Source organism: Pelodiscus sinensis, chromosome 5 (assembly GCF_052426305.1).
Source record: "Pelodiscus sinensis isolate ZL-2025 chromosome 5, ASM5242630v1, whole genome shotgun sequence".
Classification (NCBI taxonomy): Eukaryota; Metazoa; Chordata; order Testudines; family Trionychidae; genus Pelodiscus; species Pelodiscus sinensis.
In genome coordinates, this window is record NC_143056.1 from 122292324 (window position 1) to 122580681 (window position 288358).

General features: G+C 46.3%; 3 protein-coding genes and 1 non-coding gene across 13 annotated transcripts; 3 read left to right on the plus strand and 1 right to left on the minus strand.

Moving 5' to 3' along the window:
- The first annotated feature begins 3025 nt into the window (after positions 1-3025).
- HRAS (HRas proto-oncogene, GTPase) lies at positions 3026-74824 on the plus strand. 4 transcript variants are annotated; one of them, XM_075928303.2, is made up of 7 exons: positions 3026-3091; positions 45768-45837; positions 55731-55883; positions 64065-64243; positions 68458-68617; positions 71250-71374; positions 74554-74824. In XM_075928303.2, the coding sequence occupies exons 3-6, from the start codon at positions 55773-55775 to the stop codon at positions 71367-71369; spliced, it is 570 nt and encodes a 189-aa protein (XP_075784418.1). In that variant the 5' UTR covers positions 3026-3091; positions 45768-45837; positions 55731-55772; the 3' UTR covers positions 71370-71374; positions 74554-74824. The 4 variants fall into 4 exon arrangements, with proteins under 4 accessions (XP_075784418.1, XP_075784419.1, XP_075784416.1 ...); XM_075928301.2 differs by lacking the exon at positions 3026-3091 and adding an exon at positions 3114-3494; XM_075928304.2 differs by lacking the exons at positions 3026-3091; positions 45768-45837 and adding an exon at positions 3113-3494.
- On the minus strand, positions 74638-234312 carry LOC102457209 (uncharacterized). 6 transcript variants are annotated; one of them, XM_075928298.2, is made up of 17 exons: positions 234166-234312; positions 221506-221618; positions 147855-147951; positions 143679-143980; positions 124913-124986; positions 123057-123142; positions 122144-122183; positions 119614-119694; positions 106322-106429; positions 98425-98534; positions 97260-97308; positions 94043-94163; positions 93012-93106; positions 90187-90252; positions 89672-89771; positions 88618-88770; positions 74638-86285 (listed from the first exon to the last, which is right to left on the minus strand). In XM_075928298.2, exons 5-17 carry the CDS (start codon positions 124976-124978, stop codon positions 84610-84612), a joined length of 2751 nt encoding a protein of 916 aa, XP_075784413.2. In that variant the 5' UTR covers positions 124979-124986; positions 143679-143980; positions 147855-147951; positions 221506-221618; positions 234166-234312; the 3' UTR covers positions 74638-84609. The 6 variants fall into 6 exon arrangements, with proteins under 6 accessions (XP_075784413.2, XP_075784412.2, XP_075784410.2 ...); XM_075928297.2 differs by lacking the exon at positions 147855-147951 and adding an exon at positions 169885-169957; XM_075928295.2 differs by lacking the exon at positions 147855-147951 and adding an exon at positions 169857-169957.
- A 251-nt stretch (positions 234313-234563) lies between these two features.
- TRNAA-AGC (transfer RNA alanine (anticodon AGC)) lies at positions 234564-234636 on the plus strand. The gene has a single exon. It is a non-coding gene; the product is annotated as a tRNA-Ala (tRNA).
- Positions 234637-250599: 15963 nt separating this feature from the next.
- RNH1 (ribonuclease/angiogenin inhibitor 1) lies at positions 250600-277752 on the plus strand. Of its 2 annotated transcripts, none has more exons than XM_006124858.5 (10): positions 250600-250769; positions 258593-258698; positions 260688-260858; positions 264389-264559; positions 266245-266415; positions 267664-267834; positions 269052-269222; positions 270518-270688; positions 274476-274646; positions 276920-277752. In XM_006124858.5, exons 2-10 carry the CDS (start codon positions 258613-258615, stop codon positions 277005-277007), a joined length of 1371 nt encoding a protein of 456 aa, XP_006124920.2. In that variant the 5' UTR covers positions 250600-250769; positions 258593-258612; the 3' UTR covers positions 277008-277752. The 2 variants fall into 2 exon arrangements, with proteins under 2 accessions (XP_006124920.2, XP_006124921.2); XM_006124859.5 differs by having other exon boundaries at positions 250728-250849.
- Positions 277753-288358: the final 10606 nt, after the last annotated feature.

Here is a 288358-nt window from a genome sequence, read left to right on the forward strand (position 1 = left end):
TGAAACCATGTGAGGCAAGAAACTGCACTGACCTTTTCCTCCGTCCCCGACCCTTGCAGATGCCTTGATTTCAGTTGCACAGAAGATGCCTATGCACACTATGAGAAGGGACCAAATGAACATGCGGTAGTCACAGGATGGAATCATGGAAATGAGCAATAATGTTCTGCTAGCTAAAACAATCAATGTAGCTGGTAAGGGAGAACCCCCTGCTATCCTCTGGGTTCTAGCCCAGGCACAGTTTGAAACAGCTTAGCAACTGCTGCTTCCCAGGGCCACTTTCTTCTACCTTCATCTGCCTCGCAGCCCCTTTCACAGAGCAACTCACTCCAGTGCTTTGTTCCTAGAGAATCCATCTGCTTCCCAGCAGCTTACACTTGATGCAAAGCCATCCCCTTCTACTTGGTTCATAAGCTTTCATCCCAGGGATTCAGCTGCCACCCCACGCTGCAGATGTGTATAACTCTAACCTCTGAGATTTTCATCAGTTACACAGTTACCCAATTACCCACTTTTAAACTTCCCTAGTGGATCAGTGTTCAGTCATAGAAATTGCCATGAAGGCCCCCTGGTTGGCAGTCTAATTGTGACCAGGTCTACACTATGCAGTCACAGCTGTATAAGCAGGTCATGAAAAATCCATACCCCTGAGCGAGAGTTATATGGTCCCAGTCCCTGGTGTAGACAGCATTATGGCTCTCCTTTTGGTGCGTGTGATGGGCCCGCCGAGGCCCACACTAGGACCAGCAAGACTCTGCCCACTCTATCAGCAAGAGGGTGGGGCGACACGATGCCAGGAAGCAGCAGCCAGCAGCTGCCGGAGCTGCGCGGATGGCAGAGGGCCATGGTGTGCGGGGGCGGGGCCCCAATACAAACCCGCGGTGCCCCAGAGCAGCGGGACGTTGAAGGGGCAGAGCAGCATCTGTTGGCGGCCAGCGGCGGGCCACTTGAAAAGGCCTGGAGAAGAGGGCAGCGGGGCGGTGCACAAAGTTGGAGGCACCTGTCGCCGCGCTGGGAGCAAAGTCTGCCACCCCAGTGGAGGAGCGGCCTGCATCCCCCGGAAGCTCGGTGCAGAGACCAAAGTGCCAGAGAAGCCGCTGGACAGGTAAGCCCCTTGGATGAACCCAGGGGGGGTCGGTACTCAGGAGGGGGATAGGAAGCAGCCTGGGGCAGAGTGCTTTAGGCGCCCGTGGGCGGCGCGCTTCAGGGTGGAACCCTGTCAGCTGGGTAGGGGTCAAACACGCTGAACCCTTAGGGCCCCGGGCTGGGACCCTGTGGAGAGGGAGGGCCTGGGTCCCCCTAAATCCCCTCCTCCCCCCACACTGCATTCTAATTGCGCATTGAGTACTGCCAGCCAATTGGCCTAGTGGACAGACTGTCATTACTGAGCCCCAAGAGGGGGCAGGACTTAGGGGCTGAGAGACCTCAGGGATTTCCCCTCCCCCTGACCTTTAAGACGGTGGGCTTGCTGGGCCCCACGCTCCTGCCGGCTCATGCCCTTAAGCCCGTCTTACGTGGGTAAACTGAGGTGGTGGGCTCGCAGGGCCCCGCCCTCCTGCCAGAGAGTAGGAGCTCGCGCCCGTAAATCTGCAACAGTATGGAACAGCTTCACTGAAGCACCGCTGCAGTGTTTTACGTGTATACCTTTTATTATGATGGGAGATGCCCAGGAGTGTCCTGATTTGGGAACAGAACAACTCTCTTGTTAGGGCCCTACCCTAGTTGTGGTCCATTTTGGTCAACTTCATGGTCATAAGGTTTAAGCAATCTAAATATCTGATATAACGAAATTTACAATATGAAATTTCATGGTGCTATAATTGTTGGGGTTCTAACTCATTAAGGCACTGGGGGTAGGGTCACAGAACTGCTACTTTTACTTCTGCACAGAGCTGGGTAGCTGCAGAGTGGCAGCTGCTGGCCAGGAGCCCAGGTCTGAAGGAAGAGCTGCACCAGCAGCAATGCAGAAAGATGGCATGACATTGCCACTCTTGCTTCTGCACTACTGCCTGCAGAATTGAGCCATGGGTCAGTAGCCACCACTCTCTGGCCACCCAGCTCTGAAGGCCGCAATGCAGATGTATGAGTGACATGGTATGGTATTGCGAACCTTACTTCAGTGCAGCTGCTGGCAAGGCGCTGCTTCCAAAGCTGGTCACCCAGCCAGCAGCCACCCAACACTCTGGCCACTCAGCTCTGAAGGCAGCATGGAAGTTAAGAGTGGCAAAACCACAATGCCTCGAAAATAACATTGTGACCTCTCAGCAGCTTCCTTTGTATCAGGACCCCTATCTAATCTGCACCGTGAGATTTGCATAGTATAAGATAAAAGCACAGAAGAGACCAGATTTCATGGGGGGGAACCAGACTTTATAGTCTGCGACATATTTTTCATGGTTGTGATTTTGAATTTGGTAGGACCCTACCTATTTCTAAATGCCCAGGCCCTTCATGTTCTGTGGCTAAACAAAACTCCATCCTCCAGGGTCTTCCAACAAGCCAGCACCTTTCCCCAGCACTCCATTCAAGTTGAAGAAAAGGGAAGGACAGAAGGAAGGATGCCTTGGTCCCAACCACGCTAAAGCCAGCCCTGGGGGAAATCAGCACAGCTCCACTGAAGTCAATGAGGTTGCTTGAGGGGTGAGGATATGGCCCCCCATATCTGTTTCCTTTAAGGAGTGGGCGAGAAGAGGTGGGAGATCAAAACTCATTCTTAAACAACGTTTGCCTAGGTGTGTCCAGCTGGACCATTTGTGTGCTCCTCGGCCTCTGATGCGTCGGGGGTGATTACAACTCACCCTTGGCGGAACAAGTCCCTGTTGCACCAGGTTATAAAGCATCGGTACCTCCCCGCGTCGCTGGACTCCACGGGCTGGCAACGAGGCGCTAAAAATAAAAGCCGAGGAGCAATTCCCCGCCCGCTGCCGCAGCTTCCCCATAACCCGCCCCGTGCCCCGGCCGAGGCGGCAGCAGGGGGCGGAGGAGAAAGGAGGCGCCGTTCGCCTCGGTGACTGACGCGGCCCGCAGCCCACCAGGAGGGTGGCTCCGCTCCCCGGGGCCCGGAGCGGCCTATCAGCGGCGGCGGGAGGCGGTGAGTGACGGCTGGGCGGGGAGCGGAGCCTGGGCGTGTGCCGCTCGCCGCTGCCGGGGCTCGCCCCTGGTGCACACACACACACATTGTCCGAGCCGCCGCCGCCGCTGCAGCCCGCGAGCGCCCCAGTGCTCGGTGCCAATGCGGGGAGGGCGCTGCCAGCCGGGGGCTTCTCCACCACCCCGGTGGAAAGTTCGCCTGCTGCTGGGCCCGGCGCGCCGCTGACCCGCCGCCGGGAGGGAAGCAGGATCTGGCCGGGAGGGGGGATTTTTGTTTTGTTTTTGCCTTTTCCCTCCAAACTTTGTGTGCGCCGCTCCCGCAGAAGCCGCCCCCCCGCACTGAGGATTTGCCCCCCCCCCCGGCTCTCTGTCTCGCAAGGAAAGCAGCCTGGGCGGGCGCGCTGGTAAGTGCCCCCCGTCTCCTCCGCTTGGCGGGGCAGCGGGGTTGGCGGGTGGGCTGCCGAAGTGCGGGCAGGGGCGGTGGCGCTGGGCGCGGGGGGAGGAGGAAGTGTCTCTCGGCCCCCTTCCCTCCCCCGCCGCCCCCCGGGAGTGCTGAGGGCGGCATTGCAGTGGCCTGGGCAGCGTGTGCCCGGGAGCATGTGTGCGCCGTAAGGGCTGGCGGCTGCAGTCCAGCATTGCAGAGCTGGCTTTGCCTGAGCAGGCGGCGGCGGCTCGGCGGGTCGCTCGCTTGATCCTGCACCAGCTGTACTAGGAGGCTCCAAAGTGAGCTGGGAAGGGCAAACCGCCCCTCTCCGCAATGGGAAAGCGGCTGCCTGTTTTAAAAGTGTGTGTGTTGGGAGGGTGGGGTGCCTGCCAGGTGGGTGGCGAGCGAGCACTTGCATGGGGTGAGACGTGTGTTCAGGGCTGTGCTTGTGAGAGGGGGCAGCCGCCAGGGGAGGGGTCACGTCTGAGAAGGGAAAAGCAAGACAACAGTGGGTGTGTCTGGGAAGGGATCTGAGCTGGGGTGAAAGAGCAGCTTTGGCCTTGGATGTGTCGGACGCTGCACCCCGCTGGAAGAAGGTAGTGAGGGGAGACGGAGAGCCACCTGTTAGAGTTTGTGTGTGTGTGGGGGGGGACGACTGCATTTTTCTTCCTATATTTCTCTGAGTATTTACAAATGTGTACTCCCTACATCCGCCCGAAGCTTCCCCTTGATTTTCAGACCCTTTTGTTTCCTGCAAATCAGGCCCCAGCAGCTTGCTTGGGAGGCCACAGGGGCGGTTCTCATACCTCCAGATTTAAAAGCTTGTGCACTAGTATCGTGGCAGTCATGTTAACTAATGTGTGCCATCTGGTAATGGTAGAAATGTCTCCTCCTGTATGTCCCAGCCCAATGGCCCTCTAGTAGCTGTGGCATTCCACATCCCTCTGCACCTTTTGCACCAGGGAGCCAGTCGCCCTGAGATCTCAGGGTTGCTGATGACTTGTGTGCTTTCTTCTTAGCTTCCTTTCTGGTTGCCAAAATCTGGCAGGGTTTCCAAACGGGAAAGGAAGGGAGGGGGAGAATCACCTGCTGTCCTGCCCTCCCAGTCTTACAATGACTGTGCTTTCTGTAAACACTTCCTGCCAATCCAGAAAACATGGGGAAATACATGGGAGGGGCCCTGCATCCTCCAGGAGAAGGCAACAGCCTGCTGTCACGTTTCCTTTCCCTATTTTTTCCCCTGCCTCGCTCGTTTTTCATCCCTCCCAGATCCCTGGGTATCTCTCTACTGATGCCTGCAGTGATATCACTGTCGGCAGCAGCTTAGGGAGTGGTCTATGCTGATAGCACAGCAAGACTTCTAATAGCAGAGCCTGGGTGGTCACTGTTCTTTCAAGTCCTGTGCCATTGAATTGCTGCAGTAATAATAACTCCTCTGTCTGTCTTTCATTCCAGAGGAGGTCCTGCAGTCCTTTAAAAGGCAGGGGTTAAAACAGAATGCTGGGTTTTTTTGGGGGGTGGGACAGGAGAAAGAAATCTTTCAAGGATCCTTCCTCCTTCTAGGGTGTGTCTTGCTTTCTAGCCTCAAGTGTTATGCCATGGCCACCCACAGGAAGAGGAGGGATGGACATAACTCCCCATGATATGTCACTTGAGAATAATGTCAGGGGAAACTCTTCAGAACCTTCTATAGCCTCAGGGTGAGGCTTCCTGTCTCTGCAGTTGGGAGGGAAAGCCATATGGAAGTCTGAGTGGGGATTAGCAAACTCCGAATGGCTGATGGTTAGCTCTTGAAATGCCTTGTACAGCATTTATACAGTACATCACTGTGGGGCGCACACTAGGGGGTAATGATGCTGAGATTTTCAAAGAAGCCTTTGAATTAGGTGCGAAACTCTCTTGGACCTGGCCTGCACTCAGTTGTTCCAGTTTAACCGCAGGGGTGCTTTTAAACTGACTGAAAAAGGTGCGAACACTTGAGTTGGAAGGATAGGACATTCCTTGTATTGGGCTGAGCTTATTATAAATGAATTTTGCTTGTGTTGGTAAATTTTACAGGTGAGCTAAATTGATGTAACCTATTCTAAATTGGTAGAAGTGTGTCCACAAAGGGTCTGCCATGGTGTAACTAAGTAGTTGTTAAGAGAGCTTTAGCCTCCTTTGAAAATCATAGCCTAAATGTGCAAGAAAATTATGCAAAGAGGAGGGCTGGCTGGCTCCAGGGGTTGGTGATGCGATGCAGATCTTTTATATCTGTAAGAGCTTGTCTACACTGGGATTTTAGCCAGGGATGTTGTACTGCTTCAACAATCCCATCCCAGCATAGATGCATTGCACTTGTTTAAATGCAGTGGTTGCAGCAGATGAGGTCATAGAGTTTAAGGCCAGAAGGGAACACTAGATCATCTAGACCAAGGGTGGGGAGCCTTTTTTGAGTCAGGGGCCACTGACCCAGAGAGAAATCAGTAGGAAGGTCGCACACAAGTGAGAAGCAGAACAAAATACCCCTGTGGGCCCCCAACTGAGAAGGGGAAAGATATGCCGTACATTCCTCTTGCACATCAGAGCCTCGGGGTGAGGCGGCGGCTATGCTAGTAGATTTTGTGCACCTCAGCCCCCAGCTGGAGCACCAGCATGGGCTCCCCAATGCTGTGGGAGGCCTGAGCCTTGGGGGGCAGATCCAGGCAAGCCGAGCGCCACATCTGAGCCTGAGGTTCCCCATCCCGATCTAGACTGCTTAGTATATTGCAGGCCACCAGCACCTGCACTGAACCCAACTGAAACTAGATCAAAGCATTACAGTCCATAGGGCACTAGGCTACTATGTGCCATAGGCAGAGGGACTGAGGTGTTCGATGCCTGAGATCTCTATAATGGCAAGACATTGACAGAGTGACCAATATAATCCTGGCAAGCGATTTGCATCCCATGTTACAGGGGAAGCCAATCTGATCTGCAGGAAAATTCCTTCCTGACTCCATATATGGAGTCAGTTACACACTGAGCATGTGCTAAGCTGGTGATGGAGGGATAGCCCACCAGCTAGTGCTAAGCTGGTGATGGAGGGATAGCCCATCTAGTCGAAAGTCCTATCTCTTGATGAGACCATCTTTGATGCTTCAGAGGAAGGAGACCAAACTGTTGTTCGCTTCCAAAAATAAGGTGGGGGGTGGAGGAGAGACACTCTTCCTGGCCAACTTGTATTGATTTGACTCACCAGTGGAAAGTCTCGATTTACATTATCCTTGTTAATCAACTTTTCCATTTGGACTGCATTTATATTCTAAAGAAAGATTCAGTCTCGCTGGTGGATATAACTATTAAAACTTGGGATGTTAAATGTGGTTAAGTAAACGTGTAACTGCTGAATTTCAGCTAGTACGGAGGCAGCAGAGCAAGGGTAGGCTGTGTGGGCCAGTTCCCTGTGCGTACCGGGAGCCTGTGTGTAACCGTGAAGGTTAATTGATGAGCCCAGGTTACTTTCACATGTGTACATGGTTACATGTTCACATCCCTAATTAAAACATGGCAATTTAAAATAGAGCCTTTATATAGTAGATCTGGTACCTCTTTTTGCTACTTAGTTATAGCATATTCCTATGCTTATTTAAGCAGTTATGGACCTTAGTATTTTCAGATTCTTAATTGTATATTTGTAGTAAGTTAGAAAATGGTGAATGATATATTGCTTATTTACTAGATAATTAACTCTTTGCTTATAATTTTGGGTAGAGCTGCATTAAGAGGTAAGTAGAATTGACTTGCATACAAAACAGCATATAAAATGTATTTGTTAAAATAACCGAAAATGTTTGGAATACACTAACTTCTCTTATCAAACATGATTCACGTTTATAACTAAATGATTTCTTAAAAAGAAGGATTATCTGAAGTCAGTGGATTAAATTGATCATTCCGGGTTAGCCTAGACCAGTGTTTCTCATCCAGTGTTTCTCAACCAGTGGTACAGGTATCCATAGGGGTACTTGAAAGAAGTCTGGGGGGTACGTCAACACAACTGAAATTTGGAGAAAACTGAATTTTTGTTTTAAGTTTTACAGCACTTTATTATTTTTGTACTTTTTACACCCAAAAATTTCATTGCCTGCCCATCTTGGATCAAGTTGTTTAAACAAATGTGTTGCAATGGTAGAAATTTTTTTGTGTGTCTGAAAACTGTAGGTACTTGGGGGTACTTATATATATTTTTAAAAAGGGGTACCTTATTAAAAAAAAGGTTGAGAAATACTGGCCTAGACAATTTTTCAAATATGTCTAGGTGAAAGTGACTGAATCTTAAGTTCCTACTCCCCTAAGTCTCTTGAAAATGAGTTTCACAAGATACTTGGGCTGGTCTTCAAACTTTTAAAACTAGTAGATCTCATCCTGTCCCTCCTTGGTCTTTATTCATTGACTGGAAGAGAGAGACGTGCTTTCCTACTTTTTAAACTCTAAATCGATTACTCAGCTTTGAATGAATTAGTTCAAATGAAGAACATATTTTTTCTGTACCTGCAGAGGAGACTGCTGATGTCAAAAGCTGGTTTAGCACTTCAACAAATTCTGATTCCAGGTGCTTAGCTAATAACTCCCACCAATTCAATGGTGTGACTTTCTTTAAAACATCAGCAAGCATGACATGCACTGCTTGAATTTTTTACCTCCAGTCCTAAAATTTATTATGGTTGGCATGATTGGCTGCCTATGTCATAGCAGCAGCACCTTCAGCATTTAGACATCTCGCCTGTTGTTTTTGGTTGAGAATATTGGCAAGAAAATGAAGTGTAGTAAGTACTTGATGCATCTGCTGCTTTAGTGCTTTCTATTTAATTTTGTTGTTGGGTAGTTTTTTCTCCTGTGCCTCTAGAACTTCTTTCCAGAAATAAAAGCATCAGCAACAGTCTTTCTGCCATTTGTCGATGGCTATGGAAATAAGAGAAGTATAGAAAGTAGATTTCAGCATTAGTCCAAAGCTGACTACTTAATTCTTACCCTGGCAGGTGACTGGCTGGCTGAAGCCGTGGAGAAAGAGCTTTCCGAACATAAACCATAAGTCATGAGGGACCGTCAGGGTTGCCAATCCCTACCCTGACTGTTAGAAACAACCCATTATACTAGTCCATATGTAAATTTGTCCATCTCTCACTTGAAACTCGTTATGTTGAGTCAACAGGTCCATTCTGACCTGGATCGATGGTAAACAATCAGTGTGATGGCTAGGGATGTGAGAGGTTAACCAGTAAGGGTAGTGCTTACCGGTTCCAGTTAATCTCTGTCTGCGGCAGGCCCAAGTGCCCCACAAGCTGCAGTGTGTGTCGGGGGGGGGGGGGGAGGAGTGGTGCTCCAGCCCAGCAGCAGGCAGGGAGTCTCAGTACCGTCTCCCCCTTAAACCAGTTAACTGGTTAAACAATGTTTAACTGGTTAACCAATTAAACATAGGATTTTACATCCTTAGTGATGGCTTTTCGTTGGTTTAGCCATGTTAGGTACAGTCCTATTATTGCATGCCTCATTGTTTTTAATTTATGTATCCTCACAACATTGGTGTTAACTCTGTTTTAAGGATGGAGAACTGAGGCACAGAGTGGCTAAGGCCCACATCCTCCAAGATATTTTGGCTCCTAATATCTGTTGAAATACCTTTGCTCTCTAAATCTGAGCCTAAGAGAGATGCCAAAGGTCACATGCTGAGTCTTTGGTGGAGCAGGAACTCGAACAGTCTCGCCTGGGTCCAAGGGCTAGTGCTTTTAATTACTGGACTGTCCTTCCCCTCTGTTCATCAAAGATCTTCTCCATCCTGTTCCTAAAAGACAAACTTTTTTAATTGCTACCCTTGGCGAAATTGTGAACAAAGATTAGTTGGGCTGATTCATTTCCTTTTCGCTAGAGGAAGTCCCTCCATGTTGGGGCGGAGTCATGTTTGTGTGGCATTTTCTATTTTGGTGCATTTCATCAGAATGAGGCTCGCTTTGCTTTTAAAAGTGAAAGATGAAGGATGGAGAGAAAAAAACTCATATTTTTTTTTTAAACCCACTTTTAAATTAGCAAAAATTACCTCAGTGCAGGGCATCTCTGTCATGCTAATGATCAGACAAGTCTTTGGCCCTAAAGTAAACTCTTCTAGCTAGCATCTGGTCCCCAGAAATGCCCTGATCTTGATTCTTCAATGCTTAGCTACAGTAAATTGTTGAGATTACCGTAAAAACATGAACAGCATTTGATAGTCTAATATGTTGGCAAATTGCAAAGTGCCGGTTTTCCATACTGGTGCCGTATCAATTTGAAAGGGCTCTACTGTGCTTTGCTCTGTGATTGTATATGAAGAGGGAGTTCATTGGCTTATTATATTAGTTCTCCAAAGGAACTCTGGAAAAAGCTAATAATGTGGGGGAAGCTTTCCCTGGTGAGTGTGGGGATTCCAGTGCATCAATTTCCATGTAATTTCATCTAAAAAGGAAATTATATTTCTAGCTTTTACAGTTGCACAGATAATCATACAAATACGGGCTGATGCTGTGCTGGCTTCCTTAGTCTGCAGGCATACTGGTTCGGTGTCTCTCTTTCTGCCTATGTGGACTGAAAACATTGCACAAGTTCATGTTCAATTCTCAGTCTAAATGCATGTAAGGACTAGAAACTCAATTGCATGTATCCAAGAAAGCTTCCCACATGATGTGGTTTTTATAATATGAGACCTTGCATGCCATTCTCCATAGAGAAAAGGATACGTTGCTGATATTGACACGTTCCATTCTCCTCTGGCGATGTCTTATGTGTTTGACTGTAATTTGAAAAGGTGTGGAATTCTAAAACTGAATATGGGGGAATGCTTTATTTGTAGTAGACTTCATATTGTTTGAAGAAACCAGCTTCATCAGTGTGTGGTTCTTGTGTAGCTAGGACTTCGCTCTCTACCAACTTGAAGGGGCCAGTGGTCAGGGCTTGAAAAGAATTACCAGATACCTAGTATCCAAAGTAAAAAAAAAATAACGGCAACCTACAGTTTATGGGAGCAAGAACTGTTTATTACACTGTGTCTAACTGTATCCTGTTGCCATGTCTTTTTGCTTAATGGTTTAAATTGTAAATTTACAATCATAGCGCAGAGCAGGCCTAAGGTATGGGCCAACTGGGCTACCGCCCGGGGTGCCCCATTGTAGGGGGCGCTGCACAGGGCTGCTGGGCCGGGCGGAGGCGGGGTCACGCATGCGCTGTGTGCTTGGGGGCGGGGCCAAGCTCCCAGGGCCCGGGGCGCATGAATGGCTCGGGCTTGCCCTGCCGTAGTGCATCAAGTACTGAAAAATCCGAATATGTTTGAATTCCACCTGTATTAGCCTCATAGCCATTAATCTGATTAATATACAAATTCCACAGAGTATTATTTGAATAAATTGACAAATGTTGTTAAAATTAATCAAATGATGTACTTGCTGAGTGCTGTTTAACCACCCGGCCATGCTACATTTTTCTTGGTTGATTTTTTTAGACTGACTTTCTCTTCCTGTCTTCACTACACTTGTTTGTATAACAAATTGCAATGAGCTGTCTCAGGGATGTGAACGACTAGTTGACTATCCGATAAGCAAATGTTTATCGGCTAGTCGACACACTAGTTGATTGGTCGCTTCCCCATCCCTTGCTGCCTCTGCAGCAAGGGAGAGGGTAGAGGAGGGGGTTCCTCAGAGTGGCAGTGCCTGGGGTCAGTGGGGGACTCGCCTGCTGGCCCTGGGTTCCATGCGGTGCTGCCGCTTTGAAACACCATGGGGATTGTGGAACCAGTAGAGGACTGCTTTAGTCTCCTGCTGGCTCCGTGCTCCCCGCAGCACTTTTGCCTTTGAAGTGTAGAAACATCTCCAGGGCTGTTGCTACACTTCAGAGGTGGAGACGCCTTGTCAACTAATCGAATAGTTGTTGCAAGCTACATTGACTATTCAATTAGCCAATTAATTGAAATTTTACATCCTTACTATGTGTCTGTTTCTTTTTCTTCTATCCCTCCATAATTAACATCTTCCCGTGTATCGTCTTTCCTTTTTTTTTCTTCTAAACCTTTCTCTCATACTACTTCCCCCCCTATGTTATCCCATTATTCCCAGTTTTCTTTAGCCCCTCAGAGGAATAGTGAATAATATCAAATACTTCATGGCCAGATGAGCTAATCCTACTTCTTGAATATGAATATGAAACCTGGGAATGACCATGGGGCAATGCTACTCCATCTTTCTCTTGATTTTCGGCTGTTGCAAGGAGGATGTTTCTGTAGTTCTTTCAGCAGTCATATTTGGTCGGAGATCTCAATGAGTATCTCCAGTCCAGTGTTGGTTTCTGCTGTTGCTCAGAGTTCCCTGTCAGCCACAAAAATGAAGTTGACCAAATTCTTGTCATTTTCACTGCTGCTCCAAGAGAGCAGGACAACTGTTAGTGAAAACTGATCAATCTCATCAGCTTTCACACTGTTGCAGCTTGTTGGAACTCTGAGCAGCAGTCGCTGCATATGACTTGTCTGCAGGCTTAGAAAAGCAGGGCTGTTGTCAGTTTGCTTGGGAGGATTCCTTCCTGCCCTGCACAAGTGGATATTTTTATAAAGACTTACCAGTAAGTCCCTACCTCTTCACATGAGAACAGCGGTCCTCTTCCTCCAAGAACTGGTCAACTCACAAATTGCATTTTTAAGTATCCCTTTCATTTATGTGCTTTCTTCCGTGTGCTCACTAGTAGGGATGTAAAAATGTAACCGTGTAACCACTAAAAATCCTAGTGGTTACACATGTTGCAGGCTCTGCTGTATAAAACTTAACTAAGCTTTATGCTGCAGAGCCCACAGCAAAGCCATCCTGGGAGTGGAACTGGAAAGAGCTTCCAGCTCTGCTCTGGGGGAGCCAGCATGTACCCTGTGTGGGGAGGGAGTGGGCAGCTCCAGCCCCTACCAGTGAACCAGAATGCCTCACCTCCTAAGGTTAACCAGTTAACCTTTTACATCCCTACTCTCTAGTATTTTTTTTTCTGAAGGCCAGGCTCCTCTTCAGGAACTTGCCAGACTGGATTCAGAGTTCCCTCTAAGCAGTATAGCCACGCAGCTGCCTAATAAACCTCGTGTAGGGGCTCAGGGCTGCGGCGCAGGGAGCTGCTACAGCAGGGGGAAGGGCGCCTCTCCCCTAGCCGCAACAGCTCCCTGCTGGTGCTGGGAAACGGGCATCTTCCCCCGCCATCTCTGCCAGCATGCAGCAGTATCTGGAGAGAGGCACCCTTCCTCCAGCCCCATCTCACTGGAGCTGCCATGGCAGATAGAGGGGCCTTCTTGCCTGGCCCAGAGCCGCTGCAGTAGTGAGATAGGAATTGGGGGACCCCTCTCTCCCAGAGGCTCTCCCAGAACCTGCACCCCCACCCTGAGCCTCCTCTCTCACTCCAAACCCCTTGGCTCTACTAGGGATGCGTACTAGCTGCCTGGCACAATCCTCCCTTCCCCCCCTCCACTCTGATGAAGGGGGGGGGAAAGGGGGAGCCAGTGCTCATAGGGAGTTGGCTTTAGAGCTGGTTTCCTGCAGGTACCGGCTCCCGCAGAGCTGCCTGCCCCACCTTAAATGCTGGCTCCCTGTGTGTGCATGTGTGTGTGGTGGGAGGGGACGACGGACTGTGTGTAACCATGCATGTTAACCAGTGAGCCCAGGCTCATCGGTTAACTGTGTACATGGGTGCACGTTCACATCCCTACGCTCTACCCCCACTGATGATCTGCGTGCAGAATGAATTTTGTTATGTGCACAATACGGAGGTGACGTGTCACAAATCATCTCCATCTTGGTGTATGTCAAAATTCATTCTATACATGAAAATACAAAGTTAGAAGGAACACTGGATCAGACCAGTGGTTAATCTGCCCCAGTATCCTGTCTCTGATTGGTATCAATTGTTTCAAAGGAAAGTGCAAGAAACCCCTTCTTTAAGCAGTTATGCTCTCAAGGAAATAGGGTTGTCATTGTGTAGACGATTACACGATTAACCAGTAGGCCTAGGCTTATTGATTAATCCTGTCATCTACATGCATTTCCCTCCCCCTTGCTGCCTTTGTATCAGGGGAGGGAGCTGGTTCCCATGGGGAGCTGACTTAAAAGCCCATAGACACCGGCTGTCCTCCCCCGCCTCCCTTTAAGCCGGCTCCCTATGAACACCGAATTAGCCTGCCCTCCCACACGGCCACTGCAGCCTCTGATACAGAGGCAGCAGCGTAGCGGGTGAGGGGGGCAGACAGGAGCCAATACACACAAGGAGCCGGCTTTTGTGCCAGTTTTCTGTGCATGCCAACTCCGCGGACTCACCTGCCCCCCACTTGCTGCCTCCCACAGAAGCGGGAGGAGAGGCAGGAGCAAGCCAGCTCCCCCAGTGCCAGCTCCCCCAGCACCAGCTCCACAGATCTGCCTGCCCCTTCTGCTCCCCACTGCCTCTGAGAGGCAGCTGCGAGGAGAGGAGGGGAGGCTGCCACAGAGCAGCCTCTGTCCACGGCGAGCCTGGGTTTGCCGCAGACAGAGGCCGCTCCGGCATCAGGGGCGGCAGGCAGAGCTGGTTTGCACAGGGAACTGGTTTTTACACCAGCTTCCCTTGTGGACCAGCTCCTGCCTGCCACCTCCTGCTGTTGCTTCTGATACAGGGCTGCCACTCCCGCCCCTAGGGAGGATTGACTAGTTATGTAACTGCTAAAATGTTATGCGGTTCCATGACTATTCAATTACATGCTATCTGACATCTCTACAAGGAAAGTGTCTTCATGACACCCCATTAGTTAGATGTTGGCTCAAGCCTTGAGATGGACAGGTATCACTGTACTGGGCTGCTGCATAAAAGCTGACATGGATAGAGGCATGAGGGTGTCTGTTAATTCCAAGCCTGTTTTATTTTTATTCTTAGTATTGTAATTCTAGGTGGTGGTGTTACTCCTAAATGTCCAGTTACAGCTCTTGGCCACCGTATGCTGTGGCACAGAAGTCCACAGACAGACTCTGTTTTGTAGAGGGAAAGGCATTTTAAACTTTCTGCTTTTAAATGTCATTGAATATCCTTATGTTCTTGTATTACTACACAGAATGAATAGTAACATGCAGTAACTTTCTTTGTCTTATTCATCTGCTCTCCAAACTGTGTAGTCCCTGTCTCTTCATTCAGAAGGTCTTCCTTGCTGGAAAGGCTCTTTCCCTATTCCCTACCCTGGTTTGCCTCCTGAATGGTATCCTAGCTCAGGAAGATTGCTCTTGGAAGGCAAAGGATATTGGTGCAGTGTGATCTCTTGTGCTGGTGGGACTTAGAGCTAGGGATGTAAAATCTCATTTAAAATGTTAACTGGGTAAGCAGGATCCTGTGGTCCGGAGGGCCTGTCTTGTTTAACCCTTTATATCCCTACTTTGAGCGTCTGTGGGCTTTCCAACCTACTGTTTTGAGAGTGCAGGGGAGAGCAGGGATAGCTTTTCCTGCATGCGTGAAGCAGAGATGTGGTGGGATAATAGATTTCTTTCAATGGTGGCCTGAAAATGATGCTCTCCACGTCAGGTTAAGCTTCTCTCCTCCTTCATTGCTACTTTGATGCTTCCTGTTATCCCATGTTTCAGTATACTGGAAACATCCTTTCTGAGAGATCTGTGTTTGCAGTTAAGATTGTGCCTTTTCTTGGATGCGGTGCTCAGAAGGCTGAGAAGAATGAATGCAGTTTGCTTGATTTACAGCAAAAGAACAGTGAAAGGGAAGGGTTCAGGTGATGTTTTGTGTGCCAGTGTGTCTCTCAGCTGTTAATCACCATGTTGTTGGCTAACTCTGAACGGGATTCTAATTTCAGTACTGGGGATTGTACGACATCCTTCTACCTATAAGGAGATGCTTCTGTTTCACTTGAGGGGCATCCTGTGTGTGGTGTGAAGTGTTGGAACAATTCTCCAGTGAATAGCCAGATAGCATACATTAAGATTTGACCAGGGAGGATATTTCTTAGCAGTTAATCACCCATGATGGGGACTAGCTGAAGGCAGCAGTGGTGGTAATAAAAATAAAAAACAAAACAAGAAAAAGCTGTTTAATCGTTTAGAAAAGTCAGAATATGAATTTTGCGTGATGGCCGGTGCCTGCCCAGTTTCTAGTACAGAAGTGTCTCTAGAAACTACAGACCAACATAGTAACAAAAATCCATTTTCATCTTCCTGTTGGAATGAAACTTACAACTTCTACCTGAACAGCAGTCTCGGCAGAACAGTTAAGAATCTATGGTAGAGAGATGTGGTATGTGCTTTTGATGGACATACTATTATGAACAGTATGTCTGGGTGTTTGGGCCAGGAGATGATGGATGGCTATTGCCAGCAGACCTGCATTGTCAGGCCTTACTCCATTTTCAGCTCTCTCAGACCTGCAGCATGACCTCATTGTGTCTCCTCTGTAAAATGGGAATAATACTGGAATGTTATGAGGACTAATGCATTAGTGTTTGCAAAGCTGGATGGAAGGTGCTATATGAATGCAAAAGAGAAAAACAGACTTGGTAGTTGGATAATAAAGAATGGGTCCAACTAGGGATGAGTTTGGATTTTTTTTGTTTGCATAAGCAAAATCGGTGCAGATGCTGGTCCCTTTTTCGTTTGAACCCTGGAAATTGGTGGCATCTGGCTAAGACCTCAGTTTGTCTGTTTCTAGGATAATAGCTGCAGCTAGAGCTCTCTGACATGGGGATGTCATCTTTGCTGTCTGTACATCTCCCTTTTTAGCGGTGGTATGTCTGTAGTTTAGTTTTCAATGAGGGGAAGATTGTATGCCCTATGGAACAAAGAATGTTTTAGTGTTACAGGGAAGGAGAGAGAGCAAGAGCTGCTAGCAGATAGCCAGGAGTGAAAAGAGACGGGTGGGGCTTGTGGGAAGTGTCTGTGATGGTAACCGATTCTAAACAGACACACATTCTCACTCACACCTGGGATGATCAGGAAGAACATGTCTGAGTCTGTTCCAGTAGCTCTCTGCAGGAAATAGTGTGGAACAGAGGGGAGGGATGCTCCATGGGAAAAGCCATTAAGCTGTTGTGTAACAGGTATAGCCAGCCGTCCTGCCAATCCAGATTGAGTCAGCATAGATACCGGAGAGTGGCAGCCATGAGAGAAAGCAGAATTCAGTGAAAATGGTGGTGTCTGGGATGGGGGAGGAGAGGGAGCTTGTTTTGAGGCTTCTAGAGGTACGTGGCTTAGGAACACTCTGTTGTAATGACAGGTTATACATGTGCAAGAGAGACCGAGCCCTCTTGTATTCAGAGGTGGGTATATTCTGCTCAGGGGAAGTGGTTTGCGTTAGCAGTCAGGGCTCCTTTGTTAGCCTGACCTAAGACAAAAGGAGAGAGGTGTGGTATGATCTTGGAGTCCTGAATAACTGCCCAGGCTTTTGTACTGTACTGTTCTTGACCCACATGTACTCTAAGATCTCCCTGTTTTACCTCTGCTAGGAGCAAAGGAGATGTTCCCAGTGCTCTCCTTTCTCCAGAAATTGTGGTGGGCGTGTGTACACTCACTGCACAATGCATCCAGCATAGGCAAAAAATGAGACACTAGAAATCTAGAGCCAGGTAACATTGTTAGTTTTCATCTTCAAAATCATGCATTTGAAAAATCAAGGCATTGGTTTCTTTCAAAACTTGTGAATTTGGTGCAAGGGCAAACGTGTTTCTTGTTTCCCCTGATGAAAATCACCTTTCTCGGGGGAAGGTCACCACAGCTTGTGGCAAAATGTGCTAAACCAGCAACTAATTTCACATCCCAAGCCTTAGGCTGTGGCAGCTCATGCCGCCATGTATTATGGTGTTGGACTCCCTCCAGGAGGTGGAGTCTGACTTTCCACCAGGAAAGGGGTTTTAAGTTTCATTTGGTGCTCTGGCATTTTTAACCTATGTGTTCGCATTGTGTGCAGAGAATGGAAGTGACTTTACCCTTTCAGTATTATTCCCGCTCTCCTTACCACTGCCTCTTCCTGATTTGCATGAGAAAATACGAGGTCAACAACCAAGCTTTACACCTGAGGGGCTGTCTCTGTTTCCAAAAAGCCATCCTATGCAGTAGCCAACTCCCTGGTCTGTTTTGATAGGCAACAGCTGCATTGTTGCTCCATTGGTGTGGGAAGAGATGCAGATACCCGTGTGGTGGTATGTGGGAAGGGTTTAGCCGTAGCTGTTTACAGCAACGCCGCCTGTGCATGCAGTGAGCGTGCTTGCTTATTGACGAGGGAGTCTGAGCAACTCCCTGCTTTGGTGCTGTCCCCTTCTTTTCTGCCTCTACTGGGGGTTGTCATAGAGGAGATGAATGATGTTTATTTGACTGCTGTTTACAATTGGTGAAATGCTGCAGTGGTCACCACTTTCCCCTTGAGAGCACATGGTATCCTGACTTGGGCAAGGAGCTGCTGTCTGTTGCCATCTAAAAACCGACTCACTGGCCTTACCAACCAAAATGGCCATAGGCCTAGTCACGCACAGATGCCAGCTCTTCTTAACCTTCATAGAATGTTGCTGGTTGCAATTAGGGATGCTAAATTGAAGAGTTCTTACATGCAGTAAGTTCAGTAGTTACATGCAGGGTGGCAGCCAGGTCTCCAGAAGCCGGTGCAGACCAGGAGCCAGCATTTAAGCCAGTTCCCACCTGCCACCCCTCTCCTGGTGAGCCGGCTGCTGCCTCTGTGTCAAAGGTAGCAGCACGGGGTGGCAGGCGGCTCCCTGGGAGCCAGACTGGGAGTCACGTAGCAGACTGGGTAACCAATAATCTCATGCTTAGTGGTTTCGCATTTGCACAACTGCACCGCTACATCTCTAGTTGCAACTCAGGCAGAGAGGAACATCTATTCTCCCTTGGAGAAATTGACCCAGACCCACCTATATGTCAGAATCTGAGCAGCTCTATCATGGTTCATTCCTCATGGTAACTCTGCCTTCAGGTGAAGGGAACTTGGATTAATCATGCAGAACAGGTCTGCAGTAGGAGTGGTTAGTAGCTACCATTGTTGCAGTTGCTTAGAGTTGGATTGTGACCTACGCCAGCTGGCTTCCAGCTGCATTCCCCTCTTATTTAACCCATGACTAGTGTCCTGCATACCAGACTGGCCAGTGAGGGTGGAGCCAGGGAAAAGGATTTTTAAGAGCAATCAACCTGAAATTCACCACTATGGATTTCATCATGCTTCCACATCAAAGATAGAGGCTAGTTGGTGCCACAGCACATACCTCTAAAGCTTCCTGGACCCTCCTTTGCTGGACTATAAAACTGGGCCCTTGCCTCAAGAGGATAGTGGTGACTCAACCTCAAACCACAAGTGTTTGGGCTTGGTCCATGTAGGGATGTAAGCGACTAGTTGATTATCCGATAAGCAGAATCTTATCAGATAGTCCGGTAGTGACTTGACTAGTCGCTTCCCCCACTCCTTGCTGCCTCTAATGGAGACCAGGAGCCAGTGCTAGGGGGAGCGGGCTTAAAAACCGGGTCCCCCAGCAGTGTCTCCGCAGGGGGCAGGGGAGGCAGTGGCACAGCGGGGAAATGGTGCGAGCAGGGACTGAAGCATCCCCACTAGTGTCATGGGAACTTCTATCAGAGGCAGAAGAGTGGGATAGGAGAGCAGCCCCTGCCAGTGGCCAGTCCTGCCCACCACAGACAGAGACTGTTCTGGCAGCAGCCCCTGTTCGTGGCGGACAGAGCTGTCTGCTGCGAACAGGCGCTGCTGGACTCAGTGCGAGCCAGGACTGAGCAGTCCCAGCTTGCACAGACGCTGCGCCTCTGCATTTTAAACGTAGTAAGAGCTGCTGGGCTCTTAGTACATTTAAAATGCAGAGCTCCAGTGTGGGAGGCTCCTGGAGCTAGCCCCGCTGCGGCTCTGCAGAGCGGTCCTATCGACTGATCGGATGGACAGTGCAAATTGTATCGACTATACGATTAGCTCGGTAACTACAACTTAACATCCTTAGGTGCATGACAAGGTTCAGTTTGTAACTTCACCTTGCTGCCTCCGATCCCTAGATCCAGGGTGTGTCCACTTATGTGAGCTGCGTAGGTAAGCGCTTGAGATGGCTGTTGTGACAGCAAGTCAGCTATGAACTCCTGATTTGGTTCTAAAGAATTATTACCTCAGTGGATGTGGCGATCACCAAACACAACTATCCACCTGGGCTTAGTACCGGTGCTGCTGTCTTGTCTAACCGGATCTCATTTGTCATTTATAAGCTGTGCCTGAATTTGAGCAGCTTTGGTCAGCTGCTTACTTTTGAATTCCATAGCATGGAGTGCAGGCTGGGACTGGTAAGAGCCGTCTTACTGAGATGACACTCTCTGTGATGGCAGTGAGATCACGCCCAAAGATCTTGGCCTTGTCCTGCACCTAGATACTCTTCTATCCTCTGGTTGAGTTCTGCTTCCTTTACCTGCTATCCAGCACCATTGAGATCAAGGAATCAAAGTGCATGCCCCTGAGTCTTTTTCCTGCTCTCTGCTGCACCAGTCTGGAGTCTGACTACACAGCAATGTTGTTCTACTTTTAAATAACCTGTTAGAGGCAAGAATTCATTATGTATGTTTAATCCCCTTCTCAAAACAATCCTCAGTCTGCCACTGCTGCAGGATGAAACTTCAATAGGAAACCCTAGACCTTTGCTCCCCAAATAACACTCCCTAAGGAATTCACCTTACATTCTTCTCTAACAAATCCTCCCAATTTTTCCAACTGAGCACATGGGATTCTCACTCTTGAGGTTGTACAGGGCATCTCTCATTCTCAGACTTTTGCCTCAAGTGAGATAAAGGGAGCTGTAAACTTGGTTTATGGCGGCAGAGAAGAGAATAATTCCTACCTCTACAGTTCATCTATCCCACTTCCCCCGTGGCAGGCACATCTACAGCTACTTCCCCAAATGCCTGCACCTGTCTGAGACTGAAAAACAATAACCCTGGGAGCCAAACCAAAGTGGTGTAGCAACAAGGCTTGGGAGATGCATCCCCCCCCACAAGGGGCCCCCTATCATTTTGCAGGTGGCATTGGGAGGGTGTGAATGGAGTGAGAATGTTGTTGCTCCTTTTCCCCATCCACCCCATACATGATGCCCAGCCCTCATCGGGAGTGAAGCTCATTCGCTTGTGCTGTGAAGGAGCAGAACCTGGCTCTTTCTCCTCCTTCTCCACCTTCAGGAAAATGCTCCTTATTCTGGGCTAGTTCACTGGTGGCCGAGGAAATGGTGGTGGCCTTTAGCCTGCGTAGCAGGCGAGCGGATCTAGAGTCGGTCTCTGGAGAGCAGGTCGCACCCTAGGCTTTGAGTCTTCTTCCTTTGTGAGGAGAGGACAGGTTGTCAAAATGTGGTGCTTGGAGGTGGCTGCTAACCTGGAGTCCTCCACTTCACATTCCTTTCTCACCTTGCCTAATGCGCTCCGGGCTGAGAGCAGCTCTCTGAAGCCTTTGTAAGGTGTGACGCACGGCAAGCATGTCCAGACCCACAAGCAGCCGCTCTTCCTGCATCGGCGCTGCTCTTCTGAATCAAGAACTGATGCTTAAGTCCTGTTGCAATTCTAATGGTTGTTCCAGACGGTTGGGGTGGTAGAGAGCTAGCAGGATTGAGCTGGGGAACCAGGCAAGGTTGGCTGAAGCGAGCTGACCAGGTCTATAAACACATTTGATAGTACACTGGTTGCACAGCCGGGGTTGGGGCTTTGGACTCTCGGGTGACTTGTGTGAAAGAAGTGGGTGTGTACTCTGTGGGATGGGAGACTTTGCACCTGCCATTTACTGTCCTTTGGACTGGCTTGGTTTCCACTTGCATACCTATGGCGCTGAATGCCCTAGTAGATCTGTCTTACAGAGCGAGAACTGTAGAGTCAAGTAGGACTCAGGACTCTATGGCTAGCATCCTGAATTCTGGCTGCAGGTTTATATACAAGACCTGGTGAATTCTGTAATACGCCTGATGGAGCTAATACCCCAGATCCCTCCCTGTCTCTTTAAAGAAAGTTTGTTTCAAGAGCCTTGGTGAATGTGGCGCTGGTAGGCAGCAAGGCTGTGTGGGGATGGTTTTTATTGGCTGCATTATTGTAGTGCCAGAGGATCCCAATGGTGAATCAGGGCCTTGCTCTATTGGGCATATCTGCAGGTATAACAGACAGTCTTTGCCTCAAAGATCTTACTTGGACAACAGCTGCATCCAGCAAACGTGTGGAAGAAACCAATGAGCCAGAGCCGGTCAGCATGATGAGTAGTAATTACGTTGTTGAAAGTGCAGTTTTGCTCTGAAAATTGACATGAATATCACAGCCTCTGATGTGCCTGTCAAGTTTACCCAGGCCTCAGGCTAAGGAGACAGGGTGTTACACTCAGTCATGCTGTACAAAATGGCAGCATTACTACCTGGCATATGCAGAAGAGTAGAGAAATGGGGTATGTGGTAGAGACAGCAATATCCACTCTAGCATCTGTAAATGAATACCGAATGGAGTTGCCTTATTCGTTATTATCTAGGAGTGTGTCTAGACTACAGGGTTTTGTCGACAAAAGTGGACTTTTGTCGACAAAACTATACCTGCGTCCACACTGCCTTTGAGTTATGTCGACATAACGTCAACAAAACTCAGCAGTTTTGTCGACGTATGTAAACCTCATTCTACGAGGAATAACGCCTTTTGTTGACAGAGTTCTGTCGATAGAAGGCATTATTGCATCTATACTGTCCTTTGCGTCCACACTGTTATGTCGACAAAGTGGCTTGCTTTGTTAACAAAACTGGATGTAGTCTAGACGCTCTTTGTCAACAGAAGTTTTGTCGACAGTATCTGTCGACAAAACCCTGTAGTATAGACGTACCCTAGCTGTGTTATCGCGTTACCTGTGGGTCCTAACCAAGATGATGCACTCTTTCTGCCAGGCACTGTGTGCATATAGAACGAGAGATTCCCTGCCTCAGGGAGCTTATAGTCAATACAGACAAGACAAATAAAACTTGGGAGAGAAGTGAAATCCCTGTTTTGCAGATGGGGAAACCTAGGAACAGAAATTAAATGATTTGCCACAGAGTCAGTAGCACACTTTGGACTTAACCTGGTCTTCTGTATCTCAGGCCATTGCCTTAACCATAAGATCACACTCCTTCTCCTTCTATTAATAATCAGAGTATTTTAAAAGATTTAGAATGCAGGTACAAAGTACTCACATGTTCAGATTCGTATGTATTGAACTGAAGCACTGGGTTTCTAGGCTCTTCTGGCCATTTTTTCTCATGGTATATCAGTGTTTACACTTGTGACCTGAACTCAGATGGGCAAAAGTTAAAAGTAATTGCGGAGAGGAAAAAGTTAAAGATTATTCAGACTTCAAGAGTTAAGAGTATTTTGGCGAGTGTTGTGACTACATATAGATGTGTGTCTCTGGCCTTGCAAATAAGAGGAGCATGCTTTCTCTGCAAATTTTACCAGAAGCTAAGTCTTTAACAACAACAGTATCTTAGATGACAATGTTTGTATTGGAAATCTTGGTCACCCATAATTTAGAACTATGCTACCGTTTCTAATCTCCACTCTCTCCCCCAGCAACTTGTGGGAGAAACTTTCAAGTCCTTCAGGCTAGGACAGATGGACTTTATAATCTTCCCAGGATGCTTTGACACGTTGAGATTAAAATACCTGTAGCAAATAACTCCTAAATGAACTGTCCCCCAGATACTCCAAAGTGGTGTTTACAGAGAGACAAGTATGGGATTTAATGGATCAAGCCTTTTATGGAAAGTGTCTTTCCAAGGAAAAGATAGATCTGTCGTCTTGAAGCTAAAAGTCTTTCATTTATTCAAACTCTTTCTCCAGTCACTTTGACTAATTAAACTAGCACTTTCCAAAACTATGTTCCTTCTAAGTGAAATCTTTCACATATGAAAGCAGTTTTTTGTGCAAGGTATGTGACAACTTGGCTTAGAATAGAAAGCTATATATAAACTTAACTATTGAATTGTTAACATGTTTCCACATTTGCCTCACAACATCTTTCTGAGGTAGATTAGGGTTACTGCTGAAGTACTCTGGCCTAGTACAGAGCAGCTGTTTAACAGCGAATCATAGGACTAGAAGGGACCTCCAGATCAAGTCCAGTCCCCTGCCTGCACAGCAGGACCACACACCTTCTAGATTCTCCCTGACGTGTGTGTATCTAACCTACTCTTAAATATCTCCAGTGATGGCGATTCCACAACCCCCCTTAGTCAATTTATTCTGGTGTTTAACCACCCTGACAGGCAGGAAGTTTTTCCTGATGTCCAACCTAAACCTCTCTTACTGCAGTTTAAGACCGCTGCTTTTTGTCCTATCATTGGAGGCCAAGGAGAACAATTTTCCCCCTTCATCCTTGTAACCTGCTTTTAGATACCTGAAAACCTCTATCATGCCCCCTCTTTTCCAAGTCTTCTCTTTTCCAAACTAAACAAGCCTAATTCCTTCAGCCTTCTCTCTTAGCTCATGTTTTCTAGATCTTTAATCATTTTTGTTGCTCTTCTTTGGACCTTCTCCAATTTCTCTGCATCTGTGTTGAAATGTGGTGCCCAGAACTGGACACAATACTCCAATTGATGCCTAATCAGCACAGAGCAGAGTGGAAGAATGACTTCTCGTGTCTTGCTCACAACACTCCTGTTAATGCATCCCAGAATCATGTTTGCTTGTTTTGCAACAGTATCACGCTGTTGACTCATGTTTAACTTGTCCACTATGACCCGCAAATCCCTTTCTGCAGCACTCCTTTCTAGACAGTCACTTCCCATTCTGTATGTGTGGAATAGATTGTTCCTTACAAAGTGGAGTACTTTGCATTTGTTCTTATTAAACTTCATCCTATTTACCTGAGCCCGTTTGTCCAGGTCATTTTGAATTATGATTCTGTCCTTCAAAGCAGTTGGCACCCCTCCCAATTTGGTATCATCTACAAACTTAATAAGCATACTCTCTGTACCATCATCTAAATCATGGTTGAAGATATTGAACAGAACAGGTCCCCATACAAACCCCTGCAGAGAACCCCACTTGTTATGCCCTTCCAGCAAGACTGTGAATGGTTAATAACTATGCTCCTCCAGTCGGTGCCTGTGGTACTTGCAGTAATGAGGAGTAAAGGAAATTGGGCGGGATGTTTGCTCCTGTCGGCCTTCCACTGTGAAGACGGGGCCAAGCTTGGCTTAAGGTGTGTTGATTCAAGCTACATTATTTCTATAGCTGGAATTGCATATCTTAACCCAGCCTTCTAGGTCTACCGTGAATCTGGCCTAATTACCCAAGAAATTTGTCTAGAATTTTCAGCGTGACATTCTTATTTCCTTTGAAAGTGTATAGGCCTAGGGTCTGGGCTGCCCCTAGGGGAACGCAGGGTGGGGCACCCCCCCACGGTACTTCAGACGTGGGGCTCAGGGCAACCCACTGCTGCAATTCCTGCCCCAGTTCCACCCTTTTTCAAGTCTGGTCCCTGCCCAGCCCCCTTGCCAATGCCCCCAAGTAATCCCCCGGGCTTCCTTGGGACTCGTTGAAAGGATGGTTGAGTCACCTGCTGTGAGACACCCAAAGTGCAGGACCTGGGGCAGCCACCCCAAACTATCCCATGGATGGGATGGCTGTGTCTACAGGATATTTTAATTACCACAAGTAGTCAATGCTCTAGTAATCCATACATCCTGAACAATAGCCCCTCTCATGGAATGGTGCATCCTTGTTCTTTGCTGAGTCATTTGGGTATTGTGGATTCAGTAGTAGGTGTTCTCCATCCGAAGGCCCGTATTGTTCAGCTTATATGATGTGATACGTTTGCACTATATAGCTATCAGCCATAATAAAGGCAGACTGGTGTTTTTAAAGACTTGAACGTTGGCTGCATACAGAGTGTCTGAATTTGAGCAGGAAACAGGCCTCTGATTCATTTTGTTGGTACCAGCAAATATGAAATGAGAGAGACTTCTCACCTGCTCCTGCTTTTGCCTCTAGTTCATGCAGACCTGTCCCTACAGCTCTGTCCTGTTAATGCAGTTCGGATGCCAGACTGTTAAAGAGGTTAGTTGTGCTACCAGTCCTCTTTTCACAGACTCTGCTGTGCTGCACTGTGATAGCAGGTAAATAGAGGTGTGGTCTTTGGAAAGCTAAACTATGCTGCATTATCAGACTTGCACTAATGGACTTTCTCTCAGGGCTACAAGGCTAGAAAAAGAAGAGGAGTTTCACGACCTGGAGATGGCAGATTTTCATTCTTTATATAAAGTTGGCTATTGCTCCATGATCTACTAAACTGCCACTTATGCGGGCTACTGATTATCAGTGGCAAGTAGTGACCCAAAATCTTCAGTCTTACGCAGAAGGCCATCAGTATCTGGAGGACAGTATTGGGAGGTGGAGAGGAATTCTATTGAAACTTAGAGGAAATTAGGTGACTTAAAGAGAGGGAAGCTTGTGGTTGTTCCTTAGCGCACAAGCTGTACTGTCTGAAGAGGAAGGTTGTACACAACAAATTGGCGGGAAGCATGGTACAGTTCATTCTACAGGTGCATCTCTTTAGTGAGACGGGGGTAGTGTTTGATTCCCAACCTTGGGTCAGGCTAGTAGTCAACGCTGTCTCGTTTAGAGATGTAAACCTCAGTCGACTTCTTAATTTCTCATTGGAATGTATAGATCATGTTTGCTCAGTGCATACAATCTAAAACATCACTCCTACACCCCCGGCATGGTTCTGTGAAAGTGAAACATTCCTGCTTGCTAGCAGTATGGGAATCAGTATTTGATTGGTAAATGTGGTGATGACCCATTTAGCCCAGTAGACCTCTCTTCTGCAGCTGTGTTGGCTCTGCTAAGAGGATGGGAGTAAGCACTTGTTTTATTCAGCATGTTGAAGTGATTCAGTTTAGGTCTGAAGAGACATGAAGTAGCCGGTGAGGGCAGAAAGAGTGGGAGATGGGGAGGGGACTTCACTTGCAATGATGCACTTTTTATTAGGGGTGTGTATGTGTGACCATGCACACAGTTAACCTTCATGGTTACACGCAGGCTCCTGGGATGCTTAAAAGCCGGTTCTCGGTGTGCACTAGCTCACAGGGTACCCTCCCCTCCCCTCCCTCTGGCATGTAAACATGTAACTGCTGAAAATTTCAGCGGTTCCATGTTGACTTTAAATGTGTTTAATACCCCTATGTTTTGTAGGCATTCATTTGAACCTGGCCCTTCCCTTTCGTTTTTCCCCTCAAGCCTTCAATCCATTCTCTCTCCAGGCAAATGTCATGCAATCCCTAAGTTCATTTTTCCTGTTTGGAGTTGATGGTCTTTCTTACTGGTTTATCCAACATGTTTATCCCACTGTCAGAAGAAATACTTGTCTGCCTGCACTCCCTGTTTTCTCAGTTTCCTTATTTTCTATAACAGAAGGGCTGATGACTTCAAGAATCATTTACAAATAACTCCTAAATCTCTTGCCTGCTCAATCCAGTGGCATGACACTTCCCTTTAATATGTACTGTCTGCTTTGGCTTCCCGCCCCAGACTCATTTTACATTTGTCTGCATCAGAACTGCAGTGCTGCCAATCCCAAAGGATCACCTATTAGAAATATTGAAAGGGAGAGAGAGAGAAGAGAGACCCTGAGAGCAGTCTCAAAATCCTAGGTTTCACCCAGACTCTATTTTCTTTTTTGTATGGTTTTATCTATCCAGCATACAAGTTAATTATCCTGTCTCCATTATCTTTCCCCCTTTTCCCAGCACTATTCTTTTGTGTCTGTCTCTGCTGCAATCTACCAATTAGCATCTGTAAAGTGAACCTTCCAGAATCCCCAGATGCCACAGTTCTAACTTCACTCTTTCTGCTGTGGGCTCAAATGCAACTTGCTTCGTCTTCCACTTACCAGCTTAATTCTCCCCTATCCTAGATCCCCTCTGAAGCTTGTTGCAGGGGAAATATTGCTGAGTATACCCTATAGAAAACAGGACTCTTTTCAGGCATGACCTTTTCTTTTATTATTTGTTTGAATTATGATAGCACCTAGAGGCCCCATTTGAGGGTCAAAATGCCTTTGTGTGAGGCACTGTACATACACAATGAGAGCTTACACACATTCCAAGTCCAAGAGGAAAGATTGTGGATGGTGTGGTGGTCTTGATCAGAGAGCCCCTTGAGACTGTCACTTGATGGGCTGATCATACCACTGAGCTCACCTACCTGTCCTCTGGGGTGCCCTGTTCTTCCTGCTGAACCCCTGGTCTCCCCCAGCATAGGCACAGAGTTGGAGTCACAGCCCACAGCAGAGCAACATCGACACGGAGAGCAGCTTAGCTCTGGGATGGCTTAGTCACAGGGACTTGGCACACCACCCAAGTGCACAGCCCCAGTGGGACCAGAACCCCAGATAAATCCATCTTACTTTGCATAAAACTCTTATATAGAGCGAGGTCGTATGTTTTTCTCTCCCTTTATCAACAAGAGAGATGCGCAGCTGTTGTCAGTCAGTCAGTCTCTTCCTCCCCCTCCCCCCCAGTAGCAACTATTTACCCGGGTTTAATAATGAACAAAAGTGATTTTATTAGATATAAAAAGTAAGATTTAAGTGATAAGACAGATCAAGATAAGTTACTAAGATAAATAAAACAAAACACACCCTAGGCTTAAGAAACTGGTTAAATGAGCTCTTACCTTAACCATAGTTTTGATCTTTTCCCCTGTTCAGTCCCAGATGATTCCAGCAGTCAATCTGGGTGGTAAGCAGGGAAAAGTACCACATCCAAAATGGATTCCAGCATCAGGTGACCTGGCCACACGTCTTGGCAGGACCAACCGTAATCCAGGCTTTCAGGAAGCACAAGACTATTCACAGATCATTGTCATGAGTACTGGGCCATTAAGTATGCCATGAGTAACACTAATGGCCTTCATTAGCACATCTAGATACATAGAAATACGAAGCATAAATCTGTTTAATGCCAAGCATAGGAATGATACATGCACACTAGTAATATATACACATTCAGGAGATTAAAAGCTCTCCAATGAGAGGTTACTTGCTCTGGTTTGCATTAAGCATATTTGAGTTAGGCATATTCATATCTCCGAAAAATATGAGGGCACAATGTCACAGATGGATTTAGCAAATAGATGAGGATAGCGCAAGGTGTCAGTGAGACAGTTAGGAATCTACATAATTCCCTCCCCACCCCCTGGGGCACTGTCTATCTTTCCACCTGCTCTTCTTGCCTTTCCTCCCTCAGAGGCGGCTCCTCACCTGGTGACTTGCTGGGTGGAAAGTTACGCCTGAAACAACTAGAGAAACTTCACAAAATATCTTTGGGAATGGCTGCCCTCTCCTCCCTGTGGATGGCACAGTGGGCAGCTCTTTCAGGCCTTCCCCATATCAAGACTGCATTATTATTTTTTCGAATTCGGTTTAAACTCCATAAATAAACCAAAAAGGAGCCTAATGAGACACCCTAGTGCTCTGTTTCCTGTTCTGACTAATCTACACTGAGTGGTTTTTTTTTTCTACTGCCCTTGACCCTCCTTGCCTTTTGGTGTTGCCTAGCCATTGGCATAAGTTCAGGTAGCCTCAGAGCTGCTGGAATTTATACTTTCCTGCAGTGGCACCCTGAGTGCCATTGTGGCCTGTGGGAAGAGCAGTGGCAATATGTCCATGCTCCTGGCACTGTGAGAGAGGTGGTGTGGGGCATAGAGCGATCATTATACCATCCTAGGAAGCCCCCAACATAGGGGTGTTGCTCAGAAAGCAGGTCCACTGTCTTCATGTGTGCACTGCGTAAGGAAAGAGGCAAAGTGGCTTTATAGCAAAGGAGACTTGGGGCTGTTAATAGTGTTTCCTGTGGCTTTAGTTTGTCAGATCCAAATCACTTATTGCTCTGAAAACCCTGTGCTGCTCATGCAGAACAGCTGGCAACAGAGCAGGACACCTCAGGTATTGGCCCTCTGACTTTGGTGTATTTAAGTGAGTCCCTCGTTGCACATCTGTCCTTGCAGAGAAAGGCCGCATGTTGCTCTCTTCAGAGCACTCCCTCATTCTTGCGTCTCACCTGAGACCAAGCCTGCTGCCTCAAACAACTTCCAGCCTCAAACAACTTCCCTTGAGGGGAGGGAAGCTCAGTGGTTTGAGCATTGGCCTGCTAAACCCAGGGTTGTGAGTTCAATCCTTGTGGAGGCCACTTAGGGATTTGGGGCAAAAATTTGTCAGGGATGGTACTTGGTCCTGCTGTGAAGGCAGGGGACTGGACTCGATTACCTTTCAAGGTCCCTTCCAGTTCTAGGAGATAGGCAATCCCCATTTATTTAGTTAGTTAGTTATTTTAGCACCCTGTGGTTTGGGTAGCAAGATGCCAAGAATGCAAGATGGAATGGGGCTGAGAGGTGCTGTATCTAGAGGTGCAAGGCACTTCCTGCAAACAGCCCTGTTGTGAGAGCCACTGTACTGAGACACAGCGAGAGACCATCTCTGTTCCCTGGGCTCTAAGCCTTAATGATAAATTACAAGAAGGTGCATGTACAGGCCAATGTAAAAAAATCTTCCAAGCGCTGAAAAAGGATGTAGAGCTGAATGATGGAGTAAGACCTGGTAAAATGAGTGGAATTCTCCCGGCTGGGTAGGTTTTCCTTTTGATCAAAAGCGCTTGTTCCATCATGTCTGTTTTTGTGAAGGTTAGAGCAGCGGGCACGGCAGCAGGAATGTGGTGCGCCAACCATTTTAGAAGGATTGTTGCTGAAGAACCTGTCAAGGGAGGGAACCTGTGGAGTTTAGTAATGAACTGCTGAAGATTTTTTTCCTACTGTGGATAATACAGCTGTCGTAACCAGACTGCATCTCATGCAAGGGGATGGTGCCAGGTGGATTGTTTCACTCAGTCGTGCAGGCGTTGCTAGGTCTGGATGACCGGAATTGCGATAGAAGCATTTATCTTTGCATCCAGCCTTTCTTGGTGGTGTTTGGTGGTATTGTGCCAACTCAAGGGTGCTGGTGAGATTTCATAGTATCATGTCTTCCTCCAGCAATCTCAGTAATTCTTCTAAAAGGGGCCTTTCCAAACCTCCCTGTCTCCATCCTACCCACATGTGCCAGAATCTATTTGCCTTGGCACAGAGAAGCCTGCTGCAATGAAAGGTGATAACCGTCCAGGATAAGGAGTGGTTCAGCATAGTGTGTATGTCATTGTTCATTAATTAATTAAAAAAAAACTGTATGTGTTTCTGCTTTGATATTTCCATTGTTTTGCTTCACCCCTCCCCCAGTTGAACTTTGGTACAACAGCAGAGTGGTGCCTGGTAAAGCATCAAGTACTCTGAGAGTCACACACAGCTGCACAAGGATGGAGAGAACTTTTGATTCACTTAGTCTGTCACTTATAGTTCCTGCTTCTCAACAGGTGGCTCAGTGGACAATGCGTATATATCTATCCATTCGTCTATAATATCTGCTGCCGTTAGTATTCCCGGTTAAACGGGGAAAACAAATGGCCAAAGCCACAAGGAGACATTAATTCAGGCCTTTTGGTTTGAGACCAGTGCTTTAACCTGAGCCTGTGCTTTAACCTGTTGTGTATGATTGCAGTCAGATGTGGTGCTCTGCTCTGCTCTGCTCTGCTATGATGCCAGGCTGATAGATACTGTGCAAAAACAACCTAGATCTGTGTAGACAATGAAAGGAATATAGCTCCTCTACTACTTAATGTTGGCCACGGTTGCACAGAAATGTTTTGCTTGAAAGGAGAATCGTTGTTAAGTTTTAGCCTTTTGGCTTGGTGGTTGATTTAAATTTGCTTCTGTTTGGACATGCCCTTCAGATTGTGCTGAACTATAGGGGAAGGTACTCGCAACTGGTGACAGGACAATTTGTAAGACGTTGGCAGATGCTTAGTAGCTTGGTTGGGATTTTAGCTCTTTTTCTAATAAGTCAGATGCTAACATTTCATAAATGGCAGGAAGCACCATGAACTGAGCACAGTTTGGATAAGGAGGTGTGTGCGCGGTGGGATTTGGTTGCCACATAAATCTTACTCCATGCTTGTTGAACCACAGTCTAAACTGACTCTCTATATCCTAGTGAGTGTTTCTTGCCTTAGAAAGTTTTTGCTTTATATTTTGTCTTGCACAACTCTCATCCCTCTGAGGAGTAGACCGATTTTTGGTGGTATACCTCTTACTTTGTTTAAAGACAGGTGTTCAGTTTCTTGTGTTTACTTAAAACACGTCATGTGCTTCTGTTACCATTGTGTCATTGGTGTTCCTTGTCACTTTGCTATTTTGATGTTGTGTTTAGGAGCCACTCTCAGTGATTTGGGCAGCTTTCCCCCCCCCATAGTAGTTGTGGATTGGAAGTTATTTAATATGCATAGCACTTATTATTGCTCTTTCTGTAAGTTCTGCCAGGAAGAGTCTATGCCAGTCAATCTTAGTAGCATGTTTATTTACTGGTGTGTGGCTAACATGCCAAGAGGTCCCTAAACTACTCAAAGAGCAACAGGTCTAGTAGTAAAGGGATGAGCTGGCTCACTCCTTTATACTTAAGCTTTACTACATTCATGGTACATTTTAGTCATAGGATTTAAAAAAAAAAACCCAGAAATTACATGATTCAGCTATTTAAATCTGAAATTCTGTGGTGTTGTAATTATAGGTTTCCTGACCGAAGAGGAGTGTTGTCTGTTTGGGAGGGTCACAAGATTATTGTAGAGGGAGCTGCAGTTTCTACTACTTTTTTGTGCTGGTGCTGGCTCTGCCTTCCGAGCTGGGCAGCTGGAGAGCAGTGGCTGCTAGTTGGGAGCCCAGCCCTGAAGGCAGAGCCACTACTAGCACCACCAGTGCAGAAATAGAGATGGTGCAGTGTGGCATTGCCACCCTTACTTCTGTGCTATTGCATGGCGAAGTACTGCCTTCAGAGCTAGATGCTCCAACAGCCGCTGTTCTCTGTCCACCCACCTCTGAAAACCGCATTAAAATACCCCACTAAATACCCCACTATTTAGACTTTGCTAAAATAACCTTGTAACCCCCCTGCAACTCCCTTTTGGGTCAGGGCTCCCATTTTGCAAAACACTGGTCTGCCCTTTGAAATCCATATCATATAGGGTAAAGGCACACATGACCAGATTTCACTGTCTGTGATAAAAGCATATGCCCTAATAAATCTATTAGTCTGTAAGGTGCCATGGGGTGCCTCCTTGTCTGAGAGAAGTTGTTCATAGCTGTGAATTTGTAGGGCCCCTGCTTATATCAAATGTCAGTGTAACACAGTGGTTCTCAATATTTGGAAAAGAGAAGACTGAGAGGGGATATGATAGCAGCTTTCAAATCCCTAAAAGGGTGTTACGAGGAGGAGGAAGAAAATTGTTCTTCTTGGCCTCTGAGGTTAGGACAAGAAGCAATGAGTTTAAATTGCAGCAAGGGAGGTTTAGGTTGGACGTTAGGAAGTTTTTCCTAACTGGCATAGTGGTCAAACACTGGAATAAATTGCCTAGGGAGGTTGTGAAATCTCCGTCATTGAAGATTAAGAGCAGGTTAGATAAATAAAGCCCTGCAAGTCTGGATATCCGTGGTTCATTTTTGCAGATACAGGTGTGGATGCAGAGACACATTTTGTATCCATCTAGAACTCTATAGATAAACCTCTATCAGGGATAATCTAAATCAAGTGGTTTTTAAACTATGGGGCATGACCCAGTACTGCTGCCTGTAAGACAGCTGCCTGCCTGTCCTGGCACCACAAACCATGCTGTGCCCCAAAAGTGGCTGGCAGCAGGCCTGGCTCATAGATGGGGTGGGAACGCAAGGCTCTATGCACTGCCCCTGCCCTGAGCACTAGCTCTGCATTCCCATTGGCTGGGAACCTACTCCTGGCTGCCTCTGGGATACCAGGAGAGTCACGAAGCTGCCTTAGCACCCCCACTGCACTGCTGTCCTGGAGCTGCTAAAAGTAAGCCCCTCCTGCCATACCCTGGCACCCCCAAAGCTGGAGCCCCCTCCTACACCTCTAAAGTCTCATCCATCCATTCTGGAGCCCACACTTGAGTCATTATATTGGGTTGCAGGCATCAACAATTTTCTTAAACTAGATTGTGAGAAAAAAGGTTTAAAAACCACTGATCTAGATGATGTTTGGTCCTGCCATGCGGGATGACTTCTCAAAGTGCCTTCCTGTTCCAGTATGCTGTGATTCCCAGACTACTGTACACCTTTCAGGAGTTGGATTTGTCTGGCACACCCCAAAGTCCATCTCACTTAAACTACTTGTTTACAAAGTCAGACACACAAATGCAAGTGTCAGAGCACGCTGTTACTGAAAATTGCGTGCTTACTTATTTTTACTATCTAATCCTAAATCGATTGGCATATAAATATTCTTACATTATAGCGTATAGTGTGTAGAGCAGCATGAAGCCAGTCCTTGTGTGAAATTTTAGTTTGTACTGAATTTGCTAGTGCTGATGTAGCCTGCTGTAAAAGCAGGCAAATATCTAGATGAGTTGATGTTCCCCTGGGAGACCTCTGCTCACCCCTGATTGAGAGTGACTGAAGTAAAATTATTGTAACAGGATGTTGTTGCAGGATCATTCTGCTGCTTTGGAAATAAAAAAGGAAGGTCAGTGCTAGCTGAGTCCTGTTCACCCTGGACACAGCATAGAACTTTTATTTTTAAAGCACCTTAACCCATCATGTCTCCACTCACAGTTTTGTACAGTCCTCCACCATTGTCTCTTCCAGGGCCTTTCACGTTAGCTAGTCCCAAGTGCACTTGGTGGAATCTCTCTCTATCCAGGTTATCAAAAGCTCTGCTTGAGATTGTATTGACCTTTTTGTTCCATTTAAAGAGTGGGGGTGAGGAGGCACCGAAGACCTAGTTATCGTGAATATTGCTTTTGTTATGGTGTGTGTATGTGAGGGGGGCCTTATCAAATAAGCTGCTTCTTTGCAGCAGCAGGAGACCGTCATCATTTGGCTCATCCTATTCTGTGTCTCAGGTAACTCCCTATTTTGAAATGAAGTGGTCTAAAGTGAGCAGAGCTGCAAGATGCTGTCTGTGTACAGTTATATGCCTCCCCTAGAAGTTGCAGGGAGCCGTGTCTCTGTTAAATAGTTGAATGAATTGATTTCGTATCTGATCATGGAACATTTCAATATTTTTACTCGAGTGCTTCCTAACCATTTGATCCAACAATTTAAATTTGGCCCAGACTTTGTTTTGGTGGGGTGAGGGATACTCTGTTCAGCCTAAGAGCCATAAAAATGTTGCCACAAGTAAATCCAGTGAAAGTAATAAATGCAGGTTTTCATTTCAGTGCTTGATATCCAGACATTGTAGCTCTGAACTTGAGGAGGAGAGACAGGACTTACTGATTTTTTCCCCCCCTTCCCCATTCCCCACTTCTCTAAGTGGCCTGAAACATTGAGAGGAAACAGTGACAAGAAAACTGGATTTCAAAAATTCTCGCCATCTCAATAATCAAAAGTGTTGCTAGTAATACAGATATTTGTTTCTGATATTGAGTGGACTGTCTCTCTTAACATGGTACATAATCATAATAGTCATAGTCCTAATCATAGGCTAAAAAGCACTCCTACACTGCAGTAAAACCGGCATGCCTAGCTCACTCCAACCAATGTGGGCTCATGTGGTATGAGTCTATAAACTTGCAGTGTACATTCATTCAGGCTTGGGCTCCAGCACAGTTCCTCAGTGTTTGGGGATGCATGCACTGCTTATGTGGAAACAAAGCTGTGTTCACTAAATTTATGCCTGTTCTTTTTAAGATTCAGAAAACATTTCTATTAATATTTGGCTTCATAAAAACATTAACCTCAAAACCAAACCTAGAACTTGAGGCTTATCCAACCTGACAGTCTTGAACCCTTCTGCGTATTTAGTATGAAGAAGCACAAGGTTTTGAATTTCCCAAAGGAAGGGAGAGGCTGCAGCCTGACATCTGAGTTTAAAACTCAGAAGAAAACAAACTTGCAAGTGGCAGGTGAGAGATGACAATGTAAAATCTGCCAAAGGGAGAAGATTTGGAGTGACATTCTTAGCTAATTTATGCCAGCTGTGGAGCTGGCCATAGAATATTGTAATTCAGAAGGTTAGTCAACCTGGAATCTTTATTCTATACCAGATTTTAAGACATTGTTATTATTTGTATTACAGTAGAATCTAGGGATGTCCTCCTAAAGTAAAAACTTCATTGTATCAGGGCACTGAACAGAGAGACTAAGATATCCCTGCCTTGAAGATTTTGCAGTCTAAATAGCCAAGACAGCAAAAAGATGGAAGGGAAAGTAGGCATGGAGGTGAATTGACTTACCTAAGTACTTGCAGCTGGTCAGTAGCAGTGCTGGGATCGGAACCTGGGTCTTCCAGGATCCTATCTGCTAGATTAGGTTGCCTCTCAATTTGAGTCATTTTCTCACCTTTGGTAACTAAGAACAGATACTGAGATTTTTTTTTTTTTCAAAAGATGCTCAAGATATTTTTCTAGCTTCCTGTGTTGTCACAATATGAAAGTCAGAAGGTAAAACAGAGATGCAGAGAAACTAAAAGAAATCCAAGGGTAGCTAATGCAAAACTAGAAAAAGGAAATCATTTTCTACCCATAATTCAGTTAAACGGTGGGGTTTCTTGCCACTAGATGTCATTGAGACCAAAGAGCTTAGCAGGATTGTGAAAGATTTAACAATTTTATGGACAACAAGAACACCCATAGGAAGAACTTAATTTGTCAGCGCTTTGGGACAGTGCGAACTGTGCTGGTCAGGGAGCTGCCCAAGCTGACACAATTCTGCAGTCCGCAGGGCGGTGCTGGTGGCTTTTGCTTTTGGTTACTGGGGTACAGGCGGGATCCCAGCAAGAGGATATGAATGTTGGTGGGGGCGGGGAGCATCCCAGCATGAGGCATTGGGGTATCAGGGTGAGGACTCGGTTTCATGTATTTTGTAGTTTCATGGATTTTGTAGCAACTGGTGTATCCTAGAATACTAGAACTGGAAGTGACCTGAGAGATCATCAAGTCCAGTCCCCCTGCCCACATGGCAAAACCAAGCACCATCAGACCCTGACAGATGTCTGTTCAACCTTCTCTTAAATATCGCCAGTGATGGAGATTCCACAACCTCCTTAAGCAATTTGTTCCAGTGTTTAGCCACCCTGACAGGAACTTTATCCTAATGTCCAACCTAAACCTGCCTTGCTGAAATTTAAGCCCATTGCTTCTGTCCTATCCTCAGAGGTCAAGGAGAACAATTTTTCTCTCCTCCCTGTAATAACCCTTTTAGGTATTTGAAAACTGCTATCCTGTCCTCTCTCAGTTTTTTCTTTTCTAAACTAAACAAACCCAATTCTTTCAATCCTCGTTCATAGGTCACTTTTTCTGGACCTTCAATCATTTTTGTTGCTCTTCTCTGGATCTTCTCCAATTTCTACATCTTTATTGAAATGTGGTGCTCAGAACTGGACACAATACTCCATTTGAGACGTAATCAGTGTAGAGTAGAGCAGAAGAATGACTTCGTATGTCTTGCTCACAACACTCCTGTTAATGCATCCCAGAATCATGTTTGCTTTTTTTGCAAGTGTCACACTGACTCATATTTAGCTTGTGATCCACTATGACCCCTAAATCCCTTTCTGCAGTATTCCTTCCCAGATGGTCACTTCCCATTTTGTAAGTGTGATACGGATTGTTCCTTACAAAGTGGAGTACTTTGCATTTGTTCTTATTAAACTTCATCCTATTTACCTCAGACTATTTCACCAATTTGTCCAGACCATTGTGAATTTTGGCCTTGTCCTCCAAAGCTCTTTCATCCCCTCTCCGCTTGGTATCATTTGCAGACGTAATAAGCGTCCTTTCTGTTGGGAGATGGGGTTGGGGGTTAGGGGTTGTTTTTTTTGGAGGGGGGGACTGCTGACCCACAGAAAAATCAGTTGGGGGGCCACACACAAGTGAGAGGCAACAAAAAAAACCCCAACTCCCCCACACATCCACATATCCGCACTGATGTGGCCCCCAACTGAGGAGGAGACACTCCCCATGTTCCCCTTGCACACCAGAGCTTAACTAGACCTGGGCTAGTAGATTTTGTGTAAACCAGCACTACTACTAGTTGTGGGGGTCCCTAATGCTGGGGTGGGAGGGTGGAAGCCCTGAGCTTTGGGGGCCAGAGTCAGGCTAGCGGGGGGTGGCGGGGGGGGGGGGGGGGAGAAAAGGTTCTCTACCCCTACTCTATGTAAATATCTAAATCGTTGATGAAGATATTGAACAGAACTGGTCCCAGAACTGATCCCTGCGGAGCCCCACTTATGTATGCCCTTCCAACATATCTGGGCTCTTGGACATGGGAGAGTCTGTCAATTTGCATGTACTATATTGCCTAACCCTAAGCATTCAAAACTCAAGAATCAGCCTCCTCCTCTTAAAAAAAAAAAAAAAAAAAAAAAAAAAAAAGTGAATGGCTTCTTGAAATCAATACACTTGGAGATTTTTTTATTTGGCATGTGGTGTTTGAAGTCTTTGGCTGAACTTGGGATGTGCCTTCTAGCTTTTCTCTACCAACTGAGAGTCCTAAAGTCTTCCTTTAAAAATAAAATAAAATAAAATATAAAAAGAGCAGCATGATATTAGAAGTGAATCCCAGCCACTAACAAACCAGCATAATCTATGAAGTCAAAGCGATCCCAGAGATAGCAATGCGTGAGGCATCAGGTAGTGAAGTTCCGAGGACTGGCTCAATTCTGATAATGTTACTGGGGCTTTCCAAGAAAAAAAACAAAACCAGCCCAGTTATCAGGAGGCTACATATCAGTGATGCCAGCTCTCCTGATTTGATCACAAGTCAGGTTTTGCAAAATGAGTTAATAGTTACAAGCTTTCGCCTATAGACAGGATGTCTGTGCACAAGCCTCCCCCCCAGGCCATAGGGGCAGGATGGCAGCAGCATGAACCTAGCAACAGGAAGCCACTCTAGTGCCTGGTGGTGGTGATGGGGGTGTATGTGTGTGCATGTGTGTGCGTGCGATGGATTTTAAATCATCCGGGGGTGGCAGGCGTTATAGGGGGAGCATACAGGCCAACAGGAGAGTCCAGAAAACACGTGTGGAGAGAGCGAAAACGCATGGAGACTCTTACCCGCCTGGAGCCTGCCAGAGGGGAGTGCCCGTTGCCTTGCTAGAAGTATTTGAAGGTTGCCACTGGCACTAAGGTAAATTGAGTTGAGACCTCTGGCTTAGAGAAAGTGTCTGAGTTGGGAGCTGATTGAACTGCCATTACATCCTCCTCTTGTCCATCTGTCCCCAAATCAACCTTTACAAGTAGTGAGATGTATATTGGAGTTTGAAAGTTCAAAAATTCCTTCTGTATTTTTAATAATCTCATTATCTAAGACAATGGAATAACAGTCGGTGTTCCCTCTAACTTTTTCCATCCATGTGCAGAATACATTTTGTTATATGCACTTAGGTATGTGCACCATCATTAGAAATGTGCTGCTTACAGGGATCAGTATAAGGAGAAAGAAAGTGTGTGTGTGTCTACATTTTTGACAGTGCTCCTACATATCACTATCCTAGTCCTCTGGCATGTCAGCTTGCCTGTCTAACACAGTTAAGCTGAATATTCTGCCAAACATTTTGTGATCTCTATTTCTCTCTTATCTTGCTTACTACTTGAACAACAGTCTCTCTGTTGAGCAGCCATTTCCCTCCATTTTCTTGCTTCCAGGTTAGCTGAGAGATGTAATTCCTTTCCTGGAAAAGTGGCTATTGGCCCGACTCGTGTGTAGCATTGAGCCTGGCTGGATCCCATGGTGCTGACGGCTGAAATGGGATAGAGCTAGAATGGGGATGACTGTTCATTTCTTTGGGGCTAGGACTGCACAGCAGCATTATTTTGGAACAACAGTGATTCCAAATTAACGCAGTGCGCGTCTACACAGCAAGCCCATTTTTTTCGAAATAAATTTTTACATCTTACTCTGACTTCTGTAACCCCCATTGTATGAGTAAGGGAAGTCAGGGGAAGAGAGCTTCTGTTTCGAAATAAGTGCTGTGTAGATAGCACCAGAAGACGAAATAAGCTATTTTGATTTAAGGTACGCAATTAGAGTAGCTCAAGTTGCATAGCTTATTTCGAGGTTAGCCCTGTTGTGTAGATGGACCCAGGGTGACCTGTCTGCTACACCTCCCAGGGGGACAGACTCCTGGATCAAGCATCCCTGCTGAAGTCAAAACTGTTCACGGACCAGACATTTCACAGGGAGCCTGCAATTCGAGGGCTTGTTGGTGTGGTAGGCTGTAATTGGGACCATACGCTATGAGCATGAGTGTGCTCGTAAAGTTTCCCACGGGGGCAGGTGTGGGCAGGTTGGGGGCAGGGAGTCTGTGTATATGTTGCCAGCAAAATTTAGTTGTCTGGGAGACATGTTTTGACTTAGCACCGATTTGCTTTAGGAGAACCGCTTAGCGGTGCTACAGGTCGTCTTTGTGCTGTAGCTTCATGCAGATAGCTGCACAGGACTTTCCTCCTCTCCAAGGACTTCATCACCGTTTAGAGCCATGGTGTCCAATCCACTAGCCACATGTGGCTATTTGGCCGGTTGAGTGTGGCTAGTTCGCTATAGCAGTAGCCACTATAGTGGCGGCTACTTCAGAACTGGTTGGACAACAGGGGTTTAGAGGCTGAAATTCAGGCTTCTCTCAGAATGATGAAATTGGTCAGATCAAAAAGGGAACCGGATGAGATCAGCTGTTGTAAGTGAACTGGACTTCAAAGGTCACCCTAGAAGCTTTATCTTGAGTGCAACTCTGACCCTGTTTCCTCTTCCTGTTCCTTTTAGCAGTGCTTCTGTCCTCCTACTGGAATGGCAGATAATAGTTCTGGGCTGGTGGGACTGATTGCATCAGGCAGTGCTGACTATTCAGAAAAGTCATTGCTAATTCCTGTTTGTTTGCGGATTTTGTCCTGCCCTGAGCTGCCCTGTCCCTACAGGGAAGGGGGAGAGGTGCTGGAAATGTGGAAGCTCGTATCTATAGGTAACTTTTGCTCTTCCTAGTAGTGGAATAGGTAATGGAAAAAGGGAGACCAAATGTGAGAGAAGCCTATGGGAAGAGGCAGCAGAGGAATGAAAGATATAGAGTAGGATTTCAGAAGCTGGATGAGAAGCTGAAAGAAATGGCTCAGTAAAATGTCCCCAGTGATGATAATCCTATTAAGCAAACTCTGAGCAAAGCTGAAATAAAAGCCCTGCATTTCTTTTTAATTTTTATTGTGATTAAAAATGGTGAATGACGCATTTCACATTTAACAAGTCACCTTTTTATTTGTGACTTGAGACCGGGCTGCATGTGGGGATAATTATACCAACTTCCTGTGTAGCGTGCTTTGAGATCTATGTTTGACAACAGCAGCGTGGTGGTATTATGCCATATTTGGATGGATGTGGGAATTCCATTTAAAAATGCAACTATCAACATTTTAAAATTATTCTTATTAATTAAATCTACCTGAAATGTGCTGGATCTATAAAAGAAAAAATGATCAAAACATGTTTTTGTATCTAAAACTGATTTATCAAGCAAAAGTATTACCGTATATACTCGAGTATAAGCCGAGTTTTTCAGCACATTTTTGTGCTGAAAAATGCCCCCCTCGGCTTATACTCGAGTCAGCGTCTCGAACTGAGGCGGGCGGGCTCAGCGCGTCTCTGCCGCTGGCCGGGTCTAGCCGCGTGAGCCCAGAGCTCCGGCCCCAGTAACCGAGGTGCTCGGGGCGGGGGCGCTGCCGGGAGCGGGCTGGGCTCCGTGTGTCGGGGGCCGTCGCTGCGCAGGGCGCTCGGAGCCTCTGCCGGCCGCTTGGGTTGCGGGTGCGCCCGCAGGTGCTGCTCGGAGCCAGCGGCCTCGCCCCGGGGCCGCCGGCAGGGAGGCTCGGGGAGCAGCCGAGAGGGGCTCTGGCCTGGGAAAGGTCCGGGCGGGGGCGGCGGGGGCTGAGCTGGTTGGGCCGAGTGTCCGAGCATCTGTTCCCGTGTGTGACTGGTGCTGGCGCTGGGCGCTTTCTTGCAGGCGGCCCTTCAGGGGCTCATTGGATTGGCGGGAGGACTTTGAGCGGGAGTTACGGTATTTTTGATACCATATTGTTTTTGTTGACCCCCTTTTCCACTTACAGAGCTAGGTTATTGTTTTTCTTTGAAATAAATATTCATGTAATTTTATTGGTATCTATCTTCATTTTTTACATTTACCAGTAGCTGCCTCATTTCCTACCCTAGGCTTATACTCGAGTCAATATTTTCCCCCAGTTCTTTGTGGTAAAATTAGGTGCCTCGGCTTATATTCGGGTCGGCTTATACTTGAGTATATACGGTATCTAAGTTTAGTGAAACCGTATTAAATAAAAGTATTATTCTATATTTAGTGAATGGGAAAGGTGCAGTGCTGGTGTTAAAGCAGGATACGGCAGGAAAAAGGGACCACATTCTTCAGAATGCAGTCTGTAGTGTTGATTTCATTACCTAGGAACTGGAGGGGGAAAATCCCTGCTATGGCTGCAGGTCTCAAAAAGACCTTAATAAGTTAATTATCCAATCAATAAACAATGTCACTCCCTATTTTTCTGACTTTCTAAAATGTATTATAAATAAGAAGCAAAACATTAAGTTATATAATTGCTCTACCACTTTTTTAAGAAAATAACAAATATAAATGGAAAAATTGTTTTAATATCAATGATTGAATGTGAAGCTTTCAATTTGATATAAATAATTAGTTGCATCAACTGAAATGAAGAATACGCTCTCTCAACTTGTGGTAGAGGCTACTGCTGTCAAAAGCTGGTTTAGGAATTCGACAGTCTTAGATTCCAGGGGCTTAGCCCATGACTTCCACCAGTTGAGTATTTTGAATTTTTAAAAAACTTTGGTAGCCAACATGTTTTGTTGGAATATTTTTTTTCTTAATTTAATTTAAATGAGTTTAATAGAGGATCGTAAGTGGAGGCCTTAATATAGGTTGCCGTAATTTCAAATTTAATTTTAAATGCATTAATTTATCCAAAAATCCAATTCTTTGATTTACTCAGGGTTACTGAGTGAGGCTGTGGTATATTTGGGAATGGCACTTGGGAATGTCCTGACTGCATTACCCCTAAACCGTTGCCTTCCTTCCCCTTTAGATCCAACACTTGCTAGGGGTAACATTTCCGTCCTGTACACCCAGTGAGCCAGCAGTCTCTGTCCAGAACCAGTTAGCATTAATCAGGTCCCAGGGCCGTGCTCTGAACTTCATGAGCATGGAGATTTAGTTGCCTCCTGGCCTCTAGAAGTGGTCCCCCTACCGTGGTGCTGCTGCTGGCTGATGTGGCAGTGGTGTGGAGCTTACATTGCTGCTGCGGTGCCTGTTTTCACAGAGCCAGGCAGAAGACTCGGACGTCAGTCTGGCACCTTTCGTCAGTACTTGACACTGTTTTACACTTATGGCTGTAGAGGTGACAGTGAGCCCCGGAGCCTGTGGACTCGGATGTCCCTCCCAAGTGCTTTGCCCCATCTCTCCTCACCTGTACAGTGTTACACCGCAAGAGAGACCCGGTTGTCCCTTCCAGGGCTGCTCCAGGCAGCTCCCCATCCAGCTCATTCCTTGCCTTGCTCTGAGTGACAGAGTAGCTGTCTCCTCTTCCTAGCCCAGTCCCTGTGCTCTGCATTAATTCACAGCTCCTGTCAGTGCCGGGGAAAGAGGCCAGTGGGAGCATGTGTGGGGTGAAAAAGGAATTTGTTTAGCAGTCCCACTTGGCCTGTAAATCAGCAGTCTGCCTGGGATCAGCCGCAACACAATAACTGATGCATATTCATGCTTGCTGGCTGCAGCACAGTTATTCAGCTGGGGGATCGTTGTGTCCCGGTGTTAATAATGTGTCCCAGTGGGAAGGGAATCCCAGTGGCAGGTGCCTGACTGCTTGTCTTTACCTGCTTTCCTCAGCTTCCTGAGTTGGGGGAACACTGTGGTTCTTTTTCATCTGCATTTTCCCAGGCATTTGAGTGCACTGGGGCTGATTTGGGACTTGGTGAGGGAGATTTTGTTGTGGCGGTGGGGTTTTTTTTTTCCTATTCTAACACACTCCTGCAATGCTTCTATCCTTCCTTGCATCCCTGTTGAGCCTAGTCAAGGAACGGCAATGAAATAAAAATAGAGCCACCTCATTGGCTTGGAGTTGCTAAAGGAGCATGGCTGTGTTTGAGTGGAAGGGATTTGATCATGTCTGTCAGGCAATTTATTAAAAAAAAAAAAGTTTAGGAAAGCACCTAGAATTTGACGCTATTCGAGAACTGCATCTCTGCCAATGCCCTTATTCCTGGTTTTCCCCCGCTGTCCCTCTGCCTACATGTAAGTCCTGATATATGGTGTTTCGCGATATCCCATGTCTCCTATCACCAGCTCTGATGGCGCGTCTCCAACCTCTGTTGTCTCAGGCCTTGAATGGAGTGGCTGCTGTGCTACCATTTTTCCCCCTACGTGGCTCATTAGAGATTGAGATAAGACCACTTGATTCATTTCCTCTTGTGGCCCAATCCCGGAATTGGAACTGTAGATAATACAGGTCTCCTGTGTCCTACTCCCATGCCCTATCCACTAGGCTTTTGGCCTTTCTTGTGTAAAGTAATACGCAAGGCCCTGTATTGTTGAGAGGGACACAACTTATTTTCCAGTAACTCCTCCCATGGACTGTCACAGCCTGCAATCCCAACTGCACTTCTTCCACTTTACCCCCACGTCCTCACCCAATACAGTAGAATTCCAATAATCCGGCACCTTTGGGACCTAGGTGGTGCCGGATTATCGGATATGCCGGAGTATCAGGAGGTACTCCAGCAGGGGGGCTGTGACAGGTCTGCCGGACCCACACTGTGTCCGGAGGCTGGGCGGGAACGGCACGGTGAGGGGCGAACCTTTCACCGTTTTGCAGGAAGGTGGGAGAAGCCCTGCACTGCTGCCAAGAGTTTCCGGGAGGGGAGGGGAGCAGGCTCCCCACCCCCAGACTGCAGTACTTATCCCCGAGCAGGGGGTGAGGGGTGGTGCTGCAGGACCAACCGAGCAGCACCCCAGCTGCTCTGCTCCCTGCCGCTTCCCCAAGTCCGTCGCTCGTCAGTTTAATCAGCAGCAGACTTGGGGGAGCAGCGTGGAGCAGCTCCAGTTGTCCAGCTGGCCGTACCACTTCTGGGTACCAGTCGGTGCCAGACTATCGGGAGTTCCGGACCCCTGGATGCCGGACAATTGGAGTTTTACTCTAGTACCTGCTGTGTGTCTAGGTATTTGTATGGCCCTTATCACTAATATCTGAGTTTCTGTAACACCCTTGTCGAAGGTGTTGCCAGTAACCTGAGATGAATATTACCCAATTTTGAGAGGCAGCGTAGTTCAGTGAATATGGAACTTAGAACTAGTCCCAGCTCTGGCAGCTGATCTGTTGGCAGCTCATGGCATTGTGTCTCTTTTTCGTAAACCCTTCAAGATAGGGACTTCATAGGGTGCCTATCACAGTTGGGTCCTCATGTCAGTTGGGGCTTCTAGGACTATCTTTAATACAAATAATAATAATTAAGCTTGGAAGGATTAGATTTTGATCAGTGACTGGCAAATGTTAATATCCACCCAAACTAGACCAAAAACATTTCCCTTGATGATCAGTCCTTACCGATAAGCAGAGTAAGGAAAATGGAGAATTTATTAGCCAAAATCCAGTGATTTAGACTCCTGAATTGGGCTGGTTACAAATGGACTAGTGAATGGATAGTAACAGCAGGTACGGCTTGTTGCATTTTATATTTTGACTTGTGATATTGACAATTTGTGCTTTGACAATTTATAAAAGTTTAACTTTTTGAATCTCTGCATCTGTCAGTGAATAATTGTATGATTCCCCCACAGTATGTCCCATAACTGTTAAAATTTAAAATAGACAATATTAAAAAATGGTTTAAACCGTAACATTATTTATTAACATTATTTTTAAAAAACTGCTGCCAGTCCTAATGTTAAGAGATTGTTTGCCAGAAGGTAGGAAGGGTTGACAGGTGATGGTGACCTGTTCTGTTCATTCCGTCTGGGGCACCTGGCCTTGACCATCATTGGAAGACAGGACACTGGCCTAGATGGACCTTTGGTTTGACTCAGTATGGCCCTTCTTATGTTTTTAATGGGGCCCTCTCCACAATACCGGACCTCGTTGTCATCTCTTTTTTTTCTCTGTGTTCTTTCTCAGGGGGAATTGAGCCATCCCAAACAACGAGGGGACCACCACTTTCTGTGGGGCCTGAGTGGCCATCAAGAGGGTGAGTGGCACATGGAGTGATGGGGGGATAAAACCATCTTCTAACCAGGGGAAAGTGGTACCCTGAGACAGTTGCCTGAAATGCTTTTGCTTTGTTCCTGACCAACCGTCCCCTTCCCAAGCTCCATCCCTGTAGTTAGTTGTGTGGACTTTTCTATCCTGTTGGGAACAGAGGGATGTGGTACATGCAACATGAGCTGGTGGTTTGCTTTTTGTGGTAGAGTGGGTTGATGTGCTTGGAATTTTTTTCTATCAGTTGTTCCCTTAACCCATTTTTAATTGAAATTATTCATGGGAAAAACCAAACACTTACGATGTTTCACCAAAAATCTCATTTAAAAAAGAAACGTTATTAAAATGGGTATGTGAACTGTTTGGTTGCAGAAACCCAGTTTGAGTAACACTTTGGATAATGTTTTAGAATACGAATTTAAGAAATATCTTAAATTTGGTTAATTTAAAAAAAATGTTCTGAGCCGCTTGTATTTACAAGTTTGGATGAAGAGAACACAGATAAGTCTTTTCCGTTGTGCCTGGATGCCTTTCTGGGAGAGATGCTGTGATCAACTACAAGTTATTGTACTCAGTACAGGGATTACTAGAGGAAATTTATGTCCAATGCTGGATCAGAAGTCAAATTAGCTGATAGTAATGGTCCCTTCTGGCCTTTTAAGTCTACGCTTGTCACAATTTTCATTGAAAACGCTATACAAACCTTTGCTAAAACAGGGTTTTCGCGCCTGAAAAGGTTTTCAATAAAGTGTTCTTTTCATTTAAAAAAAAATAAAAATTCCATGTTCAGTTGTCCAGCAATCCTAGAGGTTTCCTAGGCGAGAGAGCCAGAGAGCATCCTCTCTGCCCCCGATTTTAGCCACTTAACAAACCTGTGCTATAACGCCTAGTGGCACACTTCCTGGTGATGTGTTTAGGGGCATGTAGAACAGACTGCTGGCGGCTGAGTGTGATGCTCACTTTTAGTCTCTGATACTCCTGGAACAGTCATCCCGGGACAATTGTCTTTTGCCTTGCAGATGGCTGTTCTTTGCCCCTTAATGCTGCTGTGTTTGATGCCTATTAGGTCAGGTTAGAAGATGACCTAAATTCATCTATAGTAAAGGCCTGCATGAATAGAAGCTTATTGTTTAAACCTCCCCTTCTCTCTCACTCACTCACTCACTCACTCACACACACACACACACACACACACACACACACACACACACACACACACACACACACACACACACACACACACACACACACACACACACACACACACACACACACACACACACACACACACACACAGCCACACGGCCCACAACCTGAAAATCAGTTTGCTTATTGAAATATCTTCATCTTCTATGCTGTCTGTCATGTGCTAAATGGTGGCTGTTTGTGGAGTCATTCAAGAGTGGCAGAGCTTGTCAGTCAGGTGGGGTAGGATCCAGCTTGTGGTTTCAGGGTAGATTGAGAGTGCAGGTGACCAAAGTGTGAGTGTTAATGCAATTGTTCTGGAGCCTTTTCCTTCAGTACTTGCCCAGGGTGGATATTTAAGATTTACTGTGTGTGGCCAACACAAACCAGGTGAAATATTATTTGTTTTGGTGATGTCCTGTTAGTTGTTTCAGCTTCTGTGTACAGGTTAGACCAGTCCCCTTTTCTTTAGCTCTTGCTGCTGTTTGTGCGGTTGTGTGCCCATACCCTGCCTGCTTGCAACATCCACCCTTCTTCCCCTTACGATGCTGTTGTGATTTGATTGGAATAATTGGAGAGCAGGGCCCCTTCTTATAGCCAGCCAGACATTCCAGCTCCATGGTTTGCTTTCCCATTAGAAATTGTCTCAAGGGGCTAGGATGAGGGGGAGTTCCTCCACTACAGGGAGACTCTTGGCGCCAGGGAGAGGAACGCCAAGACCCAGCATGAAACAAGCAGTCATTCCCTCCAGAACCTATAATGGACCCTTTCATCAAGCAGTTGTTGGGGCAAACTCTATTCACAGCCTGGTCTAGTGGTTAGGACCAATGTTCCCTCTATTTTTTTCCATCTGTGTGCAGAATACATTTTGTTATGTGCATCAAAGCATGTGTTGATGTGCGCCACCAGTAGAAGCACATGCAGAGCGCCCCCAGCTGGCAGCTCATCAGCTGGTAGCATTTGAATCTTTCCTGAGCAGCTGCCCAAGCACTCAGCTTACAGGGTACACTGATTACAACTCAACATGCAATGTCAGGAGACAAAAATTCAATTCCAAGCTCTGCTGCTGACTATCTGTATGATGTCGAGGGAGACGGTTGCTCTGCATTGAGTTGCCCAATGTTATGTGGGGGGAAGGGTTAGGGATGGTCGATGGCGTTTATTTTAGTAATCAACAATTTTTAGCAGTTACACAGTTACCAAAATGTTTCCCCCAGGTGCAGGCCCGGCAGCCTGTTTAACTTCCAGGGATCCATAAGAACGGCCATACTGGGTCAGACCAAAGGCCCATCTAGCCCAGTATCCTGTCAGCCGACAGTGGCCAATGCCAGATGCCCCAGAGCGAGTGAACACTAGAGGACTACCTGTTCTGATCTCTTTTCTGTCATCCATTTCCAGCTTCTGACAAACAGAGGCTAGGGACATCATTCCTACTCATCCTGGCTAATAGTCATTGATGGACCTAAACTCTATGAATTTATCTTGTTGATTTTTGAACCCCGTTAGTCCTGGACTTCACAACTTCCTTTGGCAAGGAGTTCCACAGGTTAACTATCCATTCCCCCCCCCCCCCCTTCACACTTCCTTTTTTTGTTTTAGACCTGCTACTTATTACACTTCTTGCACCCCTGCGCTGATGCCTCTGTATCAGAGGGGAGCTGGTTTAAAAATTGGCTCCCCGTGCAGACTGGCTCTCGCCTAATACAGAGGCGGCAGCGTGGGGCAGCGCTGACATCACATGAAGCAGCCTCTCACCACACATGCCAGCTCCATGGAGGCACTTGCTCCCCCGCCCTTGCCCCCCCACTGCTTCCCACAGAGGCAGCAGCACGAGTTGGGAGAGGTGGCTCTGAGAAGCCGGCATGCCCTGAGAGCCAGCTTAAAAACTCGTTAAATCCACATCCCACACAGGCTGTTAGTTAGGTAATGAGTGCAGAGCTGGTGAACGTTCACTGAGACTGACTTGAGAGACAAGCGCTTGGGCTCTGGCTGTTCAGACCCTGTAATGTGTGCTTCACAGCATCCAACATAGGCTAGAGAAGTGTGTGTGTGTGTGGGGGGGGGGGTTGTTTTGTTGTTGTTTTTTTGTATGTCTTTGCTTTGACTTTGCTCTCCCTGTTTGAGAGCTGCAAGCTCCTCTCTTCCAGTTGTTCCACAGATTTTTTTTTTTTTTTTTAATTATTAAATCCTGCGATCAACTGATCTGAACTCCTGCAGAACAGGTCTTAGAGTTTTCCATCCAGTGAGTCCTGTACCGAGAGCAGTGCAAGTGACTGCTTTCCTTCTCTGCCCCCTTTTGTTGACAGCCAAGAACCCTTCTTCTGGGTGTGGTGTGCTGTCCTAAGTAATGGCACCGAGACCTCTTACAGAAAGAATGAGCCTTAGCTGAGAGTCTGCTGGCTTTTAGCTGAGCTTGGTAGAGGCTCATGCACTAGGCTCCAGAGGTCCTGGGTTCCGTTCCACCTGTCGACGTTACGCAGGCAGCCCTCCTCTGCAGCTAGCTAGCTTCCTGTAACCTGTGCACACAAGGGATGTTAAAATGCATGTGTGTACGTCAAAGTGTAACTGCTGAAAATTTGGCCATGACACATTTACACGTGGGTGGGGGCGGCTTCCCTGCTGCCTCTCTATTAGAGCAAGCAGCATGGTGGGGGAGAGGCAGCTCTGTGTGAGCCAGTATGGTGGTGGGCGCAGGGATCATGTCAAAAGGGGGAACTTGTACTAGATTGAGTCCCTGTGCCACTAACCTACAGCATGTGTAGATCGTTGACGTATAGATTGTTGAGGTATAGATGTCAACTGAAAGTGTCAGTTCTCCTGCTCCCATCGTGCACGTGGTCCAGTGTTGTCTGCCTAGGAGATGCATGGGCATTGGTTTGACTTCTCGTGTCAGACTGACATGGGGCCATCTTGTGCCCTCACCATGTCAATTTGGAATGAGTGCACTGGCTTGGGTTGAGCTACTGGTGTGAATCTGGAGTGTAACGAGAGCAGGATTTGACCACAAAAGAATCACTGTCTTTTGCCCACAATTTTCCCACACCACCTGTGGGCATCGAACCACCTTTGCTGTGGCATCATTGCTAAAACTACGTGTTGAAAACGTTCAAGTCAAGCTCCTAGAAATCATAAAATTCACTTTAAAAAAATCTAATCTAGTGTAGCCGCCTGGGCGCCAAGGTTTGGGTGATCAGCCAGCGGGCTCATCACTGGTGACATTTGGTTCCCTCTTTGCTTCTCAGTGGCATAAGTGAAAGGGCATCACTGATGTTTTGTTGGGGTTGGCACAAAGCTGGTTCTTACTGTAGGCTTGAGGGCGGGGGGCTGGACTCGATGACCTCTCGAGGTCCCTTCCAGTCCTATGATTCTATGATTCTAAAGCTTACTCAGTGCATGTGTCTATCTCCTTCTCTACAGTGGCAAAGCCCTTCTCCTATGATGTCATGCACAGAGCATTGGGGAGTAGGAAGTGCCTTGGTAGGGTTACCAGGTAGCTTCTGAAAAAATACTGGACACGCTTGGGAGGGGAAGGGGGGGGGAGCGGGGGGGGGGGGGGGGTTGGGAGCAGCAGAGCTGGCCAAGGGAGATTGGGGGTTAGGGGAGTGGCCAGCGGGAAGTAGGGCTGGTCGGGGTGGTCGGGGCAGCGGGGCTGGCCGGGGGAGATTGGGAGGAGGAGAACCGGCTGGCAGGAAGCAGGGCTGGCCGGGAGGGGGTCGGAGGGAGTGGGGCTGACTGGCGAGGAGGGGGGGGGGGAGAGGAATCGGCCAGCAGGGAGCAGGACTGACCCGGGCACATGCAGATCCCAGGGCGCTGCCTGTCCTGCGCACAGTCCCGGTGAAGCACGAGTGAGTCTGGTGACAGCTCCACAACGTGCTTGAACAGCGCTCAGGAGCACGGGCAGGGCTTCTCCTCCTCCCCAAGGCGTCACTCCTATGTCAGTCGCAACCAGAGGCTCCCCACGCCAATCGTGCCCCGCATTCCAGCCACTCGCCCCGCCCCTGCCAGGCTTCTGTCAGACGCCCAGCCAGAAAATACCGGACATTGCACATGTCCGGTATTTTCTGTTTTTTTTTTTTACTGGACAGAGGGCCCAAAAACTGGACTGTCCAGTTGAATACCAGACACCTGGCAACCCTACGCCACGGTGTTGCTCTGTGGGGGCTGGTCATTGGTATCTCTGAGGAGGATTGGTGCTAACATGCTGCCCTGCGGGAGGCCGTTTTGCTGTCTCCTTGTTATACCAAATAAAAGCAAGCAGGATCTTATGAGGGGGATAAGGCAAAAAGCCACATTTATTGTAAAGATAATACTAAAAAAAAAAAGAAAAGATAGAAGCAAACAATGTTGTTTAACTACTTATTCCTAACACTACTTAACCCATATAAACTTATATATATATATATATATATAAATAAATAAAAAAACCATTCATTCATACATCCATTCATTCAAGTTCTGTGTATAGTTACCAGCCTGGAAGTTGCTTGTGACAGAATACTGGCCAGGTACTCTGTACACAAGTGATGGTAGTGGGGAGCGAAGTCCTGATCAGATGCGCATCTGAAGCTCCTGGTGGGCTGGCAGCAGAACCTTGGACTCTGATTCCATAGTTTTTTAGTCCAGTTCTTATAGGAATTTCTTCCTATGCCAGTCTATGGAAATTGCTGCATCATGCTGATGTCTCCAGGGTGGCTGCCAGGTGCTGTCAGTGATCTCATCGGGTGGACCTCCAGTACTTGGTTTTCTCCACTTGACACCTTTTGATTGCACTGGCACCTGATGCCTTCTTCAGCCCTTTGTTGCTGTATTCTCAGGCTGGCACCTCTCAGAGCCATTCATTCATCATCCAAGCACTCTTTCATACATTCATACAGTATTTTGTATAATAATAAAAGTTGTAGTTACAGAAAGTTTCTGGGTGGTATTGCTTAAAACATTCTCTGAGTGCTGAATAAAGTTACAATGTTTTAAAGAGAACAGGCCTCAATTAAGTAACAATGCCCTTAGTCAATTACAGGGCTTGGCTCCCATAGCAGAGTTAGTGGCTTGACAATGCATTGTTACAATGTATCTCTGCAATGTCAATTTCAAGCAGCCCCTTGCACAAACTTGAGCATGCCCTGGAGCACAGAGGGGGGGCTGTTTCTGGCTACATAGGATTATATTCTTAACAGTTCTAAGTTACATGACCTAATACATTATATTCTAAAGGGGCAATAATAATAATAAATCTAAACATTTAACAGTCTTAAAAAATAATAATAAGAATAAGAATAAGAATTAATAATAAATCTAAACACTTTAAGTTGTGGGGAACAAATTATGGGGAGTCACTTCCATTTGGGGGAATCATTTTAAATACATTAATATGTTATCCCTACATCCTTTGGCTCTGTTTCTGGGACAGTTCTCTACAAACAGCTATGAGGGGCGTGGTCAGGGCTGCAGGAGCAGGTGGTACAAGGGCTGAGCGCTGGGGCGGGGAGGCCTCATGCAGGGCTGGGGGGGCAGGCAGGGTGCGAATAAAGGGGGCACGGGCAGGGCTGCAGGAGCAGGCATTGTGAGGGTAAAGGGGGCAGGGCTGTGGGGGGTGGAGCTGGGGGCGGGGCTGCAGGAGCAGGCCGTGTGAGGGCTGAGCGCTAAGGGGCGGGCAGAGGCAAGGCTGGGGGTGTATGTGTGGGGTGGGGAAGAGGCAGGTCTAGAATGAGGCTTTCTTTTAAATGCATGTAAAACACTCTCCTCCAGCAGGCTCCAAGCACAGCCACACTGCATAGAGCCGGGCGCTCCTTCCGCACCCCGCCCTATCCCACCCCACGCGCACAAGCGAAAGCCCAAGTGAATACGCAGCCTTGAAGCTTAGCCCGCTCTGGCTGTGGGCCAGCATGAGAAGTGAATTCCAGAGGCAGCAGCCTGAACAAGCACAAGGCCCCCCCCCCCCCCCCCGACACCTGGATCTATAAACCCAGGGGCTTGTCCCAGTAGATCGTGACTGGCTCGACTGCTCCCAGGACCCTGGTGGGTGTTGCAGCCCCACGTCTCGTGTTGCGGGGGTGACAGAGCGCTGCGTGGGAAGGCCTGTTTGGTAGCAGTGTCCAGGCGGCCTGGCTCCTCTCCAAGAGCATGGGGTTCAAAGGCAGAGCTTTAAAAACAGACTTCTGGCAGGGAGTAGCCGACGGGGGCTGGATTGCTATTTAAACTGTCAGGGTTGTGTAATCTTCCTCTGGCCTGTGCTGACTCAGAGTTCCTCTTTCACAGTGGAATTGAGATGAGTGTATGTGGCGGGTGGGGAGGGGGAGGGAGGTGGAAAGGCTGCCCCTGACCCCAGTTGGTAATGTCAGTGCCCCTTTCTGCTGTAGCCTGGCTTTCCAGCAGTACTGATGGCAAATACCCTCCTCCAGCACCTTTCACATGGCTAACAAGTCAGGCTGGCTGCAGCTGGAGAGAATTCATAATGTGCACTCCGCTCCTTGGGGAATCTACTGAGCCTTTTTGCAGTATCGTTCCTGGCTCAGGGAGGCAGGAGCTGGAGAAACTGGGGGGTTGGGTCCTGCTTCTTTGCGGTAGCTGCTCAAACAAGGCTTCCAGGAGCCAATTGAGGCCTTGCCCTCTGACGTCTCAACCTGTTGCAGAAGGCCGATTGCATTTGTCAGTTCAGAAGATGGTGGCCTTGAGCCAAAAAGCTGGCTTTAAAAAAAAGAAATGGTTAGCGCTGCCTGGTGATTCGTGCAGGGACTGATCATCAGGACTCCTGGGTTCTACTCCCTGCTGCACTGTTAACGTTAACAGCATCGTCTCTGATCTTAACCATGTCATTTCAGCCAAGATTTTTTTACCCTGACTAGTGATTTTTTTTGGGGGGGTGCCGAGCTTGAGACCTTTCTAGAAGGGCCTGATTTTTCTTCGACTCCTTGTTCATGTCCATTCCACGTAAGTGAGTGCTCACCACACACACCTGTGCCAGGAGACTTTCCCTCAGCAGTATCCATTGCAGCATCCCCTGGAATGACACCTACATGTTGCACTATATAGGGCGTTGCCAGACTCCCTCCATCCGTTCCATCTTGTTGCCAGTGACGGTGCTTGGACCTGCAATGCTCAGCTCTTGCTGTTGTCATCTAATCCTTATTAGTTGTTTTACTTGTGGGTGGTTCAGGGATGGACAATAATTTTTGCTTGGGGGGCCACTCTGTGAATTTGGAAAGTGGTCAGGGGCTGCGCTCTTCCATGATATTAATGGAGGAAGTGGGGGGTCTGGGTCTGGGCGCAGAAGGGAGCTTTTAGTAGGGGACTGGGGTACAGGAGGAGGTGTGGGGGTCTAGAAGGGAGTTTGGGTGAAGGAGGGGGTTGTGGCCTGGGGCAGGGGATTGGGGTGCAGGCTCTGGGTGGACTATGGGTGCAGGAGCAGGGGTTCAGAGGGTATGGGTAACATGGGGTAGGGTTGAGGAGGAGGAAGGAATTGGGGTGCTAGAGGCAGGCTCTGGTCAGGAGTCACTTACCTAGGCAGCTCCTGGCCAGCATCCACGCAGGTCCCTCAGGCCAGCTGCTTGCCTGCCCTGTCTCCGCATGCTGCATATGGTGCTCTGACATCTGTGAGCCCTGAGGGGAGGATACTCCAGCAGCAGCCCTTGACTGCAGGGGGTCCAAGGTCCCCGTGGACAGAGGCTGCTCTAGCCCATGTCCGTGGGGAGCTCGGATCCCCTGTGGACAGACTGTTGCCGTGAAGCAGCCTCTGCCCATGTGACAGGCCCAGGCTTGCTGTGGAAAGAGGCTGCTCCGCAGGATGCGAGTAGTCTATGCCCATGGCAAGCCAGGGCCCACTGTGGGCAGAGGCTGTTTCAGGTCAACCACTCCTGGGGTCCTCCCTTCCCCCCCACGCTGCAGCACCATGGACACCCAACACCAGCTCCTGCTCCCCCTCTTGCTGCCTCTGATACAGAGGCAGCAAGGGGAGGAATACAAGTAGTCAACTAGATTAACGATAAGCCTAGGCATATTGGTTAATTGTCTAGTCCAGTTTCCCAATTTTATTTGGCCATGGAACCCCTAGGGCTGCCTTAAAAAGGGGGGGGGGGGGTCCTGCCGTATTTCGAGCTCTCTTCGCTCTCTCCCCCCCCCCCCCCCAAAGCCCCGCCATGGATCTGTCTCTTTAAGAGGGGTAGAGAAGTGCCTGCTTTTCACAGAACCCCAGGGTTCCACAGAGCACCAATTAGGAAACACTTGTCTAGTCAACTGCTTGTTGACATCCCTATTGAAAACACTCTAGAATGAGGCAGCATGGGCTTGTAAGGCCTTGCCTAGGAGCCAGAAGACTTGGGTTATGTTCCCAGGTCTAGCAGTCAGCTGTTGTGTAACTTTGGGCCTGGCACCTCACCTCTCTGTGCTTGTTTCCCTAACATATTTTGGCTGTGTAGATTCTCTATATAGGCCTAGCACTCCAGGGCCCCAATTTCTTTTGGGGTATGTAGGTGAAAATTAGCAATAACTGGCTGGGTGCTTTTGGGAATGGGAATCATTTTACTCCCTACTCATTGCAGCTGTGCCTGCTTGACACCAGTGCCTCTTGTGGTGTGCAGTGCTGCATAGCCGTTGCTGGCTTGTCTCCTGGGTGGCTCTGGTACAGCAGTGGCTGAACTAGGTGACAAGAGAGAAGTGGTGACGTAGTGCTGATAGTGTCTGTGTGTGTCTCTCTCCTCGCAGGTGGTGCTGCTGCTGGAGACCTGAGCCGAGGTCAGCTGGAAGATGACGGAGTACAAGCTGGTGGTGGTTGGCGCAGGAGGCGTTGGGAAGAGCGCTTTGACAATACAGCTCATTCAGAACCATTTTGTTGATGAATATGACCCCACGATAGAGGTGAGCAGTCTGCAGACTCACTGAGATGGGAGTGGGTCTGTGAGATTCTTCTGTGATCTTCAGCTTTTTAACTTTGCGGTGGATTCCAAGAGCTGCCTGTTTTAACGGATTAGAGAGAGATCAAATCTGAGAAGCCAAGCCAAGGGCCTGAGCTACAATTCCAGGGTTGGCTCTAGCCTAGTGACTCTGAACCTTTTCTCTACCAGGTCTTCCCACCTCTCCCCAGTAGAAAGATGGAGAAGGCACGATATTTGCAATTTTTGCCCCACTACAGCTCTTCCGTTGAATTCACACGTTAGCCATGAGAACTGATGATCCACTTTCCTGGCGTGTTGTGTGCTTGTGCTTGCAGTGCACACGTTGCCTTCTTGAAAACACATTTGAGCTTGAATGGGTCACAGGCACGGTCTTCAAACAGGTAACAGTAGAGAAGAAACACAGGCTAGATCAGGTGGGAAAACTGCTAGTGGAAGTATGTTTGAAAAGAATCCTCAATGGAAATATCTATCCCAGGCTTCTGTAGTTGGTGGAGGGATCAGCTTCCTTAGAATGGCTGGGGCTCCTTTAAAGTCAAGAACTCCCTTTCTAGGTTCAGATCCTAGTGGGGGCTCTCAAAATCTAGCTATCTATTCCCCTGGCCCCTAAAGGGTTAATCCAGCCCATGGAGCCAGAGTGCAAGGGGAATCCAGTTGTCCCTAGATATATGGTTGAGGTGAGTGTCACTTTTTTTTTTCTTCTGTTCTGTTGGTGGCCAGGTCAGTGAGGGGTTTAGTTTTTGGTTTTGCTTCTCACTTGTGTGGCCCCCGCTGATTTTTCTGTGCCCCCCCGACCGCTGGTCTACAGAGCGGCTCATGTCACCAGTCCCCCTCGCTCAGTACCCTGCCCTGAGTAGGCGCCAGTGCTCACTGTTTCCATAAGATCTCTAGATTAAAGTTTTTTTCGAACTTGGGAAACCATATTTCTACGTTAGAAATTTCAGCTACACTGGCTGGTTCCTTCTCCCCTCTCCCCCGCCCAACACACTTATAATTCAGCCCCCCTGCCCTTGCTACTGTCACCAGCCCAGCTGAGACAACAATGATGAGAGCACTAGTGTGGATAAAGTGCTGGTGAGCAGCAGGATTTTAACCACTCTGTCACCTAACCTTACTCAGAGTCCAGATTTGTACTTGAAATGCTGGTGGACTCTGGCATATGTACTCTGTGGCTGAAAGGATACTAGCAATGAGTCCTGGGGAGTCCTCGCACAGAAATGAAGCGTGTTTCTCAGCAAGAACTTCCTGTCCTCACCGCTTGAAGTTTATACTGGAACCCTACTAGGAACAAAATTTGTCTAAACAAAGCATTTTGCTAGTATCACTTTTACAGTGCTACCTAAGGGCCCCGCTTGGAGCCCTGCTCTGTGAGGTGCTGTATAGACACAGCTATTGCCTTAGGCTACGTCTACACTACGAGTGTTGTCAGCAAAAAATATGCTAATGAGGGACTCATTTGCATGAGTTGCAATCTCATTTGCATATTTCCTGATAATCTGTTTTTGCGCAAAAACAAGCAGTGTGGACGTTTTCTTTTTGCGCAAAACCCTTTTTCCCCCGCAAGATCCTTATGCCCCAAAAAAGGTGGCTTGCCAATCTTGCGGGAAAAGGGGGTTTTGCGCAAAAAGAGAACATCCACATTGCTTGTTTTTGCGCAAAAACGGATTGGTGGAAAATATGCAAATGAGATCGACTCATGCAAATGAGATCGACTCATGCAAATGAGTCCCTCATTACAAGTTTTCCTTGGCAAAAAATATGCTAGTGTAGACGTAGCCTTGGAGCGCTTACAGCCTATATAGGCAAGGTGGAAGAGTTAGCTCTGTACTGTTGCGGAGATGAGGAAGGGAAAGATTAAATGGCTTGTCTGAGGTCGCCCAGAGAGACGGGCAGACCCAGTGGCTGGAGCCAGGTATCTCAAGTCATAGGCCTGCACCCAAGCACAAAGCCAATTCCTCCTATATCTCTGTAGCTCAGTCCTAGAGCAGGCAGGACTTAGAACTATAGTGTGTGACAAACATAAGCTCGAGCCCCTTTCAGAGTCCTGGAGACACAGCTCCAGTCTGAGCCTGAGCATCTACACTACAGTTCAACAGCCTCTTCACCCAAACCCAAATCAGTTGGCGTGTGTGCCTGCTGCGTGGTTTTAATGGCTGCATAGTCGTACTCTTGGGCTCTCCTGCCCCAGCCCCTCGTCTGAATTGTTGCTGCAGAAGCTCACATGCTTCCTTAGAAATCTGCTCCAGGTCGTTTTGCAGGACTGTACCATGACAGGAGATGCCTGTGCAGGGTAGCAGCAGTTTCACAGGACTGTCAGGAGCAGAGGCCTGCTCTTCTCTTGCATGGGGAGAGGTGGAACCACCCCCCTCCCTGTTGCGTGGGAGTGGAAAGGAGAGTGCTCTGACCTTTCGACTGGTTGCTTTTCAGCCTGTGCTGGCCCTCCTGCCTTGTCTGCGGGGTGCCTGCTGCACTGCTCCCATGTACTGTAGAGATTTGCTCCATGTAAACACGGCGCTGGGAATGTAAACCCTGAGCTCTAACTCCATGTCCTGCAGCCAGCATGCTGCAGCTTCGTGTCAGTATCTCCTGTGCCTCTGAAATGTGTTCATTCCCTCTGCCCACTGCGTGCAGGCCAGGCAGCCCCATCCCATAGGCATATCTGGTTCCCCCCACCATGCCTTCTCCCCTTCACACTCTCCTAGGAACCTCACACCACTGAGGCTTGTGCTCTGATATATAGTAGGGATGTAAGATCCTGGTCAACCAGTTAATTAGAGCAGCCCCTGTTGGCGGTGGGCCCCTGCAGGGCTGGAGCAGCCCTCTTTCTGTGGCAAATGGGGAGCTGGTCCAGCCCCCACTGGCTAACCGGAACCAATAAGCCTCACCTGTTAAAGGTGAGGCACCTTTCACATCCCTAATAAATAGTTTTCTTCTTTTCAGTTAACTGTATTTGCCTGCTGCTCCCCTGGCCCTGCCCCGAGTTAAACTAGAATGCTGTGTTGGTGGATGTCAGGAAGCAATCTCCTTTCAGGAGCAACCTCATCTCCCTAAAACTGCACTGCAACACCAGGGCCGTTGTGGGAGCAGGATCAGCTGCCTTCTGAATAACTGGGTAGAAGCAACAGCTGGAGGCAGAATACGGGGCAAGATGGTCCTGAGGGGTAGTTCAGGGCTTAGGTACCTGGCTCCCATTAACTGGAACCTAACGTGCGTTGTTTCTCGCCTCCCCCTACTCCCTCCCCCATGTGAGCGGGGAGAATTCTTGCGGCACTTGGCGTTCATCCTCGATCAAGGCCCTGGCTTGGATTATGACAGCAGCTCCCTTGCTGAGCGGTTCTCAGTTCCATTCCTGGGCATCAAAACTAGCTTTCCAGGGTCCTCCCGCCGTAAGCCTCCTGTTGATAAATGAAACTCACGGAGCCAGGCTGAAGCAGACTCAGCAAATTGCCTTCCTGCAACTTTGGTGCTGAGCTGGTGTTGGGGGAGAATTGCTGTGAAGTTGTGCTACAGCGCGCGTTCCCTTCAGGCGTGGGAGAGCCATGGGCCCAGGGTCTCTTTCCTCTACGAAACCCGGTCTGGCATGTCTTGGGCTAGCACCCACTTCTGGGGGTTGCATTCTTTCTGCACCTAAGAGGACTTGCATGGAACTAGAGGTTTGGAAAGCCTGCCAGCCAGTCTTCCAGTGCACTGAACCAGGTTCTGCATGTCTTAGCCTGGCCCTTCCAGCTCTCCCTTTGGGTCGTCTCTCGCTGGCTGTGGCTCTAGGAAAGTTCAGTGTTCTCAGCTGCCTGAGCCACTCTCCACATGCATGTGGGCTGGAACAGGCAGAGAAGCTGTTCCTTCCTTAGCAGTGGGGTGCAGCATTCTGTTCTGTGTCACTGAGCTCAGCCCAGATGAAGCGGGTGCGGGTTCCAGTCCCTGTGCCTCTGAGCTCAGCTCTGCCTTAGATGATCCCCTTTCTGTAGTGCATAGGGTGTGAGTAGGGTGGGGAGTTGAGGTTTCAAGGGCTCTGAGAACTGGAATGTTTGGTTTAAGCTACAGGTAGCTGGGATCCTGGTTCCAGGGGTTTGATGTCTGCTGTGTCTTCACAACTAGGTCGCCTGCAGAAAGAGGGACCCAAGTGATGGTGCCTGGTTTTTTGTTTTGTTTTTTTTAGGGCGGGGAGGAAGCAGAAAGTAACATGAGCAATGAAAGAAAATTCCTTGGCATTTTTGGTCCAAGCTGGGCAGAAAACTATCTCCTGGGAACCTTCGATCCCATCTCACTTTATCTGAGCTGCAAACATACAAAGTCTTCTCAACAAAACCTCAAGGAACTCGCCTGTTTCCTGCTTCTATTACGAATTTGAAATTGAGCCTCCACTTCTGTTCGGAGCCTTTGCAGTGAACTCAGGGTCCCCTGGAACCTTAGGGCATAATCAGAAGTTTATGTGGAGTTGAGTTTTTGGCTCCCTTCAGCCAACTCTACCTGGAGAGCGAACAAAAAGTGGATACTTTCAGCCAGAGGTGTGTCCTTTGGACACATGCCAGGGACCACTGACTTGTCAGTAAAGGATCTAGATGATAGTAACCCGAGAGACAGACAGACTGCCCTTTGAATGCTTCCCCCTTGCTGCCAGTGCCATCAGGCGGTTTGGGATGGTTGTGAAGATGTTTAATTTAGAAGGGCTAGTGATTGAATGCTGACATACTGGCCCCTAGGTATATCACCTTCCTGGGACACCTTAATACACAGCAGGAAATTGGATTTGGAACATGCTTTCCCCAGTCACTCTAATCTACTGGTGGGTTCAGTAGTTGGAGGGTAAAAGGGATCTTTTTCTCATCAATCATTGGCGGGGGGGAGCACCTCTAAGCGCGTGGGACTGTTTCGTTTGTGTGTTGAACATTCTGAACTGGGAGTCTCTGCATTCAGGGATAGAGCCTTTTTTACGGCAATTTCCACAGTCTTTCCTGGATAAGAACAGCTTTGATAGGAACTGGTTAAGCCTCTTCCATGGACAAGTGAGGCGTGTTTGCATGTGGACTTCCACCTCCTTACACCCTCGGGGCCAATGGAGCTGTGGGCGGTGCCCTCAGAGACCAGACCCTTGCTCCTCTTGGCTAATGAAGGGCAGGGTGCCAGTTGCTTTTACAGTGGCTGGCATCTTGCCAAGCCGCTGTACTATTGTTGGTCTCTTCTGTTACTGCTCTGTCTCCAGCCTTCCCTTTTTGGCAAGGGTTATTGAGAAGGTCACAGCTGTGAATTCTTGGACTTCTTGGATCCCGGTGGGTCTGGTTTCAGGCTTCGCTGCATCACATGGAATGTTTTGAAGGTGTGCTTGGTGGTTGATCTCCTAGGGATGGTCAAAGGGAATGGGTCCCCATTGACTTAGCACTCTCCACAGCCTTTGCAACTGTCGCAGACCTTTTCTGCTGCTGCTACTCTTCAGCTGGAGAGCAGTTTTTCTTGTGACTGGGGTAAAGAGGCAGTAGCCCACCTGCTTGCATTATGGTGGCTGCACCTTAGCAACTGAAAGAGCTAAACATGTAATTTTGGTTTTAAAATTAATTCTTGGAGTTTTCAAAATATTACAGAGTGCAGCCAGAACTGCAGAACTGTTTTTTTGTTTGTTTGTTTTTTTCCACACACACCTTTGATTTCCGCCTTCCCACTCCCTGTCTTGCTGTGAAGGCACTTGGTTGCGTGTATGCTTTGTTTTCGAGGTAGGATTGCTTGGAAGGGACTATGAAACATTCCAACTGTCCCAGCTACATCCCCTATGGATAGCCTGAGCAGGGAGGCAGTGTGATATCACCTAACATGTGGGGCTTTAGGAGCCTGGCGTTTCAAACCCTTACTGGATTTCCACGGAATCTTCATAAGTGACTTATTTTTTTAAAATTGCTTGTAATTTGTTCACACCCAGTTTAGAAAGCATCTGTTTGGAACGCTCTAGAATGAACCCCATTCACACCACACACCAGCTTTCAAAGTTCAACCATTTTTGTTTTCTCCTTGTGAAAAATGGGTAGCAGCAATCCGTTCTGGAGCTGGGATGGTATTTGGGGCTTTTCCAGAATGGAATGGATTTTCCTCCTGCTGTCCCAACTGTAGCTTTGAACATAGTAGACCAGTTGTGGGAAATGTCCAGAATTTTTTGAAGGGATTTAGTGAACATAAAGGGAGAAGGGTTATTAAAACCAGCTGGCAGCCTCAGCGATAGCGTTTGCTACTAACCTAGTACTACAATAAACATTTGGGCAAAAGGGAGAGGTTAGTGATTTTGGGTGGCCTCAGATGTGCCAGATTTACAGAGTGCTGAGCATATTTGGGGCATCTAAAATCATGAGTGACTTCTGGAAATCAAGGCAGCTCTCATGGCTGGCAGCAATAGACTGGATTTTGAAAAGGGAACACAAGGAAAATCTTTGCAAGTGAGATGCTCTATGCTTGGAAATTCCCAGGGAATTGCTGGGAGGCTTGGCAGCTGGGCCATGCAAGACTAGACTAGATGAGATGCCATAGAACAGTGGTAGGGCACCTTTTTTTGGGTCGGGGCTGCTGACCCACAGAAAAATCAGTTGAGGGCCACACACAAATGAGAAACAAACAAAACAAAAACCCAACCCCACATCTCACTGACATGGGCCCCCGGCTGAGAAGCAGAAAGACACACCTAGGCTACGGTGTAAGGCCAAAAATGAGGGGTTCAGTGTGTGGGAGGGACCTGCCAAGAAGCAGCTTGGAGTGTAGGGTCTGGGCAGGAGGGAGGATGCAGAGTGGGTTTTGGGGGTTGGTGGGCCTTGGGGCGTGGTAAGGTGCAGGACCGGAGGAGGGTGGAGCAGTGGGCTGGGAGTGGGAGGTCTGAGTGGGAAGGGGCAGAAGCAGGCTGGGATAGAGGGGTCTGAGTGATGGGGGGAAAGGGGGCACTTACCTACCCAAGGAGCTGCACCAGGTAGGTACATGCCTCTGTCTCCCCTGCTGCTCCTATTGGCTGCAGTTCCTGCCAATCAGAGCGGGGTGGGGGGGGGGGGGGGGAGGAAATGCTAGGCAGTGTTTTGCTGCGCTGCCATTTTCCCCAGCCAGGAGAGGTGGAGTGGCAGCGTGCAGAGCTGCTTCATCCCCCCCACCAGGCAGAGCCTCTGGATCGGATCTGGTCCTGTCTTGCCTAAATCTGGCCCACAAGGCTAGGAGCGCTGGTGCACTGGTCCCACAGGGCTGGAGCACTAGCACTGGCTCCCCTATCCCGGGGGTGGGGGGAGGAGGAGGAGGAGCGGAGCCGGGAGCCTCAGGACAGATCCAGGCAAGCTGGGGGCTGCATCTGGCCCCCCGGGACGTAGGTTCCCCATCCTTGCCATAGAAGGTACCCTATAGGGAGCAGTGCTGCATTGGCAAGGGCTGGACGGGATGATTAACAGGTCTCCATCTCAGTCTCCAACAGAGGGCTGGTTAGATGCAGGTTGCACTGGAGCCTTGTGAGTAGAAGTGGCGGGAGGTGTCTGGGCCTCACATGAACTCCAGCCCCCTCTCACCCACACCCTGTTTACCCGCTTGCGTGTTCCCAGGTGTGGCCGCAGGAGGTGACGAACCACCGCTGGGCCTTGCAGCTCCCTGAGAAAAGCTGCTGCAGGAAGGGAAGAGGGGAGGAGCCCTGTACTAAATAAAGTTAGAAAAACAGCTGTCTTGGGCTGGGTGGCACTTGTGTCAAAGGCCACCTTGTCTGCCAGGAGTCAGCCTTGTAACTCAGAGGAACAGGCCAGAGGTGGAGTTGGCTGCTGCTCTGGCAGCAGAAGGAGAAGCCTGTTCTGCCGCTCCCCTCCTCCCCCCCTTTCCATTTTCAAAAGAGACTGTCAGTTTGACTGGCTAGAGCAAGGCCTGAGGCAGGCAGAGATTGTGCAAATCTCACCCCCCCCCCCTCCACACCCACCCATGTCTTTTTTTAAGCCTGGGCCCCCACCTGCCATGCTGCTAGTGCACCACAATCCTGACCAGCAGCAATGGTGTTTTGGGGGTGGGGGGTGTATTAGGGTGAGCCGAAACTCCCTTCTGCTGGTTAGCTGCTGTAGGCAAGGGTTGGAACCCCAGGCTCATGTGGCCGGAGACCCCTGAGTTCCCTCCCAGCGGCTTCTCTCCACATGACTGTCCCTTTCTGTTGGCCCTGCAGGATTCCTACCGAAAGCAGGTCGTCATTGACGGGGAGACCTGCCTGCTAGACATCCTGGACACGGCAGGCCAAGAGGAGTACAGCGCCATGCGCGACCAGTATATGCGGACAGGGGAGGGCTTCCTGTGCGTCTTCGCCATTAACAATACCAAGTCCTTTGAAGATATTCACCAGTACAGGTCAGTGTCCTCGGCGGGGCTCTTCCCCTACAGGCTGGGTTGCGGTGCCGCTTCCCTTTTTGAAGGGCGGGCCTGGCTGCGCCACCTGCCAAGACCACGATCATACGGAGTGGCAGCCCTGGCTGCCAGCAAAGACAGCGGCGTCTAGCGGCGATTCCCCAGGGAAGGGAAGGAGCAGGCGGCTAATATCAGTGGCTCCAATAAAAGCCGTTTGAGGGGGATCGCTGGTGGCCTGGGGGGACGTGGTAATGCAGTGTTGAGATGTTTACAATGGCTGAGAGAGCTGATCCTTTCTTTCCTGCCGCCCTTCTCCCCCCCGCCCTTCCATCTCTAATTAATGGCAGCGCATCGGGAGCGAAATTGATCTCTGCAGTTCCAATTGTGCAGGCAGGCTGGGGGGCGGGGAATGGAGAACAGACTAAACTGTTAGGAGAGAGGGAGGGTGTCTAATAGCATGGGCTGCTTCAGCCTCAGCTACTTGTCAGTATTGCCGAGCACATAGCTAGGGCGAGGCCCTGAAGTGTATATAGCGCGAACAAACAAGCCGAGCAGAGAGCGGAAGGGGGAAGAGAGGCGAGGTGACTTGCCTGCGGCCACCCGGTAGGTCTGTACCAGAGCTGGAAGAAGACTCCAGGCCCCCAGAATAGTGCCCTATCCATTGCACCAGGCTGCCTGTCCTGTTCTGTGCCCAGACAACATATGCAGTTTGGCAGTAGGAAGGACTCGAGTAAAGCTCCAGACGATGACCCAAAGCAATGGCTGCTCTCTGGCGGCTACCTAAGGAGCAAGTGGCTGGCCCAGGCTGCAGAGGGTGTGATCTTGTGCGGAGACCCTGGCATCTCTTACTGTAACCGGCTACTTTACACCCTCTCCCGAGGACATGTCTTTGGGACAGATATATGACAGCTGGTACTCTAGGGATGCAGCCAGCAAGTGGTCTGTGTGCAGGAGGAATTGCAGGAGGTGCTTTTTTTGTAAGCACGGGTTTCACCTAGGGATGTGAATGACTAGTCAATTGTCTGATAAGCAAGTGCTTATCGGATAGTGGACATGTTAGTCGACTAGTTGCTTCCCCCTCCCCTCCCCTGCTGCCTCTATCAGAAAGAGGCAGCGAAAAGTAGGGACAGCTGCACATGGCATTTCAAAGCGGCAGCACCACGGGGAGCCCAGGGATTCTCCCACTAACCCCGGGCTCCATACGGTGCTGCTGCTTTGAAACGCCAGCGGGAGCACGGGGCCAGTGGGGAACTGCTTAAGTCCCCTGCTGGCCCCATGCTCCCCACAGCGCTTTCACCTTTGAAATGTAGCAGCAGCCCTGGGGGCTGTTGCTACACTTCAAACACGGAGGCGCCCTTATCGACCAATCAAATAGTCGATGCAAATTGCATCCACAGTTCTGTTAGCCAGTTAATTTAAATTTAACATCCCTAGTTTCATAGGCGTGGGGGCAGCTATTCCTCTGGGAGATGGGCACGCAAAGGGGAGCCTGACCACACAGTGAGTCTCTAGCCATGAACAGTGTGTTCTTCAGGGTGGAGCTCTGGGCTGTTTGGCGTACGAGGTGAGGAGCGAGTTCTCGGCAAGCATCTGGGGCAGCAAAAAGGTTTATGGCTTCTTGTGCTGGCAAGAACCCGGCCCTCCGAGAAGGACGTGCTGAGTGAGCACGCTCCAGCCCTAGTTCATAGAATAGTGTCTTTGGCTGCTAGGTTTGCTCGGCAGGGCGATGCCCAGCAGTCGTTCATGCTGGATGAGCTGGGGAGGCTGCAGGGAGGTGGTGTCTGAAAGCCGAGGAGATAGAGAGAGACCTGCTCAGACAGTGGATTCCTTTCTGCGCTTTGCACTGGACACTGAGGCGTGTGCACCCAGGGCTGCCATTTAGCGCTCCTGAATTAGGTGACCAGATGGTTATTGATGGGTTTAGCTAAGGGAAGGGTTGGTTGACACGGTGCAAGGCCTGTCTTAGGTGCACAAGTAGAGCTGTTGAGGGATCTCAGTCCTGAACTGCTGCAGGTCCTGCTGTCCCATTCCTGAGCCCCACAGCTCTGCCAGTGCAAGCCCCAGTCTGATTTGTAACACCTGTTCCCATTCCACTCCGCCCTGATCAGTGTTCCTGCTAATCTTTTCCCTCCTTTCAATGTGCGTGTTTTTCCTGCCCACATGTGGGATACATTTTATATGCACTAAGGCATGTGCGACTGCACCACCGGGGGGAAACACAAACCTCATTGTGGGCGCTTTGCTAATCGGCTGGGTGGCATTGGAATCTCTTCGGACAGCCGCACAAGCACACAGCTTACAGAGAGCACTGGCCCTCATTTGCTACCAAGGCCAGACCTAGATTTTTGCCAGGGTCCTGTCAGAAAGCCTTCCCCAGTTCTACCCCATGTGTGACCTGGTGTCTGTGTAACTCCCTCCGGAGGCTGTTCTTATGCATCCGGAAGCCTCCCCTTCAGCTTTCAGTGACCACGCCACTATCCTTTGTACCACATCCCCTCTCCATGGGGTTCCTTGGGTTCTAGCAGTCTCGCTCATGCCCTCTGTGTGTCCCAGGAAGTCCGAAGGAGGAGTTGAGTTGGCTGGCTAAGCTCTAGGTCTTGGTCACAGCTCCCAGTTGAGGCGATCAGACACGGGTGTGGAGGGGAATCTGGAGGGTGGGGGAATGGGGTGGGCAGAGACCCTGGAAGATCAGGATCTTATGCACATACCTTGGTCTAACGCAGCAACTACCTGTAGCACCCCTTGTTATTCCACCCCAGTGTGTCTCTTTGAGCAGACGAGGCTGGTTCTAGCGGCCCGGATTTAGCCCGGCACTTAATCATCTGCTTCGTTTCCACTGAAGCAGAGGAAAACGAAGTTCCCGCCTTGCTGAATTGGATCCGTGCTGCATCCCGTGGTTTTGCAGTATGGACAAATGGGAACGGAGAGGATGAGCCTGTTCCCTTATGAAGGTCAGGATTTGAAAACAGGACCCTGGAATGGAAAGGCCAAGAGGCCAGCGTACTAACTCGCTGCCTCTCACCTCTGGAGGTTGTGGAAGTTACTGAATGAGTATCAGAACGTGGGTTGGAATAATGAGGGATTCACCGTACCTTGTTGGGTGGGGGGAGTGAAATGAACATTGCTTTTTATTTAGGCCATACGGCTGTTCTCCCAGTGGGATGAATAAACTCGGAGAATGGTCCTTGCCTTGGAAAAACACTGCAGAATCCACTGGCTAATATCCTAGGCCAGTGTTTCTCAAACTGTGCCCTGTGGAGCCCCAGGGGCTCTGCAGAGATGACAAACTGGAAACATTGATAGGTACAACACATACAATCAGTGGACCGCTGGGGCTCTGCATAAATTTTTACACATGCAAAGGGCTCCAGAGTCCAAAAGTTTGACAACCGCTGTCCTAGGCATTCTCCTCTTCTGCGCTCAGTTCAGATCGGCAGGCATATCCCAGCCAGTGGCTGCTGTACTTGGGCTCCATAGTCCTTGCTTTGCCTTTCTGTATGAGCAAGTGAGACTTGTTTCTGCCCCAAGATACAGGATGTTTCTGTGCCCCGAGCAGCCGCCAGGTGCTGTGGGATGACGGGATGGAGCCTGTCTGTACTTTTGTTGCTGATAGAGGGAAATTGTTCCCAGATAACCCCCAAGACCTTGTGGTGGATCAAAGCTAGGCACCGTCTTGTTTATTCAGGAGTTGCTGTGAGCTTTGCCCCCATGCCCCAGCCTTTCACTAATGTACGTGCCCCACGTAGTCATTTTAACAGTGTACATGCTTGTCTCCACCAAACAAAGGGACAAGAGTGGGATTTTCATAAAGCACCTGAATGACATAGAAGCACAAATTCTGTTGACTTGCACTGGGGTTTGGATGAGTGCCTGACCATTACGTGGGACGTGCCACGAGGATCTCGCTGAAACTAGCTGCCGTTGTTGTGATAACGTCATTATGTGGCCTAGCTCTGAGTGATGGCGCCAAAATAATCAAGCTGTGGCTTGGGAGGGGGGGCGGGCGGGCGGGTTGCTGTGTCTGTACTGTCCTGGCAGACCAGGTAGGTTTGCATTGTGATGATACAACACTGTCACCGCCAGAAGGCACATGTTGCACCAATGCACCAAGACAGTGTATTGATGCTGTGCTCATGGCTGTGGTTCGAAATGGCTCCTCTTCCACCCTTCCCCTTGGTTTTTTCCTCTCCTCACTTTCAGCATCTCTGTCTCTGCAGGGAGCAGATCAAGAGAGTGAAGGACTCGGATGATGTCCCAATGGTGCTGGTGGGAAACAAGTGTGACCTTCCAGCCCGGACAGTGGAGACTCGGCAAGCACAGGACCTGGCCAGAAATTACGGAATTCCCTACATAGAGACGTCAGCCAAAACCAGACAGGTAGGAGGAGAGATGATTATAAAATGTGAACCAATAGCAGTCTCCCAAGGCTCCTATTTTACATACCTACAACTCCTGTATTCGTGTGGCCCTCCCCACACTAAGTGTAGCTTCTGCTCTGTTTCTTTGACAGTCCTGCTGGGTTGCGTTGGTTGGGGCTGGTGGTATTTCTCACCCCTAAATCCAGACAAGAATATCTCCTGGCAATTGCCAGAAATGGGGGTGTGGCCATGGTATGTCCTGAAAGCCCAGGGTTCTGGAATCAGGGTGTTGGTGGGGAAACAAGTGTGACCTTCTAGCCCGCTCTCATGGAGACCTGGCATCGAAGTGCTGAACTTGTCAGGCTACGCCTGCCTGTCTGCTTACCTCCTCGTCTCAAAGCTTCATCCCAGTGTGGTAGCTGTAGCTTGGCCAGAAGAAACCGCCTCTTCTGCCCCTCCCACAGCTGCTGTCTGCCCCTCGGTGTGTGGTATGAGGAAACAGTCGCTCAGCTCTTGGTGCAGACTTGCTGTGAGCCGGGTGACAGACAGCAGCAGGGCTGACGCACAGCCCTGTTGGCAGAGCAACACGCTCTTGCTGTCAGGCAAGCAGCGCTCCGGTGGCTAATTACACAGCATACCAAGCTGAGCCTCTGACAGCTCTGACGTGCCACTGAGTGAGCGTGGATTAGAGAAGGCCACCGCTGACGGTGGCTGAGCGCAGTCGGGATGCCGGGATGCAGCCAGGTTGTCCGTCCTGGGGGCTGGCTGAGGTTTGGGTGATGGTGCTGGGGGCTTGTGCAAAGTTGGGGTGATCAATCCACAGCCGGTGCTGGAGATCACTCTCCCTGCACCGTTCTGGCAGACCAGGCAGGTTTGCTTTGTGACGGTACGACGCTGTCACCGCACGAAGGCCCATGTTGCACCAACACACCAGGATAGTGTATTGGTGCTGTGCTCGTTGCTGTGGTTCACAGGTTCCTTGCAGAGTTAATGGGCCCAACAAGTGATCTGATTAACACTGACCTTGCGCTACCCAAAGCTGTTCCAGATCTAGCTCCGTCTCCCAGGTGCTAGGCCTGGGAGAACATGGGAGGTTATGGGGAAATGGCCACCTCTTCTCTGCCTCCCCTCTCTCAGAAGAAGCCTATTTTAACTTCTCTGCTGAATCCATGCCTTCCTGGTGCAGGTGCCTGGAGATGGCAGAAGCGGCGAGTGAATTATTGTGGCGCTCGTGTGCCACATATGGGGTGGCGGAGAAACGCCGATGGTCGGAGGTGTCTGTTGCCACCTCAGGACTGTTCCAGCAGAGAATTCCTCTCCCTGTCCCAGTGAGCCTGTTGAGTCCCCCGCCCGGCGTGGCTTGCCCGGCCCGTGGGCTCTGGTGGGGCGTGGAATGGAATGCGCAGGCTGGAAAGGTGTGGCCACGGATAGCCTGTGTAGAGTAGGTCTGCCTCTCCAGAGCACTTGGATGGGTGGCTCCACTAGGAATTCTAGCAGCCTCAGCCAAAGGCCTGGGATGGACTAGGTCTCCTTGGTGCACTAGGGGGTTCCTGCAGGTCAGGGTTGAGGCCCACTTGCAGGGCGTTATGGGGACGCTGCTTGTCCTTTGGACAAAGGGAGGAGTTTGTTCCTCAGGGCCCTCGATCTGGGACATTTGGCCAACACCAAACTCAGGGAGAAGATTACAAAGGAGGGTTAAAGCCACTCACATGCTGCAGCTGGGGTGGTCCTAAGATGGCTTGAGAAACAGATGGTTTCCAGAGCACCTCTGTGCAGATTCCGTTTGGTATATTGCCTATGCTTTGGGTGTTGCTGACCCGAGAGGGAGAGAGGAGATGCAGACACTCGTGGGCAGGAGTCTGGGGGTGGGGGAAAGTTAGGGTGAGGGAGGAGGCGCAGGGCTCCCAGCAGCTGGCATGTCCCTGTGGCCAGGGGTCGGGGAAGGATGCGGCTGTACGTGCTGCCCTCACTTGCCAGCATCCCCGCAGCTCCCATTGCTCGTGGTTCCAGGCCAGTGGGGTGGCGCATGCAGAGGTTCCCGGATGGCTGAGCCAACCCTCGCAGCTCCTGCCCTGCAGTGGGAGTGGCAGGGGAGGGCCAAGGCTCAGGGATTCTGGTTCATGGCAGAGAGACTTGCAGGGGGCTGATCCAGGTTCCCCACCCTGCGGTATGTTCACTGCATAGCTGGCAGAGCCTGCGTTGTTTTGCTACCCTCCTGGTCCAGCTGCTCCTGCAGACATGCACTTCATACGCACGGGTGCGGTTTTGTGGGGAAGGGGGGGAGGGGGCTCTGGTTTGGAGGGTTCGAGATGGGGAAACCGGCGGCAAGCTCAGGGTTGAGTGCAAGTATAATTCCGAGTGGGATCTCCTGACCATTGTTTTTGGTGTCTGGAGAGGGAGCCTCCATTTCCTTTGGTAGCTTGGTGGTTGTGCGCCACGTTTTGCTAGTCGGAACCATTTCCTAGGATTTCTCCAAGATTTCTTTGCTCCGTTTTCGTCCCTTTAACTCAGAGTCAAAACACACGTGAACTACACTCTGCACTTTCTGAAGGGGGCTTCAGGTGGGCCCCTCGTTCTGTCTGCCCTCAACACCATCCTCTTTCCAAATTGCTGTGGCGCTCTTTGTGCAGTACATTGTGCCTCTCTTCCAGGGTGTTGAAGATGCCTTCTATACCTTAGTGCGGGAGATCCGGCAGCACAAACTACGCAAGCTGAACCCCCCGGATGACAGTGGCCCAGGCTGCATGAATTGTAAATGTGTGATATCATGACTAAGGTGAGCCCAGTGGGAAGGGGAAGGAGTGTACCAGATGGGTGTGGACTGCAGCTAGACAGGTGATGCAGGCAGGGATTCATGGGCCATATACCAGGCTGCAAAAAAGAACAGATTATTTCACTGCAGCTTCCAACCTCCCCACCCCCATGCTCATCCCTGACCCCAAAAAAAAGCTGATTGGCCAAAACAAACATTTCTCAGAAAACCCTGGGTCACAATTTTCTGCCGTTTGGTTGGTTTGTTTTTTATGAAAAACAAAATGATTTTCATTACCAAAAATGCAATATTGCTTTAAAGATTGTGTGTTAAAACTGACCATTTTTTACTAAAAAAAAAACCTAGGATTTTTTTTCTATTTTTTTTTTTGTATTAAAAGAAAAAATGTGGGAGACATTTTTTTTTCTGGAGGGGGAGATGGGAGGAAGAGAATATCCAAACATTTTCACAAATTCCCATGAAAAGTTATCCGCCCGCTCCCTGGTCTCTAGCTGCAAATGAAGTTCTGTTCCATTACTCCCCAACGCTTGCAGCCACAAAGGGGAGGGGGAGGAAGTGGGCAGCTCAGTGATTCCCTGGTACCCCCTAGGGATGTGAAAGGTTAACTGGTAAGCCCTGCTGCTTGTGGTGAGGGACGGCTCCAGCTATCGGCACCCTGGCCACCAGCATGGAACGAGCATGGTAGCTGTCGCCCTCTTCCCGCTGGGTGGTTACCCTGGTAACAGGGCCCCCTCACAGCAGTGTCAGAGGGAGCCAGGGCTGAATGGGTCTGGGAGACTGAACTAGGCCTGTTGCTCTTAAGGGGTTGAAGCCTGCTAGTCAGGGAAGCTGGCACTGCTGCTGTCTCTGGTGTGCCTCTTCCCTGGGTATCAGAGCTCTCCAGAGCTGTGGCGCCATTTCCTTTAATGGGTACTAAGTTCCCAGAAAAAGCTGGGTTTGGCCAGTTTCAGGACTGCTCAAGGAGGTGAGCGGAGTGTGAGGCAGCTCTCCTCCTCCGCTGCCTCTCCGAGCACGGCCGCTGACGAGTCTGTGAGCTCAGCAGAGCTCTTCCCCTAGTTCCTCCTCCCCAACCACCTCCCCTTCTCTACACACACAAACAGCGGAGCACCCGCCCCTGCTGAGGACAGAGTAGATCCTCGGAGGGGATCTCCCTCGTGCGGGGCCGAGTGCAGCTATGGCTGTGGCGGGAGGTTTCCAGATGTTCAGATAATCCAGATGTTCAGAAGCATTTCCTCCGGATGGGGATACAAGTGGTGGGGCTCCTTTCCTGCGCTGGCGATGATCGTTTTCAGCTGAAAGCACACAGATAGCGCCAAACATCTCCTTGAACTGCCATTCCCCTTGGCCTCCCCAGGAAGGGTATTGCTGCCAAAGCAGGAGCGGGGCTGGTGTCCCTCGCTGACGTGGGCATGCTTTTCAAGGGACCTTGAACTATTCTGTGAGTTCTCCACATCCCATGGGCAGTGGAGAGACTTTACTGCTGCAAAGCTCACGGTGACATAAAACTGGTGCCTAATTACAGGGCAGACCACAGAAGCCCATGCGATACTGCAGCATGTCTGCTAGGCTCTGCTTTCTTCTGCATGTAGAAAGAGCCACTTTTCCTTTATTTATTTGCAGTGCAAACAAACTTGAGCCCCTGTGAAAAAAACACTGCGTAGATGGGTTTTTTAAATTTACCTTATTTTTAAGTTTTAGGGTTCACACAGGGAGGGGTGACACACCCCCACACACACGGGGAGAGGTTACGCACGCTCACACACCTATCCACCTCTATCACATACGGCAATGGTTCCCATCCTTTATTGATATTGGTCCTGCAAACTCATTCACAAACTTTTGGAGGCCCAGTAACATTTTATTTGCATATTCATTGTTTGCATAATAATGAATATGCAAATAAAATGTTACTGGTCCCCAAATGCCAGTGTCAGCCTCCTGCCCCTTAGAGCTCCCCCCCCTCACCAAATCCCCCCCAGCCTCCTGGTTCCAGTGCCCCACTGCACCCAACCCCCCAGACCCTCTCCCCAGTGTCAGCCTCCAATATTAACCCCATCCTCAGAGCCCCCCAGCATTAGCCCAACCCCTGGAGCCCCTAGTGCCTGCCCCGCCACCCTTATCTAGGCCAGCACTTCTCCTTCCACCACATCTGGGAGAGGCGTGTCCTGCCCTGCCTCTCAGCCAACCAGTGCTGGGCGAGAGTGGGGTATCCTCTCAGCTGTGGAAGAGCACTTCCCTGTGTGGCAGGAGGGCCTGCCCAGCATTGTTTGTGAGTTAGCCCAAGCCATGGTCCAGCGGTTGGGAACCACTGACATTGGGGAATGACCCTCCCTGCCCAGCATCCTCTTCCCTCTACGCCTGGCTGGGCCCCCAGGATGGAGCAGCCTCTCCTGGTAGCCGATACTGCATCTTCCCATCAACATGTGCAGGGGGCCCACAGGGTCATACAACGTGCCCCTGCCCATCCCAGATTTCTGCCAGGGTTCACGCTGGAGTGTGGCCAGCAGCAGCCTGTCGGCACGGAAGGGAAGGAACAGGAGCTGCTTCCAGTTGCAGGGAAGGAAGATGAGGGATGGAATGACCCGGCCTGTGTCTTTGCCCATGTGGCTGAAAGCAACTTTTCCCTGCCTCCCTGCACAGGCTGCTGCTGGCCACCAGCATAACCCTGCAACTTCCTGTCTCTCCTTGTGCATCAGGGCCCAGGGAACCTGACTGCAGGGGCTCAGCAAACACGGCGGGAGGGTGGCTCAGCGGAGGAGGGCACCTGTCCCATGTTCCCTTGGGGCAGGACCTGGGATGGGGGCGGGGAAGAGGCCCCTGCTTCGTTGGTTGCAATGGAGCCTGCAGATTCTGGGCCCAAAAAGGCTGGACATCGCTCTTCCCCCTCCCCAAAGGCTACTCCAGGGCTTAGCCCAAGGGAGTTAGGTACCCAGTCCCAGCATAAAACCCCATTCAGCAAAGCAGCCGCTTGCTCTGCAGCGCGCATGTTTCAAGTCAGGCACGTGCTGTGCCACGTGGGGACTAACTGCTGAAAAACGAACGTGCGCTCCTGACCCCACCCTTCTCCAGCCCTCGTTCCCTCTGCAGCCGGTAGTGGGAACAGACGGGCCGGGGAGCAGCTAGCGGAGGGTAGGGTAAGAATAGCTGCTGATTCTAGTTCCTCCTCCCCCTTTTCATTTCAGTTGACCAAATGGTGACTCGGAGGGGTTCCCACTGTGCGGTGCACGCGGACAGAGGTGAAACACAAGAAGCAGCAAATGGATCCGGGGGAGGAGGGAGATGAGTAGGAGGAAGGTGTCTGGAGCCCAGCACGGACTGTTTCAAACTCCATCAGGCTTGTGACAAGCGACTCTTTCCCCCTCTCCCCAACTCCTTTTGCCTCCCCCTCTCCCAGCAACTGTACAAAGCCACAGATTGAATCACAGTAAATTATTATTTGATGGTCTCGCCAAATGGTCTCGGTGGGTCTGTCCTACTGCAGAGGCAGCTGTTGCTGCGGCTGGCTTTTGTGGGTGGAAGGTGGGGTGGGGGTGAACTATTCCCTCCTACTAGCAGAGACACCCAGGTTGGAAGATGGGGCAGCCAGCAGATTTGAAGGTGGCTCTGCTGAGCATAACCCATCTGTTATGGAACCTGTTTGTGATTTTCCTGGCAGTCAAAGCATCTCGTTTCTAGGAAAGGTCGTGTGGTCTGGGGACCAGTATGACTATCCTTTGATCTCCAGAGAGAGAAAACCTCTTCAAAGCACCATCCACAAAGTAGGTCCTCCACTAACTGAAAACTACCAGTTCCCATGGGTTTTGTTTGCACTAAGGCTGTTTTGAAGGTGGATGCTGCTCCAAAGAGGCAGAGTTGTCTTGGTTCACCACCATCGCTGCTATAGTGCTGCTCTCTTGCCCCTTCCCAGGAAGTAGGAGCTGTCCAGTGAATGTCTCAGCAGGGAGCTGAGTTTGGGTCTGGGTTCCCTGGGGCTGTGCTCAGACAGATGTGATGTCTGTGGGGCAGAGGCGGCATGTATCTAAATCACTGCCCCGCCTCTGGGGGCGTAAGGAGCGGGGTCACGTTTGCTGTGAATTCTTAGCCTTAGTTTTACAGAGCCAGCCCCAGGATTGACAGTGAGTTGCTTTCTGCTGCTGTGATCAGATCTCCTCAGTGAGCACTTAGAGGCAGCTGGAGCTGTTTGCATTCCTGGTCCTGGGGAGTGGGGAGGAGAAAAGCTGTGGAGAGTGAGTGTATCCACAGCCGCTCATCGACTTGGCCACGTTAAACTGCTCTTGCCTGGGGTGGGGCTGATTTGGTCCATGTGACTGTTTGTGAAATGTTTGTACGTTTTGTTCCTTGCCAGCCTCTTCCTTAGCAGCAGCTGGCTAGCTGGGACTCCACTGTGTGTGTACAGCTAGGAGCCTGCGACAGTCACAGACTGTATATAAATGTGACTATTCCAGGGGAGCAGGGAACAAAAGGAATCTACTGTGTTCAAGCTTCTTGTGAGACATAAACCAGAGAGAGGGGGTCTAAAGGGGTTTTACTGATTGTCTAGGAATGATACAAACACCAGCCAATAATTTTGTCTTCGCCAAGACAGCAGGGAATGAGATTGTGGGGCTTCCCAGGTGCATGGGATGCCTGCATTGTAGCCGGTGGTGCTAGAAATGCTTAGGTGGTTATAGGGCCTTGTTGCTGGAGTGGGAGCAGAGCCTGAATCCCAGGGAACCGTGCTCTGGTTTGTTTGGTTCCTTAACCCCAGGACTGAGGAGTTGTGGTGATGACTGATTATGCATTTGCTTTACCCTGTTGATGCTGAGCTGGGGGAGGGGGATTAGAGGGTTTTCAGAGGGAGGGGGCGAATGCTGCTGCACAGGGAGGGGTTAGCCAAGGAGAGTGAGTTCAAGATGGAGCTGTGACTCCCAGGATCAGTTTGCACCCTCAGAAGCCTGATGGACTTGGGTCCTACTGTACCACACGGCATAGTGTGCAGACCCCTTGGAGAAGAGCTGCAAAAGGACCTCAGGTTGTGACCTCGCAAAGTCCAGGAAGCCTGTGCCCTGGGTGGTGGCACAAGGCATGTACATACTGAAGCAGGGTGCCACAGGGCTCTGTGCATCAGCCAGGGGTGCCTGGGTATCTGCTGCCCTGGGCACCCTCCACTTTTTCCCCCTTTTGTGCAGGTGGCAGCCTAGCTCCCTGGGCTGTACCCCAGGAATTGCCGGGTGCAGGGAGCGGCCAGCTGTTCGGACACAAGAGTTCATGGCTGTGTCTGACCTGGCCAAGCGTGCGACTGGCTCTTCCAGGGCTTTGTTGTTCAGGCTGTTGTGCAGCAAGGCTCGTAGTTGGAACCACACTGGCCACAACAGGAAGGCTTTTAGACCACAGACTAAGGTGGGCCCAGCCTGAGCTGTGGTGTTCACACTCTTCTCTGCTCTGCTCCCTCTGGCTTCTGAGAGCCGCAGGCTTGCTGGGGCTTGCAGCTGCAGGTGTGAGCGGGGGGGAGGGCTGAGACAGACAGTTGCTTGATGTGATGATCTCTATCAGGAAGGGTGGTCAGGTCATAGGGCAGGAGAGATGGGGACACAACTGCTTGCTGAAATACAGGCTGCTGTGCCAAAGAGGAAAGCTCTGAGAACTCATCTGTCTGCTGGGAGCCTGCAGCTAGTTACAGCTGGGGGAGGTGGGGGGTTTGGGACCCATTGTAGGATTCCAAACTGCAGTGGCTTCATTTACATGTAGGGGAGCTGTCTTTCAACAGGCCCAGGCAGACTGGGGGCTTGCACCAGGTAGCACCCTCCCCAGCTTTGGAGAAGAGCTGGTGGCTAGAAGCTCCCAGCCTGATGCTGAGCATGCCTGAGAAGCAGACACACCACAGCTGCATGTGAACTGAGGCACTACCCACCCTACAGCCTTCAAAGGGGTTTACTCAGCATCCCCCCTCTGTGATCTGTGTGCCTCTTGCAATACTGCCCCCTTCCCCTGTGCCACGTGGCTTCCTGGCCTGTGCAGGGTTCAAGCAGGCTGCAGCAGGGACTGGACTCCGAGCTGCCCTTCCTTTCGCTGCTGCAGCCTGGGCACTGGAGCCTGGCATAGTCCAAAGCTTTGCTGTCTGTCGTGGCTCCACTTCAGCATCAATTATTCAGTGCTGACTCACTGATTGGTGGATGGGATGCAGCAGTCAATAAGCTCCTAGCAACCTGAGCTGACAGGGATCAACTACCTTGGGTTCTGTTGCTGCTGTGCCCCAGACAGCCGGGAGCCCGAGCGATGCACTGAGACTCCCCATCAAGGTAAGACCTGACCTGCTCTTTGTTCTGTTTCTCCTCCGTGCTGAGGTCAGCTCAACTCTAGCGTGGGCCAGGGCCGGAGCAGGCTGTGCCTGAACACCGAGCTCCAGCAGAGTTCGGGCTCTAACAGGGGCAGGGCCCCCATGGCTGCAAGTGTCCTCTCTACAGCAGCTTTGCTGGGCTGCAGGATGGTGCATCTTGCAGTGAGTTACTTGAGGGACACTTTAGCCCTCAGCCTTCCCAGGCCAGTTAACCCTGGGGCTGCAGCAGTGGATGCTCCTGGCCCAGGCTTTCATGAAAGCTCTGCACCCAGCAGCTCCCTTTGAGAATGAGAGGATTCCCCACCCCAGCTGAAAACTCAGCTGCTTTGGCAGTCTGCTGCCTCCTGTACACAGAGCACTACTATTTGCATGAGGGAGCTCTGCTGGCTGCAGACAGTCCCAGCAGCTGCTCCCCTGAACTGAACTTGGCTTAGACCTGCAGGAGCTTACCCCCTGCTTTTACAGGGCCCACAGGCTCTTTGGGGAGTAGACCCTCTTGGACATGTAAGCTGAGGGGGTAGGACTGGATATGCCAGTTCTGTTTTGTGAGTACAAGCTCAAACCACTATGAGGCCTTCATTAGAATAAAATGGCCATACTGGGTCAGACTAAAGGGCCACTGTTTGAAGACTAGATCGGGGGCAAGCTGGACAATACCAGATGCCCCAGAGGGAATGTACAGAACAGGGAATAATTACTGGAGCCATCCTGTGGCCCATTCCCAGCTCCGGACAAACAGGCTAGGGCCACCATTCCTGCACATCCTGGCTACTAGCCATCGCTGACCTCCATGAATTTATCTAGCTCTCTTTTGAACTTTGTTAAAGTCCTGGTCTTCCCAACATCCTCCAGCAAGTTCCACGGGCTCATTCTGTGTTCCATGCATCGGTGAAAGTGTCTTCCACTCTCAGCAGGGCAGGTCATGGATGAGAAGCTCTCCTAGGCACTAACACTACAGGAACCACCAGTCCTACAAGGGCTCCCAATGTGTGGGGCAGGGGGAGAAGGGCTGCTGAGGTATCATAGGAGGACCTCTATTGCTAAAAGGGAGGGGGTGGAGAACTAGTGCACTAAATGGCCAGTACCTGACTTAAGGAAGGACAGTGGTAACTTGGGGACCAGGTATGGGCTTTTGTGTAGGGAGAATCAGTGGTGCCAGGGGATGGACAGAGGCTTGTTCTGGTGGCTAGTGTGGCTGTGGTGCCATCTGTTGGTTGTAGTGTTGCACTGTGATATGCTAGAGCAGGGGCTCTCAACCTTGCACGATTACCATACCCCCTCTATTAGGAGTCATAGACTTACAACATACTTGCATGTTTCTCCTTTTGAAACCACATACTAGTACTGGAAAATGGCTGGCTGGCACTTACATTTTAGTAGAGCAGTCCTATTCTTGTATTAAATTTTAGCTTGCACTGACAGCACCAGGACTTTTTATATAGCCACTTATAAAACTAGTTAACATATGCCTGGTTGAAAACTAGTGCCACAGAACATGCTGATACTCTGTGTGTGACAATAGCCTCTTCCTGTCCTTCCAGCTGTGTCCAGGCCTTGGGGTACACCTTGAAGCAGCCTTGTCATACTCAGCTGTGAGGAAAAATAAGAGGGCTGCAATGTGGCTACTGCACTTCAATGGCTCAGCTATAGGGACAGTGTAATGTGAGTGTGCCAAAGTTTGCTAAGAACCTAAATAAGGGGGACACAATCCTTCGAGGGTCTAGTCTCTACCAATGCAGGTGTCTGGCTATATCTGCTTGGTGGGTCCTTTGAGAAAAGGGGCGCTGTGATTGCGCTCCCCTTAGGCTGAGCCAGGCAGTTGCAATGAATGGTTTCCCACCATCCTTGCCTCTCCTCTGGTAAAAATCTTCAGAGAGGTAACCCTGTTAGTCTGTAACTGCAAAAACAAATAGTATCAAGGTGCTGCGAGGGTTACGTTCATCAAAAGTGGGTGGTGCCTATGAATACTCATGATACCATCTACATGTTTTGTTAGTCCCTAAGGGGCTGCTAGACTATTCATGGTTCTTAAATTTTCTCCTCAGGTCATCTGCTGTATCCCAGCCAAGCACAGAAGTGTGGCCTTTGTCCTATGTAATCAGACAACAGCCTGTGCATGGACAGACTAGCAGTGCAGAGAGTGGAGGTGTCACCTAGAAAGCATTATGAGACTATAAACTTAGTATCTGAAACTGCAGCAAGCCCACTGCACACAGGATTACTTGTAAGAAGGGGCAGGACACAAGACTGAAGATAGGGGCTGGGGGAGGGTTTCAACTAGTCACAAGAACATTAGCAAAACCAAGCTAAAGAACTAACCCAGACCCAGCCTCTGAGGCAGGCTCAGGAAGGAGGCTGAGGGATCTCTTAAACCCAGTGCAGCTCTATTACAAGCAACACCGCCAATGGCTCTCTGTATTGCCGAGGGTCAGCAGGAATGGCTGCGCACAGAGCTGTCCACCTATTTGAGGACAGTGGTTTCGCCTAAGGCTCAAGGGCTTCTTGATTCCACGCTGCTAGTAACATGCTCTTATGTCCTTCCCACCTAGCCTCTCTTATGTGGACAGATCGGGGACAGGACCAAGGCAGTGGGGGGAAGATTTGCTGTACCTGTTCTTGCACAGCAGAGATGAGACATCAAGTGCCAACCCCTCTCCTCAGCCCTGAATGCAAAGAGAAAGAGCAGCCCAGTCCCAGGATGAATGGCTCTCAGAGCTGTGCCCTGAAAGCAGGAAGCCTCCAGTTCTAACTACAATAATTGTATCCAGAACACAGGACCAGGGGCAGGCAGCTTGAGGTCCAAGGAGATGGGAAACTTAAGATTTTGGTTCTAACACAATGGAACAAGCTGCAGATTTGAGAAACAAGCAGACAGTGCAGTGCATTGTCCTAGAAGAAAATATGCTGCAGCTGTTTGTTAAACTTCAACTGTTATTACAACCATGTAAAACAGCATTGAACACTACATTGTCTGTCTGAACCAGCATAAAAAGGAACAAGCATTTTGCTTTTCAAACTCCCTTACAAAAAAAAAAACACATACATAACAATGTTTTAAAGTAATAACAATACATTAGAATCACAAAGGAAGCTCCCCATGTTGTAAACAAAAGTAGCAATTGGAAATAAAAGCCAATGGTAGCAGATCTCTCAAAGTGCATCAGAGACACACCAGCCCTCTAAAGTCCACTGAAACGCAAAGGTCACGGTTTCCTGAACTCTGGTGCTGTGTTCCTGCCACAGGGCTGCACAGCCTCTGCTCAAAGTGCTAGTTCACCACACACAAAAAAGCCTGAACACCAACAATACTACTCTTTTAAAACTAAATATATATCAGCTAAGTAAAAGTAACCTTGGCGGAGGAAGCTGTTTTCCTGAGTTTGCATGAAATAACACTGGCTTTGCCATCCAATTGGGGGCATCCTAGGAATTACACATTATTTGTAGGAAGTGTCTTTGAAATTTGTTCCCTCTCCTACAGCGTGAGTCCTCCTGGTTGGTTGGAGCTAGTCTCTCTACTCTCCTCCCCCCTCCCACCCAAAAAAAGTGAAGATGGGCATGATTTCTACTCCTGCACAGCTCCCTACCAAGCCCAGACAATGGCCAGAGCCGACCTAAGCCCTTGGGTTCCATTGGAAGTTCACTGGGTCCCCCTAGTGATGGGGGGATGCCTGAACTTGACATGGTCATTAGTAACAATAGAAATGGAAATGTGTAAGTTGATTTGTATGTACAATGTTACCTTCACAAACAAACTACCACCGCCAGCCTAGAAATCAGGCATTGCTCCAATGGTACCAACCCGTAGCAGCTGACTGGCTGTTGAGGTCCTCACAGGGCAGCCAGTAAAGCCTTTGTGCAAAGACACAGATGAAGAAAAAAGTCAAGAGTTTCCACTGTGAATTCACAGCAACTCCTACTGCTGTGGTAGAATTGTCACAGCGCTGTGGCTGCAGCTCCTTGCTTCCCCTCAGAAATACGCTGTCCCAGACCAGGCAATTGGCTTTGCCTTCTAGCCGCATTTCAGAGTTAAGTCCAGAAGGCAGCAAATGAACCCGGTTAGAGCAGGGCAGTGGGGGGAAGGGGTGGAGAGGGAGTTGACCAAACAGTGCTCAATTGAAGACACTACAGGCACTTCTCGTTTACTGAGGATGAGGGATCCCTGCCCCCGGTGCTGCCTCATTGCTCATGGTGTGCTGTGGCCTGGGCCTCCAACTATGGCACTATTTTGTCGAAGAGGGTGGTGATCCTAGGCAGTCTGAGCCTAAGTCCACCGCTCTCTTCCCACTGATGTCAGCACATCATGGAACTGGTGCTAAGCCACGTCCCCTCCCCTCCAAGCAGTGCAGTAGCATGGCCTTGCAGTTGCTTAATGAGCCCCACACAGCCCAGGGGCCCTGGGCTCCGTGCATGGAGGTGCTTGGCTGGGGGAGGGGTGCTCCCCACCCCCACCAGGCACCTCTGTGCGTGGAGCCCAAGGGGGGGGTGCTACTGCACAGCTTGGAGTGAATCTTAGTGCTAAGTGTCCAATTGGCACTCGGCCTGCCCAGGTAACATTCAGCATCTAAAGACCATCGCCATGCGAAGTGTGGATGACGAGAGGACCTAGATGCCCTCCCTCTCTGAGCTCACCGTGCCTACAGCCACCTGCACAGGCAGCAGACACAGTGGGGAGGAAGGTCAGGCTGGCCGAAGAGTGAAGGTGAAAGGCTCTAATCTGTGCTCGCATGTATGAGCTCAGCTCCCAATCAGGTGAGCGGGAGTGACATGAGTTTAGAGGAGAGGGCAGATCCCAGCAGACAGAAACCAAGCCCAGTCATGCACTTGCTCTCCATTGCTTGCCGGCTTCTGGAGATCAAGGGGGACACGCTAACGAAAGGCCATCACTCCTCCTGCTGAACTACTGCCTGGGTGTTCAAAGGGCTGGGGGAAGTTGGTCTCCTTCCTATAAAGCATCAGCCATGACCGGAGGGGAGACACAGGACAGAGTGAAGCTGGGCTCCGAGGTGGTGCTGAGCCTGCTGCTTTTCAGCTGGCTTGGCTGCTGGTTCTTGCTCACATGCTCAGGGTCTAAATGGCCACCACAGGACCCTTCTGGCCCACATCTCTAGGACACATCTTTGAGCTGATCCAAAGCCCATGAAAGTCAATGGGAATCTTGCCACTGACTTCACTGAGCTTTGGAGCAGCCCCCTACCTCTCAAAGCATCCCCAGGTGTTGAAGGAGGCATTGCCTGTAGTTAATTCTTCAGAATCAAGCTCCCCATTACAAAGCAGGATGTAAGAACCATGGCCAGAGTGCATGCTACTGAACTGCACCAGAAAACAGCACTAGCGATTTTCCCCAGGATGCTGGGCTTCATCAATACAGACTCTTTCCTCGGGAACTGTAAATTTGCCTTGAAAGAAATCTCTCTTTCCCCCCCCTCCTCCCCCAATCTCTTTGTTCTCCCAGGCAAGATATTTGCATTTCTGGACCACGGGCTTTAAGCTTTGCAGGAAAGCCCTCCTCTTCGGAATCTTTACGCCAACATTTCCTCTCTTGGCAGCTTCTTATGCTGCTGATTTGCTGCCAGGTTAACTCCAGGGGGAGCTGAGCCAAGCCGTCCAGCAGTTTGCCACCTTCCTTCCTAACTCCAGTGTGGTTTCTACACTGACGCTTCAGCAGCTCAATGCAGGGACCGGTTAAGGTGAGAGACCATCCCAAATCCTGTTTCAGGGCTTGTTAGCTAAAGCAAAAGACCAGCCAGGGCACTGCCTCTGCCACTCAAATAAGAATGCCTCCTGTTTTATTAGCACTGCTACACACCGATTGGTCATTTGGCAAGGCAGTGGGGGCTTGCTCACTGTCATGGCTTCATGGAGCAAAACAAGAGCAGACAGGCATTTTGGAAAACTGATTGTAGCTCTGCTTTGACTCTCCCTCCACGTTACACATGTACAGCCCTGTCTCACGAACTCAAGCAATGCAAACAACCATTGAGTGGATTGGCACAAACGGGCAGGCTGGAGAGCCCAGCACACGCCCCTTTCTCAGCTTGCTTTCTATTCACATCAAAAGTTAACTTTACTTTTGGTCCACTCCTCGCTACAGTTCAGCCCTGAACAAACCCCCCAGAAACAGAAGAGGGCTTTAGCACACAGCAGTCGGCTTCCCTGCAAATGGTAAAGCGTGAAGAATAGGCATGTTACCCTGGCCTGTTGCACACCAGCTGAAAAGATGCCCAGCCTTTTCCCCAGGACATGAGCAGCGCGCACCAGGAATTCTGGACTAAAGCTGGATGTTGCATAGACTTTGTGGAAGGCTGGCTTCCCTGGTAAGAATACTCAGTAGCCGTGTTTGAAGGATTGCTGGCAATGAGAACTTCGGAAAAACCTATTGCTGCAAAGGCCATTAGAAAAAATGCTACTGGCCACACTGAGCAAGTGCTCATTGGTAAAGAAGGCCCCTCTGTCTGTCTCTGTCTCCCAGAGCTTCTCTGTTGGTAAGAATGATTCTGAATCCTCTATGTTGTATCTGTTCCCACATTCACAGAAACTAAACTCTGGCTTAGGAGACCACGCTCTTGGGTTTATAAAAACGATGGGGGGAAACAGTCAAAATACTTAGCATGTTAACTAGCTTTGCGCCTCTCTGCACATGAGCAGGGGAGAAAGCACTTTGTGATTTGTCCACAGAAACCTCCCCCCCCCCCCCGCCTCAGACTTTTTAACCCCTCTGGCACCAATACATTGTCTGTTGGCCACAGGGCCGATTCCATGCCACACGCTGCCCCCCAGCACTCGTACCAAACGCAGCTTGGCACAGGATTGCCTCCTGTCCTCTCTACCCTGGGCTTTTCATTGCAAACCTTTACAAGGATGTCTCATGAATAGACAATGCAATTCTATTGTTTCTTTCCCCTCCTCACCCCGACCCCTGCTAAAATGTCACCGATTTGGACATTTGCGTTGCAGAAGGGCAGGCTGGATAGAAACTGTTCTCTGAGTGGGCTTTGGCAACCTGGGGCGGTATTTTTGGCTTTGGGCTTAGCGTGGGACGGGGCTCTCTCAATGCATTTAGAGATTTCTGCGCATTCCGACTGGCAGCCAGAGCCTCGTGTTCCACAGCCGCAGGACGTGGGCCTCCATCAGCTGCTGTAAGGGTGGCCCGTACATGATGACCGCCCTCTTGCAAAGGCAACGCCATACTTTTTTGGTTCGAGAAGTCCTGCTCTGTAGCATGAGCCACATGAAGCGGGGTGTTTGTCTTTACTATTCTGTAGGGGCTGAACTGCCCTTGTAAAGCCGGGGATGACAGGGGTCGGTCATGTAGCCCCTCTGCCAGCTGAGCTGCCCCAGAGTCAAGCATGGATAAGATCGGCACACTGCCGCCACCACCAGTCAGTCTCTGGTGAGGAAGCAAGTGGAAGGCTGGGTGGCCTGGTCCTACTGCCTGCTGCACCGAATCTGTGCTTCCTCCTGAGTGCACCCCCAGATCTGCAATCTCACCCACAGACGCAGACTTGGGGAGGGAGGGTTTTAAGTCTGGCTTGTGTTGTGGTGCTGCACCACGAAGCAGCTCTGAACTGGGCTCCTGCCCAGACGGGTTACCCTCGTTGTACTCCAATTCGGAGATGTTGTCATACTGAGAGATGTTAGAAGGCCGCCGCCTCCCATCCTGGGGAGGCAGGGAGAGAGTATCGAGCGCTGTCACCGCACACAACGCAGGCACATGGACGGTCTCGGACACATCGCCAGGAGGAGCAAGGTTTGGTCCTGGTGTCGAGAACGAGTCTGTACTGGGAGGCCCATGCTGCTGCTCTAGAGGCGGCCCTCCTGCCAGCAAAGCCACAGAGAAGTGGGGAGCACTCGCGTCGTCAGGACTTGAGGCACTTTGCACGGAAGCTTCTGAGGGTCTTTGTTTGGCAAGAGACATTTGGTTTGGCGACTCCTGACCCGCTAATGTATTACTGTGAGCGACAGGCAGGTCCACTTGAGGGTTGTGGCTCTGGGTGGCAATGTCGCCGGCAGAGCTGTCCACTACTGTCCCTTTGGGTTGTTCTTGCTGCAAAGGCTGGTCTGTGTTGCCTACAGCTGGTGAGGGGCTACGTTCCGGCAGCTGCTCTTCACCTCTCCCTGCATTGAGGGTCTGAGGACTCTCTTGTGAGACAGCCTCCCTGCTCACTGGTGGTGCCTCCTGGTTCTCCAGGAGGGCCTGCGCCTCAGTCTCCCCTCCAGGAAACTGCTCCTGTGATGGGGATTCACCAGCAGCTTTCTTTGGGGACTCCACCTGATTTTCTTCTCCATGCTGGTTTTCCTCTTGGTGTTGCTGCTGGCCCTGCAATGGATGCTGAGGCACATCTGTTGTGGCTGCTGGCAAGGGAGGCCCATCCTGCTGCAGAGGGAGCCTGTCGTTCGTTGCCGCCTTTGCATGACCAATAGTTTCATTCGGAGGCGCAGGGCTGTTGTTCGGAGGGGACAGTTTTATGCCTCGGCCAGAATCGATGTCAGTGGCAGCCTTATTCTGACCATTCACTGTGAGGCTGGGCTTCAGTGCCAGGAGATTCAGAGACAGCTCCAGCCCCAGTGGTTTCTTGGGGAATTCTTCAGGTTTTGCTGCAAGGGGAGAAAAAACCACACATGCATCAAGCTCTTTTTCAAGGAGTGCTTTAACAAAACCAGCCATCGGGACGGAGCTGAACCGTGCCCAGCAAACATCAGCCCTTCAAAATGGGGGATGTGTTAGTTGCTTAGAGCAGACGGTGTTTGCCTCTGGGAACCTCCTGCCAGCCATCAGCCTGCTGAGAAAGGTGCCATTAGCCACACCAGCAACCCAGGAAGCTCCCAACCTCATTGTCCTCCTGTTCTAGCAGGTTCACTATCTAAGGTAGGACTTTCATTTATTAAACATTGAAATGTTTCGTTTTACGATCAGCTGGTGCTGGGATTTGCCACCAAAGGTAGCTTGGTGCCCACATTCCAATGGACATTTCGGTGCCTCAATTCCAGCCTGAATCTGTATTTAAGCAGACAGAAAATGGTCAGCCAACGTGTAGCTGATCATGGCCCTGCTGCAGCCTTCCTTTTTCCTGTGGAATGGTGCCTCACTCAGAGAAGTGCAACCGTGTTCCCGCATCTCCACACAGAAGCACATTTTCATCTGAATGAAATTATTAGTAGCACACATGCAGCCATAAATGAGGACAATGATTTCACTAGGGGCTACTTGCGGAATGAGACACGACCTGGCCAGCAGAGTCAGTACCAGAGCCTTAAAATGTTTACTGTTCCGTGTTGCAATTCGACAGCTGGGTTTTTATGCTGTAACTGTAGCCAGTGAAGGAGAAAAATTAGGTGCACGTCCTGAGTTTGCTCCTTTAAAAGGTACAAAGATTGGCTAAGGGCAATATTCTGCAGTCAAGTCACTGGAAAATTAAGCAGTGATTGGAGAGTGAGTGAAATGGTGGCATCACAATATAATTAAAAAGCGTGGATTACAGCAGATTGGGACATCCTTGTGCTGGGGTCTCTGCAAACACATGGCAAGAGGATGTTCCTGCTTTGGGCAGCTTGCAAACTATGCAGGCACACAGGGTGGGAGGGGAAACAGGGAAAGTGACTGGCCCAAGGTCAGAGTCAGTCAGTGGCAAAGGGGAAAGAGAAAACCGGTCTCCTGACAGCTAGTCCAGGGCTCCATCAATCTGAGCCCCTTAGCACTTCCCCAGGAGTGAAGAGCTTGAGCAGCGGAGAGAAGACGATCTGAGCCAGATCATTTCCACCCCCCTAGGCTGCTTGTTTTTTTTTTATTGTGTTATTCTTCGCACCTACTTTCACTTCAGTGAGGAACCAGCTGGATGAAGGAGGCCTTGTTAAAAAAAACTACACGATTCCTGCTCACAAGAGAGTGTCCCTGAAGCCCAGAGGTTGGCCCCCAAAAGCAGGGAACGCCAGATTTGACATTTCTGGTATCATTACCATATAAACAAGCAAAGATGAACAATATCTTTTAGGACAGCGTGGGGAACCTTTTTTGGGTTGGGGGCCGCGGGCCGCTGACCCACAGGAAAAAAAAACAGTCAGGGGCCGCACAGAAGTGAGAAGCAAAAAAACCTCAACCAATTCCTCACTGTTCCCCCGACTGATAGAGAAAGACACTCGCCACATTCCCCTCGCACAGCAGAGTCCAGAGGGCCCCAGCCTAGAAATAACGGTGCAGTGTAGATGTACCCTAAGTGTTTCTAGAGCAGAGCACCATCACCAAAGGAGGATCGCCTCTTGCATGAAGGATTTACACTCGGAGGGGAGGGGGTTCTATCTAACTGCCTACCTCACACACAATGCTCCAACATAAAGAGGGCAGTTACCATGGCAACCCTGCATCATGTGAAACATGTCCCACTCCCCCTCAGCCCTGTGACATGCCAGTAGCTGGGAGGTTCACACACCTAGAAAATCTGTTTAACCAAAGCAAGGCAGCTGTAACACCTGGCTCAATTCAAACACACAATAACTCTGCAAATGCAGAAAAACAAAATATGCAGGAGAAGCAAAGTGAGGTAACTTGGGGTTAAAAAAACAACCTTAATAAAACAGCATGTTGGGCCACATTTCCAAAAATTGACTGAAAAAAATCTACTGGTCAGCACAGGAGCTGTCTGATCTCAGAATACAATGGTGACATAAAACCACCATTGCCCTGCTCACACTATCTTTGCACCAAAGAGATCTCAAACAGAACAGAGAACCAGGGGCACACAATTGTCTCTGCAATTCAGAAGGCCAGGGCAGTTAGACTTTTAGAGAGAAAATAATCCTGAAAAAAGTTGCATTGTTCTGACCCCAAAAGATGTACTAGTGTTGGCACCACCAAGTTAATTTCTACTGCTTGGCCAGACCTGGGGCTGCAGAGGAAAAAGTGGCATTAATGCTGCTTTCATGCTTTGCCTACCTGGGGGTGGAAGGTCAAATTTCATTTTGCGCAGTTCATTCATGGACATTTGCAATTGTTCAATAATTATATCATCTTCATAATGCAGAGAAGCAGAAATTCTCTCCTGCAGGAATTCCCGTAAGTCCTCCAGGGACATCTTCAGTAAGCGTTCTAGTGGACAGCAGAAAACACAACACAGTGAGAGAATAACGGGGTATCATAGTTAGAGGGGAGTAAATCCAGACTCTTTTTGCTGGATCAGCAGTATTAACATTACCAGCACAGGAGATTTGGTTTACATTTAAGTTAAAATGTGGGGCAGCAGAAACAATACCTGGGTTCCTTTTGCCTTGTGTTTATGGCTCTCTCAAGTCAACCTCTAACTCCAATCCTGCAAATATTTACATCTGCATGTAACTTTATTTGGGTGAGCAGATTTCACAGACTCTGATGCGATCCTTGAGTAAAATTATGCTGGTGCATAAATGTTTACAGGTTTAGGGCCTTGGGGCAGTGACACAATGTGTGTGACTGGTCCTGAATATTTCTTTTACACACTAGGGGGAGTCAAGACGCATGTTACAGTTTCCCAGTCTGTTAGGGGATTCCTGTACCAAACGATGCTCTGAGGAACCTCTCTTCTCTCCCGCGGTTCTCTGAGCAGGGGGGATTTGGTCCTTGGGGAGTAGATGCAGAAAAGCCAAAACCAATGTGCCTTTTTTTGCTAGCAAAGGCATAATTCCCCTCTTGCCTTAAGAGTGCCCAGTAGGGGATGCGAGGTATCATATATGTATAAAACCAATGATACAGAGAAAAAAAAAATCAAACACCCAACTGTGGAGCACCATCAGGCCAACTTCACACTTGGCGTAAATGGACCCAGCTTCAGGAGATACACCCACTGTGGTTGTGCTTGGTCCAATTAAAGTAAAAGAAAAAAAACTTTCAGAAGAGTGCTGGGCTTCTCTCTAAGTCCTTCTAAGTCCAGGAGGTTCAATGTAAACGCCAGGCTCTAAGGATAGGCTCATCCCTGCTGAATGGGGAAGTCAAGCAAGTCTGCAGAGCCGCTTACTTTTGTGCAGCTTCAGGATGGTATAGGCCATGGCGGTCAGCACCCGTTCTCCTTCCAGGATGTAGATATCCCACAACCGCAAGGTGAGAGTGAAGGGTGTCTATTTACAAAAAGAAGCAACTTAGATGATGTGAGGAATCTGCCCGTAAAATGTGTGGATTTTGGGTGAGATTATGCCCCCTCCCCCTTCTCCTTGCAAGTATCTTTACCAATCTCCCTCTGAGATCTGAGACTCACTGACTTCTCTCTGTGCTTTTGCCTCTGTGCTAGGGATGGTATATAGCGATTAATCAAACAGTCGTGTAACTGCACAAAATATTATCAGTTACATGATCATCAAGGGACCCCAAGACTGGGGCTGTGCCTGGCATCTTAAAACACCAAGGGATGCAGATGCTGGATTCTGCCAGCAAGGAGAACAGCACATGGACTGGAAACAGATGGCAAGGGTATTTTGCCCCAGTGGTATGCCAACTGGATTGATCTACTCAGGAATGAACAGGGACAGCCCTCACCCGGTCAATGAAGCACTGCAGGAACCACTTGGTTGTATAAATTCCCGTCGTCATCTGCTCCTTGTCCTAGGATGAGACAACAAGCAACAAGATGTTTATTTCACTAGACCGGCTCATGTAAAATTCATGTTGCTTTAATACTGATTTCTGGCTGAGGTCCTGGAAATGGTTTGTCAGGCTCCTATGAAACATCATCTCATCTGAAATATATCTCCTGACCCTACTTAAACTACAGTAAGACCCTCCCAAATCCTTGCCTGAACCTTTCGCTGACCCCAAGCTTTCCTGCAATTTCATTTGTACCCCTGGCTTCAGTTGCTCCAGTTATACTTAACCTCACACAAGTGCCAACACGCCACCGAAACGGCATTTGTGCTAGTGGGTTTTCCAGCCCAATTTCCAGACCAGAGAGGTCTGCAAAAAAGTTCAGGGAATAGAAACACAAATGAGTTTAATAACAATGTTTTGACACCTCTGTCCTTCAAGAATCTCAAAATACGATGAGCAAAGGCTGAGGCTTGGAAAAGAGGAGATTAAAGGCAGACATGAGTTGAAAGACGGACACAAAAGAGAGCAGGGAAGTTACCTCTTGGTAGAGAGGGCAGGGCACGAGGCCATGAATTCAAATGGCAACACAGCAGGTTAAGTCTCAGGAAAAAGTTCCTGACTATAAGAACAGTAGGGCAATGGAACAGACGCCTCAGGAGATGGCAGAAGATCGTTCACAGGAGGTTTCCAAAAGGTTACAACAAATCCTGCCGCTCAGCGGTAGGTTAGACTAGATCAGGGCTACTCAACTTTGGAAGCCCTGGGGGCCACAATGATTCTCACAGCACATGCCAATGGCCACAACTTAAGTGTGGGTGCATATACATACAAATAGCTTCTTTCACACAATGCCCCGGTGTTCCCAGCACCTCCTCCCTAGGGGCTAGAAACGCCAACACCCTCTACCCATCTGTTCCAGCCAACCTGTCCACTTGCATCTTTCAATGCTCACCCCACCTGGGAGATGCCTGGCTGCTGTGGAGCATGTTCCCAGTGGAGGCCATGTTCAAGGGACCCCACCCACGGGCTCTGTGTTGAGCCCCGCGTAAATCCAAACCACACTGCAGGCCGTAAACAAACAGGCTGCAGGACGCAAGCACCCTGTGTGTTGAGTAGCCCTGGACTAGATGATCCTTGAGGCCCCTTCTGCGGTTCTATGATTCAAGCAGTCAAACCTCACGATGCTCATCTGACATGGGCAAGAAGAGAAGCATCCCATAACTCCAGAACTTATACACAGAAGAGTTGGTCACACATGCACCTGCACGAAAACACCACCAGCACTAGGGATGTGAAAAGTTAACTGGAAAGCTTCACCCTTGATGGGTGAGGCTTACTAGTTACAATTAAGTGGTCAGGCTGAAGCAACCTGTCAAAGATAGGGGGGCTGCTCCAGCCACATGGGTCTGCCACAGGCAGGGGGCCCTCCAGCCCAGTCAGTAGGCTCTGCCCTCCATTTAACTGGTTAACTAATTAAACAGGATTTTACATCCTTAATGAACATTGCTGTGGTATTAGAAAAGACAAGCTGACAGGAGACACCAAATATACAGGGCAACACCCCCCGAATAATTCCTGCTGTCAGCTGCACTCCCCACCAGTCCAGCTGGGATTCTAAGGGTGCCAGCTACCTTCTCTTTGCCAGCAAACTCCTTTTTGCCAAACCCAAAACCCCCTGTATCCCCTCCAGAGACTCTTCAGCTTCCGCCTCCACTCTGTTGCCCGCACTTTCCAAACTTTTACGTAACTGGACAGCTCAGACAGGAACAAGGATATAAATCTTACTACCCAAGGCTGAAATATGAATTACTCAAGAAAGTTTATTAACAATAGCACCTGATATGATCACACTGAGAAGGAGGGTGTATTGTTAAAGCATGGACATAGGCCCCTCCTCTAACAGTGCACAAAGGACTGCACTTGCCCATACCCAGTTTGGCAGAGGTATAACCATGATCTACATTCAGGGAAATAGGGTTAGTAGTGTGGGCGTCTCTTCAATGCAGGTATATTTGTTCCTGCTGGCTGGAATTCAGTGTTCCTTCCTCTACCACCATCTCTCTCAGCAGCTGTAATTAAGGGAAAAACCTAGCTTGGACCCATTACATTTCGACAGCAGAGGTGGCTCATCTGCAGCACCAAGCAAGATCTATTTCAGATGATGGCAATAGCAACATCTTTTCCCAGAGACAGGCCACCAAGCCCTTCTAGAAATGCAGAGAGCTTTTTGAGGTCTGAATACCAAGAATATTAAGCATATGCAGAAAAGGAGACCTAAGGGTCACAAATTAGCTGTGGCCTAAATTCCCTGCTGCAGATGCTACTCCAGCCGAAAAATGGCCTTGTACTATCTGCTGGAGACAAAAACAGTTGGAGATGCTGAGCCAGGAAAACGAATGACACTGCATCAATTCTCATACTTCCTGTCTCCCTCTATTGGAAGGGCTGAAATGTCCCCACACAGCCAGATTGTCATGGGAAAATGTTAAATAAAAACATGTGCAGCATTGAGCCAAACTGGGCTCCTCAAACATCTGTAATGCAATAAGAGAACCCGCCAGGTTTTATGGCCAGCATAACACAGCAATGCCTTGTTAGTGCAAGAAATAAATCCTTTTAAACATGTCCTGGATACATTTTCTTGTTCCTGCCTCTTCTCAAAAAATCTATGGCTAATTGGACAGTAGAGTCTGGATGTATTTAACAGAACAAGTTAACATTGAAGCAATTAATGTGAGCATGATATTAGTAAGTAAAGGGGATTGACAAAAAGATACCATGTGCTTCTTCAGCTTCGGAAATAGCTTGCTTAAAATCTGCTCATGATGGGCCTGAAATCTCTGCAGCTTTGGGAACCCGGGAATGAAAAATCCTTTAAAAAATATACACAGAAGTAATTAGAGTCAAATAAAAAAGTAATGACAGGTGTCGACTGCAAGGCTGATTTTCCAAAAGACTGAACATCTTTATCCACCACCCTTCTTATGAAAGAGACTTAAAAAAAAAAAAGTACTTCTTCAGTTTAAAAGTCACAATCAAATGAAAGCAGCATTAATACAGTTAGTATAAAATAACACATCACATTTCCCAGCACACCACGTCCCTTTGAATAAATGTACTGGGGGATATATTCCATAGTATGTTTAGGATGCACTATGTGTGGTTACTAAGGGCCACGTCCCCACTTGCGGAAAGATCAACACTGTAGTGGTCGATCTTCCAGCATTCAATTTGGTGGGTCTAGTAAAGACCCGTTAAATTGAACACTGAGGGCGCTCCCGTCGACTTCCTGCGTTTTTCTCATCGATTTCCTGCTGTGAGGACAGCACCAAAGCTCTCCTTAAGGTACATCGACTCCAACTACATTTTTTATGTAGGTGGAATTGTGTATCTTAAGCCCACCCACTGCCGAAGCATGGACTTGCCTAACAGGTAAGACTACACTAGCCATTTTTAAACCCAGAGTTAATTTATTGCCATGAAATGTTTGTACCTGGAATACACAACAAGCTTTTACAAATATGTTAATTACCTTGAGTCAAGAAAGTCCAGTGCAGCTAAACTTTAAGTTTTTCAATTACAAATGAGCCAACATGCAAGGGCTAAATCTGGCTCCACACATCAATCACTTTACACATAATGAAGGCTTTAAGCATACTTCAGACAATCAGCAGACAAGAGTGGGAAGTGGGTAGAATACACATTTGACTGCTGATTTCCTCTTGCTGGCCAAAGAAGCAGCAGCATGAAGACTAATCAACCAGCAGGTGAAGTGTACAGAAATGGTTGCAGTTCTATTGAGGCTTACCATGCATTGCGTGCTTCTGATTGGTCAGCAGTTGTGCCAGTGCCCAAAAGGCATCTTCTTCATTTAAATACATCAGCAGGATGGCAGCAATTTGACTCATCCCTTGGCAGTAGCTCACTTCCTAGAAGGGTCGAGAAGCACACAGATGTTTACATGACACTCATTCTTAAACATGCTGAGCTGTGCATAGGCACACATCTGACTTCCACCATTTTCATTAGGTGGAGGCACAACTTTGTTTAAAGATATCTAGACATCATTACTTTCCACTGGTACGGAAACCTGTGTCTATGCTCCAGTGCAGCAGTTTTCAATCTTTTTTCATTTGCAGGCCCCTAAAAACAACAAATGGAGGTGTGGCCCTCTTTGGAAATTCAGCCTGTAATCTGCAAACCCTGCCCTTCAAACCTGAGACTGAAAACTAAGTGAACAGAATTCAACTATAAATGGTGCACACACCTGGTACTTGCTTTTGGTGCAGAACAAGAAAGGGCCCAGAATTGTGGGCTTCTACGGCCATGACAACCATGGCCTCTGGGTGGCAGTATTCACATGCGCGTGTTTGATCAGACAAACAGAATGCCTTTTCTGGCACTTGCAACATCGTTTTCACAAGTCCCCTTTTGCTGACCCCTTTGAACACTGTATGTGGACCCCCAGTACCACTTGTTGAAACCACTGCAGCAACTAAGTCTAAGAATGACAGGAAAGATTATAAGGGACCCAGTGACTTTCAATAGGACTTAGGCAGCTGGCTGTTATTTGGTCCTTCGGGGGGGGGGGGGGGGAAACCCCCTCTCCCTTAGGACTATCCTTTAAGTGCTACATAGCTCCTTGTGAAGCTCGACACCAGATCTGCATTAGATCCAAGAGCCAATCATTTGGGACACTGACAGTTAGCAGTGGATTCTGCAAGTCCTTAGTCTCAGCTTACCATCTATGGCAGTGGTTTTCAAACTACAGGTCACGACCCAGTACTGGGTCATGGAATGTCAGGCACCGGGTCTCGTTGCTGCAGGGGGATCAGGTGACCAGTGGGGTGCTAAGGCAGCTGCCCGCCTGTCCTGGCACCACAGACTGTGCTGCACCCCAGAAGTGGCTGGCAGCAGGACCGGCTCCTAGGTGCCCCAAACACTAATTCTGCACTCCCATTGGCTGGCAACCTGCTGCAGGGTGCTTCTGGGGGCACCATAGCCTAGGGTGCTGTCTTAGTACCCCTGCTGCACCGATAACCAGGAGCCACGCAAGGGAAGCCCCTCCTGCCCCAGCCCTGAACCCTCCCCCCCCCCAAAGCTAGACGCCTCTCGTACACATCAAAGCTCTCATCCTTAGCCCCATCCCACAGCTCACACACTAGTCACATTACACTGGGTTGTGGGCATCAACAATTTTCTTCAACAGGGTCATGAGAAATTTTTTTTTGAAAAACCCCTGCTCTATTGAGACCATTCATCCCCTATTCATCCATCGCACAGGTTCAGCAAGCAAAGCAGCAGTACAAGTTTCCCACGCTTCCTCTAGCTCAGGCCTGGCAAGTCTACCCTGACGGGGGAGAGGGGAGATCAGGCTCCGTGGGATCTTTGCAGAGAAAACATGCCAGGTTGACAGTTATGTGTGGGAGAGACAGGGACACCTGCCTTTGGGAACTGAAGGGAGCGCGCTAAGTTCATTTCACACGGGCCTCGGCACATTGTGAAATGTTACAACAGCCTGAATTGGTGCCAGTGACCTACAGATGGAAGAGAGTTTACTTGGGATGAATCTGATGTGCTTTAGTGTCCAAGGGCAATCCATGTTGTCACTAGAAAAATTTGCACCACGTAAGTAGGCTCATACTTGGTTTACAAAACTCTGCTTTAATATCCCAGGGCTGGTCCCAAGATATCCAGAAAATGAAAACCTTACTGAACTCTATTGTACCTTTTCTAAACAGAGACGGCTCATTGCGCCAAATTGCCTGGTGGCTCTGAAATGTGGAGATACACCCCAAAGCCATCAAACTCATTTTGTTGGTAAGCTGTGAATCTGTTCGTATATAGAAATGTGAACCTGAACTACAAACATTCAGTCACAAATAATGTTACAACTGTCCGGGGTTCCCTTAAACATGCTAGTCCTAAAAATACTAAGGGAAATCCAGCAGTCCCCTAAGTATGGTTGGGGTGGGAGAAAGAGACACTGGGTTTTTTTTGTCTACAAATCCACTATGTAAATTTAGATATTCTGGGTTAAAGAGCCTCTACTAGCTAATGAAGACAGAGTTAATTTCTGTAGCTTGTTTACATATGTTGTCTCTCAACTCTTCACTGAAAATGACTAACACATTGTAAGAACAACAAGTGGTCCTGTGGCACCTTAGAGACTTACTTACACACACACACACACACACACACACACACACACACACACACACACACACACACACACACGGCTCGCCGAACCGCGGCAAGCCCCGCTCGCCAACCGTGCTGTCCGGCGATCTGCGCATGCGCAGATCACCCGAACCTGGCTCTTCCGGGTTACAATCTACTCACCTGTGGCGAGTAGATTGTATTATTTGTCAAGCCCTGTATATATATATATATATTGTATCATGAGCTTTTGTGGGAACAACCCACTTCCTTAGATGAACTTGAGATTTTTGCTCACAAAAGCTCATGATAACGACATATATAATTTTTGTTAGTCTCTAAGGTGCCACAGGACTACTCATTGTTTTTAAAGTTACAGACTTACACGGCCACCCCTCTGAGACTTTATAATATAGTAAGTAATAACTGTCTTCAACCATAAGGATATCACTAAACACACAGCTAGAAATCACAAGACAAAAAACTGACCTACTCCCTTTGGACAGTAGGCCAGGCTCCCAAGATAATCATTTGGGGGGCGGGGGGGGGGGGGGGGGGGGAAGATGATGGTAAAGAGCAGTTTGTCTTCTCCTGTGTTGAGCTCCATCCCAATTGCACCTTCAGAATATTACAGGCAACTAGAACTGTGCATGGGAATAAAACAGCCATCTGTAGCTATACACTACCTACTGTATTTGTAGCTTCTGAAGCTAACCACACATTTTCTGTCTGTAAAGATGAAGCACTGGAGCTCTGTATAGAATCATCAGGACTTCCAATTAAAAACTTGGCGCTCCCAATGGAAGATGAACTGTGTAAGCCAAGAAAGAGGTCAGGAGCACTCACTTTTAGCTGGCTCTACTTACTGTGTTGTAAACAGAGTATGCTGAAAGGACATGGAACAACTCTTGCTGCCTGTGTAGGGAGACAGAGGACATTAAGATTTGATCGTCTGAGGAGTTAATCTTGCCCTTCAACAAGTATTTCACAAAAAGCAAAGGTGCTTTTGACTGTAGCTTCTGCAAGCTCAGTGAAAACTCAATCACACCAGGTACTCATTACACTTCTTATGACAGCAGACAATAAAACAGTGCTAAACTAGGCCATCAAGCCACCAGACCTGTTCAGAAACACACACAAATCTAGTTTTCAGCACACACACACACCCATCCATTTTTAAGCAGTCCAGCTGGATTCTAAAACTTGGAAAAACACCACCATCTCGGTTATGCGATTCTTCCTCTCACACCTCCAGTGTTTGTTAAAGAGGAACTAGGATAGAAATATACAGTGCAACGAGTAGAGGCTGTGAGTGCTCTACAGCTAAAACCCTTCACTCCCAGCCTTGCCTATATGTGTGGGATAAGACACCCCTTCATGCTCTCTGTGTTCCTGCATATCTGCCTCAGAAACTGCACAAATATTGCTCTGTGCAACCTGGCAGAAATGTGTACGTGTGGCGATACTTAGGGCATGCAGAGCTGTTGCAGCTATGGGGGTCTCAGGATAGTGGAGTCACAGATGGCACACACCTTAATAAGTAGCGGGCAGATATGTAAACCGCCGATGCAGTGGTTGCAATGTCGCAGCTTCAGCGACAGCGCCTACTGAAGGTTTATATTTTCCTTCCATGAATACAGCTACTTTCTCTCCCCTTGGGAGACAGGACAGGTCCCTGCAGCCTTGCTGGAGCCCTGAAGATTTGTCCACCTTTTCCCCCATTAACTCCCTGGTTTCTTTAGGATCAGCATTGCTAGTCCTTAGCCAGGAAGCGCCAGACTGCAGTCACAGAAGAATGGGAAGCCCTCTCCCCACTAGACATGCTCTGTTCAAGTCAGAGGTGTGTTGAGAGAGAGACAAAGCTGCTGCATAAGGGGGATCAGTTTGGAAGCCTGCACATCAGTCCAGGCTATCAAGAGGCTATCAAGCTCATGCCTTTGTGATGGTCAGAGTCAAGGGATCAGGCAGAGAATAATAAAAAAAAAAAATTCCCAATGCAGGACAGTCTGGAACCACGTATCCAATACTCACTTAACTCCATAGCGATCCCGGAACATGATGTGGTTTCGAAAGGTGCGGTTGACATCTAGGTCTATCTGCTTGATTTCTGATGAGAAGATCCTGGCTTGTTCTTTCATTTTCTGGATGGAAGTGAGGGGCAGAGCAAGGAAAACCATTAGACAGATACATATATCAGCTCCAGAAATAGAATATTTCAAGAGGAGACCTTTTCATTCCATTCACAACTATCAGCCAGCCAGTAACTCTTCGGTTTTTAATGATTACAAAGGAACAACAGAATGAAACATGCAGACTTGGTGAGTGAGTGCAAAGCTGCAGTCTGACTAGGGATTACTAGTTTTGCTTACTCCCTGCTATCCACTTGGCATTTTTATGAGGCTGGGAGAAAGGAAAACTACCCTCGGGAACTTTTCCATGCGTCTTTCCAGAGGATACGGCACTCGTAACAGGAAGCATTTCAGGTGTGTTCATTGCACACACAGTCAGATCAAGAAGCTGATATTTTAACGAGGTCTGGTCCCTCCATTTCTGTTCTGTTATTATGGAAAAAGTGGACCCGTCAGGCAGACATGCCAATAGAAAAATCATCTGCCTATTAGTTTTCCATTTAGAGCAATGAGTCTGAAGTCACTTCGCCCATTCAGTGCCATCATATATGCCAGGTACTTGCAGATACTGTTCTCATCTCTGCTCAGGAGCACACCAGAAACATTTAGGAAGTGGTACAAAGGGACACAACCAGTACCCCCTGAAATTCTATTCATAAGGATTTCTATTAACTAAATCCAATTGCCAAGACCTAACAGCAGGTGTATGCACTACCGTCATTAAAGGTTTATTATTGAATTATCCCCAAGACTACCGTAAGATGCACAGTCATCACTGAAGTCTAGAACGAAACCTCCTCCCGCCCCACCACCTACAAATGCCACATCTGAGCTCCAGAACATGAAAGCCGTCTGTCCAGGAACCACTCCAGTAGGTTTTTAGAATGGGCTCTTTCTACTCTGATCTCCTTATGCATATACCATGATCCAGTGAATCAATGGTTGCCTAGGATGCTCTTCAGGACAGAGACCATGTTACATTGTGTCTTGTAAAGCACCAAGGCTGCTGGTGGTTCTTAGCAAATAACACACACCAGAAGGGTGACCCGGTGCTGCTCAGGTCCTTAACTCAATTTTTGTTTTTCTTCATTTAAATCCTTGCTCTGGGGTGGGGCTGGAGATGATGGGTAACTGTGCAGACTTCCCTAGGGGGACAGGACTACCTCAGCCCTCTCTCACGGCAGCAGCCTGGGTCCAAGTGAGAAGCTCCAGTGAGTACAGCTCAGGGAGGGGTGCATGTCCCCTGGCTAGGGGACAGATGGGTAGACAGACACCCAGACAAACTCTCTCAGATATACTCTCTCCTGCTGTACTAAAGGAACAAAGTAACTCCAACGTAATGCATGTTCCCTGCGATGCACAACACACATTTCAGTCTCCACTGACTGGGGAGTCCCTTAAGAGGACACAGAAAATGAGACTTGTCTCCAGAGCAACCCTCAACAACGATTCTGACCTGCTGAAACAAACCCCCTTTCACATCCACTCACGCGCTTGCGCATAATGCCTTGCTGAACGCACTTGTTCTAAGGAGCGCACTGAGCGTAGCGAACAGAGCTGCCCAGGGGATAGTAGTATGCAAAGCCACCCAAAAGCCAAGAAGAACAAAGCCACTAGGATGTAAAAGAACCAAGTCTTGGGATTTTAGTGGCAGACATCTTGCACAAGGCCCTGAGCGACCGTTTCGATCCTGCGTTTCATTAGCTCTACAGACCACAAGCAATGGGACTATGTTTTTGTTTTTCAGTAATTTGTGGACCTCTGATTTATTCTGCTCAGTTGCATTCTGTTGCCGAGCCCTGTGGATGCTTAAGCAGGCAGAAGAACAGAAAAACAAGCAACACAAATTGACAGGTCAGCGCCTCCTTCCTCTGGCGAACACCCACTTTTCCTCCCTTTCTGCAGCTTTAAAGCCATCCTGTTGGGGGACAGAGATGTGTTGGCGAAAGATGCACAGGAGAACAAACACCCTCTGCAAGTCATACTCCTCCCATCCCTCAATGGATGCTAAAAAGAAACTTGTAACAAACATACGGAGGCTGGTGCAGTAGCTTCACCCAGGAGGCCCAAATCCAAGGCTATCATTACAGATGGCATTCTGCCCTGTGCTTCCTGACCACAGCAGATAGTACTGGTCCCACTTTGGGACATGCTGTAGTGGCAACACAAGGACCATGGAAAATTGGCATAAGGTACTGATGTCTCTGCCCAACAATAACGAGGGCCCCTAGGCTGCATGGAGGAAGACAGGGAAAGCATCTCTAAAGGCGACTCGATATCTTGGGAAAAATTAAGCAACGCCAGAGCAACAAAAAAATCAGGGCTATTCCCAGGACCACTTGGGGGACAGCATGAACAAGGACAGTGAGATATTAAAACTCAGCCAGAAAGAGTATCTTGAAGGAGAACATCTTGGCTGAAAGGAGGGCAGCCAGACTCAGGGACCAAGTGAAGCCAGAAAACTTGCCCCTGTTTGGGAGCCCAGAAAAAAAAAAACGATTGACTTGCTGAGCTCCATAGAGGAGTGTTGGTTTAATCCTGCAGGATGTGGAATGCCTGTTGTGAGGTGCTGGGAACCTCCCATTCCTACTGACATGAGGCTACTCACCATCTCTCAGCAAGAGCTCAGCACCTTATACATCCTGTCCCCTTAGCTGGAAACTACTCCAGCATAATGAGATCCTCATTATTTAGAGATCCCAATGGGTAAACATGGGAAGAACAAGGACACTAGTCACCTTAAAATGACCCTGCCTGATGTTAGGAACAGGGAGAAACCTGAAAACGGTACAAGCAGTTTTGTGTAAAGGAATTTCAAGGCAACTCCGCACTAGCCTTGCTCCACACCCAGGACTCCGTGCTGGCCTCAGTGGGAGCAGCAAGAGGCCAACGCAGAGTGCTTATGAAAATCCCACACAAAATAGGTTTTCCTCCTGATTTGAACTCCCTGGCAGAACTAATTGCTGGCCTCAGGTGGCACTGAGGCCAAGGAAGATTAAGAAGAGCTGCTTTCAGGGATTTGTGCCATGCAAAGCCTCTTATACTGTGTAGTTCCTGTTTATTGCAGGCCGCTCAGGAGTTTATCATTAAACTACTTGTGACTTTCATTTATTCAGATGGTTTTACTTACTGTGCAGTGTGGCCTGCTGGGACTCTTCTGTACTTCTCCAGTGAGGGCTGGAGAGAAAAACTGCCAGAGAATCCTCACTAACCCTGCTCTTTTGGATGATCTTGGTTTCATGTTCTTGTAGGTTTTATTATATAAACCAGCAAGATTTTGCTATTAATATCTAGGCCTGACTAACTAATAGGCGGAGAGTTACTAGAAATACTTGGGTCTATTGGATGAGATACTTGACTCTCTGTCCCTCTGCTTATGAAACGTAATCATTGGGCTATGCTGCGTTTGCTTTTACTGTATTATTCTTACTGCCAGAAATAATATGAAGAAAGTTCAAAAGAGCTCTGTGTTGTGAATACCTTTCTTCTGGCATGCAGCTCCCCCCTGTGCCGGCCAGCACCACTCCTTCAGCTGGCCAGAAGCAACTCCAGACAGCAACGAGAGGTGCCCTCTCCCCCATTCCCCAGAGGCCCAACATGCTGCTTCAATAATGCTCCTGTCCTGGGTTGGGCTTGGGGAGCAAAAGATCAAGTGATTCTAATCCGTTTCATTTTCCCAACAGTTCCACATGCTCTGTGGAAATGTTAACAGCCTGATGGCAGAAAACCAGGCGCATTTAGGCTGATGGCAGACAACAGATCAGGAAAGAGTGGAAACCACTAACAGGTGACCAACAGTGGACACAGGGACAACTGTGAAAGTGCCACGAGGGCAGGTGGAGCATGATTAGGAAGCAAGAACCATTATTGATCCAGTGAGCCCTTTAACTGCATGCAGAAAGGGATGCTACAAGGAAGCCGATGGGTTTGTTGTTTAAATGGTTTTATTACAACCGAGTCCAGAGGTAAAAGGAAAGTCAGGCACCTTGGTGCGCCACTCCGGCGAGAAGGAGGTGCCGCCTGCTCCCAGGGCTCTCCTGCAGGCTGCCAAGCAGCAGATAGCCCGGCAGGTGAAAAAGGGTTGGCTGGGGGGTATGTCCACCCACCAGTCCAGGACTGCCCCAGCCTCAGGCACCCTCCAGAGCAGGAAGAGCAAGTTCAGCCTCCTCCCCCCTCCTTATATAGAGCCCTTGACCCCCTGCAATCCCTCCTTCATACACCCCTCTAAGCCCCTGCCCTGAGCCCCACCCCCACCCCCTGTGCTGCTCCTTACACCCTCAACTTCTTCACCTTCTCACACGTACACACCCTCGAGCCACTCCATCCCTACAGGTACTATCATATCACAACCTCTCATGCCCTGAGCCCCCGGGGGGGGGAAGGGTGTATGTGCGTGTGTGAATAGGACAGTATTTGTAAGAAATTTAAATGACTTTCACTTCTGAGGAGCTCATTCAGAAGGAAGCTCTCTTGTTCCATTTCTTGTTTAACACACAGGCAAATGTTTCTCAGAGGAACAGCCGTGTCAGTCTATCTGCAAAAACAACGAGGAGTCCTGTGGCCCCTTAGAGACTAACATTTATTTGGGCATAAGCTTTTGTGGGTATATATCATACAATACTAGAACTGGAAGGGAAGATTATCAAGTCCAGTTCCCTGCCCTCACAGCAGGACCAAGCACCATCTAGACCAGGGCTACTCAACACGAGGCTCGCAGGCCACATACAGCCCGGGGCCCGTTTGTTTATGGCCCGCAGTGCACTTTGGCTACGTCTACACTGGCCCCTTTTCCAGAAGGGGCATGTAAATTTCACCAGTCGTCGTAGGGAAATCCGCGGGGGATTTAAATATCCCCTGCGGCATTTAAATAAAAATGTCCGCCGCTTTAAAGTAGGAATAAGACCCTCCGGAAAAGGGCACTTTTTCCGGAGGATCGGGGCCAGTGTAGACGCTCTTTTCCGGCTTTTTTAAAAGCCGGAAAAAAGCGGCGGACATTTTTATTTAAATGCCGCGGGGATATTTAAATCCCCCGCGGATTTCCCTACGACGACTGGTGAAATTTACATGCCCCTTCCGGAAAAGGGGCCAGTGTAGACGTAGCCTTTGGGTTTACATGGGGCTCAACATGTGTCTGGGAGCTGAAACAAAGAAGTAGTCAATATAATGGTCTTCGGTTTACATGCATTTTAGTAGTTACATTCCTGGACTGTGATTGCTCATTAAAAGTGCCGTCATGTGGGTGGAAATTGGATAAATATTGCATTTTATTAATATCAGCAAAACTGACTTAAATGGGGCCTGTGTGTTGTGTAGTCTTCCCTTAGTTTTTGTATTCATGCCCGTTACTGTGAAAGAAGCTATTTGCATATATTTGCATGTATATGCAACCACACTTAAGTTGCGGCCCTCAGCATGTGCTGTATCATTGTGGCCCCTGGAGCTTCCAACGTTGAGTAGCCCTGATCTACATCATCCCTGATAGATGTTTACCTAACCTACTGTTAAATGTCTCCAATGATGGAGATTCTACAACCTCCCTAGGGTAAAAACCACTTTGTAAGTTGCACAGGCAAACACTGTTTATTTCATGCCAATAAATCCTCAAAAGACCTTGCTTTGAAAGGGGATTTAATGGGAGGCAACGGAAACAAGACTTCTCTCCTATTTATAAAGGAAATCCTGTAAATTGAAAAAAAAATGTTTAATAGACTATTTCAAGAGGATGTTTCTCTATAACAGGGTCAAGAGTCTGAACATAAAAGACACCAGTCCATTTCAACCTGAGTTGCTATGATGCTGCCAGCATAACCAAATTTCAGTGAAGAGAGAAAGTATGGGGTGGGGGTGTTTTGTAAACCAGAACTCTTAAATACACAAATCCTTAAATGAATCTTCAGCTACACGATTTACCCTTGGATCATGCTGCTCAAATCTTTTCCCATGCTTGAAAATTAATCCATCCAACTCTGCTGTGTAACGAAAATACAGCAGTAAAAACTGTAGCGAAGAGAGATTTTGGTTGTCCAAGTTTTTGGGGACATGGGACACTTTAAAAAGGAGCCACTCAAAGTTGAGCACCTAATTCCCTAAGTTGTCTCAAGTGCAACTCCCTGTATTCCCGCAAAAAGCTCTCTCATGCAAAAACTTCTGGTCACTTCTGAAAATGCTGGCTGCTCTCTCCAGTGACCAGTTTCACTCAGATACAGCAACATCTAAAATTTCTGTTGGCAGAGTCCCAGTAGTACAGGTTAAAGCAGGGCTACTCAACTTTGGAAGTCTTGGGGGCCACAATGATACTCATAGCAAATGCCGAGGGCCGCAACTTAAGTGTGGTTGCATATACATGCAAATATATATGCAAATATATGCAAATAGCTTCTTTCACACTGACAGGCATGAATACAAAGCACTTCTCACAATGCTCCGGCACTCCCGGCACCTCCTCCCTGGGGGCTAGAAAAGCCGACACCCTGTACCCATCTGTTCCAGCCCGCCCATCCATCCACTTGCATCTTTCAATGCTCTCCCCCACCTGGGAGATGCCTCGTCATTGTGGAGCGTGTTCCCAGTGAAGGCCACGTTCAAAGGATCCCACCCGCGGGCGCGTGTTGAGCCCCTGCCCCCCCGCGTAAACCCAAACCGCACTGCGGGCAGCAAACAAAGGGGCCGCATGTGGCCCATGGGCCACGTGTTGAATAGCCCTGGGTTAAAGTAACCAGTAGGCCAGAAAGAGCTGATGGATTTAGGGTCCCATTGACACAGTGGAGTAGAGGATACAAATGGATCAAGACCAGTATTCTCTCTAAGCCAGGCAGCTTCACAGGTGATTAATCAGCCCCACCCTGTATGGAGCCCTGAGCCTCTGACTGGGCGGGGCTGATGAATCACTTGTGAAGCTGGGCTGCCGCGCGGCTTAGTGGGAACGCTGATCAAGAGAGCAGATCCTCTTGTTATTTCCCAACTGTACTCTTGTAGCAGCTGTCGATGTGGAGGAAGAAAGACTTACGGGATGGAAATCGGTCTCCCAGATCCGTGGTGATAAAGGGAAACAGTGCTCAGCGAAAGGAGCCGTGATTGACTCCTTCACCCATTTCACTAGTGGGAACCGAAGGGAAACATCTGCTGCAGGGGAAGGGACACAGATGATCTATTCTGTCTCCCTTCCAAACCCCTTCTGGCAAGGGATCACACATCATCTTCTCCCACCTTCCGATGGCTCCAGTTAGACCGGCACTCTCGCAGCCTCTCTCAGAGTACGTCTAGACTACATGCCTCTGTCGCCAGAGGCATGTAGATTAGGCTACCAGGCATAGGAAAATGAAGCGGCGATTTAAATATTCGCCGCTTCATTTAAATTTACACGGCTGCCGCGCTGAGCCGACAAACAGCTGATCAGCTGTTTGTCGGCTCACCGCAGTAGTCTGGACGCGTGGGTGTCGACATCAAAGGCATTTGTTGACCACCCAGGTAAGCCTCCTGGGATGAGGTATACCTGGGTGGTTGACAAATGCCTTTGATGTTAGCACCCGCGCGTCCAGACTACCACGATGAGCCAACAAACAGCTGATCAGCTGTTTGTCGGCTCAGCGCGGCAGCCGTGTAAATTTAAATGAAGTGGCGATTATTTAAATCGCCGCTTCATTTTCCTATGCCTGGTAGCCTAATCTACATGCCTCTGGCGACAGAGGCATGTAGTCTAGACGTACCCTCACTGTCCCAGAATCCCAGCAGACCAGCCACAGATTTACCTCCTCCTGCCTCCCCACACCGTTATGACCACTGCTTTGAAGGCATCATACCTCATATTTTCCTTCATTCTCAGTCTTCATCTTCTCAATGTCTAGTAGGAAGGACCAGACCGGGCCTCGCACCTGCAGGGGGATCCCTTTATAAACCCTGCGGAACATCTGCAGATTAAAAGGAAGACAAGACAAGGTCAATCTGACAAGCCGCACGGAAGTCCCTCAAGTAGAGTGCCTCAAGGAGACCACACACATGGCAGTGAACGATCTGGGAATTAAATAACCCCTCTTACATTCTCAGCCATGGAAGGGCATTCACATGCTCAAATAGTGTGAGGATCTTCACTGGGACCCTGCACATAGCGTGGTCCATGTGGAAAGGGCCAGACCCCAATATCTAAACATCCACCTTTCCACTCTGCATGCAAGAGGTTGGGGACCTCAGCAACTGTAACCCCTGGGCTTTCTTGTCAATGCCACAGGGAGCTGTCTGCACAGGGCAGACTGGGCGCAATGAACACGGGGTTCCCGCAGGGGAGCTTCCTAGCATGTCTGTCTTGGAGCGGTGCTCTCGGGACAGTGGTGCTGCTGCAGAGGGAGGAGGAAAGGAGCATGTGAGATACTCTCCAGGGACTCCCAAGGTTGTGCAGCCCCTCATCATTTCTTGCCCCTAGTGTGAAACAGTCTGCTCTGCACTTGCCATGGCTCGGCTCCCTGAAACCAGCAGCCTGTGGCCGCAAAACCATTGCCTCCCAGGTCTCCACAGATGTGCAGGCTACTGATAGGCACACGCCAAGCCCCATGTCCTTGGACCATTCCCTGCAGCATCCAGATCTGGCCAGGGCAGATCAACACTGGAATAAAAGAGCCACTCATATGGATGAGCTGACTCCAGCTGCGGGGCTAAAAACTTGCTCTGTAGATGTTTGGGCTCAGACTGGATCCAAACAGCTTCCCAGAAATTTTACCACCCTGCAGCCCAAGCACCACAAGTCCAAGTCAGCTGACCCGGACTAACCACAGGTGAGGGAAGGCTACAGGCTACTTAGGGAGAGGGCGCAGACCACTGTGCTCTGTGGGGACGGGGGAATACTGCAGAAGGAAAGGATGGGCCATCAAGAAACATCCCAATACAAAGGATTGGTTAATGGCCCAATTGCACCCATGGAGCAGTATATGCAGAAGGCTTCATCCCACATCACTTTGAATGCTTGAAGATGGAAATACAAATAGCTTATGTGAAGATTTTTCAACTCTTTACAGTTTGAACTCTCAGAGCCAGAGAAACCCCGAACTAAAAACACAGAGAAATCCCTACGGGTTCTCTCCTGAGTCTGCCCTCAGGTAGTTGACCAGTCGCTCCCCACCCCCTTGCTGTCTCTATCTGAAAGAAGCAGCAAGGAGAGGGAGAGGAGGTGGTGCAGGCTCCATGTGGCGCTGCCACTTTAAAATGCCATGTGCAGCCCAGGGCTAGCTGGAAGTCCCCAGCTGGCCCCAGCATTTCAAAGCAGCAGCACCACGTGGAGTCCTGGGACCCCAGACTCCATGCGGTGCTGCTGCTTTGAAATGCCACGGGGAGCATGGGGCCAGCGGGGGACTGCTTGAGTCCCCCACTGGCTTCGTGCCCCCCACAGCCCTTTCATCTTTGAAGTGTAGCAACAGCCCTGGGGTCTCTGGCTATTAAGCCTGCTCTATTACCCGGTCTCTGGAGCAGCTGGCTATGGAACACGGAGATGCAAGGCTATTTCATGTTTGGATCTAGCTGCACTGGAATGTAACTCACTTAAAACAATGTAGAAGAGGAGAGGAAAAACTAATGTGCGTTACAGGCAGAGGTGAATCTTAAGCCACAGAGGCGTTGATGAATAACCAATGAAAGCCTTGCTCCAGGGAGAAGTCTCGATGACGTCAGCACAAAGGGGAAGAGGAGAGCCAGGAAACGCATATTGAATCAGTTAAAATTCCCTCCTGATCAATTTATTTCCAAAGCTTTATAGAGACCGAGGATCACAATGACATTTTCCTGAGGTATAAGAAGCAGCTCAGCTCTGCAGGGGGGAAACATTTGGCTCTGAGTGTGAACGTTCAGCAATGTTATTGCAGGATTTTAATGAATTCACCAGCATTCAGTAATCAGCTTTCAACACCACAGTGGGAGTGTAGCAGGTAGTAAGGGTGTAACAAACCATGCAAAGATTATATTTAACTAACTGCCTCTGGGTTATTTACCTGACGGTTTCTTTCCTTCCACCTCCCACAGAAATGGAGGTGGTAAACCCTCCAAGTCCTGGGAAAGAGAGCTATTCCCCTTCATGATAAAACCCAAAAGAAAATGAAGACATTATAGGAGACAATGATAAGCTATACCAGAGGATGAGAGGACTGGGCATATTATGTACAGTGGGTTCGTAACCTCTTGTAGCTGATTCCTGTTTCTGAGGGCAAAGGATTTTTTGTTTAATCAGGTGCTATTCTGCTGTATATTTTAGCAAAGGTTAAAAGTCCAACCCTTTGCTTTCTATCATGAAAGATGTCTTGATTTTATAAGAACTGTCCCAATACTCAGGGCTTTTTCTTAATGTAGGTACCTATTGCCTCCCACCTGCATCCTGTTTTTTTCACACTTGCTATCTGGTCGCCCTAGTTAAAGGAAACCTAAAGATGAACGAATAAAAGGGCTCGTAGTTTCTTTTCAGTACTCACAGGACACTACCACCTATCCGTTCCAATTGAAGTCAGGCCATTGCCATAGGTACTATACAGACAATCCCTCCCCTAAAGAGTTTACAAGACCCAAGACAAAAGGTAGGAGAAAAATGTCATCCCCAGCTGGGAACAGAAGCATGGAGACCTAAGGGCTTGTCCACATGGAGCAGCAGTGCATCCTGGAGCGGGTGGGACTGCCAAGCCCACAAGTAACGCACTGCACTTTAACTGGTTTGAGTACACCTTGCTGGTATTCACAATAGGTGAATGCACACTTGGGAACCTTCTGCGCGCACCAGCAGCTTCGACACATGCTAATTAATGCAGCTTACATTAGCGTACTTGAGAAATCACACCCCGTAGGGTGCCTTACCCCATCATGTAGACAAGCCCTAGGCAACATTCTCAAGGTGACACAGGAAGAGTGCAGCAAAGCCAGGAATTGAACCCCGTTTCCTCAAGTTCAGCCCAGCATCCCAACAAGATCATCCTTCCTTTCTAGACTCCATGATGGATGCAGCTCTGCAAGAGCTCATAAGGCTTTTTCTAATCACAGAAATATCCAATCCAGCCTAAGTTCCCCACCCCTCTACCCCTCATTTTGCTATCAGTCTCCATTGAAAAGCACCCAGCACTAGGACTGAAGAGTGTGATCAGCCTTTGTAAAAGGGATGGAGGGCTGAATCTGTAACCAAAAGGCCTTTCCTTCCAGCTGGTAAGCATCCTTGTTAAACAGATGCCAACAAAACCTAAAAACTTCTTGCCCACTCAAACCAACTTTCATTATGTTGTGCCCATCATAAATGTATTAATTTCTCAGTCGGGCAGCTGGCCTGCTAGGCAAAGACAGGGTGAGCAAGACATGGGTTTCTAACAGCTTCAAAAATATACGCACATTTGCTTTTTAAAACTCCTTCATTCAGCATAAAGTAGCAACCATCTTTCATGCACAAGTCCGTGCCAGGGCATCACCTCCTCTCCCAAGCTCTTCCCACTACAATTTATGGCTCAGCTATAAAGGAGACATGTTCCTTCTCTTCCCTTCATTTCTGATTATTTACTAGCCTCGGCCCTGTCAGCAGGAGCTCAGCTCTGAAGATTTTTAGGATCAGGGATGAAAAAAAGCTTCACATGAGCAATCCCACAAAAGAAAACACGTTCCATTCCTGTTCGTACCACAGAGCTGGCAGCTTGATGATCTGACCGTCATTAAAACCTAAGCTTTCATGCAGGGATGTAAAATCCCATTTAGTTGGTGACAGAGCTGCATAGGTGTAGTTGTGCCATTGTACATCTTAGTGAAAATGCTACCTCCGTGATAGGAAAGATTTTTTTCCTGGTGGCATGGATACACCACATCCTTGAGAGGTGGCAACCATGTGGACGAGAGAAGCCCTCCCATTAACACAGTGCTGGAGTTTTCACACCTCTGAGCAACATAGTTATCCTGCCATAAGAGGCAATGCACTAACACAATTTGGGAGCTAAAACCTGAAGAACAGTTACAATCCCAGAGGTTTCAGAGGGGTAGCCAAGTTAGTCTGTAAAAGGAAAAACTTAAACAACAAATAGTCTAGTAGCACCTTAAAGACTAACAAAACACATAGATGGTAAAGGGAGCTTTTGTGGGCACAACCCACATCTTCAGACGACTGGAGTGTTGGAAGTCCAGTTCCAAGGCTACAGCTTCTGATGCAATCCAACTTCCACACTTCTCAAGCGTCCAGGGTTATTTGGAATAAGTTGCACTGGCTCTTAGGCTATATCTACACTACAGCCTGGATCCAAGCTCTGAGATCAATCCATCAGCAGTTGTTTTAGTGGGTGTCGTCAAGACCTGCCAAATCAACCACAAATTGCTCTCTTGTTGACCTTGTCACTCTACCCCAGACGAGAAGAGTAAGGGAAGTCAATGTGAAAATTTCTCCTGTCAACCCCCTGTTGTAGACCTCGCGGTAACTTGACTTAAGAGCCGCATAGCTTAAGCCAACTTTCTGTGGTAATATACATGTTACCTTAGAGTAGGCTTCCAAAGCACAATGCATGCTAGCCATTCACATGAGCCCCACAGTCCCGTGTGTAGCATTAACTATTTCCCTTTCTTTGCTGCAGAGAGAGAAAAGCAGCAAAGAAAGGGAGGCACTTTCCTTTTTAAAATGATGCACAGAAGAGCAGAATGGTTCCCCCTCCCCACCCACAAAAAAAAATAGCAGGGATCTCTTCTTTTTTTATTCCCACACACACTACAGTGTATCACATTTGTCTTCACTTCTCTGTATTGCTGGAGGATGCTGTGGACAACTGGAACAGTAGGGGGATGTTGTCATCCATCACTAAAAACAAACCCGAGCAGTTAAGAGGGAAAAGGATTATTAGCCCAGTTCCCAGCTGTTTTTCCTAATGCTTCCTCCCCCACACACACCTGGGAGGAAAATTTCTGTTATGAGCATCAAATTCTCCTGCCTCATCAATTAAGAGCTGAGAAAGACTGTGAGCCAGTTCTCCAGTCCTGGAAAAAAGCCCTCCAGCAAAATCAGGAAGAATGAAGCAGAACAGACCTGCTATTTCAAAATCAAGGAGGGGGACGGGGGACGACAAAATAACTTTCAGGCAGCACAGAGAAGAATAAACGTGACACCACATTTTTCTTCTGCCAAGCCTTACTTAAGAACTTTGCCAGGGCTGCTGTATTTGTGGAGGAGACCCCTGCTGGAAAGGCAGTGCTTGCTATTGACGGCAAGTGATGCAGCAGCACTGTAGGGAGCAGTGACGGGTACAAGGAGCTTGAGATAGATTTTACTATACATTAGTGCAGGTCAAAAGGGCATAAAAAAACCTCCCTGCTGATACCATGAAACGTTTTTACTATTTTACACGGGAGATCTGATCATAACACACAGAACCAGCATGGCTGCCATAGCCACCCTGGTCTCCACTGAATTTAATAATGCCCGCAAGCGTGCTAAGTACTACACAGAGAACATGTCATCCCCCCAGGAACTTACAATCTAAGTCCCCACCCCTGCCAATACCAATGCTCCTGCTTAGATCTATGCATGTGAGTAATCTAATCAAGTGGCCTCGGTGCTCACGGGAGATGGATGTTCAGCTCCCTGGACTTCCTGTAAGTCAGCGTCAGGATGTGACTCATCTGTAAAATGGAGAGAATGTTCTTTCCCCCCTGCTCCCATCCTCCTCTCAGGAGTCTTGTGAGCATGTTGGGTACTGAGAAGCTCTCCACTGCCACAGAAATGAGGCTCACACAAGTACCTGAGACAAGGGACTTAAATGGTTCTGCTCATGCTTGTGCCTTGTTTCAGGATCATGTCCTCCAGGATGAACAGGCAAGTGGCAACATATCATCTGGCATGGAGGGGAAGAGCAAAAGAGGACTGTGGTTGCAGAACTAAGACCAGGATACTTAGCCAAGGTGCGCACATTGGTACAGACTGGCTGGGGGGCGAGGAAGGATATCCTGCTTATCCTCCAGGAAGGATTATTTTTTAATTAAAAACTACCATGTGATGAAACCGCCAGGCATTCATTCAACTCAAACGGTCAGTCCTAATGGGGGCTCAAATTGTTTTTTTAATGTGTTGCTGTCAGGGCTGTGGTTTCCCCAACTGTTGGCAGTATAATCCTGCCACAACAGTCTCTGTCATCTCCGACAATAGGATGTCTTTCCGTCTGCTGCCGCCAGGACTGACAGACTATTCGCTGTTGGGAGCGGGGGGGGGGGGGGGGAGGTGTCTCAGACAGACACAAGGGAGCATTTGAGCTTCATCTTGGGCAGCTTTGCACAGCCTTCATGTTATTAAGCAGCAGTCACTGCACAGACTCGTCACTGGGATCCTGAGAGAAAGGGAGGTGGAGCTGTTCTCATTTGTAATGCTGACACCGACGCCATCTCAAAACAGACCATCTGTTGGCTGAATGCTTCCAAGGGAGTCTCCTCCCAGATGATCTGTGCCACACCCACCGCAGCTAGAGGGAGTTATGGAACAACCACCCAGGGTGTTCCCCTTCCCTGCTCCTCCCGGGCTAAGTCACAGCGGATCAAAATTTATTCCTGGCCTAACTCCATGTGTTTTAATGGCCAAAAACAAATTCTTCCACTCACTCTATAGCACACCCAGGCTTTGAGCTCAGCCTTGCCTACGCGAGAAAGTTGTACTGCTTTAACTTTATTGGTGTACTTAAAGCATTGCAAGTTTGCTAGTGTGGACATGGTTACACTGGAAGAAAGGTGGACAGCAGGATAGCTATTCCTATATGGCAAGGGAAATAACCTATATTGGTAGTCACCTTTATACCAATCCAACACTGTCCACACTACAGGTCATACTTGTGTAGTTATTTTAGTAAAATAAAATCAGACCTTATAGCAGTACCTTGCAGAAGCAGTAAACGTGGAATACCTAGACCCTAATACATTTGATATAGTGTCTCACATAACCTTACCTATAAATTAGGAAAGTACAACCTAGATGGGGCTACAATAAGGTGGGTGCACAACTGATTGGATAACCGTTCTCAGAGAGTAATTATCAATGGTTCACAGTCATGCTGGAAGAGTTCAACAAGTGACATTCCACAGGGATCAGTTTTGGGGCTAGTTCTGTTCAATATTTTCATCAATGATTTAGATGACGGCATAGCGAGTATGCTCATAAAGTTTGCAGATACCACCATGCTGAGAGGGGTTGCAAGCACTTTGGAGGATAGGGTCATAATTCAAAATGATCTGGACAAACTAGAGAAATGGTCTGAGGTAAATAGGATGAAGTTCAATAAGGACAAATGCAAAGTACTCCATCTAGGAAGGACCAATCAGTTTCATACATACAGAATGGGAAGTGACTGTCTAGAAAGGAGTGCTGCAGAAAGGGATCCAGAGGTCATAATGAACCACAAGCTAAATATGAATCAACAGTGTGACACTACTGAAAAAAAAAAGCAAACATGATTCTGGGATGTATTAGCGGTAGTGCTGTGAGCAAGACATGAGAAGCAATTGGAATACTGTCCCCCATTCTGGGCACCACATTTTGGGAAAGATGTGGAGAAATTGGAGAGGGTCCGGAGAAGAGCAACAAAAATGACTGAAGGTGTAGAAAACATGACCTATGAAGGAAGACTGAAATAATTGGGTTTGTTTAGTTTGGAAAGGAAGAGAGAGAGAGGGGCTATGATAGCAGCTGTCTGTTAGCTATGGCACAGATGAAACAACAGCAAAAAAAATCACCACAAACTGAAGGGCATATTTGTTCACAGTCAGCTAGAAAGCCCAATAAAATATCCAGCACAGGAATTAAAGAGCAAATACACCAAACAATATTTATTACGGTCCTGCTACAACTCAACAAAGAAAGCACTAAATCATGCACGTCTCTTCCTGAAATGCTGTGTCCCTTAGTATTTTTAAGGTATCATAATGCCGAGGCATCAAGTGTTTGGGGATACACTTAAAGAGTGGACAGCACTGTCAAACACACAGTGGGTCTGGCCCACGAAAGCTCATCATCTAATGAACCATCTTGTTAGTCTTTAAAGTGCTACATTGTCCTGCATTATGCTTCAGCTACCCCAGACTAACACGGCTACATCTCTATCACTATACTACATAGAAGATCTGCCTTGACATGTCCACACAGATCAGTATTTACCATGCCTCTGTTGCCTCTAGAATGAACTGCAGTGTACTCTACAGAGGGCGAAATTGAAGCTGGTGCTGATTTCAATCACTGGCTTGTTACCCTGAGAATCCTGCTGTTAGAATATGAGAGCAGTGCTCAGTGATCTGCATGTTGGCCGTCTAATGGCTTCCAAAGTGGAATGAAAGGTGTTGGGTCTGACATACAGAACTCACAGTAGCCTGAGATCATCCTACCTGAGAAAGGCGGCACCTCTGTCTGTTGATTTGGAGAACAGCAGTGGTGCTTATGCTCAAGCGACTTTGTTATACTGTACAAGAGAGAGAACTAGAACTAGCAGGGTGTTTTCTGTGTTATTCCCATTTCTTTGGGATTCACTTTTCCCCGTCTGAAATAGCTTGAATCTACAGACCATGGGTTCCCAAACTGGGGGGCATGCCGCCCCGGGGGGACGTGAAGAAATTCCAGGGGGGTACAAGGCAAACTAGCCTCCTCTGCCCCCATCAAGTTCTGCTGCCCTGTTCAGTTCCTTTTTTCCATTTTTTTTTTTTTTTGCTCAACAAGTTTTGCTGCTATTTGGGGGGGAGCAGGGGAGCGTGAGGTTTTTTTTTCAAAAATCAAAAAGGGGGGCGTGATGCCAAAAGGTTTGGGATCCACTGCTATAGACTGTCCAGATACATCACAAAGCTCATCTGTTTGAAGAGGCATCCTGGGAGAAGAGGAACATGAAGGGTGGGAGATGCTTTATATGTGCCAACTGGTGGGGGTTTGTGACATGGTGGAGGTGCTGTCTGCTCTGTAACCCAGGGTTCCCCCATGCTGTGATGTGTGATACACATGAGGGTGAGTCAGTGGGAATTGGCCCAGACACCTAGTCCCTGCCTGAGCAGACAACAAGTCTCTTCCCAGGGGGAGAGACAAAGGAAGGGAGGCAGAGATGGCCACCTGGCTGGGGGGCAGTGCCTGGGAACTGGGCAGTTTTTTGGCTGGAAAACCATGGAGAGAACAGACTAAGCAGAGTGCTGGGAGTTGAGGGGCCCAGGCACCCCTGCCCCAAGGGGTCTAGGGCTGCCAGCCCCTGACTCTCTATGTCCACATCACGTCTATGCTGTATCCTGGAGAAGCAATAAATCCTTCCTATTTTACTGGCTGGCAGAGTCTCATCTTGCTGGAGATGGGGTGCAGGATCGGGGGGGAGGTCCCCGACGCACCGTCACAGGGATGTTTGTTTTTCCTGGAGTGGTGTAGAATGGAGCGGAGTGACCAAAATGTTTCTGGGGCCTCAGTTTAAATGATGAGATTTTGCTATTATACTTTTCAGTTAGTTGAATGGATGCACCTGAAGACCACATCCAAATAAACAACTGTCTGCCATCATTCAAGTGCAACTTTTTGCTTCCTCTCAAATTTTGATATTGAGATAGGTGTGACCAATAGAGAGCTCCACCAGTAGTGGAGCTGGAGCGAAAGTGGCTGACTGCTTCTTACACTCAAATGGATTTCATTTTTGCATTGTATTTATTTAGAAAAAAATGTTTAGAGTTGATTGTGTTCCTCCTTGGACACAATCCCATGCCCTCCTGGGAACAGTAGCATTCAGTTTCCTGGTTCTCTAAGGCCAGCATCTGAACTGGTTTCAAGTATCCACGGACATTCCCTCTTGTTGCAATCAGTGGCTATCTGTGTAACTTCCACACTCACAGTAAAAATGCATGAGACCCTTCAGCCCTCTGGATCAGGTGAATTCAGCAACTTTAATCTAAAAAGCAACGCCAACGTTGTACCATCGGCAAAAGGAAATTACTGTGAGTGAGGGAACATCCAGTTCAAAGACCCAACCTGTTTCCAAAAGCAGAGCTTTGAGGTTGTATTCCCTGCAATTTTATATTTAATATCATACTGCATGAGCGCATCATTTTTCCTACATGTATATGAACTGGCAATACCAGCTGCACAGGTTTTCCCAGGCATAGTTTAAGGGATCTTCCCAAATCTCTGCCAATTCAAGTTTGGATTGGAATTGCTAAGGTGGAATGGGAGTGATTCTGTAGGTCACATGGCTGCCCATTTCCCTACCACCTTCACCACTTAGCACTTAATGTGGCTCCTTCTCAAGTCAATGGGAGCAAAATGTCAGTTCTTAGGCACTAGGATAATCTCTTATCTCTCTGGAAGAGTCATTAATCTTTATGGCTCATTATAAATAATTCAATTTATTCTATTACAAGAGTTCTGTGCTTTTCAATCACTGAAATAAAGGCATGAGAGCTCAATCTCTCATTAGAAGAGGGCCCAGTTTAGAACCACATTTACTCTAATCACACAGACCTGCCATTAATCCAATAAGTTATGGTGAATTGTTGACATCAGAAGTCATTGAATGGATGTCACAAACACTTGTGTGCAGAAACTAATCAGGAACCATGTTAAATTTCCTTGCTCAGTTATCATTTTGCCCTGTTGAAACATCTGGGCCCCATCCAAGTTGTGACATACAAGAAAAGATGTAGAATTAATCACTTAGAACAAAATACAGCATGTACGGCAAAGGAAAGCCAGCAGTACAGTGGAGTAACTGGTTGGGTTAGTCTCCATGAAGAATGGTCATTTGAGTCCGATTCCGACTTGCTGGCACAGATACGAAGGGTTTTCACACACAATCCAACATGACCAACAGACAGAAGCTGAAACCTATTCAGGTTTGTACCGTCACTCCCTGACTTACGAACACACCGACTTACGACCATCCATACTTACGACTAACCTCCCATTAACCCCATTACAATATTTTTGAGTTGAGAACCGTATATGCCAAGTTTTTTGAACAGAGCAGGCAGCATGTGTAAGGGTATCTCCAACTTACGACCAAATCGAGTTATGACCAAGTGTTCGGAACATAATCTGTTTGTAAGTTGGGGACTGCCTATATTTGGCATTGTTGTTTCTGAGACTCTCACAAATAGTAATTTATCTTCGCAATGCTCCCGCAAGGTTAGGAAGTATTAACCCCCATTTTAAAGAAGGGAAACTGAGTCAAGGAAAGAGTCTCTATGACCTTAAGCAATGACCAAGAGACTGATGCAAAGCCAACAACTGATGTACTGAAGATAGATCTCCTGAATCCCAATCCAGGGCCTTAACCAGACGACCACCCCTTCTCAAGGACGTCATCTACCAATCCCACGGAAGACATGACTAAGTGGGTTCTCACTGCTCAAAATGCCCTACACAGAGAAAAATACTCCCTGCTGACTGCAATCCATTCATACTTTGAAATGAAAGAGCTGATTACACACAGCCTTAGCCTGATTAGCTATAAACATTACATGTCATGTGCTTTAGTTTCATCAAGTAACCCCTTTGTATTATGCCCCAAGCTGCCTTTAACTTGACCATTTAAGTTGCTAACCCTTTTCTAGGGAGGCTGTTCTTATAAAATATTGCACTTTTTCTCATTTGGATTTTTATTTACATGCACAGGGCCTATATTTTCACACCTATAAAATGGTGGAGGCCTACCTTTAACTCCAAAAAAGCCCAGATTATCCAAAGGCGCTGACCCTTTGAAAAAAATCAGGACCTATTAAAGAGTCTCAACCTGGGCATAAGCATCACTAATTGCTTGTGTAAATGTAGACAGAGGTAATTGCATCAGCTCTTTCTACTTTAGATGCATAGTAAGAGTTCATTTAAACTGTACTGCTGAGTAAATTAGTCATTTCAGTTCAGAAGTACAGATGTGAACTCTATGCCAGACTAGTCCACCCTTTTCTTTCTGCGGCCCCATCAACAGGCTATATAAATTCTAGGGCCTTGCAAAGTACCGGGCTGGGGGCTTCACATTTCTGACCCAGAACCCAGCCAATCAAATGCTGGCCCTGCTTCATGAATCCCCTGAAAGGGGTTCACGGACCTCCAACTGAAAACCACTGCTCTAAGCCAAACACTGCAGTCTTCACACAGGCAAAACTCCCATTTAGGTCAATAAGTTTTGCCTTAATAAAAATGAAGAACTGAAAAATCCAGCTCAGTCCTTCTAGAATACAGGACCTTTTATCATCCAATAAGCCAGCAACAAGTTAAAACTAATTTTTTAAATTAAGAGTTGTTACTATGGCCATCTGAGGGCTCCCATATTTTTCCCTACTGAGGTTATTGAGTGGATAGAGAATGATGAAAAGAACATTGAATTGAACAGAAGGGCTACAAAATTCAAACAAAGTGTGTCCCTGCCCCATTCATACCCAGACAGGCATCCACGTAACGTTTGAAAATTCTTTTGTTTCTTCAATAAAATTGAGAATTTTTATGTATCTTCGCTACTGATGGTGCTGTAACTATAGCCCCTCTTAATGTCACATTGAATGTGTGATCATGTGGCTCTATTCTAATGCTTGGTAATGTCAAGGTCACCACTGTCCCTATGTTCCACATCTATTTAGCTCCTGCACAGATGGTCACAGGAATGTTTGCTCTATAGTTGGATTCAAGTCCCAATAATGAGTCTCTACAAAGCTACAAAGAATATATATTTATTGCTTCTAGATTCTATTGAATGAGGTTGCTCAAGAGCAAACAGTTGTATAGTTTTTGTATCTTCCATGGCAGAAATACAAAAACACATCCTTTCTATTCTACCAAGTCTAGACAGGTAGGAAGCAAGACTGGTGCTGGGAATCAAATATGTTCACATCAAAGTAACTAGAAAAATATTCTATCTTGGCATCCACTGTTTGCCAGCCATTCCCTGACAGCTGGCCCAATGGACCTTTGGTCTGACCCAGTGTTGCTGTTTTTACATTCTTATGCCTGGTAACTCAGTGAACACAATATTAAACTTTAAAAGACAGAATAAATACTACATTTTTCAATGGGTCTCCAGTTCCTTTATATACCTCTGGAAAAACTGACCGGCATAAAAGGAAGATCACCATCACTTCTCCCCACACTGTGGTATAACAAACATTTAATTTTTGTTAATCTCCTCACCTTGTCACTGTTTCTGTATTTGCCCCATTTCTTCAACATCTTCAGCCATTTGTCCACTCGTTCAATCTCCTGCAGTTTTTGCTGAAAGAAAGAGTCAGTGCAAAACTCACATTACAGAAGAAGGGTCCTTGTGAAAGCACAAAACTCCTCATTCTCATTCAAGTTAACTGTATGATAATGGCATTTCCCATTTGAATCTGTGACAAGAAATAATTGAGGGAAAAGTATGTACAGGGACAGAATTTCTACACGCAAGAGTGGGGAGGGGGAACAACCTTGAGACACAGACAATTCTTTCAGTAAGAGAACTCCTTGATAGGAAACAGATAACTCTGGAGTTCATCCAGTCACAAATGTCCCCTGGGTTGTGTCTATCTGGTAGTATACAGATTCTACAGGGGATTCAAGCCCTGAGTCCTGATCTCAAAACTGGACATTCATGTTAACCACTCACAACAGACTAATCAGCTCCCTTGTCGTCACATGTCTGCAACTTTACCAACTGAGCTCAGTCATCCCTATTCATTCACAATTCAAGCATGTTATAGGGATTGTTATTTTCAAGTGAACTCTAGTTTATTTCCTGCAGCACTGCAGTTGATAAGAGGACACCACCAAGAACCTTTTAAGCTCCGATCTTAAAATAAAAGTGCACTTCATTATATTTTTATTTTTTTTTATTTGAGGCTATTAAATTTGTAGAGAAACATCCTCTAACTACACAGTTCTCCTGCAGCAAATGGAACAATCTAGCCCCTCCTAAAATGATGGGATGTGATCTATTATCTAGTCTCAGCTGAACCGGATGTTTAGAAATACAGGCAGTCCCCGGGTTACATGGATCCGACTTACATCGGATCCCTACTTACAAACGGGGTGAGGCAACCCCGCACTAGCTGCTTCCCCCCAGCAGACCAGGGAGACGCAAAGCTAGCGCCCCCCCCCCCCCCAGCAGACCAGGGAGACGCGGAGCGGCTTTTCTCAGCAGACACCTCAGCTTGAGAATAAAGGACTGAGGGAAGTGAGGTGTGGGAGAATAAAACTGAGCTCTGGAGAAATGTTTGGCTGGAGTTTCCCCTACAATATGTACCAGTTCCGACTTACATACAAATTCAACTTAAGAACAAACCTACAGTCCCTATCTTGTACGTAACCTGGGGACTGCCTGTACTGCATCTGAGTCGAGCTTTCCTAAGCTTCATTAATGTTTCAGAACAGGGGCTCCCAATACTTCCCTGTAGAATCTGCTCCTGACCCTCCTCTAACCTTTAGAACCTCTCTAAACCAGGACTCTAGTCTGTCTGGCAACACACATGGTCCAATAGGACCACCAATGTTCCTGGACTAGAGAGCCCAGATGGAGGGCTGGGTGGCCAGGCGCCCTGCCATAAGAATCCCACTGGGCTGGCAAGGTAGTTGGAACACCAACAGGCTCCAACAGGGCTGCAGGCTGCTGCAGCAGGGTCACAAGCCCTGGCAGGGCCAGTACTTGGCAGGGCAGCGGAGCTGATGGGGAGGAAGCCAGCCAGGAGGCCAACAGCCGGGCTGGGGCGGCAGAAATCACACACACACACACAGACACCCCGCTCTGGCAAAATCCCTCATTTGGAACCATCAGGGAAGTCAAACCTGCAGCACAAGTAGGTGGTTTAATACTCTCAGGGGATCAGAAACACAGAACAGCTTTAAGGACACATAAATGGGGACCAGGATATCCAAAGATTTTTCCTTTTTCATCCAATGAGGATCCAGTATTTAGGCTGAGATTTTCAAAGTCTCTGAGGCCCATCTGACTTTAAACTGCAGCCTGTTTAACTCTGTCACCATGTTCACAAAGAGCAAGAGGCAAAACAAAAGGCAACCACTCTCCCACAGCAGGGACTATCAATCTCTTTCCTGCACACAAGTCTTCAATAAAGTTTTGTAATTTCACTGGAGCAAGAAAAACAAAAGCCTGGAACAGTGAAATAAAAATAACTAAAAATAATGAAACAAAGGGAAAGGAAAAAAGATTGGAAAGAAAAAAAATGGAACCATCCACTGGAAGATCTGATCAGGGCTGTTGTGAATATTTCTCTTCTGCTTCAAACTTTCACATTAAGCTTCTCATGTGTATCTGTCCAGCAACTTCACAGCATTTTCCTACTTTCCTCCAAGTCAGAACTGTTGCACCGGACTAGAGAAATTCCCCAGCCTCCCCCAGGTCCTACACCGAGATCAGCGGCCATACAGAGGAATCCACTGTTTTCCCCTGTGCCTTCTAGGCTCTCCTACCAAGCTCACATCTGTATCAACATCTGGGAGCATCTCTTCACTCAGCACTGACTTCCTGTAACTTTGTCGCTCCATTAGCTTCACAGCACCAGCTTAGGAGATGCGGGTTTTTATATATTTAGAGAAAATCTCATTAGTGGGCCATGGTGAAAGATCTGTATTTGCTGTTTAAAAGGCAGGCCCAATCATCTCTCCATTTAGCACCATGGGTTTGCAAAATGTGATCCACGTAGGTAGTAAAGTTGACAGCTCTTACCTTCTCTTCCAGTGCGCTGCGGGTCGGTAGCTCATGCTCACTGAAAGATTAAGAATTTGATTGACTCACCAAGCAAAAGGGGTTTGGAACACAATACAGTGTACAGTACAAACAAGAAGTCTTAAACTGACCAAACCTGAAGGACCAAGAAAAAAATAGAGCTGATCAGCAATTTTCTATCAATGTTTTTTCAAAAGAAAAAGACCCCACAGTTTCCACAGGAAACCTTTTGATTTTGTAAAAATTTTGATTTCTGTTGGAAAAATCAAAACAAAGTATTTAATTTCAGCTCAGGTCAACAATGCAAAAGTTTTGTTTGTCAAATCAAATCAACATTTTTTATTTCCAAGTCATTTTGCCATTGCACTGCATCTGCCTGAGCTGTTGTGGTGCCTCATGGGAGTTGTAGTTCAAGTACCTCATCTTCCACGTTCTTCTACCAGAGGGGCTCAACATCTTCAAACTGCTGCAGTGCATCATGGGAGCCCCATGCTGGGAGATTCAATCCAACAGGCATTCCAGCCCACACAGAACCGGGACATGAGGCTCCTGAACTACATCTCCCATAAAGTACTACATCTGCTTGCACAGATGCGGTAAAATGCCGAAATAACCTGAATGTTTTGACTTGGGTCAACAAGCCAAAATATTTCAACCTGGGAATGTTGAAAAGTTTACTACTCATCAAAAGTGTCTGAACAAGATATTTTAACATCACATTTTCACTGGCCTGGATGCAGGAGAAGATCACTACCATTCCTTCTGAGACATTTCGGATTGAGCAAACAGAGCCATATAGCTGTCTACACACAGACTGCTGGAGCTGTTACAGGGTATCCTCCTGCATGGAGCATATAACTGCACCACGTCCATCTCATTGAAGGGTGGCAGAACAGAGTAATGAGTAACTTACTGCAGAAATCCAAATCTGTCTGTGACTTTATAGAGCGCAAAATCAGCATCCTCCCATGGGTCAATCTTAGCTCCTTCCTGCCTTCCCTGCAAAGCAAAAGAAGGCACAAGAGTCAGAACTAAAGGGAACACAAGTGTGAGGCCATCAGCATGTGCACGTTTGTCTCTAGCACTTGGAAGCTGGTACTGCATCACAGAATCATAGAACACTAGAACTTAAGGGACCTCGAGAGATCATCAAGTTCAGTCCCCAGTCCTTGTAGCAGGAGTCAGACCATACATTGTATAGATCATCCCTGATAGATGTCTGTCTAACCTGCTCTTAAATATCTCCAGTGATGGAGATTCCACAGCCTCCCTAGGCAATTTATTCCAGTGTTTAAACTCCCTGACTGGAAGTTTTTCCTAATGTCCAACCTAAACTTCCCTTGCTGCAATTTAAGCCCATTGCTTCTTGTCCTATCATCAGGGGCCAAGGAAAGTAATTTCCCCCCCTTCTCCCTGTGACACCCTTTTAGATACCTGAAAAACGCAATCATGTCCCCTCTCAATCTTCTCCTTTTCAAACTAAACAAGCCCAATTCCTTCAAACTTGCCTCATAGCTCATGTTTTCTAGACCTTTAATCCTTTTTGTTGCTCTTCTCTGAACCTTCTCCAATTTCTCCACATCTGTCTGGAAATGTGGTGCCCAGGACTGGACACAATACTCCAATTGAGGCCTAATGAGTGCAGAGTAGAATGGAGGAATGACTTCTCGTGTCTTCCTCATAACACTCCTGTTAATGCATCCCAGAATCATGTTTGCTTTTTTGCAACAGTGTCACTTGTGGCCCACTATGACCCCTAGATCCTACCCAGACAGTCAATTTCCATTCTGTATGTGTGAAACAGATTGTTCCTTCCTAAGTGGAGTACTTTGCATTTGTCTTTATTAAACTTCATCCTGTTTACCTCAGGCCATTTCTCCAGTTTGTCCAGATCATTTTGAATTTTGACCCTGTCCTCCAAAGCACTGGCAACCCCTCCCAGCTTGCAATCATCCACAAACTTTATGAGCATGCTCTCTGTCCCATCATTTATATTATTGATGAAGATATTGAACAGAACCAGTACCAAAAGAGCCCTGTGGAACCCCACTTGTTATGCCCTTCCAGCATGACTGTGAACTGTTAAAAGCTATTCTCCGAGAACAGCTATCCAGCCAGTTATGCACCCTGATTGACAGCCCTGGTGATTAAAATTCACTTAATCTACAGAACTGATGAAGCACATGCCTCAATCATGCAGACTTCTCCTCTACACGGTCCTGCTGCTGTGTGTCAACCCTGAACTGGGAAGGCCAAATTTGGTAATATATTAGCTTTAATTCCGCCTTCAAGCCAATTTGCTCTCCATGCTGAGACAGTCACTTTCTTGGTCACAGGATTTGTGGTATGTGTCAAATGATGCGGTCTGAATGAGAAAAAAACTGGGAGCCCAAGAGCGAAAGGAAAAATGGGTTGGTGATGAAACTTCTCCACTTTGGCTCCATATTCTTAGTAATTGCCATAGACCAACCCTTTTTGACCTTGTTCAGGTACAATCGGTAGAGCCTATGTTTGGATACCTGTCGGAGGCCACTAAGCCCGTCTGCTGAACATGCAACACAGATGACTAACACACAGTCATGTTACCTGCATCCCTAAAAAGTTCTGCAGGAAGAAAAAAAAGATTGATTTGTGTAGTTTGTTACTGGCATGAGGGCAGAATGAAGACATGACACTCTGCATAACACATTCCTGCTTCTCCTAGACAGCTTAGGTATCAGGAGTCCCATGTCTGGTGAGCAGATTCCTGGAGAAAAATGAGGTCAGTACCTTTTCATACTTGGCGATGATCTCTGCTCTCTCCTCTGCTATTAAGGTCTCTATATCTTTCTTCATGTCAGAAGCTGTAAGGAGAAAAGGGAGAAGAGAAAAGGAGATAATCAGCAAACATGTGCAGCCAAGGGAATATTTTGGGAAAGCGCTAATAGAAAAAGCTGTGCTGACAACTTCAACTTCAAGCTTTATCCCCAGGCTAAAATTAGACTGAGAATGAAAAGCTGAAAGTACAAAGTGTATGTGGCACTCTCACATACAGAATTTATCTGCCATTTCTACAGGCATTGCCTGGGTAAGCAGTTGTATTGAGTAAATGAAAGTCCCTCAGGTATATACACAAAAATTAGAAAAAACTTTAAGATACACTTATGTAATAAAACCAAACAAAAGTCTAGTTGCTCAATATATACAACAGATCTGTAAACACATCAGGATGCAGCAAGTCTGTAACTGCATAGAAAATCACTATTTGACTCTGATCTTTCATATTAAATGATTAAATAGTTCAGCCAGAGAAGCAGAACACTGTCATGGTTCCTGAGAAGCTAGTTCCCCGCCCCTCCCATAAATAAAGACAATAATGAAATGTTTTGTGTATGAACCTCAGACCTACCTACCCTCTCTGCCCCACGAGGCTGAAGTGCCAGGGGAGGGAGGTGTCTCAGTTAGGGCCACATCAGTGAGGCTTAGGGGGTTTTGGAGGGTTTTTTCCCTACATCTCACTTGTGTGGTCCCTGACTGATTTTTCTGTGAGTCAGTGGCCCCTGATCCAAAACAGGTTCCCCACCCCTCCCATAAATAAAGACAATGCTGAAATGTTGTGTATTGGACTTAAAATTTTATTTAAAAACAAAGCCTGGCCAACAAGCCCCCATCTGGCCGCAGCAGCATAACACTCCTGCACCCCCCACAGACCCCAGCCCTGAGCCTATCGTATACCTGCACCACTTCCCCAAACTCCTGCTCCCCCATATCCTCAGTCTTCTGCCACAACACTCCTACACCATCCACACACACTTGAGCCCATGATACTCCCAACCCCCCTGCCCTGAGCTCCTCATATTCCCACGGGTTGCCAGGTGTCTGGTTTTCTACCGGACAGTCCGGTATTTGCACCGTCTGTCCGGTAGAAAAATTCAGAAAATACCGGACAAGTGCAATGTCCAGTATTTTCTGAATTCCCAGCTGGGCTCCGGACAGACGCTTGGCAGGGGCAGGGGAACAACTGGGAGATGAGCCACGATTGGCGCTGGGAGCCCTGTGGTCGCATGCAAAAGCCGGGAGAGGCAGGGCGGGGGCCGGGACTCCCAGCCATTCCCCTCGCCCGGCTTTTGCATGATACCAGAGGCTCCCTGCGCTAATCACAGCCCCACCTCCCAGATGGGAGCCTCTGGTTTCGAGAAGACGACAGGCAGGGGGAGTGGCTCCCAGCCCCGCCCCCGCCCGGCTTCTGCTCGCAACTAAAGAGACTGCCTGCCAGGGGCGTGACCCGAAGGACTCCAGCTGTGGCCAGTGGCTGCACCGCCCCCTCAGCCAGGTCTGCTTCCCACCCCCCTTCCTTCCAGCTCCCTTCTCCTCCTGTCCAGCCCTACGGTCCCTGGACACATACCCCCCCCCCCTTCCTCCCATCTAGCCCCGCGGCTCCTGGACCCCTCCCCCCCCCGGGCCAGCTCTGCTTCCTGCCCCGCCCCCCTCCTGGCCAGCCCCGCCCCCCTCCCAGCCAGTTCTCCCCTGCCCCCCACCCACGACCAAGTGTGTCTTTTTTTTGGCGGGGTCTATCTGGCAATCCTACTCCTGACCCAAAGTCCTGCACCCCCACATCCACCAGCCTGAGGCTTACTCAGCAACCCAAACCTCCACCTGACCACAACACTCTCCAGCCTGGAGCCCTCTCCCCGAGCCAGCGTCCCCTTCTCCACCTCCTCCTGCATGCAAATTCCCTGCCAGAGCTTGCACCTTTCACCCCTTCCCACACCAAAATCCCTCATTCCCACCCCAGAGCCTGCACCTCCTATCTCAACCCAGTGAGAGTGAGTAAGGGCTGGGGACAGCAAATTATGGAGAGGAAGGGAATGGAGTGGGCAGGGCCTCAAGGAAGGGGTGGGGTAGATTTTGGCTTGCAATGACATTTAAAAAAAGTGATCTTGGGTGGAAAAGGTTGGAGACCACTGCTCTAGCTGTAATACTTACTTATCTCATAAGAGAGGAAACTTAGCACCTTTCTACAGTTTTATCAGTGTTTTACTGCAACAAAGCAACACCTCCATGCTACCGGTTTCCCATAGGGCACAAACCATCCCAGTTCTTAGCTACAGGGCTGCAAGGCGTACATGCAATTGCTGAGGGGGATATGCTCCTTTCACAACTCCCCCAGCTGTAATGAGGGGGCACAAATCTACCTACCACATTCTCACTGTAGGCCCCTCTAAAGTTTTCTCATGTCATGTTGCCCTTACTGCAAAGTCTATAAGAGCATATGAACATTTGTTAACCAGGCAACCAAACTATAAAGGGCATCCTTAGGATAAGCTACAAATGAGGGGCTGGATCTTGTAGCCAATACACAACAGGTAAAATTATCCTGTAGGCTTATGTTACTTAGAAGCTTAAGGTTCCATTGCAAAGCAATGGGACTTAATCACTTAAAATGTTTACTCAGTGGGACTACTCACATGAAGAGCTAGCCAGTAAAGTAGAAGAGACTAATGGTTGTAACGGAACAATTTATGAGCTGGGACTCTTTGTCTGTTGAAGCTATTTATGTGCACAGATACTGGATTAAATGCAGCTGATTTACAAATCCCTATGGAATGGTCAGCAAGGAGATAATCTTCAGCCCGCTCCAGAGTTATGCATCCTTTTTAACTGGAGGCATTATTTAGGCTTGGCCCATACTGCTCATAGGTTCACTTAAGGCAGCTCACATCGATCTAACAGTCAGTGTCTACACTACAACATTGCTCCCGTCAATATAAGTCGCCCACTACTTTGACCTAGTAACTAAGGATCAGATTTTTTCCACAGATATTATTTAGTAATAGCAATGGACAGGTCATACTCAATTCATGGAAGCCCATGACCGGTCCCTGACATTTACTAAAAATATCCATCACAAAATGGGGAGACGCTAGACACCTGTGAGGGCCTGGCTTGGAGCTGCAGCGTGGCCCCCATCTGCAGCGGCCAGGAGCTGGGTGGGGGTTAAAGACAGTGAATGGCTAGCCAACTACAAAAGCAGTTTCTCCTCTCTCGGTATTTACATCTCCACATGAGCTGCTAGAAGTGGGCCTCATCCTCCCTGACTGAATTGACATCTTTATCTCTAACCTTACTCTTGATTGGAACTTTTTTCTTATGCCTGTATATTTATACCTGCCTCTGGAACTTCCACCACATGCATCTGACAAAGTGGGTCTTTGCCCACGAAAGCTTATGCTCCAATAAATCTGTTAGTCTAGGTGCCACAGGACTTCTTGCTGTTCTTGCAGATTCAGACTAACACTGCTACTCCTCTGATACTGTGATGTGAGTAATTTATTTCACAAGTGACAATCTGATATAGTTAAAAGAATCAAGGTATCATAAAACCTTTCAATAGTTTAAGGGAGGGGAGGAATCTGTTCTCTGTGCTTGTAAATGGATTCAGTGGAGGAAATAAAACAATTCTCCCTGACTGTTACACACTGAATCGTGGCATACCACTTAAAGCTCTAACTAGTATATCCATAAACTAAACCACTTTAATAGCCCCTATTAATGCAGAAGCTTTAAAAGCAAACTGCTCTCAGCTCTTTCTTGTAGGATTTTAAAAGAGTTGCTGGAGCATGTTGAAAAGCCCTAATGGCATTGACTTTGAAAAGCTGTTTGGAACTGGGTTCAAACAACATCTGTTCCTACATGAAAAAAGCTAAAATGCAACGACCTCCAGTTAACAGACACGCACACATGGTCTACTCTTCTCCATCTGCACATGGAAGTATTATTAAAGTTAATGGGAGCCACATACACTGATTAAGGAGACTATGCCCTTAAGAACGATTTCCCAAAGCACATATACCAACCTGAATAGGAGTTAACATGCACAATTATGGGCATTATTAAAAACGCTAAGGAATGGAGAAAGCTGCTAAAGAAAAATGGCACATCCGAGAGTTTTATTTTCGGTTTTGTTTCTCTGTACAATTGCTAGAGACTTGCAAATCCATGGATAATATTCACTTTAGATCTGCGGGTATCCACATCCATGGATGTCAATGTTGATATTCGCAGCTCATTTTTGTGACTATGGATGTGGATACAGACATACATATTGTATCTGGAACCCTGAAAATGTGTGGATATCCGCTTTATATCCATGGATATCTGCACCTACAGATGTCAATGCAGAAATCCGCAGCTCATTTTTGCAGATATAGATGCAGATACAAAATTTTCGTATCAGTGCAAGGCTCTAACAATAGCTCTCTACCAGCTGGGAAAAGCAACATGTGAAGCCCTCCTGTGCATTGCAGATATGGGGTTAATATGGGATGTCTCTGTCTTACATCCAAACCGCTCCTTGTACAACACTGGACATAGTTCTCTCTCTCCTTAAAGAAGGTGGCTAAAGCAAAGGGGTTCTATTCTCCCATGGACAAAACACAACAGCAACCGGCAGAGCCTCTTTTCAGTCCACTCAGAAATTAGTCACTCTCAATAGGTTTCCAATGGAAAAATTATATCCCCCCCCCCGGCCCCACTCTCTCTGTAGGTAGCTTTTCTCTCCCCTACTGCCACAGGGAGTACTGCGTTATAGCTTCTCTGTGCAAACCCCACAGCAATCTCATTATAGCTTAATGCTGAAGTTATCAGAACCTTGCAGTGCCTGTTCAGCCATGCAATGGGATGAGCTGAAGAACCTGGCTTTCCTGGCAGAACCTCTCTCAGCAGGAGGAGGTGCGGTGAGCAGACCCTTAACCACAGTTCTGATGCTCTGCCTGTTTACTCTCCTTTGAGCCTTCAGGCATTATTAAGTGATAACATCTCATGATACTGAAACATTCGGAATTACAAACTGCTCCTTGCCAATCCATTGTCAGTTCCAGACCAGGGCCTTAAAAAAGGTGCATCCTTCATATCAAATGCCTCATTTTGAAAGCTGCTCGCAAATACAAATCATTGCAAGCGATGTTCAGTGCACGAATGTTAACCGCCCATTAGACGCAACATTCACATTTTAAAAGACACTGCAACATTTATTCAGTAGTTCAGCTTGGTTTTGGAGGAAAATAAAATCTTAAAAAATAAGGCGGCGGCAGCAGTAGCAACAAAAGATTGATTGTAAAGGCTTCTACACTGAAGGGATTTAATTATTATATTACAGCTGCTCAGAGAAACTGCAAAATGTTAAGGTTTTTGATTTTGATAAACTACAATTACAAACTAAATACACAGAAGTATATTGAGCAATCTTCCTGGGGTGTATGTTTTCTGCCAGCACAGCATGGGGGCTTTACTATTCAAAGTCTGTGTACCCAGATGCCTAAAAAGGTAAATATAAAGGTCAAGGCCATCCCTACCAACACACAAAATATCAGCTATGTAAGATAACATGAAACTTGGGACACCAAATTGCCCCAAATTTCATAAGCCACAGATAAGTGCATGCTGCATATGCAGTCAGACATTTCCCAGCCAGCCTCATTTCAGACTGCACTCAAGCAGGACTGTCCGTAAGAGGGTACGGGGTAGGGATACAATAGTGTAGTTGATTAACCAATGAGCAAAAGCTTACCAGTTAATGCTATAGATTACACACATTTCCCCCTCCCCTGCTATGGCCAGTACATTTTTTAGCAGGCTGAGCAGCAGCCCAGCTCAATCTCGGGTTGCAGAGAGTCCAGGACCTTCTCCTGCTGCGGTTCTGCATTTCAAGTGTATTAGGAGCCAGGCAGGCAGCCCAGCTCAGTTCTGACTCAGGCCAGGTCCAGGAGCTTAGACCCCACCACCAGAGAGGGGCACTGCCAGCCCGCCCTGTATGAGAGGCAGGGGTTACAAGCAGCTGGTCTGCGAAGGGAGCTGGTTTTTAAACTCGCTCCCCTCATGGACCAGCTCCCGCCTGAGATAGCTGCGCAGGGTGGCAGGGCGCTCGCTGGGAGTGGGCCTGGAGCGCACTGGCTGCTGGCCCCACCCCAAGGGACTATAGAATAGTCAACTAATAGATAGGAATTCATGAGGTTAATCGACTAGTCAACTAACCAATATTTAACATCCCTAGTGAGGGGCTCAGGACAACCCCCATGCTGCACCTGTGCTCCGCCCCTTCCCACAAGTCCCCACCCCACTCCACCCCTTCCTCTAAGCCCCTACTCCTTCCCATCCCCACACCTTCCCCCAAACCCCTTCCCCCGAGCAACAGAGCATGGGGGACTAGTGGGCGGATCAAGCACTAGCAGCAGGGGTCAGCCCCACTTCCCACCACTGCCAGTGAGTGAGTGTATGAGTAGGCCCAAACCCAGCTGCCTCCCTACACTGCTCCTGGCCCCCGGCAGCTCCTGCCTACAGCCCCCTCCTCCAGCCACTGCACAGAGCACCAGAACTAGTAGGGACAGCCAAGGGAACAATCTTGTTAATTCCCACTAATGATGGGGAAGAAACGGGGGAGGGGTTGTGTGCATTACTGAACTGATAAATGGACAAATAAAGCAAGAGGACTCCATTTGAAAAATCTGATATTTTCCCAGTTACAGTGTAGCTTTATTTATACCAGTTCCTAGCAGGTTGGGTACTGTAGTAAAAGCAGCTGAAGAAGAGTCAGTAAATGTCAGTCAACCTCCATGTAAAAAGCAGTGTGGAGTGTCCTTGGGAAGACCAAGCCTATTCACAGCCTGTTGTACCAGCTGATGGGCCATCATGCTCTGTTTAGCTTTTCCATTTTAGTCCCTGAAGTGTCTGCAGCGGAAGTGACCCAGAGCAGCCAACATGAAATACAGATACATAGGTCAATAGTCCTAACTTCATTTACAAAAATGATACATGCATTCGAATGGGATAACCCCATTCAGTAAATCGTAACCTTTCGATTATACCTTACATCTTCCATAAAGCATCTCTCTGTGATGTCATTCAGAGCATAAGCACATTTTCATAAAGCATGTGGAATGCCACATTACACTGAGATCCTCTTAAAGTCGTTGTGTAAATAGAGCTTGACTTCTTTCATCTGCTAGAGCGATAAAAAGTTGAGGTGTTTTCCTAGTTGCTTTTATTCTCAGTAAAATGTCAGAGCCTGTCAGACATCTAGAGAGTGAATCCTTCTCCCCTAACCAAAGGCATGAGTTTTAAGAAAAAATACTGGATAACTTGATTCATATGAAACTCAAATTGCTACAGGGAGGAATTTTAGGTCAAGGCAAAGAAAAGGAGTATGGGGCAGATCTGCCACAGGGGGCACTGACTGATGTGATGGTAACTAGGAAGGAAACTTTCATTGAGAGATGAGACATAGAACAAATAGCTAATGATAAGAAGGGAGGTTTGGTGAGAGTATAGAGATTGAGATTGAGATCCCTTTGTGGTATGGATTTCACCCATGGTGGGAAAGTTCTAAGTAGACGCTCCAGAAATCTAGTCATTGTAAGGTGAGTAAACATAGCATGGTCCTCCACTAGAAGATGAAAGGTGCTGACTGTTGCACGATGGTCACAGAGAAGCCTAATGTCTTAATGGGCTTTCCAGTGGATTTTGGGAATAACCCGCATTGTTGTGACCAAGAGGAGAAATGCTTCCATTTAGTCACAGAATCTCCTAGTAGACACTTTCCTGCTTTAGTTCGGAATAGATTAAACTGCCATTGAATAAATACACTAGATGTCTGGCTAGCCATATCCCAAAGGCAGCGGATGCTTCCAATACCTCCCATGGGTTTTGTCTGGGTCATATTCCATGGGAGGGGGAAGAGTGATTCTCATCTGAAGTATCAGATTTGCTGGATAAAGTAATAGTGAAAGCAGAAAATAGGTCTGAGATAATGGCATGAAGATCAACAAAATAGCAGGTAAAGCTGTGCATATGATTTGGTTTAGGAAATAACCAAGTTATGCACTTGTTTCTTTTAAAACATGAGTTTGATAAGGATATGAAAAGGCTCTAATAGGACTATAGAGGTAAAACTTCCAGCTCCCAATATTAAGAGTTAAGATAACAAAGGATTAAGTTGCAACTGACCCCAGCAGATGATCAACGGAGGCTTGAACAGAAAGGATGTTACTGCTTATCTGGACTGAACACTCTTGAGCAATCAATAGGTAGTCTGAACTCTTCATGCTTCTACAAAGAATTTCCTAGATTACCTGGAAAATACCAGGTTGCTAATTCAGCTCAACTGGAATTTCAAATATCATTTCCCACTACAGTACTCTGTTGCCCTGAGAGAATATCCAAGGCAATTTCACATAAAAGTATATAAATTAGGCAGGATACAAATGTTCTTTTGTTAGCCTACAAGTCACAACTTGCTATTGGGATTCCAAAATAACTGTCAGTATTTTATACTTTAAGAGAATTCCCCCTTGTAGTTAGCAATACCATACATGTACACACCTAAGTAACAATGACTGTTTAAACAGAATCTGTGTTCCATGTATCTTCCTTTTCACTTTACTTTCCCAAAAAGACCACATTGCGCTCTTCTGTTTATTTTTCGTTTGCGTGCAATTGGGTCACTTTAAAAATATGTTTAACAAGAAATGTCAAGCTCCTTAGGGAATATCCCTTACTCTCCTCTAATCTTGTGTAGCAAGCTAAATATTACCATACTGCTTGCTATGTATGCTTTTACTGACATGCAGATCAAATACAATCGGTTTACAATGCAAAAGCCGATTTTTCTCCTCGCTAGCCCTGAAAACTCCATTTTAGCTGGGATCATCTTTCTTATAGACACTATACATTAGTGACTTCTCACAAACAGCATTTAGCTCACAGTGGTGTCTAAGCAAAGAAGAACCCACCCCATTCTTCCATCAGGGGATTGGCTCTGCAGAGTTAAAGGGAGATTTCACTAGCAAGGCGAGCAGATGTGGTTCAAGCCACAAGCAGAAAAGTTGAGTAAGAAATAGTCCCTTTTACTGGGAGTGTTCTGGCTGGCATTGAAATGATTTATTTGTGTTACAGGGAGATGCAGGAGTTCATAAAAACGCCTGGGATACAGGCCCGGCCTTAGGGCAAGGCAAGCAAAGTGGTTGCCTTAGGCCCTGCCCCTTCAGGGCCCTGCGCCGCACCGAGCCCAAGTACAAGGGGCTGCAGCTGGAGCTGCACAAACTGGTCACCTATGCTGCTGTGGGGCTGTCGCTCCTGCTCATCTCACTGGCCTTTGTGCAGGAGATCTCCATAGATACCCGCCCGGCCAGCCCCACAGCCTGGCTGCCTGCCTCGCCCTCTGGAAGTCTGGGCTCCAGCCTGGCCGCACTGGCAAGGCTGTGAGAGCTGGCTCAGCCCGCGTGTGTAGACAGCTCTAGGCTGTGTTTTGTCCCAGTGAGCCGAGCTGCTCACCTTTCTCCCTGTCTGCCGCAGATTGTGTTTTATCTGTATGAGGGGGGAGAGTCACACAGATCAGCAGAGAATCTGACCTGGCCAGTGTGTTGTAGAATATATCCGGCGGGAGACTTGTGTTGCCTGGGCTGGCCTCTCAACTAGGTTTGACTTAAACTTGAGCATCCGTGCTGGGTCCCTCTGTCAGCGTGTCGCCTTGGGCCCCACAAACTCTTTGGCCAGGCCTGCTGGGATATAGCAGCTGACACACATGTTCAGCTGCTAATTGGCAGGTGCTCAGCACATTGGAAGTCAATGACACAGTCACAACACTGACAATTATTTCTGCTACACAGAGATTCAGGGTATTCATTCCAGAAATACCTTCTGCACAAGCATGTGTCAAGCAGAGAGAGCCCGCTGGCTTCCAACAACAGGTGCTGGGGGTAGAAGGGTCTTATCACAGCTTAGTATACCCACCTGTGCAGAGCCGGCCCGAGCCATTCTTGCACCCCGGCTCCCAGGAGCGCAGTGCATGAGCGGCCCCGCCCCCGCCCGAACCGGCAGCACTGCGCGGTGCCCCTTACAATTGGGCGCCCGGGGCTATCACTCGGTCAGCCCATAGTTTGAGCCGGCTCTGCACCTGTGGATGTAGCAACTCACTTCATCAGCTACTTTGGGCTTGAGGATAGCTATGGTTGCCAACAACTTGCAACATCTGTCTGCTTCAGCAAAGAATGGTTACTTACCTTTTGTAACTGTTGCTCTTCAAGATGTGTTGCTCACATCCATTCCAATATGTGTGTGCACATGCACAATCGTAGGAAGAGGTTTCCCTGTCAGGCTGTTTATGGCACCTCTTGTGGTGACACCTCCCAGCGTCAGCTATATACCCCTGCTGACCCAATTCCTGCTTCAGTTCCTTCTTTCTGCCAGTGACTGTCACCGGAGCTTCTGACTTCTTGCTTAGCCAGTAGACCGTCCCTAGCATCACAGTCTTTAGTTCTTTTTTGTAGTGTGGATTAGCATTTTGTTTGCGATACCTTAGAGTAGTTAGAAGTCCCAAAGGACATACTACTTTAGTGTAAGATAAAATGCACCATGTGGGAAAGAAGAGTAAACAAGGGATGTGAAAGAGGACAGATGAGAAAACTTAAGACGTGTTTTTTGCATATGCCAGCTTTATGAAAATTTGTAGAAAGAGATAAGGCCTGGGGGAACAAAGGGAGTAGTGGATAGAGTAAGTCAGGGTTTAAGTTTGGATGGTCGTAAAGGTAAAGGCTACTAGGCAATGAAGATACTCGAAGTGGATGATGTGTCAGAAAAATGGGCTAGAAGATGTGCGACACAGGCAGACCAGGCACCAAGCTGATACCAAATTTCCCACGTCTAAATTGGACACTGACCGACGCATAGCTGGCATCAATCTGGCCCGTCTGTGTGAAGGCTAAAGAAGGTATCAGAATGATAAGAATGTGGTTAGCATTTAGACGTTAATGAATGCTTGAGAGCGGCTGCAGGCGGTAGTCTCACTTATACCCTCTCTTTACCAAAAACTGTATACTCTGAGCTTTTGTGATTATCCCAGACAAGACAGAGACATTAACGAGTGTGAAGTGCTGATCCCCAACAGCAGGTGTTATAACTGGCCCAATCAACAGAAGAGAGACTATTCTGGGATGTTAAATGGGAGAAATTATTATGTTTGTTCTGCTCTCCTCCCCTTGAAGAGGACTCATGCAAGTGGATTCCTCCCATCAGCGGAGTCTGCAGCTCAGAGAGCATGGCAGGTGTGGGGTAAAAACCACAAACAGAAAGATTTTAAGCATGAGCAAGAGAGCCCCAGCTGTTTAGCCTGGGTTAGCCCCCAAGGGCATATAAAGGGCCCTGAATACAGAAGCGTCTTAACTTTGTAAATAAAAAGATATTTATATATGTGTATATACATTTACCTGTTTTGACCTTGTAAGTAACATTTGTTTCCTTTTCCTACTTCATAAATTTTATATAGTTTAATAGAGGGTTGGCTACAAGGATAGTCTTTGGTGTAAGATCTAAGATGCAATGGACCCAATAAGTGGCTATTCTTTGGGTCTGAGTGTAACCCGAATATTGCTGTTATTCTTGGTACAATGGATCATCTATCATAAAGGTATGCCCACCTGGGTGGCAAGAGAGATCAGAATACCTAAGGAGACTGACTGTGATTCCACATTTAGGCTGTTAGTGCCCGAGGAGTTTATACTTGATAATTGGTTGCTGAAATCTGAGGCTGGCATTCACACTCTCAAGTCACTGAAGGCAGCTTTACAAGATGATCTGAGAAGTGTTTTAAAAGGACTTAATGAGGTTAAAGTTACAGCACTGCAAGAGGTTTCAACAGCCAGAAGGCAAGATAACTGGATTAGTATCAGCATGGTGGACAAAGAGAAAGGGCCAAATCTGTGAAATGTGATGTCGGAAGAAACAGCAGGATTTTGACACAGCCTCTAACACAGGGCCCACAGCCCGTCTGTTTGTGACCTGTGGTACAGTTTGGGTTTACGTGGGGCTCAACATGCAGCCGGGAGCGGAAACAATAAAGTAGTCAATATAATGGTCTTCTGTTGATATGTGTTTTAGTAGTTAAATTCCTGGACTGTCATTGCTCATTAAAAGTGCTGTCATATGGGTGGAAATCAGGTAAATATTGCATTTTATTGATATCCACAGAAATGACTTAAATGGGGCCTGTGTGTTTGTTTAGTCTTGCCTGAATCTTTGTATTCATGCCCATCAGTGTGAAAGAAGCTATTTGCATATATATTTGCATGTACATGCAACCACACTTAAGTTGCGGCCCTCGGCGTATGCTGTGGGTATCATGGTGGCCCCTGGGGCTTCCAGCATTGAGAATCCCTGCTCCAACATGTAGCTCAAAAGGTTGTTTGTTTGTTCCTCATTGCTGAACTTCTCCAGAAACCTGTCAGACTTTTTTCTTGCACTTGGTGCATGCACTGCCATTAACATTTTGCAGGGTGTCAGTGTTAAGGACATACAGCAGCTCTCTGCCATGTGGATTTCAGAGAAATCTTTGCTCCTAGTGTCACTTCTGTTCTTGATTTACCGAATCTCAGCAATAAGGGAGTGGCGGGAAGGGTTGGACAAATGCCTCCGAGAGCCAAAATAGCACTGTTCTCTCCATCTTCTAGCGCTTTTGTCTAAACCAACGTACTGACAAAATCCGAGTCAATGGAAGAGCCTCCTATAGGTTTGAGTACTACAACTTCTAGATTATTTTAGAATCTTTCCCTTTCCTCAACCCACTGTAGGCTATAAAAATGGGTAAACTCTTGTTGCTTTCAGTAGGCTAAGAATGAAATGCAAAATGGATAGGAGAGGGCGTGCTGACTTCATCTGTGTCAGATGAATTACTCAAGCGCTGTTTTTGACCTGTGACAGTTCAGCCTTGCATGGTGCAGATTACATCAAAATATTTTTAAGTGACTAATAATTGGGAGAGTAACTATATTCACTCTCCTCAATCTCACACAAAAGTTGAGTCATATTCCCATTATCCTTTCATACAACACCTCTCTCAAAGTGCTGGCAACTAATAGACTCTTAACTTAAACTGTCAAGGATGGATGACAATATTTTGGAATTAAGATGGGGGCCTACATTTTTACAGGTAACAGGGACCCCTTCTTCTCTTCCTTTATTATTTCTTTTGTGAGCGGATCCTGTTTCCTACCTCATTTAGCCATATTATACTCTTCTTGCACTCTTAATGTAGACTACCATGAAAAGGCTTTGATTTATTCTGACCCTGAGGGGACAGAAATGGCTATAGTCTATCCCTTCAGTGGGAAGGAACCCCAATCCTCAGGGAGTATAATCCTGGCAGGATATCTTCATTTGGATATAGGCCACCATTTTAATGTTCTCTTGCTCCTTAAGTCAACAGGTGACTAAGCCTTTGCTGTGATTACCCCTAGGGCAGGAATGGAAAAACTTTTTTCTATCAGTGGCCATTGACCCACCCAAAAAAAAAAAAAAATCAGTTGGGGGTCACATATAGCTCAGTGGAGTTGGGGGGGCCTAGAGGCTCAGGGATTTCCCTAGGCTCTGGGGTGGGGCCATAAATAAAAAATTCAGTGTGTGGAGGGGGCTCCAGTCTGGGGAAGGAGTTGAGTTGCAGGAGTAGTGAAGGTTCTGACTGGGGGTGTGGGCTCTGGGGGGGGAGATGAAGTGCAGGAGGGGGCTCAGGACTGGGGCAGGCTGTGGGCTCTGAGGCTGGGCTGGGAATGGAACAGGAGTTGAGATGCAGGAGGAGGTTCAGAGGGCAGGCGCCAGGAAGGAGTTTGGATGCAGAAGAGAGCTCATGGCTGGGGTGCAGGAGGTATGAAGGCTCTGGAGTGGGGCATGCAGTACAGGAAGGGCTCAAGGCTGGGGCAGGGTGTGGGCTCTGGCCGGAGCTAGAAATAGGACAGGAGGTTGGGGTGCAGGGCTCCAGGAGGAAGTTTGGGTGAGGGAAGGAAGCTCAGAGTTGCGATAGAGGCGGAGATGCAGGCTCTGGAAGGAAGAAGGGTGCAGAAGAGAGTTCCAACCTGAGACAGAAGTACAGAAGGGAGTTCTGGGTGTGGCCTCCAGCCAGGCGGCACTTACTTCACGTGGCTCCTGGTCAGTGGCACAGCAGGGCTAAGGCAAGCTCCCTGCCCACCATGGCACTGTACTGCTCCAGAAAGCAGCCACCATGTCCAGCCCCTAAGCATAGGAGGCAGGCAGCTTGAGCAGTGTGTGCTGCCCACATCCCCAGGTGCTGACCCACAGCTCCCATTGGCCTTGGTTCCCTGCCAATGGGAGCTGTGCTAGGGTCAGGGACAGCACACAGAGACCCCCTGATCATCATTACTCCTAGGGGCTGCAGGGAGATGCTGGAGAGCCAGCACACACAGTTCCAGGTCCGTGTGGGGTCACTAAGACTTTGGGCTCATGGCATTTAGCCTTGCCGCATGCTGGATGACATGAAGCAGTGACCAACAGGTTCCCCACACTTCCCCTAAGGCTTTTAAACTCACTTCCTAAGGGGGATTCATTTCAGCCCTTTCCAGCCCCTTTTAAAAGGAAATGCAGCAATACTGTATATTCCACACACGTATTCTGGTTTAAATGCTGTCAGGAATCTCATATCCTTTATTTTTATTAAATAATGCTCATTTATTTGAATTTTGGCTCTTTACTTTGTTTTATGGTGACCTGTTCTGTGACTTTTTTAAATGTATTATGTTTTTAACTGTTTGTACAAAGTTCCAAACACTTAGGCAGGTCAGGGGCTTTATAACTGAAAGCACTATCCGATATAGCATTGCCTCAACTACACTATAGTGTCTGCCTTGAATGAGATTTCATTTTGGACCAACAACCAGCACATGCCAATCATTTAATATTTCACAGTGTATATATCTAATTTAACATGATGACACTAAAACTGCCCATCTGTAGAAAAACCACATTCACCAATAACAACTAATGAAATTGATCAAATGTTAAAAGCAAGCTGCAATACACAGCATTATACAAGATGTAATTACAGTACATGTATTTTCAAAAGAATAAGTCACTGAAAGAATGTGGGTCACACAGAGAAAAGTAAAGACAGCAATGACTTTATAGACTAAAAGAATTAAATTAAAAATAGTGTTATAAACTCTTATTAACGAAAAATTGATATGTAACTTCTTACAAGAACTTTGAACAAATCAGGCTTTTAATTAGCATCCTGGTTTATATCAGAGAAATTCCTGCGAGGAAGCAAGAGTAAAAATATAATTTATTTAGGCACACCATCCACCATCATGAGATAGTGAAACATGAAAAGGGATTTCTAGAAACTATTTTAAAAACACAATCCAACATATAATTTGTAAACGTTTAACTGTCTAAGGTAAAAATTAATCCCTGCAATTTTCCTTTGAAGAACAGGCTTAACAAAGCTGGCCTCTACCATTTAATAAAGTGGAAAGGCTTACAGATCATTTATTTTTGCAGAGAAAAGAAAGATCTATACTGAACAAGACAGATCTGTATTCTTCAACTGTCTCTCACAATTGCTACCCTTCTCCAGTAAAACAATACCTTTCATTTATAAAGCTGCTATTAGCTATAACTGAGTGATTATCATGTGTGAGACATGGAATAAACACAGTTATGTAAAGCAACAATACAGTGCATGATACGCTAACTACTACAACTAAAAACTATCTACCTGAGCATAGGGCTAATAAAGGCTAAAATACTTAGATGTGGTTTTATCAAAGTACATAAAACTGATCTTCATGTCCATCAGGTCATATTCACAACAAGAGCAAATCATCAATGTTGGTGAAATTCTCTGACAGGTGTACTTTCTTTAAAGGCAAGCTCACTACCAAATTAGTGTTCCTACAGGAAGGAGCTCTAGACATAGAACAACAGAACACTAGAACTGGAAGGGATTTCAAGAGGCCATCAAGTCCAGTCCCGGGCCCTCATGGCAGGACCTAGTACCATCTAGACCATCCCTGGTAGATGTCTATCTTACCCACTCTTAAATATTTCCAGAGATGGAGATTCCACAACCTCCCTAGGCAATTTATTCCAGTGTTTAAACACCCCGACAGTTAGGAAGTTTCCTAATGTCCAACCTAAACCTCCCTTGCTGCACTATAAGCCCATTGCTTTTTGTCCTATCCTCAGAGGCCAAGGAGAACAATTTTCTCCCTCCTCCTTGTGACACCCTTTTAGATACCTGAAAACTGCTATCATGTCCCCTCTGTCTTCTCCTTTCCAAACTAAACAAGCCCAATTCTTTCATGTAACAAAATAACCTCACATTAAGAAAATCCTTCAAGAAGTGAAAGAACTGTACTATTATACACACTCAGGATATAAAAGGAAAAATCAAGATCTGTTTAGATGCCAAATGCAACGTTTGGGTACCTACTTACAATTCCATTATGCCCGACATGTTTTTAGTGCAGAGATACTCAGACCTGCAGGCAGTTCAGGAGCCAAATTAACAATCAACATTACCTGAAAAAGCCACACAAGTGTGAAACCAGTGTTTCATTTACCATACCACTATTCATATTTAAACAATGATAAGGTGAATATTTAGCTTCCATATAACTCTCTCAGCAAATAAGTTAAGGTGAAAGTTGACAACATAACTGGTTAATAACATACAAGCATCCTGATTGGTTAATTAAATCACAGTGCTTTAATATCAGAGGGGTAGCTGTGTTAGTCTGCATATGCAAAAGTGACAAGGAGTCCTATAGCACCTTATAGACTAACAGATATATTGGAGCATAAGCTTTTGTGGGCAAAGATGTGTTGCATCTGACAAAGTGGGTCTTTGATCACGAAAGCTTATGCTCCAATACATCTGTTAGTCTATAAGGTGCTACAGGACTCCTTGTTGCTAGTGCTTTAATATGTGCTACAAAAAGCATCAACAAGCCACATGCAGCTCACAACCCTCAGTCTGAGTATCGCTATTCTAGAGTATAGCCTTCAGTAGACCTTACCCATGTTTCAGAAAGAGATTAAAGCCTTGGCAATTTCCAAGTGCATTTGAGAGGGAGACAGGGGAGTGGACTAGGTACGCCACTGATTTGATCCAGGATGGCAATTCCTATAACTAAGGATACTGCTGTGTCTCACCGGAAAGGAACTCCCCACCCGGTGAGTTGCTAGCACAGCCTGGGAGAGGAAATAAGGATTGTGGTTCTCTGTGGAAAAACATGCGAAGGAGAGCTTCTGCTTCTCCAGAGACCACTGGTTTTGTAGCAAGCATCGGAAACATTTCCTCTACACAGATTTGTAAGACACTTTCCCTTTGGTTTTGTTATGGGCCTACCCATTAGCATTGCCCTAACTGTAAAAGTTGTCTTGGTATTTTTATTAGAAACCCTGGATGAGATGTTTTGAAAGCCAATAAGGGGCTGTAGCCACAGAACTCTCAGGGTAAGCCTACACTAGAAGCACGACATCAGCACAGCTTCACCGATGCAGCTGGACTTTGGCAACATGTCTGATAAAGACGCTGAATGCTGACAGGAGGGTGCTCCGCCTGCACGAGAGGCAGACGCTGCACTGGCAGAACATTTCCTGCCTACATAGCACCGGTGCGGACAGCACGTAGATTGCTGAACCTTGTGCAGCTCAAAGAGGTTCTTTTTCACATCCCTAAGCAAGGTATGTTAGATTGATTTAAGTGGTACTGCAGACCTGTGCTCATTGTGATTAAGTACTCTAGGTAAATCTGAAAGTCTGAGCCCCTCCTTTTAAGAACATTAAAACACCTGAACATTCAAGTTTTGGTTGGAGGTGAAACTTCATCATCCCCACATGCCCCAGCAGCCCCCCAACCTCATCCACTACAGCAGCTAGGCGTGAAGCTATAATATTGATTGGGGGGGGGGGGGGGGAGAGGATGTGCAAGCCATATAAATCGCCAGTACCACCACAGCATGCCACACTCAGTGAATGTGTTTTAACCAAATTCTGGCAACAGTTAAGTTATAGGGGAGCAAAAAAAGAAGATTCTGGTTTCAGATACTCTAAGGATGGTTATCACTTTAAAGAAGGAAGTAGTATTTATAGGGATGAACTAAGAAACAGAAGATCCTGTTTGCATGCGAATGTCACTGACCACCATCATCACCACACAAACAAAAGGAGAAAGACACAGGTAAGAACTTCAAAACACTTCAATGGCTATGGCGCACAAGTCCAATGGACATTTGTTGACACTTGTATTCCTAAATTCTCAGGCACTTTTGAAACTCTCGTCCACGAACTATGAAAATTTTTTACCCACACACCCAAAATTATATATACACACACAAGTGGCTTGTTAAAGCACCTGTTCCAATAATGTCACTAATAATGTAAGTTAAATGATGTAAGGAATTGGTGGTTTCTGGAGAAAAGTTTAAATCTCGTGTAGGATCATAAGTAAAAGTTGGCACAGTGATCTCATTTAGTATCCATTTCTCCACCTCACGAGGCAACGCAGTTGTCACACCTAGCAGTGTCTTGCAAAGTCCAAAACCAGAAGAGCAAGGGATTTTACAGGAAAAGACAGATATTCAGATAGCTGAGAAGAATCACAAACTATGAGTGACATCAGCTAATTCATTTAGTTCTTCCAGAAGCACCAGTTTCACATTTAGAAAAAGGTGGCACAGAAAAGCAATACCAACTTACACCAGGCTGGCCTTACCTGAGCTGGTTATTAGGTTCCGTGCTGCATCAGTTCAGGCTAAGTTGTCCTCTCCCGATTGGGTCCATTCAGTAGAAAATCCTTCCAGTTCCAAAATGTTCATCTACATGACTCTTAGAATTTTCTGTCCTGAGCGGTTACCTCCAGACTATCCAAGCTCTGTTCGCTCTCAGTCTCACAACACACACTCCCAAAATCAATTCAACATCTCTTCTCTCTGGTGTGCCTCCACACAGGCAGCCTCAGAAAATGCAGCCACAGAAGGTGCCACTATAAAGAGTTTCTTCCCTCTGTCATGCTCACTGCAAAGAAAACAAGAAGAGGTCCATCAGCTTTTTGTTTCTTGCACCATAGATACATTTGTCACAAAATGAAGATCTATTTGAAAAACAAACAAAAAAAGTGATAAACATTCTAAATCAACCTAGCTACTGAGTGGCCCTCCTTCCTCTCAGTGGGCCACTAGATTGTTGTAACCAAGAGAGACAGGGTAGTTTTGCTAACTAGAGTTTGTGAGGTGTGCTGATTAAAGATGATGGGCAAGGGAAAAAAATAGCAAAGGGTGAATCCTCAACTGGCCAAGGGGGTTGGATTACATGCCTCACTAAGTCTTTTCCATTTCCAATATTCTCTTCTTTGTGGATGCACAGGACCTAGATATGTTTGTGCATCCAAACAGCTGTTAAAGCCAGTGGGCAGTGATGCAGTTGCTCAGCCAGAAATTTCACAAAGCAGGGGGCAAACAATTAGCCATACATTTAGATCTTCAAGGCTACATACACAAATAGACCTTTTAAAAGAGTCCTGACCTCATTTTGTTCAGTTAGTTTTCTTTTTTTTTCCTCATAACATATTCTGTGATCATTTTTAAGTCTCTCGGTTTTCAAATTGTGCTGCTTTCCCTTCTGGTTTGAGATGCCAGGCACATCCTGCTTTCAGTGCTGCGGCACAAACAAATGCCCCACATTGCTTTATATTAATAGAGAGATTGGCTTGTTAAATGGCATTTTGTTTAGGATTAGGGTGCAATTTTGTGATCTGACCAGACATTCTGAGTGCAATAAAACACACTTAATGGGCCTACAGCCACATGATGTCATTTGGCTGTAATTTATTTATGCAGAGAAGCTCAGTTCAATCACAGCATCTCATTTTCAGTGAGGTCCTGAGTTTTACCCTATTTTCTGGCATGGGTAACTGATTTATGAGGTCAAGTGGATTTATCTGCAGGTCTCAAAGTGAGTTAGCCCATGGAAACAGTAAGCACATACTATACAATATCACCCTCAGTCAGCCTCTTTGCAAACATTTCCCATGCTTATAGTATGCTCCCATTTCCGTTGCAGGGGGAGAGAGGAGGAGAAAGAAAAGGAATTTTGCAATGTGCAACGACGATCAGCAGATTCAGGCTACCTCAAAACAAAGACTGTGGGAAAGGGAGGGATGAAAAAATATATTTCAAAAAATGGTGGGGTTCACGCAAAGAATACACAGAGCAGCCTCCTCTTGCTCATATCATTGAGTCTCCACTTGAGTGGCTCTGCTGATCTTACTGTACTAATATGGCCCAGGGAAAGAGATGGCTTTAAATGAAAGCTAGATTCTTCAAGAAGAGCTGCTAGCTATTTTCTTGTTGAGAGACTCCGACAAAAATTCTTCCACAGCTTCTATTTTAAACCTTAGAGAGAATAAACAAATACCAAAATAAAACCACTGCTTTGGGTTTTCCCCCCCCTGGAACACGTCCTTTGGTTTATGAAAGTTTCAGATATGGATTTTTTTTGATGCCTCATTATATAAAATGATTTTTACTTGTCCCCATTAAAATATCAGAATCAGACAGGAAAAAGTAAAGGATTATAAGCTTTTGGGGAAGGCTTCTAATATCTGCAATAGAAGACAGTGAAACCAACAATAATTCCCCTGTCTCCCCACACACCCTTTTTTGGAATGAAAAATGCATATTGAACTTGAGTGGGAAGGAACTGTGGCCTTTAAAAGTCAGATTTTTCTTGCTTAAGACAAGATGAAAAATAAATTTCTCTAACTGCAAACTTAAGCTTCCTGAAATATTGTCCATTCTTCATTATATACTATACCATGTGCCCAAGGAATGCAAACATATCAGGCCAATACAAAGTGAGACTGGCAACTGATTTACTACAACATCCACCAAGCATTTTAATTGTCTATTACATAAACGAGCAAAGTGAATTAAACATCACTGATTCACATCTTCAGTGCCAGTTGTGAATTTGTAAGCATCAAGTCATAACACAAGCTAGCCTTTTGTCTGCCAGCTCAGACACACCCAACTATTTCATCTCATCTACAGAAGAATAATAAGAGGCAAGTAAAATTAACAGCCTGCCAAAACCACACACAATTCCCAGAATGCATTCCTCCTGTAGATCCATTTGGTGTGGACTGAAGAGAGCGGAGAAATAGGTCATATTACTTCCTCCAAAATCCCAACTCACGTCATTTGCATGTTACTGCACACAGCAGCATCTGGTAACACAGTAAGGCCATGTCTTCACTACAGGGAAGATTGACGCTGGCACAATTGATCTTCTGGAGTTCAATTTAGCAGGTCTAGTAAAGACCCGCTAAATCAAACTCAGAGGGTGCCCCCGTCGGCACCAGTACTCATGCTGCTCGCATGGAGTAAGGGAAGCTGACAGGAATGTTTGCTCCCATTAACCTCCCCCTGTGGAGATCTCACAGAAACGCAAATTAAGGTACGTTGATTCCAGCTATGTAATTAACATTGCTGGAGTTGCTTATTTTAATTTGACTTTCCAGGAAAGTATAGGCAAGGCCTCACTTTCACTAGATAGGAAAAGGAACTACAGCCTACCTGCTTTCTGCCTCCATAACTGAACACACAATTAGTGACTAAGTGACGTGACAGCCACTAACAGGCTAACACCTGTGACTAAAATAGAGTTCTCCCGAGCTAAAAGCTTTAATCTACTCTGTCTGCACTGAAGAGCCATGCTCTCTAGTTGAACGCTGTAACAGACTCTCACCCTGTGTGGATCTGGCTACAGAGGGGATCATTTACACACTGAAGAAGGTGACACAGGAATTCCTAAAACACCCAACTCCTGACATCTCAGAAACATTGGTCTTTTTGTGAGTTCGCAAGGGACTATCATAGAGCACCTGGGAAGAAGAGCCCAACAGATTTTTTTTATATGTACCCACAACACATCTATATTCTAGAAGACTGTCACCTACAGAAAGCAAAAATGCATTATTGTTGCCAGAATCCTGAGCCCTTTTTATGACTAGTGGGTCATGAGAAAGGGAAGCCACTAAAAACAGACATAATACAAACAAATAATTAGTGGTCTAGAGAAAACATATTGGGAGCACTGGTTTCCCTAGTCTCAGAATACAAAAAAAATGGCTAACAGTCAATAGGGAATTCAAAAATAGGTAAGAGTAAGTAGTTTAGCCACACCTAGTGTGAAAAAGTGTCAAACTGGTTGCCATAAGATATTATGGAAGCCAAGAATTTAGCAAGGCTCAAAAAAGAATCAGATTGTTAAACTGATATTTGGAATTTAGAATTTTCATAATTAATGACAATAAAAGGTTTAGAAGGACTATTAAACTTTGTGCTTTAGAATTTAAGCACTCTGCCTAACAGAGATCAGAAAGATCAATGAGGGATACAGATTAGTTCCATGGTCCCTAACCCGGTGCCCGCGGGCGCCATGGCACCCGCCGGGCCCTTTACATGTGCCCGCAGAGCAATCTGGGCTGGCCTCGCCCCTGGGCATGCGGCAGGTGCCAGCCCCGGGCGCATGGCCAGCCCCGGGCGCATGGCCGGCCCCGGCCCCGGGCGCGCGTACCGGTGCCGACCCTGACCGCTGCCCCCAGGTTCGCTGGGCATGCCCTGGCCCCGGCACATGCCCTTGCCAGCCCTGGTGCCAGCTTTGGCCCCGCCCCCGGGAGCACCACGCGGAACCTGGGCAGCCCCTGCCCGGGATCGCAGCACATGCCGCTGCCGACCTTGGGCATGCGGCTCATGCTTGGCCCTGCCCCCAGTCACGTGGCCTGTGAGTGGCCCCGCCCCCATACGCGCAGCGCGTGAGCGGCCCTGCCCCCAGGCACCCGGCAGCCCCAAAACGTTGGGGACCACTGGATTAGTCCATAGGTACTTACTGCTACGTTTACACCCTCTTCTGTGGCACATAGTTCTGCAGTCAGCGAGGTGACACTACACGGACCACTTTTATGATCCAGTCTAGCAATTATGTTCCTATGAAAATACACATTTTAAATTAGCTTTTCCCCACCAAGCCACCCTCATTCTTCAGAGATGACCTTAAAAGACTTAATAATCAACAATGCATGCCAAAAATGGATCCCACATACTCAAAGTATCACACTCATTTTCTAGTATACAAAGTATAATTTTCATATTTGGCTGTCTCGACTGAAGAGGGGTGGGTTTTTTTTGTTTGTTTTGGGTTTTTTTTGCTGGCAATACCTCAGATTTCCATTGCCTTTATATTATTCTTCTGGCTACTAATATGCTGATTCTGGTTAACTCTCTTCTTTTTAAACCCCAAGTAATCATATCAAGTAATAGAAAATGTAAGGGAAACCTGTGGAGTTAAATCCAAAATTTCAATTGTAATCAGAAATGAGCTCCCAAAGTTCTGAAAACTTAGCATAGCCCTGAAATATACAGCATCAGCATATGAGACTCTTCAGAATTCTTTAAACTATTGCTTCAACAATTTTGACCCGCTATAAATCCTAAAATTACTTGAATTGCTAGAAAGAATAGAAGACAATTATTTTTATTTATTTTGTGCAAATTAAGCCCTTTTTACTATGCAACGGAAAAAGTTAAATGAAGTACATACAATAAATCAATTTCTTGTTTTTTGTATGTGACTCTTGTACAAAAAGGAGAGAAATGATTGTCTAAAATATAGGAAAATGTGGTTGTAAAATGACCATCTGGCAAGGAAAGTGAAGGATAGATATACTACATACCTAATTTATTTTTTAAACTGACAAAATTTCAGTAGTGTATTTGCCAAGCAGAAGAGTCTATTGAGCAGAACTTGCAAACCTATACCCTATGTTATTTTGGCTTTTTTTAATTTAAAAAAATCTTGGCCAAGAGCATCTTACAATTCATGCCAGCATTTTAAAGCAATCATAGCCAACAGTGTTTCCTGTAAGCTGAGCGCTTAGGCAGCCACCAAGAAGACATTCAAATGCATTCGCTCGTCAACTAAATTAATCCACCTCAATGAGAGCCATAAGCTGTGTTGATGGGAGAGTATCTCCTGTCACGATAGCGTAGCACAGGTGATGCTTTAAGTTGATGCAAGTTATCTCGACACAAGTTATGCAGACCTATGTAACTTAATCAGTGTAACTTACATCAACCTTCAGCATTAATGTGGAAAAGGCCCAAGAGGGTAAATTCAGCACCATTTGCCAGCCGCACACACTTATTTTAAAAAAATAAAGAAATTAATTTAGCATTTTGTGCATTTCTTAAGTACCACTCCTGAAGCTTCCTGCACAGTTTATTCATGTCAGATGCTGCTGTCTCCCTACCTCCCACAAGCTTCTTTAGGATCAATACCACTGCTGGGTTGCACTTGATTTCTATCGGGAAGTACCAGTTTGTGCACTTACAAATACAACCTCTGACTTCACTGTGTGAAAGTGAACATGCCGCCCCTCTTTTCAGAATACCTTGAGAGAGGGACTGAAGCAGGGACACTGAAGCAGGGTTTACAGAGCACAGGATCCCTCTCACACAGCTAGCAGATGGTTCTCTTTCCATATACTAGAGAATCTCAGTCCTGGAAATTTCCCAGCTCCTCAAGGCAAACAGCCCTTTGACTGTCTTAATAAAACATCTTTGTTGCTAGGTCTGTGGGAGCAGAAATAGATTACAGAACATGACACAAAAACAGTCTTGTTAACCCTTCTTGGAAGCATGATGTGCAGGCCTAGACTATGTGCTGCAGGAAAGCTATTATTGCCTGATAACTAGTACCATCCCATGCTGCCCAGTCTAACTATAATGCCTGATGTGGTGATGAAAATATTAACAGATTAAGTAAGGTGCACAACCACTTTAGAGAGATTTCTGGCAGAGAGGTGCTCACATGCAAGAAATCAGGCGTAAACTAAAGAACACTAGCAAAACCATCACACATAAATCCCTCTGTTTTATTACTGTTTACCAGGGAAGGCCATTGAAAGAAAGTGTATAAGTTTAATCACAATATTTTTGGGATGGAAGGTGGAAGACTAAGGAGTCTTGGAGAGAAAGCAAAACAATGGCTAAAAATATTTGCTTTAGTTTGACAGTAAATTGGAAACACTCACGCACTAGATAGGAGTGCTCTGCCAATTATTTATAATTACAAAAACAAAATGTAGTAAATCAGCTTGATTGCGAGGTCAGGTATTCCCCACCCCTTGCTTGGAGGAATGTGTTATGATTACAGACTTGTAGAATAGACGCAACCAAAAACAAAAATCCATCTTCACATGTGGGAAGGACAGGATGTGAATTCTGGCCTTTAGACTTAAGATCACTTCACTGTCCCCCTTAACTCCTCGATATACAGAATGAAAACATCCCATTTCTCTCAGCAAGCACTTGTGTTGCTCGCTGTGCCTGACTTTCTGCTAGGAGCCAGAGGACTGCAATGAATTCCACTTACAATGGCAGCTCTCTGGAGGCAGGCAGCTGTGCCTCTTGAGCAGAGAACAGTTCCAAAAGCTCCATGACACGATTCTCACTAATTACTGCCAATGGACCATAAATGCTATTGATCAATGGAAAGTTCTCTGATTTTCATAAGCAGTGTGCATAACCAGTTAGCATCCCAATTCAATTACAACAGAAAAGCCGTTTCTTTTTCCTTTCTGACGGAAAGAAACGCCATCCTCCAACTCACGTGACATCAATTATTTAGTAACTGAATTAAAGCAGGAGATTGAGGTGCATTGAGGTTTGGGAGTATGACAAAGCTCTGGGAAACAACTGCTCAAGTGTGGAGAGGGAGAAGGGTCTTGCGTGTGGAGAGGGAGAAGGGTCTTGCGCAATAAGGACATCCACATTGCTTGTTTTGCACAAAAACGGCTCGACTAGATTATGCAAATGAAGTGTGACAAAATGCTAATCAGAGCTTCATTTGCATACACTCTGCCAGCAAAAAGCCGGCAGTGTAGACATAGCCTCAGTGTCCCATTTCCCCCCTCATTGTACACTTGAAGTTATCTGGAGAGGTGGGATGGACAAATTGGAGAAAGCCCAGTGGAGAATAATAAAAGTGATAAAAGAGGTAGAAAATCTAACCTGTGAGAAAAGGTTAAAAAAAATAGGCATGTTTAGTCCAAAGAGAAGAACGAGGAGTTGGGGGGGAGGGACCTGATAATTGTCTTCAATTATGTTAAGGGTTGCTATAAACAGAACTGTGATGAATTGTTCTCCCTGTCCACTGGAGGTGCAGCAATGGCGATTGCAGTAGGAAGTTAGTTTGGTACAACTACATCACTCAGAAGATGTGAAAAATCCATACCCCTGAACAATTCAATCAAACCAACCTCACCCTTCATGCTAGGTCGATCAGAAAATTGTCCTATAGATCTAGTTACCACCTCTCAAGGCAGAGGCTTACATCCTATCAGCATGGGTAGCATCTTCACCAAAGCACTATAGCTGCACCACTGAAGTATTTTAAGTGTAGACAAGCCCTTATTGTTAGAAAGTGTTTTGTAATATCTAATCTAAGGGTAGTTAAGCTCTGTAATAGTCTCTCAAGGGAAGCAATGAAATCCCCATCACTGGCAGTCTTTTAAAATAGTTTACCCAGCACCTGTCAGGGATAGTCTAGGTTTACTTGGCTCTGTCACAGCACAGGGGGTTTAACTGAATGACTTCAAGGTCTTTCCAGCACTACATTTTGTAGAGTCCTCTATCAGGGCAATTATGCCTCCAGCACTCGAGGTCTCATTTTCTTCCCTCTAAAGCAAAGGCTGGGGAAGGAAATGACAGCCCGAGCACCGTCAGTAGTCTCCATGCTATGCGGAATGGCCCCCACTTCCACCAGTGTATCAAATAATAATCAAGAGATCCAAGGCACCTTAGGAACAACTGAAATGACTGACAACAAATATGAATGTAAATGAACTGTTCCTTAGAAGAGAATCTCAAACTTGCTCAAAGCCTTACACCCTCAAACCTTGGTCCGGGACATTGTCACACAAGAATCAGAATGCCATGTAAGAAATGTTACACGAATGTTCATTTGTAAAGCTCAGTATTCTCTTCAGAACTCAGACTGGTTCAGGGAAGGACAGTTTACAGAAGCTGCTTTCTCCAGAGAACCCTTGTGCAGAGCAATGCGGACACTAAGTGAACCTTTTGCACTTTTCGGTGACTACAGCCTCTCAATTCTGCAACACCAAAACCTCTCTCCCCCCTGCTCTTAAATTAGCCTCTGTCATTCACAGGTCTCCAGATTTGACTCTCTCGTCACTGGCTTTAAACAGAACCTAATAATCAAGTGACATCTGTTTTACCAAGAGTATAAAAAGGAACTTCTTGGTTCAGCCAGGAAGCACAAAGGGTTTTGGTATTACATCAAGTGTTCTGCTTCTTGACTGAAAATATCCACAATAGGCTTCAGTGGAGACTAGATTACAGGAGACTCTGCAGCTTCCTCTCAGCGAGGCAATGAATCTTAAACTTATTCATATGACTACAGATGAAGGGAAGACAGGGGTATGATAGTGATATGTTCATGCTCCCAGGATATGGGTTTAAAAAAATTAAGATGATTTCTGCCACTGTAAAGGAATTTCTTAACACTCTTTAGAAAAGTTATTCAATATTTGGCAAGCCATTTGCTTTTGAAGGCAATGCATGTGTTTGAAAGAGGCATATGAAGATAATGTTTTTATAATAAGCAGGCTTTGCAGACATTGATTTTTATGATGGACACAGATATCCATCCTTATTCTGAAGCATTTTAAAAATTTTAATCCATTTACATTTTCCTTGTTATGGAAAATGAGGGGGTCAGACTAATTGGTAAATGACACATTCAAAAAGTTAAAACAGAAATTGCCAGTGTCACACGTCAGAATATACACAGCAAATATCCTTAAATCAAGCTCTGCTAAGTTCTCAAGCAGTGTTGTTGTGACATTGCTAATCTGTAAATTTCAGTCATTGTGTATGGTAATATTTTGGGGGCAGGTTGTGGATGCACAGTGACACTATCCATAAAAATCGAGTCCTTGCAAGGCTCCCTATAAACTGCTGATTTATTGCTCTTGGAGGTGTTGGACACAATTTGGCTTTGGTTGCCAGAAAGTAAAGCAGTGTTGGAGCAGGCCAGGCTGGAAAAGCTGCAAGAAAGGGGCAGACAGAGTGTATTGGAAGTGCAGAGTAGTCTCTAGGTTCAGCAGCTGTTGAGTACAAAAGGTTCAATCCAGGGAGACAGGAAGTTTAGGGGGAAGTTGAGGTGGCCTCTAAGACCTGTAGAGCTAATGGAGGACTCAGTGAAGCACGATCAACCCAGCAGTGGTAATGCCAGGACTTGACATATAAGGCAAGTGACAGAGGAGAGCAAAGTGCGTCTGGGAGAGGAGAGTACAGAATCACATTAGCATTCTGGAACCAACATGTTACAAACTTATATAAGACCAGACTGTGAAAGCAAACTACCTTCTAACTTACATTTTTCAGAAGTCCCTTCAAGCAGCATCTTCAGAACCAACATGATGAAGACACAAACAAGGAACACAGAAAGCTTGAGACTGCAGAGGATCCATTTCTCACATAACTATAGTTTTCCACAGCCTCAGTATTTGACAGGTGTGTACAGTAACAAAAGTGGGATAAAGCAATTCAGTGTGGACCATATGTGCATTTCACTCCCTACAATAGGGTTGTTTTCAACTTAAATAAAGCTTTCCGGGAGTGGGTAGAAATGTGTAAGAAAGGGTTAGATGGAAATGAGGTATTGTTCTCAGATGACTAAAAATGTCTCCCTTAGCTGTTATAGCGGATGTGTCACCACACAAGACATGCAAGATACAAATATAAAGACAGGCATGCTTGGTGATGCCTGTCACCTACAGCTAGAGAGCTATAGATAGCCTGAAGATGTATCTTCTATTCTTTAGTCCAATATAAACAGAGTCTAACAAACTCCTCCCCTGCTTGACTAACCGGCCAGCGCCTGTAAGAGAAAGTGGCAGTGTTTTGCATACACCACTCTCTCTGACAGGGAAGAGAAAGTTAGTCTTTTAGGTGCTGTCTATAGGTGAAGAGGGGCTCTGAAGTCAAGTTTGTTTACTGGCCTTATTAGAATCATAGAATTATAGAATTCTCATCCACTGTAACCCCCAGGTCCTGTGGGTTATTTTCTGTCTTGCTGTGCCATGCATTGACTATTTCCTTCAATTGCTCCCAACTTTCAGACACTGAAAGGTGCTGAGCACTTGTCTTGTCATAGGTTGATCACCCTCAACTGCTATAGGCTCAGCCCTTTTCTGAAGAAGCTTTATACTTTGCTGGATTGTGTCCCAAACCATCAACAGTAAATGAACAAGAACGTTGCTGGTTTGTTTTTAAAGAAAGCACAAGATAACAGCAGGGGTATAAGCGCCACAGTCTTCTCTTGGACCTAAAACTGCAGGTTTTGAATTGACACTTTGAAATTTTTTTTTTAAGGAACAGGGGGGTATTTTAGAGAATGCTGCGTAATGGAAGGACTCTGCAGAGTGAAGACCAGTGCTAGTTTGCTCTTTATAATCAGATTGCAGAGTCACTATGATGAGTCACTTTCTAAGTAGAATTACATAAGCAAACCCCAACAGTTAAGGTCCTCTCCATTAAAAAGCCTATTTCCTAGCAATGAATATTTTAGGCCCTGGTCTGATTGTTTATATACACAATAGAAGTCAAGATTGTGAATCCATAATCTGCCATTTAACAATGTAGCTAATGTTCAAGGTGCAGAGATAGCTCAGACAAGGCCCCATTCAGAGAGCTCCTGTATGGTAACAGCAACCTTATTTTTTTAAGCCTAAGGCTGGTTTGCCTATAACTCCTGAGGCAACTGCGAAGTTCCCAATGAGATGTAATGGTAGAGTATGCTGCAATATTGCTAGGAATCACGTACCATCCTTCCCTTGATAATTTAATCTTGGAGGATCACCTTATGGGCACCAGCTTCATTGGTGGAGTAGGTGACTGTAAACTGGCTACCAGATTGTTTTACAGGGACACAGTTTTATTTATTGTTTTATAGAATGGGTTGTTTATTCTCACCCATGTCTTGTGTATCAGCACAAAGTAAGCAGGGACCCTCATAGTTCATTTTACATGGGCCCTCAAACACCTCAATTGCATGAACTGAGGAATTTTACTCCCATGGCCTAAAGAAGGCTCTCAAACCTACTTTGACCATGTTGGGCATCTCAGAAGAGAGATCAAGAACTGAGTAAGAATAGGACATCTCCCGAGAAACTAACGAGGTTCAACAATTCTATTTGATTCTGCAACACACGAAAGGACATATGTTTCTATATCCTGGAAGGCTGCTACCCCCTCACTGGTCAGTTGTAACACTAAGCTTTACAAAGATGGCAGTCTATTTCAAGTGAATAAACCAAAAAGTTGTAGGTTAAGTTTGGATTATTAGTTCTTTTCCACAAGCTCCTAAGCACCACAGGAAACAGACTGTGGACTCTTCCTTTCCTCATCCAAGAAGGCACCTTTCCAAGACAGGGATATCAAGATCATGGCTGTTTGAGGCAGAAATTGACTTTTCCTTTGAATGTATTCCTCCCCCTCCCTTTTAAATCCTCCATTAGATACTCCCACTGCAGATGTCATAATGGGTCAATGGTCTCCTGATTTGCAGCTAAAATAGTCTACTTCTCTAAAACTGATCAGTTACTACTCCAGCATGTGCACTGAGGAATGAACTGTGCAGCATGCTAAAGAGGCTAAGGGTATGTCTAAACTGCACACTTATTTTGAAATAAGCTATTCCGGAATAGTTCTTCCGAAATAGCTTATTTTGAAATAGCACGTCTATTAAGGATGTTAAGTCGCGGTTAATTGACTAGTCGAGTAGTTGACTAGTTGATAGGCACTTCCACATTCCTCCGTTGAAATGTACAAGGGCCCCCTCTTGTACTTTTCAAAGGAGGAATGTAGAACTCCGCCTGCAGCCTGGGGCCAGTGGGAAGTTCCGCTGACTCTGGGCTGCACTCATGTGCCAGCTTTGAAATGTACAAGAGTCCCCAGCAGGGACTCTTACGCATTTCAAAGCCATGGAGCCCAGGGTCAGCGGGGTACTCAGAGTCCCCCACTGACCCTGGGCTCCATGCTGCACTGCAAGCCACGTGGAACCCAGGGTCAGCTGGGAAACCCGGAGTCAGGTGCACTCCACAGCGCTTTGGTGTTTTAAAGGGACAGTGCTGCACAGCTGAGCCGCAGATCAGCTGTGTAGTGCTGCCACTTTGAAGTACCCTTCTTCCCCTAACCCCCTTTGCTGCATCTATCAGACAGAGGCAGCGGAGGAGAGAGGGGAAGCAACTAGACAACTAGTCCTTAACATCCACACTGCAGAGAAGCCTCAAAATTAGTCCAAGGCAGGCTTCCCTAATGTAGATGTGCTCTCTCAATTTAGAGCCCCAGGAGGCACTGGGGAGGAATAACTTAGAATGGCCCTGGTGAGGGGCTATTTTGAAATAGCAGCTGTGGAGTGTCTTCACACGCCTTATTTCAATATAGCTATTCCTGAATAGGCGTTATTCCTTGTAGAATGAAGTTTACAGATTTTGGAATAAGCTGTCCTTTATTTCGGAATGGCTGTGTAGATGCTCGCATTGTTATTTCAGAATAACGCTAGTTATCTTGAAATAACGGTATAGTGTAGACGCACCCTAAGAGTGATGTGTCCAGTGAGTCTCCTTTGCATTACCATTGCATATAATGCTCCAGAAACCACTTAGATCATTCCCACTTCTTTCTACTGAGAAACAAAGGATTGTGACAAAACACTTACCTTTCAGGCTGTTTGTCTCACTTCTCTCCTTACAAAATGTTTTTGGGGAGGTAAAATTGTGTACTACACCTTGAAACCACTTTACACAGGCCCTGAAACCACTCAGTTGCATGAGCCGGGGAATTTTACTCCCATGGCTAGGGAAAGATCTCAAACCCACTTTCAACATGTGGGCATACAACTCTGTTCATGCATTTTCCAATTATAGAAACAGACAAAATAGTATCCCTTGGCAACCAGCAATCCAGCCATGGCAGAACAATGCACCAGATTCAAATTTCTCTTCCTGCACTCTCCAGGTAAGGAATTTGAATGCAATCTAAACATGCACTGCAGAAGAAGAGTTCTTTTCAGAACTCACACTGCCTTACGAGCAACTCTACACTGAACAATGCCACACACATGTGCCTGGAGATTTTTTTTTGGTTGAGCATACAATATGGTAACGTCCCCAACCTGCACACCTATACTTTTTTCAATTGGTCTCAACTTAGTACTTGCCCTGGACATGTGTCCTTCCTTCCTCCCAGCCTCACACCACCACATTTCTTTACTTCATTTATCTGAAACCCAGCAGCCTTGCTCCTGTCTGAGCATAGGGGCAGGTGGTCTGATACCCAGGGGGGTGATAACCCTAGACCTGTAATGCTCCAGCCTGACCAGCGATACAGAGTCAGGCCTTTGAACTTAAAACCCATCTCAGGTTGATAAAGTGACCACAGCGCCGTGGAAAGTTGCAGCAGGTGCATTTTCAGATACTTTGCTTGGGCTCAGACTAATGGAAAACTGGCCATTTTTCTTTACTAATAGACAAACACTCCACAAGATGACATGCCAAAATACACAGCGAGGCTGAGTCTAGAAAGCATTTCATAGGAGGATTAAAATAGAATGGCAACATGTACAAGTGACAGCTTGCTAACAGTGTCAGGAATGGATTAACCCCAACTCCTCAACATAAAAACCATTTCAATGTTTTGTTCTCTATAGGTTAAATGCCACTATGACCATCACCATGCAGGGATCAGCTCTAGGTCCAGTTTTGTTCCACAGCTTCATCAACAATTTGATTTGGAGGACAGGATTAAAATTCAAAGTGATCTGGACAAAGTGGGGAAATGGTCTGAAGTAAATAGGCAGAAATTTAATAAGGACAGGTGCAAAGTACTCCACTTAGGACGGAACAATCAGTTGTACACATACAAAAAGAAAAATGACTGCGTAGGAAAGACGACTGCAGAAAGGGATCTGGGAGTCACAGAGGATCACAAGCTAAAAATGAGTCATAGGTGCAATGCTGTTGCAATAATAATAATTATAACAATAATAATAAAATCAAACTATCAATCTGTATAGCAGAAGTGCTATAAGGAAGACTGAAAAAATTACTATTTGTGTCTGAGCTGATTAGACCTCCTTTGTGAGTACAGTGTCCAGTCCTAGACCACATTTCATGAAAGATGTGGACATATTAGATGACACATGAAGAAGAGCAACAATATTGATTAAAGGTCTAGAAAACATGACTGTGGCAGGGTGTTGCCCTGCACTGGCCCTGTAAGGAGCTGGGAGACCTGGAGTCAGGGGGAAGCCCAGCTGAGGGCAATTAAGGAGGGCCCAGCTGGAGCTTATAAGAGCAGCTCCTGGGAGGAAAGGAGGGTTCTGCCTGTCTGCCACCATAGAACCACATGCTTTGGGCCCAGCGAACTCAGACTACCCGGCCTGAGGCCCAGTGCTGCATGGAGGCAGTCATGAAGGACAGGGGCTTGCACAGAGGCAACCCTAAGAGGCTGGGCTGCAGGAAGGCAGCTGTGGCTCTCACGGAGACAGCTGCGGTAGGCTGGGGGCGCTCGAGCCAGGGAAGCTCTAGGCCAGAAGGCAGAAAGGCAGAGTTGCAGGAGGGAACCGGGCAGACCGAGGAACTGGGTGTTCCAGGAAGGAGCTGAGTGCTCCTGGGAAGAGCAAAGGGTCCCTGGGAGTAGGGAGGACCCTGAGAGTACTGGAAGAACAGTGACTTGCCCCCGGAAGGGGGCGTGGACAAACAGCGGAGTGGTCACTGCCGGAGGGCAGTGACCTGAAGAAAACACCTCACCCAAAGGGGGCGCGTCAACATCAGAGCGGCGGGTGACTTCCCCACAAGCCACCCTGAGGGAGTCATCTGGGCAAAAAAGTGAGAAGCCATGCGAAAAGTGAGTGAACCCGCTACAAGACCTATGAGGGAAGACTGAAAAAAACTGAATCTGAGAAGAGAAGATTGAGGGAGCACGTGATAAGTTTTCAGGAACACAGAAGGTTGTTACAAGAAGGGCAAAAATTATTCGTTAACCTCTGGGCATAGGACAAGAAGCAATGGGCTTAAACTGCAGCAAGGAAAAATTAGATTGGACATTAGGAAAAATTTCATCAGGGTGGTTAAGCACTAGAATAAACTGCCTAGTGAGGTTGAGGGATTGCCATTTTTGGAGATTTTTAAGAGCATATTAGACAAACACTCATCAGGAAAGGTCTGTATGATATTGAGCCCTGCCTTAAGTACAGGGGACAGTGCTAGAAAGTCTCTTGAGGTCCCTTCCTGTTCTATGAGGTTATGATTCCATGATTACTGGAAGGTTTCCTGCAACCATACCACCTTGTGCTGTAATTATGTTAATTCTCAAACTATGCCAATGCAGCAGTTATATGCAAAACATCTAAAATGCTACAGGAAGTGGTTTTGATGATTCAGTAGGTGATATTTTTCGGCTGATTCAGAAGTGGACCTCTGACCAAGTGTGATATTAGGAAGACACGCTGTTGACATTTTTAATAGATACAGAATCAAGAACCTGAGCATTTGTGGTTAATAAAGATACCATGACATCTTTTTAAGTTTTGGATTATAACCCTCAGTTTCCTGGTCAAATTTTAGCTACAATAATTACATTCTATGCCCCGGAATGCTTCTTATTTTAGCTGACTCTCACATTCACTTGCTGCCTTAAACAGTCATATTAAATTATGCTAAATATTGGACACTCATTTGAGTGCTGACTCCCATGGTCAGCAGCCTAATAGAAGTGGCAAGAATAGGTTATACTAAAAGAATCCTCCATGTCTTTGATAAAAAAACGACACAAGTTTCATATTTGTCCAGAAGACTGTGTCAGACTTTGAATAAAAATAATCCAATTCGAAGAAAAAAAAACATGCTTGCAAAGAACTCTATTTACTGATTTGAGTGTGCACTGAATGAAGTTATCCAGAAGGCTGCCCATTTTTATCAAACATATTTATATTGCACAGTAAATATATGGGCTCTTCATAGAAGACCTGGGAGACAAGGGACCAACTCCTGAACTGAAGCTTTAGGTCACTTTCCTTTTTATTATCTTCTAACTAGGATCATGAGCTATAAATTCGCCATTTTCTCACTCCATTAGCCCCAACTTCTTACCCTAAGTTAAACTTAAAGTGTCTTTGGGGCGGGGCGTGGGGAGGGCTCTTCATAGAAGACCTGGGAGACAAGGGACCAACTCCTGAACTGAAGCTTTAGGTCACTTTCCTTTTTATTATCTTCTAACTAGGATCATGAGCTATAAATTCGCCATTTTCTCACTCCATTAGCCCCAACTTCTTACCCTAAGTTAAACTTAAAGTGTCTTTAGATGGAAGGAGTTTTTTAATTTTATTTTCTACATTTCCAGTAAGCAGCAGAAATGGCATTGGCATTAACTTGAGACTTTACAGCAGATTGAATAAGGAACCTATAATCATTCTAGACCTATTTTTTATTTTTAAAGGGAACTGAAATCTTTCTGCAGTTGTAATGTTCTCTGAGAAGTTATTTTATCCCTGGCTGAGGAAAGAATGTTAAGAATCTGCTAATAGCCAACTAATCCACTTCTATTTTATGCCATTGTCTGATGAAGATCTTATATGAACTGTTCTACTGTATTCAGTGAAATGGAAACATGCAATGCCCTTCTACTTTTTGCATTTACTTTAATAGGACTTGGAGTATACTAATTAAATACAAACAAAATGAAGCTTCTCACTAAATTTTTAGTTTACTTTTAAAAGCCCAACTATTTTCGGTTAGATAACCACAAAGATAGTATCAACAGCCTAAACTCCAAGAATATTTCTCTTACTCATCTACTGGAGTCTTTTTTAAGAAGCACTTCCAATGCCACCTCCATATTCACTAGAGGTTTTCAGTGCTCTCAATTGCTTCCAATGAGCTGGGATTGTTCCTGCCGGACCCAGTCCTAACAGAAGCCTTAAGACTGATGGAGAAGACCTTGAGGTTTTATACAGGAACTTGACTATCTATATCATCTGAACAAAACATTTGCATGAAAACTGTCTCTCTACACACAGCTGGTTACAAAGACACCACATAGACACGGAAGAAATGTAAAAAAGTCTCAAAGGTAGCTGTGTTAGTCTATAACTAAACAATGATCCTGCAGCAACTTAGAGACTAAAAAAATGTAGATGGTATCATGAGCTTTCGTGGGCACAAAACACTTCTTCAGGTGAATGGAGCAAGGGGTCCAGAGGCACAAATAAATAGCAGAAAAAGAGGAGACAGGGAGGGAAAGAAGGAAAAAACTATCCATGCTAAAAGAGGCTAATAGAGTGAGCTGTAAGTGCCCACCCTAAGCATGGGGCACTTACAGCGCACTCCATTAGCCTCATTTAGCACACACACTGACAAGACTTCTCTAAATTGAACCCTTCCTTACAATCAACACAAAAAGAGGGCTCAGGAAACAGCAGTAGCAGCAGTTATGAAGAAACCCACCGGCTGGCTAGTGCCTGAAAAAAAAAAATCTCGTTTTCAAGACTGTCTGAATCGAGCATCTGCAAACCATAACATAAAGTTATTTAAATGACGTAATAATTTTGCAAGCTACAACTTCTTGAGATGCTGGGATATTTTGTCTGGATATAGTACAAACAAGTCACTGCAAAGTTGCAGAGGCAGCATTTGTAAAGTGGATTTTTCAGTGTAGAGCATATCAGAGCCGAGAAAGTAAGGACAATAACAATGACTGGATTAGTAACAGTGGAGAATGTAACATGGCCACGTAAACGAATAGTGGCAAAGGAAACAGATGAATAACTGTGCTGGAAATCTCAGCTTGACTTTTATTTAACACCTAGGTTAGACAAAGGACTGGAAGATGCTGTATTGTGGATGGACTAGATAACCCATCAAATCTTTCCCACTTCTAATTTTATTATTCAGATGGTGGAGAGAAGGCTCCCTACCCTCATACATAAAGATGATACTTGAGAATGGTACTTCCTATAAATTAGAGATCATCATGAAAAAAAACACCACTGTACTGTCCCACAGGATACTAGACCAAGGAAGTCATAGGGTCTATTACTCAATATTCTTTTTTCAGCTGCATCCTGAAAGGGCGTGGGTTATATAAATATTGGCACAGGCTCAGAAACATGATGAGCAGCCTTTCATTAAGTGTGAAATTGCACAATCTGGCTGCACAGCAAATTATTCATTTAACAGATTTACTCTGCAGAAGGCATTTGTTTTCAAAGGAATGCATATGGCCTAACTTTATACAATAATACTCCAGGAGCATGGTTCATTTCCTAGGATTCTCTGCCTTAGATCACGTCACAGTTCTGCACGATTAACTAACTTAACTTTTGTCTGACAGTTAAAATATCTGCTTTGCACCTCCTTCTAGGAACCCAAGTATTCAATGTTAATAGGTGAACTACAGTAGCACTTAGACGCCCCAGCAGGAACTCTTCCCCCATTGTACTAGGCATTGTATACATGCAAAATGAAAAACTAACCTCTTCCCAGCTTACAAATCCCATCCTTAACTCTGCTCAGTTACTCTAAGAAGGCAGCCGTTACAGAAAATCATCAACTGTAATATAGTAGAACACAGCAGAGCAACTCAATGCTGCACTTTGAACTGTTTCTTAATTCTTATCATTTTATATCAGGCCCGTAAGAGTTTAAGTTGTGCTGATAGAATGGCTAACTATGCACACCATTGCCTACTTTGCAAACTCAAGTTTTAACAATTTAGGCTTATGAAGATCTCGCAAGAGTCAAGAAATTCTAAAGTGTCCATCCAAAGTCACACCAATGAACAAACATGCCAGATAATACACTATTTAATGATCTGATGAAAGGGGTGAACGTTGAGGTGGTAAAATGTGGAGACAATCAAAATTTGGGCTAGTCAAAACTAGAGACGCTAAGGAACTTCAAAGTGACCTAGCAAACACTGGTGAAGGAACAGCATTATAACAACTTAAGTTCAATGCTGCCAAATACAAAGTATACCTTGACTCACTCCAATAAATAGCTAGGTTCTAAGTTCACAAACTACTTAGAGTACAGGCAGTCCCCGGGTTACATACAAGATAGGGACTGTAGGTTTGTTCTTAAGTTGAATTTGTATGCAAGTCGGAACTGGTACATATTGTAGGGGAAACTCTAGCCAAACATTTCTCCAGAGCTCAGTTTTATTCTCCCACACCTCACTTCCCTCAGTCCCTTATTCTCAAGCTGAGGTGTCTGCTGAGAAAAGCTGCTCCGCATCTCCCTGGTCTGCTGGGGGGGGGGGGAGGGGCTAGCTTCACGTCTCCCTGGTCTGCTGGGGGGAAGCAGCTAGTGTGGGGTTGCCTCACCCCGTTTGTAAGTAGGGATCCGATGTAAGTCGGATCCATGTAACCCGGGGACTGCCTGTACTGTACTTATTGTAGACAGCTCAATAAAAACCTCTGTTCAACTCACAACAGCAAACAAAAGCATTTTTATATATACAGAGTAAATCAGAAAATATGCTAAAATATTAAATGTGACATTACATAAGTTAATTGTATTTCATCAGCTAAAATGTTATTTTCAGCTCTGAGCATACTACCACCAAATAAAAGGGATACAGATAAGGATGATGAAAATTATTAGTCAGAGGAAGACTTCCTTATGGAGAAGATATTAAAAAAATTAGGACTGTTTAGTTTACAAAAAGGATAAACAAGGGAGGACACAAATTAAAGAACAAATCAAAGACCGGTTGTCTTCAACTTATTTGACTTCAACATATGTGATCTTGTCTCACTTATATCCACTCAAAACCATGCTGGAAAGATAATTTTCTTGTTCATCACTTTTACCTCATCAGCCCTCTCTTTGAATCCTTCCAATTGCCATTGCATCAAACACAAAAGCCTGTCAACTTTCAGGGTTTCCCACTGCCTATCACTACATTACCTATCAGCTCATACTATCAAGTTGTCAACTCCTGCGGCTGCTCCACCAGCGATACCGGATTTCTATCCCATGTTTGTTAAACTTTCAAAGTAGTAGTGTTTAGTCCCCCCTCAGGCAAGGGGAAAGCTCCCATAAATATCTGTCAAGCCACCTGATTTTCATCTTCAAATTCCTACTTACAACTCTCCTTTGTCATGATCCTGGCCAAAAAAAAAAATTTAGTGGTTAGATCACCAATGTCCCAAGACCATTATTCAACAGTAACATTTTCTTGTGATCTGTGTGTTCACATTCACTTGCTGTTTCTTGCCTTAGACTAAGTTCTTTTGGTGTTGCAATACATTTTTGTTTTATGTTTGAACAGCACCTACATCACCAGCCTCCTACATCCTAGAAGTGCTATCTCAAAAATAATGATGAATAGGATGGGCATTTACTGACACAAAGCACAAGAACAAATGGAGGATTCAATTGGAAGGACAATGAATTTAAAACTGAAAAAAAGGAAATTATGCTTCATTTTTTAAAAAGCCGTAACCCAGCGATGAGGAAGCTACAGGACCCCGGCCGGCTCTGGTCCCCAGCTTGCCTTGGTCCAGCTTACAGCGAGGCTTGGGACTTCCCCCATAATGGGGATAACCAGTACTAGCACACCCCACTTTTCTTTCCCCTCCTTCTCAATTGGGGGCCAGGTGATGGGAGGGAGTGTTTGTTTGTTTTGTTTTTGCTTCCCACCTTTGTGTGGTCCCTGACCTAAAGGCAGAGTAAGATTAAAAAAAAAGACTAGACATTTATATGGATAAGACCATCCAGTTAGCTAGGGCTGGACTTAGAAATTTAAGAAGGGTCTATGCACTCTCAGATTTCTGGGCATGTAACTATCTCTAACTGACAGGTTAGGAAGGTTACACAACAGGTACAGTATTCCATATTCCTCCACTCTCAGGTTTCTTACACTTGGTACTGGCCACACCTGAATACCAGATATTGAACTGGGACACAGATACAATTTGGAATGGACCTTCCTATGTTGGTCCTGTATACACACAGGACCAACTTTATGTGCATTCATTCTACTTGGAAGAATCATTTTGGACAATAACCTTTGTAATTTGGCCCATCATCCCATTTCACAGTTGAACTGTTTGTTTTGTTTTGTTTTGTTTTTAAATAAAGGAAGTTCTCCATAGAATTTTTAAAAAATTAAACACTCAACTCACATGATGACCAGGAATTTGTTGAGGGGAAGAAGAGAAGTAATTATATTGTTGTTGGGAGAAAGAGAGGGTGGAAGGAGGATATTCCTAAAAAAATCCCTTTTTTTAAAACCCTGAGTTCAGGGTGTACAGTGCCTATCAATGCCTGCATTTTGGATGCAAGATTAAGTTAAGGGCAACCCTAACTATTGAAAAACCCTAACAAAAACGCCAGATTTTGATACTGCCCTGTCAAAAACAGGCCCTGCCTATTTCTACACTGTGCAAATTTGTGTCTGGGAGGTATCTAAATTACAGCTGATGGCATCAAGCACACAGTTTTGCCTCAGAGGGGATTTCATATGCAAGAGGCAACAATTGCTTTCTAGAACAAATTGGGATATGTTTTATATTCAGAGGGCAAAGAAGAGGATTGCATTGTGATGATTAGTGCATATTGGTGCTGGGGGATTTTAGGAAACTTATAAGAGTTCTGCAAGGAGAACAAGAACCTTCCGCAGTTTTGTTCCTTCTCCCATCAGCATAGTTAATTCGCACCACTGAGAAGTAAAGTTATATAGGTGGGAGAAGCTCACCTGCCCAAATAGTGCTGTGTACATCTGGGGTTAGGCCAGTAGAATTATATCACGCGGAGGCGTAGATTTTTCACAGCTCTGACTGATGCAGTTATATCAGTACAAAACTGTAGTGCACATCTGACCTATGTCACTCATTTCTTCAGCGCTACAGCAGAGTTCCTGTCTCCCCTCCTTAGCTACTGCTCAGACTGTTTCTTAGGGTACTGGTCATCAAACATCCACATGTAGAGGAACAGCTGCCCTAGCCAAGTGACTCATGCTGCAATAATGTGGGTGGGCAATACTCCAATGCCCATCTTCTAAGGACAGATTGCCTTTTATGGTATTTTTACAGTGGATGCCGATAAAGTAACTTGTAGCATTTTGTCTTTTATCCTACACAGGCTTTAAAGAAAGCAGAATTATGTTTTTCAGGCTACAGTGCATTAATGGAGAAAGCAAACAGCATATTCCAAGTTCCTCCACTGCAGGAGTCGAACTATAAATACTTTTGTAAGATCAAAAAAGTTGATAAAGAACAAGGAACTCTGGGAATTAACCAAATCCAGCTCTCCTTGGAGGAGGAGGAGGAAAGGGAGCCCAAACATGAAGGTGGCGGAAGACGACAGGATACTGGGCTAGGCGGTTCATTATGGCCATTCTTATGTTAGCAAACTGGAAGAAAGCAAGAATCACATGAGAGCCCTACCCCTCAAGGTTATGGACAAGTGAATCCACCATCCTTAAACCATTTCTTGTTAAGCTGCCACTTTCTGACATGGCGAAGTCACCATTTTGGACTACCTACAATGTTCAATTACACACATACCGAAGTGCACGTGTGTGATTTAGAAGTAGCAGAGAGGTAGCCATGTTAGGCTGTATCCATAAAAACAAGGATGAGTCCTGCGGCACCTTAAAAACTAATAGATTTATTTGGGGATACACTTTTGTGGGCAAAAATTCACTTCATCGGGTTGCACTACTGCACAGCACACAGTGCTTTCTGGGGAAGACCACCACCTTGGGAGCACAACCTGCTCTAAGAGCAACATGTCTCTCTTGGAAGGCAGAGGAGAGTTTCTTGATTTGTTTATGATTTCTCAATCATAACTCCAAGTAATAGCTAAATTTTGTACTTTTACCTATAAGTCCAGCTGCAAAGGACACAAGACAGAGCTCCCTGACCTGTGGAACACCTTGCCAGAGGATGCTGTGAAGGCCAAACCTATAACACCATTGAAGAAAGAGCTAGATAAATTCATGGAGGATAGGTCCATCAATGGCTGCTAGCCAGGGTGGGCAGAGATGGTGTGTGACACCACACCGCATATTCGTCATAATGATATTATGATGATAGCATAATTATGGTGTATTTTATGCAAGATAAGTCATAACAGGTGTCACTAGAAAAGTTATGATTTACTGAATGATTATTCTATTTCTATGCATTCTCATCTTTGAATCTGAAGTTACAAATATTATGTGTTTGCACTTCATATGTAGTTACACCTAGGTAATACTCATTAAACAAGACGGTCTCTGTTTGGAGAGTAGGCGAGAGGAGCCTATTGAGGGCAATGGGCTAGTAAGTAGAAAACAAAAGGTTCAAGAAGAAGCTCATCCCCCACCTGGTGAGACTTTCTGAAATTGGTACAGACAAGTGTTTCTCAACCTTTTTTTTTTTAATCAAGTATTCCTTTTTCAAAAGCAAAAAAAATTGTAAGTACTCCCCCTTTAAAAAAAATTATAAGTACCCCGAGGACCTACAGTTTTCAGACACACACTTTTTTTCTACCATTGCAACACATTTGTTTAAACAACTTAATCATAGCCAGGTGGGCGATGAAATGTTTGGGTGTAAAAAGTACAAAAATAATAAAGCGCTATAAAACTTAAAACAAATATTCAGTTTTCTCCAAATTTCAGTTATGCTGATGTACCCCCAGACTTCTCTCGAGTACCCCTAAGGGTAATTGTACCACTGGTTGAGAAACACTGCTACAGGCAAGCTATAAGTAATGGCTGCTATGACTCTACAAGAACATGTGACCAGGCCACATGATTTGGCACTCCATTTTGGGATGTCAGTATTTTTCCACAAATCCATCTGGGAACCAAGTTTTGAAACAAAGGGTTCTTCCCATATGCTAAAGCTATACAAGACAGGGGAGAGTGACATCATCCATGATTCTTCACTCCCCACACAAGACGACTCCTGGAAACACCTGAGGAAAAATGACTGAACTAAAGCAAAGTGCTAGACCCAGGCTAAAAGGATTTTGAACCTGTTTATGAATCACATGGGAATTCCAACTTGTAAAGGAAGTACAGTTTCCCCCTTAAGAATCTGCAGCCTGCTTGCATCACTTCTCAGGACAAGAATGTGCTAATTCATATCCAATCTATTTAGTATATTAAAAAGTAGGCTTTTTGCTTATTTGCTAGGTAATCTGCTTTGATCTAGCTTTTGTAGTTATTAAACTTGTTTTTGTTTTAATCTAAACCTGGGAGCTTTGACTGGAGTGGTTGGGGAAAACCTCTGCTTGGTTACCAGAAGTGTGCACTGTCCTCTTCACATTGAGGGACAAGAGGACAGGATATTAAAACCATATATTGGCCAGATTTGGACACTGCTCTGGGGTGCTGGGTTGAGAAGCTGATGGTTAGAGCGCCTGCATGCAACCGCAGATGGGTGTGTGAACGTGGGTGGGCTTTGCCACCTGTTACAGCAGTACAGGGTCAGAGGGCTCAGAGACACCCCAGTTCCAAGTGGCACCCTGACAGGAATGTGTCATACAGTGAATCTAGCCCATGGGTGGGCAAAAAGGCCGCCATGGGCCAGATCTAGCCCGCTAAGCAGGTGGATCCCGCCCGCAGAGGTCCCGCCGCTCCCCCGCCCCCAGGCCAATTAGGACCTGGGGGCAGGGGAGCATGCAAAGTCTCCTCCTGTCCTGCCGGGAGCACACGAAGCTTTGAAGTGCCACACGCTGCTCGCAGGGCGGGGGCAGAGCAAAGAAGGCTTTGCGCGCTCCTCCGCCCTCAGCTCCTATTTGGCCTCGGGGCAGGGGAGTGCAGGAAGTCTCCTACGCCAGGGGCATGGGCACCAAAGGAGAACATGGGGCAGCGGGGGCAAAGGCACTCCTTCACCCCCAGACTAATCACTGGGAAACCCGGAAGTATATTGGTCCCACCCCTTCCATTTGATACCCCGCCCTTCCTGTGCAGCCTGGGACCACGTCAAAAATTTCTGAAGTGGCCCCTCGCAAAAAATTATTGCCCACCCCTGGTCCAGCTTCTGTTTGCCAGAACTTAGGAACAGGTGACAGGCTAGATCACTTGATCAACTTGTTCTGTTCCCTCTGGAGTACCTGGCACTGGCCACTGTCGGAAGACAAGATACCGGGCTAGATGGCCTTTGGTCTGACCCATCATGGCTATTATGTTGTATGCCCAGCAGTCTCAGTTCATGTCACACAGAGTTTTGTAGGAGTTATGTTTTAGCTAGCACTACACAATGGACTGAACAGCTTGGAGGCTTGCCAGAGACACAAAGCTTCTGGACAAAAGCAGACTTTGCAAAAATGTGTAAAGCCAATGAAAGTTAAAAAAAAAATCCTTGATGGTGATCCAACACATTTCTCTTGGCACTCAAATCTATAACATCTGCTAAACACAGTAATCCCCAAAAGATACCCCTGTGGAGGATTTCCAAAAGCCCTATACAGAATGACTACATATGTATTCTCCATGGTTTCCCGGAAAGGCTCCAAATTAACATTTCTTCCTCTGATGCTCAAGTCTCAGGCAGCTTTTAAACCAGCACGTGCCTGGCACATGTTAAAATTCCTAATGTTTCATGCAATGGATGATTTTTCTCTATGTAATCTCAAGCAAGCCATATGACAACTACTGCTTCCAACCCTTTCGAGGTGATAGGCAGAATGTCCTTATTTCCAATACAACTACTAAGATGGGACTACTTTTTCTCTCCAGGAGGCTACAAGAAAACTTGTGTCCTTCTCTGGTGTTCAACTCCCCAGCCATGTCTAAAAGCTACTTACCAATCCCCGCCTTGCACTTCTGTGTTACCTTTATCTTTGGCTGGCAGCAATCTCCTTTAAAATGCAAGATTCCTGGGGCAGGAACTGTCTCTCCTTGCTGTCTAGAAAGGTGAACAAACCTCAAGGTGTTATAAAAATTAATACAACTAACTGCTCTGGAACGAAGCAGAAAGAGACTAAATTTCAAATTTATAAATCAGCATCCTCTCTCTGGTTAGATGGCTGACTGAATTTACAGTGTTATGGCCAGGAAAAATGATTATGTAAAAATGACACCTTCTCACTCAGTGTGCTCTCTGCAGGCCATATTCTCTCCTTTGCATCCAATGGGAGACATGCGGACATGCAATGGCAAAATTTGGCCACATGCACTACTGATTCATATCCAATTACTAATTTACAGTTAATCCAAGCCTGCCATAGAAGAGTTAGGTGGATTCTATTCAACCTCTTGCACTGTAAAGGACACTGTCAAATAAGAGTCAGTTACAGACTTACTAACTGGCGATGGTGCAAGATGTAGACCAAACAGATTATGTTTACATCCTGCAGAACTAGCAAATTTGATCTAGAAGTCAGAGACAACATCTCAGGATTCTTTATCAGAAAACTGGTGGTAAATTAACAAATAAAATACAGTTGAAAGCTCATACGCAAGACAGGTCTTTCACAGAGCACCTCAAGTCTCAGGACTCAATATTGTACAAGTCACTGATTCACCTGTATTCCATCTTTATCCTCAGGAATGTATCACTGGTTTTGTTCAATCTTTCCTTGAGGACAATATGAAATCAGGAATTGGCTGACTTGTCCATATAACCATAAAGTAATAATGCACCTTGGTTGCTCTGGCCATAAAATACTAGAATTCTGGTTTGCTGTGAAGCCACAGAAAGCTGCCTTCTGAAACAAGACTGCATTACTGAACATTACAGGATTACTAATACTTGAGTTGTGCTGCTAAGACACTTAAGTAACATGCAAATTTGATGTTAAAATAGAATACAAATCTGGAGCTTTTTCAACTCTGGGCAGCAATAAGTGGATTTGCAGGCAAGTTCAGGAGCTTCAGCCAACCATTTCTGAAGAATACCGGCTCTTAATTCTTTTCATGCATTTCAGTCACAGACCCAGTGTGCCTGCTGCTGCTCTGGGTGAAGTTAGCAAGAGGCAAGAAGCTGTATCTACACTCTAGTGCTTTTGGTGGCGGAACTCTTTTGTGGGTCAGGGGTGTGGAAAAACCCACCTCTGACTGACATAAGTTACACCAATAGAAGCACCAGTGTGCTGCCAATGTAGCTATCGCTGTTCATTGGGGGCAGTTTAATTTATGCTGATTAGGGATGTAAAAGAGTAGTTGAATAGTCGACTACTCTTATTCCCCCACCCGGGGGTGGGTAGGAAAGCAGGAGCCGGTTCTGGGGGGAGACAGCTTAAAAGGCAGTTCCCCCAAGCACCGTCTCCATGGTGCGGTGGGAGGAGGGAGACACGGGAGGCAGAGGTGCAGCACTGGATCCAGCATGAGCGGGGACTGCTTCAGTCCCTGCTCGCATCGGGTCCTGACTGCTGCGCCTCCGCCTTTTAAATGTAGTAAGAGCTGGGTGGCGAGCGTCCTCCCCATTTTGTCATCGACTACTCAATTAGGTGATTAATCAAAATTTAACATCCCTAATGCTGATGAGAGAACTCTCTCCTGACAGCATAAAGCCACTACATGGGAGACCTGACAGCAATGCAGCTGCAGCTGTGAGGTCTCTAATATAGACATAGCCTTGTTTCACTTATGCTATTCAGAACCCTCTGAGTAACAACAGTAAACGCTAATTTCATACTAGTCTTCGGACAATGCAAAAATCAACAACAGACTTAATGATGGGGAAAGGCCTCCCCAGAAAAAGTAACAGAGGCAAAGGAGACCTGCCCCAATACCAGTGCCATGAGGCTCTGGGTCTAAGCTTCAATCCATCAGGTATTTACTGAGCTAGCTGGGAATGTAAGACAAAGGGTGAAATCCTGGTTCCACTGAAATCAAAGAGAGCTGTGCCATAGACTTCAGTGAAGCCAGGAGTTCATCCAGAGCTTTCAAAGAAGATCCAGAAACAGCGCTTCAGTAGAAATCATAGAAGCGCTAGAGAACAGTGTCTGTACGTCTGTCTGACTAAGGAGCTGAGCTTCTTACCAGAGTGTTGCTCCTGAACCTATCGGCCCACCTTTTCATCATTTCTCCTCCTCCACATTTACCACCTCTGATTTATTACTTTATTTCTGTAGCTAATTTCTGGTAACTTTACTGGAAATCTATTTACAGCAGTAGGGGTTCAATTATGGAAAATCCTGATTCTTCTAGCCACTGATAATCTAGGGATTAGAACTAGTTGGTGTCTATGAAAGACAATTTATTGAATTATATTTATTTCAAATCACCTGCCGACAATGCATTACTCATCATAAAATACTGCTTGAAAAACAGGCAAGAGCCTGCAAGCCAAACAGACACAGCATATGGAGACAGTAGGCCACTGACATAGATTCACAAAATCCTTACAGATGATAAGAATGTTCATCTATCATCTTGGCCAGAGGAAATGAAGGGGCAGAAGAACATGACACAGGAGGTTGTTAAACGAAGTGTCTGTTATCATATTTAAAAAAACAACAATACTCTGCTGTGGTCAGAGTTAATGAGGTGTTCTCTTCATCATTCCCCCACAAGAGTGCAGCTTTAGGCTAATGAAGCAGCTTGCTCTTGGCTTGATGGCAGACCCCTCACGTTGGCATCTGAGGAGAGCAACTCTGGTCCCAGAAGTAATGTATCCCTGTAATTAATTATTGAAGTGTGTGTGGGTGGGTGTGTACAGTATTTTGCCAGTTGACAGTTTATGGCAGTCACCGAATGCAGATTGCTCGTTTGAGGCACTGCACTGTTGGTGTTCCACAGGAAGAATTTATTTTGCCCGTCACTGACTGTGCCTGACATGATCTAACCTAATTTAAGTGCATCTATAGTGGGATCTGCTTACACCGAATCAGTCTACAGATTATATTTTGGTTTTAAGATTTAAAAAACCTTTCAGTTAACAAGCCAGAGGTGCAAGTTCTCTCTCAATTAAAAATGTTCGTATAAGGCATTCAGTTAAAGAGCACAAAGAAACTAAACACGAATAGATTAGATCTTCCACAACTGAAGACTGCCACTGCACTGAAACGCTCTGGAACCCTTTCTGAAAGAGCCCTGTTAGCAAGCAGCAGTCAACATAAATCAATGGACCCACAGATTTTAGGGACATGGAGCCATAAGAAAATTTTGAGCCATAAGATTATCAAAAATGTTTCCTGTCACAGTGCTGTGGTTTGTTTTTCTGTTTTCATTTTGCTCCTCTGATAATCCATGTTAACTTTCCATGTACTGAGAGTGCTACAGATGCTTTTATACCCTAAACCCACGGCAACAAGGACACTGGACTTAGCTGCACTTGAAAGACACTCTTCCCATTTCTCTCAACGGACTCTCTCTCAAGACCCAAGGAAATAATTATTTGGAAATACAAACAGAAAAACCACCCACTTCAGTTCCATTCTGCACATGTTGGGCATCACTATGTTATGAAGAGGCAGATGCTAAAATAGGAACAAAAGACTAATCAACTGCTGAGGAGTCCCTTTAAACTTTGTGTTCTGAATAATGCAAGCAATTTTAGGAGGATATTAAAGATGCTACTATAGCCTATACAAGTCAGAAATACACAACTATTAAAATAAGTGACAGCTGAGTGCATAACAATTGCAGCACTGTGTCCAGAGAATTTACACTACATTTTATACCCTTTGACATGATTTAAAACTCAGACATGGCTCTTATTATGAATCACCTATTTATTTTATTCCAAGTTATTCAGATAGTGTTCGGATGCCCAGAAAAGTGAGAGATTAAAGACTATTCTCGATACCCTTAAAGTCCCAACTCAGGTTTCTTTAGGGATTAATGGGGGGGGGGCTTGGAATTATTCTGGGGGGAGGAGGGAGAGAGAGGGGGGTTTGTTTTCTTAAACCTTAAAGATTGACATCATTTCTTCACATCAGGATTTGGAAAGTGTGTCTGCTACATTTGTGCATGCTTTCCTTGTATCTGCAAACATTCCAATGTGTATGAATAGAAGCTGGAAGAATAGCCTTGTTCATACAAATGCCAAATGCCATTTGTTGTGAGAAAATTCAGTAGAAGGACTTACTTAAAAGGGACACTGTCCAGATGCCATAAGTTGTTTTGCTTTTGTTTTAAAGAACTAAGCTGGGAGCTCAGTATTTATTAGAAGTCCAAAACCAATCAATTGTGAAACCACAGAAAAACACTAACTTCACCAAAAGCACGCAACACTCCATCATAGTTTATCCAAAGTCCAATGTTTTCCATTATACTATCACCACAGAAAGCAAGCACTGCTGCACAAACACACTTCAGAATCTAATTTTTTTTTTAATTTAACTTTTCAGCTTTGGTGAATGAAAAGAAAACCTGAAAAGTGCACAAATGTAAAAACTTAAACCAAGCTCAACCTCTGTCTATGAATAGCTATGAGTCTGGGGGGAGAGGCTTTGCACGCTGCACAATCTTGTATCTCCCATTGGCCTGTTTCCAGCCAATGGGAGCTACCTCTTTGAAGAACAGGCAGCGCTCAAAGAACCATTCCCCTCCTTTCCTTTGCGCTCTCAGCTGTTCACAGATGCATATGGCCCCGCAGCCAGCTGCTTTGACTGGCCTGCCAGGGCATGAAAGTCAGGGCACCTGCTGGGCTGTTTGCCATGAGTCATCCAGGTAAGCATCTCTTAGATGCTTCTCAGAGCCTGCCTCTGGCACCCCAGACCCTCCCTCAACCCTAACCCTCTGTCTCTCCCCCTCCCCCCACAGACATATACCCATATCCCCTCCCAGACCCTGCACCCCAGTCCTCTGACCCAGGTCAGCACACACTCCTACCCTATGTCAGAACCCAAACTTCTGCACCCCACTCCCCTGGCCCAGGTTGCAACCCAAACTCCCTCTCAGAGTCCACACCCCCTCCTGCGTCCCAATCCCTTACCCCAACCTCCCTTCTGCACCCAACTTCCATCCCAGACCCCATGCCTCCTCCGTTATTATCATGGAAGAGTGCAGCCCTTGATGATTTACCAAATTCTTAGAGTGCTCCCCCAGTCAAAAATGATTGCCCATCCCTCCTCTAAAGCATTTACAATGGGGTACTTCTAGCATGTCTCTGCTGTGAAGTGAAGATGTGTTTATATAATATATGGAGATACACCTGTCTCAAAACTTGAAGGGACCTTGAGAGGTCATTGAGTCCAGTCCCCTGCCCTCACAGCAGGACCAAGTATCATCCCTGACAGATTTGCCCCAGATCCCTAAATGGCCCCTTCAAGGATTGAACTGACAACCCTGGGCTTAGCAGGCCAATGCTCAAACTACTGAGCTATCCCCTCTACACCCCTCAATGTTTATAGAATATGTAGGCCTACCCAGGCTTGTTTTTAATGTATCTAGAAGAGGTAACAACAGTAGTGAAGATGTGGCAGCACATATTCTTATGCACACAACAGATGAATCACTAGTCCCATCTAATATGACAATTTCTATGCACCTGCGAACACTGAAGCCCACTTAAAATAGTGGTTACGCCATAGGAGCCTCAGAGCAGATCAAAATCTCCATTCTGATGCACCAGACCCTGCTGCACAGGCAACCTCGTTTCAACAAAGCTCTATCAGTTTACATGAGGGGTGATGTGATATTGGTGCAAAAGGCTCTGTGGTTACATTTCCATTTAAACAAGACTTATTTTGGTTTGTCCTAAACAGGTTTAAGCTAAACCCAAATAAGCTTTGGTTAAATGGGAATGTACATACATAGCCTTTTGCACCAATTTCACACCACACACTCTTAAAACTGCATTAAGTATCCATATATGAGTATGTACCAGCTAAAGTCAGTGCAAGTTTGTGAGTGTACAAAACAACAGTGATAACTACTACACTCTCAATATTACTAGAGGGGAAAACAAGGCACAAAAAGATTAACTGATGCATACAAGGGTTGCCAGAGTCAGCCAAAAACAGAAGGATTCTAGCAGTTTGGATTCCAAACCTCTGTTCCCACCACTAAAACACACTACTTTCCCACAAAAATGAAACACTGGATAACAGATAAGCTATACAGGTCACTGTATTACTGAATGCTGTTTCAACATACATAACAAACAAAAAGGCCAAAATTTGAGTCCTTTTGCTCTAACATCCACAATCGTAACTGATGACTAGCGGACACAAGTCATAGATCTCTCTCAAGTTCTTGTGGGAACACTCAGGATGTGGGTAGCAGTAGGATTAGTATTCCATTAGGTCACTACTTTGTCCAACTACTGAGTTCAAGAAAGCTAAACAAAGCTCAGACAGTACAGATAAGAATTCAGCATTTCAATTCTTCCTTTTACTCATCACCAGGCTATTCCTGCATTTTGCTTTTCTGTTAAAAAAGGAATTTCTGTAAGGCTGAAACAAGATTAAGTCATCTTCCTTCAGTCAGACTGCTGTGGAAAAGAAACCAGAAATGGGGTGATTAAGGACAGAGTATTATCAGTGAACTTTGAATTTCTTGAATTTCCTGGCTTTTCATTTTGTATCACTACCTGTAGTGTTATTTTTAATGTAGGAGAAGAAGAGGGGGGTTTAATTTTATTTAAGATTTTTAAAGTCTTTTGGGAAAGACTTTGGGAAAGTCTTTTGGGAAAAATCTGTCTTATTCAGCTATGTGACAGCTGGTAAGATCAATATGTAATTACTTTTCTTATTAAAAAAGGCAAAATGCATTGTGGAAACAAACTGGAAGAGCAGGCACAACATTGCCTAAAACAATACAAGTAGCTTCTTTGTACTTAACAGGCTTAAACAGAGGTCACACTCCTGATGATGGAGATACCTTTGATGTATATGAGGACAGTTAAAAGAAATTACGTTTTGCAAGAAGGCACCAAATGTAATGATCTACATTTATTACAGTAATTGCAATACTTTGCACTTTGGAACAAAGCTATCTCCATTTTGCAGAATTACACAAACAATATTTGCTGGCCTGTGTGGTGACGGCAGTCCAATTCCCAATGGCAAATGCAAATATATCACAAAAAAACCCACAATCAGAATCCTTGCTCACATTCTCGACAGGGCAAGGCATTTGGAGGCTGAACTACCCTTTGGGGTCCACAAAGAAACATAGTACAAGGTGACTGTGTAGGAATTTTACACTGCTGCTGCTGGACCTGTTCTGTGAGTAAATAAAGAACTTCAGTGTCCAATACTACTTGCCACCATTTTATTTTCAAGAAAGAGTGAGGGCTTGGTCCTTCCCTCTGTGCTCCCTCCCCCTGGCAATACTATGCAGATGAACGAACAGAAAATGCCACTAAGGGTGAAGTCAGTCATTATAACTGATCTCTGCTACTTTCCTATATTGGAGGCAGAAATTGGAATTTCCAGGGTCCTGTGCCTCAGTGGTAGTAACTCTGTTCCTAATGTAGCAAGGAGACACGGAGAGTGGAAAAGATACAATCATATCCCAGAACAGCAGACTCCTCAAGCACTCGGATTCTTATGAGAATGAATAAGACGACTCACCACCGTCTCCCATGATGAATGTGAAAACTATGCTCAGTTTAATCACAGAGAGCTTCCTGCACATTTCAGCAGTTGCCCTCCCTTACAGCAAGCTGCCCGAGAGCTTATCAAAGCTGGGACCCTTGCCACATTATCTGGCTGTCCTAATGTTCTGTTTGTAAACATGTTTTGACAGGTACTCTAGGAAGCCGATATATAACAGAGTAAATATAAAAGCAGACATTACAATGTCACAACATACACAGGGCTGCTAATTGGAGCATTCTGCTATGCCATTGATTGGTACAGATTCCAACAGATAGGCCAGGAGCACAAACTTCTGTGCAGGTTTCGTTCTGAAGTCTGTCCATTTTTGCTTAGGCAAAACTCCCACTGATTTTAATGGGTCGGGCCACTGTATTACTCTGAGACTAGCCTGCCCTAGTAAGACAGTATTCAAGGAAGTCCACATCTCAGGAAGCCCCTCTATCCAGTCACCACCCTGGAAGCACAGATTGAAACAGTCTTAACCGGGATTCTCTGGTCCAGCAACATCCATAGTCCAGCATGGATGCTGCAGGACCAGAGTCTCCCGGTGAAGAGCCAACAGTAAGGATCCCTGCAGGGCTGGCAGGACAGTGGGCCACCCAGCATGTGGCAGCAGGGCTGCCCAAAGGGGTTGGGAGCCCCGGCGTGTGGCTGCCCAGTGGGGCTGGGAGTCCCAGCGCGCAATGTGCGGGACTGCTCATGAAGCCCTGGCATGGCGCACGTGGCTGCTCAGGAGGACCCGGCACGTGAGACTACCCAGAGAGCCCCAGCATGTGATGTGCGTGACTGCCTGGAGCCCCAGCAGTGATGGTTTCCCAGTGGATCAGCAGGGCAGCAGGAAGTGGGGAGCTGGCTGAGAGAACATTGGCCAGGCCAAGAGGGCCAGTGGCAGGAATCCAAAAATGTCCTCCTCTGGTCTGGCAAAATCTTTCATCCGCAACCAGTCAGGTCCCAAGGGTACTAGACCAGGGAGGTCCAACCTGTAGTGCATTAAGCAATATGTCTAACATCTGCCACATGTGGTTTATTCCCTCTTATCCTCTCCCCAGAGAGTGGGATGCATCCACAGTGTAGTGCTTTATTTAGGGAGAGGGTTTTACTTTGTTTTTTAATGTAAAATGATGCTACGTATGCGACTCCCCTTGCACAGAGAGCTCCTGTGAAAGCTTATTTCAGTCTTGGATCAACACCTGAGAAAGTTCCATCTCCTGCACAGATGACAGAAAATTCCACTGTGCCTGAAGAGAAGAGCTGTCATTCAGAGTTTTCATCCCAGAGCTCTAGGCCACCATTTAAGCCATGTCTTCAACTAAGAAGATCGATGCAGCCATGATCAATCTTCCAGTGTGATTTAGCATGTCTAGTAAAGACTTGCTAAATTGCACTCAGAGGGCACCCCCATCAGCACTGATACTCCTGCTCCTCGCAAGGAGTAAGAGAAGCCAATGGGAGCATTTGCTCCTGTCAGCCTCCCACTGTGAAGATGGCATGGAAACTCAAATTAAGGTGCAGGTACGTCAATTCTAGCTATGTAATTAACATAGATTTCACAGACTACCCTGAAAGTCATCCAAGAGAAATAATCAAGGGCATTTTCAAGGTCGGTAGTAGAGATAAGAGAAGTAGTAATATACTGTTACAATATAAAAAATGCATGCCTGTCACCGGGTGTAATCTCTCACAAATTTAGCTCTTTAGCCACAGCTTATCACAGCATTCAAAGTAGCACCTTCAGGTGGTAGTACACTTAGCTCTCCTGCTGTTATTAACACTTAACATTTCTGTCATGTTTTGGTTCCTGAGAGATCCACGCATGTAGTTTGCATTTTCCCAATTATGAACAGTCCTTCATTCTAGCTGTATACTCAGTCTTGTTGCCTTACTTGTGACACTTTAAAGGAAAATACTACAACAGGACTTTTCCTGAAGGCAACAGGTACGCTAAAAAAGTTCAATAAATAGAGCCCTACCAAATTCTGTGAAAAATTCTATGGCTGCAAAACTGACCAAAAGGGACCATTGATTCAGTAGGGCCCTACTAATAAATTATAAAAAAGGTCTCAGAAAGGCTAGGCTTTGAACTCTTAAATACAGGCTTCCATACATAGAGACCTACATCTTCCCACTCCACCTCCAAAATGTCAGTGTACACCAGACACACATACCAAAACACCCACACATGTATACAGCGCTCACCATCCCCACTCACTGCCATCAGCATTACTCATAACAGATCAAAGTAATTTCTTTTCCGTTCCTTTTTCTTTCCAATTCCTTTTGCAAAAAGTGGACCGGCATGTATCTTGTGAAGTTTACTTGAGAAGTTTACATCCCCCTTTTGAAGGAAGAAACAAAAGGAACTGATAAAGGTTCCAGACATACCAAGCATGAGCTAACCGAGCAGACAGTGGGTTTGTTTTTTCGGTTCGGCCCAGTGCAGCTGACCAACAAACATGCAGACTGCCTCAACCTGATGCTGATACGCTCTTAATTATACCCGGCTGGAATTTTCCATATAGTTCAAGCCTCTTAGATATAAAGATATATATAGCTAAGATTATTTTATTTCTACATAGCAACTGTATTATTATTAGCATATATCTAGCACCTTTCACCTGATGATCTCAAAACTCTTTAATACTACAGCAGACACTCTTTAGTTGCAAAATAAGTCCTTTTGCTATGTCCTATGGGGAGTGTCACTTGATCAAAACCATATGAAAAGTTGAAAGCGTTTCAGAACAGGTGGGACACACATATTGGGAGTAGGAAGTTGGGGTGTGTAGAAATCCCAAGTTTGGGGAAAATGCAGCAGAGGAGCCCTAAGTTTTGCAGTGGAGCCCTCAGTCAATAAAACAGCTGAGCAAGTTCAGCTGCTGGGGACAGGCTGAGGATGCTCCAGTTAGCAGCCCCATGCTCAACCCTAGTTAGGGATGAATAGCCAAGGAAGGTACTGTACATAGCCTTTAATGGGGAGGGGAAAGGCTCATAGAATGGACAGTAGAAAATGGACCGAGGGCTGGTGGGTGAGGATGACAAGTCAGTGCCATGGACAATTGAGACTGAAGGGACAGTTCAGTGCAGAGTGTGAGTGTGTCCTGGATACTTCCCACTGCAAAATAGCAAATAAGCCACTCATGCTCAACACCTGTAAAACAGATGGTGATGAAGGGAGGAAGAAACTTTCCAGTTGTGCCTCTGCAGTTTCCCTCATCTCAGTTTCCACCTATTCCCCCCCCCCCCCTTTTACAAACCCTCCACCTCAAATGCCTCCACACGTGCTCTCCTGTCAGGGAGGGCAAGTGGAAGGAGCTTCATGGCCAGGAGCTACGCTGATGGCCCAGAGTTGGGAGGGGAGTCAAATCTAGACCTCGAGATATTTCTGAATGGACACAGATATTTTTATTGATTTATGATTTTCTCTGGAGTCTGGGCCTTGACTAAGATTTGGACTTCGACAAAAAGTAATTGATTACCCCAGGTTCTACTCAGCTGACTTGATGGGTGACCTCAGGCAAGATGGTAAATCTCTGAGTTTCATTATCTATAAAGGGGATAAACAATATATTTACTTCAACAAGGGCATGATATTGTTCAGTACATGCAGCTATGTAGCGTGCACTGAGATCCATGGATGGAAGAACTTAGAGAAGTAAAGTACTCTTGCTGAGAAAAATACATGGCAGCAAAACACACTGTTACCACAAGAATATAATATTGATTCAACAGAATAATGTGACTTCACTGTTTCAGGATGCAGCTAACATGTAAAGTAAAACCTGACAATCATTCACTCCTCATTCTCAACTTGCAGATGGGAGGGATGTTGGAAGCAGACCTAGTCCCATTACTTTTTCCATCTTCCTGCCAGATGGATCCGAAAAATATTTTTTGATGCCCCTGCTAAAGAAGTGGTGGATAATTTTGGTTTTTACTTTAGATAGATGGAGATTTTAGAACTTTGAAAGATGAAGTGGGGTTGGCTGTTATTGCTACAATGTTTAGGAAATTCACGTCAGTTTAGTCTCTAGTATTTTTAATGGAATAATTCAATAGCGGCCAACTGCTTTAGACATTAAATATTAACAAAAACCAGTGTGACTCCTATCAAAGTTAATTTATGCTTTTACTCTAAATTAGTAAAAATTGACCAAATCTGTGCCAACTTACACTTCTGAATTCAATGAGCTTGTGCTTTTAGTTTAGCCAACGCCACCTCGTCTCATATGTGGGCTGGAAAAATAAAAAGCTAGCCAAAAGATGAATGTTGAAAAACAGCTGTCCTGCCCAGTTTCAGTAAGAGGGTAAATAAGGGATCTGTGCAATGAAACACTGGCTGACAGAGGCAAGTGGAACCACAGAGATGCATTTCCCCATTCTTCCTCCTCAACAGAAGTTCAGCATTTTTCCCGCAATGAGGACACTGCAAGGGAAGTAGGAACACCTCATTAAATATGTAATTAACTTTGTGTTGCTGACAGATCAATTCCAGCCTTTTTTGCCTTCTCCAAGCCCACAAGAATGCATTTCCTCAGACCAGTTCCAAGAACTGTATAGTCAATGAATATAAAACAAAGATACCATATTTCAGACAAGCTGTGCTAACATCAATGAACAGCGTTGCCTCTATGTACTGCCATAAAAAACAAGGCAGTCCACAGAAGCCACCAGGTCTGCAGTAATAATTTTTTAAATGCTTTATTATTTGTATTACAATAGTGCCGATAGGTGTTGCCTGAGACTGAAACCCACCATACCATACGCTGTTTTAGCACATATACACAGTCCCTGCTCTGAATATCTGAAGATGTAATCTGATGAAACAAGCCAAAGATGGGAAGGGAAACCGTTTCCCATTGTCAGAGTGTTGAAGTGATTTGCCCAGCTTCATACAGCAGGTTGAGGTAGATTCAGGTTGAGGTTGATTTCATCTGAGGAAGTGAGTCTGGCCCACGAAAGCTCATCATCTAATAAACCATCTTGTTAGTCTTTAAAGTGCTACATAGTCCTGTATTTTGTTTCAGGTAGATTCAGGTCTCTTGAAGCTTCAGTCCCCAGCGTGCTATGTGTCGGACCATCAACACTTTGAATTGCTTAATAAAGTGGAACACAGCTGCAAGTCTCTTATGAGTGGGACTCAGAGGTTAAGTTTCACAGCACCTCACCGATTGAAAAAAAGAAAAATCAGATTCAAGGCTCTCGTCTCTAATCCAGTATCTGGAACCATGCTCTAAGTAACCCAGCCTACCATAAATGGCAATCAGGAATAATGAAAACATCGGGAATAAAGAGAAGATTCATGAGAACGTAGGATAGAGTTTTCTCTTTATACAGTCAATCACTGTGGTACTAAGCACTTAAAGATCTTGGAAGAGTCCATAGATATGAAATTCCCTTGCCCAAGACACTGGGCTGATCCTGATTTTACCTCTTCCAAGAAAAAAAAATCTTTGTTATAACTTGCCCACAAAACTGCATACCCAACAAGTGTAAATTAATATAGAATGGTGGTAGAGAGAAAAAAGGAGGAAGATTTTAAAAGCCTCCAAGAGTACACTGAGAAGAGGAGAGCACACAGGTGTTGAGATTACTTGTGACTACGGATGTTAAATATCCATTAACTGAATAGTTGAGTAAGCTCATGAATTCTTATCAGTTAGTCGCTGTATCAGAGGCAGCAGCGTGGGGTGCCAGGCGGGAACTATTCCACGGGAAACTGGTTTAAAAACAAGCTCCCGTCACGGTCCGGCTGCCTGTCACTTTGTGCTGCTGCCTCCGATAAAGCAGCAGCCCCTGTCTGGGTGGTGGGTCTGAGTTCCTGGACCCAGCACTAGCCGGAACTGAGCCAGGCTGCACACCTGACCCCTAATATGCTTTAAATGCAGAGCCACAGTAGAGGCAGGTCCCGGAACCGTTGCAAGCCAGGACTGAGCCGTGCTACTGCTCAGCCTGCTAAAAAATGTACAGGCGGGAAGAAAAATGTTTGTAGTCCATAGCATTAGCCTATAAGCTTTGGCTTGTAGTCAGTACACTATTACTTCCCTATTGCTGACTAGAGTTTTTTGTCAATCATGGGGATGATAGAGAGCCACTTCTCTGCAAAAGTAGACAAATACCTTCACAGCAGTGAAGGGAGGAGCACAAGTAAAAGAACACTTGCCACAGAACTTTGTTACAAGAGGGCATTGTCCTGTTTACACTACCAGAACCCTACCTCAAAGTGCAAATGAATCAACTGTTACTTCAATGTTCACTTTGTTTCTCCTCACTCCCTCCCCACCACCAGAGAGCTGCAGTGTAGTCATAAGACGGTTGCAATTACTCTGCAGCTGCCCAGAGCATTAACTCTGCTCAAAAGTAGACATGGAATGATGAGATTGTCATCAAACATCAATTTCACTATATGCAACCCACAGAAAATATTTCCAGTGATAACTGAAACTTATGGATAGGCAAAGGAGGAAACTAATGCTTTAGAAGTTAGGAAATACGACACATGCTTAATGCATGCACAAAACACATTTTTGCAAATCTGGTAAAATAAGATAGACTATAAAGTTTTAACTTTTTGAATGAATGCCTACCATCAAATAATTGTCCGATCCTCTCCCCATAATTTCCCTCTCCCCATAATTTTCAACTATGAAAATTTAAATTGAAAAAAACCTTAAAATATTATTTGCTGAAATTATTCAAAATAAAAATCAAGTTTTGCTAAGCCTACTCAAATTAATGGTCCTATTGACTGTGGCCACATCTTCACCTGCTGCACTGGAGATCGATCTTCTGGCATTCGATTTAGTAGGTCTAGTAAAGACCCACTAAATCAAACACTGAGTGCGCACCCAGTCTGCGCCTCTACTTTTTGCATTCGCAAGGAGTAAGGCAAATTGATAGGATGGTTTGCTCCCGTCAACCTCCTATGTGGAGATGGTACCAAGCTCAACTTAATGTATGTTATTTACATAGCTGGAGTTGCATACCTTAAGCCAGTGGTTCCCAACCTTTTTTATACGAGGGACCAGCAAACCCATTGACAAACTTTCAGTGGATCGGTAATATTTGATTTTCATATTTGCATATTCATTATTTGCATAAGTTTTTGCATAATGAATGTGCAAATAAAATGATATTGGTCCACCAAAAGCCCTGGCCCCCAGAACTCCCCAGTGCCAGCTCTAGAGCCCCCACCCCACCACTACCCTCCAGTGCCAAAGTCCCCTGGCACCCAATCCCCACCTTAGAGCCCCACCACCACCAGATCCCCCGTGCCAGTCTCCTATTTCCACAGCCCCACAACCCCCTCTCCCTTAGCGCCCTCCTCAGTGCCAGCCCCAAGTCCCTAATATTAGCCCCATCCCCAGAGCCCCCCCCAGTGCCAGCCCTGCCCCCAGAGTTCCCCAGTATTAGCTTTACCCCCAGAGGCAGCCCCCTGCCTCTTAGAGCCTCCGACCCCCAAAGCCCTCCAGCAACTAGCCTCGCTCCTGGAGCCCCCAGTGCCCACCCTGCCCCCCTCACCTAGCCTTGTGCTGCCTCCCAGCTGCCAGCTGAGTGCTGCTACCTAGGTCACAGCTCCTCTAAGGCTGCCATGCAGGGCTCCACACATCCTTCCCTCCACACAGCACACCGCTCTTCCAGGTCCAGGAAGAGACCCCACCCCTGCCCGAAGCTGGTTGGCTGAGAAACGGGGCAGGACACGTCTCTCCCAACAGCCACAGCAGGAGAGGTGTACCCCACCCCAGCCCTCCAGAGCCAGGCCACGGCCCAGCAGTTGGGAACCGCTGCCTTAAGCCAACCCTCTGGGTCTAGTATACACCTGGCCTTAAGGTACGAGTCTGGACAAGTAACAAAAAGCAGCTGTGATGGCAGTGATCTAGCCAACCAAGCCATTTTAACGTGTTTTTGAATGCGCTTTTCCTCCATCACAAGAGGTTATCCATACATTCTTCAAAAGCTTCTATTTAGTGCTCACTAGTGGGTCTTTCCTGAAGAGAAGCAGAAGGGCAGAGCCTACGGACCAGCTTCAAAACAAAAATGAATTTAGCGGCCAGATGGTGCTTACATTCAGAGAGGCCTGGCTGCCTGGTTATTGGCTCCTACACACCACATAACATCCCATACAACTCTAATTACCTCAGAAGAAGAGGTAATTATATGGTAAGACAGGTCAAAGATCAAATGGAGTTAGTTCCTTTACATCAAACAAACAAACATACATTTAAAGCCATCTGGGCTTAACAGAATAAGGCAACCTTCTTTCAACTTCCTTCTATGTTTAAAGGCTTCTGTCCGCTCCCGCCTGGGGAAACAGCCCGCATAGTACACAATCAGAGCTGTCTTCTGATCCTTTGTAAGGCAGCAGAGTTGCCTTGTCAGCCTTCTGATTCACTCTGTGGAGAACAGCTGCAGAAAACATATAATTCAGTAACCTGGCTAAGCCTTCTCATGTAACTGTGTATACAGTGTATTGCTCTCTTGTTAATGACCTCAGTAGCCACACAGACTGCAAAAAAAGCATACAGTCCTTCAGCCATGACATTCCTTTCTTCTGCACCTCAGGTCAGAGGTAAAGTATCCCAAGGAGAATGCCAGGTTGTACAAGGTCCTAGCCACACACAATTCAAAGAACATTGACACGAAAAAGCTAGTTCCTGAGAGGAAAACAGCCCAGATAGTTAAATCTTAGGTAAGGAATAGTGCTCTGAGGGAGACAGGCGGAACAGAGCTAGTTTATTTTGGGAACTGCATGGTAAGATTGATACCAGGATATGGAATCTTTCACCTGCGAATCACTGGCTAAATGGGCCCCCAGCTGGCAGTAACTAAAAGCTGTGATTATCCTTGTCTGTACATGTCACACAAACATTTTAGACAGAAAAAACTGCATTGCATTTTGGCACTAAGGTTCAGTGCCAGGGCACAGCAGAGGGGAAGTCACACCAAATTAATGAAAAGCCCTTGAACAACGGTTAACTTCTCAGCCCTACCAAAAATGCCCATGCAAAATGTGTTGTGCTACAGGGCAGACAAATCCCCCATCTGAAGCTGCTAAAACCAGGACATCCTGTTGATGGGGACTGTTTATTCGTGATCTCTGAGCTGTCTGAAAATGAGAACTGACAGCAGAGTCAATACAAGCAGTCTGTCATCTCCACTCTCGCCTAGACTCCGTGCCCTGGCAACACATCATGTTGGCAGATCAAACTTGTTCCTTTTTATATCTGGCACCCAATCTGTTGGCATACATTTCACGTTTCTCTTTGTTTCTACTCCTGTCCCTTTCCAAAGTGACTTCTGTCAGTTAAAGAAAACCAGAGCAAATGGCCCCTCTTCGCTCTATTGCACCATATACCACAGAGTTATTCCACATTATGAGACTCTTCTTGGATGAGAAATGCATAAACAAATGTGACCTCCAGCACAGGCCTTTCCTTATAGCTAATGATTGGTTCGAGGAGTTAAGGGCCTGAATCCTTTGACATCAAACCCATCTACATTTCTGCAGCTAGAAGTACTCTGCTTAGAGGCCATTATGGCTATTTCTGACTAGGGGTGTTAAATATCAACTAATTGAATAATCAAATAGTCGATGCATTTTGCATCAACTATTCAATCAGTCGATAGGACGATTCTGCCTTTGAAGTGTAGCAACAGCCCCAGAGCTGCTGCTACACTTCAAAGGTGAAAGCGCCACATGGAGCCCAGGATCAGCTGAGGACTCCCCTGTTGATCCTGGACTCCATGTGGCGCTGCTGCTTTGAGACACCGCATGGCGTTTCAAAGTGGCAGTGCTGCTTGCATCCTAGGGTCAACAGGGGAGGCCCCAGCTGAACCTGGGCTCCACCCAGCATTGCTGCTTTGAAACACTGTGTGCAGCCTGGGGACACCCCAGCTGGCCCCAGGCTGCACGCGACACTTCAAAGCAGCAGTGCCTCATGGAGTCCAAGGTCTGGCCCCAGGCTTCAAGCGGTGCTGCCACTTTGAAGTACCCCCTCTTCTTTCCCCTCCCTTTGCTGCCTCTTTCTGATAGAGGCAGCGGGGGAGGGGGAAGTGACTAGTCAACTATCCACTAAACATTTGCTCATCGGATAGGTGACTAGCCCTTCACATCCCTATTTCTGACCCTACCTATTTATCATGTTCTATAGCACCCTGACCTGTGTATGATGCAGATGAAATAAAATCAGCTCCGCAGTGTTTGTTAAATCGACTATAAAATTTAATAGTTCAGAGCACACACTGGAGACCATGACTGGATAAGTCACAGCAATAGCAGCATTATAAGCCCTTTTCCATCTGTAGTGCCATGGGTCATCTTCTGTTTTGCCTCCATTATCAATTCATCATGGAACTGAGTCAAATACTGGGGCCAACTTCATCCCTGGTGTAATTCCAATAATTCTGCTTAAATTGCATTGGGGTTACCAGCTCCTGATGCCTAAACTGTGTTGCCCTGGAGGAGGTTTAGGTGTGTTTTCATTAATACAACAGAATGCTGACAAAGGACATGATGTTTCTACTATCTGTCTTCATTTGGTCATGTGTCTTATTCAGCCTCTCCCTCCCACCAGCCTTTATGTATCAGCTTTCCCTTCAGATACACTGCATTCCCTGCTATAGGCTGAACATAAGGTCACTGTGTGTTTGCAGTTGGATGGAACAAGACCTAAATACGACTGAGGGATCCATCTGTCAACCAATGACCCAGCCCAATTATGCCTGGGATTATAATAAGAGGAAACATTTAAACTTTAGGTGGGATCCTCTTTATCCTCTCTCAACCTTGACTGTTCAGGGAACACTATGGAATTGACCAAAAAAAAAAAAAGTGGTAGGGCTCTAATATAAAGGCATGAAGGAGCCTAACATTTGCAGCTCTTGGTCTGGGTTGGTTTTCCTGCCTAATGTACAGCAGATGTTTTGAATAGCAGATGCTTCCTTTGTTGGTTGTGTTTTGTTACAAAAAATATGAGTTGCTCTTAGCAATAAGACTGCACCCTAGAGCTAGGCTCTTAATTGTACATCAATATGGCTGGCAGACTGCTCTTTTTCATGAGTAAATACCAGTAGGCTTTTCTCTTCAATTCTGGGGAATGAAAATAGTTAGGCCTCTTGGGAAATACAAAGATACTGTATCTTGCTGAATTTTTGTGTTGACTGTGACAATACAGATCTTATAAAAAGTGGACTCTTGATTCATATAGGCCTTACAGTCATCTGTTCTTTGCCTGAGCCAGGTAGCAGCTTGAAGACATGCAATGCACACTGAAAACAGGACTAACAATTCTTCCCTTTGTTCACCAAAGACGGTAGGGTCCCCAACAGAGTTCTGACTGCATCACCTTCATGCTCCTTTACCATGTGTATATCAGACATGGAATTCTATCTTCTAAAGCAACATGAATGAAGCATGACAGATTCTTTACTTATTCACCCTACGTAATTAATTGTGGGAAGTGACTGTTAATCTCTTTTAGCCACCATTATTTCTGAAACATGTTCATCTTGTATGACTGATAATCAGGTTTCTTATGAAGATTCATGCACTGCATGCATATTGGGGAAAGTGCTGCTTTACTGGCATCACTGACGCTTATGGGAGAGAGATTTTTAAACACAACATGATGTGTACGTGACTGTTTCACATCCATGTGTGGAACATCTTTAGTTATGTGCACCAACATGGAGGTGATGTATCATGTAACAAAAGTCACTCCGTACACGGACAGTATGTGGCGGGAGTGGGACCAAGGGGTTGGGATGTAGGAGGGGACTCAGGGTTGGGGCAGGCTTTGTGGATGGGCTCGAGATGAGGGGTTCTGTATGCAGACTGCCCGGGGAAAGAAAATTGTCCCCAGCGTCCTGTCTCTATAGCAGCTTGGGACCAAGTAAAGCATCTCTCCATGGCCGCCACAGCTTAAGTGGGCACACTGGGGGCGGGGCGCCTGTCTCCCAGCCAAGGCAAGCCTGGGTGGCAGCCGGGAATGGGCACCTGTCCCCAAGTAGCAGCTCTTTGGCAGCTCCAGATAGGTCACCATGGCTGGCAGAGAGGGAGCCATCTTCCTGCAGTTCTGTTCTGTGGTGGGACAGAGGCAGGACTCTCTGCAACAGCCTTGAACCCCTGTTAGGCAGCTGTGCAGCTTACAGGGATCTTAGGACTATAGCTCAATAGTTCATGAAGTTCCTCTAATGCTCACTGTACTTTTTAAAATTTCTTCTCATATTTAAGGTATTCCATTATTTCTAACACATATGATTATAGTTTCATAAGTTTAAACGTTTTACTCATGGAGTCAAGATATATACACCATACAACATATGTGGCACCATATCAACAGTATCATGCAGTAATAAAAATATCTAAAATGTACAGGCCATGTCAGCCTGAAAGATCATAAAGCCTGTTACAGTTATACATAACCACTGAAAATACATCACTTCTAGGGTGGAGACCAGCAGCTAACCACTCACAGCACCCTGCAATAACAGTGAGGAAAGGATATATTTTGGCCAAGAATACAAAAGCAAATCCTCTAACTCTTACAGAACGAGTACCACATGATGGCTGATGTTCACAAGCCCAATCTTGTGCTCTTCTGTTTCTTCCACTGTCAGTAGTTTTGAGTTCTTCACAGTTGATAGATTGAATTGGGCAGAGAATTCCAATTAATCCAATGAAGTCTGTGTTGGAGCCAGGAAAAGGGGAAGGGAAACAAATATGCTGGTATACAGAAATAGTCTGATGTGTAATACACAGTTCTATTCCAGCTAACATTAAATTCATTATAATAAAGTTTATCCAAGGCAGCCATTACAAAACCACCATCAAAATTCAGTGATGACATTCTTACTTTGTTTTTAAATTGGAAAATAAAAGTGTTACCAAAAACAGTTATTACTAATCAGTGAAGAGGGATTTTACCAGAACATCAAGTATGTGCTGGTTTCCCCTCAAACTCCTGCTGCTCCCAGGAATTAAATGCAAAGATCAAGGGAAGTAAACACCACTTTGATGGTAGATCACAACTGTTACACATCAACTATTGTAACCACAGAATTCTTATTTTTTTCTTCCCATTTCTGGTTTTTGCAGCCTTATCACATGTGGGCAGCTCTAGATATGCTTAATAAAAAACCTGTATGGATCCCCTTAAATAAGGATGCATGGTTCAACTCACTCCATATGTTGGGTACTACTACTTCATCTACCCAGGTATCCATAAGATCATCACTATAGCTTATAATCACCTCAGAATCACTACTGGATATTATCCTTCTTCGAGACAGTAAAGTGTTAACCCCATTATACAGAAGGGAACAGAGGTACAGAGAAATTAAAGTGAATTGCTCATCACACAGGCTGAAGCTAAGCCAGGAACTCAACTGAGATCTTCAGTATTCCATTCCAGTGCCCTATGCACTACCCATTCCCTTCTAGTGGAGCTGCATACTGACTCAAGACTCCTATACAGGCAGTCCCCGGGTTACGTACAAGATAGGGACTGTAGGTTTGTTCTTAAGTTGAATCTGTATGTAAGTCGGAACTGGCATCCAGATTCAGCTGCTGCTGAAACAGACCAGCGGCTGACTACAGGAAGCCAGAGGCAGAGTTGCTCTGCCCCAGGCTTCCTGGAATCAGCCGCTGATCAGTTTCAACAGGCTGAATCTGGACGCCAGTTCTTACATACAGATTCAACTTAAGAACCTCAGGCGTCCCCAAGTCAGCTGCTGCTGAAACTGATCAGCGGCTGATTCCAGGAAGCCCGGAGCAGAGCAACTCTGCCTCGGGCTTCCTGTAGTCAGCGCTGGTCAGTTTCAGCAGCGGCTGACTTGGGGATGCCTGGGGCAGAGCATCTGGGGTGCTGCTGGGTTGCTCCAGTAGCGCCGCTCCTCGGCGCCACTGGACCAACCCAGCAGCACCCCAGCTGCTCTGCCCCAGGTGTCCTGATTCAGCCGCTGCTGAAACTGATCAGCAGCGGCTGAATCAGGACACCTGGGGCAGAGCAGCTGGGGTGCTGCTGGGTTGGTCCAGTAGCGCCCAGAGCAGCGCTACGGGACCAACCGGCAGCGCCCCAACTGCTCTACCACAGGCGTCCAGAGAAAAGCCTGGTCTGTGGGGGGTGGGGGGGGGGGCGCACTAGCTGCGCCCGCCCCCCCCCCCCCCAAGCAGACCAGGGAGACGCGGGCGGCAGACTGAGACGCACCGCGGTCCCGCCGCCCGGGGCTTCCGCGGCTTTGCTCCACGTCTCCCTGCTCTGCTGGTCTCCAGCAGACCAGGGAGACGCGGAGCAAAGCCGCGGAGCACGCGGGCAGTGGGACAGCCCAGACGCGCCACGGCTGTCCTGCTGCCCGCGTGCTCCGCGGCTTTGCTCAGCGTCTCCCTGGTCTGCTGAGGGGGGGAATGCCTCCCCCCCCAGCAGACCAGGGAGACACGGAGCAGTTTCTCACCCCGGAGGGCACGGGCGGCGGAACCGCAGCGCATCTGGGCGTCCTGCCGCTCCCGTCCTCTGGGGCGAGAAAAACCCCATTCGTAACTGTGGATCCGACATAAGTCGGATCCGCGTAACTCGGGGACTGCCTGTATTTGTTTTCTGCTGTCCACTGTCCATTTCCTCTATTATAGATGTCCATCTAGTTCTCTCACACATGGACTAATTTCCCTTCACTGTGGGAAAGATCAAAGCTTCTAGCAACACCATAAGTCTTATTTCTTAGGTCTGGTATACACAGAGTTTATGTACCCAAATAGCTACATCAGTTAGGGATGTGATTTTTTTTTTAAACTAATAGGTATTTATATGATGATACAACCCTTCTGGGAGCTGTTGCATTGAAAAAGTTGCCTAAATGGAGGAACATTTTAATGAAATAAAGTACAGGACTTGCCACTTTTAAGGCTGTGCATTAACATCACTGGATGGTATTTAAAAATGGTTTAGGAGATGGCTGCCTTAGTGGTAAAGTATACAAAAAATGCAGCCTTTTATGATAAAATAATATTAAACACAAGCATGGTAAAGATTAACACAGATTCTTCAGCATCTTATGCGCCAACACAGTTTTGAAGCAGACTACGGTCTGTCTCTTCCATGCTCATCACAAAACCGTGATGAGAGTCTGTCAGGACTGCAGATACTACTGAGAGGGACCTAGAACTGGAACAACAGAGTATGGTTGAAGAGCATTGGCAGTGCTCTATGGGAGAAGCTTGTTCACCCCGGAGCCACAGCTCCACTCTCAGCCCTAGAGGGGCAGGTGGGATGTAACCCTCAAAAGTGTGGGGACCCCGGCTCTGGACAATGATATTTCTCTTTCCACTTCACAAGCACAAGATTCGGAGGCACAAGTAGACCAAATAAATAGAACATATAAGTTTGACGGTACAGTCTATTAAAATAGCATCCAACTGAGGGGGTGGTGCTGTGGTAGGGGTAAGACGAAAAAAAATGAAGTCTTTAATCCCTTACTATTATTACAGCAGCATATCAATAGCTCCTAAAAATCAGGATGCTCTATATGCAATGGTTCTGCCCCCACATAATGCAGGTAACCTCCTATTCACAGTAATTCATTCATGTGTTTTCTAGTCTACCTGTCCTGGGTATTTAAATGTGCTCCCCTCCCCACCATCACACACTTCACCCCATTATCTTAGTTTCAGAGTGCCTCAATCTTTAAAGTCCTTATGCTTACAATAGCACTCCTTCCTCAGTGGGTTATTGCCCTCATTTTCACAGAGCTGAGGCACAGAGATACTAAAGATACAGCCACAATCCAATTAAATATCTGCAGCTGGCCCATGCCAGTTGACTCAGACTTGTGGGGATCGTACCTCGTCTTTGCAGACATTTGGGCTTTGGGACCCTCCCACCTCACAGGGCCCTAGCGCTAGACCCCCAGCCTAAACATCTACACCACAATTAATCAGTCCCTTTGCATGAGACCCACAAGCCTGAGTCAGCTGGCATGAGCCAGCCACAGTTTTAATTGCAGTGTAAAGGGTTATGCCAGAGGCCACACAGGAAGTCTATTCAAAGCAGCATATCAAACTCTCTTCTCCTAAGTCCCAGGCTACAGTCCGAACAACTCAATTAATATTTCCCACTACACGGCATAAGGAAAGCCAGACTCCAGGCACAAAAGCATAAATGCCAGGTAGAGCAGTTAACTAAGCTCCAGGAGCCTCGATGCCTGCTGACATTATTAGACTTGTGGGACGACTAATGCTGGAGCTGTGTTTCCTAAAATCAGATTTTAACCTGCATGAAGACTGCACAATACTGTTCATTAGAGATGTTTCATGAGTGATTGAGCGTGCATTTCAAACAGACAGAATTTTAAGTGTCCTCCTCTGTGTGGGCATTTAAAGAGAAGGTCACAAAAACCACCCCAAATTCAATACATGAATACCACCGGTCTTCCACAAAAACTGACAATAACATCTCAGACAAGGGTTTTTCAATTTGATTTAAAAAGTACTTGAGTTTGCAGTTTTAAACGCATGAGCTCAGAAGTACTTTGTGTAATGCTTCCCTCTTATGTGGTTTCTTTAATGGAGCCTTCATTAAGCCATGAAAGGGAAAAAAAATCTTAATTCATTCAACATGTATTCAGACTCTAGTGGTTTAATCAAAATCTCTCTCCCTGTTACCATTTAATATTTAGAAGAACACTTTCAATCTATTTTGACTAGGAGAAGAGCCACTAGTTTTTCACATGTGGACTTTATTGCAAAGTTCTTGGCTGAAAAAAAAAAATCAAAGAGCACATATGCAGGCAATGACTTGGAGAATGACTTTCTAACAAAGGCCAAGAAGCTCTGCAACCAGGGATCTATTCATTTATTTTAAGGAGAGACAAGCAATAGCAACACAATACAGCACTGCTATTCCTCAGTAGCATGTGCTAAGTAAAGGGTCTTCTCTAATTTTTTTTGGAGAGGGCAGAGCAGAATTCCCTTCCTCTCAGAGGGGTAACCTTTAGTGTTAGTCTGTAGCTTTAAAAAACAAGTGGTCTGTATTTCCGGCCCTCTATTCCTTTTGGTACAACACAATAAGAACATTTTAGTACATATATCATCCCTATTATGTATTTTGGCACATTATATACAAGAATGAAATATTAGTGTTTCAGAAAAATTCCAGCCACTCTGAACCAACCAACTGTAGAGTATTGTCCACAATCACTATCGCCTCTTCCTGGCTATGGTGAACAAAAGTATTTGGCCTGGTGCTGAGTAGCAGGTCTATTTCCAAATATCACCATTAGAGAGAGAGAGAGAGCACGCAGTAGCTATGGGTATGTCTACACTACCACCCTAGTTCAAACTAGGCTACACGCGGCACGGACTAGGTATTTCGGACTAGGCTTCCTAGTCTGAACTACCGTTACTCCTCGTGAAACGTCTAGCTGCAACAGGTCACCAGTTCTAATCCAGTGCAATGTCTCACTACTTACACTTTCGTGGGCAAAACCCAATTCCTCTATTTTGTTAATCTCTACGGTACTGTAGGACTACTCGTATTTTTAAAGTTACAAACTAACATGGCTACACCTCAGACTTTTACTTACCAGATGTTTAAGTATCTATGTGCTTCCCTATGCGTGTGTTGAGCTACTGGCACATCTTTTCCTAGCAGACAAATACCTCTGTCTCAATTCACAATCAAAATCCACACCTTTCTGTATGGTTTCAGCAAAAGAAACTTTGTGTGCAGACAAATTTCTTCCCCAAAATGTGTCACATGAGTCAATGTGGATACACACTAGCAAAGACAGTGCAGAAGTGGGGTTCAGATATGCTGTTGCTCAGGCCTACCTGTTCCAGGATAACCACCACCAAATCTGACAACAGATATATAATCCATGGCCTTTCACCAGCATTAGATTTTATCTCTCTCTCACACACACACACACACACACACACACACACACGAATATACTAGGAAAGACCACTTCCTGTGCATAAAGGATATTTAGCTTTAAAACACAACCAATTTTTCTTCCATTTGGACATTCATAATTGTTTTCTAACAGTAGTGTGCATTTTGATTTTAAATTAGTAAATGGCCCTTCTTCTTGGCACAAAGCACAACAGCGCGATGGTCAAACACATAAATTACACTCTTCATTTGTGTTCTGTTTAGGAAACTATTTCAGAATGACAAAAGATAGTAGAGGCAGGGGATTCAGAGCAGTCACCCTGCTATTGGAGTGAGCAGAGTTACTGATTTCTCATCGCACCTGAAAATGGGCTGAAACCTCTCCCTCTGAGCAGCCAACATAATACTTCAAACCTTGAAGCTGCAAATTAGATTGAACACTGTGTTTCCTGCCACATCATCCCCATCAGGCAATTAAATGGATAATATTCCAACAATGCCTATATAAAGCCCTCATGCCTGCGAAGTGCATCAGGAGTTAAAGAAACTCTTTCTAAATGCCAGCTTATTCCAAGCCGGGTGCTCAAAACACACAAAACAACACTAGCCTATTATTTCTGACAGCAGGAGATGAAAACAATAAGCTAGGCATATATGATGACATTCATTAACCCTGAATAGTGTACTTCATTACACTGGAGGAAAGCTCAGTTAGCATTCAACAAGAAAGTCAACTCCCTGAATAATAAGAAATCATACTGCAACCTCTGAATGCTTAGCTGGCCTTAATTACATAAGCCCAAAAAAAGGACAAATCTTGCCTCCCCGAGGTTCCCAGTTTAACTAAATACAATGCCTCAAAGGCAAATCCTTCCTCTCTGTTTCCAGTCCTCAATTATATTAAAGCTATAAAAATGATTTTCCCCCATGTCACTTCTACAAACTTATTCTGAGGATTCCAGTAAATAGCTGCACTTTGGGATTTAAAAATTCTATATTCAAAAGAAAAAGATAATATAATGTAAGAAATATTGATTTATTCACTCAGATTAAAATTGGTTCTGTGAGAATAAGGGGCTATGTTCATTCACAGAGCTTTTGGAAAACACAAGCCAAATCCCATCAGGAAAAAAAAAAGAGAGAGAAAGAGAGAGAGAGAGAGAGAGAAATTCCATTACAAGCCATTAAACGTATAGTTTTCAGGCAGTTAAAAGTGTTCCAATGTGGGATAAATCAGTCATGTACTAGAAATTCACGATGGAAAAGACCTTCAGGTCATCTGATCTAGCCTCCACTGATCTAATTCCCTTATTCAAATTTTCATTGGCTGATTTTATGTTCTTCTTACTGTCCAGTGTGGAACAGACACAAGTTCCAAATACCCAAGATGTAGGCCAGAGGTGGGCAAAATACAGCCCGAGAGCTGGATCCAACCAGCCAAAGATTTGGATCCAGCCTATCGTGGCCCCACACACTGCTCAAAGTGGCAAGCTGCTGGACAGGGAGAGGGAGAGGGAGAAGGAGAGGGAGAGGGAGTGAGTGTGTGTGTGTGTGTGCGCGCGCGCATGCAGTGCGCATGTGTTAGGGGAGGGGAGTATCTGTGCCCTGCCTCCACCTCCAACACCACTCACACTTCCCATTGGCAGGAAACCAGCCAATGGGAGCTGCAGGTGTGGTACTTACAGGCATCTGCAGCATGCAGAAATCCACTGTCCCCTTCCTCCCAAGGCACATGCCGCATAGAGACACAAACGCTGACCCAGGAGCCAGCTGCTTTAAATGGTATGTGGGGCTGCGGCAGTCACAGAGACTACCTGAGAGTCCTGCTGAGCTGCTGGCTGCCTACCGTAAGTGCCTCTGGGCCACAGCCTGCACCTGACACTATCGCCACCCACAACTCAAATTCCTGCCCCAGGTGACAACGTCCTCTGGCATCAAACGTCCCATCCCAGACACTGCACCCCTCCCCCTAGGTGAGAACCCCCTAACCTGAACCCCACACCCCTGCCTGCACCCCAATTCCCTACCCAAAGCTCCCTCTTGTACCCAGACTCCATCCCAGTCCCTGCACCTCCTCCATTAATATTGTAGAAAAGTGTGGCCCCTGACCACTTACCAAATTCTCAGAGTGCCTCCCCATCAAAAATGATTGCTCACCCCAAGATAGGCCTTTCCCCAAAAACTTCCAATTGCTAGGATACCTGGCACTCTCCACCCAAAGTCCTATTTGCCTATGAAAAGGACTACCTTCCCCACTGATTCCATCACTCCCTCCCACACAAGCCGAATGAGAGAAAAGTAGCCAGGGCTGGCGCTATGTATCGATGCTGTCTCTGCTTTGTACTACGCCAGTGGGAAAACAAGAAATGAATAACTATTTGTCAGAGGAAGGAGGAGATTCCTACGTGGCTGTGCAGCTTGTGCTCAATGCTCAGTGATTCTTCTTTGCGCTGACACATTAATTAAACGTGATGCCTAAGAAAGGGGTCAAAAACATGGAAGATGCTGAGGCAAGCTGTACAGCATAGGGTATGTAGAAGCCAAGGAATTCCACAAGAAAACCCGCTTAAAAGGCAGGCACAGTTTTCAGGACCGCCAGAAAGAAAGCTTTAAAAAAAAAAGTATCAGTCTCAAGACTGATCGGATGCTAGTTCTTGCCTAGTAAGCTACTTTTTTTCCATTCCCCCATTCTTCGGGCATGGGGGGTTATTTACAGCTCCTTTTATACTCCAAGTTTCTCAAAGAAATAAGTCAGATTGACTCCACACTCACTTAAGCGCTCTCAGACGTATTACTAGCTGGTGAGGCCCATTGTTGACCGAGCAAAGTCATTTTGCATAGACTACTCTTATAGGAACTTTCAAGAAATTAAATATATGTAATTGAATTTATTAACGTACTTGCAAAAGGGAAGTAAAAGAACAGTTATAAATTTGTAGGATTTCAACTTCAAACATTATTCATTTTATTGGATAATTACCATACAAGTAAATTTAAATCAGAAACTAGTAAAGCTTCCATTACTTTTTCCCGTAACTAATTTGAATTATTTTGTGACTTATAACAGTAAAATTTTTCTCTGTACTAAAATGACAGTTGAATAGGGCACTCAGTTTTAATTTTGTTAATAAATATTTTATGAACTCTAATCATATTAGTCATGATTATTTTCCAATGAAAAACAAAAATAATTATTTAAACCTTTCACCCAGCATATTCTGGTATAAAAAGTAGTGCATTCAGCTAATTTAAGTAGCAGGATTGTTTATGCAAAATTTGGTATCCATAGGTAATCATGATGTATGGACTATTTTGCACAAACAAATCCACAAACTCTCTCTTCAAAATATATAATAGATTACACATGGGTGGATCAGGATTTGGCCTATTCTGTGATATTTTGGGAGATTTTAACACCACTCATGCGTGTTACAAACATCTAATTAAGATCTGCAACCCCCTGGGAGATAAGCAAGCGATCACTCCAGACATTACAGAAACGCAGCAGCTGATTAACTGAACAACCACGCAACTTAATATTGTGCCATATGAAGTGAATGCTGCCATGTCTTGCGCGCCTTTGCAAGAAATTTTAGAAAGCAAGAATGCCTGCTGCCTACTGTGTGGTGCTAAAGGACGGCGAGGGGCCCTACAGGTAAGGAACTGTGACTTTGAAAGATCTTCTCAGTCCCATTCCAGGTGCAGATTCCCCTCTGTCTATGAAAGATTCCCCTCTGTCTATGCTCTATGAAAGCCTGAAAAACTAATAATTAGTTAATATCCCTCCATGCAGTATTCATTTCTTCATGCTGGGATTCCCACTATAAGCACTGTGCAGCCCCAAAGCCTGCTGTGTTGGCTTTACAGCGCAGCATGGGAAGGTTAGGAAACCAGAAGAACCAGGGTGTGTGGGCAAGATGATGCACAAGTCCAGCCAGGACTCTACAAGAAACTGTAGCTTTAGAGTTCCTTACTTTTCCATGGTTTCTAGAAACCTCTGTTTCTAGAAATTGTCTGGCCTCTATTTGTTTTCAGGACTAAAACACCACATTTCTGCCAACGGCGGAAAGAGGGCAGAGGGGGTATCTGCCCCAGACTCTTTAAATCACTGCCTGAGCTCCCATGGCGTGTTCCAGGTGACTCTGAGGGTTAGCTGTGGAGGGAGGGGAACGTGGTGCGGTCTCGGCAGCACTAAAGGCTGCTCCCCAGTCCCACCCCAAATGAGTACCCTCTCCCCACACACCCCCCACACAGACCAATATTGCCAAAGTAAAATCGGCCAGGGGAACAGATTTTAAAACAGCCTAGTATTATAAAAACATGCCATAAAACCTTAAGAGGTCAGAGATCGGACTTCTCATCTCACCCAAAAAATCCAACTCGCCAAGCAACACCACAACTTTCCTTGGTAATCCCCCATGTAATTATATACTGGCCCAGCACGTCTGCAGTTTGCAAGAATGAAAATCACAGCGCAAGGTGTTACAGCTTCAGGTGGAGGCTTCCTGTCCAATAAGAGTGCTGCTTCAGCAGGTCATGGCAGAATCTCAGGTTCCCCTTCACGCCTTACATGCCAAAATAAATAGGAAACCAAGTGCAAGTTCCATCCTGAACAGCACTTACTCTTTTACTGACCTGCAGGGCTGGTTTTGTTATTCTCGTTTCCAACTGTGGTCTACTCCATTTCCAAAGGATTGGTGGACAGAAAATTTGCAAGCTCCATTGCTATCTGATCGCAAGGAGTTGTTAGAGCAATAGCCCATAGTAGAGCAGTAGTTCAATATGGCACGTACACTTACATTCATCTACCCTACTAGTTTTCAGGTAGATCTTTGGGCCATAAACTACTAAAGCTAGCACTGCCTATACAATAGCTGTCCAAGAATTCTTCTGAGACTGGATTATGAAACTGCTGGAAAAACAAACAAACCTAGAAGCCTATCCTGGTAGGATTCCAACACAAGGCACAACACTCAGATGGTACTAAAATATGGGAGTAAAATACAGCTGGAAAATTTTTGGATTGGGTGTTCTGTTTTAATTCGAGTATCAAAAATTAACTGAAACGGCACTGCCAAAAGGGATCTTTGCATTCCCCTTTTAATGAACAGATCCTTTGTGGTACTGGCACAGACAACCTGCTCCATTTCCAGTGCATAGAAGTGAAAGACAGATCCTAGCCAGGTGAGAATGTCACTCTTGTATTTTCTATTGCAGGAAATGCTTCTGGAAATCCATCTGTTTTTCACTTTGGGGCAGACTAGAGATTAACAAAAAACCCACACACCATATGAATGGCAGTACCGGTAAGCAGCAGCCATCTTTGTAGGTGCTTCCCTTTCCAAATCTAAACACACAGTAAACTGGGCTTTTCAATATAGGGGGCAAAAACAAAAGCGTCTGTCTAAAGAAAGTTTCAATAAGATTAGATGTGAGTAAATTTTGCCCAGAGAACCTCATTGAGAAGTTCTCAAAAAATATTCTCTTCAGATTTGACTGTTTGTTTGTTACAATGATAAGGGAGCATAGGTCCATCAATGGCTATTGGGCAGGACGGTGGGAATGGGCAACCGAGGATGAATCACTTGATAATCACCTGTTCTGTTCACTCCCTCTGTCACTGGGCTAGATGGACCTTTGGTCCAACCCAGTACGGCTGTTCTTGTTAGGTGGCTGCCCAAAGAGGCTTCCAAAAGCGAGCAGAGTCTAAGGGAAGGACACTCATGACAACATATTTAGTAAAGTAAAATGTTAAAATCTAAACCATCCATTCACAGACAACAGGCTGATTTTACCCAACTATGGTCATAAATGAAGGTTACATGCACCTTCAGAGTTAAAAACTTTCAGACTGCCCGAAAGTGCATATTTTACTTTAAAAACTAAATGAAAGTAAATTCCCTTTAAAGGATGTAATTTATTCCTCAAAGTCAAGTGTTTTGCCATACTTTGGATAGGTACTCAGAACACAGAGCTAGGAGCAGAAAGTGAGTCTAAAATAGTACTATCTTTAAGTGCCACTGAATAGCCAGTTAGTTTATTTTATCATCTATTTAATATTGTGTTACTTAGTGGTATGGTCAATTTATGTGCTATTTCATATATAATCAATGTATGATAAATGTAAATAGTGGGATTAGAGAAGTATAAGACTGGCAAGTATTTAAAAGTGATGAATATGTATTCTATTGGGTATAAGTAAAAAATGGCCTACAGGCGGTCTTTAAGATTTTAGCTTGGTCATTCTAAAGTCTACGGCCTGGAATGGCTGACATGAGTGGGAGACCTAGGAGTAACCCCGCCAGGAATGTTTATTGGCAAAGATTACTTGAAAGAATGTGCCAGCGGGTAATATTCTGGAAAAACAGATTGCCCTGTACTGTCCAAGACCACAAAACACCCGACAGTAACCTTTCAGGATTTCCTGCTTTAACTGCAGCTTACCATGGGCATATGTGCATAGATGCAAATGAAAATAAGGGGAATTAAATAAACAGGGCACCCCAATATTCATGAACTGTGGAACTACAGATTAGGAAAAGAGGATTGAAACCCTCATCCACATACATAAGTTGTTTGGTGTGGTCAGAACAAGAATATAAAAAAGAGATTATCTGGTCAGGTGAAAATGCGAAGACCTGAAGGAAGTCTCATGGGAAACCCCAAAAGGAAATTCCTCCCCTTCTATCAAAGGTTATCAGTTGAGAGATCCACCAAACTCTAGAATCTCTTTGGGGGTGTGAGGATGACTGCAGTATCAGTCATTGCAGGGGGTTTTGAAGGAATTTTATGTGCTTGGGTAATTGCAACTTTATTTATTGCTTTAATAAAACTTGTAGTACAGGTAAGTCTTTGTGCTTGTGACTGTGGTCACTGTCCTTGGTTCGTGTGTGTTCCTGGACTGCCCAAATTGGAGAAAAGTACCAGAGGAGATTTTCACTCAAGTGAGCTAAAAAAAAATATAGCAACAGGAGCTGAACACACTGTGGTTTAAATACCGAACCATTCATTCAATTAAAATAAAGGCTACAATTGGAAGAGACTTCAAAGCAAGTGAAGACATCTGATGTCTAGCTTTCTTTTACACTTTTCTATGTAAGCCATGTTAAAACTGCAATAAAGATCCTGCAGAATATATACATAATAGCTCCTCCCTGTATTCACAAGCATAGGAAGCCTGAACATGTGTCAAACCTTAAGCAACTCACATACTGTATGTATGACTTCTTCACCCCCACTTCAATTCAAAAAATGAATGCGAAGCATTTTCATCACATCACTGATCTTTCCATTACTGTAAAGTAATGTCTTGGCTGATAATTATAGAGAAAGCAAATCATGAAGGAGAGAGGAATCTCTTAAGATGTGCTCAGTTCACAAGTGGGGATTTAAACAGGCACTAACAACTCCACTTCAGTAAAGAATAAACACAGAGTTACACATTGAAACAGGGGTAGACAATAATTTTGATGGGGGGGGAGGGCATTCCAAGAATTTGGTAAGTGGTTGAGGGCCGCACTCTTCCGTTATGTTAATTGAGGAGGTGCGAGGGTCTGGGATAGGGGTTGGGTGCAGAAGGGAGCTTGGGATATGGTACTGGGGTATGGGATCTGGGAGGGAATGGTTTCTGACTGGGATGAGGAGGGGGTGCAGGGTTTCGGAGGGGAGTGTGACCTGAGGCAAGGGTGCAGGGTCTGGGAAGGGTACAGGAGAGGATTCTGACCTGGGGAAGGGATGCAGGAGGAAAGAGGAAAGAGCCCGGGAGGGGGTTGTGACCTGGGGCAAGCGTGGGTGCAGGGATTTGGGTTGTGCCAGGGACAGCATTTTGGGGTGCAAGGTCTAAGAGGGGGCTGTGACCTAAGGAAGGCAGTGTCTGAGAAGGCATATGGGGGCTGGAGCAAGGGTGCAGAAGGTTTGAGTTACATGGGGGAGGGGTGCAGAAAGAGGGGTAGAGGATGGGGGAGGGAGAGGCTGGGGTGCCAGGCAGGAGCTGGTCTGTGAGGGGAGCTGGTTTAAAAACCAACTCCTCGTGCAGACTGGCTGCTTGTCGCCATGCGCTACTGCTTCTGATACAGAGGCAGCAGCACAGGATAGCAGCAGCCCGTGTCCATGGAGACGGTCCAAGTTCCCCTGCGGACAGAGGCTGCTGGGGATAGGCTGCTGAAAAACAGCCTCTGTTCGCTGCAGCCCAGACTAGCCGTGAACAGAGGCTGGTCCGGCAGCAGCCCCTGTCCACGAACGTGGTCTGAGCTCCTCACAAAAGAGGTTGCTCCACCTCCCAGCCTCTGTCCACGGCGGGCCTGGGTCTGCCACAGACAGCGGCTGTTCTGGCAGCAGCCCCGGTCTGCGGGGAGGTCTGAGCTCACTGCAGACAGAGGGTGCTCCACCAGATGCAGTAGCGCGGGGGAGGGAAGAAACCAGCTTTTAAGCCTAGGCTTATTGGTTAATCGTATAGTCGACTATTTGTTTACATCCCTACTCTGAAGACTTATTCCCTATGTGATGCTTGTTGACTCCATTCATACATTTAACATCCCACTTGGATGTTTTACCACTTGGTTTTGCAGTTGTCCAAGTTCTGCACAAGTCAAAAGGCTTAGATATACTTGCATGTGCAGCAATTTCTTATCTAAACTGCACATCTTATAGAATTGGGTGGATGGAAAAAGGACTTGTCACTTTCTTCTATATAGAGTTCTGAATTGCAGACATCAGAGCCCCTGAACAGTCTTCCCTCCTACAGATGAGCAGGCTAGTTGACCTCCAGGACTTTCCATTGCTTACAAAGTTGTAGCTATGTGGTCTCAGGATATCAAAGAGAAAAGGTGGGTGAGACAGTAAAAGGAAGGCAAACTAAACTTCTCCCATAAAGTTTTTAAACAGGTATTTGCTACCCTGCGGCAAAATCTTCCTGCAGTTTGAAGAGGTGGGATGGAGGAAAAAGAACTGCCTTTCAAACAGAAGCTTCAGGGGGTAGCCGAGTTAGCCTGTACAGGAAAAAAAACCAACAAATGGTCTGGTAGCACTTTATAGACTAACAAAACATGTAGAGGGTATCATGAGCTTTCAAGGGCACAACCCACTTCTTCAATGGAAATGGGAGAGAGCATGGGCTATAATGGCAGAGAGAAAAAAGGATCAGGGCAAAACTGGGAGGAAGGCCAAGTCAGTATCTTAGATGCCTATATACAAATGCGAGAAGTATGAGTAATAGAAACTTGGTGGGATAATACACATGATTGGAATGTTTGTACGGAAGGGTACAGCTTACTTAGGAAGGATAGACGGAAAAAAGGGAGGAGGTGTTATTAAAAATGAACACACCTGGAGTGAGGTGGAGATGGACATAGGAGACAGAAGTGTTGAGAGTCTTTGAGTAAAGCTAAAAGGGATTAAAAACAAGGGTGATGTCATGCTAGGAGTCTACTATAGGCCACCTACCCAGGTGGAAGTAGTGGATGAGGCTTTTTTTAAACAACTAACAATATCATCCAAAGCCCAAGATTTGGTGGTGATGGGGGACTTCAAGTATCCAAATATATGTTGGGAAAATAACACAGCAGGGCACAGATTATCCAATAAATTCTTGGACTGCATTGGAAACAATTTTTTATTTCAGAAGGTTGAAAAAGCTACCGGGGGGAAGCTGTTCTAGATTTGATCCTAACAAATAGGGAGGAACTGGTTGAGAATTTGAAAGTGGAAGGCAGGTTGGGTGAAAGTGATCATGAAATCATAGATTTCACAATTCTAAGGAAGGGTAGAAGGGAGAACAGCAAAATAGAGACAATGGATTTCAGGAAGGCGGATTTTGGTAAACTCAGAGATTCCCAGGGGAATCAAGACTGAGGTGAAAAACAGCTGAGGAGAGCTGGCAGTTTTTCAAAGGGACGTTATTAAGGGCCCAAAAGCAAGCAATTCCACTGTGTCGGAAAGATAGAAAATATGGCAAAAGACCGCCTTGGCTTAACCACGAAATCTTGCATGATCTAAAAATAAAAAAGGAGTCATATAAAAAAAATGGAAAGTAGGACAAATTACAAAGGATGAATATAGGCAAACAACACAGAAATGCAGGGGCAAGATTAGAATGGCAAAGGCATAAAATGAGCTCAAACTAGCTACGGGAATAAAGGGAAACAAGAGGACTGTTTATAAATACATTAGAAGCAAGAGGAAGGCCAAGGACAGGGTAGGCCCACTGGTCAGCAAGGAGGGAGAAACAGTAACAGGAAACTTGGAAATGGCAGAGATGCTTAATGACTTCTTTGTTTAGGTCTTCTCCAAGAAGTTTGAAGGAATGCCTAACATAGTGAATGCTAGTGGGAAGGGGGTAGGTTTAGAAGATAAAATAAAAAAAGAACAAGTTAAAAATCACCTAGAAAAGTTAGATGCCTGCAAGTCACCAGGGCCTGATGAAATGCATCCTAGAATACTCAAGGAGCTGATAGAGGAGGTATCTGAGCCTCTAGCTATCATCTTTGGAAAATCATGGGAGACGGGAGAGATTCCAGAACACTGGAAAAGGACAAATATAGTGCCCATTTATAAAAAGGGAAATAAGAACAACCCAGGAAACTACAGACCAGTTAGTTTAACTTCTGTGCCAGTGAAGATAATGGAGCAGGTAATAAAAGAAATCATCTATAAACACTTGGAAGGTGGCAAGGTGATAGGGAACAACCAGCATGGATTTGTAAAGAACAAATCATATCAAACCAATCTGATAGCTTTCTTTGATAGGATAATGAGTCTTGCGGATAAGGGAAAAGCGGTGGATGTGGTATACCTAGACTTTAGTAAGGCATTTGATACGGTCTCGCATGGTATTCTTATCAATAAACTAGGCAAATACAACTTAGATGGGGCTACTATAAGGTGGGTGCACAACTGACTGGATAACCGTACTCAGAGAGTAGTTATCAATGGTTCACAATCCTGCTGGAAAGGTAAAACAAGTAGGGTTCCACAGGGGTTTGTTTTGGGATCAGCTCTTCAATATCTTCATCAACGATTTAGATAGTGGCATAGAAAGTACGCTTATTAAGTTTGCAGATGATACCAAGCTGGGAGAAGGATAGGGTCATAATTCAAAATGATCTGGACAAATTGGTGAAATGGTCTGAGGTAAACAGGATGAAGTTTAATAAAGACAAATGCAAAGTGCTCCACTTAGGAAGGGACAATCAGTTTCACACATACGGAATGGGAAGCAACTGTCTAGGAAGGAATATGGCAGAAAGGAATCTAGGGGTTATAGTGGACCACAAGCTGAATATGAATCAGCAGTGTGATGCTGTTCCAAAAAAAGCAAACATGATTCTGGGATGCATTAACAGGTGTGTTGTGAGCAAGACACGAGAAATTATTCTTCCGCTCTACTCTATGCTAGTTAGGCCTAAACTGGAGTATCGTGTCCAGTTCTGGGCACCGCATTTCAAGAAAGATGTGGAGAAATTGGAAAGGGTCCAGAGAAGAGCAACAAGAATGATTAACGATCTAGAGAACATGACCTATGAAGGAAGGCTGAAGGAACTGGGTTCGTTTAGTTTAGAAAAGAGAAGATTCAGGGGGGACATGATAGCAGTTTTCAGGTATCTAAAAGGGAGTCATAAGAAGGAGGGAGAAAACTTGTTCTGTCCTCAGAGGCCAAGATGAACAAGAAGCAATGGGCTTAAACTGCAGCAAGGGAGGTTTAGGTTAGACATTAGGAAAAAGTTCCTAACTGTCAGGGTGGTTCAACACTGGAATAAATTGCCCAGGGAGGTTGTGGAATCTCCATCTCTGGAGATATTTAAGAGTAGGTTAGATAAATGTCTATCAGGGATGGTCTAGACAATATTTGGTCCTGCCAGGAGGGCAGGGGACTGGACTAGATGACCTCTCGAGGTCCCTTCCAGTCCTAGTATTCTATGATTCAGATGACCGGAGTTTTGAGTTTGGGATATGCAGACCCAAAATAAATGGGGGGGAGGGGAGGAAAAAAAAGAAAGGGATGGGAGACAGGGAGCAGAGGGTAGAGGGAATCAGTAAGTATCTGAAGATTGGATGGTTAAAACGAAGCAGATAAGAATCAAAGTCAATTGATAGTATCCTTCCTGACATAGGAATCTACACAAAGAGCTGTCTGCACCTTCATTGACTATTAAGTAGATAGTGTTCCAACCATCCTTCATCACAATTGAGTCCATTAAGTTAGGGATAATAAAGTCAGGAGTTCCCTTTACATAATCAGGAGCACAGCAAAACAAAAGCAAGTTGACCAACTTTTCCTAAGGAATTCTCCCAAAATTAGGATCCTTGTTTGTCTAGGGATAGGTTGAAAAACCATTGAATTATCTTGAGGCTGATTCTGCATACAATTTCTTTATTCATCATTGAGTTGCACTCAGTATTTCTCCCTTTCCACAAACCTGCCACGATGTGTTGGGTTAAGTTAGAACTACAGTAGGTGAAGGCACAGCTCTAGAGGAGTGTTGTATTGCTGGAGAAATTCTGCTTTTGGAATTAGACCTGGTTACTAGTCCAATTTAGAATGGAGCATGAAGAAAAGTTTACTTGGTCAATTTTGACAGTTAAAAATTGCCTGATTCACACTGGCATGGCCATTTGCCTGATTCACACTGGCATCTCAGATGGCTGTCTGAAAACGGTGCTTTAAAAAAGGCATCATGCTGACTTCTCAGAAAATACATAGTTTGCTGGGGAAAAAAAAAACCCCAAAAAACCCAGAGCTTCCCAACGCTGGGAAGAAGTGTCTCCCGAGTGAACAGATGGAGACATCTCAATGCTACTTCCCGCTTTCTCCCTTCTACCATCACTGAATGCTATAGAAGAATGCTACCCAGATTGGACTTGAACTGAAAAAGTCTCCACGAAATGGCCATGCAATTCTGTCTAAAACACATTCAGCAAGTACAAAATAAGCTGCAATGGTACAAGTGTTCTTTCAGCAGGAGCAGCTGAAGGCAAGACCTGTACACACTAGCCAAGTACATTACTGCACTAGAGGGGTAACTCACACGTGCATTCCGCCAGCATTCAAGACCACCTTTAGGACTCAGGCATTTACAGCATTACAATTAAGCAAGTTAACTAGAACAAAGAGGATTCCACAAACTAACTGGGAGTTAAGCTAGGAAAGGTGTAGGAACAACGTTTGCATTAAAAAAAGAGCAAGTAACACTTTCTTAAACAAGGAATTAGTCTTCAGGGACCAGAGAGTTCAAGGTCCTCATCAGTTAAAAGCCTGGGAAAACGATAATAAGGCGTGTCATGAAAACATCTTGTTCCTTCAGCAGCAGTAGCTGGGGCAGGTAAACGAAACAGCTGCAGCAATAGCCTGCATAATTAGCAACACTCTCTTAATTTCTTGATGGATGATTAAGGCACATAAATACTAAGGTGATAGACCCGAAAGCACCTAGATGAAATGCATATAGTAAACAAAATTTTGTTTTAAGTAACCCCAAGGCCTATGCTCACGTTATTAAAAATGAACACTGCTGTTCCATTTTCACTCGGACAACCTCTGACAATACTCTGAAGTGACTGAGTATAGTGGGTGTTGCTCTCTCAAGCTACTACAGATTTCTTCTACACAGGAACTTTAAATACATGAAATATCCACCTCTGAGGATAAATTAAGGGAGAGCGGAGAGTACAGTGACAGATACACCATTCAAAAGCCACATTCTGATATACATTAAAGGTAGCACAATCTGGTCTCAGACATCGGGTACAGTGGCATACTGCAGAGTGCTGCTCACTTCACTTTTAAATTTCTATTGTGCAGACACAAATTTATGTATGTCCTCAACTGTAAGAGAGAGCCACAATGGCAAATGCATTTGCCACTCATAGACATTTATGGTAGCTTGCCGCTGAGAGGACTGAAGTCTTTCCCAAGCAGCACCAGCGTGCATGTAAAACACTTCAACAGAACAAAGCATAGTTGATTCTCTTAGCAGTCATGTAAAGTCCTCTATTGAACCTTGCAGCTGACTGTAAAAGACCACAGTAATGAAACCCCAGCTAATCACTTAGGTTTTGATAGCATGTGGTCTTATTAAACACAGTATCCATTACCTGACAGACTCCCAACCATTTTAATTCATCTATTGCAACAACATGACATTCATCTTGATATGAACGGATGGTCACTTGTGCTTTTAAAATGACACGGCCCAATTACTTTTTCCAGACAATATTTCCATTAGCTAATAGCATGGACATGCATGTGTATGTGCACGCACACCCCAGTAACAAACCAAGGCAAAATTGACACTTTGAAAAATTAAGAATGACTTACATACTGCAATTCTACAAACAAATGAAGTGGAGTTTTGATTATAAAGTATATTGCACAGAATTAGCTCTTTTGCAGTAAAGAGAAATGATGAATAACATACATGCCAGATTTATCATAGAGAAAGAACATTCAGTCAGACTTCAGAAATACATAAGCACCTTATCTACTCTCCCTACAGAATCTACAGACAGACTTCTAGCAAACTGAGAATTTGCATCATTGGGAATGGACAAAAATAAAGAAAGCTTTCCCCTTTCTCAAGAAAACATTTTGAATTCCCACTCACACCTTAAAAACCCAAGAGTGTGAATTAAATATAGGTGACTCTCTGGTTCACAAGCACATTTGAAATAAGATTGTTGGTAGAGGAAAGTAACTCTTACCTTCCTTTTTATTTCCTTTCCATTATTGATCCACCCATTAAGTCTGGAACTCCAAAATACAAGCAATTACTTCTTAGCCTAAGATTAGAAATGCTGGTGTAAGTCTCTAGCTGGCTCTCCTCTAAAACACAAGCAAAATCTAATTCACATCTGGTTGTGCCAGATGGACAGAACACTGAATAGCAGTTCCTACACAGAGGCTGGGTGGAAACAGCTCCACCCCTACTCCTACTCCTCATAAGCATTTACAACGTAAGACCGAACTGCTTCTGGATAAACCAGGTTTACAAGAAAGATTGGTTCACTTGGTTGTCTTATATCCTTTAAGGAATACCAAGACTAAAAACACTGCAAGAGCATAGAATTCCGTGCTATACACTGTTAAAACAGCCAAGCGCCACAGGTCTCAAGCAGGGTGAGAAAAATACTCACCACTGAAGTTAACATCCACCCATTAGCCATTAAAAAAAACAACAAGTAGCCCTGCAGCATCTTAGAGACTAACAAATATATATATAGTATCATGAATTTTCTTGGGCAAAACCCACTTCCTCAGATGAGCAGCCATTGTAACCCAAGCCTCCAACACAAGAGCAAAAGGGCAGAACAAAGCCAGATCCTTTTGAGAACTCAAGAGGTTCTTCCGGAGATGTCTATTACTGCTATATAGTTTCTAACACCTTTCCTTCCACACAGTCACTGCAATAGTGCACAGCTCATTACGAAAAAAGCTGTAAAAGGAACACAATCCTTTACTAGTCCAGTACAGTGAAAGTACATACTTCCAATGCATCATGAGTCTAGCCCAGGGGTGGGAAAAGGGCCCTCCGCGGGCTGGATCTGGAAGCCAGTGCATCCAGCCTGCAGCCACCCTGCTGCTCCCTTATCCCCAGACCAATCAGGGTCTGGGGGCAGTGGAGCACGCGAAGACTTCTTGTCCCCACAAGAGCATGCGGCAACTAGGGAGATGCACCAGTTGTTTAAAACAGCTGACTTTTATCTCTAGCTGCCGCATGTCTCTGGTGGGGAGCATCCTTTCCCTACCCTGCCAGTGCCGTGCAGCAGCTAGAGAGACACGTCCAGGTATTTTAAAACAGCTGACTGTGTGTCTAGCCACAGCATGCTCCCCCGCCCCCAGGTCCTGATTGGCCTGGGGCAGGAAGAGCATGCAAGGTCTCCTCCTGCTAGGTGCCTAGAGGGAATGCCAGCTGTTTTTAAACAGCTGGTATTTCTCTCTAGGGAACTGGGCGGGGGATGAAGGGGGAAGACTTCTTGCGCTCCCCCACCCCAGGCCAATCAGGGGGTGGGGGGAAAAGCACAATAAGTCTCCTGGCCCCGCCCCTTCCACCTGAGGCCTCGCCCCTTCTGGGGTGGCCCGGGGCTACTTCAGGAATTTCTGAAGTGGTCCCCTTTTTAAAATTATTGCCCACCCCTGGTCTAGACGATACACTCAAAGGGCTAATCTAGTTTCAAACTGAGTTATGGAAATATAAAAGGCTTATTTTACAAGGCAGTTCTGCTAACAGATCCTCCCCCTGGAACACTCATCTACCCAGCTTTCGGACATGATTTAAACCAATGTTTCTCAACCTTTTTTTTTTTTTTAAATATCAAGTACCCCTTTTAAAAAAAACAAAACAAAATTATAAGTACCCCCAGTACCTACTCTTTTCAGACACACAATTTTTTTCTATCATTACAACACATTTGTTTAAACAACTTAATCGTAACCGGGAGGGCGATGAAATTTTTGGGTGCAAAAAGTACAAAAATAATAAAGCGCTATAAAACTTAAAACAAAAATTCAGTTTTCTCCAAATTTCAGTTGTATTGACATACCCCCATCCAGACTTCTCTTGAGTACCCCTAACGATACTTGAACCACTATCTAAATCAGTGTCTCTCAACCAAATCACAAATAAAGAAGCCTCACTTCAGATGACCGAACAGACACCCTATGTGGGTTGGAATGTAGCAACCACTGTCCCCCAGTACCAAAATAAAATGGTTTGAAAGGACATCTTAGTGTAGCAATTCCCTATCAAAAGCACATTGAGCATCTCAGATCTCAGGTACCTGATCGTAATGGGCTCAAAGTCTACTTTTGCTACCAAACAGTTTCAAGACTACACAGATGAGGTTTTCAAATGAACACCGGCCCCTCTAAACAATAAACACAATGGGTAAAATCACACAAGTTTGTGCATCAGGTAGCATATTGTAGGTATTGTTGCAATGGCTTGGAAAGTATTCAGAAGCAAAGTCCAATAATTAGCTACACAAAAGTTAATTTACTGTAGGCAGCGCCTATTAAAAATTGGGAAATGCTAAAAATCAAGTCAGAACTAAGCACCATTGGGTAGTGACATGAAAATATATTCCTTCCCACTGCCAATTAATACTTGTTATATTCACCTGCCTTCAAGCTACAAGGAAAATGATAAAAAAGCTGAACACCAAAAAATAATAAATCAGGGCATGCATGCACTGGTTGGCTATCAGAGCCCGATTCAAAGCCCACTGAAGTCGATGTAAACACTCCTTTCAATAGGCTTTTTAAATCAGATGCTTATGCATACTGGGGGCTGGCTAAGGAGCAAACAGGTGCAGATTTTAGGTAGCCTGTAAGTTTCAAGGTGCCAGCTATACATGGTACTAAAAAGTCCCACTTAGGTCATCAGAAACTATGCAGCATTCCTAGAACTCAACAGACGCGTTGCCAAATTGAGTTTTATGTTTGGGATGCCTTTCCCATACTTTAAAGTATGGATATGGTCAGTACTATTTCTCAGTTACACTTCTGAGATCTCACAAACACATAAGGGGACAGTGTTATAACCTAGCAAAAAACTCCTGCTAGAAAAAAAGTCACAAGTTATGGACGGCTTGCAGTTTCCTCTGCTGGTATCTGTTGTTACCAAAGTCCATTAAGCTGCAAAATACTAGCTCTGATGAACACAAAAATTTGTTCAGCACTGAGACACAGTTATGATACACAATACCCAAGTGTATTTAGTACTGTGCTTTTAAACCCATTAATCAAAGCATCATGAACTCAGCTCTCTCAGCATTCTAGGGCTTCTCCAAATGATCATTCTATAACAAGTAAGCTGTAAAAACAGCAAGGAGGAACTGAATCTAAAGTTATGCTTACACTTGAAAGACTGCAACAGCGCAGGGTGGAGTGCTCCAGCTGCACTGTGGTAGCACTTCACTTCGGAGGCTCACAACAGTGAAAGGGGGAGTTCACCCATCACTGTCGGTAATCGACCTCCCTGACTGGCCAGAGTGAGGTTGACAGAAGAATTGTTCTGTTGATCCAGCGCTTGTCAACACCAGACAAACTGTGCTAAACGGTGTGGATTTTCCACACCCAACTTTTCAGTGCAGGCCTGGAGTCTGAGGCCTGTCAGTTATTTCCTGAACTACTATTTTTCATGGCGTAAAATTGGGCCCTATGACAAAGCCAGTATTTCATTTACACATTTTTGGTAGATCGCTCTAAGATAGCACGTTATGTTTGCAAAATATGAGCTGCTCTTGGGAACAGCTTCAGCTCATCTGCTTCTGCTACTTCCTGCTCAAAACTATGAGAAACCACAGAAACTCCACTAAAGGAGTATTTCAGAACACAAAAGGGGGACAAAATAAGATCATTTACTATGCACGTTGGGTAACACTAGACAATATAAAATACTTCAGTTGGCACCCAGCAGTACAACAGATGTTAAAGCAGCTCCTGGAGAGATAGCTGTGATGACCATGGAATTTTGAGAGGGAAGAGGGATTAGGGGATACAACGGGAAATCAGCAACCCTGCATTGGGAGAAGTTGAATATTCCCTTTCCACCCCTCAATGCTCTGAAAATCTTTAATCAACCATCAGTGCTGATTTATTTTCCAAGTCTCCACTGGCTCCAAAAGAGTCAAAAGCAGACTCTACATCTGGGAAATACAGTGAGGACAGATATTCTCTTGGCAATTCCATATTACTGTTGCATGAGTCTCACCAAAAAAAGCCATTTTTAAGTTTGAGGAAAACACCACAGGATCAGTGTCTCTCCTGCATCAGGCAACTGACAGTAATAAGGCAAGCAAGGCAGGAGACAAGAAGACTATAGACCCTTCCAACTCCTCCACCATTTCACCTTTAGTGTGTGTGTGTGAGAGAGAGAGAGAGAGAGAGAGAGAGAGAGCCGCATGAGCTCTGCCCACATTAAAAGTGACTTGCAAGGACTTCCTAGCAGTCAGCTCCAAATTTGACAGAAGAGGGGAAGGTTGAGGGCTTGTCTATACCAGTGTTCCCTCTACACTGAAGGGCAGCACAGCTTCACAGGTAATTAATCAGCCCCGCCAAGTCAGTCAGCTCTGAGCAGGGAGCCCTGAGACACTGACTGGGCGGGGCTGTGAAACTGTGCTGCCCTGCAGTTGAGGGGGAACACTGGTTTACACTACAATTGTAAAATCCCATTAAAAAAGTTAACTAGTTAAATGTTATGTTTAACTGCTCCCTCCCCCCCCCCCCCCCCCCCCGCCAGGGGACTGCTCCAGAATGGTCAGACCACCAGTTAACTGGTAAGCATTACCCACTAAGGATGACTGGTTAACTCTTTACATCCCTAGTCTACACTTAAAATACTACAGTGGCACAACTGTTCCACTGTAGCACTTTAATGTAGACACCACCTACACCAGGGGTCAGCAACCTTTCAGAAGTGGCGTGTCAAGATTTAACTTATTCACTTCTATTTACGGATTTGAGTGCTGGGAGGGGGAGAAAGGGAAGGGGCAAGGCTGGGTACGGTGACCATATTTTCTGAACCAGCTGCACCTAAGGAGAATGGTTTAATTAAAATTATTAAACAGACTAAGCATTGTAACTTTCTCATGTTAGTTTATCAAACCTAAATTTGTATTTTATTGTATTTAAAATGATGTCCAACACAAAAGGTTTCAATGTTTTCTTTATTTATGGCAGGTGTGGGGAACCCTTTTTTTGGGACAGGGGCCAGTGACCCACAGAAAAATCAGTTGGGGACCACACAAGTGAGAAGCAAAAAGACTCCTCCAAAAACCTCCAACCCTCCCAATGTGGCCCCCAACTGAGACACTGTTGCTCCTGCCCCATGAGGCAAGGAACAAGGACAGGGAGGACTGAGGTTCAGGGTTTTCCACAGGCCAATTTTAGTTTTCTGGGGTTCTGGAGAGAGTGGATTTTATGGACCCCTTAGGCTCTGGGGTAGGGACAAAAATGAAGGGTCCAGTGTGCAAGACAGGGCTGCTAGTAATGGGATCAGGATAGGGTGCAGGATCTAGGAGAGGGGTGTGGTGAAGGAGGGAGAGAGGTTGCAAGGTCTGGGTGGGAGGTAGGGTGTCTGGTCAGGTGGAGGGAGCAAGGAGCAAGGGAAGGAGGGTGCCGGAGCAATGGTGGATGCAGAAGCAGGGTGGGTGGAGGTAGGTGTCTGGCCAGGCCAGGGAGAAGGTGCAGACAAAAATACTGAACTGAATGGGTTAAATGTTCTCCTTAAATTAAGAAAATGAGCCATCATTAGAGCCTGGGTTATAATCTCTTGTGCTGTGCAAAGATCATAAACACCTCCAAAGCTACAGATTTAAGAAACATTGTACTGACACCACACACAGATATCCCTTCTAGTTTCCCTGTTCCCTTTCTATAACCAAATTCAAGAACCAACACTCAGTGGGGTAGTTTACAAATGAATTTCAAAGCAGATGCATTCCTTTTTATACTAGACGTGTGTCTGGCCTATTAGACACAGCACATTAAATGTTAAGTGCAAAAAGACTTTTTTCCCACTGCTTTAATGAATGTTAAAGTCTGAAGAGCCATATACATGCCACAGAAAAAAGACATATTAGAACACGATGTTTGTTGGATACATTTACAAACTGTCACAACTAGATTTTTTCAAGCATCCCAATTATAGCAAAGATTCAATTAAAAGGTATAAAAATGAAATATGGAGTTTTACCAGTTTTATTCTTCCAATAATTAAGTTTTCTAGTTTTGTTCATACTACAATTTTAGTATAATAGTAAGTGTATTTTAGTGGTCAAGATTTTGTGGTGGACAGACAACTAGTTTCAACATCAACCTTTTGCACTAAGGATTTTGGATGTGAAAGATTTTAGCTAAGTATACTGCACTACAGGTACTAAAAATTTTAAATGCTTCTTGTAAAGCTTCAGTCACAATACATCAAAATGATGAGCTGAAGTGATACTGCAGTTTTTAACTACAATGTCAATTCAAGAACTTGGGATATATTTCTTGTTTATTGATCCTCCATATATAGTGCATGAAGATTTACTCACATAATACATTTGACTATTCATCAAGTATGGTGAATAAATATTCTCTTAATTCCCCAGCCTTTGCGTCTGAATGATGGACTTTAGCCGATGACCAGTGTTTTAAAACCAAAAAAGATCAATCCACAACTCTTTCCCCATTGAAGAGACTCCAAATACTTCAGAAGCACTGCAAACACTATTCTCTCAAGGAGTAAAATTGGTAGTGAAAGCCACAAGACTGTTGCACAGCCTCAGCATCCAAACCTCATGCACAAAGTTTCCATTACCATTTATACCAGCTCCTCTTTCTGCTTTAAATTACTGCTCTAACCAGAGCAGGAAAATAAGACTTCCAAAAAGCTGCTCAAACTGTATACCCATGGGAAGGTGGGGGTTTTTCCAAGGGTTTTTTTTTTCCACGATCTGTCTATGGTGAAACACACACAGAGTAAAGATGGAAATAATGGAAGGACATAAATCTAATCTGGCCACCCCTCCCACTGCAGTGGTAGATTATTTATAGCCTACAGAAAGGCAATCTTCCCCAGTGACAGTGAAATTTATATCTTAGTTCATTTTATAGTGCTTAAGTTTGAGAAAGCTGCATTCACTCTTCAAGACTTAATTTCTTTGAAAATGGGAACTTCAGACCACAGGATATCAAGTAACACATTGGGATTAACATTTTCTAATTAAAAAGTGTATCCACCACCCTATCCTTCTCCTACACACCCTACATACTGAACAGGAAAAGCCCAGTCTCTCAATTATGCTATATAAAGTGGTGAGAATGCTATTACTTGGACTGTGTTCCTGATCACAGACCCATCTCCTCTACCTCTTCCTTTGGGCTGCCTTTCTGCAGCAAAAACGAGTCCTGTGGCACCTTAGGCTATGTCTACACTGCACATCAATTTCAAAATAAGCTACTCCAAAATAACTTATTTCAAAATAGCACATCTACACTGCAGGGAATCCTCAAAATTAGTCAGAGGCAGGCTTCCCTAATGTAGATATGCTACCTCGATTTAGCGCCCCAGGAGGCACTGGGGAGGAATAAACTTTTAAATGACCCCGGTGAGGGGCTATTTTGAAATAGCAGCCGTGGAACATCTACACACGTCTTATTTCAAAATAGCTATTTCGGAATAGGCATTATTATTTGTAGAATGAAGTTTACAGATTTCTGAATAAGCCAACCGTTATTTCAAAGTCATTTAGAAATAACGGAATGGCTGTGTAAACGTTCACGTAGTTATTTGGGAACAACAGCCATTATTCCAAAATAACTTTGCTGTGTAGACACACCCTTAGTCTTTAAGGGTATGTCTACACTTGCAGCCCTTCGGAATTGCAAATCAAGCCCAGGATTTAAATATCCCGTGCTTGATTTGCATCTTCCCGGCCGGGCGCCGTTTTTGAAATTTACAAGCCCGGAATAACTGCCCGCATCTACACGCGGCAGTGAAACGGGCGTTCAAAATAAAACCCTATTTCAAACTACCTGTTAAACCTCATTGCAGGAGGAACAACAGATAGTTCGAAATATGGCTTTATTTCAAACCCCCGTTTCACTGCCGCGTTTAAACGCAGGCAGGTATTCCGGGCTTGTAAATTTAAAAAAAAAAAAAAGGCCCGGCCGGGAAGATGCAAATCAAGCGCAGGATATTTAAATCTCAGGCTTGATTTGCAATTCCGAATGCCTACATTTGCAGCCCTATTCTGAAATAGAGTATGTCTACACTTGCAGCCTAACAGATTAGGACTTAAGCTATCATGGGTAAAACCCATTTCACCAGATGAATTGGAGTAAGTTACACAGGCAGAGGTACATATATTGTTTTAATGAGGCTAATTAAGTCAGTGTAGAAGTGCTTTTTTCTGCAGCCACTAGGTTACCCTTCCTACTCAACGTTACAGAGATATTGGCAGGACAAACTGATCTACCAACACTCCTGCAACAAGGACATCTGAATTGCTCATGGCTTTCCACTGGCATTGCTGGCTGATGAAACTCAGGTAGTTTGCCTGTCCTTCCTTACCAATTCAGACACAACTGAAACACACAGCACGGGGAGCATAAAACAACAGAGATCATCATCCATGCACAGACCTCCAGAACTCCACTCCATTAGAGCAGCATACATATCCGAGCAATTCCCACAAATGCCTCAGTCAGAGTTGTAGTATTCCAGAAGCATGATAGCCCTTCAGGATCTGAAGTATGAATGTTGTTTTTAAACTGGGCTGGATTGACACACATTCACAAAACTTCTTCATTGTGAACTTATATTAGCAGCAGTCAATCTGCTCCATAACGTCAACACAAGCTTTGGCCCTTCAGTAATTTTGGTAGGTCCTTGATACAGGTGCCCTAGTGGCACTGACCACTCAGCTGTAACTCCCAGGAGGGGACACCATTTTATTTTTACCTAAAGCTACTCAGAGATGCAGACAGGATTAAATAAAAAATATGGAGCAGATAGAAAACAATTAAGTAGCCTACACAGGGAGGGGAAAACCCCAGTGATTTCAGATACCATTTGAAGGATGATAGAAAAAATGATGGAGAGATACAATAAGGCTACTCCACATGGCAGGAGACACACACAGTATGTGTGAATGAACACAATGGAGGCCTAAGACAAAGGAGAAGGCAAATGGTGATGAAGGAACTCAGCAGCTGTCATCCATCCTCAAATCCAAAAGCCTGACAGCACAGCCATGCTAATTCTATACTTATCAAAGCAGGCACAGCCCTTCCTCATCACAGGGGAGTGAAGGCACAGGGTGCTCTATTTGGAACATCATATACGCTTTTCTTTAAGCATTTAAATGTTAATTAAATTGGAGAGTTGTGCCCCTTCTGGGACCAATATCAGCAAGTACACTCAGTGCCCTGGTCCCTGCAAAATTACCAGCTAGGTTTTGACATTTTTAGAAATGAGTAATATTCCTTCGCCATGAGCATGAAATCCTATAATCCATCAGGCATAGCCAGTGCGTGTACAGAGCCCAATAAAAAATATTCAGGCTCTCTCAGCAGCAGGCAGGCATCTTGAAGAGGTCATTTTCACAGCACCAAAGTATTAGTAAAAGGCACCTAACTGTTTTCTTAGTTCTGAGCTAAACATAATAAATACTAATAGAGAGGCAGGCCAAAATCCTTTCCCAGCCTCACAGCCAGTGGTGGGATGTGCATGACATGACAGCAGGATTTGCTTCACTTCACTCTGGTACAACATGAACACATTTCAGGCCTTCGCTTGCAATGCCTTTAAAGCAGAGGAATGGTATGTTGAGGGAAAGTTTTATTTAAAACTTTGCTTAAAATTCTCCCTGAAAAAAATCTTTCCAGGTTATCTCAGAAATGTCATGTTTTTCCAGCTATTAACGTGTGTTTCTATAAAGCTGTCTGAACTAGGGATGTTAAATATCGGTTAACTGAACAGTCGATCAACCTCATGAATTCTTATTGGTTAGTCAACTATTCTATAGTCCCGGGGGGTGGGGACGGCAGCTGGTGAGCTCCAGCCCTATTCCCAGGATGCCCCCTGCAAACCTGCGCTGCTGCCTCTGATAGAGAGGGAGCAGCGCAGAGTGCCAGCCAGGAGCTGGTCCATGAGCGGAGCCAGTTTAGAAAACCAGCTCCCCTCAAGGACTGGCTCCCTGCCACCCCGCACTACTGACTTTGATAGAGACGCAGCAGCATGGAGTGGCAAGGGGCTTCCCGGGAACGGAGCTTGCATGAGCCAGATCTGAGCTGGGGTGCCTGCCCACCTGGCTCCTAATACACTATAAATGCCTGGATCCGGTGCAAGTCGGGACCAAGCTGGGCTCCTAAAAATTTACTGGAGGGCAGAGGGCAGAAATGCATGTAGTCTATAGTATTAACCGATAAGCAAAAGCTTATCGGTTAATCTACTACACTACTACATCCCTAGTCTGAACAATGTATCTCATAATACTTAACCAATAGTAAAGCCTTCCAATAGCCCTGTGACAACTATCATTATGCTCATTTTCCAGGCAAGGAAACTGAGGCAAAGCAGTAAATTAACACAGTCACTCAATGTCTACTCCAACTGTAATGAAATCAGTTTCCATTCAGCTTCTCTAATCAACAGCCCCACTTTTGTACATCCAGCACACCTTATCACTCTTCAGTTGTTATCCCTGCATGCTCTTCATTCTCTGTATGGACTAGCAGAGGAAAGCATTTCTGTGGCACTTCCAATAGGTATTTCCTGTCTTTAGTCACCAGATGGTCAGAAGCTTCCCAAAGGTACCACAGATGCATGCCATACAGGAAGCAGAAGGGAAAGACTAAGGGCAAAACAGGCCTGTGAGGATAGCAGTGCCTTAAATGTTGATGTCTCTGTGACTGCATGATCTCCAGCCCTTGTGGAGGGTGAGATCCCTTTAAAGAGCTTGACTCTTTAAACCACATTGGGATATTTAGCCTATTCTTTGGCCTCGGGGAGAGTTGTTCCTCAGTAGCCTTTTCTTTGCAGTTGTGCAATGATTTCAGAATGGTCTACCACACTAGTAGTCTCTACTGATGAACGTAGTCACAATGCTGCACAGTTCTCATAGGGATGCCTGTTCAAAACAGCCCAATAGTTTGCATCTCACTGTCTCAAGCAGGGAGAGTTCCCCTCCTCTATAACTGGCTAGTACAAGATAGATGGGTAAGCAGGCGTGAATGTGCCTAACTGTGCCTAAAAATTTCAGAAGTATGGACCCCCAAATATTGGAACCATTGCAGATGCTTTAATAGGCCCAGCATGCGAGTGAGATAAGAGTCTCCTGGCCTTAATTCTGAATTTCAGGAGTTGGGGAAATTTCAGTCTGCACTGCCATACTACTGCAACATGCTGTAAAATACCCTTTCAATCTCTCCTTCAAAAGCAGCAGCAAAAGCCTTTCCATGGAAAGGAGCAAGGTATATACATTAAAAAAAAAAGATTGAGTTATTTCAAATGTATGGAACCACATTTAACCTGCCGACGTAGAAGTTAAATAAGTCACCCAAAGATCTATTTGAAACGTATCTTGTCTTTACCAACCTTTTTCAGAGTCTTCTGTGATCGGAAGAAGGCAGAATTAATCCTGTCATGTGAGTTTATAATCATATGGTCAGTCAACAAACTGCTTTGCGTTCTTCAGTCCAGGCTCAGTTCTGAAACAGCAAGTATCATATATTGAACACAACCATACATCAAATCCACCTCCAACATCATTTCTTAACCAATAATTCTACCAAGAGCTCTAAAGGACTACTTTAAACAGATCTAGATAGAGAGTAAACCCTTCTCCCTCACCTAATGTGTAAATATATATATATTTTAAAGCCATACAACAGTACCTCAAACCGAACTATTGCATTAGAAGCTGTTAAAGGGCTTTAGATGGATAAGCAGTGTAACAACTGCATTGTGGTGATACTTCTGATATGTACTTCCATTTACAGAGAGCACTTGTTCTCCTAAAGGAGAGCAAAGCACTTAAAAAGCATAAATTTGTACACAGAGATCACTCTTCTCCCCATAGAAATTCAGCTTCTCCTGGGATAAATGAACAGTTGACTAGTAACACAGACCAAGACTACTCAAGAATTTAGGACCAGAAATCAAGGAAAAGTCTGTATCCATTTGAAACCATGCAAGGAACATTTGCCAGGACATGAAAGCTAACAATCATCATAATTAAACTTACTCTGGGATCTCCAATTACCTTGATTATAAGCCTCTTGGGGAAAAGAGGCTGTACAGCACTAACCATGCTGCAGTGTTCAATCAACAGTTACTCATCCGAGCCTATTTTGAATTCACAAAAAGGAAACCACATCCTGAAGCACAAATCATCACTAATATGTTGAAGCAATGGTTCCGTACTTGGAGGGAAGAATCAGCACTGAACAACCAACAAAACTTTTAAATGTTCCTCCTTCAAAGATTCCCATCCGACTACTGACTTGTCATGACCTTGCTTACTTCTCACAGCTGGCTTCTACTCTACTCCTCCTGCTGAAGAGGACTACTCCTCCTGCTGAAGAGGACAAAATTTTTGGTACATTTTTGCCTGCTAATTTTATGGAACTTTAAGCAACATTAGTTTATTCTGCTTGTATACAGGGAAGTACTGTAAAGCTATGTAAAAGGAAGAAAGCTTAATTGATGAACCATATAACAACATTTAGAAACAGCACTTTCACCTTTTAAATTTCAGGTTCAGACAGAAGATACAGACTGCAGAACAGGCGTAGGCAATAATTTTTTGCAAGGGGCCACTTATGAATTTTGGTATGCTGTCACCAGCCAGCTCTACCACCAGAAGAGGTGGGGCTTGGGACAGAAGAGGAGGGGCTGGGGACTAGCTCCCCCCCAGAATTATCTGAGGCTGGAGTAGGGATGTAATAGTGTAGTCAATTAACCAATTACTCGATAAGCAAAAACTTATAGATTAATGATACAGACTACATGCATTCTCCCCCCCCCCCCGGCATCCCCGCCAGTAAAATTTTAACAGGTTGGCCAGCAGCCCAGCTCAGTTCCAGCTCGTGCTCGGTCCAGGAGCTCAAAATCCTCCACCCCCCTACCCCGGACAGAGGCTGTTTTTTAAACTGGCTCCCCTTGCAGACCAGCTCCTGCTTTGCACCCTGCACTGCTGCCTCTGATATGGAGGCGGCAGCAGCACAGAGTGGCAGGGGGATCCTTGGGAGTGGAGCCGGAGCACAGTGGCTGCTTGGCCTTGCCCCCGGGAATTACAGAATAGTCGAATAACCGGTAAGAATTCATTAGGTTAATCGACTAGTAAATTAACTGATATATAAGATCCTTAGGCTGGAGGCTTTGAATTGAAAACAGAGCAAAAGGCTCAGAGTTCCCAGACTGCTGCTACCACATTGCCTGGCAGCTGCCTGGAGCTGCTGTAGCCATTTAAAGGGCTCGCTGCTCCTGCAGCCATTTAAAGGGTAGCATCAAGACCTGAGCCATTTAAATAGGATCCTGCTGCCTAAGCCACCATCTGGAAATACAGTGGCACAGGTAGCAGGATGTAAATAGAAAGTGGCCAGATGCAGTCCGTGGGCTGGATCAAAGTGTTAGGCGTGCCGGATCCAGACCCCGGGCCGCATCTTGCCCAACCTTGCCGTATAACAAAATTACATTTGATCTGGAGTGACAACAAATTACTCCAAAACAGAGAGGAGTTGAATTCCTCCAATCTCAGCTCATTTGCTGTATTTTGTAAGTGTTACAGAAAAACACATGCACAAAATAATTTTCTTTAACAGACAAGACGGCTAAACCAAGAATACAGCACAGGACAAAGGGAAACATAGCACTGAATGGTAGACTAACTGCTGCTCTGTATTGCTGTCTGCATGCTACACTTGCTACAGTAGCTCAGCAATCTATAGTTCACGACCTGCAGTGTCTGCTTTGGGATTTACACGCTGAGCTTAGACAGTCAAAAGGACAATTTATTAGCTTCCATTCATTTAAGGCTCTATATCAAATAACTGCTGAGAGAACAGTGTTTTTCTCTATAGTATCTCCAAGATTCATAGCTATGATTCCACACAAGTCAGTCCTTCTCCTTTAGGAATTCTCTCATCTTTTTATTATTAGACAATCTTTCTATTGACCTGCCACTGTAGTATTTTGGTATGCTTTTAGAAAGACTGTCTTTCTAAAAAATATATAAAAAAAACTTTAAAATATTTGACTCCATTTATGAAGCTCATAGGGCAAGTCAAGAACCAAAAACGCAGTTAAGTTCAGCTATTTCAACTATTTTTATACAAGTAGCATATCAACTGCACCATTAACAACTTTAGCCCAATTTTAATTATGGTATGGACAGCTTTCACCACATAGAGGAGGAAACTAGCTTTTATAGCCTCTCTTATTAATCCACCTGAAATTAATCTTGAAAATCCACTGACTTAGATTCCTCTTATGAAAAATGATGATGAGAAAGAAAAACAGATGTGTCCTTTTGAAAATCAAATTCTTCAATTAACTTCGATCATAAAACTCCTAAAGGTGCACGGACCATTTCACTACTTCCCACTCCTTAGTAAACTGCTGGGAGAAACCAGAAGTTAAATAACTAGCACTATAACTTTCTTCCACAAATAAGCCTACAGTAGACTTTAACTAGTAAAATCACTATTTATCAGAGGGGAAAGGCTGCAGATGGATATTCTTTGAAAATATATTATGCAACACTAAGCCTGATTAGTAAAATATAGTTTCACCTGCTTACAACAAACAGGAGCAGTGCTCTTACTAACCAATGCCTCCTAGCTAGAAGACTAGCTAACTACCATGCAGTGGGGGGGGAGGAGGGGGAGGAAGGAAAATATCCCTTAGCAGTGTTCAGAAAGGAGTGGGAAGGTCAGCCTTTGCAGACACCTTACAGGGCTTCCATTTGGCCCCAAAGAGGAACTGAACATCCCAGCTGGGAATGGGAATGCAGAGGAACAATGCAAGCCTGCTGGCCAGTCCCAAAACGAAAGCTATTAAGAGATGAGCCAGCTGGGTGAAGAGAGAAGCCAGTAGGAAAAGAGCTGGAACGCTGAGGGAGCATTGATGGTCATTTCAGCTATTATAAGCTCACTGGCAACGCAAACAGTCCGCACTGCTGACCAAATGAAACCCATCCCTACTTCTCAGTGTGGAAGATGAATCAACTAACTGTTGAAGGTGTTAATAAACGGTTTTTACACATGCCAGCGTTCGTTCTGCTGTCAGAAAGCCAGCAGGGCCTAAAGCCAGCGAAGGGAAAGTTTATACTAACAGAAAGACTGAGACAAAGCTGGCATCAGTCAGGCAGAGAAGAGCTACACATGTGTAAGAACACTATCAAAAATACATCCAGTGTGCATTTCTGTTCAATTGGATGGTACAGAAAAGGAAGATTCATTTGTAGACTGGGATTTACATACTCTCAAGAGTACTTAGTATGGATATCAAATGCCTCAAGGACATTTTCCTTGGACTGGAGACAAACAGCTCACAGAAAACGCTGTACTAAACTAAAAGAGGCTGGGGCAAGGGCTTTGTTTGTTTAAGTTTAAGTGAATTGCTATCTAACCTGAAGTTCTTACCAGTGTTCCCTGTAAGCTGTGTGCTTGGGCGGCCATCCAGGAGAGATTCCACTGCCACCCAGCTGATTAGCAGAGTTCCCACACCTGGCAGCATGTTTTCCTAATGGTGGTACACATCCACACATGCCATGGCACATAAAATTTATTCCACACAAACATATTAGCGGAAACACTGAGCCTCACTCCTGAAAGTCCATCGCTACAGTTTCAAGGGTCAGTGCAGAGATTCTTAAATTGTGGTCCGTGCATAGGCTGGCTGGTTACCTGGTACAGGCTTCTGTGCCCTATTTCCCCTTGCTGAATTGCATTGGGAAATAGCTAAAAATGAATTAAGAACTATTAATTAAGGATGTTAAATTTAGATCAATCAACTAATTGAATAGTCGATGTAATGTGCTACGTTTCAAAGGTGGAAGCGCCACGGAGAGCACAGCCAGCGGGGGACTCAAACAACCCCCGGTTGGCACCGTACTTCCTGCTTTTGAAATGTCCAAGAGCCTTGGAAGAGTTCTTGTACATTTCAAAAGCAAAGTGCCCTGATCTTTCTCCCCCCAGAGACGGCGCTGGGGGGGAACTGGCTTTTAAGCTGGCTTCCCCCAGCACTGGATTCTGCTCCTCCCATGGAAGCCTCTCTCAGAGGCAGCAAAAGGGAAGTGTGTGGGGGGGAGGGAGAAACAACTAGACGAGTCACTAGTCGACTAGTTGCTTACATCCCTACTATTAATACTTATCTTCTACTTAAGCATTTGCTTATATTAACACGGAAATATTGTGCAATTATGGCAAATGGGAGGGGATCATCCGCATGACTGTGTAGAGGAAGGCACAGACAGTGGCCCAACAAGCACTGAATCTGTATTTAGGTGGGGTCCATGCTGTGAAAGACTTTCAAGAACCGCAGTACTAGAGGCTACCAGAGTTCTGGTGGTGAGATTTGTTATGTGTTTATGTTATGAACATCAGCTCCAGTATGTTATGCAAACAATGTTGTGTTTGCACTGTTTGTTTTGCTTTGATCCTATTAAAGTTTGTTATAGACACCACATTTTGTGGTATCCTCTGCTTAATTAACTGGCTACTTACAGTAGCTCTGTGTTCTTTGCAATAGTATGGGAGGACAACATTTTGTTCAGAATTGCTAAGAAGTGTTACAGAAGGACTAGTATACAGGCAGTCCCCGACTTACGCGGATCCGACTTACGTTGGATCCGCACTTACCAACGGGGCTTTTCACAGGTGGCGGGACCGCTGCGCTCCTGGGCGGGAAAAGCTGCTCCAGGTCTCCCTAGTGTGCTGGGGGGGACTCCCCAGCACAGCAGGGAGACCCAAGCAAAATCGCACAGGCGGCGGACCCCGCTGCCCGTGTGGCTTTGCTCCTTTGCCCCAGAACAAAGCCGCACAGGCGGCGGGGTCCCCCACCTCTGCAGCTTTGCTCCGGTCTCCCTGTGCACAGCAGGGAGACAGGAGCAAAGCCGCAGAGACAGGGGACCCCGCCGCCTGTGCGGCTTTGCTCGGGTCTCCCTGCTGTGCTGGGGGGGACTCCCCCAGCACAGCAGGGAGACAGGAGCAAAGCCGCAGAGGCGGCGGGACCTCTGCGCCCTCCCCCCCCCCCCAGCAGACCAGGCTTTTGTTGCGGGACGCCGGGGTAGAGCAGCTGGGGTGCTGCCGGGTTGGTCCTGCGGGGACCTACCCGGCAGTGCCCCAGCTGTTCTGTCCCAGGAGTCCAGATTCAGCTGCTGTTGAAACTGATCAGCGGCTGATTCCAGGAAGCCGGGGGCAGAGCAACTCTGCCTAGGGCTTCCTGTAGTCAGCCGCTGATCAGTTTCAGCAGCGGCTGAATCTGGAGCCAGTTCCGACTTACATACAAATTCAACTTAAGAACAAACCTATAGTCCCTGTCTTGTACGTAACACGGGGACTGCCTGTATTCTCAACTGGGTACTGCCCACCCAATAAGGATGTATTGATATGTGGGTTTAGCAACAGAGTTTTCTCATGGCTAAGGTGATGGACAATATTTTTAAAAAAAAATCAATTGTAGCCAGAGGAAAGTTCCATTACCCACCACAACACCAGACTGACAGCAGGCCCATCGTCTCAGTTTGATTCTACTGCATGTTAACGTATCTAGGAATTATTTTTACATTGCTTGAACTAGGCTCCAGTCAACAGAGCTACCAGACACAGTGCTTCAGATTTAGCACTTCAGGAGATGTTGCTGGCTCAGCATCAGTTCAGTCACAGCGCACAGGTCCTCACCATCCCTGATCTTCTACAAAGCCTATGTCCAAGGAGCCTGGGTCTGTGACAGGGGCAGAAAAGGGGAGGGGGGGGGAAAGGAAGGAAGACGGGGGGGGGGGGGGAGAGGGGGAAAGGAACTGCCAAAACATCAATGTCTTTCTGGGAATATCCAAGCATTCTTGCCAATTATCTTCAAAACTAATTTGGCTCTTATGCAGTACAAAGGATCAGGGTAGCAAAAAACCGAGTGGCTCATAAAACGAATTAGCCTAGAGCAAAGAGAAGCTAATTGATGGGGTTTGTGATTCAAGGGATAACACAGCTAGAGAAATAAATACTTGTACTCAAACAGTGATGAGCAAGGGGAGACTACTCCTGAAGCCATATCACTGTGGCATTAAACAATGTTTTAGTTAAAATCAAGTACATCATAGCAAATACAAATGAATGTGTTCAGCCTTCTGACTGATAATTGCAAAGCTGTGGTACATGAACTCCAGGCAATTATTCTGGGACATATACTAGCTTTATCTAAATAAGAATGTGAACATTTCTATTTTTTTAAATATACACTACAGAAGTTATCCTTTCCAATAATGAGCATTCATTCCATTATTGTGAAGTGGTGAAATAAAGGAAACCGCTAACATTCACAGATATTATTGGAAACACCAGTTGTCTGACCTTATGAATTTAGATCTATTTGCTGAGATTGTTCTCGGATTTTAAGCTGCCTTGTTTGCAAATTCCAAACACAGGAGAAACACACAGTGAACACAGAGCTGAACTACTACAGTACAGCACATGTAATTAAGTGCAGAAAAAGAAAGCACAGCAGCTATAGAAATTTAAATGCAACCACAGTCAAGTCAATGAGCTTTCAGTTTCAAACTGACTTTCTATCATCCCTTTTTCATGATTATTTGACCTTATAAAGACAAAGTTCTACACTCCTGTAAATTCTCTTTCCAAGGAAAAAGGAAGCAGGATCCCCAAGACCAACCGGTTATCAGATGTCACTAAAATACATAACTGATGTATGAGAGCGAGAATTGTTTGAGCTGATGAGAAAGAATAAGCTAACCCCTTTAAGACTGAATCACAGGAAGCACACAAATAATACAGCAACTGGCCTGCAGCACGTAGTCTAGTAGCATCTAAGAAAAATGCAGCATATGTACTTGTGACTGCTTAAAGTCACTATTTCAGCTCTTTCCAATAGTTTTGTTTTAGCTAGAAGACTGATTTCCAGAAACATCAGTCCATTACCACCATCAGTTGTGGAAGGCATGTGTGCTAAACTAGTATGGGGTATGTACAAATACTGTGATGCCTCAGACTATAGAAAGAAAGAGGGCTGCAGGCAAGTGCCTAGAGTCTTTTAAACCAGCAGGGTATAAAGAAGGCAAAGAGAATAAGAAGACTGAGGAGAAGCTAAAGAATGTGCATGCACATCATTTCTCACAGGTAACTAGGGCTGAACACCTCAGCTAATGTAACTCTTTATAGGGGCTGCAGGTGAGAATGTCACTGATAGGAGTGATGGAGCAAGATAGCAAATTAAGTGCTGAAGGCCCAAGATGCCTCTTGAAAAAAAATAATGGTCTTGGGACTGTGTTTATACATCAGCTTTTCCCTCATTCCTAAGGAAAAAACAGAATGAAAGAGTGCAATACTTCACAAAGATAGAGATGCAGTACAGGCAGTCCGGGGGTTACGTGGATCCGACTTACGTCGGATCCCTACTTAAGAACGGGGTGAGGGAACCCCGAATTAGCTGCCCCCCCCAGCAGACCGCTGAGATGCGCCGCGGCGATCCCGCCACCCGCGTCCTCCACAGCAAGAAAAGCCGCTCCGCGTCTCCCTGGTCTGCTGGGGGGGGCTCAGCTAGTGCGCCCCCCCCCCCAGCAGACCAGGCTTTTCTTCCCGATGGTCAGTTTCAGCAGCGGCTGAATCAGGACGCCTGGGGTAGAGCAGCTGGGGGGCTGCCAGGTTGGTCCCACAGCGCCGAGGTGCGGCACTGCGGGGACCTACCCGGCAGCGCCCCAGCTGCTCTGTCCCAGGCATCCAGATTCAGCCACTGTTGAAACTGATCAGCGGCTGATTCCAGGAAGCCTGGGGCAGAGCAGCTCTGTCTCGGGCTTCCTGTAGTCAGCTGCTGGTCAGTTTCAGCAGCGGCTGACTTGGGGACACCTGGGGCAGAGCAGCTGGGGTGCTGCCGGGTTGGTCCAGTAGCGCCAGCTGCTCTGCCCCAGGTGTCCCCAAGAGCTCTGCCCCAGGCGTCCCCAAGGGTCGGCGCTACCAGACCAACCCAGCAGCACTCCAGCTGCTCTGCCCCAGGTGTCCCCAAGTCAGCTGCTGCTGAAACTGATCAGCGACTGATTCCAGGAAGCCCGGGTCAAAGCAGCTCTGCCTCGGGCTTCCTGTAGTCAGCCACTGGTCAGTTTCAGCAGCGGCTGAATCGGGGACACCTGGGGTACAATATGTACCAGTTCCGACTTACATACAAATTCAACTTAAGAACAAACCTACAGTCCCTATCTTGTACGTAACCCGGGGACTGCCTGTACTTACAAGAAGAATAAACTAGCACAACTAGTCATGCCTCTCTCACCAGAAATCTCCAAGGTGTGGTAACAGTGGATAAAGGGAGATACCTTAATCTTTCAAGAAGTTTTGATAAAGGTCTTTCAAGCAGCTATTAAGAAAATCTGGTAAGGAGAGGGAAAACCTTTTATGAATTGGAAACTGTTTGAGAGAACACAAGAATATACTGTTCTCAACTGAGAAAAATATCAGAACTGTAGTAATTAATCCAGACCAAGTGTGAAAAGTAAGGAGGCAAAATATTGTAAGCAGAAAAGTCATTCAGACTTTTAAAACCAGGGAGAATTAAAATTCGGTAAAGGGACAAAAAGTAACAGATTAAACTTAATCCAGATAAATGCAAAATATTATGCAATGGAGGGACCAACATAAACCACTCGCACAAAGTGAGGAGCTTGATAGACTGGACAATCTAACAGATCTTTTCCATTTTATACTTCTGTGATTCAGAATTAGTTGTGATTGATCAGACAGATGACCTAGGCATCATCATGTACAGCTCGATAAAGACATCGCAGCATGCAGCTATGGTCCACAAAGGAACTAATATGTTAGGCAGCTATCCAGAGAACTTAGAAAGTATTATGGACAATCCTTTATTAATATATTTAATGGCACATATTTGAACCAAACATTATAGAAACAGGAAGAATAAAGAAGCAGAAAAAAGTCTCATGGTAATAAAAATAAATTAAGTGGGAGTAAAATCAAATCTATAAAGAAAACATTTTTTAAAATAAGTATATATATGGAACTATTATTTGGAAAGATTTCTAAAATTCAAAACCAAACAACATATGATTTGGGATTGTAATTGCAGCTGTATTTACTTAACAAAATTATAAAAGCTCTTACTAATTTTTCTTCAGAATATAATCTAATCATTAGCTGGGTCAGGAAGAAATTCTTACCTCAGATATTATTCCCCCAATTCATCAGAAATATTACAGTTTTTTGTTGCTTTTTATTTTTGTTTTGGATTTGTCATAATTTATTTAGAAGTAATTTGCATAAGCCCTCTGACAGAAATATACTGGATGGATCATTGTTCTTAACTTGCAAGACAGTTCTAAGTATTTGTATGACTAACTATACAAACTGTTTCATCTGTATTCTTGAAAAAGCTTTACTGACCTGTTTTATTAAATCTAATTATTTTAATATTAGCATAACTAATGCAACAGTTTTTCAAGTCAGAATATCTCAGTACTAATATAGCATAGGTGCCCGAATTCAAGCTCCATTTCTCTTTGTTATTTCAAACACTGGAGAAATATAACACCACAAGAGACACAACAAGTTCAGGTACTATACACGTGAACACAGGCAGTCCCCGGGTTACGTACAAGATAGAGACTGTAGGTTTGTTCTTAAGTTGAATCTGTATGTAAGTCGGAACTGGCGTCAGCCGCTGCCGAAACTGATCAGTTTCAACCGCGGCTGAATCTGGACGCCAGTTCTGACTTACATTCAGATTCAACTTAAGAAACCCAGGCGTCGCCAAGTCAGCTGCTGCTGAAACTGATCAGCGGCTGATTCCAGGAAGCCTGGGGCAGAGCAACTCTGTCTCGGGCTTCCTGTAGTCAGCCGCTGGTCAGTTTCAGCAGCGGCTGACTTGGGGACGCCTGGGGCAGAGCAGCTGGGGTGCTGCTGGGTTGCTCCAGTAGCACGGCTCCTCGGCGCTACTGGAGCAACCCAGCAGCACCCCAGCTGCTCTGCCCCAGGCGTCCAGATTCAGCCGCTGCTGAAACTGGCCAGGGAGACGGGGAGCAAAGCCGCGGAGCACGCCCGCAGCGGGACAGCTCAAGAGCGCCCGGGCTGTCCCGCTGCGGGCGTGCTCCAAGGCTTTGCTCCCCATCTCCCTGCAGACCAGGGAGACGGGGAGCAGCTTTTCTCGCCCTGGAGGACGGGGGCGGCGGACCACAGCACATCTGGGCGTCCCGCCGCTCCCGTCCTCCGGGGCGAGAAAAGCCCCGTTCGTAACTGCGGATCTGACATAAGTCGGATCCGCGTAACTCGGGGACTGCCTGTACTGATGTAGCAACCTGATGTCAACAAAATTCAAGATGCATCAGTCAGAAAAAGAAACACCACTATGGTAATGAGGAGGGACTGAACATTTTAGAGATCCCCCTGCATGAATGTATTCATTCATTCATTCATTCATTCATTCCGTACAGACTTTTCTGGCATTGAGTTGAACACCCACACAAAACCTTTTGATATACCACGAGGGTTATGCTACCCAGTTACCAACGCTATTTTGTAAAATCCTTAAGTATGCAAGCTATTCAGATCAACCATCAGAAGACCATTTTCCAGTGAGAGAAATGCAAATCCCCCAGCAATACTTCCACACCTTCCTGCCAATATTTGAAGAGAATCTGTTTGTACACTTATAAAAGACTATGTGAATGAATTCTACTTATAAGAATTCCAAGCCCTCTCCTAACAAAAGCAAAGGTATGAAAAAAAAATTTCTTTCACTCTTATACTGAGGATGGGAACTTTTTCAACTTAGTACAGACCTTATTTTTTGATATGTAGTTCATCTCTGCCTATCCCCAATTGCTGATAAAAGCCACAGCATGCCCTGAACTACAGTACATTGGTTTCTACCAGATTCCTGTGCTGTAATATACATACATCCTCTACAGCCTACATTTATGTGCACACTAACAAGTACACTACACTCAAAACCCCTATGGCTACACACCCAGAGCCTCCCTACAGATAGAGTCACTTGGTAGCCCCACATACCAGACAAGCCCTTCACATAGGTTTCTATGTTCCTATATATGTTCCTCACATCGCAGGTACTCAGACAGACCTCCCTGCCACACTGCCCTGCTACAGAAAGGCTCATGTGTTCCTAGACACACGGTCATTCCAAACACACCTGGTGCCTGGCATACATAACCCTGCATACAGCACCCCCTGCAGACTCCTGCACATCACCCCCACATCCAACGCCTTGTACACACCCCACACATGCCATCCCCTGCACATCCCCCCCCCCCAAGCATCCTGCTCCTTGTACACGTCCCATACATCCCCCCCCCACAGACCCGGCCCCATCAGCCCCACCCCCTACAGACCCGGGCCCATCAGCCCCACATCCCACCCCCCCACACCCCAGCCCATGAGCCCCACATCCCACCCCCTACAGACCCAGACCCATCAGCCCCACATCCCACCCCCTACTCATCCCACCCCCTACAGACCCGGACCCATCAGCCCCACATCCCACCCCCTACTCATCCCACCCCCTTCAGACCCCGGCCCATGAGCCCCACATCCCACCCCCTACTCATCCCACCCCCTTCAGACCCCGGCCCATGAGCCCCACATCCCACCCCCCTCACTCATCCCACCCCCCCCCCTTCAGACCCGGACCCATGAGCCCCACATCCCACCCCCTGCAGACCCGGACCCATGAGCCCCACATCCCACCCCCTGCAGACCCGGACCCATGAGCCCCACATCCCACCCCCCTACTCATCCCACCCCCTACAGACCCGGACCCATGAGCCCCACATCCCACCCCCTGCAGACCCCTGCACATCAACATCCCCCACCCCACTCCTTGCCCACCCCCCGCACGCCCTGCAGACCCCTGCCCATCACCCACAGCCCCGCCCTGCCCAGTCTCTCGGAGACCCAGGGGCTCCAGGCGGGGGGCGCCCCCATCGCTCGCCCAGCCCTGGGGCAGCCGCGCCCATCGCTCCGCCCGGGACGGGGGGGTCTCCAGCCGGCTCCTTACCGCTGGGCAGGGGGCGGCGTCCGAGCGCGCGGTCCCGGCGGGAGCCGCCGTCCCCGCGGCGCATCCTCCGGCTGCAGCCCCGCCAGCGGCGTCTCTCACAATGAGCGAGCGAGCGAGCGAGCGGGCACCCACCCCCTCCCCCCGCCGTCCCATCCCGGGCGGGGTCGCATTGCGCAGGCGTGCGATCCGCCCGAGGCATGGAGGGAAATGTAGTTCTTCCTGCTCTCGCGCTCCGCGGCTGGCGCTGCTGCTCCCCTCGCCCCAGCTCCCACCCCCTGCGGCCGCTGGGTGAGCCGCGCAGAACGTTCGGTGAATGTGTGACGTCGCCCGTTCCTCACGCGGGGAATACTCTGGGAGCGAGCCCACAAAGGGTGGTCGAGTCGCCTTTTTCCTAAGGAGGGGAATTAGCTCAAATGGTAGAGCGCTCGCTTAGCATGCGAGAGGTAGCGGGATCGATGCCCGCATTCTCCAATGGGATTTCCTATTTTGGATCTTCATAGCTTTATTAAATAAGAGCAAATCCCCCACTACCTAGGACTTCATACAGCTATCTTATTTAAACCAATCTCCAATTGCAAACAAAAAAAAGGAGGGAGGAGTTTACAGCTTGCACTTTATTATTATTGCATTTAGTTATACCGCTCTGTATCATTATTATTTATACAAATAGCTGCGGGGTGGGGATGGGCAGGGACTATTGCTTTGCCATAAACAAATAAAGAGGTGATTTCTGCTCTCCCACCTAAAATACACTTTATTAAAATCCATCCCAGTTTGTCTGCACTGGAGCTCTGTCTTATTACTTGGTTTTCAGTCTTATAAATGCTGCAATGCAATACAACATGCCCATTATAGTATGTACCTGATTTGACAATTCACACAATAGCTGGATGCCATGCACTCATGCCTCCTGTGTATTTACTGTAAATCAGTTCTTAACTTTGGAACCGTTTGCTGAAAATGAGGAATATTTAAAATACCTCCCAGAGATCATTAACAAATGCAAATATTATGTAGTGTGAAATTTGCAAGATTAAAACTATCTACTTCACCCCGAAGATTAATCCAGACCAGAAATAATGTAAAACAAAGACAAGATACCCATGGGGAAAACTGAGAGAATAGTTTTATTAAAATGGGCATACAAAAAATACTCAGGTATTACAAAGAAGCAGAAATAGGGCTGTGAAAATCATTGCCCACATTTAACAAGTACAATTATTTAAAAGAAAGAAACTCAGGTTTTTTAATCCAAATAATATTTAGTATTGAAATTAAGGTGACAAATCAAACCAAGAGTTACATGACTGATAAAAAACTTATTGAATATTTACCTTAAACTCCTAATAGATAGAGCCTTGCAAATCTGCGGAAATCTGCTTTATGTCCGGGGTGTGTTGTGGATGCGGATATCTGCAGCTCATTTTTGCAGATACATATGTGGATGCGGATACAAATTTTGTATCCGTGCAGGACTTTACTAAGAGTCTAACGTTCTTAGGAGGAGTTTAATGTTCAACCATTCAAAAATCTAGAATTAGCAAATTATAACGGTTTGTTCAAGAACTCAATGAACAGTTCGCAGACTAATTTTAGAGGGTGTTCTATAACAGATGATTTTGTGATCAAGGCATGGGAGGAAATGAGAGCTGTAAGCCTAAATGTACTAGAAATTTTACTGTTTAACATTAGTCAAATCATTTAATGACTCACTGCTCTGTAAAATGGGGATATTGTACTACTACTTCCTTTCTTTGTCTTGTTTATTTTATTTTAAAAGCCTTAAGGCAGGGTCTGTCTCTTACAATGTCTATGTACAGTGCCTAGCACAATATGGGTAATACAAACAACAACAGTAATAACTAAATGGCATCACTTACGTAAGTGTTTTAATACTTTCGGATGGGTTGTTCCAAGGTGCTTTTATTTTCCCCCTCCCTTATACTTCGTATACCATGGAAGACTTCATACCTCCCTGACTCTCCTCTTAGTCAACAGAACTGGATGTGGGAAGCCTAGGAAGCGGTGTTCATCTATTCCAGCAAAAACAATGAGTCCTTGTTGTTTTTCCTATGATGCTCACTGCCACTCCTTGAATTGTGAAGAAAGTACTTTGAAGGTGACAAAAGCCTCTTCCCTTCCACCCCAGGGCTAAATGCAGTGTCTATGTAATATCCCCCAGAGCTGGTTGGGCTGGTGAATGAGGGCCCTAGTTCAGGACATGCACTCTGAGGTCTGGTCTACACTACAGTGGAAGGTCAAAGTAAGATATGCAACTCCAGCTATGCAAATTACGTAGCTGGTGTCGACATATCTCAAATCGTGTTTCTGTGCCGTCTCCTCAGTGTTTGCTCCCATCTGCTTCCCTTACTCTTTGTGAGGATCAGGAGTACTGGCACCAACAGGTGTGTTCTCTGAGTTTGATTCCAGATCAAACTAAATCGATCACCAGAAGATCAACTGTGGCAGCGTTGATCTTTCATGTAGTGTATAAGTGCCCTGAATCTGCCAAGTGGGAACACATTGCACTTTCACGAGATTGCCAAAATGGTCCCTGGAGTTACAAAAATCAGCAGTAGAGTGTGAATTATTGCACTATGTTCTTTAATCTATTTAATCAAAGACAACACTAGAGCCACAACTCACTTTCAAAAAGAGTAGGCACTGGCATCTATCTTCTGTTTGTTTGCATCAGTGTCATGTGCAGATATTTTGCACACACCATATGAAGCATGAGTTGTAACTTCCTGCAGGATCTTGTTAGCTCCTTCACTTTTGCACTTCACTGCATTGAAATTGTATTGTTTACAAGCTACAATCTGGAGAAGAGCTACAAACACCTACACACGCATAACAATTCAAAACACTCCATTTCTTTTCATCACATTTAATTTAGTATATGAACAATTTCAGGTCTCCATGGAAATCCCTGAAAGCACTAGTACATTATCTTTGCCACTCAGGACAGTGACTTTAATGGGAGGTGTCCTATGATACTGAGAAAGGAACATTTCAAATGGAACACTATCAGAAATTTCACTTGAAAGAGAGCACTGAGCAAAATGATTAAGAGGTGTTTAACATCCACTAAATGTTAGGTAGCCATGGATTTGCTACAATACGTTCTATGAACAGAGAATGTTGACTAAGAAGAATTGCAAAGCAGAGCTGGAAAAGTATACAAAGTGTGTGATTTTTCCCTAGCCTGTGATTTTGCAATGATCTTATCTTCATTTTTTATTCCATAAACATATGAATTAACGATAAGAATGACCATACTGGATCAGACCAAAGGTCCATCTATCCCAGTATCCTGTCTGCCGACAGTGGCCAATACCAGATGCCCCCAGAGGGAGGGAACACAACAGGCAATCATCATGTGAGCCCTCTCCTCTCATCCATTTCCAGACAAACAGAGGCTAGAGACACCATTCCTACCCATTCTGGCTAATAGCCATTGATGGGCTTAACCTCCATGAATTTATCAAGCTCTCGTTTGAATCCTGGTAAAGTCCTGGTCTTCACAACATCTTCTGGCAAGGGGTTCCACAGGTTGACAGTGTGCTGAGTGAAGAAAAACTTCCTTTTGTTTGTTTTAAACCTGCTGTGTATTAATTCCATTTGGTAACCCCCCCCCCCCCCCCAGTTCTTATATTGTGTGAATAAGTAAATAACTTTTCCTTATTCACTTCCACACCAGTCATGATTTTATAGACGTCTATCATTTCTCCCCTCAGGCTCCTCTTTTCTAAGCTGAAAAGTCCAAGTCTTTTTAATCTCTCTTCATATGGGACCCATTCCAAACCCTTAATCATTTTTGTTGCCCTTTTCTGAATCTTTTCCAATGTCAGATATAAAGCTATTAATGTACATTAATATTTGCATGCAGTAGGCATTTAATGAGGAAAAAAATCCATTTTGTTCCCCCTCTTTCATCAGCAGCTATACAAAACGCATGCAGAACATTTCTCTAGTGAACTTGTTCTTAGGGGGTCAACTGCTTTTATTCTTCTTGAAAGGTTATCCTGAGGCAGTTTCAGTGATTAAAACATGTTAACCCCAAAATCTAGCAGATTTCTTGAATGATACTGAAACACATAAGCCGTGGGGGGGGGGGGGGGGGAAGTTGGGGAATGAAAGCATAATGCAGAGATCAGTCACAGGACTAAAGCAAACTGAGCCTGCAATGCCCTCTGCAGGATGCCAAAGCACTTTTCTATAAGCACCTTCAGAGTTTCATGCCATTTGAAACATTAAGTGGAAAAAAATATTTAAAAGCCCTAGAAACATCACTGATAGATTAAATAGCTAGTTTAAGTAGCTTAGAAAGGTCTTCTCTGCTGGATCAATGAATCCATTCCCCAGTCCTGTGACATGATTGAGTTCCTTATCTCAGACACATCCCTGATAAAATTTTCAGTAACTTTAATCAGCTCCAGTATGAGCAATTCCTCAGCCTCCCTTGGCAATTTATCCCATAGCTGAAATGGAAAATTCTTCTGCATATAAACCTATATTCTTAAGCCCATTGCAAGTGGTTTTGTTCTCATTGGCTAACATAGCTACAGTAGTCATGAAGGTCTTTGACCAAATTATAACATCAATGCCCTTCAAGATGTGTTGCACACCCCTTTTCTAACTAAAGCATGAATATTACAATTACGTTGTTATTTCCATGCTTATTACCCATATAATTTAATGCTATTCTGAAACTAAGCCACATCTTCCCAGATTGCCTTTTCTGCAATGGAACAAAATGAGATTTGAATTATTATTAGCTATTCTCTCACTTATTTGTCATGCTCTATGCCATTGTTAGCCTCAGATTAAGCAATTGGGTTGCCTAATAACATGGACAAGGGCAGAGTTGAAAGTGTTATTTCAGTGTCTATAGTAAAATTCGGCATGTCGATTTTTGCTAGGGAATGTATGAACTGTTGGGCTAGATTCCCTCGGACAACACTGATGAATGAGCCATAAGAAAGCAGTGCTTATCACTCCTTGATTTAATACCTTGACATAGCGAATAACCTCCAATTCTGCTAGCAGGCAGAGATCCCCAAGCCACACCGCTTTGAAGCCCCAGTCAGCTAGCAGGACATGACTGTGTTATCAAGGGTTTCCCCTACCAGGGAATTCCAGAGCTGAGGGACAGCCCAAAGGGGAAGGGAAGGACCAGTGATCCTGACATGCTCCATACGAGTCCTTATCACCATTTCCACACAGGATCCGTGTTGCTCACTGTAATAGTTTTGGTATTTGTTTGGTACTTTTGGTTGCAACCTTTAATATCAAGTTAAACCAGTTTTCTTCCTGGAAATGTTGAAGTAGCTACACTGCACTATCAATCAGTCCATGACATGGGACAGCACTGGGAACTGGATTGTGCCTCGGGTGTAGGGTTGCCAGATGGTTTCAACAAAAATACCGGATACACTTGACATTACATCACAATCTACATTACATCTTATTTAGAAAATACCAGACATTTCTATTTTCTCAATTTGTTTCCCGAACAGAAAACTCAAATATTGGACTATCTGGTTCAAAACCAGACACCTGGCAACCCTACTCAGGTGGGCATAAATTTGGCCTCTCCCCATTTGCAGCCACATTGCGGTAGTGTATGTTTGTTGTCTTCCCCTTTGCTACCTTGGTGACTTCCAAATCTCCAGTTCCCGATTCCAGGGACACTTCCCCCACCCCAGTGGTCAGCGAATGACACAGTGGTTGTCAATGTAGTCATTTTCCAACTCCCCTGGTAATTCAAACACCTCCTCTCTAATTTCAATTCCCTGGGAAACATTGTTGTTCCTCTTTCGTCTGTCCCTGAAAGCTGAGATCCCAGCATTCCCCAACCCAGGGTTTTTGGATTTTCCCCACCCACTAGTCCCACTGCTGTATCCACGTGTCTTCCAGCAGCAAGTGGATTTGGAGCAGGAAAAGGCTAATGCAAACAGAGGAGGAGGAAGTGGTCATGTGATGATGACTGTCAACATAAGACAGATTCCTGTACTAGTCATTCAGTGCTTGAGACAGGCTCCGAGTACTGCATGGGAACCAGATTTGTGCCTTCTTTTTGCCTGCGGAGGGTAACGTGTTTCTGGATCAGAAAAAGAGGTAAAGCAGGACTCTAATGACAAGGAATGGATTTAGACACATAATTACTGTTAACAACTATTGTTAACTCAATCCTGCCCACCTTCTGGCTCCAAGCCCCACACTCTGCCAGTCTCACATAACTATATTTAGTGTGCTAGTGTGCTCTCTTCTTGGCCTGGGAGGCTCAAGAAGTGTAAATGTACCTTGCCTCCCCTCCCTCCCTTGTAGGATGAGTGTTCCTTGCCCATCCCCAGCAGGCAGGCAGATGCGTCACTGTACCTGAAGTCCCTGCCAATTTTTACCAGTTATTTCCTCTGAGCATGAGGAATGCTCACTGTGGGTAGGTTTTCCCAGATCCTCCTTAATAAAGTGTGAGCTACAGTCCACCCCAGTTTTGGGCCCCTTTTGGCTCGAGGAGAGGGCAGTGTGTTCTCCCCAAAGAAGCTCCCTTTGCTGGTTCCCCTCTTGTATTAAAATGTGAGCCAGCCAGCTCCAGAAGACAAAGGGAAGAGGAGGTAGGAAAGGGCTGACAGTCCCTCGGCCTTCAAAAACTCTCAAAAGGTAAGGGAGGAGACTGAACCAAGAGGATTGGGGGGCAGCAAGGGGCTTGAAGGCAAATGGTGCCTCAGTTGTCAGACGCACTCTGCGTAATGTGGGTGTATTGGTGAGCAGTGGGGCTTCCAGGGAAGCTGGGATTGGGAGGGTGGGGGTCAAAGGAGCCACACATGAGGACAGCAACTTTTTGGATTGTATAGGGGCGTGGGAGGCTGGAGGGAGCTAAGGAAAATAGCAGAGAGGCTGGGTAGTAGAAAGGAGGCAGAGGACTGGGCCCATTGGGCAGAAAGGGAAGTTGAGGTTAATTTAAGAAGTTGGTTTGGGCAGTGGGTGTCAGTCCTGCCAGACACTAGCCATTTGTTCTAGTCCCTAGAATCACACGGAATATGTTCAGAGTCTGATAAGCAGCTTGTTTTGTTCTGTGGTGGTTATATAGTTTGCCATCTACCCTAGCCATGCTTTGCATGGGGGTACATCACAGCCATCCAACTTTAATTTCCTTGACAGAATTTATTTTAGTGTGGGTGGCAGAGAAAGGGGTTTGCTTCAGCACACCTCTCATTCACCTCAGGCTGGCTGTGTCCCTCCAGCTATCTGATTGGGTTAACAAGCATTTGTGTAACAGAAATGAATGCCTTGGAAGATAATGAGTGAGGGATTGCAGACTGCAGTGCCTTTACACCTCTCAGATGAGCGCCTGTCTGTCAGTTCTGAGATACATGTTTTCTGGCCGTTTCTAGAAGTTTCTAGAGCCAGCTAGCCCATCCTTATAGCATCAAAGTGTTTCATGAGGATTTAGCAACATGACTCATTACAAGCGGTGGATAGGCTTGGCAGGAAACAGTTAAAATTATGAGTCAGTGTCAGTTTCACTTGACACTGAAATCAACAAACATTAAGGGATAACAATCAGAAAGCACAGCTTCCCCAACTCCCCAGGGATCCCTACACCAGCCCTCTGCAGCCTGTCCTGTTGTCACAGCAATGTTCACTCGGGGTGCGTCTACACTCCAGAGCTTAACTCAAAATAAGCTACGCAAATTGAGCTACATCAATTGTGTATCTTATTTTGAAATACAGCTGCTCCCCGACTTATGGCCACCTCTACTTACGACCAAAGCGGTCTTAAATGCGGATCCGAGTTACGAACGGTGATCCGTGCTTACGAACAGCGCGGTCGCCATGTAACTCTATGGGATCCGAGTTACGAACAGTTCGAGTTACGGTCCAAGTGTTGGTCCGTAACTCGTTCGTAACTCGTAGAGCGGCTGTAGCTAATTTTGAAACAGGGAGCGTCTACACAGCACTTATTTCAAAACAGCGCACTCTTCCTCCAACTTCCCTTACTCCTCGTACAATTGGGGTTACAGAAGTCAGAGTAAGAAGTCCTCCAGCTCAACAGTATTTTGACACTATTTCAAAATAACTGCCTTCTGTGTAGATGTGGACTTCGTTATTTCGGAATAGTGCTAGTTATTTCAAAATAGTGTTGCAGTGTAGACACACCCTCACTGGCCAGGAGTGCAGGGGCTATCGCTGGCAAGAGTCATTCAGCAGTAAGGGGACTTCCCCCATGGCCAGAGTCTTGTCCTCCTCCCTGGCTGGGGGTCACTGCTCACTGGGCCAGGACTGCAGCCTCTCACACGCCAGAATCACAGGCCCTTTGACAGCACTAGGAGCTCACTGTCAGAGATGCCCTAGATACCAATGGCCATACGGCTCAGACCAAAGGTCCATCTAGCCCAGTATCCTGTCTTCCAACAGTGGCCAATGCCAGATGCCCCAGAGGGAGTTAACAGAACAGGTAATCACCAAGTGATCCCTCTCCTGTCACCCATTTCCAGCCTCTGACAAACACCAGCTAGGAACATCATTCCTACCCATCCTGGCTAGTAAGTATTGATGGATCTCATCTTCATGAATTTATCTAGTTCTTTTTTGAACGCTGTTAAAGTCCTGGTCTTCACAACATCCTCTGGCAAGGAGTTCCACAGGTTGACTGTGCACTGTGTGAAGAACAACTTCCTTTTGTTTGTTTTAAACCTGCTACCTATTAATTTCATTTGGTGACCTCTAGTTCTTATGTTATGGGAACAGGTAAATAATTTTTCCTTATTCACTTTCTCCATACCTGTCATGATTTTATAGACCTCTATCATATCCCCCATCCTTAGTCTCCTCCTTTTCTAAAATGAAGAGTCCCAGTCTTTTTAATCTCTCTTCATATGGCAGCCACTCCAAACCTCTAATCCTTTTTGCTGCCCTTTTCTGAACCCTAAAACTCTTCCTCCCTTATTTCCCATACCTGTAGACATTCAAATAGATAACAATTGAAAAAATGCTTACAAATAAAAATCTGTTGAAATTACAAAAAAATGCAACTGACTTCTGCACAGCGCCCATGCCAGGGACTGGATTTTAGGAAGCTGTTTGCAGTCTTTCCATACTGCACTTTTACTGATCATAATTGTCCTTCAGGGACCATTTTGCTGGACAAGTCCTACTAGAGATGGCACACTTCAGCCAGCTCCTCCACTCTTGTCCCTGCCCTTACTACACTGGGCTGGGAAGCAGCAGGGGGCACAGAGCCAGCCATGCCATGGTTAAACCATCAGGGCTCTTCTCCGCAAAGGGTAACCTCAGCTGGAGGTTTAAGCCACTTGTCTCTTCTGGTTGCATCACAGCATGAACTTCAGTGGGATTTAGATCAGGCCATTTGACAGGGATGACGGGTATAGGAGTATGCTTTGCCAGCTCTTTCCTGAGAATATCTTATTCCTGATTAAGATTCTCCTTGTTGAAAAAATGGAGGCTGAAACATCTCTCCAATACATAGACACAGAAAAAGGACACCTCTTCCCTTTGGATGTCGGCAGCAAATGTCATCAGCTGCATTGGTAAAATCTCCAGTCACCCCAGACTGAGTTTTCCAGGGGACCTCTATACATTGGCTTGAACACTGTTGCCTACTGAGGCATGGCTACCCACTATTGCAAAAGTCCTTTAAGCTTTCTGGTTATGGCAGGTTTCCATGATCTGAGGTGGAGGTATTGATGATTGCTGTGGCATTGTAAAGCATAGAATAGACTGTCCACGTCCTCTTTCACAGGCGGACTTGTTAGGAATGCAGGCAGAGGTAAGCTGTTTATTTAAGAGCTAAATAAATCTTAAGGACAAAGGCTGAGGAGTTTGTTTGTCTAGGACAGTGTTTCTCAACCAGTGGTGCGAGTATCCTTAGGGGTACTCAAGAGAAGTCTGGGAGGTCCATCAACACAAGTGAAATTTGGAGAAAACTGAATCTTTATTTTAAGTTTTACAGCATTTTATTATTTTTGTACTTTTTACACTCAATAATTTCATCGCCCACCTGGCTACGATTAAGTTGTTTAAACAAATGTGTTGCAATGGTAGAAAAAATTTTGTGTGTCTGGAAATTGTTAGGTACTGGGAGTACTTATAATTTTTTTTTAAAGGGGTACTTTATAAAAAAAAGGTTGAGAAACTCTGGTCTAGGATACAAGGGCTGTGTCTAGACTGGCAAGTTTTTCCGCAAAAGCAGCTGCTTTTGCAGAAAAACTCTGTCAGCTGTCTACACTGGCCGCTTGAATTTGCGCAAGAACACTGAGTATCTCATGCAAGATTGTCAGTGTTCTTGCGGAAATACTGTGCTGCTCCCATTCGGGCAAAAGCCCTCTTGTGCAACTGCTTTTGTGCAAGCGGGCCAGTGTAGACAATGCGGTATTGTTTTGCGCAAAAAAGCCCCAATTGCGAAAATGACGATCGGGGCTTTCTTGCGCAAAACCACATCTAGATTGGTACGGACGCTTTTCCTCAAAAAGTGCTTTTGCGGAAAAGCGTCCGTGCCAATCTAGACGCTCTTTTCCGCAAATGCTTTTAACAGAAAACCTTTTCCGTTAAAAGCATTTGCGGAAAATCATGCCAGTCTAGACGTAGCCAAGTCCTGTTATCACCAAGCTCATAGATTGTTATAATTATATTGTTATCCTGCCATGTTTTAGCCATGTTATTGCCTCTCCATCCTGTATGCCCTTCAGTCCAGCTCCTCTTCCTCAGTTCTTAGGAGGAAGTTACAGGGAGTCCCCGAGTTACGCGGATCCGACTTATGTCGGATCCGCACTTACGAACGGGGCCCTCTCCCTGGTCTCCAGCAGACCAGGGAGAGGAAGCAAAGCGGCGGAACACGCGGGCAGCGGGCAGCCCAGACGCGTCTGGGCTGTCCGCCGCCCGCGTGCTCCGGGGCTTTGCTCTGCTTTGCTCCCCGTCCCCCTGGTCTGCAGACCAGGAGGACGGGGAGCAAAGCGGCGGAACACGCGGGCGGCGGGCAGCCCAGACACGTCTGGGCTGCCCGCCACCCGCGTGCTCCGGGCTGTGCTCTGCTTTGCTTCCCGTCCCCCTGGTCTGCAGGTAAGTGCTCTTTCGAAAAAAGGCGTTCTTGAAAGCAAACAGAGCTTTTTCGAAAGAGAGCATCCAGACTGCCTGGGTGCTCTCTTTCGAAAAACCGGCTTGATTTTTTGAAAGTACTGCTTTCAGTCTAGACGCTCTTTTTCGAAAGAGGCTTTTTCGAAAGTATCTTTCGAAAAAGCCTGTTTCGAAAGAGGCTTGCAGTCTAGACGTAGACCTGGGGATGGAAGAGACATCAGAGAAGCGAAGTGCCACACATTCAAAATGAAGTTTGCAGTTTGACCCAGATCTAGAGTCCCTACTATCAAACAATTCATGAGATATATGTAGGCTCCCCACATTATTACAGGGAGATACTAGGAGGTCAGGGGAGAAGAAGGATAGGATTGAGAAATAGGGGGTGCTCATGTTTGTTTGGGGAATATAGATAAGGAAGGTCTGAGGGCAGTAACAAATTAGAATGGTGGGATTTATAGGAAACATATTTGCAGTATAGTTATTAATTCAGAGAAAATACAGTAATTATGCAGATCAGTATAACCTGATTGGTTGGCAACTATTAGCCAACCAGTAAAGGGATTGCATAAGAAATACAGGTAATATTTTTCTGATGGACTTTCTCGAGCCTAAAAGAATCCAGATACAATGGAAAAAAGGTGAATCACCAATAAAATACACAGGAGGGCAGAAAATGATCAAAAATGTGTCTCTCTTTCTAGCAGGCATTATGTGTAGAACAGCAAAATCTGTTTCCAAACAATCAGTGGTTCCATAGAAACCAAGGCAGGAAGTAGCTAACTGCTGTCTCCCACAGATTCCTTTTTCAGAGATCAGTGAACAGCCAGACAAGTATTGGGGCGATGGGAGCTGCAGAGGCTAATCTGTGGGGGAATGGCTGGTTTAATTAATCAGAGAGTCATCATTTGAATTAAGAAGAGGGAATCTTACATTTTAAAAATAAAAAACTGGAGGTGGGATTCACTTCCTATTCATTGGGTTTAGTCTAATAAAATATTTATAGCTGCAGTTTAAAACCATGGGCTTTTCCATGCTCCATCTCTGGAAAGTTGGGAGGGAAGGCTTTCCCAAGGGATTTAAGTGTTTAGATACAAACATAAGGACAAAGAAAGGGAGTGGCTAGCAACTGAGTGAGGAAGCAGTTTCGAGAGGTGATGCATATAATCCAGTGACTCACATGAATGTAGTACATGTAATAATAAGATGGGGAAGCCTTCCACTTTCTCCTGTCTATGTTTTGGGTTGGTATTTAGCCTCTGGGAAAGCCCAGCAATGGCCGCACCTGCTTCCAAAATAATCACCATGACAGCAAACACGGCAACTTTTCACTAGCCTATCCCGAAGCTTTTGACTCTCAGAGCTCCTTTTACATGTGCAATGGCTGAGAGCAGAGATTTCTCAGCCTTAGGACATACAGTTTAATTAAGCTGAACCTCTTTTATGGCATTTCACTAGCAGAAGGAGCGAGAGATTAGAGTACAGGCTCTGGGAGAAAAGCTGTTGCCTGGTGAGGTTTAGAAAAGAGATGGAGATAGACACGCACATGGAGACATGAGACCTTATTGACTTCCTGAGAGCTGGACATTTCTAAGCCTATGAAAATTAATATTTTTAATCAATTCAAACACATTCTCCGCAATGGTAGCTAGGGCTGACAGAGGTCCCATCCAACCCAAAATATCACATACCTTTTCTCCATAAAGGATTTTCCTTCACACTGCTGCCTTAGTTCCCCAGTAATTCTGTGTCCTCCCTCAACAGATTTCTCTCCTAGCTTCCATGCTTCCTCCCACAGGAAAACACTCCATTTTTCTCCTTGGTAGCATTTGGATACTGAAGCTAGGTAGGGAAGGGCGATTTATTTTTCTTCAAGGTGAAAAGACCTAATAATGCCATTCCAAATCCTTAAAGGTACTTATGCCTTTAACTCCCAGGATCTGGGCCAGGTTTTGCACCAGTGGCTCATGCTTCATTAGGACTCTCTCTCCCCATCTCCACCCACAGTCTCCCAACCACACACTCAACAAAATGTGCCCTTTTGTCCTTTGCACCAGAGCTTAAATAGAAGTCATTTCAATTTGGGAGACAAATGCTTTTTTTCTTTCTAGCCTCTCCAGACAGATATTACATTTAGCAAGGGAAATTGTGTTGTCCCTCAGTTGATCTACCTATCGGCCACTCCTTTAACCCGGGACCTCCTGATCTCGGCCTGATCTCAGCCCCCAGTCCCGCGTACCTCCCCCATGTCACCCGAGCCGGCTGCACGTATTGCAGCCGGTCCCCTTCCGAACTGCGCCAAAGAGTCACCTGTACACGCTCGTGCATCACATGCTGCGCTTCCCCACCCTCGTGTCCTGCCCAGACACCAAGTGGTGGGACCTTCTACCACCAATAGAGGGTGGGGAGCCCCGGTGGGCCAGTCTCTATTTGACCTTGTTTCCACAGTCCACCGGGGACATCAGCTGGAGAATCCTGCACGGAGCTGTGAGCATGGGCGTGTACTTGGCGCAGTTCACCCCTGTTCCCAACACTTGCCCCGTCTGTAGCATAAGTGAGACCCTGGCGCACATCTACCTCGAGTATGCCAGGCTACAGCCCCTCTTTCGACTCCTCCAGAACCTCGTGTTGAGGTTCTGGCTGCACTTCTCCCCTCACCTGTTAATTTACACACATCCCATCCATGGCCCAACAAAGTCGTGGGATCTCCTGGTCAACCTTCTCCTGGCTATGGCCAGACTGGCAATTTACAAAACCAGGGAGCAGAGGTTGGCCGGGGAGGGGCCTGCAATCGTGAGGCCTATTTCCGTTCCTGCATCTGCTTACGTATCCGGGCAGACTTCCACTGGGCAGCATCCGCTGGCTCTCTCGAGACCTTCGAGGGGCAGTGGGTGCTGTCCGGGGTTCTCTGCTCAGTGTTCCCGTCCAGTTCCCTCTTTTTAGCCCTTTGACCCTCACACCCATCCCTGTTTTCTCTTTATTTGTCCCAAGTAATTACTTGGTTTTTCTGGGCTCTGTGGACCCTCCCCATAGGCTGGGGGGAGGTCCTTTAGATGTGAGCGGGCTGGCGCCTGCCTACTTCCCGGACACCAAATAGGCGACTCCTTTACGCCTTCTTCTTTTATTGTTCCCCATCCTCACTTTGTCAGCTCTGTTCCCATCACCATCCTACTGCTCCAGCCCCCTGCTTTGGGCAGCTGATCGCTGGGGAAGATGGGAACAGTGTTTATTTTGGACTGAGTTACTTTATAGCTCATTAATAAAATGTAGAGAGAGGGAGAGCGATAGCAGGTTGATTATTCTTGTTAGTATAGAGTTCCAAAGCTCTTTAAGACTGGAGGAGAGACAGTCCCCACTCCGAAGAACTTACACTCTGAGACCCCCCAATCTTGTACTGTGCACTGCATAGAACATAGAATGGGTGCAGACAGTGCAGGGGGCTGCCTGCTCATTGCAGAGTCAGAGCCTATGTTTAGACCTAACATTGTAAGTGATAACAGGGAAGACAAAGCAAAGGTTATAATTAAGGCTGTGACAGATATTGCAACCCCTGGGCAGTATTTTCAATTTATAAATGGGTTGCATGCCATTGTGTTTGACTCCTAGGGGGGAGGCTTACCACATTTCCTACAGAAATTAAATAGTGTGGGATTGTAAACAACTCAGAAGCACCACACCTCATGGGGCGGCCTGCACATATTGGCTCCTTCAGTGTTTTCCAAAGACTAGGAAACAAAGAAAGGGCTTTTGGTATATAAGGGTAAGCTTGAACTGATGTGAGGCCCTTGCTGAAGGGTTGAAGGGGATGTTGGACCGGTATGTTTAGTGGGGGTTTAAATCTCTTTATTGTCTTTATGTTTTGCCCGTAATACTTTTTTAACCTAAAGAATAAAGCTGCTTTTTTAGAAGTGATAACTTGCAATTGTAGGCAACACACTGGTTGTCGGGTAGCCTTGGAGAGACAGTGAAGCATAGCCGGGTGCTCATGTCAGGCAGACTGGGTTGCTGGGGTTGGCATAATGCAGATCAGAGTGCCGGGGGCAGACAGACTCTCTGGGACAGCTGTGCTGGGCCTGGTTTCAAGGAGCAATGGTCTCAGGTTGTAATGGGGAAGGTCTAGGTTGGATATTGGGAAAAACTATTTAATTAAGAGGGTGGTGAAGCACTGGAATGGGTTACCTAGGGAGGAGGTGGAGTCTCCATCTCTAAAGGTTTTTAAGTCTTGGCTTGACAAAGCCCTGGCTGGGATGATTTAGGTGGGATTGGTCCTGGTTTGGGCAGGGGGGTTGGACTCGATGACTTCCAGAGGTCTCTTCCATCCCAAGTGCTGTGTCTAGACTGGCCAGTTTTTCCAGAAAATCAGCCGCTTTTCCGGAAAAACTTGCCAGCTGTCTACACTGGCCACTTGAATTTCCGCAAAAGCACTGACTTCTTACTGTAAGAAATCAGTGTTTTTTGTGGAAATACTATGCTGCTTCCATTTGGGCAAAAGTCCCTTTTGCGCAAAACTTTTGCGCAAAAGGGCCAGTGTAGACAGCTGAGATTTGTTTTCCGCAAAAAAGCCCCGATCGCGAAATTGGCGATTGGGGCTTTTTTGCGCAAAAGTGCGTCTAGATTGGCCACGGACGCTTTTCCGCAAAAAGTGTTTTTGCGGAAAAGCGCCCGTGCCAATCTAGACGCTCTGTTCCGAAAATGCTTCTAACGGAAAACTTTTCCGTTAAAAGCATTTCCGGAAAATCATGCCCGTCTAGACGTAGCCAAGGAGTCTATGATTCTAGTTTCCCAGTTCTTTTTGTCAGCTGCCTGGACTGTGCCCCCTCCTCCTAGCCAGTCCTCAGAGCCCTCGGGAACCTCCTGCCCCAGGGCTCAGGTGGTGATTAAAAGGCCACAGGTCTGTGCAGCCCTAACTGCTCCCCGCCCAATCAGGGAGGGCGAGAGATCCAGCTCCTTTACTGGAAACTGCAAGTGGCTGCCCTTGAAGGATGAGGGAGGGAGCCAGGGGGACTGAAACTGCGAGTGAGCTTTGCCTCTGGGTTCCAGGAGCTGGAAGGAGATGCTCAGGAAGGACCAGGAGACCCGGAGGGGGCAGACACGCCCAGAGCTCAGGATCCCATCTGCATGTTTCGTTAGTCTATAAAGTGCTACCAGAGCTGCCTTTTTTTTTTTTTTTTTTTTTTTTTGGTAACAGACTAACTGGGCTACCCCCTGAAGCGCCTGTGCCTTTAAGAGTGTGTCATGGTGCAAATCCCCGTGCGTCAGCCAGCCCAGTGCGCGCCGCCTTGGAACGGGCCCGCTGGCTAATAGGAGTCAGGGGCGCGCCGCGGCAGGCTCCGCTACAGCGCTGCCGCCAGGACTCGCTGCGCCCTGCCGGGGAGCGGCTCCGCGGAGCACTTGACTGCGCCCTGCCAGTGACTGGCCGCGCTCGCCGGCGGGAGGAGGGGACTGGCAGCCGGGGCAGGCGTGTCCCAGCTGCAGAGCAGGATTTCCGCTCTCTTCAGGCCCAGGAGCTGGTAGGAACAGGCGCTTTTCTCTGCTCTCTCTGCGCGTCCTGCGGTCTGCCCGCTGGTCATTGCGCGGGGCTCGGCCTCCGGTAACTGAGCCTGCGTCTGGCACACGCCGGGGAGTGTTGGGGGAAACAGCCCAGCTGGCCCTGGGATTCCGGGCCTGAGCTGCGCAAAAGGGCTGGGCACGTTTCGTTTCTTGTCCAGCTTTAGGAAGGAAAGTTACAGCCACTCGAGTGCCAGCCGCTCATGGGTGTGCCCTGTTTGAAAGGCTGCTATCCAAGTCCGGGCTTCATTTTTTCCGGGGCTGAGCTTTGGCCACCTCCTAGGCTTGGCGGTTCATGGTCCCACCACTTCTGGGCTTGCTGTGTGTGTTAGGAAAGTTGATCTATCGATGTAGCTTGAGCCTTTGTAATTTCGTTACAAATTAAGCGCCGTCTCTAGTTATTCCACTGTATTTTTAGCGCATCCCATCTTTGACTCAGTTTGCTGTTGGGCTGGGTTTACCCATCATCAGGCCTAAAACATGGTGACTCCCAGATGGTGCGGGATGCCCAGTAGAAGTGTGTCATGTGATGACTTTTGTTTGCTGTGCCTCAAATCCCTGAACTGCTTTACCTCCTGGGAGCACTGACTTCTCTCTAGTCTCTTCTGTGTAGGTTTTGTTTGTTTGTTTGTTTTTTTTCCTTCCTGAGCTCATTCTTAGGTGAGTTTGATTCAGGGCTTGAAAAATCATTGTTTGATTCCACACTTACTGCTAGCATTTGATCTGGAGAAAGATCTGTAGAGGAGCTGGATACAAGCAGATAACAAGACTGTCAGTGCCTTAGGCACCTTAGTGTTGAGAAACTGGCTTGCTTTCCACCAGGGACTTGCACATCACAACAGCAATAATTGGCTCCCTACTGTAGTGGTCTGTGCTCCATATGTAGATCCTATATACTCCTGTGACTATTCCAGTTCATTGTAATACCCTGACATGGCTGCAAAATGAGCTGCTGATGGTTAGCATTAGATGGAAGTATAAAGAATAAGTCTTTTCTGTTTTTCCTCCATCCTTTTTACCCAAATACTCCCTGAGCCTTTTTTTTAATTTGTAGTTGATCTGTTTAGACTGGCCTCTTAGCCTTTAAGTTGGGTATGCAATAAAATCCCGATATATTGACTTATTGGCAGTATTGAAGCAGTGGCTGCGAATTGTTTTACACTCTTTGTAAATGAGCTTTTTGTTCTCATTCTGTGGGTCCTGCAGTACTTTTCAGAAAGTTCGTATTGGGCATTTTCATTGTACATTATCAGCTTAGCCAGGCACTCTTTCATAGGCATCATCCTATCAAAACTGCTTAGTGTAGCATTTTACAGTGTTTGGAGTCTCTTTAACTATAACTAAGTGGCATAACCCTAGATGAAGCAATCTGTGACTTATTTTTTTATACAGAAGGTAGTTTTTATACAAAATCCTGTGACTTGCACAGTACTTTGTCAATTAATTGTTCTAATGTCCCTGACCTAACCCAGAATTTAATCAGAAGTTCTATCACATGGCAAGTGATCACAAAAGGGTGTGGATTTTGGGGGAAACAGACAAAGGTTACTACAAGATCATGTGGTTAGTTTTGTTTGCTTTGGGTTTAGTGGGATACTGTGTAGGTTGGGTTTCTTTTTTTCTTGTAAACATTAATGATTATAAACAAAGCCAACTGTCCTGCTATGTAAATGGGTAAAACAGTTTGTCACAAGTACTTCACCTATTTAAAAAGAAGTTGTCCTGTGGTAGCTTAGAGACTAACAAATATATGTACAAAAGCTTCAGGGGGTAGCTGAGTTAGTCTGTACAGGATAAACTTAAACAACTAATAGTCTGGTAGCACTTTAAAGACTAAAAAAAATGTACATGGTATGAGCTTTCCTAGGCACAACCCACTTCTTCAGATGTGCTGAGTGGAAATAACAGGAACCCAGAATTTATAACAGAAAAAGAAGGGGAGAGGGAGAAATACCTGTCAATTGTGGCCTCATTGCTAATGAGGCTAATTGAGTGGGCTGGAAGTATCCCATAATTAGTTTATGTAAATGAGGTGTTAAATGCAGGGCAGGTTGGCTTTATAATGTGACATCCAGCTGCACCTATTTAAAACCACTAAGAACTTGCTCCTACACACTCTAATTGGGATAACTCCTTCCACTTGCCCTTGAAAGCCCTGTTAGGCAATGCAACATGGTCAAAGATGGGGGTGGGTGCCTGCAGGGTGGAGACTGAAGGACAGGAACAAGTGGAATAATTACATTGACTTGGCAGGAATGGTAGCCATGGGGAAATGTGAATGGCCGTTTCAACAGTAGGTAGCTCTAAGAAAGAGGCCAAAGCATTAGAGAAGGAGGAGCTCTTATGCAAAGAGGAGAAGGTCTCAGGTGGGTGGACAGGACAATGGCAAAGGGTGTGTCTACCCTGGAGGTGCAGATCTTCTCCCTGCTGATCCTGCTCGTGTCGAGGCATCGCTGGGGAGGCTGAGTTGCCTGGGCATGCAGGCTAATATCAGAAGGGTGCTGGGATATGCAGTAGGGAGGGGAGGGGAGAAGCTGCTGATCCAGAGTTGCTCCGGGCGAGTGAGGATAGGGAGAGGAGTGGGTCTGGCTTGCTGTTCTGAGCTATTGCTGCCTGTATACATGCTTGTATGGAGGAGGCATGGGGCCTGGCTAACAGGTGGGAAGCCAACGAATCATGCAGCTCGAGAGAGCAGAGATCCCTGCTTGTGAAGGCTTAGTGCTGTGCAGCGTTCCCTCTTCTTCATTCCACACATGGATGGAAAGGGTTTTATGGGCACCACCAGTAGAAACAAAAAGCCCAGGTGTGGGTACTCTGCTAATCAGCTGGGCAGCATTTGAGTCCCTCCTGTGGGGCTACCCAAGCGCACAGTTGACAGGGAACCCTGCTGCGGTGCCACCAATCTTTCCTCCCACCCCTCTGCTTCCTGTGGTACGCAGCTGGACTGATTTGCAGAGAGTAAAAAATAGACTCCCCACTCTGAGTGAAGAGGAGCCAACTCCTGACATAGGTATTTAGGGCAAAGGAGTACAGGGTGGAGAGCAAAGGGAAAACGCTGAAACAAGTTGTGGTGTGGGGGAGGAGCCAGGGAAAGGAGTAACAAGACAGTAAAAAATGGGATAAGCCAGAAGGGTAGTTAAAGTCCTGGTTAGTCTAGCCTATGTCACCCTACAATAGCTCCACTAAGTGCTCTATGGCAGTGTTTCTTAAAATATGTTCCGTGGAACACTGGTGTTCTGTGAACAACTTTCAGGTGTGCCGCGACCTCTTCTTTGTTTTTGTCTTTTTTTGTCTGATGACAATCTTTTTTTTTGAGAATTTTCATAGGTGTTCCGCATAAAAAAAAATGGTTGGTGTTCAGAGTTTCTTAAACTTTTTGAGACCACGGCTGTATGGGAGGGTCCCCCTGCAAGCTCCCAAATTGGGGGATAATCCACTCCTCTACTTGGAGACCCGGGAAGCTGGAGAATTCGTCTGTTTCGGTCCGTCAGGCAGTGCCCCATCATTAGGATCCAAGCGCAGGAAGAGCTGGTAGGAGCTAGTGTAAGAACATTCACAAGGGTGCAGAAATCCCAAGAGTGGACCCCTCATGCTGAAGGAAGGCAGGGGATTAGTATCCTATAGGAAGGAACAGGGAGGTGGCACTTACCAAGAGGCACAGAGCCAGATGGAGGGGAAATGAATTAAGATAGAACAAAGCCTAGAAAGGGAATTGGTGAGCTGGGGTGCAGAAGACAGTTGGTGACTTAGCATGACTAATGCCTTGTAGTCCTACACGTAGGAGATTGCTTAAATGTTTCCACCACTCTTGCTTAAATGTTTCCACCACACTCCCTGGAGTTTCTGCAAGGAACACTAGGACAGCCACTCTGTCATGAAAAACCCAAGCGCTTTTCAATGCATATCCGGTTTTTGTGCATGTGTCATTCTTTTATGTGAAGTTAGACGTATGAAGTGTGAATCTGGTTTTAACTGGGAATGTACTTTAGGAACATAATGGCTCAGTACTCAAACCAATATAGGTGGCAGACAGACCCTCACTTTGAGAGAGAGTCTGCATTAGGGATGTAAAAGGTTAACCTGTAGGGGCTGGAGCAGCCCCAGTCCATAACAGGCCCTCCTGCTCTTCCCCCACCTCTCAGACCGTGGCTCCCCAGGAATGGAGCTGGCAGGGGCTGCTGCTCCTGGAGAGGCTTTGTTGTGGGCTCTGCAGTATAACGCTTATTTAAGCGTTATACGACAGAGCATGCAGTGTGTGTAACTGCTGAGATTTTTAGCAGTTGCATGGTTGCTTTTAAACACATTTTTACATGCCTAGTCTGAATAGAGTTCAGTTAATCCAGCTCTGTGAACCACAGAGTGGCTGAGTCACTTCTGCTGAACTGGGAGTGTAGGTATTTCAAGTATGAGACTTGGGCCTCTAAATCATCCCCTCTAGCTAAGTTAAGAGACAGGATAGAAGAGGAAAAAACAAGTATGCTCCCCTTCCTGTAGAGCACAGCTAACTAATACTATTTGGCCAGGTCTACACCGTGTGGGAAAGTCAACTTAAGATGCACAACTCCAGCTACGTGAATGGCGTAGCTGGAGTGGCTTGTACCTTAAGATGAATTTCTGCAGAATAGCATCCCCACTGCAAGAGGTTGGTGGGAGAAATTCTTCCGTCAATTTTCCCTTACTCCTCATGAACCTGTGGAATACCGGGGTTGATTTTTAGCAGGTCCTTGCAAGACTCGCTAAATTGAACCCCGGAAGATGAATAACCAGAGATTGACACCCTGGAAAAGTGTAAAGCTGGTCTTTGAAAAGTGATGTGGACTCAGCTGAAGTGGTGTTTCAAATAATATTTCTTACCTCTAAAAAAAATACCCATCTTTGCTAGTGTAGATTAGTTTTCTCTGGGTCTGATTCATCACTGAATCTTATACAGTCACATACACTAGCCAACTGAAATGAGAGCATTGTCACCCACTTTGCGCTGAAGTCATAATTGTGTAGGCACTTGTACAAGGTGTGTAGAATAACAAGATACTCCAGTGAAACTTCCCAGGATAATGTAGGATCAAGTATGTGTAGGATCAGGCTGTTAAACTGTCAGACTTACGGGCTAAGGCATAGTTATTTGTTTTAGTATCTTTTTGCCTATTGTAAAAGTACCGTATTTTCCGGCGTATAGGGCGACTGGGCGTATAAGACGACCCCCTATCTTTTTAATTAAAAGATAGGGTTTCATCTTATACCCCAGCGCCCCTCCGCCTCCTTTGCTCCCGGTGTCCCTGGTCTGCTGGAGATGGTCCCCAGCAGACCAGAGGCACCGGGAGCAAAGCCGCAGCAGCTTTGAAAGCCTCGGGGGAAGCCGGCGGCCGGGCATCCCAGGCGCGCCTGGGCTGCCCCGCCACCGGAGCCCCTCCGCAGCTTTGGAAGCCTCGGGGGAAGCCGGCGGCTGGGCATCCCAGGCGCACCTGGGATGCCCCGCCGCCGGCTTCCCCCGAGGCTTCCAAAGCCGCGGAGGGGCTCCGGTGGCGGGGCATCCCAGGCACGCCTGGGATGTATACCCGGCGTACAAGACGACCCCCGATTTTTGGGGGATGTTTTTTAACATCAGAGGTCGTCTTGTACGCCGGAATATACGGTAATGTGTATTTAGCTGCTAACATGTATAAAGACAGTGAAACTGTCATCTATAATACAGGCTTGACTGCATATACTTGGTAACTTATAGTTGTAATGTAATGTGATTGTGGAACAAAAACCACCCTGCTTTTCTGATTCTTGTCACTCAGAATTGCTTTTTCTGCTCATTCCACTCCAGCCACTTAATGGTGTGTATTACCCTTTCCAATGCTACAAAAAGTGTTGCCAAATCCTGGTTCATGTGAACAACTCAGGCACTGCTCTGGTCTGTGTGGTACCTACTTGATAAGCCTATGGGGAAGGGGTTTGAAGTAGGAATGTTAAAAAGTGGGTAATTGGGCAACCATGTAACGGCTGAAAATTTCAGCCGTTACATGTACCCGCAGCACGAGGTAGCAGCCAGCGCCCTCCTGCTGATCCTGCTCCCAGGGAGCTGGCTGCTGCCCCATGCTCTTTGTATCAGAGGCAGCAGGTGAACTGGTGGGAGTCTAGTTCATTGCAGAATGGTATTGGATCCTTCTAGACCCATGAACTTTGTTTTCCCGTGATCTGGTTTTTGACTGAGAAACTTCTATTCTCATGGAACCGGTCAATTCCCAGGACTCCTCCTCCTCATGTAAACTCTTACTAGAAGATTTACCCAGCGTTGCTTAGGTTCTTAACTCAATCACATTTTGTTTTTTGGAAAATACAACAATGTGCATGCTGCATTTAAATCATTGCACAGGGGTGGGGGCTGTGGTTGAGGGGACTACCACAGCAGCTTGGAGCCAGGTGAGAAGTGCCTCTCCTTGGCTGCCGCAGCCTCAGTGGGCACAGCTGAGGGAGGGGTGCATGCCCCCAAGCTGAGACAAGTCCAGACTTGTCTGTCCCTTGCACTCCCCACTCCTGCCCTCCCTAAAGGGCACCTGTTAGGTGGGAGGCCCAGGGGAGGGGGTAGTGTTCCCTCCAAGGTGTGTGCCTGTGCGGCCGTACACACAACATTCTGAGCTCGCCCACCTCCTTTGCAGAGTCGTGCAGCAGCACTCACCTTCCTGGACCTAGAAGGTGAGTGGCGTGGCTGCTTCCACATCCGGGGCTGTGTAGTGGGTGGGGGCAGGGCCATGATGGCTGCCGCCGAGGTCGAAGCCAGGTTGAGAGGCAGCTGCTGCCGGTGCTTAAGCACATTTGGGAAGCAGTTGGGAGTTGGGGCTGTGAGGCTGGCAGGGAGAGCAGTGGGGCTGGAGGAGGCGACAGGGGTGCTAGCTGTGTAACAGGGCAGAAGATGGGGCAGGAGCTAATGCAGCTTCACAGTGGGGAGGGGGAAGAGACAGAGAGTAATGGCTGCCATGGTGGCACACATCCAAACTAGCACACAAGACAAAACTCACTCCGCTCATGGATGGAAAATCTTAGAGGGAACACTGGAGGGGAGGGGGGGGAAGATGTGCCCCTATCCAGGCCCTTTCACCTAACTGGTGACTCTCTCATTTCTGTATGGGTTTGAGAAGCAATCCCATTCCAGGGACTATCCCATTTTCCTGATACAAACCAAGCCCATACCTTGCTTTAAGTTGTGAAAAGAGGAAGCTGTATAGTGAATTTGGTGGTCCTAGCTCTTATTATGTAGGAGAAGTTCTTGAACAGACTCTCTGAAACATACTGTAGATGAGAAATCATTCACTCCTATGCTCACACCTGGCTTCCCATGCATTCCCTGAAGTGCACGCATGTTCTGTGCGGTTCAGACACCTGTGCAATAATAACGAGAATGGTACCCATTGCCTTTGGAAAGGACACGCTGTCTTGTAGCCAAGAAGAGCCTCCCTCTCTGCTCGCTGGGCTAAACAGCTTCTGAAAAACTGACAGGGGTCATGGCTGTTGCAGTCACTCTGTAGGATGCACCTACCACCCAGCCACAGGATCGGGACCGCTGCGGGGTTAGTCTGGCCGCAGTCTGATGTATCTCAACATGATCACAAATGTGGACTTAGTGTCTGTCACCTTTCAACATAGACTGTGTGTAAAGAGGGCAAATTACGTAATTAGCTCTTGTAACTAAGAGGGTTATATGTCCAGCTGCCCGAGCCTGACTGGTTGGGGGTGGTGAGGGAATGCTGGGTTTGTTGTTTGGCATCAGAAATTACTCACTGGCCTCTTGTTAAATCTTCAGGTACTGCCTCAGCGTTTAAAATGGACCTTGACATCCAGTGCGAAGAGCTGAGTGCGTCCAGATGGACCGAGCTGGTTTTGTCCATGAACACATGCAAAACTGTCAGGTAGTACCAGCTTTTTCTAGAAGAAACCATAGAACAACGAAGTTGAATAATTTGCTAAAAGGGCAGGAGAGGGAATTGGGGGGAGGGGGAATGTTTTACTGCATTTCAGGGATAATACAGGGTGTGTGTGTGTGTGCGTGCAAAGGGTGTGAAACCCCATCACCCCCCATGATCTCCCAATAAGCATGCTCTCAGGAGCAGTGCGCTGCCGGAACCTCCCTTCCCCTTGCTCTGACCAACTGAGGAAAGGCTGGGGCTAATTTCTCTGCTTACTTGGGGAAACATGGGGGGTGCATTCACACCCTTGCAGTCCACATTAGAAAAAAGCGCGCACACACCCAGAAATTCCTGCGTATGGGCCTGCAGTATTAACTGCAGTAGTGTTGCGGTGAGGTACTACCTCCTTGTGCGTGAGGGAAAGATTCTGCTCATCCAGCGTAGAAAGCATGTTCTCATGAGCTTATCTAAAGAAACCTGCTCTTTGGCATGAATTGTCGGGGTTCAAATTCAGTCTGGATTTAGGGTTGCCAGGTGTCCGGTTTTCGCCCGGACAATCCGGTATTTGCATCTTCTGTCCAGTTTAAAAAAACAAACAAACCAGAAAATACTGGACATGTAAAATGTTTTCCTCGCATGGAAGGCCGGCGGGGACATTTTTCCCCTGCCATGTCGGGTGAGGGCAGAGGGAACAGGAATAAAGGCGCAGCAACTTTTTCTTTTCTCAACCAGTTTTTTTCCCCCGCCATGTTTGGGATTTTTTGCGAAAGTACCTGGCAACCCTACTTGGATTAAACTCACCAAATTAGTGATGTCACTATTAACATATGTTGCCACTGCTCCGGAGTTCCTGTCTCCCTTGCCGGGATGTTTCTTTGCCAGGGGGATGGTGTCTGTCTTCTCTCCATCCAGATGGTGGACTTTAGGCTAACGTGCCGTTTCATGGGAGTGCTGGTCAAACTCCTTCCTCGTGGAATTTCTTGACCAGTCTTCCCAAAGGCTATACATTGGCCAGCATTTTAACACGTGGAAACTCTCTATCCCTTTCACTCCTACGTGTTCTGGCAGCCTGTAAGAATATAACTTAGATATCGGCCTGGAAGTGTTCGGCTGGGAGTTGGGGAGTGCTAGAAAAGAGTTGGGTCCATCTCCTCTTGCTGGGAATCTGCACCACTTAGCTGACCTCTTGCTTCTCTGGGTGGGCAAAATGATCATTAAGCTAATGGGGACTTGATTTGGGGCTGGTAGACAGGATTGCACGCGACTATCCTACGTGGGACTAATTCTGACACCGGGGGGTATCCTCTGGGTACGGAATGCCCGTAGGGAACCTGGGCTGTGCGCCAGTGATTAGAACTGAATTCTGAGCAGAGACTTTGCTGAGAAGGTGACAGCAGCTGAAAATTGGCAGGAAGGCTCCAAGCATGTGGGCGAGGCTCTGTGATCTATGCATGCCACAGCACGTCTCTGGGAGTCTCTAGCTGACTGGAAAGCCGGGCAAAGGGCCAGTTTATGTGGTGTCAGGAGACCGTGTGAAAGCTTATCCATTGCCCTCTGGAGCTTTGGCTTCAGGTGGACCTTCCAGCTCCCCCGGCCTGATGAACTAACTTGTTGCAGAAGAAACTAAGCTTAACCACAGCCTAGGGTTAAAGCAGTGTTGGCTAGAGAGGGGATTTGGGGCGTGTTCCTCCATCTGAGCAGTACAGGTGGAGGAGTTCCACTCAATCTGTCCCTGGAAAAATCTCTCTGCCACTTGTCTAGGAGTAGGGCCCAGTTGTGCATGAGAATCCTGTGTTCTGCCAGGCCTCTGTAACTGGGGTGGTTTTTATCTGCACGGCAAGCTGCATGTGGATTTACACTCCAGGAACTGACTTAGGATCTAACAACCCATTGTGTTGCTTCATGAATACATCTCTGCTGGGGAATGTTGTAGTGCCTGAGGTGAGCGGAATGAATGGTTAGGACTAATAATGCCATCTCTCTTCCCTGCAGGCTGGATGATTGCAGTCTCTCTGCTAATAACTGTAAGGACATTGGCTCTGTCCTCAGTTCGAACAAGTCCCTGACTGAGCTAACACTGAATAACAATGAACTGGGCGATTCAGGAGTGGAACTGCTGTGTAAAGGGTTGATGGCTCCAAGCTGCAATTTACAGAAGCTATGGTAAGTCTCCGCAGGTGGTTGTGTTGCACTCAGAACTCTTAACTGTCTTCATCAGTGCATTTTGAGTAACTTGACCTCTTGGGGCCAGATCATCAGTTGAAGTGAATAATGCGTCTCCACTGACTTAGTGGAGCTAAGCCCATTGATTCTAGCTGAGGAGCTCCTTCTATGTTCACTGTGCTCTGCAAGCCCATCAGGAAACCCTGAATTTATTATAAAATTGCTTCTCTGTGTATTGGTAGGAAAAGTGAATTGAAATCCAAGTAACTTCAAACACTTCCTGAGTTATGACGGGGGGAATCTCATCCCTAACTGAACAAGGGATGGCTGCCTGACTCCTCCCACCCCCATAGCCAGTGGGATTGATGGTTTGGCCAGAACAGCTTAAAGCACAAGAATCACTTGTCTATAGTGCTTTCAACATCTCCCAAATCCCATCCACTCCAGTCTTCAAAGAGAACTCTTCCAAGAACTACAGAGCTAAAAACCAAATATATTTAATCTGTTCTGCACGCTTGTTTGCCACCAAGAGTGTAGTACTTCAATGAATTTTGACACTTCAAAGACCAAGATAAGGTCTAGACTCCTGCAAGCCTCCCCAGAGTGGGAGGAAAAAGAAGGCTGACTTTGCCCCCCTCACTTCGATCCCTCCAGGTGTCAAACATGTATCCGCTAGTGAGAGAAGCTATTTAATTCAGGAGGGTAAAATATTAACTGAATCAAATGCACTGTTTTTAAGATGGGCCTTGAAATAAATGGGTCTAATACTTTCCTCTAAAGAATGTAACACTAGTTAAGACAAATTTCAAATACAGTAAAACTCCAATAGTCCGGCATCCAATAGTCCGGCACTCCTGATAGTCTGGCATCAAAATAGCAAGAGCCTAGTGAGTGAGCTTCAGCAAAAAATGAGTCACAAGGTAACAGCGGCAGCAGCTGAACTGAGCAAAAAGGGGTAAAAAGGCTTTAAAAAACTAAAACATTACAGTATATTGTATATACAATAAAAAGGGTTAAGAACACTTTATATACAGTATATAATGTATACTGTGTGTACACACACACACCCCCATATAGTACCTCCTGATAGTCTGGCATATCTGATAATCCGGCACCACCTAGGTCCCATAGGTTCCGGTTTATCGGAAGTCTACTGTAGTTTCTTATAAACCTCAAGTTTCTCAATCTCACATTCATATACTTCTCTCCTAAACCAGGTTGCCTTGTCAGTTTAGTGCATGTTAAATATCCATTTTATCTAGGGCAACATGTTAAAGATCAAATCAGAAATAGCTAATTTTTCTGAAAAGCAAACTTCCAGGCAGAACTCCATTAAGACGTTGTAAAGGTTGTTGGGTCATCTTAGGTTTTGTCTATACTTAACTGCCCCGGCAGCGAAACTTTTCTTTAAACTGAAAGTGTTACTATGGCTGGAGCACTGGAAGAGAGCTTTCCCACCACACTTTGTAAACCACCTCCGTGAGGGGAGTAGTTATTGGTGTTGGGAGCCACAGTTCATTCTGGTGCTTTATAGCACTGTAACAGGGAAAGGAGCAGGGACAGGAAGGGTACGTCTAGACTACATGGCTTCGTCGATGGAGCCATGTAGATTTGTTTGTTCAGCAAAGGGAAATGAAGCCGCGATTTAAATAATCGCGGCTTCATTTAAATTTAAATGGCTGCCCCGCTCTGCCGATCAGCTGTTTGTCAGCAGATCGGGGCAGTCTGGACGCTCCCCTACCGACATGAAAGCCCTTTATCGACCTCCCTGGTAAACCTCATCCTAGGAGGCATAACGGGGAGGTTGATAAAGGGCTTTCAGGTTGGCGCAGGAGCGTCCAGACTTGCGCGCTGAGCCAACAAACAGCTGATCAGCTGTGTCGGCTCAGCGCAGCAGCCATTTAAATGTAAATGAAGCCACGATTATTTAAATCACGGCTTCATTTCCCTCTGCTGATCAGCCTAATCTACATGGCTCCATCAACGGAGCCATGTAGTTTAGACACACCCGAAGAGACAGGGCAGGGATGGAGGGGTGTGGGAGTCAATGAAAAGTAAGATTCCCTTGTTTTCTATCAAGAAAGAGCCTTACGTTAGCTAATGCTTGTTCTGTGTAGAATAACACTGCTGCACAGATATATTGGAATTTTGTCATTATTTAATGGGAAAAATTCTCTTCTCCATAATTATTTAAAAAAAAAAAAAGTCCTTCTTACTGCAGCTGTAAAACTAACTGATTATAATTTTTAACTGAGACTGATATTATTGGGCATAGCTTTACTGTTAATATTTAGCTGAGCATATAATAATGTGATAGTCTTCCAAGTGCTTTGCAAATGCATTGAAGCATAATCCATTGTAGGGCAGTAGACGTATATTATGAAACCAAGTATTGGATGTTTGACCTTTGGGGTGGGAAAGGAGGACTGAGGCAGCCCTCACTGAAGATGCCAAGATCAGGGCAGGCTGCAAAATGGAGAGCAGATACCCACCAGCTTTGGGAGTAACACTGAAGTTAAATTTTCCAACCCATCACAAACTGTACTTCTGATTCTCCGCACTGGTTATCATGAAGCAAAAAAGAAATCCTACAGCTCCCTTTATTGCATGCTGATTCTCTGGCTCCCAGTCAACACTAGGTCCAGTACAGTGAGCAGTTTTTTAAAGTTTTGCTCACATGCACAAAATGTCCTTCTGACCCCAAAGAGCCAGGTACATTACCAGGTCACTATAGGTTTGGCTCCTACCCAAAATTCCCAACTGGCCGCCAGTTCTTTAGTGTCTAAAACTAAAGGTTTGTCATAAACAGAGAACAAGAAGAGATGCTAAATGGTCAAACAGTCTCATGCATACAAAAACTTGAAAGTCCATCAGATTCCTAGCAGTACTGGTGAGTTTGCTGGCTTGAAAATCCCTCTAGATTAGAACACCTCTGCACCTTGGATGGGTCATTCAGTCCTTTTTAAAAAGACCTTTTGTAGAAAGGTTACTCCAAGGGTAAGAAGCAGGAACGAGGGCAAGAGGGAGAAGATGCAGCAGCTTTGTCTCAAACCCAACCTGGCCAGCATGTGGCCTGGAAGTTGAGGGCTCTGTCTGTAGGCATGCTCCTTTCTGCCCTGCTGACTCAGAACGCCTCTCCCTGGCCTTCTCTCAATGGATCAATGGAATAGCTGATGGGCCATCCAGTAGACTAGGCAGTGCATTACTATGCTGTCTGTGGATGTCACCCAAAGCATAGGCCAACAGGTTTTGTAATACAGACAGACCTATCCATAACCCAAAATACTAAGGTGATACAAGCATATAAATGAGATTATTGTCACTGGCAGCTTTTTAACAATTTTGCAGATATATAACATGGTATATCTGGCATAACTCATTGCCATTCTGGGATACTGATTTTCATAATAGCCTAAAGTGTCCCCCAAATTCCATTTAGCATCACAGGATGATGCACCAAACTCTGAGGGGAACATGATGAATTCCAGGGAACACTCTTCCTCTTACTTTGGTTTCTTTTTCTCCATCAGGCTGCAGAACTGCAATCTAACAGATGCCTGCTGCAAGCATCTCCGTTCTGTTCTGAGCACAAAGCCGTCTCTGATCGAGCTGCATCTGGGTGATAACAAACTAAAAACTTCAGGTGTAAAAGTGCTGTGCGAGGGACTGTTGGATCCCAACTGTCAGCTACAGAAGCTACAGTAAGTAATTATTGGCCTTGTTTTTCCCATCGTGTTGGACATTACAGATGCCAGACAACACTGGGGTGGATAGATCGGGGTATGTGTGCAGAGTAGTATCATCTTCTGACCAGCTGCAAATTTACCTCAAGCTGCAAAAAAGTGAATTTCTGCAGGAGGTGGGGGTACGTGATAATCTATGTTAATGGGAATTGGATAGTCCCAAGGCTTTGTTATCATGTGGACAGGTCTCTGGGTTGACTGCCTTAGCATAGCCCGGATTGGTAGTGACCAAAAGCTGTTCTTATTTGTAGGTTGTTCAGTGGTTTCAGGTAGGGATGTAAAATGTTAACCAGTTACCCAGTGAGCATTAGGTTTACCTGAATGCTTACTGAGTAACTGGTTAACTGGACTGACAGCCACACCAGTCCATGTCAGGCTGGCTGGTGGAAACCTGGCCAGGGCAGGCAGGGCCAACTGGCAGGCTGCTGTGGCCCTAGTGGGGGCAGGCTCACCTGGAGCAGCACCCTCCATGCCTGCCCACAGCCCCAGTGAGACCCCATCCCCACCCTGGCTGCCCTATGCTGGCCCACCAACGGTTAACTGGTTAAACAAGGTAACTAATCATTTAACCAGTTACCTGTTTTGATCACTGTTTACATCCCTGGTTTCAGCAGTGCTCCAAATCTTCATTGACCTCTCTATTCCCCAGCCCCTTGCTGTATGCTTCTCAATGTTGGATTGAGTGGATCATTCTGGAAATGTTTCATGGCGCATAGTCTGACTAATCAGGCAAATAGGTGGTCTTAATCCAGTTACCAACAGAGAGTTCTCCACATCCAAACTACCTTGGACTCTGACTCTTATTTAGCAGAAGCCAGAAGTTAACTGGGCATGAAGAACTTGCTACTATTTATTCAGTAACATCAGAGGGTTGTTTGCAGTGGACAAGAACCTTAAGTAGGGGGTAAAGGGCATGCGCACCTAATCTCTACCCTCTTCACCTTCCCTATCATATGAGAACAGGAAAAGCCACTCTATCCAGCTGCAAGAAGTAGGTCAGTGAACTGGGAGCTGGGGGGGGGGGGGGAGGAGAGAGGGGAGAGGGAGAGGGAATAAACGTTGATGGTTAGTTTGTCCTTTTGAGGAGGGAAGCAGCAAGTGCCCTGTAAATGTAGAATGACCCAGAAGCTCTATGAGCAAACCCCAGCCAAGAAAAAGGACACACAAACTTCTTCCACTGCCACCAGCAGAAGTGATCAGTTTATTGCTCTTGTTTCTAGTCTCAGACTGTTTGGTTTCTGACTGGATTGCACTAAAGATTTCCCATTGGAGAAACAAGCGGTGGTGGTGGTGGTTATATGCTCTCTTATAATTCAAGAGTTAAACACTGGTTGTCAGCAAACCTGCAGGTAACCTTATGAAAGTCTTACACTGAAACTGAGCGGATATCCCATCTGGTGCCATTCTCAGCTCAATCCGACCGAAGCTCCTGGCAATAGCATGGCAGTGCTATTAAGTAACTGAGGTTTGGGGACTTTGCTCATGATTTTTCATGGAGTATCTGTATATTTAACGGGCTGCATACTGCAGAGAATTTTACTGTCTTCCTGTCTGGCCTGTGGATATGACCTCCGTGCTGCTGATACATCTGAGCTGAGTGGTATAAGGATGACTCTCCATTTTGCTCTGTTTTCTTTTTTCAGGTTAGAATATTGTGAACTCAAGCCTGACATCTGTGAGCTGCTCTGCACTGCTCTGCGCACAAAGTCCTCCCTGAAGATGCTCAACCTAAGTAATAACAGACTGGGAGATCCGGCAATAAAACTGCTGTGTCAGGGGTTGATGGATCCCAACTGCAAGCTACAGTCACTGCAGTGAGTAACAGCTGTTTCTCTCCCATTCTAGCTCTGCTCTTCAATACTCACAGCCTTCTTGTTGCCAGGAATGCTTAAGACATTCTGTGGCTTGTCCCAGTACATCTGCAAAAACTCTCCTGGCTCAAATTTGGCTTGGCACTTGATTCAGAGAGCTGGCTTTTACTCCTCCCTGCAGGGTAATGGCAGTGGGGTCACTGTGGATCAGACTTGCAAAGAAAATGTCAGATGGTTCGTATTTGGGAATGGAAGTGATTATCTATCTTCCTCCTTCCCCTCTCCCCCCCAATCTAACGAGTCTCCCACGTAGTCAGAATTACTAAGTGCACATCTCTTCAAAATGCACGGCGTCCCTCTTCTGGGATAAAGTCTATGTAGGGGGTTTGGTGCAAGATCAGAGAATCTCCTGCCCCAATCTCACCCTGCAGAGCACTCTTGCTCTAAGAGCAGTATAGGCTGCAAAATCTTCCCAAAGCATCAGATGGAAGCCAGGCCATCCATGTGGATGGCTGCAGCAGCCCTGAGCCTGTCAGCCCAGTATGGTTCTAGTGGGGATACAGTCTCAGGGATTCCCCTGGTTCTGTCTGTTCCCAGGATTTCCCTAGAGAGGGACCCTCAGCAAAAAGGGAGGTCCAGAAAATAACCTTTTGGTTACAGACACGCAGTGATTTTTTTTGTAAGAAAAAAGGTGCCGGTACTCTAGGGCAGACTTGCTAAGCAAAAAAAAATGGAAAACTTGTTGAGTCCCTCTCCCTCCCCCCACAAAAAAAAAACCCATGCGGGGTGGGGTGGGGGTGGAATTCGGTCATGGTCCCTTTAAAAGCTGGAAGAAAAAAAAAGCCACATGTCCCAAGCAGGCTTCCGTCAGGAGCTGAGCTGCCCCAGGAAAACAGGTGCCGGTACATGCGGGGGAAATCCCATTCTCTTTCTGAGAGCTGGGAAAATAGGTACGCCGTTCCGGTCAGTACAGTCACAAAGCACTGCATACATGGTATTTGGGTTGCATGAGCACCACAGTGGCCTAAACAAAGGGTGATAAAAGCTGTCCTGGGAATACTAGGCTGATCCTCAGCTGGCATAGCTCCCTGCAGCTCGCTCACCAGTTTGTTGGCTGAGGATCCAGCCAGCAGTCTCTTCCTGACTTGCGTTCAGGATGGTAGATGTCGTCATGCTTTAATACACTGACTTACGGAGAAGCAACTGTTGAACATTGATCTGATTCTTCTCCCTCCTTTCCCCCGCCCCCAGTGTGGAGAACTGTCATATCACCACTGCTAGCTGTGGGGATCTCAGCGCTGTTCTTGCGTCGAAGCCATGCCTGACAGACCTGTCTGTGGGAGAGAACAAGATTGGAGATGCAGGGCTAGCGCTGCTGTGCCAGGGACTGCTGAATCCCACCTGTCAAATAGAGAAGCTATGGTAAGGCAAATCAGTGACTGCCTAAAATCTGCACAAGGTGATGGCCTCGAAGTCATCTGTGTTTCTTACTGGAAGATTTACCCAGTGTTGCTCGGGTCCCTAACTTGATCAATTTGTGGCTTTTGGAAAATGTCCATGCTTCGTTTAAATCATTGCTCTGGGGCTGGAGATGAGGGGTTCAGTATGCAGGCTGCCCCAGGGAGAGAGGACTATCCCAGCCCTCTTAGTGCAGCAGCTTGGGGGCCTGGTGAGAAGCATCTCTCCATGAGCACTGCAGCTCCTGCGGGCACAGCCAGGGCATGGTGCACATCCCCCAGCTGGGGTAGGCCCAGGTTTGTCTGCCCTCTGCACCCTGTAGCCAGAGTGAGGAATGCAGGAAACTGCACTTCCCCTCACTCTCTCTCTGATGAAGGGGAAGAGCCAGCAATGTTCTATTCGAATCGGGGAGAAAGGAAGCGTAAACCTGCCCACTTCCCTAAAGGGTGCGTGGGGGGTGGGAGGCTCGGAGCTAGGGCAGTCCTGGTCATGGGAGATGGGGCATCCCCAGCCAGTCTTTTCACCTGCTTGGTGATTGTGTCTTCTGTTTGGTTTTATGAGATGCAGTCCCATCCTGCTTTCCTGGCACAACCAAACCCTTTGCTTTACGCTATGATCACAGGAAGCTGTGTACCAAATGTCATGGTCCTAACTCTTGCCATTTAGGAGGAGGAGTTGAACAAACAGACAAACTCTTTCCAATATAGAGTAGCTATTGGCATGATCTTGCTGTCTGAGAAACTAAGTGCCCGGCAAATCCCTTATGAAATAGGCTGCTCCTCAGATCCCTTCTCTCAGCTAGGGTTGGGTGAAGAGCACAGCCAACTAGATTGGAAAGGACAATGTCAGTAAGTGACCCAGTTCTATGAAGAAGGGAGGACTAAAATTCATTACAGCCATGTTCTGTTGTACAGAGAACTGAGCGGAACAGCACTACAAACCCAACTCCTATATCTTTTTTAGAAAGGGGTTTTTTTTCCATCTGTGATGCAGGGAAGCAGGAGAAGGCTGTTTATACAAAAGGGACTGGTAAAGTAAATGTGTGTCCATAGAACAAGCCTCTTAGAGTTCAAAAGACATTGTGCATGTCTGCCATTGGAAGTAAAAACAGGATTTTATACACTCATCTGGGGTGAATCCTAAGCAAATCTTGAAGCCAGCATTCTGGTTGTGTTCCTCAGGTTATGGGAGTGTGGTCTCACACCTGCTAGCTGCAAGGATCTCGCCCAAGTCCTCAGAACAAAAGAATCCCTAACGGAGGTGAGCCTGATTGGTAACGACCTGGGAGACGCAGGAATGGAGCAACTGTGTCAAGGACTGAAGGATCCAAAAGCCAAACTCCAGGCACTGTGGTAAGCTGCTGCCTGGTTTCTTTACAACTTCCATTGTCCTCACTTATTTATTTTTTTTAATTTAACAAAGACCTCTCTGCAGTAAGCCGTGCCCACACAAACATCCTTACTGATTCACATCCTCTAAGGAGGGGAATAGTTCTTTTGTTTAGCAGCATCCCAAAGAGATTCTGGAGCACCTAGCCAGGCCCATATGCAGGGGTGTGTGAAGGCTGCAAATGCACCTCCCCACAGTCCTTCATGGTCTGCCCTGGGGCCAATTCCAGTCAGCCTGGGGAAGGCAGGGATGGTGCATTGCCCCAGCCTTCCTCCTCTGGCTCTGGCTGATGGAGAGAAGGCTGGGGATGATTCCCCCTTTCCTTCCTCAGGAGTGAGGGTGGGGCTGGGGCATGGGGGTGGGGCAGCCACCAGCCTCTCCCACGGCTTTCCCCTGCCCCCCCCCCCCCCCGACAGAAATTCCTGCCTATGGGCCTGCAGCTTATTGAAAATCAGTGGGATTTGTGCTTCCAAAAACCTTTCAAGTAACTGGAGATTTTTCAAGATCTAAGCAAATGAGCATCATCAAGTTTGAGCCCACTGATGTTATTTCGAAATAACCATGTGAGCGTCTGCACAGCAATTCTGTTATTTCGAAATAAATTTGAAAGAACGGATGGCTTATTTTGAAATCTGTAAACCTCATTCCATGAGGAATAACACGTATTCCGATATAGCTATTTCAAAATAGCTGTAATGTTGGATGCTCCACTGCTGCTATTTTGAAATAGCTCTTCCCCAGGGCCATTCAAACTAATTACTCTCCAGTGCCTCCTGGGGCTCTAAATCAAGGTCGTACGCCCACATTAGGGGAGCCTGCCTCAAACTAATTTTGAGGCTCCCCTGTAGTGTAGACGCGCTATTTCGAAATAGAATAGCTGAAGTGTGCAGTGTAGATATCCCCCATGTGATCCTGTTGAGATTGTCTCATCACTGGTCTTGTGTGCCTCTTGGGTTCTTTGAGGTGGGGACATAATCTTCCTGTGATGGAACAGGACAATTCAGCCCCAGACCTTGGGGAGGTTATTAAAATAGCATGTCTAATCCCTGATGGGAAAGGACAGATGGTTCAGACTTCTAGTGTGATTCCCACCCTATCTAAATAGTTCGAATCGCCAACATGAGGGAAAAGGATGTGAGGCACTGGTGAGAGAGGTTAGCAGCCATAGAGGTTAAAGATGGGAGAGGAAGGCCCATCGGACCATCCAGCCTATACGTCTTTCAGCTCCTAAAGTTCTGGTTTCTTCTCTGCATTGCAGGATAAGGGAATGTGGTTTTACAACTGCCTGCTGTAAGAGCCTTAGCTCTGCTCTTGGCACAAACCAGACCTTGAGAGAACTGCATATGGGTGGCAACAAGGTAGGAGATGCAGGGGTTGAAATTATCCATGAAGGACTGATGAGCCCCAACTGTAACTTACGGTCGCTATGGTAAGTAACTTCTTTCTCTTTTACTTAGTTATTGGTTGCCTAAAAAAAAAATGGGAGTGGGTGAGGATAAGGTGCAGAGGCTAAAGAGGAACAGTTACAAAATATCAAATAGTTCCAGCTGAAAACTGATGCTTAGTTATATCAGTCATGGCTGAAAATTGAATGCTGTTGGAGTTCATTATTTCCTGATTTCAGCTACACTTCAGTGAGTGTTGCATTAACTTCCTGTTCTGTGTAGCCAGGACAGCAGCTGGGTGATGTCCAGTGTTGCCTGTAAGCGGAGCATTTGAGTGGCCACCCAGAAAAGATTCAGATGACACCACAGCTGGCAGCATGTGTTTCTGAAGGTGGTGCACATACTTCGGTGTGCACACAAAATGTATTCTACACATGGATGGAAAACCATTAGAGGGAACATTGGTGATGTCTTGGTGGCACACTGAGTTGGTGCCACTAGGATTACTGTGGAAGATGGTCTCCTTGAAGTCTTTACTTCCCACAGATTCTTCCTTTTTCTTAAAATGGGGGCTCTTTTGTAAGAACTAGCAGATGTTAACTCAGTGGTGTCTTTGGGGTATAAGCCACGCGAACTAAAAGACCTGGAGGAATCTTCCTAGGGACAGATTAACCCAAATCTGCTGATTGCAGGGTTTGTTGCACCTTCCTGTGAAGCAGCAGGTACTAACCACTATCAGATAGCTGGGCTAGATAGATCACTGGCCTGACCTGTGTCTGGTAGTTCCTGCGTCCTAATGCTAGAGTACGAACCCTGACCTGGGTAACAAGTATGTGTTGCTTTCTTTGCTGTAAACATGTGCAAATCCAACACTGTTCCAGCTCTGCTAGAATGAAGGATGTTAAAATGTGGTTAATTGACTTGTTGACTAGCCGCTGGAGTTTCTGTTGACTAGTCAATAAGCTCTTCCACATTCCTCCTTTGAAATGTACAACTCCGCATATAGCCCGCTGACTCCAGGTTGCTCCTGGGTGCCTGCTTTGAAATGCACAAGAGTCCCCAGGCCTTGGCTGAACTCAGTCCCCCACTGACCCCGGGCTCCATGCTACACTGCATGTTGCTAGGAGTCCAGGATAAGCTGGGGAGTCCCCAGCTGACCCTGGGTTCCATGTAGCACTTCCCTGGAACCTGGGATCAGCTGGGGGCTCCCCAGCTGACGCAGGGCCCCACAGCGGCTACCCTTTGAATCCTCAGCTGACCCCAGGCTCCACTGCCCCCTTTAAAACTGGCAGAGGCAGCAGTTTCAAAGGGGAAGCCCCTACCCACCTGATCAGCTGTGTGGCTGCTTTCCCTTTGAAACTGCTGCCTCTGCCAGCTGATCCCAGGTTCTGGGGAAATGACATGGGGAGCCTGGGGTCAGGCTCCACGGCTGCCCCTTTGAAAAGCCGTGTGGGTGTTTCAAAGTGGCAGTGCTGCACTTTGAAGTACCCCTTGCCCCCCCCTTTGCTGCCTCTAACAGAGGCAGCAAAGGGGGGGTGGGGGTATCGACTAGTCAAAATACTATCCGATAAGCAAATACTTATTGGATAGTCGACTAGTCTTTTACATCCTTAGCTAGAACAAGCAACAGGTCGGTTTGCATATAGACTGGTCCCCATTGGACTGTCAGTAGCCAGTGATACACTTTCCTCAGGTTTGAGGAAATCTTGCTAAATAATACACAATGCTGTCACCCTCACCTCCTCCTCTCACTCCTCCTTCTCCCCACCCCCTGGCTGCTCTAGATGTACAAAGTGAAGCCAAATGGGCCGGAGCCTTGGAATCATGGGTGCCTCTCATGGCCGCTCTAGCCATGGCTTTCATGGATTCTAGAACCCGTAGGTTCGACTAGAAAGCTTCTGTCTCACGAGATCCCTTGGCTGAGAGCTGAAGCTGGTCGGCTTCTGAATGGGAACGACTGAGTGCCAAGAGACTGTTTGCCTTCTCACAGAGGTAGATAAGAAGACTAAGCTCTGGTATTGATTCAGTGACATCTGAATCTCCCAGCCGATAGAAACCCAGGGGCTTGGCCATTAAACGTATTAAGGGTTATAGCAGGGGTTCTCAAACTTTGTGATACCGTGACCTCGCAACTCCCTGGGGGGTCGGGACCCACAGTTTGAGAAACGCGGGGTTATAGCTCAGACTTATTGTGCTAGTCCTGGATTTACAGAAGGACTGGTCCTTCCAAGTGCAGAGATGTTAAGTAGCGGTTAATTAATAAATCGAGTAGTCGATGGAATTTCCATCGACTATTTGATTGGTCGATAGGGTGGGGGGCTTGCTACCGCTGTTGTGGCTCTACATTTAAAGTGCAGAGCTGTAGTGGGATTAGCTCCAGGGGCTGGCGTAAGCTGGGACTGCTTCAGGACCACTGCGGCTCTGCTTCCGCCCCCTCGCCCCCGCATTGTGTAGATGGTGCTGGGGAGATCTGGCTTTCAGCCATCTCCCCCAGCACTGGCTTCTGCTCCCCCACCTGTACTGTCTCTGATGCAGAGGCAGCTGAAGGGGAGGGAAAGTGAGTAGTCACTCGGCTACCCAATAAACCTATGCTTATTGGGTAGTTGATTACTCAACTAATCGCTTACATCCCTATCAGAGTGCCTTGGCTTCTTTCGGGTGCTATTTCAATTTGCCTCTGTTCTTTAGCTGTGTAAATAACCCAGTAATACCCCACAGATGTTTAGTCTAGTCTTTGTTTAGCTTGGCAGTGTAGTAGTGTAATCAAGAGAGAGAATAGCCTAATGGCTCAGTCTGGCTGCACAAACCCTACAACAGATTCATCCAACTGGTTAGCAAATTGAATAGCTCCTTTAAGGCTGCATGTCCGTACTCATGGCACAGTGCCCTTGTCCATAGAGACCAGACTAAACTGTGACTAGGCAACAGAGACACGCAAGCCTGGTTCCCTAGCACACTATTGACTGATCACACTGGTGCACACACAAGAGTGGAATTTGGTGGGAACACTGATCGTGTACAGTTGAGATCGCCACTTGTGCAACACCAAAACTCACCTACCATAATATAGGCTGGTCTTATTTCCATCTACTAGCTGGGAAGGGCCAGATTCTGAGCAGCTGGTGTTTCCATGTAGCAGAGGACTGAAGTTAATCACAAATGTCTAACGCTGCCCCAGTTCTTGTATGTTCCCTCTAACTTTTCCCATCCGTGCAGAATGAATTTTATGCACACCAATATGGAGGAGTTTGTACATATGCACCAAGTTATATACATTGTGCACACACATTATATTATACACACACACGCATTGGTGGATATAATATTGGTGGATATAACAACATTTATATGGAGGGTTGGGGCTGAGGGGTTCGGAGGATGGAAGGAGCTCAGGGCTGGGGCAGAGATGGGGTACAGGCTGCCCTGGGGCTATTGCAGGGAAAGAGGACTCTTTATCCCCTCAGTAGCACCTGGGCTGGGGACAATAGGCACTCTGGCAAGGCTGTGGCTGGGGGAAGGGTGCAGAGAAGGGCTCCCCCAGCTAGAGCAGGGCTGGGCGGATTCCTTGACTGCCTGCATGGCACTTAATAGGTTGCTGTGTGGCCTACAGAGAATTTGGGCTCTGAGCACCAGAGCCTTTAGGGGAACACGGGCTTCATATAAAGTACACAGGTTGTTCTATCTACCAGCCTCTGAAATGGCAGAAAGACGCGAGACTGGTGGTGGTGTTGCCTGTGGCAGTCCCGGTTGGGGTGTCTCCTCCAAAGAGATCAAAGTGACTCTCTTGTAAGTCCTTGCGCCTCAGACTTTGGCTTCTCCCTTTCCCTGCAGGCTGGGTAACTGCGATCTCTCAGCTGCTTGTTGTGGGCATCTGGCTACCATCATCTCTTCCAAACAATGCCTCACAGAGCTAGACCTGAGCAACAATGCGCTGGAGGATGAAGGCGTGAAGAAGCTGTGTGAAGCCCTGAGGCAGCCCGGCTGCAAGCTACAGCAACTAGTGTAAGTGGTGCTCGCTTTGTAATCTTTCCACAATGAGCTGGTGTCTGGGAAGCCCCTGTTCTTGCTTTTAACTCCCAGAGGAGACAGGGCAGCAAGCAAAGCCTTCTCTCAGGAAGCTAGTGCCTAAGGGAATCCATGACTTCCTGCGGGAGGTGAATTTCTAATATCTCTTTCAGGAGCTGCCTGCCCCTTTAAGGCTGCATGTCCATACTCATGGCACAGTGTCCTCCTGTCCCTGTTTATATGGGGATGGGTAGGGGGAACCACTCCAGCCTAGTTGGGCTGCCCAGGCCAGGCCTGCTGCAAATGGGGGGCTGCTTCAGTCCCCACTGGTTAACATGACCAGTAAGCGTCACCTGGTAAGAGGGGAGTGTTGCTGTCCCCAGCACCCACCTTCCCCGTGCTCGGGACCAGGGAGGCTGGAACTGCGCAGTCTCCTCCTCCTCTCCCGGTGCTCCATGCACTCCCTCGCCTTTCTTCCCCCTCTGCTGGTGCTCCAGGGAGGCTGGGGCGCACCCAGCATGCTGCCTCTTCTCCTTCTCCCCTCTGAGGGGGCAGGCATGCTTGGTGCACTGCCCCGCCTCCTCCCTGCAGGGGGCGGGTCCTCAGCAGAAGGGCTGGGCTGTAGGTGGGGTTGGGGGTCCTGCCTCCCTCAGCTGCACCAACCCCCCACGCGGTTATGGGTGGAAAGGACAAGCAGATGGACCCCGCTGCGGTAGTAGAAGGGAGCAGGGGTGTGCGTGTGCCAACGCTTCTTTTCTTGGTGGTGAAGTGAGCCTGTTACGTTTGGGGCCAAAGAATCTCTTTGCTGTCTTTTCTTTAAATCGTCTGACATCAGATCACTTGTGCCTGTTGTGTGGAGAGGCCTTTCACGGAGCTGTGGCTGAGACAGCTGGTCCTGCGTGATTGCCTGGCTTGAAATAGAACATAAATGGCTTGCCAGTGGGACGCTTCCTGTTCCTACCTCCTCCATGCTGTGAAGTGGTTTTAATCCCATAGCCTGCTCTTTGCCCAGATGGGGGATGTGAAAGGTTAACTGGGGAGCCTCACTCTAAATGGGTGATATATACTTACTGCTTCCAGTTAACTGGTAGTCTGGGGGCTGGAGCAGCTCCCTGTCTGCCATGGACTGAGGCTGCTCTTGTGCACAGCAGCCTCTGTCTGCAGTGGGCATGAGCACCCCACGGGCATGGGCCACTTGGCGTCCTGAGCAGTCCCCATCTCGGATCCCGACTAATCGGTCAACCGGTTAAACGTTTGGTCAAGCTAATGTTTAATTGATTGACAGGGATTTTACATCCCTAGTCCAGACCATGCCCTGCTTGCTGAGGAACAGAGAAACTGCCACACGGGATGAGATCCACAGTCTGTCCAGTTCCGTATCCTGTCTGACAGTGGCCGATATTAAACTGAAAAGTGGTAAACTACAAAATGGATAAATGGGAATACTTGTCACGTTGCACAAATAGACTGGACATCCCTGCCACAAGTAGTCACTGAGGCTAAACCCTTGTCAGGACTCAAGGGAACTGGATGTTTACATGGACGACAAGAATATCCAGAGTTTCTGTAGTTTTTTAATGCCTTGCCTTGCCAAACATTCTGCTTCAGCCTAACGCCCATCTTTAACTGTGTGAGAGAAGGACAAGATCTACATGCGGGGGCAGATTCTTCCACCAGCCTGCTTTGATTCTGGCTCTTGTCAGAGAGGGGGTATTGGAATGGATGGACCATGGGTCTAATTCAGTCTGGCAGTTACTAATGGCAGATCCTTCAGTTGATTGTGTAACTACACTACACTAGGCAGAAACAATGACTCTCTCCTTAAATAGCCTTGCTATCTATTTAGTACAGCCAAAGTCTACCTCGGCTTAATAGCTCTGCCTTAAGCCAGGCCTACGCTAAAGGGGAAGGTCAAATCAAGATATGCAACTCCAGCTACCTTGTTTTGAGTTTCCCTGCCATCCACACAACGGGAGGTGACAGGAGTAGGAGTATTGGATGCTGGGTAGGGGCACCATCTGAGTTTGATTTAGCAGGTCTTAACTAGATCTGCTAAATCAAACTCCAGAAGACTGATTGCAGCAGCTGTTGATCTTCTGCTTGGTGAAGACATGGCCTTAAGTTCAGTCTTGAACCAGGACTGACAGGACAGTAAAGTATTGGCTCCCTTTTTTCCATGTTTTCCCAGAGGTCACTGTATCTTTGCTCCCCAGCACTTCTTAATTTGATAGTGTTCTTGCTGAGATGGTTACTTTTTTTTTCCTTTCCAGTCTGTACGACATCTACTGGAGTTCTGAAACAGATGATGAACTGAAGGTCCTGGAAGAGTCCATACCTGGACTCAAGATTGTTTCCTGAGTGGTGCAGTTCAAGATGTGACCATGTGCTGAGCACTGTCCTTGCCCTCTTTCTGGCTCTTTATCTGAACTCTTCATAGATGCAGTTAACCAATGAGTTTAATAGAGAATGTTTGTTTTTACAAAAGAAAAAAAATCATGGAATCTCTACAACACAAATGTCCTTCAAGGGAATTGGCATCCTGCTGTGTATTCTTGAATATACCAACTCTGAGGCTCACCTGAGCTTCAAAGTTTCATTAGAGCATCTCTATCCCAGAGGTGAAGAATAGTAGGCATCTTCAAGAACTGGGCTGTTAGCCTATAGAGGCAGCTCTAAAATGCCTATTTAATGGGTCAGTCAAAATTTCTAGAAGATTCCCGTCTACTAAAGGGTTGGCAAAAATAGAACCACTTGGTGAATGTTTAGGGTTCAATAGATACTGCTTTTGCTGAGTTTCTGGGGAAAACTATCAGGGAACAAAGCAAAAATTGACACTAAAGTAACTCATGCATTCTTTGTGTAAGAGGTCAGTCTCCACCTGGGAAAGAAACCTTGGCAGGAACCCCTAGAAAAGGCCGATAAGGGTAGGTGCTCACTTAATACCAAAACTTTCTCTTTAAGAAGCTTTATAGAATTTTTTTTCCACGACTAGTAACAATACTGTCTACATCTGCTAAACTGAAAGTGGGTAAATTCCATGGCCTGTTCTGACAAGGGTAGCTCTCTAGAAATGTCATTCTAATAAACGTTTCACTGCAAAGAGGTATATGAGTCTTATTCTCCTCTTGTTCAGAAAATGTTTTGAAGTGATGAAGGGACACTAAAGGTTGTTGGATCTACAACTTCAACCTACCTTTCGCTGCTTTAAGGCCAGTCTGCCTTCAGAACCTGTATGTTTCTATTGGCTTACATTTCTATTGAAATCAAGGAATCAGGGAGGCACCCAAACAAGTGGCAGCAGGAAACCTGTATGAAGCCAAGATTTAAGCTTCTAATAAGCTCTGTGGAAGACTGAGTAGAAAATAATTTTAGTACCTATTTGAGAGTCTCAATTTCGAGGTATATATTTAATCCAAAAGTCTGCAACTTCCTGTCCTGTTGAACCCCACTCAAATGAGTGCACTGCACACCCTCAACACAAGAGATAACTAAAGATGCTTCAGGCCATGCCACCCAAATCCAGAGTGGCCTTATACAGAGAGGGAGACCTAGATCAGTCTCTTCGTTTGCCTGAAGAAACAGCCTGACTCCATGCTAGCGCTCATGAAGGCCACTTCAGTAACGGCTGCCAGAGATTGTAAGCACCATAAGCCACAATCTCCCTTCCCAAGGAGAAGCCACAACTGGTCAGAGAATGGGCTAACTAAGCTCAGTGTCATGAAGACTAGCTACAACACCCTGTCTGTAATTTTGCAACCTAACACCCTTTCCAACAGCCCCGTATGCCAGGGAGTGGGGTGGGAGGAAGGGGGAGGGGAGTGACCTCACCCAATGATGCGAATTGCCCCATCCCCCAGTAGCAGAGCAGGAATCAAATGCCCCTTCTCGACATCAGTGGAAGCATTAGCCTGCTCGAGCAAGGTTCTGAATCGGGCCTACAATGTCAAGGCTGTTACAGGACAAGTGCTGTGTGGGGTGACTAGGGTTGCCAACTTTCTAATTGCACAAAATGGAACAGGATGGCCCTGCTCCTTGTCAGAGGCCCAGCCTCTCCACTCACTCCATCTCCTTTCGCTGGGCAAGGAGGTGGGGAATGGGAGGGGGGGGGGTGAGGACTCCATTTGGGGATGTAGATTGTAGGGTAGGGCCAAAAATGTGGGGTCCAAAGTGAGAGGGGGGACTCAGGGCTGGGCTAGGGGGGTTGGCATAGGAGGTTGTGTGTGAGGGCTCTGGGGTGGGGCCAGGGATGAGGCGTTTGGGGTGCAGGCAGGGGCAGAAGTTTGGGTTTGTGAAGGGTGTGGGCTCTAGAAGGGAGTTTGGGTGTGGCAGGAGATTCTGGGCTAGGACAGGGATGCGGAAGAGTGTTCAAGGAATGAGATCCCAGCGACGCTTATCACAGCTCCCAGGAAATGGCTGCCAGGCTGCTGCAGCCATTAGTTCATGAGTGGTGAGGCAGGCTTGGTGCGCTACTCTTGTATTTGCAAATGCCACCCCCCACAGCTCCCGTTGGTCACAGTTCCTGGCCCAGGGTAGAGGCGGAGAAGGCATTCAGGGTGGGGGCAGTGCATGGAGCCTCCGTGAATCTGAGGCCGCAGGGACCTGGTGAACACTTCCAGGAGCGTGTGTGGAGCCAGGACAGACAGGGGAGCCTGCCTTAGCCCTGGGCCCTTGTTGACTGCCAGCTGGACTTCTAACAGCCTGGGCATTCTGGTCTGAAACCAGATGTCTGACAGGGGTAAGCCTACTGGACACTTCCTTAAGACACTTCTTGGTTTTAAGAGATGCCACACACTCTAAAAAGGAAGCAACCCTCATGCTCATACTGTGACATCCCAACCCTTTGGCTATGTCTACGCTGGTGGGTTCTTGCACAAGAATGGCTGTTCTTGTGCAAGAACCTGCAGAGCGTCCACCCGGCCTGCCTGCTCTTGTGCAAGAACATTTACAGTAAAGTGTGGGAAGAGGGCTTCTTGGGCAAGAGCTATGCACTTTTCTAACAAGTGTAAGTGCTCTTGCGCAAAAGGGCAGTGTGGCCATGCAGCAGGGGTTTCTTGTGCAAGAAAGCCCTATGGCTAAAATGGCCATCAGCGCTTTCTTGTACAAGTGTGTCCACACTGCCGTGGATGCTCTTGCACAAAAGCACGTGACCGTGTGGACATGTTCTTGTGCCAGAGTTCTTGCGCAGGAATCCGCTAGTGTAGACATAACCCCTGTGTGTGTAATCCTGATTGGTGGAACTGAACCTGGGCCCTCTGGAGCTTAGGGTATGAGCCTCTACAGCTATAGTGGCACTTAGACCATTTTCATAGGACAGTGAACCCCACCCAACAGGTGTGTGGGTTACATATGCATGGTCTGATTTCAGAGGGGCAAAGTGGGCATGAGATGGCTGGCTGGTTTGGAATGGGGAAAGGGACCAGACTCAATTTGATAGTGGGAAGAGATAGTCTATGGAGCACAGTCGGGGTGGTGTCTGACTTACTGGGTTTTTTAAGGGTGCAGGTTGTGCTTGGGTGAACTGAAAGTAGACCTCAGCGTGATCTCTAGAGCTTCCTGTAATTGTGCTGCAGTCAACCTGTGGATGCAAATAGTCATCCACATTCTATCTGACTTATCTGCCGATGCACATCGCTAATCCACCAAACTCATATTAGGACTTCCTGCTCTATAGTCAAAGTGACTGGATTTGTTGGCATATTAGATCTGAGATTTTTTAACCCTAAGCAAATACACACATCCTGAGCTTGCTAAATCCTTTCTTCATAATGGCTGTGAATTAACCACCAGGTGCCACTATTTCACCTTCCACCTCTCTGCCTTCCTACAATGATAACTAGAGTCCCAAAGCAGTCTGTAGTATGTCTGAATGTAATTCCCTTCATAGGGGAGCATTGCAGGTTTTTGGCATCACAGGAGAGCACTAAGCCGGTCCTATTTCTGTTTACATATATGGTACTCCCTGCCCCCTTTTCCCCTGTTAGTTCACAACCTGGATGGGGAGGAGGGAGACTTGAGCCAAAATTCTTTGCTTAGAAAGTACCCCCCAAAGTCTTGACAGCACTGGACCATGAGGGGAGGAGAGGGGAGAGAGGCAGTTTCTCAGCAGCAAAATCAGATGGAAAGGAATATTTTGCAATCAAATCTCAGTTACTGATCGATCGATCAATTCCACACCTCATTTGGGATTGTAAGTACACAACCAGGCAGTGGCAGAGAAAATACAGCGCTGTTCAACTATTCCCCCACCCCCAAAAAAGAAGCATTTTTCTTTTGCAGAGTAAAGTTTCAAAGCTGTACAGGTTGAACCTCTCTAAGGGTACGTCTACACTGCATGGCTATTTCAGGATACCAGAGCTACCCGCAGCTTAACAAGCTGCCCATTCTTTTGAAATAATGGGCACACTGTTTCGACATCCCTGTAACCCTCATTCCACAAAGGTTAAGGGCTGTCTCAAAATAGTGTGCTGTTTTGAAATTTGGTGCTGTGTAGACGTGCCAAATTTCAAAATAAGCTCAAATAGAATCAAAATAAGATACACAATTTGCATAGTACAAATTGCGTATTTTATTTCGAGCATAGGGTCCTGTGTAGACACACCCTAACTCTCTAAACCAGGACCTCTCTAAACTGGTCCAGCAGGGCTACCAATGTTCCAGGACCAAAGAGTCCTGGTGGAGGGCTAGCAGCTGGGCGTGCTGTGGGCTGGCAGGGCAGCAGGTAGCCTGGCTTGCTGGTGAGGGGAGCAAGGTGGGAGGCCAGCAATCAGGCCAGGGGTGGGGGTGTGGGAGGGAAGTTGCAGGGGAGGTAAGAAATTACCTCCCCTGGTCCAGCAAAATCCCTCATTCAGGACTGGTCAGGTCCCAAGGGTGCTGGACAAGGGAGGTCTAACCTGTATTAAGTCAATGCTCACTTGTAAATGTTGGAAAGACCCATACTGTTTTGTTCAGAGTTATGAACGTTTCAGAGTTACAAACCACCTCTGTTCCCATCATGTTCGTAACTCTGAGGTTTGGAATGTATGGTCACAGCGCATCCACCCTTCAAAGCCCTTTTCGGAGAGAAGAGTAGCCACCTTGGTGCTCTTTCGAGGTGGGCTTGCAGTACTTGTGACCTGCAGAATGTGGGGGGAGCAGCAGATGAAGCTGTGTTCCCTATCCACCTCCCACCTTGAAGCTGAACCTTTCCCCCCCTGCCTTGTCTCCTCTGCTCCCAGCAAAGCCCAGCTGGGACGGTACGGGCTGTGAGCAGCCCAAGCTCTGAAAACATGTGAGTTTGTGCTCAGTGGTGCAGGGTAACCCAACTGCACAGGCACCTTCCCTTGCATCTGCCCCAGAGGATAAGGATGGATAGGAGCCTCTCTCCAGGCCTGGTTTAGGGCTGCGGCAACCACACTGCTGTGCCATGGGTTCATCTTAAAGGGCAAGTAAAATGTTCCAAGGGCTCCCCTGTGGTTCAGAGTGTAGACCCAAGTAGGGAAATAAGAAAGCCCCTTATACCTCTGCACAAGCTCTTCTGACATGGGGTCTGGGCGTAGAGGGTTAAGGGATGCTGTGCTCTCATTTATACCCTTCCAGGGCAGGTGTGAATTGAGTGTCATTTTAACTTTATATCCCCAGGCACCATGCTGGAGGAATGGGCAGGGCTGAGGTGATCGTTTTCTGCTTCTCTTGGCCAGAAATAAAACAAGCCATACAGGGAAGTTGTTTTGTTCCTTCTGTGGTATGTTCCTAGGTCAGTAGAGCCTGACACAAGGCATGAATCTCACCCTATCCTGAGCCACGACCATTTCAGATGCCAAAGAATGGGCAGCTCATGTGAGCAGAAAAATGAATAATTGGCTCCCCACCTGTTTCTCTGCCAAGACCTGCATTTAGCGTTGCTTGTGCAAGAGTTGGTGATGCATTTAGCACAACAAGCAGAGAAGAGGTTGGATGTACATACACTTACACACACACACACCACAAGTAACTGATGATGCTGTCATCTGGAGGGCAGATCTACAATGGTAATGGCTATAAGCTAAATGTAATAAACACCTTTAGGAATCATTCAATGAGAAAAGAAGCAGAAACTCACCTTCATTTGATTCTAATGAAGGAGGAGCCCCATCCTCCCTCCCCACGCCCTCCCCCCACAGCTTATGCTAAAGACCCAGATTGCCAGAAGTATTTAGGCTCAGAACTAATGAAAGTAAGGAGCCTAAATCCTTTTGAAAATATGGGCCTAAGACAATTAAACAAGTAGCAATGGGAGAGTCAAACCTCCTCCGTGGATCAGCTACTAGAGTGGAAAATGAAACCCCTCGCTCAATGTGGGTTACTTGTATTTACCACATATTGGTGTCAGGGACTCCACAGCTATTAACAGCACAGGAAAATGTCTAGACTTGCAGGAAGATCTATGCTGTGGTGGTCAATCTTCAGCATTTGATTTAGTAGAAACCTGCTAAATCAAATGCTGAGGGCAGCCCTGTTGGCATCAGTACGCCTACTTTTTGCGAGGAGTAAGGGAAGTTGATGGAAACAATTTCTTATATTGACCTCCCGCTGTGGGAATGGCGCCGAAGTTCGGGTACATCGACTCCAGCTAGGTTATTTATGTAGCTGGAATTGTGTACCTTAAGCCAACTTTCCCTTGTAGTATAGCCTTGGCCATAGATACCACTGCTTTGTAACTTTGCAGATGCTAATTTGTTACTGGCTACCACTGTATTTCACATAATGTGGGTTGCCTGGGCCAAAATTACACAGATACAACCCATTGGAATTTTATTTAAAGATGGACATTTTGCTGTAGATCCTAATTTTGTCTGGTACCTGGCAGACTGACTCGAACACAGATAAAGTCTCATGGATTTTCATTTTGCTTATCACATTATGCAAAAATCAGAAAGCACCGAGGACTGAGAAGGCGCACACAACATCTTTTGCTTCCTAATCAATAGGGTCTTGGGATCACTTTATTGGACAGGTGTCACATTTAAAATCAGGGCCTCCTTACATCCATCCAACAGCTTAGGTGTTGGCAGTGATTCATTATCATTCAAGCATTAGAGCATTAGACTTTTGCAGGTTTATATTTTAGATTCAATAAGAATATGTCAACACTTGCCCCCAAGTTCGGACTAGGGAGGCAAATGAAGCATACCGAAGTTGCTAATGAAGCGCGGGATTTAAATATCCCGCACTTGATTAGCATATTTGTGTCCGGTCGCCATTTTAAAATGCCAGTCGCCCGATTTAACTTGCCGTGTGTAGACACGGTAGTCTGATCCAAAACCCTTCCCTCGAATTAACTGTTACTCCTCATGCAATGAGTAACAGTTAATTCGAGGGAAGAGTTTTGGATCGGACTACCGCGTCTACACGCGGGAAGTTAAATCGGGTGACCGGCATTTTAAAATGGCGACCGGACACGAATATGCTAATCAAGCACGGGATATTTAAATCCCGTGCTTCATTAGCAACTTCGGTATGCTTCATTTGCCTCCCTAGTCCGAACTAGGGGGCAAGTGTAGACATACCCTAACTAATTTATTTTAAAGTCTGGGTGTTTCTGGTAATCATTTAGGCTCTTCTTTGAATAGAAAACTTGATTTTTCATCCCTCAGCTAATGAGCTCAACCGGGTTAAGGTACGTAACTCCAGCTACATAAAATACATATCTGGAGTCAATTTACTTTAAGCCGAGCTTGGCGCCGTCTTCACAGGGGGAGGCTGACAGGAGCAAATACCACCTTCAGCGTTCGATTTAGCTGACCTTAACTAGACCCACTAAATCAAATGCCAGAAGCTTGATCTCCAGCATAGCAAGTGAAGACATGGCCTAATGCTCCACAGTTAGCATAACAGCCCTGTGGAGCCTCAGGCAACTGAGAAGTTAAATTTCAGGGATTATGGCAAAGCTGGCTTATGCCCCGCCATAGCAACACAGTAAGAAATGGTTCATTGGCATTATTCTTTTCTTCTTTGTTCATGTCTCAGCTTACACCTGCTCAACACAGATGGTAACTATAAAACACTCCTGTCTATTTATTTTTTCCTAAGATCCCAGCCAAGCTATTCAGAGCTGAGCACCCAGTGTAAACTGCCTCCCAGGAGTCCTTCAGTCCCTTGCTACAGAGCCAATCCCTCACTTGCACAGGTCAGAAGATGGGCTTGTCTGGCAATATTGCAGGTCTCTGGTACCCAGCTGCCAATCCCTGATCTATGCTGCTCTAGCTTGTACCTTTCCCATCATTCTAACAGTGATCTGGCAGCATGGGTGGCTACTGTGTGTATGAAACATGATGTGCCCAGGAGGATGTTTATCTGATGTGATACAACTGAGACTAAAATGTCCCAAATTTAAAGGAGTAATTTGGCTGTGGAGGAGGGGAATATCCTTGAGGAGAAGGTTTTGCTGTTTAGCGCTACCAACAATCCAGTATTAGAACAGTAGCATTTGGCTCCTGTCTACTCTCCGGGCCTCATGTACAGGCCTTCCAATGTGGGAAAGGGGAAATTGCTGCAGGGTCCAATGACTCAAAGGGCTAATGCAGTGACAGACGGAGCCCTGGGTCCTTTAAATCATCACTGGAGCTCCGAGCCATGCACTGTCTGTGGCTTTGAGGGCTAGGGCGGGGTCTGGGTGATGCAGAATGCTAGCTGCCCCGCCCCTTCCTCCTGAGGCTCCACCCCTTCCAGGAGAGCTTAGTCTCTACCCCCTCACCCATTCTTAATGCTAATGGATGGGATTCTCCTTGCCCTTAAGTCAATGGGCACCTCAGCTTCCCCTACAAACATGCTAGTGCTGTGGGGAGTATATAGTCATGCCGTAATGATGGCTCTGTAGCAAGTAAAGGATAAAAGAGTAAGGAACTGAAAGCCAAAATGCAAGAGATTCACAGGCTTAGAACTACAAGAATTATTGAAGCAGGTAGCATAATGCCTATGAGCTGTGCAGGAGTCCCTGCTCAATACATAAACATAAATAAGTAAACTAACAGTGACCTTAAGTCACAAGATGGCACAAAGTGCTTTATTGTTTTATAATAATCACGTGTGTTGCAAAGTGACAATCACAAGATGCTCACTCATAGCATGGGATGTTTTAGCTAGGGACATCAGCAGATATCTGACCACAAGGGTGACATAGATACTAATAAGCTTGAGGAAAAAGGACTAATAACTTGCAGGGGGAGGGTACTGCACTCCACCCCACACTTAAATTTCTTACAGGTGCTGTCATATCGCAACCTCTTCACCCCCTGCCCTGAGCCACCCCGAGAGGGGCGGGTTATCATAGAACAGTCGTGGTAAGAAATGTAAGTTACTTTCACCCCTGCTCAGCTCATTCTGTTATTGTCTCTCCCTGCCTCGTGGAGTTGGACTGTTTGTGACGTTTTGCTAACTGTATTAATCAAGCTACTATAGCCATAGTGTCAGGGTGGCAGCTGTGCTCCAGGCAGCTCAGAAAGCCTGGGCCTGATCTTGGGACAAGAACCGACCGAATTACAGTGTGTTGACTGGGGAAACCAAATGAATAACTGAATCAATAACTAAACAACAGATTAGGCAACCACCTGTGGGATAAAGCCAGGGCTGGAAATGGGCGGGTGCAGCACTTGGGCAGTTTTTCCAAAGCTTGCTTCCCCATGCGTGAACAGAGGAGAAAAAAGAACTGCACAGACCGTTAGCAGTGTCACTTCTCTGTGCTGCTCACGCATGGAGCTTAGTCTGTGACCGCGGTACCGTTGCTATCTTTCCCAGCATAATTAAAGTGGTACAACTCCTCCCTTCCCCCTCGCAGAAGGATGCGGTTATTACATGGATCTAAATAACTTCCATGAATAGCACTGTCCAGTTTCCTAGTGGGGACAAGGCCTTTGGCTCTGTTCCACACGTGAGTTGATTTAACTATGTGAGTAAATGTAATATCACAGCCAATCCTCCCGTCTGAACTAGTTATACCAGCGCAAGTGCTGTGTGTAGAGCAGGCCTGAGCCTGGGAAGGGGAACGCAGCTGCAGGAAGGAAGGCGGAATGTCAGAAACAAAGGAAGGTGGGGGGGAATTCTGGGACAGCTGAGGTGCCTTTCCCATTTCTTTTCCCCTGGGGCTAAATGGGCTAGTTGTTCTTGTGCTTGACTAAGGGCAGATTTAAGGTGGACGGGATGAACAAGACTTGATCTCAGTTCCTGCAGGAAGTGACAACACAGGCACAAGCCTGCAGGCCCTCACACACTGGAAAGAATTGTCGTGGCTTATGGGCAGGACTGAAAGGTCTGGCCAGGTTTATGGATCTCATGGCGACAGGTACTTGCCTCTGGCACGTTACATCAAAAGAATCGGGCCCTTCCAGGCAAGGACTATTTTATGAGTGAATCCAGTGGTCCGGGCACAAGTTTTGGCTGCAGTCCGGTACACATCATCAGTCCAGCTATTGGATCAGTAGGAGATGGGGGACGCTTAAAACTCCTCTAGTGTCTGATACCAACTGGCATATGCAGCCAATGCTGGATCAGGCATTGGGGCAGCTTCAGGAAGGGGAGGAAAATGTAATCTCTGCATAGATGGCCTGCCAGCTGAAACAGACTCAACACAGCCTCTTCTGGCCAAAGGACAGGCTCCTTTTCGGCTCACTGAAGAGAACAGGTGCCTGTAGCCCATGAGGATCCCAAGGCCTGGCCAGAGTTTAACCAAGTTGGGATTTTAATCTCTACCTAGAGTATTTGCCATGTAGAAGGAGGGGAGTGGATGAGAAATGCCACTTGATATATTTCCTGGGGCAGTTTGAACAACTTCCTGATTTAGAACAACTCAATCTGGGAAAACAGGGAAAGGGAATGGGGCAGGCCAGCCCCCTCCGTTATAAGCGAAGGGAGAAGTCTCTGTGTTCTCCTCGTCTTGAGGAAGCCATGCCTGATAACTCCTCCTCCACTGGGGAAGAGACACAGAGGCTATATCTAGATTACATATTTTTTCCGGTATGCCGGAGGTATCCCGGAAAAACTGCAACGCATCCAGGGAACGCGTCTGCTCTTCTGCTTTTTTGGGGGGGGGGAAGGGAAGGGAAGAGCAAATACGTTCATTTGGAAGCTCTGTCTTCGTACTCCCACGAGAAAGAAGGGCGCTTCCAAAAGAGGGTTTTTTTTTCCAAAATTTGGCCCAGTGTAGACAGGCCAAATTTTGGAAAAGCCTCTTCTGAAAATACTATTGGAAAAAGGAATGCAAATTGCAGCACCATAATTATAAACAAATAAAGCTTCGTAGTGTAGACATACCCAGAGAGAGAACTCCACCTTCCTGCCCCTGTTTCAATCTACTGTAATCTCTGGGACAAGGTTCAAGCTAGAGCTGATCCTGTTGGCTCCAGGATACACACAATGTCCCTTGCACAGCAGCAAAGCTCCGTGTTCATTAATTTGCCTCATCCCCGCTCCAAAATAGACAGAGGAACCTGATTCCTCCTCTTAATACAAAGTTACCCTGATGTGCGAGGAGGGAATGGAGGGGAAGACAACTTCTCATTATTGACCATGTATCGCTCACTGGTTCCTCCTCTTACAATGGCTCCTTGCACCCAGAAACTCCAGCCAGCAGCTGCTTCAGGGGCTTAGGTTTCACCAGCCCAGAGACATTAGCAAAACTTCCTCCCACTTCCATCTGTCACAGCTTGAATCAGCCCATCTGTCATCTAATTCCCAGAAGGACACTGTTCTTAGGGCTG

Excerpts from the sequence above, each read along its gene's own strand:
- HRAS (XM_075928303.2), top strand. The coding sequence starts at position 55,773 with ATGACGGAGTACAAGCTGGTGGTGGTTGGCGCAGGAGGCGTTGGGAAG. Across the intron at positions 55,884-64,064 it reads AATATGACCCCACGATAGAG|GATTCCTACCGAAAGCAGGT; the intron begins GTGAGCAGTCTG and ends TTGGCCCTGCAG. Across the intron at positions 64,244-68,457 it reads GAAGATATTCACCAGTACAG|GGAGCAGATCAAGAGAGTGA; the intron begins GTCAGTGTCCTC and ends CTGTCTCTGCAG.
- LOC102457209 (XM_075928293.2), bottom strand. The coding sequence starts at position 124,978 with ATGAAGAAAGATATAGAGACCTTAATAGCAGAGGAGAGAGCAGAGATC. Across the intron at positions 90,253-93,011 it reads CGAAGCTGAAGAAGCACATG|GACAAGGAGCAGATGACGAC; the intron begins GTATCTTTTTGT and ends GTCTCATCCTAG. Across the intron at positions 88,771-89,671 it reads CATCCTGAAGCTGCACAAAA|AACGCTTACTGAAGATGTCC; the intron begins GTAAGCGGCTCT and ends GCTGTCCACTAG.
- RNH1 (XM_006124858.5), top strand. The coding sequence starts at position 258,613 with ATGGACCTTGACATCCAGTGCGAAGAGCTGAGTGCGTCCAGATGGACC. Across the intron at positions 266,416-267,663 it reads TGCAAGCTACAGTCACTGCA|TGTGGAGAACTGTCATATCA; the intron begins GTGAGTAACAGC and ends CCCCGCCCCCAG. Across the intron at positions 269,223-270,517 it reads GCCAAACTCCAGGCACTGTG|GATAAGGGAATGTGGTTTTA; the intron begins GTAAGCTGCTGC and ends TCTGCATTGCAG.